Source organism: Chanodichthys erythropterus, chromosome 11 (assembly GCF_024489055.1).
Source record: "Chanodichthys erythropterus isolate Z2021 chromosome 11, ASM2448905v1, whole genome shotgun sequence".
NCBI lineage: Eukaryota > Metazoa > Chordata > Actinopteri > Cypriniformes > Xenocyprididae > Chanodichthys > Chanodichthys erythropterus.
The window spans coordinates 16,163,432-16,443,181 of record NC_090231.1 but is presented as its reverse complement, the minus strand read 5'-3'; the positions used below and the strand labels follow the sequence as shown (position 1 = coordinate 16,443,181).

The window sequence follows — 279,750 nt, the reverse complement described above, 5'->3', positions numbered from 1 at the left end:
AGGCTCGGGGTCTGATATGGTTTGCTCAGTTGTTTGGTTATGGAGCTTATTATCAAACCATTAAAATGACTATAGTGTGTAGAAATACAGTCACATAATATTTATTCTAAAAAGGGGGTTTCAATCTTTTAGGCCCCCAAATATGATCACCCTGGTGTGAGCCGAGGGCCCCCCATCCTAAAATTTATAAGGCATCTATATATTTTTATAAAGTCCAAATTTATAGGCAACATATGCGTAAATATTTTGAAAGTTTTTATTGTTTTCTACAGTGAGTCAATATTCTGATCACATTTTTTCCAAAGCACATTTTACCAATTCCAAACAACATCAGTCTTAAGAACTACTATTAATTTTGCATATAATCATTTATAAGTGATATATGAATGTTACAAGGGCTGGAGGTGAAAAACACCTTAGACTCTGACCGATTTTTTAAGGCTTTATAGATTTAAGGCTTTATAGAGTGACTCTTGAGGGACCAGCACCACTTCCACTACTGCTGTTTAAATAATTTATCTTCCAGAATCTGGCAGTAAGTTTTGGGAGTTCATTTTAAGTCCATCTCCTACCCTGAAAGGTCCATGTTGCTCATTGTAGCAGCTCACACTGGTGACTCCCTTGCCTCGCCGCTGTTGACTGATTTGAACTGGTGCTGCTGGTACCTCAAGAGTCTATCTCAACCTATCTGTCCATAAAACTTTTTAAAAAGTCAGCCTTCATCTATTTCATGACACTTCAGCTTGTAATTCTTATGGGATCATGTTTCAGGATTCCTTGCCTTAGCAAAGTCTCTGAGAACCTGACACCTTGTACTTCTGGAGACTCCAGGTGGTTTGCAGTTCTGGAAAATGGTGGCGATGGAGAAAAAGTATTAAGGTGAAGGATTAAGTCTGAAGCCACCAGAAACTTTTTTCAGGACTTTTGCAATTAACATGCATCTTTTCTTCTCAACCTGCTTTTTCCTGACCCTGCTGACCAAATGAGCATTTCGCTGTCCAATGGTCACGCCATAATTTTAAAATTTCTATAGCATTGCATTCTTCTCATGGGCATTTCATAAATTGACTTTTCAGTGTGAGTTAATTCTCTTTTCTAGCCAATTGTCTTTTACTTTAATCAACAATTACATATGGCTTATATACAATCTTAATAGTAATTATTAAGATTGTTGTGGTTTTAAATTGGTAAAATGTGTATGAAAATATATATATGATCAGAACAGGACATTCATTGATTAGCCTGAAAATCTGTCTGTTCCTCACACACACACACAAAAAAACAGACATCTAAATTTTAATGTAGCAACCAGAAACACTTTTCATTCAACAGGTGATGTTAATGCACGTCCTGATTTTGCAGTAAGATGCATTAATGGGTCAACATATTTTGTTGATCCAGGAAAATTTCTTGTCCGAACTTTTTGTCATAAACATGCCCCATACCCCTAAACCTTACTCTATACATACAGTGCACAGCATGAATGAGTACACCCCCTCTGAAACTTCTGAAAGTCAGCAATTACTCAGTTACTTAGAAGACATGTTAGGGTTATTTAGAGATATAATGTTCCAGCAAGTCTGCTTAATCAATTACCAAAGAAGCATGTCAAAATTATTCAGAAAAATAAGATTTTCTTATCAAGGTGATAAAATGTTGTGTAGAAAAAATGAGTACACAGCACACTCCTAAATGTTACTAAATAAAACGAAACAAAATTTTTCTGGTGTAAGTTTAAGGCAATGTTTGATCAACAGGTAAGTATGTTGAACCAAAACATTTAAAGAGAAGTAATTTCTTGACAATTAAAAGTGTTATATAGCCCACTGAATCATTCTCAGACTTAATGCTGACAATAATGGAAGCACTTGGGAGAGAACTGTCAGGAGACTTATTTCTTAGCACAAAAGAGGACAGAGGATTACCAAATCATTGTTTTAAGTGTGAAAATATAGCAAATGTAACAGAGAAATTCAAAAACAATAGACTTGTGACAAGGCCCCTGAAATAATCAGGCCTTCATTTTAAGCTTTCATTTAGTGGTGAGGGATTTTTTTTTGCTAGACAAAGAGCAGGAGAAATACCAATCGAGTGTCTCAGAGCCAGCAAAAGCTATGAATAAAGCACAATAAAGTCAGTTAGCCATTTCCAAAGCCCGTATTTACAAAATATAGATTCTGGGAATCCATACTCTGGTCTCATGAGACCAAATCAATAATTTCGGATCTAACAACATCCAAAATGTTATGGTATTGTTAGAGGAGGAGTACAGTGAGAAGTGCCTGGTTCCCACAGTAAAGTTCAGTGGTAATAAAGCTCTTATATAGGGATGTATGAGTGCTGAAGGTGTGAGGGAGTTGTGCTTTATCAATGCTGTCATGAATTCCCACACCCCTGTGTAATTTAATACACAAACTTGAAACAGAAGATGTTACCCTTTCCTCATTCCCTGCATTTTTTCAACATGACAATGAGGATATGCATTCTCCCAAGGTGAAAAACCTTCTGTGGACATGTATTGCACTCAATTTTAACACTCTTGAGCACCTGTGGGGGATTCTGTAGAGACGAGTTGAGCAACACTCCCCATTAAAGATCAGGGCATTTAAGGAGCTCATCATCCAGGAGTTAAACAGGACAGATGTGACAATTTGTCATGAACTTGTACACTCCGTGCCAAGAAGGGTCAGAGCAGTATATTCAAAATTATGGAGGGCATACTAAGTGCTAGAATATTATACATTTGTTGAATAAATCTAGGGTGTACTCATTTCTGCAAGCCTTAATTTAAACAAAATTGACTAATTTACTTATTTTATGGCTATTAATGACACATGTTTCTTAGTTTTTATTATGTATATGTTTAATACATTTTAGTTTTGCCATCTTTCCATGAATTGTATTAGTGATCATAAAGATCATAAAGTATTTGTTCAGAGGGGGTGTACTCATTTATGCTGTTTGGTATCCGATTGGTTGATTGGTATGTTGTTTCTGGTTCAACAAAGATGTTGATCCAGGAACATGTTGTACTTGGTGAAATCACGTTCTTCTATGTTAATACAGTGCCTGTGTGTACAAGAAGAATGTTTAAGATAAGCTTGCATTATTTAAATAGTGCGATTAAAAAAGGGGTTGTATTTTGATAAACATGACACAAAATAACATGAAGACTACATAAAATATGAGCTTTTACTGTCATAAAAACATGGATTTGTACGCATTAGTGGAACTGAAAGTGTCAGAATATCCTTTGTGTCATATGACAAGACTAGGAATATATATACAAGTCATATGGACCAACCCAATCTTATGATAAAACGTACAGTAACTAATTTACAAGGTGACGATTTCGTAAGAATTCGGATGTTTCGTACGGAAATGTTTGGGTTTTAGAAAACACTTAAGTATGAAGGTCAATCCCTTAACCTCACAGTCACTAGAGCGCAAGATTGCACGAAAATGTACAAATAAGATCACACGAATTCATGCAAATTAGTCACCAATTTGCCAAAATGTAAAATAAGATTTGTTGTATGGACCACTTTTCTGGTGCTTTTTTTGTGTTGTTTGGAGAGAGAGTTGCTCAGACATTCTGCTAAACATCTCTTTTTTGGGAAGATTCATGTTCTACAAGAACAACATGAGGGTGAATAATAACAGAAAGTTTATTCTTAGAAAATCTACAACTATTCCTGTTTTTCACCTTTCTTTATAATCCTGCTCTGAAGATCCTGAAATCCACTTTATCGCACGATTATTTCGTTATCTCGATTTCATAAGAATTCATAAAATTTGTATGGAAATATATGGGTTTTAGAAAACACATAAGCATGAAGGTCCAACCCCAAACCTAACCGTCACTGGAGCGCAAGATTGTATGCAAACGTATATACAAAAAATTACGAATTCATACAAATTAGTCACCAATTTGCCCAAACTATTCCTTTAAAATACTGTTTGTCAAACATCTCATCACCTTTCTCCATAATCCTGCTGAAGGAGCTAGATTCTGAATTCCACTTTATGACCCGATTATTTCATGATCTCAAAACACACTTGACAGTTCATCTGACGCCTTTTGTGCTGCTTGGCTGTGAGACGCGTGAACTGTTCAGGAATATTAAATAGCAGTCTGACTCAGATTCAGGAATCTCACACCTGACCTCAAAATGACTTTAACCCAGAGTTTTCCAATCTTTCAGATGTATTATTGATTTTTATTTGTCCTTCATAATCTGTCTGACAAGACAGCGAGCAAGAGTGGAGGAGGACTAAGAGGAAAATGAGCATAATAAAGAAAGAAAATGTGAGAAGCAAGATAGTGGAAAAGAGCAACACAAGTACTAGGATGGATAGGTCACAGCAGAGAAAAAGAGATTGGGGATTTAAAAAAAAACAAAAAAAGTTACACACAATCTGGCACTGAGCCTTCAGCCAAAGGATTCGAGGGAGGAAGCCTCGTGCACCAAAGCCATTTTTCCATTCCTTTCCCCGTCTTTTTTTACGATCTGAGAAAGTAACCTCCAGTTACTCTTAGAGTTTTATAAAAACTGTAAAGTTTCCGAAATCTTTTACAGATGAAACCAGTAAATGACTGCAGAAGTGCAAGTGTTTGAGGGCCTCACAACCATTGTAACAAAAGCCTCAAGATATGTGAAATTATGATAGGGAGTGAGTGTTTCCAAGTTTAACTATTGGTTTTAAACTTTGACTCTAAAGTGTTATAAAACTAATAACATGTTTTATGGATACACACAAATATGATTTAACGTTTCCTTTAGGAATCCCCATAACTCTTTCCTCTTCCTGTACACACCGTAGGCTGTCCAGCCTTGCCTGAGAGTTTGTTGGAAAAGTGTTTGAGACTTTTCCAAAGTTTGCCCTAAGTAACAACTATTATTTTTATTGCTATTAAAACATCATTCATTTTAATGTGTTTGCATAGCGCAGCAGTATCACCATCTCTTTTTATTCTTTCTCAATCCATATGGTGTTGATTCATAACTTCACTCCTTCTTATTTTTCTACCTTCTCTGCTTTTTCTTCCTCCCTCTCCAATATTGTTCTCTCATCTGTCTTGCAGGTCCCAAGTGATTATTTTCAATGAAAGAGACCCATCTCAGGAGCTCAATGAAGCAGACAGCATGTGCCGCCAATTCAAGCACTCACGACTAAACCACAAGTGTGCCGCCCGTAAATCCAGTGTTGATGACTGCCTGTGTATTTTGCCAAGAGAAAGACTGGTCTCCAAAGGCAAGTCCCATTCCAGCCCCCAACCAGATGATACCTATAACCACAGACCTGTATAGTGTGTGGATTAAGGCCTAGGCCTTACGGATTTTCAATATTCAATTAGTGCATATTCATCATAGTGGAAACAGCCCTCTGAACAGTCACTGAGGAAGGGGAAACTTGATAGGAGAGATAAATTCAGCTTTCTCAATGTGGTTAATGTGGAGAGTCACATTCTTAATGCAGAGAGGAATATCATTTGCACACCAAAGTTATATTTTGCTTTCTTTTTGGGGATTATTGGAATTGTGGTGGTATCTGATGGACCCACTTCTCCAAACACACACATGTTGAGTTTCCATGTTTTATGGGGACTTTCCATAGACATAATGATTTTTATTCTGTACAAACTGTATATTCTATCTCCTAACCCTACCCCTACCCTTAAACACAACCCTCACAGAAAACTTTCTGTTTTCAAAAAAACATCATTTAGTATGATTCATAAGCTGTTTTCCTCACAAAAACCATCCCACAAGCTCAAAAATTACTGGTATTACTATCCTTGTGGCACATTTGATCCCCATAACATAGGCTTTACCAGGATCACACACACCATGAAGAAATTCGGCAGCATTTCAAAAGTGAGGGTGCTTTGGGTAATCTGATAATATTTCTGTAGCTGATAATGAATGCCAACGGGCATCACAAGACACCACTGACATTTTGCTGGGTTGGACTGACCTGTAGTTCAAGCAGTCAGCTGTATGAATGTGTTCGCCTCAGGGGGCACAAACACACATGCATACACCACAAAACACTGGGGAAAAACCCACAAGAAATAGGCAGTTTGAATAATGGAGAGTCATCTTCAAAAGACCCAGGCGTCACTGGCTTCACAGACAACCATGGCCCAAATCAGTACTTCTCTCTCTAAAGTGAGAGCTGAATGGAAAATTCATTGTAGTAGGTCCGAGAACAGCTTAAAAACAGTTTAGTGAGTCTCAAGTGAAATTAAAAGATGAGTTTAAGGCTCTGGGCTTTGAATGTTGTCCCCAAATGCACATCCATGAAGGTAAATTTGGAATATTACCTCTTTTAGTGAGAGTACATAACCTAAGATGAGAATTTCACACACGCACAAATCATTATCCTATTTCATAGGTGCTTGACATCACAAATTATTAAGCCGACAGGTATTAATGCCTATAATTACATGTGTCTGGTTTTCTGCTTTTAGTTACAGAAGGTAAAAGGCAATGGATATATTTTACTGTGTGAGTACTGAAATACAGTTGATTAAAGTTAATGACTGAATGCGGTATCTCAGTGAGTTCAGCTTTAGCCTTGAGCTGTTATCAGTGATGAACAAACCTGAGAAATCCAGCATGAGATACTCCTCAAAATAATGTCCAAAAGAGCAGAGACACAAGGCCAGTGTGTAACTCCACAGGAACCTTAATTTTATCAAAAAGAAAAAAAGAAAAAAAAAGGAATCTGTAATCACACAAGATTACAATCAAGCAAACAAAATGTGAACACTTAGCTGGGCTTTTTATTAACACTGTCAAAAATATCCTGTTAAATTTATTGTAAATAACAAACAAACAGCAACTGTGGTTGCCAGACATTCACAATGAAAAAATACAGTGACAATGTTGCATGTATGACATATTAGTAACTGTATATTTTGCAAACTTGTTATAACCATATATTTCATTACGTTATTTAATGTGTGATAATCACCATAATAATGCAGGTAATAAAATAGAAAGCCACGTGATGAGTTCATTATAAGTGACCTGTCCATAAAACATGACCAATACTTGCATATAGTCGATGCACAGAGCATGCACACAGACAAAACACCATCATGTTATCATGGACATTAAAATAATGCAATTAACATTAAATAAAATGTTGGACACAAAACACCATAATGTGACTAATGACAAAAGGACAAAACTATTTAAATAGAATATAATCATATGCGGAGTTGGAGTTACCCGAGTTACGTAATCAGATTACTTTTCCCAAGTAACTATTAAAGTAACACATTACTTTTATATTTATAACAAAATATCTATTACTTTTTCAAATACGTAACATAAGTTTTCCAATTTATTAACTGACACCTCTCCTGTCCCCATGTTGAAAGAAATCAGGAGAAAGTGCAGAGGCGTTGTGTGCGCTATATAAAAATGATGGTTATTCTAGGCTAGTTCTAGACCAAATGTGAGCATACATTTACTTCTCCTGCGTCCCATTCTGCGATCCAGAATAGCAGCACTGCTGAAAGGCTTGTTTGTTTGAGCTGAGCCCTCTACTGTACAGGCGTGAATTTGCATTTCCTTCAGCCTGAGGCTTATTCATATAACTGTTGGTGTGAAAGGGCCTTAACATTTGCCAAAAATAGACCTTTGTTGTTATAAATACAAATGAGAAAGATGAGATGAGAAAAAGTAATGCAAAAATAATGTAACACATTACTTACTGTACCATAAAAAGTAACTAATTAGCTAATTAGTTACTTTTTGGGGGGAGTAACGCAATATTGTATTGCATTACCTTTAAAAGTAACTTTCCCCAACACTGATCATGTGATGTGTCATGCAGGGAATGTCCTTTTACAGTTTTTTTCTGTAAATTATTTAGATTTTACTTGTAAAAACCATACATTTGACAGTACTTTAGTAAAATTACATATAATGCCATGTTAAACCATTCACAATTTTTTTATTGTATATGGCAAGGTAACTTACAGTTAACCAATTCGGTTTTTATTGTAGCATTTATATAGTTTTTTCATTAAAAACAACAAACTGTTTTTACAGTGCTTGGACATGGTTAGCCAATGTTGAGTAAGGCAAGAACTGAAAACTGGCTACCTTAAAAATCTCATGGCATTTTAGTCATCATCTGTAATGTGCTTGGATTGGTTCTTCTTTCTATGGGGGATTAATCTGTTCTGGTCTTGTCCTTAACTTTAAATGATCTGTAACACTTTCCACGGTGGATGGGGAAGCCAGTAGCTTTTATAAAAGGACCTTGCTGTCGTGTTATTGCGGCCATGAAGATTTGATGATCTGAATAGAACTTCATTAACAACAAATTCTGACATTCAAGAATATTATCCAAATAGATGCATGTTCTTTAGGAAATCCCAGTTCTTCTCTGCCTTGCTGGAAATGGACCAATGCTGTTCAGATATCTATCATTGTGCAGTCTATGATTTTTCTTTAGAATTGTGACTAGCTGACATTGAGATTCATTATTTCAAAATCATGAAGGAACTAAATCCAAACATGTGGCGACTTGTACATTGATGTTCACTTTGGGTAACGTCATGCTCTAGAAAATACAAGCATGTGCAGGAATAATACTGTCTAACGTTTAGATGTTTTCAATCTCATTTATTTATTTCTGAAAACCACTGTGAATGGAATTGTGTTTGTCATCAGGATGCGGTTGGAACATCAGGGCTTAATATGCAGTATTGTGGTCAATGCAGCCCAAATCTGTGTATTTGCATGGTTACTGTGTCAGTTAGATGAAAAATGTAAGCCATAGAGTCAAACGATGTATCAGAACTGGCCTGTTTTTACATCATGAGATGCAGTGTCTCAGCATGTCTTGTTAAGGCCTGCACAGACATCTTGAATCTCTGTCTGCTTCGGTGCGAACATATAACTGTGCACTGCAAGCTGGATTCTGTCGTGTTCCAGTAATTAAAACAGGCTCACACAGGCCTCTTGTCATCTGTTTAACTGTGCAACAAGGCCAGTGTCATATCAAGCTGTGAAGCACACTAATGCCTTTAACAGCACACTGACAGCATAATCACATGGAGATGAAACCCTGCATTTATGATAGTTCATTAAAAATATGTACTCCATTATTATCACCCTCATAAAGGCCCATCTTCTTTCTTAAAATGGAAAACATATGTTCAAAGGCTGGTCTGTAATCCTAAAAACGGAGTAAATTTAAACAATGCAATCTACAAGCCTAACGTAATACACAACTGAAGTTTTGCTTTTTATTTAGCGAAGGTGCATTAAATAGATCAAATGTGACAATAAAGACCTTTACATTGTTACAAATGACTTCTATATTTCATATAAATGCTGTTTTTTTTTTAACCTTTCTATTCATCAAAGAATCCTGCATATATTTTAACATTTTTAATATTAATAATATTGTAATTTTTTTGCTGTATTTGTGATCAGATAGATTAGAAAAATCTTAGATGGCTTCAAAGCTAATGAACCACTATAATGAGCCATGAAACATCCATTTTTTAATGACCAGTGCACATAAAAATGTGTTGATCATTGTTACGCAACTGTTCAAAAATGAAAAAAAAGGATCCAAATGAAAAGAAAAAAAAAACCGAGCACACATTACATCCACAAAGGACAACACCAAACCAAGACCATCCACTAGGGACTAAATACACAAGGTAACAAGGCAAACAAGGGACAGGTGCAAGTGATTAGCTACTAAGGAAACTAATGAGGGTAACTACAGAAACTAACAATAGGCTTGTTTGAGATGCGCCTGGCCTCGCCTGAAGTTCAGCCGAGAGTAGGCGGCTGCAGTGAGGGGAGGAGTGAAAAAAGTGCAGGCAAGACGGACAATTCTCCTTTCTCGTAGTGCATCAGACACCTGCGAGATTAAGGCGGATATCGCGGGATTCACACTTGTGCGCTGTGTTGCTGATAAACTGGATGTAATTTACATTCTGTTGCTTTTATATGAAAATAAACATAATGAACAAGACACCCAAAGTACTTGATATTTATTTCCATTCGAAGGATGTGTGTATCAATCATTTTTATTTTAATTACAGACATGTTTTTATATATTTTTATAAATATGATAACAATCACATAACCCCCAGAGAGATTGCACTGTCAGAGGCTTTTGGAATATTCACACATAATGTATACGCATAAAATCATGGTATTAGTGTTTCAAAATCAAACATTTTAAAAGAGATCAATACATCACTGTTGTTTAAACCAATAAGCTTTAAGCTGTGTCGTCATCAAGTCGTTTCCCATCGTGCTTTTGGTCAGCGCAGTCGGTGGAGAGCAACTGCGCTCGACTGCAGAATCCGACACGTCCGTCTCGCCCTCGCGAGAGGTTTTTGACACACGTCAGCATGACATCAGAGCAAGGCGGACCACCCTCGGACACATTTCTAACCGGCATGCATCTCGCGGTGATCACCGGTGATCGGTTCTGCGCAGAATTTGCTCATCTCAAACAAGCCTAGTGTAGGCAATAAAGCAGGAACTAAACACAGGAAGACAGAATACAGGAACAAAGAGAAACAACAAAACCAGAACCACAAAACCAAGGCAACATGTAACAATCATAAAGAACCTATAATATTTTTGTTTGGCTACATTTTAAAATTTCTTGCAGTTTTCTGTCTTCATTGTTTTGGGGAAGTAGAGAGTTAGCATGAAATTGTTGACAGCAGCAGAATTTCCTCATGTATGAGGTGGGGAACGAGACAAGCCGAAGAAGACTTGTCAAAACCTTGACCCAGATCTCCCTCCTTGAAACGCATATTAAACCGACATCTCAGTTATAGCAAGACCTACATTCAATTTACCACATTCTGTTACAATTTGCTTGTCTTCCACACTTGACATGCCATGCATTTACATGTGCCACATATTGCTCTGTTTTTTCCCAGAAGTCCATACACACACACACGGCACATACTGTGAAGACCTTGACCCTGCTGTTGGACAGGAAGAGCTGTAGTGATTATGATCACTGCCCCTGTCTATGAGCTTTCTGGCTGAAGCTCTGCTGATCCTAAATTTCTATGGTGGGTACAACACATCCCCTTTTCACTGAGAGATGGAGAGGAAGAAGGGGAGAAAGAAAAGAAGAACAGTCAACAGAAATGAGAGGTGAAAGGAAAAGTATATTTTGTTTTTTTTGTTTTTTAAAGAAAGAAAAGAAATACAGTGGAAGTAGATAAAAAAAAGTTATCGTTTCAGAGAGCAGTAATCTCCAAACAAAACTATTAACTAACTTTAAGTAATTATTTTGTTTTGTTTGTTAATAATAAAAAAGCCCAACTGAGCTTTCCAAATTGAACTGAACTGAGTTGGCTGATGATATCACTGTTTTCTCCAGAGCTGCTTTATACTGTAGATCAGTTGAACTCATTCCATAAATTATGAGCTTTACACAGTTATTGAACTGAACTCGATCAACACTGAACTAATTTCAGTTGAATTAGAGCTGCAGTGCTTTACAACAAAATTGATGTCTTGTTTGCATTATCGAATAATTATTTTCCTGTTTATCACTGTAAAACTGCTTTGAAACAATCTGTACTGTATAAAGCGTTATATAAATAAAGGTTACTTGAATTAACCTTACTTTTTTACTCTTTTCAGAGAGAAATCTTCTCAAAACAAAATTATTAAGTAATCGTAACTACTTGTTTTTTTGTTTTGTTTGTTAATATGTCTATTCCACTATTGTTACTTTACTTATTTAGTTAAAAAATGTATAAAAATGTCACCAGAGATAAATAATTTCCAAATAAAATTAAATTGTATGTTCCATTATTGTTATTTTACTTTTTAAGTGAAAGAAACTCAAAAGAACAGAGAACAGAGAGATATCTTTATGCACATTTTTCATTAAATTTTTTTTATTTAATTTTATTATTTTAGTTTTTTATTTTATTTAGGTTTACTCTGTTTTTTATTTTTCATTTGTTTATGCTTTTTTTTTTTTTTTTTTTTAACCTATTTGACACTTGCATTTGCAATCCAAATGTGCAGGTTTGGTCTTGCCAATAAAGTAAATTGAAATTGAGAGAGTGAGAGAGAAAGAGAGAGAGGACATGAACAGAGGTGGGGCGAGAGGGGGAACGTTTTCTCAGACAATGTGACATGGCACACGTTATTAATTCTGGCTGAGTGGACAGCCTGCCCCGCCATCTGCTTAGGTCACCCCCACTCGCTAGGGTCGGCGTCTCAACCCTCGTCCCCACAACCCCCCCAACAGACAACGGACCATCTCTGCACACAATACTCCCAACCTGCTCGAAAGGAAGAAGGGATCGAGGGAGGGAGGAGGCTGCCGGGTCGTGAAGAACAATGGCCTGTCAGGTGAATGACCGTCACAAGTTAATATACATTACAAAAGGCCATCCAGCCGTCTTTGCGTTTGAGCTTGGCGTTGCTGGCCCTGCTGTTATATTCCGAGGCACCTCCTCCCTCTCTTTCAAGCTCGCGCACACACGCTTCTCTTCGCGTGGCAAGGCGAGTGTGTGGGCGGGGAGGGATGTCAAGGGGAAGGGTGTGTATATGTATGCGTGTGTGTGCAAATACAGCTCTCCACATTCATGACATCATCTGTTGTTCTCTCTCTTTATTAATCACAATGATTTATGATACTGTTTGGGTGTCTATCTCAACCACATTTGAGGTTAATTAGGACTCTACTCTAAATTTTCATGACCCACCCATGTAGGTCAGACTGTCCTTACTAGCTTTTGGCTTGTCACTTCGGGTTGAGAAATTTCAAGGACACACAGGATAAGCTTTATTTATTGAGAACCTGCATGACAACATATGCCTCACAGGACTGATCCGCATCTAAGCACACACATGCATCCGCATACAAATCAACAATGTTGATGCAGCATTCACCCCTGATGATTTAATGCTTCATTTACAAGACAAGTCACTATCCACTGTTGAGGTCTGGAAGGTTTTGGCAAAAACCTTAGTTGTGGACTTGTTTACAAAACACTTATTTGCTTATTTGATGGAGCGCGTTGATGGGACAGAGAATAATCTTGCTCTAAATCTCTTAATCTTCTCAGCGGCCACGTCTGGGAAGGCAAAACAAACAAAATGGCCAAATCATCCCGAGTCGGGTGTTTCTACCAAATTCGGTCTCCTCCATCCAGACACTGTTATTTTCTCCAGAAACATTTGCTTGTGAACCTTTTGTCTTGATTTGATGTCTTGATCCATTATTGAGACGAATTGTTCACTGATCAGTGCGATGATAATGAATTCTGGGATTTGTTTCAGATATAAAATATATGAGGACAATGACTCACTATGACATTAGTGAAAAAAATCATGTTTGGAATGATTAACATTATATTTATTTTCTTGGCAGATGTTCCTGCCTTAAAGGGACTTTTCAACTGAACTCTCCAAATGTGCTAGGCCAAGATATGGTTCTGAAATATTGAGCTTGTCATGTGCTCTTGTTTGTGTTAACATGCTTTAATTTGATGTGTGTTTCAACGTCTCTGTCCAGTTTTAAGGTATCAGAAGTGAGGGTACGCGTGTGTGTGTGTGTGTGTGTGTGTGTGTGTGTGTGTGTGTGTGTGTTGCAGCAACATGGGACTGTATAGCCTGTGTTTTTGAGAACAGATAGCAGGTTGAAAGGTCATAGAGCAAAAGGTCAAAGACAGCTGGTGGCACAAACAACAGCCGGTAAATCAGCTGAGCAACGAGGGGAAAAAAAGACAGAAAAAGAGATAATCTTCATAACCTTGAACATTTATTTGAACTTTACTGAATTATCAAAGAAATAAGGAGAAAGGTAAAAATAAGTAAAACATCACACAAAGCTTGGTTGTCTAATATACTGATTGCCAACAGAAAAATAAATACTAGATTAAAATAAATAATTATGAAACAGTAATAGTTAATATAAATTTTCCAGTTCCTTTTTAAGAAAAAATAAATAAATAATGTGTGTAATATGTGCAAGTAATATACACCCATTCAAAAGTTTGGTCTCTGTAAGAATTTTTGGTAACATTTTATGATACAGTAATACAGTATACAATAATAAAGTTCTTACAAATAATTTGTAAACTATTAGTTTATAGTTAATTCATAGTTAATATATTTGTCACGGGTAGGTGGCTGTAATAAGGTGCACGGCGAAGGAGACATGCTCAGATGGACTGTGCTCAGATGCTGGAGACGACACTGGAATGTGCTGAGGGGCTGGAGCCAACACTGGGCTAGGCTCAGTGACCAACACTGGACTGGGATCAGGGACTGGAGCTGACACTGGGCTAGGCTCAGTGACCAACACTGGACTGGGATCAGGGACTGGAGCCGACACTGGGCTAGGCTCAGTGACCAACACTGGACTGGGATCAGGGACTGGAGCCGACACTTGGCTAGGCTCAGTGACCAACACTGGACTGGGATCAGGTACTGGAGCCGACACTGGGCTAGGCTCAGTGGCCAACACTGGACTGGGCTCAGGGGCTGGAGCTGACACTGGGCTAGGCTCAGTGACTAACACTGGACTGGGATCAGGGACTGGAGCCGACACTGGGCTAGGCTCAGTGACCAACACTGGACTGGGATCAGGTACTGGAGCCGACACTGGGCTAGGCTCAGTGACTAACACTGGACTGGGATCAGGGACTGGAGCCGACACTGGGCTAGGCTCAGTGACTAACACTGGACTGGGATCAGGTACTGGAGCCGACACTGGGCTAGGCTCAGTGGCCAACACTGGACTGGGCTCAGGGGCTGGAGCCGACACTGGGCTAGGCTCAGTGGCCAACACTGGACTGGGCTCAGGGGCTGGAGCCGACACTGGGCTAGGCTCAGTGACCAACACTGGACTGGGATCAGGGACTGGAGCCGACACTGGGCTAAGCTCAGTTGCCAACACTGGACTGGGCTCAGGGGCTGGAGCTGACACTGGGCTAGGCTCAGTGGCCAACACTGGACTGGGCTCAGGGGCTGGAGCCGACACTGGGCTAGGCTCAGTGACCAACACTGGACTGGGATCAGGGACTGGAGCCGACACTGGGCTAAGCTCAGTTGCCAACACTGGACTGGAATCAGGGACTGGAGCCGACACTGGGCTAGGCTCAGTGGCCAACACTGGACTGGGCTCAGGGGCTGGAGCTGACACTGGACTGGGCTCAGGGGCTGGAGCCGACACTGGGCTAAGCTCAAGGGCTGGAGGCAACATTGGACTGGGCTCAGGGGCTGGAGCCGACACTGGACTGGGCTCAAGGGCTGGAGGCAACATTGGACTGGGATCAGGGGCTGGAGACAACACTGGGCTAGGCTCAGGGGCTGGAGACGACACTGGACTGGGCTCAAGGGCTGGAGGCAACATTGGACTGGGCTCAGTGGCTGGAGCTGACACTGGACTGGGCTCAAGGGCTGGAGACAACATTGGATTGGACAAAATTAGGAACCACAAACTGGGCACAGGGGTTGGAGCCAACACTGGGCTGGGCTCAGGGGCTGGAGACGACACTAGACTGGGCTCAGGGGCTGGAGACAACATTGAACTGGGCTCAAGGGCTGGAGACAACATTGAACTGGGCTCAGGGGCTGGAGCCGACACAGGACTGGGCTCAGGGGCTGGAGACAACATTGGACTGGGCTCAAGGGCTGGAGACAACATTGAACTGGGCTCAAGGGCTGGAGCCGACACTGGACTGGGCTCAAGGACTGGAGACAACATTGGATTGGACAAAATTAGGAACCACAAACTGGGCTCAGGGGCTGGAGCCAACACTGGGCTGGGCTCAGGGGCTGGAACCGACACAGGACTGGGCTCAGGGGCTGGAGCCGACACTGGACTGGGCTCAAGGGCTGGAGACAACACTGGACTGGGCTCAGGGGCTGGAGACGACACTGGACTGGGCTCAAGGCAACATTGGATTGGACAAAATTAGGAACCACTGGGTGCTTCTACATCAATGTTATTCACCTATCTTTCCCCTCTGATTTTAGGGATTAGTTATGGGTGGGATTAGGTTTAGGGGTAGGAATAGGGTTAAGACTACATTTTCAGACTGGAATGTTGTTCCAGGATCAACAAAATATGTTGATCCAGGAACATGTCTGTCTTGGCAAAATCACGGTGACCAAAGGTCCCCTGAGGATCACTGACGGGCAGGCATGCCCTCTTCTGCTCATTAAGGCTGGCGTAGTAAAATACTCTTAATAAGTGGTCGGGAAACAAAGTCTGGCACACTAATTATAAAAAAATCTCTTGTGTGGTCCTCGAGGGTTCTTCCTTGCTATTCCAAGCAGAGCATGTGTACCGCTGGTAAATCCATTTCCTTTCCTCTTTGTCTTTAAGGGTTCTGCATTCTGTCATGGTTAGGTGGTCGTAATGAAGTGCACAACGAAGGAGATACTCAAGCAGTATTTTAATTTAATACTCAACACACCAAACAGGAGAAAATCTAGGAGAAGGTATACACGGACAAACAATGCAGGACCAGGAACTACTGTAACTGGAACAGAGGGCTTAAATACACAGAGCAAACAAAGGGAGAAAGTATCTGAGAACCTAGGCTAGATTTTATAATATGTGACCCTGGACCACAAAACCCATCATAAGGGTAAATTGTTTGAAACTGAAAGCTGAATTAATAAGCTTTTCATTAATGGTTTCTTAGGAAGGACAATATTTGGCCAACATACAACTATTTGAAAATCTGTAATCCGAGGGTGCAAAAAAATAAATATTGAGAAAATCGCCTTTAAAGTTGTTCAAATGTCCTTAGCAATGTATATCCACTCACAAAAATAACTTTTTGATATATTTAGGGTAGGAAATTTAAAAAAAAAATCTTCATGGAACATGATCTTTACTTAATATCCTAAAGATTTTTGGCTTAAAAGAAAAAAATCATTTTGACCCATACAATGTATTGCTGGCTATTGCTACAAATATACCTGTGCTTTTGTGGTCCAGGATCACACATCATGTCTGTTGCATGCATGTTGTGTAGAGTTTCAAAAGCTTAATCCTTTTGTTCATTAACCCTGACAATACAGTGACTGTAAAGAGTAGAATATTCAATATGACCTTAGCCTGTGTGTGTTTTAAGCAACATAGCTTAAAAAGAATGTCAGACACAAAAAATGTACACTGCTCAATAAAAAGGGTACACTTAAATCACACATTGTATCTCAATGAATAAAATACTCAATTTAAAAATCGTTATTTATATACATTCTGTCATTTTTTAATAGCAAAATTGTGACAATAGTCAATTGAAACCAAAATCATCAACACACTGAGGGCTGGGTTAAAAAATCACACCAAAAATCGATGTAAAAAACTGAAGTTGCAGGCTGATGCAACTTGGATTAAGTTCATCACAGCAACTCATATTGTAAGTCAGTAGTGTGTAGTAGTGTGGCCGAGAGAGCTCAACGCGCTGCAAATGAAGAAAACACATGCAAATAGAGAAAACACCAGCAAATAAAGAAAACATCTTCATCAGTTTGACAACACATGCGCTGCAAACTCCACAACACTTACAAATAGTGAAACGCGCTGCATACTCCACAACACTTACAAATAGTGAAACGCGCTGCAAACTCCACAACACTTACAAATAGTGAAACGCGCTGCAAACTCCACAACACTTACAAATAGACAAAGATGTCTTTTTGTAAGTGTTGTGGAGTTTGCAGCATGTTTGTCTTTTTGTAAGTGTTGTGGAGTTTGCAGCGCGTTTGTCTTTTTGTAAGTGTTGTGGAATTTGTAGCGCATGTGATGTCAAACTGATGAAGATGTTTTCTTTATTTGCTGGTGTTTTTTCTATTTGCATGTGTTTTCTTCATTTGCAGAGCGTTGAGCTCTCTCGGCCACCGTAGTGTAGGGCTGCACGATGAATCAAATTTCTAAACGTGAATACAATTACAGATACCACAATTATGTAATCGTTCAAAAGTGCAATTACAAAAAACAAAACAACAACAACAAATGTCCACTTACAGAACATTATTTTGTGTGCTTAAGATGTGTGTATTTTCTTTCAACAGGTTATTGTTTAAATTTTAGTTTTGGTATAACATTATAATACCATATATTTTTACTTTTTTATTTAAAAAAGAAACCAAATCAATGACATAATTCAGTGTAAACTGTGATAATCGTTATTAATAATTACAATCAGGGCTTGACATTAACTTTTTTGCTCACCAGCCAATGTGGCTAGTGGTTTTCCAAAGTTACTAGCCACTCAGCATTTTCACTGGCCACAATTTTGCTGTTGGGAAATTACATTTTATATGATTAAAGTGGCATGCTTAAATTGATTTTGAGTCATTTTACTTGATTTACAAGATTTAAAACCCTTTCAAACTTACAAATGCAGATTGACCACCCAAATCAAGACTATACATTGTATATATCAGGTATGTATAGTTATTTTTGTTAGGCTATATAAAAAGAACAAAGAAGCAAATTACAAATAGTAATTTAAAACAAAATATTTTTTTTTCAGATAGGCCTACATATGTTTATTTAGCATACATGTATACATTTATTTAAAAAAAAAATTATTTGGGGGCTGCTGAATGCATGGACGTCATATACTGACACATATCCAGTTTTTACCCACTTAGCCGTAAGCCATAGCCGACTGTATTCACGCGAGATACTCCACACGATGCATTTTGACATCTGTGTGTGCGTGTATTCAGGCGCAAGGAGAACTGATCGTGCGCGACAGAGAGAGCGCGCACGCGAGCGCTTCTGTTCTGTTGTGTCATTCAGTGCGATTCCGCCTATCGCCTTCACAAGTTAATCGATAAAGAATTGTGACTGAATTGTAATTTTGTGATACGACGATCTTGGCTATTTTTCATTTGGCTGTAGGTTGAAAGTATATTCAACCCGCCAAAGTGGCTAGTGGGAGTGGCTGTCTTACCTGCCACAGCTGAAATCTACCCGCATTTGGCGGGTTGGCGGGTGTTAATGTCAAGCCCTGATTACAATTATGTTTTCAAGGGAATAATCAACAATTATTTTTGTCATAACCATAGAGCCCTAGTAGTGTGTATAAGACTGATAAAACATTAAACCAAATAAATACACGATTATAATCATATACGAGTTGTCTACTTTCCTCAAGCAGTTTCTGGTATTTTCCATAAACGTGTCTATTTATTATCGCAATTATTAGCATAAGTAGACTTTAGCATCAAATATAAGTATATAAGTACGCAAAATATAAGTTGTGGAAAAGTGATTGGCCCTGGCACGCACTAGCACACTAGCCTTTGGCCCGACAGTGGAAATGCAGCTAATGTCTCCATCAGAGTCTCCTCTATATTGACACAGAGCTGTGCACTTTAAGGAGGCTTTTTTGTATTACAGCCACAACGTAGGAGTGGACTAGCTTGCCTGTGGAAGTGTTGACCACAATTGCTTGGGTCCATCCAACCCCAGACTGAGATGGCATATTTGGTGCCATCTCAAGTGCTGGTCCCCTACAGTGTGCTCCTTGGTACACTGCTCTTTTGAGGTTCTTCACCAGTACATCCTTAAATGAGGGGATATGTTCCATTCCTCTTCCTTTCTTTGTGAACAATGAATGACGAGCTTGATCGATAGAGGAGAGGAGAATAGAGGAGAATTGTGAAGTTGTTCATGATGGAAATCACCTCCTCTGGAATGCTTTTTGGAGCCTTTGACAGGGCATTGAAGGCCTCTGTTGTCATGTCATCTGCAGTCCAGGTATCCCCTGCTGTCTTCAAATGTAGATGCTGTGTCACAGCCACTGAAGGCATGGAACACAGGAAGGACCTTGGATTATCGGTCTATGGGCAGGTATGTATCTAAAGTTCTTGCGAGGCCCAAATGCAACCCACATCTCCTCAATGTCTAGCTCTGACATGTGTAATGGCTAGGACCACAACATCTGTGTCCACAGTGCACAGGGTGATCTTTTTAAATCCTTTTCTTGCAGATTCTGCCAAAAAGTGTAGCATTCTTGTACCTGCCTCTTCATGTGTGCAAGAGGCAATCTGATTTGATTCTTGTGCAGGCCAGTCTGCCATAACAGAAACTGAGGACTTTCTTGGGTAACACTTTATTAGTAAGTACATGTAGTTACTCAATATTACTCAGTACTGAAATATAAATAAGCAGTGTAACAAAGACACCTTAAAATAAAGTCAAACCCTTTCTTGCTGTCTCATGGTACACCAGTTGTCAATGGTGGCAGGCAGATTAGCAGATAGTCTTGATTCAGTGTACTGGTTGTAGGCCCATGTCATCAGGATGTGGAGACTACTAGCAGTTACAAATCCAAGGCCCTTCCTGTGTTCTATGCCTTCACTGGCTATAACACAGTATGTGCAATTGCAACCAGGGGCAAGAAGATAGCATGGGATACCTGGAATACAGATGACATGACAACAGAGGCCAAATCCCCCCAACTACGGATGTACTGGTGGCAATAGACTGCGGTTGGTTGGACCCAAGCATTTGAAGACCATTGTGGTCAACTCTTCCACAGCCAAGCCAGACCATCCTTGAACAATTAAGCTGTGGCTGCAAGAAAGGTTTCTGGTCGGCACTGCAAATGTAAAAAGCTTCTTTAAAGTGAACAGCTCTGAGTCAATGTGGAGGAGACTGTGAAGAATACTGAAGAATAGGTTCAACAACAACAACAATCAAACAAACGGTTTCTGAAATAGAATTCTTGAAGTAAATCTTTGTGTCTGACATTCTTTTTAAGCTATGTTGCTTAAAACACACACAAGCTAAGGTCATATTGAATATTCTACTCTTTACAGTCACTGTATGTTTAGGGTTAATGAACAAAAGGATTAAGCTTTTGAAACTCTACACAACATGCATGCGACAGACATGATATGTGACCTTGGACCACAAAACCATACATCAATGGAAAGCTGATTTATTCAGAAAGTTGAGCCACATTGACCCTTATGACTGGTTTTGTGGTCCAGGGTCACATATTATAAAGTCTAGCCTAGGTTCTCAGATACTTTAATTTTCTCCTCACGTCACTGAATTCACCATTAACTATTCACCTGAACAGTTTATGATCTACTGTTTTTGATATGGTATCATTGTAATCCTTGACCATCAAAACATAGAGGAAGACATCACCTTTTCTGTGTTGTCATGTTTTATTCAGAAGATATGACACAAAATACATAATTTGGTTATGGCGGAAAGTAAAATGGTCACCACGGTGACCATGAGGCATTTTTGTAATGGCTCCATTTCTGAAAATGTTCAGGGCCCCAAACTGTGCAAGTGTACCAAATTTCATGCTTTTATGAAAAAGTGAACATTTCACCTCAAATTTTGCACATATCACCTGGACTATAAAATGTTCACAAATACACATGAGATCACTTTGTTCAAATACATTAGTTACACAGGGTCCTTATTATACGAAATGCGATAAGATTCTAGCAACAAGCAGGCTTGCTCTGTTGGTGCATTCAACCAGCCCTTAGATGCCTCTCTGAGCCAGTGTTCTGCTTCACCTGGGTGTGTCAGCATGTTGTGCAGAATGCATGTCAAAACAATCATGGTGAAGACAAAAATATAACTGCACACTCTCTTAAGCATATTTTATTATTACCAACGTTTCGGCAAAACAAGTTGCCTTTGTCAAGATACGCCTTTGTCAACAATCTTGGTGTCTGTCTGTTGTCTCATGCATCAAGTTAATGTCTCTGTGGAAAATTCGACAGCAGGAGTATGCCGAATGCTTTTTCCACTGTCATTCGGCAACATTGCTCAAAAAGTTGCCCCATGTATCATCACCTTAAGTGTCTTCTCCTTCATTCCCCTGCCTAGTGCAGAGTTGCTGTAGACTCCTCCATCACTGATTTTTCCAAAATCGCCAACCTGGATTGCAATAAATTTGTAGTTGTCATGCGTACTGGGCGTACGCATTCCTGTACTTAAGTATGTTTTTGGCTACTTTGTAGTTGTACTGAGTATCAAAGATATGGGCAACTTTTACTCTCTACTTGACTACATTTTTGAACAAGTAAATGTTCTTTTTACTCCACTACATTTGTGATGAGTAATGCAATTACACATTACATTTTTCATGGCACCTAACTTTTTCTGCAGCAGATTGTTTCTAATGTACTATCTTGTGCCTTTACTCACCCAAACTTGTCAACAAGGCTACTCTATGTGAATGCGAGTGCATTAGCAGGTAGTTGCTGATCGCAGGTGTTTGACTTTTGAGATGAGGAATTGACTGCAGCTGGTGATGAGGCTCAAACCTGTACATACAGAAGACTTTGACTATTTAATTTACTTAACATTGTTTTAATTATCCGCTATATTGACAAGACCTTTTTGAAGGATATTGTTTTACTTATGGCCTTTTTATTGACTTGAGCTTAACCGAGACTTGAGAGTTTGATTTAATTTACCTTGTCCTTGATTTATTGCAATATTGAGGTGTTCAGTTTTATTTTGATTTTAGAAAATAAACTTGATTTCTCATCTTACAAATCAATTGTTTCTTATTTTCACCGGCATGTCTCTCAGGTGTTGAGGACTAGTTCATCTCTGAGCCTACATTCAGTATAAGTAAAATACTTAAGTACTGTTAAAATCAGGTACTTTAAGAATTTTACTCAAGTCATATTGGAATTGGTTACTTGTAACCTGAGTCAATTTCGATGTAAGGTATCTATACTTTTACTCAAGTATGGTTTTCAGGTACTCTTTACACCTCTGGGAAGATATATTGGCAACATTTGCTCTTCAATGACCCTACATGTTTCATTGATACAGTTGGACACTGTCTGGACTCCGAGACAGACTGCCTCGAGTCTACTGTTGCCAAATACCTGTGAATAAAAAACACTTGTGAATAATGCATTTGTGCTTGTTTCACAGATTATGAAACACTAAAATCCAAGTGGAAAAATCCGTGAAATACATTTGTGACCACGTCTACTAAGTGGTTCAGGAGCAACTATACAAAAGGAATGGAAATACTATCAATATATATGACATTCCTTTTGCCATATATTCAGCCAAGAATGTAAGATTCTTTGTTCTCAAACTGCAACATTCTGTCATGTGTTGGTGCAAACACTGCATGTTTATAATTTAGAGTATTTTCTATTTGCTTTCTCAGGTCAAGGAGAAACTTGGATGACTACAGTCACACCAATCAATTTGCATGTGAATAACAACATGAAGATAATGGGGAAAATAAAGGCAGAAAACACCCGGCAGATGAGGGGGAAAGAGGAAGTGAGAGAGAGCACACCATGAGAAGAGACTTGCAAGAAAATGCAACATCAAGACCTAGAAAGAAGAGGTGCACAAATGGAAACCTCAGAGCTGTACAAGTACTCAGCAGACCATGCCTCATGAAGATCCTGATGAACTCATTTGATTGAGTTTGGTACCAAGCTAAGGAAAATAACATTAAATAAAGGACAATTAAAAATCAGATTAATGTCACTCATTGTCAACTGGAGGAGGAGCAGCATCAAATGCTCAGGCATATGTGTACTTCTCAATTTACACCTCAACACCTCCCTCATGTGGAACCTCACAACTAAATGCCTAACATATGACACACACATACACACACGCACATGCACAGACACACAGACAGAGATACACACATGCAGACAAACAGTTTGTTCCGAAGACTACATTTCTGCATGTTTGCGTGGTCATATTTATTTTAATATTTCATTGAGGGTTTACACCAAGTTTCTCCCATGTGCACTACCAAATATAGTTTACAGCATCATATTTGAACAAAACTAATTTTGCAGTATACTGGTCATTTATAATTTCCAAGTTTTGTCACAAACTATGTTTCTACTATGTTTTTTTTTTTCTTTTCTTTTTTTGTAAAGGCTATGTTGCAGCACACTTGTGTGGTCTTTTTTAAGGTTGATGTGCAAATGTTGTGTTGAGCAATTTTAAACCAGTTACTATGAAATAAACTACAGATTCCTTTTTTTTTTTCTTATGCAGTCTTGTATAATGTCATAATTATTTGCGCCCAAAATGGAATTACAAAATATTTACGTCAATAATATGAATTTCATATTTATATTATGTGTTTGAGCCATTAATCTAATAACATTAAAAACAATAAAAACTTTTTTATTATTTAACTGTGAATTAAAAAATGTGATTTTACACAGACTTTCTTGGCATATATGCCACTTAAAGCTGCAGTCCGTAACTTTTTTGGGTTAAAAAATGATCCAAAATCCATTTTTGAGCAAGTACATAACCAGCCAGTATTCAAAACTATCTCATTATCTTAGCTCGATTCACAACGGTAAGATTATAATAATGTTTTATAATAAGAGCGACCTGGTGGATTTCCGCGGGAAATTCGAGCATGTCAACAGAAAGGAAGGAGTCCAGGCCAGTCGGTTTTATCACGTGAGGATGTTGGTGGTAGTGGATCATTTATAGCCTGTTCTCACAGCAGCTGCAATAGTTAAACTTATCAATCTGATGGCGGATTGTAATCCAGAAAGGTCCAAATGACAATCATCAGTGACAACTGGAGACCCGTGGTCAAAAGCAAAAGACGTCAGACTGTGGAGTAGCTACAGAAATTGAAATCTACAGGTAACGCTATTACACACTAAATACACAGTCACGCAATGCTGATGTTGTTAACATGAACAATTTGAGAACAAAGTATAACAGTAATAATAATTTGCACGGTTTGGCATGATCCTAGCTAAGCGATCGTTAGATTTAATCATCATTAGCAGCGAGATTTATTGTAGGCCTAATGCTTTCTTCCTCAGTTGGTCAGAACAAAAGTGGTAGAAATGTTACTTGTTCAGATGATATTTTCCAGTGAAAATTCTTATATTGGTTATACTTTCAAGACGTAGAATCTGTGATTCTGAAGTAGCCTAGCTACAGCATCCACACCAGTGCGGTGACTGACAGCAAGCATTAAATTCATCCGCGCTGACGAGCTGTGTCGAGGCACAACGCACGTAACGATAACTATTCCGCATATGACTGCAATTTCAGGTTTCAAACAGAGATGGCGACAAAGAGGAAAAATGGTGGACTGCAGCTTTAAGACAGTTTTTTTGGGCAATTTGGTAAACTAAAACTATTTTACAGTGCATTACGTACCTTAGTGTTACAGCAAGATGTTGTTGGGGCTCAACTGGAACATGGTGACGTGGTCTGCTTCCTCAGGTCCTTGCTAATAGGACAGCACACTCTCCATACAGTGGAGCCTGTGGAGGTAAAGTTCCTGCAAGTTGTGTTAGGCCACTTGCACTGCTCTTTGATTCATTGGATGCCCAACTCCTTGTCTCTCTGTAGATCTGAATTTCCCTATGAATACGAAAGAATAAACTGATATTCATATGATAAAACTGACACTGATTATTTGTACAGATTATTTTAGTTATCATTGTGCGTTACCTTAATATCCACATAATGAGAGCTAGAATGGATAATTTACCTCGGGTTTTGAAAACAAATTACATGGAGTTCAAACTGTGAATTCTGTGCAAACAAACAACTGTATTTCATAATAAAGTTTGTGTATCGTCACTGTGTATGTATTTTTTTTAAATAATGTAATTTATTTGATGTACTTACCCATTTTCAATGCGAGTGCAGGACAGCAGTGTGCTTTCACAGAGAGCCCACCCACACGCTCTTCTGATTGGCTGAGATATTTGATTGATTTGAGTCTGGTGTGAACTGTCATGGACAGACAAACTGCTTGTCGCTAGAATCTATCGCATCGCGTTTATAGACTGAAAAAAGATCGCGTTTGGGTAGGACACGGTGTTATTTTATTTATTTATTTTAAATTGGCTGCATTTGATCAAAAATACAGTAGCCTAAAGCGCCATTTTGTGAAATATTATGACAAGTTTGGAAACACTTTACATAAGGTCTCATTAGTTAACAAATGCATTAACAAACATGAAGTAGCAATGAGCAATAGGTGTAGGCTGTTTAAAGTCACCATGAAATCAAAACTGTTAATTCTTATTTTTATGGAATATTGCGATGTTTATTATAAATTGCATGTCATTATTTTTTTATACATGTGCCTTTGTAATCTTTAATCAAAAGTATTAACTTCCCCTCCCTTCCAGCTACCTTTCACTCACATGAGAAAGAAAATCACAATTTCAGTTTCATGCTGACTTTAATATTTTTGTGGAAACTGTGACACATTTTTTTTGCAGGATTCTTTGATGAATAGAACAATTAAAAGAAATAGGTTTTTTTTTTTTTTTTTTTTTTTTTTTTTTTTTTAACAATATAAAACTCTTAATTACAATTTAATGCACCATTGCTGAATAAAATAAGTTGGGAAACACTGGTCTAATGCATACACCAGTTTTCATCTTAGATGATGGATTTCCGCCATTTAAAGCTTCTCTTCATTTCCCAATTTTGCTCTTACTTTTGTTTTGTGAGCTCAATTGTGAGGTACAGTAGATCTGTCACATGCTTCTTCAACTTCTTCCTCTCTGATACAGTGATCTCATGAACCAACAACATGTGGAGTCCAACTGTCCACAGAGCATTGAACTTTCCTGAGCGGTTGTATTCTTCCTAAAAGAAAAAAAAAAAAAAAAAAGATTTAAAGAGGAAAATGGAAGGAAAAAAGTATCTCTCAACATTTCAGTCTTTCCTCCAAAAGTTTGTAAGAGAGGGGGTCTTTGGGCGCATTAACCATAACATGGAAAGACTGAGGTTGACATGTTGGATGGATAGTGCCAAGTCCTGATACAGTCTGTTAGTTTTCCAGTGTTTTGATTCCTTTTTACATTTTCTCAGTCTCCCTGGATCTACTTAACGCAATTTAGCACTCAGTTCCTGTATTGGCTCCCATTGAGTCTAGCTGGAGAGTATCTAAAATAGAATCGTTTAGCCTAATCAAGTTGTGAAATTGAAAACATCCTAGGTTGCATCATTTGGTGGATGCAATGTTCCAGCCGAAAGCTTGTAACATTCAGTGGACCCACTAATCTACCTCACTCCTCATCTGTTGCTCATGTCTACATTGACACACTCTGGTGAATGAGTGTCAGTCTGGTACCAGTGTTGCAGGAAGCGGACAAGGAGACATCTGGAAATTGAGCCAGTACTCACCTCACACCTAATATACAGACAGACACTCATAAACCGCGTGTTTTGACAGTGTAGAAAAAGTAATTATGCTCAAACAGCAACATTACACACTAACTAAAGTTTTAAAAAAAGTGAAATCATAATCAATGACCCCTTTTTTCATAATCAAGGAATCTTTTTACAGTTCCTTGAGGAACAATCACACTATAGACTTTGAGGCATGCAAAATTTCTTTCAACGGACAAGATATGATGTCTTTTTAAAAAAAATAATAATAATAATAATAATAATAATAATGATTTCAAATGTAAAAACACACAATTTCTCCACTTTCCTTCAGCAATGTGAACCTGCAGCTTTAAAGTTTTTGTTCTTTTAATTAAACTAAGAGGTCACATGTATAGATCACACAGAAGATTCACAGGTCAGAGTTCACCTAACTTAAAATGGAAAGAAAACTAGTGTGACCATCTAAATGGGTAATTGTTATGATAATTAAAGGTGCCATCAACGTTTTTTTACAAGATGTAATATAAGTCTAAGGTGTCCCCTGAATGTGTCTGAAGTTTCAACTCAAAATACCCCATAGATTTTTTTAAATACATTTTTTTAACTGCCTATTTTGGGGCATAATTAAAAATGCACCGATTCAGGCTGCGGCCCCTTTAATTCCTCACGCTCCCCGCCCCCGGAGCTCGCCCTTGCCTTAAACAGCATAAACAAAGCTCACACAGCTAATATAACCCTCAAAATGGATCTTTACAAGATGTTCGTCATGCAGCATGTCTAATCACATAAGTATGGTATTTATTTGGATGTTTACATTTGATTTTGAATGAGTTTGATAGTGCTCTGTGGCTAAAGCTAACATTACACACTGTTGGAGAGATTTATAAAGAATGAAGTGTTTATGAATTATACAGGCTGCAAGTGTTTAAAAATGAAAATGCGACGGCTCTTGTCTCGTGAATACAGTAAGAAACGATGGTAACTTTAACCACATTTAACAGTACGTTACATAACAGCAACATGCTAACGAAACATTTAGGAAGACAATTTACAAATATCACAAAAAATATCATGTAATCATGGATCATGTCAGTTATTATTGCTCTATCTTCCATCTTTCACTATTGTTCTTGCTTGCTTACTTAGTCTGATGATTCAGCTGTGCACAGATCCAGATGTTAATACGAACTGCCCTTGTCTAATGCTTGAACATGAGCTGGCATATGCAAATATTGGGGGCATACATATTAATGATCCCGACTGTTACGTAACAGTCAGTGTTATGTTGAGATTCGCTTGTTCTTCAGAGGTCTTTTAAACAAATGAGATTTATATAAGATGGAGGTTTGAGGATGGTTATGGAGGTCCATATAACAAGGTCCATATAACAATGGAGTTTGAGACACACTGTATGTCATTTCTGTGTACTCTTGTAACTCTTGTTATCCAACTATGTCAAGATAATTCAATTTTCCATTCGATGGCACCTTTAAATTCAACTAAAATATTTACATTTTTAGGCTTTATCAACATCTCATTTTTAACACCTGCATCATTGTATTGTTTTGGCACATGTTGGTTCTTCCTCTTTTGTTTACCTCTTGGCTCATCTCTTCACCCAGCCAGACTCCATTGGTGAATCATGGCAGTGAATTACAGCAGATAAAGAGATTGGAAAAGCGGGCAGCGAACGCCCCCCGTGTTATTCCCCGACCACAGCTCACATTACAGTACCAGACTTCTCAGCCAACCGTCCTCCACAAGTTTACATGGGCAAAGCCCTCTCTCCCCTCAACAACCAAATAGATTACCCAAGTACACTTATTCTGTGTTATTTTAACTGCGCTCTCATTCAGGCCCGATTCATCCAAATATTGCTGAAAGAAAGGATAACAAATAAAGTGGTATTGCTGTGTAAATTCTCTGCGTGCCCACATTTTTTAACAATGTCTCATAAAACAGTGCCTGCGAGTGGTTGTAAAAAATGTTGTCTTCACTCAGTTCCACTAACTTCGGCTTGGCCTATTTGTAGTGAGCATGAAAATGTGCTGCGAACTGTGCGACTTTGTTTAACCAATTTGACATCTCTGTTTATTATCTTTGGGGGGAAAATTATACATAAAGACTAAACTAAACTGTTAAGTGTTATAAGCTTATGTTAGAGCTCAGTTGTATTATGGCAGCACATGTGATCGCTCACACACACATACACATGCACAAACACATAAACTACCCTGATAGTAAACCCCATCAATTCAACTTAGATCTATTTAAAGTGCACACACTCACGCTGTCCTTCTTTTCTCTTCGTCTCGTTCTCTCATCCTCCATGCAGCACAGTAAGCCAACACCAACGCTGTGATCCCAGGCTGTGCGGCTCTAAACCAGAGATGACATCACCCACCCCACCAACCTCCCTCCATTTTCTCAAACAAAGCCGAGTCCAAACCCAGATCTATAATTACAGTCTTAATCTGTATGCTGCCAGAGGCAGTATAGACCTCGGGTTTGGGGCTCGGCCAGCCTCGCAAACATGCGCTCCCAGTTTGGGCTGAAAAGGCCAAGGAGGATGGAGGTTGGTCAGTCTCTGAAACCCACACCGAGAGCCAAGAAGTTGGTTTCACCAGCCAGCATGCCGTGGTGACCTGTTCAGAAAAAAGTACAGATGCAATTTATTCATCTGCATTTGTTGAGCCAAGAATTTTGATAATCACACTGAATATCATGTCATGCAATCTATTTGCCATTCAGTGCCCATGTAATCACCCTGTATGGACTGACATTTATAGCTATATATGGGGGGAAGGCTGTCTCAAGACAGGAATTAAAGCCTCTACCAAACATGACTGTAATTATACCCTTTCACTTGTGAGCGGCATTTCAAATGAAAATTCCCTATAACGTGCTGAAGAATTTGCAGTGCTAGTAGTGTCAATCTAGTAAAATTCCAAGGAAAACAGCAATGTTGTCAGACAAATATATCACAAAGTTGGTGTATGGATCCTCCGTAGAATAAAACACCATTGCAGCAACTGATCGTAACTTCCATAGAGACTAAAACAACATTCCAGCTATTAATATGGAAACCAAATTTTTGGTCTCACTAGCTTTACATGGACAACCCCTATTCTAATAGATACTCATTTATGGTCCATCTGAGACAGTGTTTTATGATGTTCTCACCAATTAAAATTCACAAGTTCTCTGAAGGGATGGAAGTTCCTTATACATGAGGATGTGTCAGTATGAAAAATTTTGTCAGAATTAAGTTTTGTTCTGCTTAGTTTCATTGTGTTTTGGTTCTGTTTTACCTGTTCTGGTTAGCCTATGTTCCCTGTCATTGTAAGTTGACCTAGGCTGCATCCGAAATCGCATTCTTTCCTACTCTACAGTATGTCTGATTTCACAGTACTTATAAAAGATTAGGCAAAAATTACCCGGATGACCTGCTCCTTCTGGTGAGATGCTGGTAGGTCGCATGATAATGACAGCATGGCAAATGTAGTACATACAGATTACATTCAAACTATACACACTCATACTATATAGAACATTGTTTTTAGCGTTTGTGAAGTAATTTCTTATTCAAACTATTATCCTACTACCTAGAGAGTATGCGATTTCCTTGTTTCCTATGCTTCCTCCCAATTTGCCTACTTATACTACACCCTAAAAGTATGTACACTTATTGTGAAGAAAAGGTACATACTTTTGAGACTGTAGCAAAAAAGATATTCTCTAGGACATACTATCACGTCATTAAATTGCGTCTTGTAACTATGTTACTCACCTGTCAATGTAAACTGGCCTGTCAATCATCTTGTCAGTTTAAATCCTCCACATTTCATATCATGGTTAAATGATTATTTGTCACTTAAACCCCTTTATCTAAACCTCTTTACTTAACAGTCAGTTGAGTACATCTGCCATGTTTGTAGTTTTTTAAAACACTTTTTATTTGTGTTTGTAGTTCTGAACCGAATCCTCCTCCAAAGCACAATGGGTTGTGGGCAATAGTAGCCGTTATAGTGTGCAAAATCTACTGGAAATAGGAGACGATCTGGAGACTTTTCACATATTCTTTTCAACATACTATGCTTTGGGACACACTTCTAATCTCACATACTGTTTGGATGGATAGTATGCACATTGGGACGCAGGGCTAGAGTGTGCCGGTTTGTTCCCTTAAGCAGAGTTCAGACTGCATGATTTTCAAAGTAGTCGGGTCGCTGCTGTGTTCACACTGCACGATGGATCGGCGACAGAAGGTTTCACACTGCATGACTTTACAATAGGACGAATCGCCGACAACTCTGTCTGGCACGCAAACTACATTTCACAACCAAACACACGCGAGATGTGACAAGGAAACAACGCAATATCAAGCGTGCAAGACCAGAGTTCTCACGTGAGACTGGGTTTATTATTAAAAATGGTAGCCCGCAAGAAGCGTGCAGTACGAATTGCCTGTGCTCTGATTTGCAGCGAAAACAAGAAAAAGATAAGAAGAATATGGAGGAGGAAATGGCTGGGGAGATATTGTGATATTGATATTGCTGATATTGTGGTCTATAACTCCTCCCCATACTCCCGTCTGCTCTGTATTTTGCTCTCTTATTGGCTGTCAGTCATTGTCGATGTAGTTTTCAGTCAGAACACTTTTCACACAGCAGGATTTTGAATCGCTGACAGGTCCAGATATTTAGCATGCCAAATATCTCACGGGCGTCGGCGATTCTCTCAGATCACGTCTTTGCTCATTCACACTGCGTGATTGTCACTCTCATGAATGAGCACCGATTTGCCTGTGATTTGGGGAATTTGTCGGCGATTTCTCAAAACTTGTCGGCGAGCCAAAATCGGGGCTAAAATCGTGCAGTCTGAACTCGGCTTTAGTTACTGATTACATTTACCTGTTGTTCATTGAGTTACCACTTTACTCCCTGTGTAGTTAAGCCCTTAGTTTCCTCAGTTTATTGTTTTGTGTCATCTTGATTGTGTTCATGCTAATTTGTAGTCTTCTGTGATCTCCTGTATTTTGGCTTTCTTATTAAAGACTTTGAATCAGTACTCTTGAATCAAGAGCTGATATATTCAATATTGACTAATGCCAATTAAAAAAAAGAAAAAAAAAAAAAAAGGGGGGGTTGCGCCCTGGAGACCTCACGCAGGTGCAGGGAGAGGAGTGGACAGGAAAGGAGGTCTCCAGGGCGGGTCTAGGAGTTCAGGCAGCCATGGCAGGCAGGAGCCTTAGCAGGCCTTGGCAATGCCGAAACCCCACCCACGGGTACACGCCCTGCCCCAAAAAATGTTCTTGGGGAAATCCCTGTTGGTAGTAAGGGATTCGTGGCTGGAGAGGGCTTGAAGGCTGGAGAGGGCTCGTCGACGGCTGGAGTGGCGAGCTTGCAGGTTACTAGAGCGGGCTCGGTGGCGGCCGGAGCGGGCTCGTGGAAGGCCGGCTTCACTGGAGGCTCAGGTGAGGTAGCGACCACCCTCTTGGGCCACCTGGACCTCTTGGTGGACCTCTTCTTGGGCAGCTTGGGTTTTGGATCAGGCAGGACCACTGGAGAATGCCCACTGGAGAGGTAGGTGGAGGAAATCGGCTGCTGGTGAACTGGCCAGGCCGCCTGTATTTCTGAGAGGGCCGGATGAGAATACGATTTCGCATGAACCTCTTCAATTTCGAACTCGGAACCATTTAGGAAGAGAATCAGATTAATTGACTCAACTAGGGAAAAGAGGCATTCATGGTCAATGTAGCAAATCATATCCTCGTCCAGACCTCCCAGAAAACAGGAGTTTAAAATGGCATCTGGCCAGCTCACCTTGCAAGACAGCTCTGCAAATTCTTTCACATACTTCTCCAGCGGGCGGCCATCCTGCCTGAGAGCCTGGAGACGATCCTCTGCTGAGAGCTTTTGCTGGCGGCTTCTTGAGGGCACGTGCATGAGGAAAATACCCATATCAGCTTGTGAATGTCCAGCGGTTTGGTCAGTTCTTCTGTTACGTATTGGTTGCGGTAGAGATGAGGCATATACGGAGATCCACAATAAAGGGTTTTTATTCACCGAAGGCGCTGAGACACAACACATACACAGTAGACTAACAATAAGAACAGACAAGGAATGAAGGGAATGAGTCCATTATAAAGGGTGTGCAGGTGATGAGTGCTGATGGGGAGATGATGAGGAAGTGAGTGCAGTTGTGGAAACTGGAGGATCATGGGAAATGGAGTCTGGGAACAGAGGGAACTGTGACAGTAACAACATTGCACAATATTTTCACTGTATTTTGCAGCCTTGTAGAGCATAAATGTTTTCTTTCAAAAGCATGAAAAAATCTTACTGACCCCAAACTTTTGGACGGTATAGTGTATTCAATATTGACTAATACAAAAAAAAAAAAATCTTACATAATCAATATTATATGAGATATTTTGATTTGTTGTGGAATGATCCAAGAAATTGAGAAATCAAACATTTCTGAACAACCACTGATTCTCCAGTTACATGTGACCCCGAGGCAGGAAAGGCTTTGGGTCTAACTAATCACTGATTTTCATTTTTCATAATATCCTTATTATTCCAATGGCTATGATCCTAAAAATTAACCTCCATCATTAATAAAAGCTGAAAGGAAAAACCCACCATAGGCTATTCAGTTTTTCTGACCACTACATAGCTTTTTGCAGTGCTTGTAAAGGTTAATTTCTCCACAGCAAACCTCATGATTGAACACCATATGAAGGGTACTTCCAAGGTCTTGCAAGCCAGCAGTGGACAGTGTTGTGTTCCGTTGTTTCTTCCAAAGTTCCACGTCTTTTCCCAGAATCCTCAGTCCCTGCCAGGCCGTATATTGTGCTGTCATCTGTTGCACTCTAACGAAAAGTCATGGGAGACAGTGGTTGCATGTGTACTTTTAAATGCATAATTTATAAGCAGGGTTAGTGAATAATAACACACCATGAATAAAGTTGCTATATGCATTCTGCTAATGTGCCTGCATATATGTCTTACTCATATCTCCAGCATTATAATAAATACAGTGGGTCAGATTCCTCAGCTCTTAAACCACCAGGATTGTGTGGTTTGAATATTTACTTTCGACCGTGCATTGTGGGGGATCATATGTGCAGTAAAAACCAGTTTATCCATGTTCAGTAACTTAACAACCGACCAATGAAAACACACTGGTGTCCAAAGCAGAGATTTTTAAAATCAAAATCTTCTTCCTGTCCACTGATGTCGGGCATCAAATAGCGTCTCAAAATATTTATTTAAATGCGCAAAATTCATATTGAGGTTAATTCTTTTTCTTCCATGTCAAACATCTACTTTTTCACCTAGACATCTGATATATTGCCTGTTTATTGTTATTTAACACTTGAGGCCAGTTCTGAAAATCCATGCCAGGATTTTTGTATTAAAGTAATTGAAGCAACTTTAAGAACAAATGTATTGTGGAAAAACCCTTTGATATGGTTTTGAAGTGTTTTCAAGGCTGAAATGGTCAGCTATTAATGGAAGTTTGCTTACAAGGAGAACCTTGAGCCAGGCTGAAAAGAAATGTAGCCTGAGGCCTCTCACAGTTTATTACCCTACTGATACAAATCTGAAGGGCCATATTAAACTCATATTGTGCTATTTAACTGACGGCCAGGTTATAGGAGTGACAGTCAGGTCAAACTTTTTTTTTTTTTTAATAAGACTACAGTCTGAATGGTCATCTTTTTTAAGCAATTTGACACCAACAAAACTTCGGCATAGGCACAAAGCCTGCTGATATGTAGCCCAACAGAAAGACTGCATGTGTTAAAGGATTAGTTCACTTTAAAATGAAAATTACCCCAAGATTTACTCAACCTCAAGCCATCCTAAGTGTATATGACTTGACGAACACAATCAGAGTTATATTAATAAATATCCTGATGCGTCCAAGCTTTACAGTGAATGGGACCAACGAGTATGAAGCTCAAGAAAATACATCTATTCGTCATAAACGAAAGAAAATGTAAGAAAAATATCCATATTTAACAAGTTAAAGTAAAACATCTAGCTTCCATCAGACCGTTTTCTATAACTTACGTGACGTCAGTTACGCTTTTTTCATAAGTTGAATACGGAAGGCATAGGACGTAGTGTAAGTGTTTTGACCTGCGAGAGGTGTTACACTTTCTTCTTAAGTTGAATACAGCAGGCAGTCTGGCAGAAGCTAGATATTTTACTTTATAACTTGTTAAATATGGATATTTTTCTTACACAAATGTATCGTATCGCAGAAGGTCTTTATTAACCCCCCAGAGCCATGTGGAGTACGTTTATAATAGATGGATGCACTTTCTTGAGCTTCAAACTCGTTGGTTCTGCTCACTGCAATTATAAAGCTTGGATGCATCAGGATATTTATTAATATAACTCCGATAGTGTTCATCAGAAAGAAGAAAGTCGTATATACACCTAGGATGGCTTGAGGGTGAGTAAATCTTTTCATTTTAAAGTGAACTAATCCTTTAAAGTCGGCATAAAAAGGAAGTTGTGATAGTCTTTTATACCTATTGTGAAGTATATCAATGTAAAACGGCCTCTCAAACAAGAAAAAATGTAGGACGGGACTTGATTTTGTCCATCAGGAATTGATTGGATCGCTGGATCGTTGTCATTTGCTATCGTTTGCTTTCCAACATGTTTAGTGAATGAAAAATAAGTACACTACTAGAAAACACAGATGCCACTTTCTTCTCACTGCAGCTTTGCTCTGCTCAGGTAAGCAGCTCTAAACACACACATACACCCCATAAGCTTTTCATTAATGAGTTGCACTTGTGTTTCTCATACTGAAGATTCTCCTCCTGTTCCTAACAAGCCCCTCGACGGCTGGCCTGTGCCATCTGAGCTAGCAAGGTCCCACAAAGCTCATTTTCCAAGACATTACCAAATACTTATGCTGTCTGTTTCCACAAGGCTCCTTCAGCTTGGTAACCCGAGAGTGAAACAATCGGAGCAATTATGTTGTTTTGAGAGCAATATCACTGGGGATGAAGAATGTGAGCTATGCTTTGGTAAGTGTGTGTCTTTAACAGCTTGTGAATACATATGTTTACTCGAAGACAGAGAAGTACTGTGAGTTGAAAATGTGTGGAAAACAAAAAATCCCTAATGAATAAGTAATTAAACGTTTATAGGTTATAAATAGAGTAAGAACATCACTGAAACTGAATCAAAGAGTGGTAGTGATTCATTTTGATTCATCACAGCTGTTGACACTCCAACAGTAAAAGCATGACATGCAACTCCGTCTTCAATTGGAAAAATGTTGTTTTCAATTCCTCACACCATGTATTCAAGTGTGCTAACTTTTTATAAATAAAAAATATGAGAGTATACTTTCAGCCTACTTAGGTACTTTAAGATATGCTTAAACTTAATGGATTAGTTCACTTTCAAATTAAAATTTCCTGATAATTTACTCACCCCCATGTCATCCAAGATGTCCATGTCTTTCTTTCTTCAGTTGAAAAGAAATTAAGGTTTTTGATTAAAACATTCCAAGATTTTTCTCCATATACTGGACTTCAATGGCCTCCTAACGGTTGAAGGTCAAAATTACAGTTTCAGTGCAGCTTCAAAGCGTTTTACACGATCCCAGACAGGAAATAAGGGTCTTATCTAGAGAAACCATCACTCATTTTCTAAAATTTTTTTTAAATTGTATACATTTTAACCATAAATGCTCATCTTGAACTAGCTCTCTTCTTCTTCTCTATTAGAATTCCGGCAGTGTAGACGCTACGAAATATATTACTGCCCTCCACAGGTCAAAGTTTGAACTAAATTGTCATATATAAAATGCTAGTGCAAGTATATAACAATCAGTTCAAACTTTGACCTATGGAGGGCAGTAATACACTTATCACCATCTAGACTGCTGGAATTCTAAAAGAGAAGAAGAAGAGAGCTAGTTCAAGATGAGCATTTATGGTTAAAACATATATATATATATATATATATATATATATATATATATATATATATATATATATATATATATATATATATTTTTTTTAGAAAATGAGTGATGGTTTCTCTAGATAAGACCCTTATTCCTCGTCTGGGATCGTGTAAAACGCTTTGAAGCTGCACTGAAACTGTAATTTTGACTTTCAACCGTTTGGAGGCCATTGAAGTCCAGTATATGGAGAAAAATCCTGGAATGTTTTAATCAAAAACCTTAAGTTCTTTTCAACTGAAGAAAGAAGGACATGAACATCTTGGATGACATGGGGGTGAGTAAATTATCAGGAAATTTAAATTTGAAAGTGAAGTAATCATTTAAACTTGGATATTACTGACAAGTATACAAAAAAAAGTATATTTGGCCTCTACTTGTACTTAAACATTTGATCGAGATATACTTAAAAAAAGTATAATTTAATATTATAAGTACTGTACACTTGGCTTGTTTTTACTCTTATGATAAAGCAGCATAATAAATAATAATAATAAAAAAAAAAATCATACTTTTTTTTGTTGTTGCTTCTTTTAGGTAGTTCTCCAGCATGTTTTATATACTATCTGAAAAACATACATGTTTAAGGTTAGTCAAGAGTAACAATTTAACAATTTTGTACCAATAAGTATGGAAATTACACTTACAAATTGTTTCAAAGCAGCTTCTAAACAGAGAAATAATGATAAATGATGCAAAATTAATCAAATATTTAAAGGTGCCCTCTAATGAAAAATTGAATTTATCTTGGCATGGTTAAAAAACAAGAGTTCAGTACATGGAAATGACATACAGTGAGTTTCAAACTCCATTGTTTCCTCCTTCTTATGTAAATCTCATTTGTTTAAAAGACTTCCGGAAAACACTCGGATCTCAACATCACACCGACTGTTACGTAACAGTCGGGGGTCCCGCCCCCAATATTTGCATAATGCCAGCCCCTGTTGGACGCATTAGACAAGGAAAGGCAGTATTAACGTCTGGATCTGTGCACAGACGAGGTAAGCAAGCGAGAACAACAGCGAAAAATGGCAGATGGAGCAATAATAACTGACATGATCCATGATATCATGATATTTTTAGTGATATTTGTAAATTGTCTTTCTAAATGTTTCATTAGCATGTTGCTATCGTTTCTTACTGTATTCACGGAGACAAGAGCCGTTGATATTTTCATTTTTAGACATGTGCAGTCTGTATAATGCATAAACACAACTTTATTCTTTATAAATCTCTCCAACAGTGTGTAATGTTAACTTTAGCCACAGAGCACAGAGCCTCAAACTCACACAGAATCAAACGTAACCATCTAAATAAATACTTTACTCACATAATTCGAAGCTTGCATACAGCATGCATGACGAACATCTTGTAAAGATCCATTTGAGGGTTATATTAGCTGTGTGAACTTTGTTTATGCGATGAATATAGAGTCCAGAGCTCGTGTGGCAGAGGTAGCGCATCTCTTAAAGGGGCCACGCTGAAAAAATCCGTGCATAGTTAATGATGCCCCAAAATAGGCAGTTAAAAAAATTTATAAAAAAAACATCTATGGGGTATTTTGAGCTGAAACTTCACAGACACATTCAGGGGACACCTAGGACTTATATTACATCTTGTAAAAAAACAATCTAGGGCACCTTTAATGGTTAGTCAAATAGACAAATTTAAATTGTGTTGTACAACAGCTCTACAAAGACAACACCGTCATTATTCAGCACCAGTCATTTCAATGTTGATTCAGTTGAGTTCAATAACAGTGTGGCAAAATTCTTCAAATATGGAACAAAGTCAAATCAGCTATAAAGCAGCTCTACAGAAGACAATAGTGTCAGCATCCAGCTCAATTCAGTTCAAGTTTTGTACTTATCCATCAGTGTCGGTGCAGTCCAATCGATAATATTACTGAATATTAAGTGTACTTACAAGGATATTTAGAAAATATACTCAAGTTTACTTCATAAAATGAGCTTAAAGTGTAAGGAAATACTTTCAAATACAAACACTAACCACCCCAATGTCTACTATATCCATGTCTGATTTTGGTTTTGTCTGGAGTCTGAGCACTTATTTTTCCCAATGGAAATCATTTCTGCCATTTCCCAATAGCTTTGGCTGGAGTGTCAGTTCCCAACTCATTGCTGTTAAAAAACTCTGACAACTAGAAAAGTGCAAAAGAGGCTTCAAGTTTGTCTCTTGAGTTCATATCAGCAGTACAATCTGTGGACAGCTGTACAATAGAGCCTTAACAGAGACAGTGACTTATGAAACAGCCATCTGACTCCCTGCTGTGAGTGTTTAACTCTTTCACAACTAAACCAGATAAAAACCCAGACTCCTTAGGAGGATGAAATCCCACAAGCGTGCTCAAAACCGTTTTTTTCCACGCACAGTCTGGTGTGAGGGATTCCATCGATCTTGTTTAGAGGCCTGTCAGGTAAATTCAAAAATTGTTGCTCTGGTCACTCCAGCACAGTTTTTTTTTTTTTTTTTTTTTACATTTCCCCATTGTGGCGGCCTCCGCTCGCATCCAAGGCCTTGTCGTCGTTTCAGGAATCTGTGAGGAATGAGAGGAATTTTGCGCTTTTCTCAGTCTCCGTTTTCCTCTCTTCGCTTCGTGTTGTCCGAATGGCCGGGGCCGTTAAGTTTTTCTTTTGTTTTTTTGAATGGTGACCAACAATAACAACATCCCATAAACAATGGAGTTGGTTGAGTTAATGGGGAGTGTGGGGGGGTGAAGTGTTATTGCGTTTGGCAGCTGCTGCGCTGGCAGGCTCTCGAGTGAGGGTTAGCAATGTGCTCTTTGTGGTAGTGAGGAGATATTATGTCAGTTCTTGGATATGCGGCAGCTCTCGCGGGACAGAGGACTCTGCATCCTTTAGTAAACCCCCTCTGACTTTCTCACATGCATTCATTTTAACACAATGCGATTGACAAAGCACCTGAAGCAATTTTAGTTCACTCACACATGGTTAATAGCAAACTAACAAAGCAAATGTTAAACATTTTCCTGGTGTACTTAATATTTAATTTGCTTATATTGTATACTGTATATACAGTGTATATGTAAAGTGGCTGAGCATGATATTGTCATGTCGTACATAAAGGGACAGTTCACCCAAAAATCAAAATTCTGTCATCTATTACTCACCCTCAAGTTGTTCCAAACCTGTATGAGTTTCTTTCTTCTAGTAAACACAAAAGAAGATATTTTGTAAAATGTTGGTATGTTGACTTCCATAGTATGAAAAAAATACTAAGTCAATGGCTACCGTCCACTGTTTGATTATCAACATTTTTCAAAATATCTTCTTTTGTGTTCAACAGAAGAAAAACGAAGAAAAACAATTTGAGGGTGAGTAAATGATGACAGAATTTTTATTTTTGGGTGAACTATCTTTTTGACGTTAAGTCTGTGCAACATTGTTGAAGATCTATTCATTGGACCCTCACACACAATTCACTTTGATAAAAGGGGCAGGGCCTTGGGCCTCGTCGATGCACAGGTGCTGGCTCAGTCCCGTTGCCATGACAACCGGTCTTGGTTGGCACAGGGTCCTGGCCGAGGTGTGCTGCTCTCAGGTTACAGATTTTGCAACTTTTGAGGGCCAAAGGACTCTTCCAACTCTCAGTGCCAAAATAACACAAGAATTCTAATCAGGAACCAGAGCAACAAAAAATATTACAAAAGCAGTTAATTGGTGAAAATGTAGGAAAGTCTCCTGTGTGCAAATAACAACACTAACTGAAAATAAAGGTTTTGTTTGTCAGAGTTGAGGTTTTTAATAGAGGCTTCCCACTTGTGTCAGAAATTTGTATATAAAGCATAATGAACTAAGATCCTGCTGTAGTATTCATGGATGAATTAAGTAAAGGTCTGATGATATTCTTCCCACAAGATGACAAGTGACTGCCATCTAGTGGTTAAATTTTTGTTAAACAAACAGACAGGTTGAGAAACAGTTCAAGGTATTTTATTCAAAATAGAAAGAGAACAATAATATGTCACTCCATACATTCAACAGAATTAACACAACTAATTAAAGTGATTCATGAACATAATATTTTTAAATGTTGACTAAGGAAGCAACATATTTTTAGTTCACTCATTCAATCCTATTCCCACACAAAACAAACAACCACACAAACACGAGAAGATTCACACAGCCTTAAAGCCTCATTTGATGCATGGTAGCAAAGACTTATTGTAAGTGTGTCACAAATACTCAATCCTCACTGAGTGATACATCAGTCCTTATGTTTATTCATTCATTCATTGGGTTTTCATCCACACATGGATCACTGGAATCATGATTTTGGCTTGTAGGGATCAGACCAGATCTTCACACCTAATTCAAATAAGACACATAACATGGCTGTCATATAAAGTAACTAATGTGCATTAAATAGCATTCATATGGGCCTAATGCAAATAAACTGTAGTAGGATATTTACTAGAATCTATATTCCTGCCACTAAATGATCCTACTTAAAGCTTCAGACTACAAATCACATGTGTGGTGTCAGGTATTACATGTATTCTTATATGTTTATATCACATATAAACTCACAACACTTGACAGATGTCATAAAGAGTGAACATGATTTACCAACAGGCTGCACATCTGCTTGATTGACTCCAGCTCGATTCATCTTCTGGACCTGCTCTGTAAACACATGAACAAAAATTCAGACAGCAAAGACTGTAGGGAAATGCTGACGTTAAACTTTTTTATTGGGTGAATCTTAAAAAAAACCTTGTGTTTGGTTAAATCCCCTTTTTATTATTATTTTTAAATGTTTTAAACAATTTTTTTTTTATATTAATCTCAGTGGTGCTCAGTGTTATTATGATATACTATTTAAAGGATTAGTACACTTTCAAATTAAATTTTCCTGATAATTTACTCAGCCCAAATTAAGGTTTTTGATGAAAACATTCCAGGATTTTTCTCCTTATAGTGGACCTCAATGAACCCCAAACGGTTGAAGGTCAAAATTACAATTTCATTGCAGCTTCAAAGCGTTCTACGCGATCAAAAAAAAGAAAAAAGACCACTTCAAGTTCAGAAATCAATGTTAATTGGTCTCTTCATTTTTTACAGAGCTATATATATATATATATATATATATATATATATATATATATATATATATATATATATATATATATATATATATTTGTTTGAACTAATTGTTATTTACTTGCACTAACATTTTGTATATGACAATTTAGTTAAAACTTTGACCTGTGGAGGGCAGTAATACACTTAGCAGCGTCTACACTGCAGGAATTCTAATAGAGAAGAAGAAGCAAAAGAGAGCTAGATCAAGATGAGCATTTATGGTTAAAATGTATAAAACAGTTCTATTATTTTTTAGAAAATGAGTGATGGTTTCTCTAGATAAGACCCTTATTTCTCGTCTGGGATCGTGTAGAACGCTTTGAAGCTGCAATGAAACTGTAATTTTGACCTTCAACCGTTTGGAGGCCATTGAAGTCCACTATAAGGAGAACAATCCTGTAATGTTTTCATCAAAAACCTTAATTTCTTTTTGACTGAAGAAAAAAAGACATGAACATCTTGGATGACATGGGGGTGAGTAAATTATCAGGAATTTTAATTTGAAAGTGAACTAATACTTTAAACGTCATTATTTTAATTTGGATTATAGTTTTATTTTTTGCTTATATTTTAATTTTAGTCATAGTTTGTTATTGTTTTTTGTCATTTTTTATTCTTTTTTTGTTGTTTTTTTATGTATATATAGTTTTTATTAAGTTTTAATGTTAGTTTATTTAATTTGGTCTTTTTAGTACTTTAAACAAAAAATAAAACTAGGCAAAGAGCAGAAATAAGTTTATATATATACACGCATATATATTATTATTTCTGTACATGCTTATTTTATTTCAATTAATCAATTAAATTGTCTAAATACTTTTACTACAGCCCTTTAAAAAGTCATTTTTATTTAATTCAGTGTACATTAAAGACAGTAAAACATTCTACAGTTCTCAATAATACAATAATTTTATGTTTATCATTTACATTAATGTTTCCACTACCTAAACTGAAACTAATAAAATGCAATATAACAACAGAACGTGGTGTTATCTTATATTACGTAAGTTTACTAACAACACACGAGCAGTGTCGTAGTGACTAATGTCAGCGATAAAGGCTTACTGTAGTCTTCAGTGTGAGTGAGAGGATGGAAAAATATAGGATAAAAAGCCACAGCAACAGCAGCAATGAAGCCTCCAAATATGAGCGTTATCCTCTTATTAGTGGACATGATTTTGACAGATTCACTTCATCCGAGGACAGAAATCAACTCAATCAAGTTTTTCCGGGGTGAAGTTCACATATTAAAAACAAGTTAAAAGTCTACTATTACTCAACAGCTGCTCTATATAGGAAGTCTATATTCAAAATAATTATAATTTAAAATATAATTTATATAAATATCATATTACACTCGTAAAATGTTGATAGAGTGAGCTAAGGGTATGGAAGAATAATAATTGATAGTGGGACTTTTATGTTGTCGAGTGTTCTCCCGTCATGCTGTCTGTGTAGTGTTGCTGTGTCAGTGTGTGCAGTGATCGCTGTCTTTCATCAGTAATAATGTCCGGTAGTAACTCATACAGGCTGCGATGCTCTCTCCCCGCACACGAGATGGATGTCAGGGGTCTCGCCGCTGCCGCGTTTCCAGACGGAGCGTTTGTGTCCGTGTCCAGAGACCGAACCGCACGGGTCTGGGTACCAAACCCAAGGTACATCACCACTAGCTTCCTCCTGCTGTCTATACCGGGTTTTACTTGTTTGTTCGTTACTAAGCTGAATGTCTAATAGTTTTCAGAGTTAATGTATTGTTGCCATATCAAGTGAAAATTGCCAGCTCATGAGCATCATGAAACGAAACTGACCGGTTTTGGTTTCCTAACAGCGACCGATCTATAAAAATACTCCACTAATGTAACGTTAAAGGAATAGTTCACCCGAAATGAAAAGGAAATCATTTACTCACTATCTTATTGTTCTAAACCCGTATGACTTCCTTTCTTCCTGCATCTTTTTCCATACAATGGCCGTAAAGGGTGACACACGTTGGGAGAATTGAAATTTTTGGGTGAACTGTCCCTTTAAACTTCTCTAAGCGTTCTTTGAGATTCAATTCATATTCAATTAGACAAAAACAAAATATAAATAAAATCATATATACACTGCAACTCAAAAGTTTGGCTTCAGTAGTTGTTTTTTTTTTTTAAAAGAAAATAGATTTATTGAGCAAGGTGCATTAAATTGATCAACAGTGATGGTAAAAATGTTCACATTGTTCTAAAAAAAATCTACAAATAAAGGCTGTTTTTTATTTTTTATTCATCAAAAAAAAAAAATCCTTAAGATATCAGTTTACATATATATTAAGCAGCACAACTGTTTTCAACATTGATAATAATAATGAATGTTTCTTGTGCACCAAATCATCATATGTGACCCTGGACCACAAAATCAGTCATAAGGGTTAATTTTTTAAAATTGAGATTTATACATAATCTGAAAGCTGAATAAATAAGCTTTCCATTGATGCAGGGTTTGTTAGGATAGGACAGTAATTGGCCCGAGATGCAACTATTTGAAAATCTGCAATATGAGGGTGCAAAAAAATCAAAATATTGAGAAAATCGCCTTTAAAGTTGTCCAAATGAAATCTTTAGCAATGCATATGTACTCACAAAAATACATTTTTTATATATTTATGGTAGGAAATTTACAAAATATCTTCATGGAACATGATCTTTACTTAATATCCTAATGATTTTTGGCATTAAAGAAAAATTGATAATTTTGACCCATTTTGTTGGCTATTGCTACAAATACACCTGTGCGACTTATGACTGGTTTTGTGATCCAGGGTCACATATTAGATTGATTTCTGAAGGATCATGTGACAATGAACACTGGAGTAATGACTCCTAAAAATTCAGCTTTGCTATCACAGGAATAAATTCTATTTTAAATGATATTAAAAAAGAAATTATAATAATTTTAAATTGCAATAATATTTCACAATATTACAGTTTTACTGTATTTTTTTGATCAAATAAAAGACAGCCTCGGTGAATATCTTACCAACCTTAGACTTTTGAACGGTAGTGTATAAAGGCTATATTTTAAATCTATAATAAAAACACAATCTTATTAAAAATGACAAACACTGTTAACCTAGCTAACTCTTCTGTATTTTTTGCAGTGAAAACCAGGCCTTTACTGAGATGCTCTGTATGAACGGCCACTCAAACTTTGTGTCTTGTGTGTGTATCATCGCTCCTAATGAAACATATCCCCGAGGACTCATCGCAACTGGAGGTCATGACAACAACATCTGTGTGTTTTCACTAGACCGACCAGACCCTCTGTTCACCCTCAAGGGTCACAAAAACACAGGTACTATCCGCTGCTGCTAAGTATTTATTACAGTGGTTTAACTGCATGCAGATGTATTGAAATGCCACTGGAAGGATTTCTGTGGCCATTCCTGGTGTTTTTGTGTGTTTGTTTACAGTCTGCACACTCTCAGCTGGCAAGTTTGGCACAATACTGAGTGGCTCATGGGACACTACAGCCAAAGTCTGGCTCGGAGAGAAGTGCATGATGACTTTACAGGTAAAATGGCAGAGTTCTTGGTATCACCGCAGTAGGACTGCATTATTAATCAAAATAAAACCGTAATCGCAATTTGGCTTAGTGCGATTATCAAGTGTCAAAGTATTTTCAGTGTTTTGGAGCAGCTCGGTTCGCAGTAAATGCTGCTCCACATGAACTCATCTCTGCATATAAGTTTTGGTCACTCATAGTGTGCATTTGGGAGCACAACATGTGCCAACTATCTTCCTAAAATTTCACACTTGCATGTAATCGGATAGGGTAAATTATGCATACTCGGTGTGCTATCTGAGGGCTGGGCTCCGAGCTTGGAATTTGGCCCGAACCCAAAGTTTCCCCCATCATTTACTGGGTTAGGAACAACCTATAAGTGAGGCGTGCCCCTCTGCTGACAGTTACATAACTGGAACTTTGTCGCTTCAAAAAGTTCATAAAGAGATCGTAAAACTGATCCATATGAATTGAGCGGTTTAGTCCAAATTTCTGAAGAGATTTGATCGCTTTATATGATGAACAGACTGAATTTAGGCTTGATATAAACAACAGAGAATGAACCTCTTTGGTTCTAGCACATGTCAAGCAAACATGTTTGAGTTTCTGTTTACCACAACTGATGTGTGAGTTGATGAATGTTTATTTGTGAATAAAAGCCTAAATTCAGTCTGTTCATCATACAAAGCGATCGTGTCTCTTCAGAAAACTGCTCAATTCATATGGATTATTTTTACAATCTCTTTATGAAATTTCTGAAGCGTCAAAGTTTCAGTTGAAAAAAAGTTAGTGGTGGGACAGAAAGTTCTTAATTTCAACAAAAATATCTTAATTTGTGTTCCGAAGATGAAAGAAACTCATACAGGTTTGGAACGACATGAGGGGGTGTAATTAATGACAGAATTTTCATTTTTGGGTGAACTAACCCTTTAAATAAACTTCATTATGAGAAGTAACTGACAACCGTCAGTTGTCAACAATTTTATTTTTTTTATTTTTTGCCAAAATAAAAGCTATATGGTTTAATGTTTAAAAATAAAGAAAGTAAGACAGCGATAAATATTAGTATTGAAATTTAACTGTAAAATAAAAGTATTATTAATGTTAATATATTACACTATTTTTTACGGTAAAATAGTAAAGTACTACAATATTATTTTTATTGTTTAATAATAATAATTATTGTCATATTGACATACAGTACAGTCCAAAAGCAGCAGATCAGCATATTACAATGATTTCTGAAGGATCATGTGACACTGAAGACTGGAGTAACGATGCTGAAAATTCAGCTTTGCATCACAGGAATAAATTACTTTGTCAAATATATTTAAATAGAAAACAGTTATTTTAAATTGTAATAATATTTCACAATATCACTGTTTTTACTGTATTTTTAATTAAATAAATGTAGCCTTGGTGAGCAGACGAAAGGTCTTTTAAAAACAAATCTTAGTGGTTCCAAACTTTTGGACTGTACTGTATAATAAAAATGTTTGTCCAAATTGGATTTTTTTTTTATTTATTACATTTGCAATCACAATTTTTTATCAGTAAATCGCAATTTAATTTTTTAGTTTTTTCCACAAATCGTGCAGCTCTACACCACAGATTTTCTTAAATATGTTTTTTCCCCCGAAAAACATATTTTTTCTTTTTAAGAGCGAGATCAGAGACACTGCAGTCGATTTCAGTACAGTGCGATTATGTGCTGACTGGTTTCCTCTGTAATTGCTACTCCTCAGGGACACACCGCTGCTGTATGGGCTGTGCTTATTTTACCGGAGCAGGGCTTAATGCTGTCTGGATCAGCTGACAAGACCATCAAATTATGGAAGGCTGGTCGCTGTGAGAACACCTACACTGGTACATTGGTGCAACTGATACCTCTAATGCTTTTAACAAGACAACAATGTTTATTTGATGCTGAATATAGTAATATTGGAGCTTGTTTAATTGTAACAGCTCTCCAGAAGGGGTCACCGTTTGTAAAGATTGTGGCACGGGTGACTACAGGTGTGTGAGATATTTGAAATGTGTGTTTCCTGCAGGTCACGAGGACTGTGTGCGAGGGCTCGCGGTTATAAACGACGTGGAGTTTTTCTCCTGCAGTAATGACGCCAGTATTAGACGGTGGTTGGTGACGGGTGAATGCGTGCAGATTTACTACGGTCACACAAACTATATCTACAGCCTTGCTGTCTTCCCTAACGGACAAGGTGATTATCTTTAGTTTTGCTGTATGTTTGATCCATTTTAGTGTATAAAATCTCCCATATTGTCCTTTTTTTTTTTTTTTTTTTTTTCCCTGTCATAGACTTCATAAGCACAGGAGAGGACAGGACACTGAGAGTCTGGAGGAAGGGGGAATGTTCCCAGACAATCCGTCTTCCTGCCCAGTCAGTGTGGTGCTGCTGTATTCTGCCTAATGGAGACATTGCTGTGGGAGCCAGGTATACATACTATTTCTGTTTCATCTATCTAATCTAGTTGCAGTTTATTAGCCTGCATGAGGCTGAGCATTTCACATCTCTTTGAAGCGATGGCATTATCCGTGTGTTCACTGAGAGTGAAGACCGTGTAGCAAGTGCTCAGGACCTGCAGGCTTTTGAGGATGAGCTCTCCAAAGCCATCATCGATCCCAAGACTGGAGACTTGGGCGACATCAAAATAGAGGACTTGCCTGGGAGAGAACACCTCAGTGAGCCAGGTAAGCAGATTGAGGTGTGACTTGTACACATGCAGGGTTTTCTAGAACATTAAGCAGATGTCTTTGCTTTTAATGGATCTTTAGTTTGAAATATATAAAATATATAAAAATAAAATAGACTGCCATTCAAAAGTATGGAAGTTTGAAAGACATGAATACTTTTATTTAGCAAGGCTGCATTGATTAGAAGTGATAGTGAAGACATTTATATAGTTGCAAAAGATTAAAAAATATTTCTAAACAGAATACTGAAAAAGGCCTATTTCCAAAAAAAAAATAATAATAATAATATTAAGCAGCAGAACTGTTTTCAAAATTGATAATAATAATAAATGTTTCTTGAGTAGCAAATCAGAATGATTTCTGAAGGATCATGTGACACTGAAGACTGGAGTAATGATGCTGAAAATTCAGCTTTGCTGTCGCAAGAATAAAATTTAATTTATTACAAATAAGTTAAAATAGAAAAGTTATTTTAAAATATAATAATATTTCACAATATTACTGTATTCATTTTCAAATAAATGCAGCCTTGGTGAGCATAAGCATAACACTGAAAAAATCTTACCGATCAAAAACTTTTGAATGATATTGTATAAGTATCGTATCACGTTATATTATAAGCAAGAGTGTACACAAGTTTTTTCAGTCTGGTTCTCACGAGAACACCTGGAGATTCAGTTTGGTACTCATACTGCACATAGTGTGACCCATTAAATTTAATTCTAAAAAATAAAATTATTAATAATAGCCTTATTGTACTTTATTTGGTTCATTTTTTAAATAAAATAATAACACTAGTGTGACAATAATATTAAACTTTATAATAAAAAATGTTATTTGTTAAAATAATATTTATATTAAAATGTTAATATAAAATATTAAATAAAATAAAACATTTATTTCATAGTACACTTAAAAATACAATGCTAATATTTACATTTACATTTTTTTTTCTTTTTTTCCCCTGGATTTTTATATGAATTTTCAACATTTTCAAACCTAAAATCACCAAGCTTTTATTTTGGTGGGTTGCCAGGAAGTAAGCATATGCACTGCCAGTTTTAGCACTATCGAGTGAAGCATTTTTTGTGTTTTGCTCTGAAACCGGCAGATTTAGTATGCATTCAGTTAAAATGGAAATCTTATACAGTATTAAAGTTAGTCGATCTAAAACAGTGAATGTACTTTAACAGCTGACAACCATATCAGTGCACAAATGAGCGGTCTGAACTTATTTACCCAGCACATTTCTCACCTGTGCATCACTTATGTGACCCCCTGATAAGCTTATATAAAATCCGAATGTTTGCTCACTGTATTGTATATTTGTAGGGAATCGTGATGGACAGACACGGCTCATAAAGGAGGGCTCTAATGTTGAAGCCTATCAGTGGAGCATGAGTGATGGACGCTGGGTGAAGATTGGTGATGTAGTGGGCGGGTCTTCTCAGCAAAGTTCAAAGCGAGTGATGTATGAAGGCAAGGTGAGACGCTAGTACATTTTGTGCACGTTGTAGATTGTATGGTGTGTCAGTGGTTTGAAATGAATCTGTTTAATGTCCAACATTGATACTGACCAGAGGTTAAAGGGTTAGTTCACCCAAAAATGAAAATTCTGTCATTTATTACTCACCCTCATGTCGTTTCACACCTGTAAGACCTTCGTTAATCTTCGGAACACAAATTAAGATATTTTAGTTGAAATCCGATGGCTCCGTGAGACCTCCATAGGGAGCAATGACACTTCCTCTCTCAAGATCCATAAAGGTACTAAAAACATATTTAAATCGGTTCATGTGAGTACAGTGGCTCAATGTTAATATTATAAAGCGACAAGAATATTTTTGGTGCGGCAAAAAAAACAAAATAACGACTTATTTAGTGATGGCCGATTTCAAAACAATGCTTCAGGAAGCATCGGAGCATTGTGAATCTTTGTGTGGAATCTGCAGTTCGGAGCGCCAAAGTCACGTGATTTCAGCAGCTTGGCGGTTTGACCCGCGATCCGATTCATGATTCGACACACTGATTAATTTATGCTCCGATGCTTCATGAAGCAGTGTTTTGAAATCGGCCATCACTAAATAAGTCGTTATTTTGTTTTTTTGCCGCACCAAAAGTATTCTCATCGCTTTATAATATTAATATTGAACCACTGTACTCACATGAATGTTTTTAGTACCTTTATGGATCTTGACAGAGGAAGTGACATTACTCCCTATGGAGGCCTTTCAACTAAAATATCTTAAGTTGTGTTCCAAAGATTAAGGAAGGTCTTACGGGTGTGAAACGACATGAGGGTGAGTAATAAATGACAGAATTTTCATTTTTGGGTGAACTAACCCTTTAAACTATAGTTAATCAAGTTGCAATCATGTTGTAACCTCTGTGCTTTCTCTGCCTGAAGGAGTACGACTTTGTCTTCACCATCGATGTGAATGAGGGAGGTCCACCCATGAAGCTGCCTTACAATGTGACTGATGACCCCTGGCTAGTAGCTCACAACTTCCTGCAGAAGAATGACCTGAGCCCCATGTTCTTGGATCAGGTGGCCAATTTTATCATCGAAAACACTAAAGGTCACACTCTTGGGCCAGCCCCCGCCTCTGCCACAGACCCCTTCACAGGTAACCGGATCACTAATAAATATCTGGTTTGGTATATTCATGTACACACACTTTGTTCAGTTGAAGGTAAAAACTGAAATGTGTTGTATATTCCTCCTGTGTTCTCAGGTGCAGGGCGATACATCCCAGGTTCAGGAGGCGACAACCAAGGATTTGGTGCTGATCCTTTCACAGGTAAGCCTTTTTGAATAGCTCTTATTTTCAAATATGAAACCAAAGGTTGTTGTACATTTATGAGAGATTTTTGTTTTTGTTTGTGCAGGAGCTGGTCGGTATATACCCGGTTCAGAATCCACAGGCACAGTGCCTTCAGGCGGAGCTGATCCTTTTACTGGTAAAATACATAGAAATGCACAAATACATGGCGGCACACTCACACATGGATCATGTACACTAATGTACCTCTCAATCCTCTCCAGGTGGCAGTGCATATTCCTCTTCCTCTCAGAAAGCTACAACAAACATCTTTTTCCCCAATACCGATGGAGTTATGTTTGAACAGGCAAATACCACCCAGATTCTTGGTAAGTGACACATCAGAATTCGACTTACTCAAAGTCTCTGCTCCAGCTTTAAGATGTAAGGTGGGCCACAGGACTTTCAGGTTGGGCTGAAAAATGGCAAAAAAAGTGCCCTAAAGTTACATTTTTAGAAATAGTACCATGGTAATAACACTATTCTGTGAAGCAGTGTTATTTTAGTATTTTTGATGTACTATTAAAGTTTTTAATTTTTTGAATTAGATTTTTGTTTCTTTTTAATTTTAGTTAAACTTTTAGTAATTTGTTACTAAAATGTGTCTAAAAAAGTTTTACTTTTTAAGTTTAGTTATTTTAGCCCTTCAAACTGAAATGTTGCCTCCTTGGCAACTAATTGAAATAAAATAAGTTTTTTTTTTTTTCCAGTTAAATTTTTATTTTATTTCTAGAAATAATTTATGGATTTAATTTTCTTTAAAGTCAATGATAAAACCTTGACATTTCCCCAATATTATGTATAGGTAAGCTTCGGGAGCTGAACAACACTGCTCCTCCGGACCATAAGCTGAGTGACGCAGCATTGGACTCTCTGGAGAAGTTGTTAGTCCTTGTTACAGATCTGAAGAGTCAGGAACAGCCCACAGCAGAGCAGATCAGTATTCTCTGGAGGACTTGCCATTGGCCAGAAGGTAAGCCATTGAGATTACTTTATTAAAATTTCACTATACTACCAATGTTTAGCAAAGTATCACTGAGGGCAAGGGTGTCCAGTCCTCCTCCTGGAAGGCCAAGGTCCAGCAGAGTTTAGCTACCTACAACCCTATTTAAACCAATTATCAAGGTCTTAAGAATTACAAAAAAACTACTTATCAGGTAGTCTGATTACTCTGCAGGAAGATAGCCCACCAGAAGCACTCCTGACTAGTTTATTTGAATTATTTGATACGGAACCTGAGGCCAGTTGCATAAACGTCTTAAGAACTAGTCTGACCAACTAGCAGTTAGTCAAGGGGTAGTTCATTTTACTTTTCAGATTCAAATGAGACCAGTCCACTTTTTATGTAACTTTGTGACCAGTCATAAAGAAAAAAATTAGGTGACTAACTTGTAAGATTCCTAGCGCTTTTTCAATAATCCATTACATTCTGATTAGGGCTGCACGATTAATCGCATGAGATTGTCATGCGTGTCTCATCAGTAAAGCCGGTTCTGTGATTAGCGGTAAATGTCCATCACCTGCTTTCAAACGGAGCGGCACTTAATATACAGATCCTTAGTTCGCGGACAAGCTACACAATATCGTGTTCATAATCGAAGGCGATTCATCTGCGATTATGAACGCGATATTGCGTAGCTTGTCTGTGAACTACGGCTCTGTATATTAAGTGGCGCTCCATTTGAAAGCAGGTAATGGACATTTACCGCTAATCACAGAACCGGCTTTACTGATGAGACACGCATGACAATCGCATGCGATTAATCGTGCAGCCCTAATTCTGATGTTTTAATACAGAAGAAAAGATCTGTTGCTATTTCTGTTTCAGCATAACTTTCATCCAAGATTGTTTCTCTGTAAATCAAAATAGCCCGTCAAACAGTCTGTAGTAATTACTATAGTAAAGCTCAATTAAGTAATCAGTCATCATCTCCCTCCTCAGACATTGTTTTCCCTGTGTTGGACATCCTGCGCTTGGCTGTGCGCCATCCTGAAGTCAATGCCCAGCTTTGTGGCGGGACAGAGGGTGCCAGTCTTTGCAACCATCTCCTGGGTCTCATGTCCCCCGAAGGCAGGCCTGCAAACCAGATGCTGGCGCTCCGCACTCTCTGCAACTGTTTCTCTGGGTCCCACGGCCGCGCTCTACTCTTGGGACACCGTGACACAGTCCTCTCCCGGGCCGGAGACCTCCGTGCTGTCTGCAACAAGAACATCCACGTGGCGCTGGCTACACTGGTGCTCAACTACGCTGGAAGATTGTACGGTCAACCTGCTGAGATCGAGGCCAAGGCACAGTGCTTGTCAGTGGCTAGCACTGCCTTAGAGGTCGTACAGGACAAAGAGGCTGTCTTCAGGCTGCTGGTGGCCCTGGGGACCACAGTGGCCAGGGACAACACCGCAAAGGACCTTGCACGATCTTTGGGTGTCAACTCTCAGATTTCTAAATATGCCAGGGTCTCTGATCCGGCTAAAGTGGGGGAGTGCTGCCGACTAGTGCTTGATGAACTGCAGTGATGTCAGGAAGGTGTCGAAGGATGCAAACCATCTTCTTCTTCCATTACTACTCCTCCACGATAAAACCACCCTCTCAGATCTCTTAAACCTCATTCTCTATCATTAGTTTGTATTTAAATTTTCACATTTTGATGCTGAATGGATATGAATGAATGCATGATGTGAATAAACACTGGTGATTAATCTAAATCGTTCTTAAAGCAAGACTCATGTTATTGATGTAGATCAGTGGTTCTTAACCTTTTTGATATTTTTAATGTCTACATTACACGTGAGCGGCAAGACGTGACAAAATGAAGGAGAACCCATTATAATCAGTGATACGGTGCCATGTGACGACACCGACAGTAAAATGATGTCCCGTTCTATTTCTGATGAACTAGCGTTTGCACTACTTCCAACAACAAGACAAATGGATTTAAAATTTTCACTTTTGACTCGTACAGTATATACTGCACCAAGCTGTTGTGGCAAGATGCGACAACGGTCAAGCCGGTGTAGACATATTGCAAGATATTTCTGCCGTTTCTGCTTTAATTGACAAGCTGCTTGTTTTCGAATTTTTTTATTAACAGAAACTAGGAGTATTGATATATTAAATTAAACCATGATTCATTTTGTGATTCCAGAATCCTTTATTCAAGAACTGTTCTTGAGTAAAAGCAATAGCTATTGAAAGGGAAAAAAAAATCAGTTTACATATGTTTTGTTTTTTAACATTTAGATTTATTATTTTGAGTCATCGTGTTTTGAAGCCATGCCAGTTCAATTTTATTTTCGCACTCCGTTCTGACATATGCTTTTCTGATCGCGCACACTAAAAGCCTGTCAAGCAGCGTGTGAGTACTGAACTAAGTTCTCTTTTGCGCCTTATTGCGCTTGAACCGTCAAATACACACAAGCTTTAGATAAGCACAGTCATTTATATATTCGGATACAGTTCAGATGCGTGTCAGTATATTGAATCCGTGCATTCGGTCTTAAAGTGACAGCTATTGTCATCTGTCATTAATGTTAATTAAAGAACAAAAGACAACAAGAAAATCACTCACTGCTCTTGATTGAATAATTTCAGTAGCTTTAATAGGAATCAGTGTATTTTAATTCATACAGTGAAGTCAATGTAGTGTTTTATTTTTTTCATTTGTTTATTCAATTTCTTGAATGCTACTGTTAGATACACCTACAGTAGCTGAAAAATTAAAGTACTGTTTATTTCATTTTTATCTTATATTGTATTTGTCCTATTTGTCATTTGCATTTTTGTTCTTTTTAACAAAGATAAAATAATGAAATAAAATCAATTGAAATAAGATTTTGGTCGTATCACCCACCCCTACTTTGGCCTAAATGATCTGTGATTCTTTTTTCTTTTGTTACCTTGTAAGGCTAAATTTTTAAAATAGGAAAATTAGTTTGGCTGTACTGCTTAGTGACTTGCAAAATAGTCTTAAAAACCAACATGAAAAAGAATCGTGATCCTTCCAGAAATAAAAACTGTGATATGATTTTTTTTTTGCCATATCACCCACACCTACTGTAGCATTATCTGAAAGAACAAGCTTTTTAATTTTGATGAAAGATAGCAAAAACATTTTTTTTTCATGCACAATAAGACCAGAAAAGTATATTAATAAAGAAAATTGTGTCAATTTTGATTTCATGTTGACTTTTAAGGTAGAGAAAATCTATTAAGTTTAAATATAAGGCTACTACGAATTATTTTTCCACTTTTATCTCTAAAATATTAAGCATCTGTAGTTAAAACACAGATGAAATCCTACATGCCAACAATGGTTTAGTGATCAAGTCTAACGGTCATATTCGGGTAATAAAACTCATGTGCTATGGCATTACTATTAAAATACCTTAAATACACTGGATGGTCACATTGTAGCAAACCCCAAACATTCCATGCCTTCACTATACTATTAGTAAGACACAAATAAAATAAAAGCTAAATAAATAATGCTAAAACCAGAGCTCAAAAACATACATCTAGAGCTTGGACAGCTTATGCCGTTCCTCTTGCCTTTTACTCTATTATAGACTCCAAAAATCTTCATGTAAACAATTTTTGTAATGACACTATCAGCTTTGTGCAAGTTAGAGTACTGTGCGTTGTTAGTCTCTTTTGGACCATATAAAGTAGTAATCTGGCAGCTTTGTAACATGCTATACTTAAAGCATAAAGCATGCCACCACATAGCACATCATCTGGACAGTCAAACTTACATAATGTATTCACACAGTTTTCAAATACATTATGGAAAATGATTGATAGCATCAAGGTTTGGTACAGATGTAGTGATCATGATTGAACTTTAGGTCCCATAGCAGATGAAAGCTTGAATTCACTGACGATGGATCTCCACAGCTATTTTGTTTTAAAGTACTACGGAGTGCATTACCTACTCTCTAACCAAGCACAGATGCCAGAGTTAACGCCGCTAGCGAAGAGCAGGAAACCCTTGAAAAGGTGCTGCTAGTTTATCATATAAGTTGCTGTAAATTGCAATACTTCTGTCTAAAAGTTTAACCTTTAAACTCTATGATTCACATTTGCTTAGGCGGATCTGCATCCAAGTCACATTTGGAAAAATAAACCTTTAATCTATAGCATACTAATGAACAACCTTACGAGAACCTTTTAAGAACACTAATGTTTAACCAGGGTTTCTATGCTGCATTGGTCATCTCATCAGTGAATTCAGCCATAATGTCATGCAGCCAAATGTCCCGTTCCTCTTGTGAAGTGTCCACCAAATAGATCACCACCTTGCGGTCCCAGTGATGTGATGCCTCCTGCACTGATTCCAGCTGGGCTACCAGGGGCTTCTTCTCAACGTGGTTCCTGAACACAATGGAGGCCTCCTCAGACCACTGCCTGGGTTTCACACCTGGAAAAATCAGACACACTTTCAGATATTCTGCACTCTGGTTTGAAAACAGTCATACTTGAATTTCTCAAATTAGCTACAAGAAAACAAGGAACAGTTCTGAGATTCAGTTTTTGAGATTCATATCATGCCATATGAGTCAGGGACTTTGACAAGCCTCTGTGGAAACAGAAGTGTTAGTCCAAACAGCACACAGTCTGTAAAGTACTTTAGTAAGTGACCTGAATATTGAAAAGATAAATGATAAACTCAGTCAACTCTCTACAAAAGCAATTCCCTTTCTCCTTCTAGTGTTTTTCTCCTTTAGTTGTGTTTTACCCTGCCAGGTATCATTTATTTTACTCATTCAGTTCAAAAGAAACTAACTTGATTACACTTTTTTTATTTATATACTCTGCTGTTTAATCGTTTGGGGTCAGTAAAATCTTCTAATGTTTTAGAAAGATATATATATATATATATATATATATATATATATATATATATATATATATATATATATATATAAAAACACTTTACAATAAGGTTCATTAGTTAACATTAATGTATTAACTAACATGAACTAACCATTAGCAATACATTTGTTACTTTATTTGTTAGTCTTTATTAATGTAAGTTAATAAAAAATACAGCTGTTCATGTTTGTTCATGTTACTTCACAGTGCCTTAACTAATGTTAACAAATACAACTCTTGATTTTAATAATGTATTAGTAAATCTTGAAATTAACAAAGATTAATAAATGCTGTAGAAGTGCAGTTCATTATTAGATCATGTTAACTAATGTAGTTAACTACTGAACTTTATTGTAAAGTGTTACATATACATATATATATATATATATATATATATATATATATATATATATATATATATATATATATATATATATATATATATAAAATACACACACACACACACATTATTGGATATTGTTGAAGGAATATTCACAGGAACTGCATGGGATCATGGAAAAAAAAAACTCTCTTCTGAATGGATAGTGGAAGGATTTTGAGAAGTGATGAACTAGAAGTCTAAAACAGCCTTTTCAATAAATGAAAGAGCCTTTCTAACAGGAAATGAAGTATACCAGCCAGCTGAGCAGTGATGGCCTGGAAGGGGAGCTGGCAGAACTCCTGGGTGAGGGGCCGGAGCTGGGTGCTGCTCACCAGCTCATGTTTGCCATAGTCCAGCTGAAACACTGAGACCAGACCATTGGTCAGAACTCCTTTCACCAGTACACGGTACCAGCTGCAAAATGAAAGAGAGTGGTCACATGACCTCACAAAACACTTGAAATTCTCTCACAAACAAAACTGCACAGGGTTTACATCAGACTTTATGCTGGTAGTCTACCTAGACCAAGGGTTTCCACTGCCCAGTCCTACTCCTGGAGAGCCACCTTCCAGCATAGCCCTAATTAAAGTCATCATGAATCAAAATTGACAGTTCTTCCCAACCTTCTTATGTTTTTTTTTTTATGGAATCTGCAGCATTTATTATAAATGATTTATCTGTGCACATCATTTATTTTTAATGTTTTTTTTTTTTATATTTAAACAAAATAACTTCCCCTTCCTCTCGCAAAGACTTCTCTTCTCTGATGACGTGTTTACTAGCGTGAGGGCGGGACAAAATTGTCACTCATATGAGATCACAGCAATAACAAATCACAATGGTCCAACGATCTAATCAATTCTTGATGGAGGAAATAAACTAAGCCGTTTCACTCGATATACACCACAACAGAGAAGAAAAGACTATCGCAACTTCCGTTTCATGCCGACTTTAAATACACTTGAACCAGGATCACTACAAACTTTCAGGCAGATACGTAGGAACTCTGCAGGAAAGTGGTCCTTCAGGAGCAGGATCGGACACCCCTGACCTAGACATGCACACAAATGCAGACACTTACTTGTTTTCCACCTTGGCAGCGCAAACCTGGTTCTTCTCTACTTTAAGCGCTTTCTCCTCCATCTTATTATAATGCAGAATCATCTCCCCCATCAAAACCACCAGTTTGTACATATCCTGCCATGGCTGTAGCACAAAGTGGCCAGGATGGCACGCCACTGAAATAAACACGTCCATATTCTGCCCAATCTCAGGCAACTCCAGCAATGGCGGAAGAGCCAGCTGTTCAGGCGGAGAGCCTGGAGGTGTGCCCTGGCTCCCCAGCGGAGATAACTTTTTGGGTGTGTGTGGTGCTTTATCCCCTCTATCAGTGCTGAGGTTGGAGGTCTGGATGGTGGCATGAATTGTCGGGGCATTCAGGGCTTTTAAAGGCCCTCTGCTGCTTAAGAAAACATCCTTCTGGTGGTTCCACAGATCAGAGTCAGCCAGCTGTTGGTTTAAACTGCAGCTTGTGTCATGGAAGTTCTTGCTGGTGAAAAGATAAACATGAGCAAGGCGTTTGTTCTCATCCACTTTAGCGATCTAGAAAAAAAAGCATTAAAAGTTTTTAGTGCTTCTTTTCTCCTGTTCTTTTAGGTGTCATTGCAATGCACATCAAATTACTTTGAGCGGTCGGATATATTATACCAAACACAGCAAAGTTGTTCATCTTCTTGAAACTGCTTATCCTTAATTTAGCTACTTGCACTTTAACAAGTCATTATGGAAACTTTTTTCCACCACTGGAAAAAAAAAAAGGTAATTGTGACATTTTATCTCACAATTTCTGATATTTTTTCTCAGAATTGCATGATATAAACAATTGCAAGTTATAAAGTAACAATTGTGAGATATAAACTCGCAATTCTTTTTTCCCTAATAATTGGACTTTATAACTTGCAATTGCGAGTTTACATCTTGCAATTCAGGCATTACAACTAGAAATTGCGAGTTTGTAAATTTGTAAATAACTTTCTCCGAATTGCAAGATGTAAATTCGCAACTGTGAGGAAAAAAGTCAGAATTGTGAGATAAAAAGTCTTCATTCTTCATTTTTGTTTTATTCCGTGGCGGAAACAAGCTTCCATACGTCATGAATGCAGTAACCCACTTAAATATGTTTGATCTTGTTAGTTTTGTTATTGTTAAATAAAACAATTAAAAATTATTTTTGGTAGTCAAAATAAAGCTGAAATAGAAATAAAATAGAAATATAAGATACTTAAACTTAAAAAAATAAATAAAAAATTAGAAATGTTGCCTTGGGAAATAACCAAAATTAATATGTTTAAGTTCAAATTTTAACTAAAATTAAATAAAACTGAAATAAAATGTAATTAAAGCTATAAATATATATATAAAAAAAAAAATCAAATGCTAATAAAACTGACATGTACATAATTGATATTATTGCTATAAATCTGGTTTGCCAATTTTAAAGCTTAATGTATTTTTTTGGGGGGGGGAAAGTACTTTGTAAAAGCAACTTTGATGCCTTTTCCACTTTTTAAACACATTTTTTCTATACTGGAATTTGCCTCAGGTTTATGTTTGTATCTAAGATGAAATGCAAATGTGAGAACAGAGCAGCATTAGTATTTAACTGGCCTTCAAGCTGCAGTCACTGCAGTGGAGAACCGTGTCTCTCAGCCACTGCACAGCATCAGGAGTCCATGCGCCTCCGCTCACAGGCAGATCTGCCAAACAACACTTCAGTGCCTGCAGAGCAAATATAAGAAAAGACGCAGACAAACAAGCTCACATATTAATGACCTAACAATTAAAGTATAAGTTCACACAAAAATCACTCTGCCTGAACAGTTGTCACCCTCTTTCCTTTTAAACCAGTTTGACTCTCATATTTATAGACAAATGTCTAAGCTGCTATTTTTTCATACAATGTAAGTGAATAGGTTCCATGGACAGCCGTGGATAATATGGGACAAAAGCAGCCTGGACATTCTGCCCAACATAGTCATATTTTGGAATGACACAAGTAAATGAGTGTGTAAATGATGACAGAATTTTCATTTGAGGTAAAATATCCCTTTAAAATACAAAATTACTGTTTACAAAAACACTACCTTCCTTCAGGCACTTCATTCAAATGTAACTAAAAATAAACAAAAACTGCTGTTACAAACCGCTACTCTAACTTCTTTTTATCGTCATTAGCTGTTGTCTGACCTGGGTCGGGGTGGATATGAGGTCACGCAGCAAAGGAGGTGGGATCTCTCTCAACTCAATGACCTCGACCGATGCTTGGACGCCTATATCCACAAACAAGATGTCCAGCACCCGACTGCCATGCAGGTTTGTTATCTATGAAAAAAATGCGGAGTACACAGTTATAGTTCTGACACATCAGGAATGATATATGTGAAATGTTTAACGAGATCAGATAACTCAGATTTCAACAATAATATCATTTTCAATAAAGGAACCAGACAATGATTTAGTGAATTTGAATTTAAGCTGCGCTCACATTCACAATATGTTGGAATTACTATAATCAGGAGATCCCTGACTTTGTCTTTGTCAAACTCATAATTACAGGTAGGAAACCCATCATTTTTTGAACTTCTACCCATTGCAGCATCATGCAAAAACGAACAAAATGATAGTGGCTTCGATTATTAAAAGATTAGTAGTTTGGTAGCAACCTCTATATTCATGTTTGACGTCATTTTGTCACAGTATATTTAATAAGTTTAAGGTCAGTAAGATCCTGATGTTTATAAATGTTTCTAAAATCTCATCAAAGCTGCATTTATTTGATAAAAACTACAGTAAAACAGTAATATTTTGAAATACTATTATTTAAAATAACTGTTTTCTATTTTAATTTATTTTTAAATGTAATCTATTCCTGTGATGGCAAAGCTGAATTTTCAGCATCATTACTCTAGTCTTCAGGGTCACATGATCCTTCAGAAATCATTCTAATATGCTGATTTGATGCTCAAGAAACATTTCTTATTACAGTAATATCAATGTTGAGAACAGTTGTGCTGCTTAATATTTTTTTGATAACCATGATACTTTTTTTTTTTCAGGATCACAGTTCCAAAGTCTATTTTTGTTGAATAAAAGTGTTAATTTATTTTTTAAAAAATCTGACTGACCGCAAACATTTGAAAGGTACAGTAGCATAATAGGTGAATTTAGTCAGTAATGCAACATTTGATGCCATTACCAACAAAGCCACATGTAGAACCATTTTGGCATTATGAGTGGTACCATAAAAATGTCTGAATCAGCTAAATCTCCGAATTGTCATCTCATGATGTCAGTAATTCCGACACAATGAAAATGCAGCGTTCCTGATGCATGAGGGGACTAATCTATTTACGGTCGAATTACAAATTTGCAGTAGCCGTTAACTAGTTAAAGTAAATGTTTTAATCTCTGGTCCTGTTCAAAAAACTCTTTTCTTTACTCTGGTATTGATAGCATACTCACCTCAACTCGGGACCATTTTCCTTTATATCGAGCCAAACAGATTTTGCCACAGAAAGGCCGTGAAACCAGTGACTCTGATGTGACCTTTCATAGGGAAAGAAATATGTGAGCATATCCTGTCTGCCATACAACAGGAGGGAACATATAAAAATGGGCATGACACTGCTCTACAGTGTGCTGATATGTAACATACTGCAGTAAACAATGAACAATTACTATTTAAAACAATTTGATATACACATTGTTAGGCACTCACAATCTGTGCCAGCAGGTAACTATTGACTAGGGATTATGTACTTGACGCCTACTAATCTGATTAAACCCATAATCCCAATCTGTCCATTCTGGCCTCCTCATCTCCTCTAAAGAAGTCCCTAGCAACATATTTGAAGCAACACATACAGAGATTATGCTTGTTGCAATTGCAGTACCTGGGAATGGAAGTAGTTTTCAGTCTTCTCCAGAATTTCGTTGAGTTTAGTCAGGCCTCTGGAGGGCACCTGACAGTAGATCGTCCCATCTGAACAAACGCTGGTAACACTCACATTCATATAGGCACTGTTCACCTACGACAGAATACGAATATATGTTTTGTTATGTATATGTTAAAAGCCCAAAATGTAACTAAGTTTGGCGTTAGTCAGATTATGAAAGAAATGAATACTTGATGCATTAAATTGATCAAAAGTGACAGTAAAGACATTTATAATGTTTCTATGTTTATATTGCATAGACTTCCACTGATTGTATATCAGTTGAATGATATTTTCTATGGCCTAATCCAACCACTACCCCTACCCATCACAGAAATTGTGTAAAACACTAGATTTAAAAATAATAATAATAATTTTTTGGGTGATTTATAAGCCCTTTAACTAGTGAGGACCAGTAAAATGTAGTCATTATATTTAACTATATAAGTGAGGACATTTGGCCCTCACAAGTATAGTCACAAGTTTATATGTTGTCACAAGTTTAGTATGTTTTTTAAACCTTTTGGTTTACCATGTTTATGTTGTAATACCCATGTCATTATACACATTTGTGTCCTCATAAACCATGTATACTCTGTTAAAGTCTTTGTTAAATGCATAAATGTATCAGGTTAATACATTTCTTTTTAAAATATAATAAAATAGATTTTTTTTAATTGTAATAATATTTCACAATATTAATGTTTTTACTGTATTGATCAAATAAATGCAGCCTCAGTGAGCGAGAAAGAGGCTTCTTTTAAAAACATTATCAACATAATCCAGTCCTAAAATGTGGCTTTCCAAAAGAGCTGATATAATTGGTATAAGTACTATAGTAGTATAAGAACTGATATTTTAATGCTTTTTGTATATGCTACCTTTGCACTAACATGTTACTCTTGAGATATCTTGGCATCTGTCCCATGGTACCAAAACAGTATTTAAATTTTTTTTTTTTTTTTTTTGGATATGAGGGTTTCATTGTAATATCAAACACTTTGGTTACCAAAAGTTACTTTTGGTTACCTTTAAGGGACTCTCTAAGGATCTGTCTTGCAGAGCTTTCATACAGGCAGCATTGATGTTGATATCATCATCTTGTGATGTGTCATACAGCACCACCAGAGGCACTTCCTCACGCTCTAAGATCTCAGCCAACAGAATCTTGCCAGTGGCCATGGAGTCAAACCTCTTCAGTACAGCCTGCTCATGACTGAATGACTCCAGGCCTGAAACAAATGAATATAACGACAACATCAAATGCGAAACTATTTTGTCACAGGGAATTCTGAATGCAAATCTTACCTGCCAATCTACATTTGGTGGCTTGAAAAGGCAATCTATAAAACTTTTCATGTAACTCAAGTACTTTGCTCTTGCTGATGACTTCGGAAAAGCCATGATCCACGTAGTACACCTGTTTAAACATCAACGTACAAGTGCAGTAATAATTATTAACAGAGCATTATCTTATTTATGACAAAGATATTCCACAAATTTCTCACAGATCAAAATAGCCTCAGTTCTACACCAGAAAACCATAACAATACACTGTGAACTGCACTAGACCGGTGGTTCTCAACTGGGAAACCGGTCCGGGACCCACTCAGGGGCCTCAGCAGGGGCCCACAAGATAGCTTAAACATGATTTAAAATTAGACAAAAACAAGATTTTAAATAAACTAAAAAAAAAAACAAAAAAAACAAGATGAAAACTGTCTCACAGATTTTAAAAAGTTTGATTTCTAGACCTGGATGTCCAGTTATTTGAAAACAAGCAGCTTTGTCATCACAGCAGAAACACCAAAATTATCTTAGCCTACATGGGGGCCTTTGAATATTGTCTTGGACAATCAATGGGGAGCAGTGGAGTCAAAAAGGTTGAGAACCTCTACACTATACTACAATCTTCAATTGTGATCTTCAATAACCCCATAACGCACCTTGACCTTGTCGGCCATAACCTCACACACTTGTGCCCGGAGGATCTCCTCCTCTTCCTCAGCACGTACAGCAGTCAGCTGACCTGGTGATGGTGAGGTCAGAGCCATCTTGGTGTTGTCCTGCCCATAGAACTCTCTCATTTCATCTTCTAACTTCTCCTGCTCCTTGGAGTAACCTTCACCTATGTACCTACATATAAACACACCCACACTTTACAACAGTAAGTACAACAGTGGCTGCCAACTTTTACAGTGCCTCCTCCGCAGGCATTTCGAAAACAATTCTAAGCCCTGATTCAACCTGCTCTGAGATTAATCGAAACATTATTACCAATTTGATTTGAAGCAGAAAAGGAATTTTTTTTTTTCGAGGAGCAAAACTGTGGCTCTCTGTTTACTGCCAAAATGCAAAATTTGTCTGGTTTTCTGGTTCTGTATCAGGTTTTATTAAGGCATGACAAGGGTCACACCTCTCATGAACTGCTGGGTAGTGATCTTAAAACGCACCTCAGAATGACGTTGTTTGTGTCACTTGCTTCAACCACCAGGACAGAAGGGTACTCCTCTTTAGGGATGACAAGAGGAGGAACAGTCTGGCTCAAACGAAGCTCTGCTGTCTCTTTTGTCTTTGAGCCAGCCAATCCCGACTGGTTACGGTTCTCATCCTCCACTACTTTTGCATATAGAATTGCTCTTTTGGGGTTGTCTGGCATGGGGTAGTCTATTGTGCATATATCTGAAAGCAGGTTGAGCTGGTCCAGCACAAACTCTGGTAGCTTACATTTATATGTGTCCTGATAGAGTTTAGGTAGAGCATGGGCCCACAGACCGCTGCTGTATTTCAAGAGCAGCTCTCCAAGCTTCTGCTTGAGCTCCGGGGATAGAGCCTTGGGGGACGCTGGAGAGCTTAATTTGGAGGTGGAAGATGATCTTTGAATCTGAGGTTTTTTGTGATGAGATGGGGATTTGTCATGTGTGGTGGGTGTAGGAGCACTAATCTGGCTAGATTCTTTAGCAGGGTACAGAAGCAACTCTTGAGGTTTGCTGCTGCATGGTTTCTCAACCTGTAAACCGAATAACAAGACAGCATTCTTATACAAGTACAGAGAGCTAATATTTTATAATTAGTGATCTAATGATCTTTTTATTATTTTTTTTTTTTACAGTGGTTCCCTTATAATGTTAGTTGAGCTTTTTGAGCCAAAATAGTCCATTTATTTTTCCTGGCCATTTTCAACTCTCTCCAACCTTTAAAATTAAATATGCAGAGTTGTACGTATTACACACAGTTTGAGTCTCAGGACATTTTCAGACCTGTAGATAGTTTGCTGTACACTGTCACCTTGATTCGGTTCACTGTCACATGTAAGTAAAACTGTCCTCTCATTGGCTTATCAAGATTAACAAAAAAACTCTGACTAGCTGTCATTACATATGCACATAAATGAATCTAAATAAGCTTTGATTCCCACTTTAAAATTTATATCATACATAATTTATCAGTTAGAGTGGAAATTAAAGGGATAATTCACCCAAAAATGAAAATTACCACATAATTTACTCACCCTCAAGCCATCCTAGGTGTATATGACTTTCTTATTTTTTAATATATCTATTAATATATCTTTATAATGGGAGTGACTGGAGGATGAGATTTTGAAGTCCAAAAAAGTGCATCCATCGATCATAAAATGTACTCCATGTGGCTCTGGGGGGTTAATAAAGGCCTTCTGAAGTAAAATAACGAGCTTCCGGCAAGACAGCCATACACATTCGACTTGCGTCTAAAAAGGATTAACTTTCACTGCGTAGTACACAATGCCATGACGATCTACGCTACGCTGTGACATACTACGCTATGTCCTACATTATAACGCACAGTACGTCATGTCATCGATAGATGCACTTTTTTGTACTTCGAAATCTCATCCTCCAATCACTCCCATTATAAAGCTTGGATGAGCCAGGATATTTGTAATATAACTCTGATTGTGTTTGGCTGAAAGAAGAAAGTCATATACACCTAGGATGGCTTGAGGGTGAGTAAATTATGCGGTAATTTTTGGGAGAACTATCACTTTAAGGCTTTGTCGAGAAAGCATTCTTGCATTCTCCACCTGTATTGGAAACGAGTAATGACATTTTAAGATGAAGCAGTAATGTTTTGGGTAATGTGCTCCCACAGAATTAGACACTGCTGTATTTTTTTTTTTTACGTAATGCATTTCCCATTATGAATTATGATATAGCTTGTTTGGTTAGTCTGTATCTATAAACTTACAGTACAAATGTGAGTCCAGTGTTCCAGATCTTTAAGGGCTTCACTGGGTAGCTCTTGTTTATAATGCTCTCGGTACAGCTGAGGCAGCTTGGATACCCAGAGGCCATTGCTGTGCTTGTTAAGAACCTCTTGAAGACGGGACTGCACCAGCTTGGGACTGTAAGGCGCAGAATGAGGCAGTCTGGGTTTCGCTGGAGTTGTGTTTTCATTCAGGTTATAGGGGGCTAGAAATATAAACAACATAAATTCTGCATTGACAAACCATAAACTAAAACTATAAACAGTTTGATATTTTGATTGCTGAATGAATTTGCAGTAAATCCCACCTAATAAAGACTATTTTAGCATCAAATCTTATTCCTGCACATAAAAGGAGCAATTCACCCAAAAATGACTGGTCTTATTTTATTTAATCTCAGGTCAAGACAAATATGACATTCTATTCTATTCTGTTATATTCTATCTTACAATTTTCTGGGTGAACTATCGCTTTAAGACATAACTAACAGCAACATCAGAATGCAGAACTGAAGGTATGTAGACCTCAGAGATCCCTCTGTGTAACAGCAGGAGCTTTTTTCTGCTTGAGACAGAAGATCACTGTTTTCTTTTCATCCTTAATGAACATCCCATGCCTGGAATGTTTTCTGGGACAGGAAGTAAGGTTGCTATGGACTCCAGTATAATTGTAACCTTTAAAGGAGCTTCTTGTGGATAAGAATGTCTGCACATTTAACACATTTGCACCCAAAGTGTGCTTACTATTTCGGGAGAGATGGGTATGGACTTCTTTCTGGAATCTGGAGGGAAGGGTCATCCTTTTCTCTGATCTAGAAAAAAAACAAAACAACAAGATTATAGTAAGAAGAACTGGTAATATCTGTAAAATATAAATCTGTTGATAAAAGATGCCATTTTTTTAGATTATATACTGCAAGACTTTAACTATAATGATATTTGAGTCCACAACACAAGTATAATGATACTGGTAGAGAGGAACAATATCATTGGCATTATTTTTTCCAGATGATGAACAATAAAAACACCGACAGCCAATAAGAGTCCATCCTGCTTTAAAGAGTTTGAGCAGTTAAAGAGACAGAAGACATAAACTGCAGCATGCTTAGAATAAATAGAACAATATCGTCCACTGGTGTGGACACTAATATAGCTATCGTTATAGTTCTCTTTATAGTTATATGGTGTGAATGGGCCTGTAGTATTTTTCCTCTAAGTGTCCAATATTATAAAACAGCCAAGAACCAGACTCAGACAAAAAGCAACCAGTTGTTACAAAAGAAAGAACCTCAGTCCAATATTTTTTACTCAGGCCAATAAAAATTAATTAATTATAATTAAATTCTTAATTCTAATAATATATCATTCTTAGTGACTTCAGAAAACTTATATTGTGCGAGTCCTATGATATATTTATGGTGCTGTTTTGGTGTCATTTGATACTCAGTCCCTTTCATTATAGTGACAAGAATATTTAGGATTCTTCAAAAATTCATCTTTCGCATTCCAATGAATTAAAGTCAGCATGGAATGAGAAATGAACATTCATCCTATCTATTTTTAGATGCATGTATATAATTTTGAATGACTTCCTATGTTTAATTTTTAACATTTCTTTGACCTCTTTATGTTCAGTCTTCCTTCTGGGGATGTATGCAAGACTTCTCCAATCTTAAACCCCACCCCTTACAATCTTGCACTCATTTTTGAGTGCAAGACCCACATCTCAAAATCCAATCATTAGCCAATGAATAGAAACAAGTTTGCACCATACATTTTTTTCTTATCTGATAATCCATTTCAATCAGATGTCACAATAGAGAAGAAAAAATCTGTTGCTACCTTTGTTTCATCGCGACTTTAAGTCACTCAGGTTGTTGTTTTTTGTAAACTATCCCTTTAAAATCTATGAGAGGAAAATAATGATGCAAAATAGAATTATGTTGCAGAAATAATACTATTACAGCAAATACTACTTAGTGAATACAAATTTGCTTCTTAATACTTCAATATTGCTTGGTTTTCCTCCTAATCGCTGATTAATCAGCCTAATACAGCCTAGTACAGTTTTTATAAACTCAATGGACAGCAGCAATATACAACGAATAGTACAATGGTGATAGTAAGGACAAAGGCAGACATTTTGGCAAAGTGCTGCAGCGTGATAAAGCAGGGGTGTGGAGGTCTTATTGCATATGATTCTAGGTGTCAGATGACCCAAACACCCCCTCACCTTGTACCAAAGGGAAAGTGCTGATTCATTGTGGACTGGTTTAGAATGGCTAATCTGTGAGAGAATGGAGGGAGGATTAACAAAACCCAGTACACCCGCTTAACTCTGCCACCCTCTGTACCCTCACAGCCATTGTGTGTGTGCCACAGTAAGCGATACAGAGCACAATTCTAAAGAGTGAGGTCAGTTGTTTGCTCTCAATGATTTTTGGCTGAAGTGATCTCGCATACACACAGACAACAACCTCCATTCGACTGCTGAATAAGCACTGGGTTTAGCCAACACTGAAATGCTGAAATGCTCTGTTATTGCCAATAAAGTCAGACAGTATCAACAGCCAGAGACATCCAGTTGCTAAACTGGAAAATTAAGAGACTGTGAAAAAAATAAAGAGCATGGCATTTCTGTTCACTCATTAGGACTTGATTTGTATTCTCAGCTACTTGCTTGGCAAAATGCTGCTCACACAATGAGTGCACCTACTTAAGAAAGTATCAGCTGTACATGAATTCTGCGTATACGTCTTTTTATCTCTTTTAATAGATGATTTTCCACTGTCTTTCAAAGTACTTATTTTATTTATCTCTTAATCTGGCTATAATGCAAAGTTTTACCTATTAACTCCAACTGACAGGCTTTTTCTTTTGAGTCACCTTTCTGAAGGAAGGGAGGGTTTTCTTGTGGGTGTATTTGGGGGTGTGTTGTGGGGTCTGCCGCCTTTCCCATCAGGCTGGGAGTCCCTCATGCTTCCTGGGCGAGAGTCTCCATGACCCCCTCCACGACCTCCACCTCGTCCCAGGCGTCCACGGTGATCGGGCTGTCTCAGAGATGTCCTTGGCTTTGCTTCAAAGGAGATAAGACAACATCTAAATCAAAAAAGTATTATACAAAATATAACCATAGCTAAAAATAACACACATCGTTTTGGGCCTATTTGGCCCCATCCACAGAGAATTTGAGTGTCCTGTGACCAATTTACAGACAGTGTATGACAGGATTTGTCTCCTTTGTGTCTTTTCTTGGTTGTAACAACAATTTCTGACAACATACTGCCATTAAAGCACACTTCCTCACATGGACAGTATTATTGCAGGATTACACTGTTTACACTGGCACAAAATCCTTCCCCTCCAATGGGTTGTTAACTGCTGTGACTAGATCACTGAGACAGTGAGTGGAACCTTAGACCAGATCAGTCCGATTCATGCTGGTTTAATGCACAAAAATACAGATATCAAAACAGATATCACTGCTTCTCTCATGAATGCATCGAAGAGAGCCATGTCAAGATTTTCAGTGAATTATGGCTTAGATATGTGTCTATGTGTCTGTTCATTACAAAAACTGTAATACAGCTTCAAAAGACTTGGAATATTGTGCATGAATCATATGGACTATTTTTATGGTGCTTTTGCTCCTTTTGTGCTCCGTTTCTAATCTGTGTTTCGTGGAAGAAAAAAAAACATTTGCGAACAACATGAGGGAGATTAAACTATAACAGAATTTAAAATTTTGGTGTGAACTATCCCTTTAAAGAATTCATTACAGCAACTATAAAACATCAGGTGTAACACTTTGTTGAGCTTAAATCTAGCTGATGCGTTTAAGTATTGTAAGCAAGAGCAAACATATGTCAGTGTGCTTCACAAACAATCAGAGCACTTTATCAGATAATCTGTAAGGAATTACTCTGCACATTCTCCAACAAAAGAATTATGAAGTTAATGGAAACCCACAGCATTATCACTAGAAATCAGGAAATGAAACAAAAATATGACTCTCCCTTATATACAATCTTGAAAAGAAAGCATATGAAATGCAACAACCATATCAATCAACCAAAGACTATGAATTAAAACCCATATTGTCTCGTACACATTCAGCATGACATCATACCACTTATCTGTAAGAGAATGACATCATACCTTCCAACCCGAAAGTAAACCCAGCTGACTGCTTCCTAAAAGTGCGAGCCGTCCAACTGGCCTAGCATGGAGAAGTGGCAGCAATTTAACACCTTTATCACTGTCTACAGCACTCCTGAGATAAGCGTTCCACAGGCTGATAGTTTCTACAAGACAGCGGATGGTGAGCTAAGAAGAGAGAGACAGGCAGAGCATCACCACAGCAGCTGCAGTTGAGTCATTAAATAACAAATAAGGGATAAAGAAACGGTTTCAAACAATCCTCCCCTGAACAGCCACGCCAGCTCTGCTATACCTCTTCACAACACTGCAGTCTCCAGACCTCCCTCTCTCCCTCTTTCTCTCTCTCTCTCTAGGTCAATACAGATGCCTGTTTTCTGCTGTATCACGGCAAGCCAAGTCAGTACTGAGTCACTGATCAAGGGACAGCGTGAGCATGAAAATGCCGGAGCAGACAGTGACTTCACAGTTCCCAGAACAGCCGCAACCTGTAATCTCAATGATCTAATGCAGAGTTTTATTCTTAGTACACCCAGAATCATGCTCACATCCTCAGAGGAGTTTAAATAGGCCATATGCACAACCAATAAAGACACGAGATGCACAGGACATTAGATACTGTCCTTTATATAATAAAGTCTTCGGGATAACACGTTACAAGAAGTGATGCGTCCACATTGGCAATTCTGCAACAAAAATGTAAACTAAAATATAAACTGAAAAAAAAAAAAAAAGTTATAAAATGTACTTGGTCTACTTGGTATGTCATGTATTTAATATATCCATTTGTAATTACAAATATATAAGTTGTAAGTTGCAGTTTAGTACATTTAACAACAAACTATCAAGTACTTTTTATATGATAGTCAATACATCAAAATAAATGTACTTTAAGGCACGACAAAAGATTATCCAAACTCAATCATTTATAATGTACTTTAAAGTAAAACCTTTAGCATACATCCTCTATATAATGTCTTCTGGATAACACAATAAAAGAAGTATTGCGTCCGTCCACCATTGAAATAAACAAAACTGATGAAAGTCTCACCGTTCAGCAAAAGAGGAGCTGCAGGTTTGACTCTCATTTGACAGTTCACCATCTGAGGACGGCCGGTCTTCTTTGCCGTGCGCTGACGGGCCGCAAGCTTAGCAATGTGGGCCATCTCGTTCCCTGTGGTAGCATGGCACACCACCTGTGGGGTTTTAACCATTTAAGATTTTAGTATTCACATATACCTGCTGAATTAGTCAATTTCAAAAGATAAGTGAGAGTCTTACCTCCCCAGACTGCCCTTTATCCAGTTTCACAACCGAAGGCATGCTGTGCAGGAGGGCATCCAGTGTGGCATAGCCCATCTGTTTATGTGGTATGAGCTCACCCGTCAGGTCTTTATATTCTACCTGCAGGTCGGACAGTGACACACCACTCTTACTGGACTGGAGCACCGCCCGTATCATCTTCTTCACCAGTTCCTCATCCGCCATCTTAAAAACAACAAAAAAGTCACAGTGTTGGATGTGGATCTTGATTCAAACCATTCAAAAGTTTCGGGTTGGTAAGATTTTTTAATATTTTTTTGAAAGAAGTCTGCATTTATTTGATCAAAAATATAGTAAAAACAGTAATATTTTGAAATAGTTAGGGTTTTGTTCTGTTCTGTTCACTGTTTATTTGCTGTTCTCCTTCCGTTTAGTTCCTGAAATTCTTTCCTGTTTCCTAAGTTACTTATTATGCCCTAGTTTGTTTCCATAGTTGCTTATTAGTTTCACCTGTGTCTCATTCAGCTCATTGTCTGTTTCAGTTTCCCCATGTTTTTCCTGTGATTATTCCAGTGTTTTCCTAAGTTTTGTATAGTTTAATAAATACTGTTTTTTATATCCTCTTCGTCTTCTTCGTGCGCTGCTACCATTTAAAATGACTGTTTTCTATTTTAATATATTTTAAACTACATTTGAAGACTTCAGATGCAAAAGCCTCTAAGTGCCATCTGAAATTTTCTTCTAAAATGAGCATTTTTATCAAGCTCGTATGTTTAGGTTCAGTAATTTTACTTTAATGGCAATTAATAGGTCCTTTTCATTGCCATTAAAGTGAAATAACTGAACATAAACATACAAGCTTGATAAAAATGCTCATTTTAGAAGAAAATTTCAGATGGCACTGTTAGAGGCTTTTGCATCTGAAGTCTTCATTTTTTCCCTGTGATTGGCAAAGCTGAATTTTCAGCATCATTACTCCAGTCTTCAATGCAACATGATCCTTCAGAAATCTTTCTAATATGCTGATTTGCTGCTCAAGTAACATTTCTTATTATTGTCAATCTTGCAAACAGTTGTACTGCTTATTTTCGTGAAAACCGTAATATGTTTTTTTTCAAGATTCTTTGATGAGAATTTATTCACAATAGAAATAGTTTGCACCAATAGGAAAGTCGTTACAGTCACTTTTGATCAATTTAATGCATTTTTTCTTAATAAAAGAATTAATTTCTTTAAAAAAAATACATTGTACTGAAACTTTTGAATGGTAGTGTACTCTACATTTACACTTGATATCAACAAAACAATTTCGCACCGATAGATAATTTTAAAGCCACTTTAGTCGGTTAGAGGTCACACTTGACTGTTAATCGATTTATGAGTTAAAGCTTTGGTCCTCCACTGATCTCATCTATGTTGAAGAGTGTTATTGATTACAACACATAGAAAGCTACTGGACAACAATGACCTTCCCTAATAGCTGATAGCGTTTAGAGTAGATCACATCAAGTCTTGTTAATCCAAACCAACCAATGGCTAGTAAGATCATGCAATTGCAGTACTTGTCATTTCATGTCATTTTATTCTTTCTTGGATATGGTGGTATTGCTGATGTGACTAATGAATTCAGCAATGCACACTGCCTTCTGGACTAGCCGGTCACAACCAGACAGTTACTCAGCACAAATGATAATCACATTCACACTGCTTATTCTTTTTTATCATCTTTCACGAAAGCAAGAGTCAGAGCCAACCCCAGCAGTTTAAATCAGCAAGTATACATAAAGATCACATTAAAAACCAAAAGAACAATTTAGCATACTTTTAAAAATAGTACTTATTACATAAATAATAAACTTTAAAAGAATATACTTGAGTGTGATCTGAATGTAATGTTTTTCGCACACTTAATTGCATATTGCAATTAAATTAAAATTTATTATATTTTAAAAATTTATGAAATGCAACTAGTTAAACTTTTTTGAACCACTTAAGTGGGACATGTGTAATTTCATAATTACATATATTGTCTTTGAAACAGGGTTAAAGTGTACTGTTGAATATACTGACAAGCATTTATTTAAAATAAAGTATACTTTAATGTCATTTCTATGGAGACTTCTATATCATGCATTTAAATATTTTTATAATTACACATGCAATGATTAAGTTGCAGTTTAGTACATTTATATATGTTATATTTATACTTCAACACACAAAAATTGTACTTCTTTAAAGCACATCAAAAGTTTACAGTTAAGTAAAACTTTATTTTAGGCGTTACATGGAGTTACTATAATAATTATTATGCATAATTACATGAAACTAACCCTAAACCTCACCCTATAATAAGAACATGTAGTTAATTAATATTACTCTGTACTTAAATGTACAATTACACTGTAACACAAACACTAAAATAAAGGGTAACACTTTATTTTACAATGCCGTAGTTACATGTTACTCCATGTACTTACTATAGTAATAACAGTAAAGTATGTATAATTACAAGTAACTAACCCTAAACCAAACCCTAACCCTAACTGTAACTCTATAGTAAGTACATGTAGTACTCAGTACTTATTTGAGTAATTACAATGTAACTACGGCACTGTAAAATAAAGTGTAACCAAATAAAGTGTAACCAGTAAACTTTTAATTTGACATCATTACAAAGTGCACTTTTTAGTGTGCTTAAGTGTGTTCATGAAAGTGTATTTTCTTGAAGAGTTAAGAGGCCTTTTATTTCATAAACATTATTAACCACACTTTTTGCCACAGGGGTAAGACTGTTGTTATGCACAGAAGCAAAAATACAAGTGTTTAGGTAAGTGCTGGAGTGTTTTTGTTGTCAAATTTAGGAGACCAAGGTATTTGTAGTGAATTATTTACCAAAAAAAAAAAAAAAAGAATACAGAACATTTTAATATAGATGCCTGCAACAAATGCCATACTTAACTATGATGCTCCAGGTAGTTGACATGACATGTCGAGTAGTATATCCGTGTTAAAATGTCCGTGTTATTTGCCAACACACCTGTAGCACGACGAGAGCATCTATCGCGTAAAATGAAAGAGAAAGTAATGAGAATCGCCAGGGCAGTGCTCGTGTTCACTATACACGTTTGATACGTTGACGTGCGGCAGTGTTGAGGACAGATAGAGACACACCCTTTATCGTGGACAGCGGTCGCCATCAAAACACTTTTATTATATTAGGCCTGCTATTTCACAAAGATATTTTATAGTTAGATGACTTGATTTACTTAAAGTTATATGTAAGATAGTGTATTTACAGCAGGACAGCTGGCATAAAATGAATGCATCATCTTCAGTAAACATCTTAAAGAATTTGGACCGGCCAGCTACTGTCGCGAACGTTGTCCGCTACCTTCGGCAACGAAATCCCAAATATCTCACTATAAACTTGTTTTACATGTGGTTCACCTTTATTTTACTGTTTTGAACCGGGTGATTATTCGCAGAGTTTAGCTCACTGTCGATCAAAGTTACAATAGTAGCAAAAAACTGACACTCGGACGCGCTTATCTCTTCCACCAAAGCTGCTTAAATATAAAGCGGCGAGTCCATACATTTCCACAATGTCTTAAGTCTTACCGCTCTATATGGATGTGGGTCGGTCAGGCCGGTTTAGATGACAGCGACTGGCTCTTTGACACTAGCCGGTGTCCTCCTCGCGGTCTGTCCCGCAGGCAGTGTGTGGCAGTCCCGCTGAAAGCTCCTCGCACCATCCCATCTGTAATTACACACAACCCGCATGCGCACTACACACAGCATAAGCAGGTACAAGAACTGACAGCTTTACTGTACTACATAATGCAAACAATACTTTCGCACTGATCTTTTTTTCTGCCGTGCCCTTCATTGTACTGTGTTCGGTTGTATTGTAGCTATGTAGCCTACAGTTCATTTACTGTGATAATAGCATTCAAATGTTTGGGATTTCTTTGTTATCGTTTTATACTCAAACAGTGGCGCTTGAATTCAATTCCTTCAGTTGGTCGAAAAACGATTTCGTTGTTCAGGAAAATAACGTTTGCTTGCAATTTGCTGTGATTAACGTAGAAAAATAGCGAATCCATGTGCCGTTGTTAGTATCAATTATTTGAAGTTTTTTTTAAAAGCATATTCTAATTCTGACTGAACGTAAAATTGTTGACAGCAGTTTTGCAGGCTATTTTATCAAAACAGCAAGCAGTTGGTGGATGTCAATGTTGCGAACTAATAACCAATGAGAAGTCTTCCACCAGAGGGCGCTTGGGGGTTCAGAAACCCGAATGCCCCATTCAAACCTCAGGAGGTCGTTTAATGCAAAGAAAGGCTTCTGAAGCAAATAGTAATACAGTTCTATATCTTTATGAGCTAATTTTAATCTCTTAAACGATTATGAATGGGTCCATTACCACCAGGGCTGAGAAAATTAACAAGTAGCCTATTTCGAGACAATCTAAAGCTTTAATAAATGTTTGAATAATCACTTATATCTGAATAATGACACTACTGTAGGTCTACTGAATTTAAAATATATAGTGATTAGTTAAAATAAAATATAAAATCAGACATTACCCAGAACTCTAAACTGCCCGATTAATTTCCATAATACATCTGACTTGGGTTTTTTTTTGTTTTTGTTTTTTGTTTTATCTAGGCCTACCCTCCTCATTTAAAGGCAACTGTACAGACCAGAAATCAATAAAAAAAAAAATAATAATAATAATTTAAAAAAAAATATGGCAGTTTCTCAGCTATACAATTGGAGGATATTTACACTTTTATCTGAAGAAACTGACAATGCATTGAAGCCGATGTACATTTTATCAGTTCATGCATGTTCAGTTCTGGGTATCAAACCCATGATTTTGGAGTTGTTAGTGCCATCCTCTACTGTTTGAGCTTGAGGAAAACACAAGTGCTTATCCACACTTCTGTTTAAAATGTTACATTTTTCTTTTCTTTTTTTTAATGATTAAACAAATTACAACACCCTATTTTTTAATAATATTTGCAGTTAAAGTCTGCATGAAACAGAAGTTGTGATAGTCTTTTCTTCTGTATTTTGACATGCACTGATCGGCCACTTACCGGTAACACAAATTTCTAATCAGCCAATCACATAGCAACTAAATGCATTTAGGCACATGGGGTGTGTCTCAATCAGCTCCCTAGTTCAGCAGTGAGGACAAGGCACTGTCTCAGTGCGTGCACTAAATCGCTCTGTCTTGCGGCGAATCTTTGTTAGCACTTAGCTTAGCCCAGTTCATTCAATAGGGGCCAAGCAGAGAAGCTACCAAACACCTCCATGTTTTCCCTATTTAAATACAGTTACTCGAGTAGTGTAACTCGACCTAGGACGGTGACACAAAACAAAACGTTGCGCTTTTCTAAGCGTGTAAAATGGATAACTATATTGTATGGCGGAATACCATAGCAAGTGCTCGGGAGAACTTTGACTTGGCGCAGTAATATCTTCACTCGTGAAAAGTCCTCTCATCGGCCCCCGCTCCCTCTCCTCCTCCCTCTCATTTCCGTCAATAGAACCAACATGACTTTTACAGGAGAGGGAGCGGGGGACTTTTCACGAGTATAAACTGTATTTAAATAGGGAAAACATGGAGGTGTTTGGTAGCTTCTCTGCTTGGCCCCTATTGAATGAACTGGGCTAAGCTAAGTGCTAACAAAGTTTCGCCGCAAGACAAAGCGATTTAGTGCACGCACTGAGACGAGAGAGGTATGTATCAACTCGTCTTAGTTAAGGGAATAACAGTTTAATATGAAAAAACGGTGGAGTATCCCTTTAAAGGTGCCATCGAATTGAAAATTGAATTTACCTCGGCATAGTTGAATAACAAGAGTTCAGTACATGGAAATGACATACAGTGAGTCTCAAACTCCATTGTTTCCTCCTTCTTATATAAATCTCATTTGTTTAAAAGACCTCCGAAGAACAGGCGAATCTCAACATAACATCGACTATTACGTAACAGTTGGGATCATTAATATGTACGCCCCCAATATTTGCATATGCCTGCCCATGTTCAAGGCATTAGACAAGGGCAGCCAGTACTAACGTCTGGATCTGTGCACAGCTGAATCATCAGACTAGGTAAGCAAGCAAGGACAACAGCGAAAAATGGCAGATGGAGCAATAATAACTGACATGATCCATGATTACATGATATTTTTAGTGATATTTGTAAATTGTCTTTCTAAATGTTTCATTAGCATGTTGCTAATGTACTGTTAAATGTGGTTAAAGTTACTGTATTCAAGGAGACAAGAGCCGTCGCTATTTTCATTATTAAACACTTGCAGTCTGTATAATGCATAAACACAGCTTCATTCTTTATAAATCGGGAGGGGGCGGAGAGCGCGAGATTTAAAGGGGCCGCAGCCTGAATCGGCGCAGTTCTAATTATGCCTCAAAATTAATAAAAAAAAAAAAAAACTTTGGGGTATTTTGAGCTGCAACTTCACAGACACATTCAGGAGACACCTTAGACTTATATTACATCTTGTAAAAAAACGTTCGATGACACCTTTAACGGGTAATATTATGTCAAAGTCATTTCCTCTGCACCGTGGTACCCGTCAGGGCTGTCCGCTTTCTCCCCTACTTTTTGTGCTAATAGAGCCATTATCGCAGTCCATTAGATTAGATTCTCTTATATCATCCATAGTCATAAAAGGAATACAGCATAAAAAATGTCTCTTTATGCAGATGATATACTACTATATTTTAACAATGTACGTCTCCTTACAGCAAATAATACAAGTTTTCACCCTGTTCAGTCAATTCTCCAGCTATAAAATAAACTGGGATAAATCCCTTCTCGTTCCTTTAAATCCTATGCAAAATGACTTACATTACCACCCATTCCTCATATTCAATGGCATGACACAGCATTTACATATTTAGGATTAAAAATTACTATTTTTTCTAATACATCACATATGAATTATGACAAACTTAAACTTTAAATCTTGGCTGATATGCAAAGATGGTCTAATCTCAAAATGTCTTTGCAAGGTAGAATTTCAATAATAAAAATGAATGTTCTTGGTAGGTTGAATTTTCTTTTTTCTTCTATGATTCCTTTACCTCCACCTGTAAACTATTTTAAGGAGAACTCTAATCTCAGATCTCTAATTTTATTTGGAATGGTAAAAAACCCCGTATCCACCTCATACTCTTCAGTGGATGAAATCATCTGGTGGTTTGACACTACCCGACTTCGAACTGTATTATTGGTCCTTTCAGGTGAAATCGCTTAAAATCTGGTGTGATAAAGACTCTGTACTTCCCTGGCGCCAGATGGAACAAGAACTTGAAAAACCTCATAGAATTGAAGATCTGTTATTTGCTGGACTTAAACCTAAATCAGCACATGAATTATTTGAGCCAATTATAGGCCACTCCCTGCAAGTTTGGTCAGCTGTTCACTAAACTCTTTGATCGCTCCCCCATCTGGTATAACTATAATCTACTGCAGAACTCTGGCCCATACTTCAATGCAAGCTGGGCTTCCAGGGGAGCTTACATTTTGCAAGATTTGTATGGAGAAAACGGCTTAAAATGATTTCAGGACCTTAAGGTAAGATACTCTCGTCCTGGTTTTTCCTGGTTTTTGTACCTACAATTGAGATCAGCAATTAAAGCCCATGGAGTCCCTTGGGATTCTCCCCTGCCTGTGCACCCGCTGAGTCTGTGGATTAATCCAGGAACATTGTACACTGGACTGGATCTAGAATATATGCACAATTAATCTCAAAACGTGATTAAGCTCTGGGAGTGATTGAATCATGGAATCATGACCTTAAAGAGAGAGGCATGGAAATGGACTGGGGGAATATATGGAACAATGTGTTTCTTTTTTCAAGAAATCCTGCGCATCAGTTGATTCATTTCAAGTTTGTTCAGAAATTTTATCTTTCCCCATACATACGTTTTAAAATGAGGCTTACAGATATCCCAGTTTGCACAAAATGTAATTTGAATACGGTTGGCGCTTACCTACACATATTCTGGGATTGCCCAGATGTCTCTAATCTTTGGTCCCAAATGGCAGTATTTCTTTTAGATATTCTGCTTACCCTATTTTTATTTAATGATGATTCTTCATTTAGAATTACTACTAATTTGTCTTATAAGAACATTATATTTGCAGGTTTAACTGCCAATAAAAAAACTATAATGCATTCTAGGTTTGCTCCTGGACCAATAAAAGAAAGGTTTAACTATTTCAGAGTTATTGTTCTTATAGAAAGATCACTGGCTGTCATTCATAAAGCACGTAGCTCCACTTTAGATGTTTGGGATAAAGTTGTTGTTGCACTCTTGAAACCACCTGTTTTTTCTCAGGTTTAGCACATAATCTAAATGGGTCTTAACAACATTATGTAATTATCTTCTCTCTCTCTCTCTCTCTCTCTCTCTCTCTCTCTCTCTCTCTCTCTCTCTCTCTCTCTCTCTCTCTCTCTCTCTCTCTCTCTCTCTCTCTTCTATTTATGTAATGTATTTTTTTCCCCAAGGCTTTGGCAATTGTATATAGTTTTAATAAATTTTACATTTTATGTTAAATCCAAATAAAAAGTTGCAAATGGAAATGGAAATTGCAAAACCCTACCAGTGCACTGAAACCTTTGCTCCCTAAAAAGTCCCAGAATGCACTGTGAAAACCAGGGAGCATCGATTCTCACTATGTTCTCTACACATAATGACAGGAGATTCTGTCAACTAAGATCAGGAAACTGCGGCAATTTGCACAGGCTCACCAAAATTGGACAAAGAAGATTGGAAAAACATTCTGATTGTAGGGTCAGAATTGGTGTAAACAACACAAAAGCATGGATCCATCCTGCCTTGAATCAACAGTTCAGGTTGATGGTGGTGGTGTAATGGTGTGGGGGATATTTTCTTGCCACATTTTTGGCCCCTTAGTACCAGTTGAGTATCGTTTATACACCACAGCCTGCCTAAGTATTGTTGCTGACCATGTCCACAGTGGACCCATCTTCTTCACCAAATCTCAATCCAATGAGTATCTCTGGGATCTGGTGGAATGGGAAATTTGCATCATGGATGTGCAGCCGACAAATCTGCAGCAACTGTGTGATGTTCTCATGTCAATATGGACCAAAATCTCTGAGGAATGTTTCCAGCACATTGTTGAATATATGCCACGAAGAATTAAAGCTGTTCTGAAGGTATAAGTAAAATGTATAATAAAGTGGCCGGTTAGTGTAGAGTGGGACTTGACTTCATCTTCTTGGAACTGATTGGATCCTTGGACGTTGGGTGTTGCTAACTAAATGGAGGCAGATCTGAATGACTGTTTGCAGTCAGATGTGTCGGATATATAAAAACTTGAAACATTTATTTCTGTTACGTTCACGCCATGTCAGAATCACTATAATTACGAGATTTCAACTTGTAAAAAGCATTTAAGTCCTCGTAATTACAAGTTGTAAGCTGGGAATTTACTGAGAGCTCCGACATGTAGCAAATGACCATTGCATATTCATCTGGGCATTCATAGTGTTGCCATAAAAACAGAAAATTCCCAGTCCAAGGACATGAACAACATCACATGTTGTCATCTCAGAATTACGGTAAATATGGCATGGCATGAATATATCCCACCCTCCACCGAGACATACGTCATGAAGAGAGCAGAAGTGGTTTGGAGGGGGAGGAGAGGTTAACGTTTTGATTGAAGATTACAAGTGCACATGAATTTTAAGAAAACAATTGTGTGCACGGATAAATCATTTATAATAAACACTGTAAAAAAAAAAAAAAAGAATTGTCAATTTTGATTTGATGCATGGTGACATGAGCGTGAAACAGAAGCTGCTATAGTCTTTACTTCCATATTAAGACCGAGTGAAAGGGCTTCTTGAACAAGAAAAAATGTAGGACAGGACTTAATTTTGTCCATCGGTAATTGATTGGATCATTGTGTTTTGCTACTGTGATCTCATATGAGTGACAGTTTGATAAAGATAAAGCATTTATAATAAACACTGTAATATTATATTATTGCTCTTTTTTTCATAGCAAGATTTTTGGTGAATTGTATTGAATCCAGTTGGGGTCAGTTTGACCCCCCACCATAAAAAAGGTACAATACAAGGGTTTAAAAACTACCCTTTCCTTAAGTCTAGGCAAAAAGAGAGGAAAGGGAAATGCTGACACTCTTCCTCTTAAGTCTTTTGAGTTCATCCAAATTCACAGACACACCTACTAAGTTTACACTCATAATACGGACCCCCAGCGATTCTTTGCTTCTTTAAACTTCTTGTTTACGCAGTATGTGATTATTAACTTTTGCTGAAACGTGTGCGTGTCAAGGTCACATTTATTTTTAAAACAAAAATGCTTACTGATGGCAAAATCACATCACACACCTCCGAGATGCGTGAGAGAGACCTGTTACCTGTTTTCAAAACGTTATTCGTGACGTTCAGTCTTTACACCTTCACCGTTAAGGACAGCAGGAGTGACAGCAGTCTTGTAATGATGTAACACGCTTTTAAAATCAGTTCCGCCACCTGCGCGTTTTTATTTGGTGTCAGTGCGGTGATGAGCGCGTGACCGAGAGCGCGCAGTCATTCGCTTCACTGCGCGGAACTCTGACAGGATGACAACCGCTACTCGTAGAAACTCGTCCAAAACCGGGAACGACTTGGAGTCCGATCCGGACAGAATTCGGACGATACGCAGAGAGCTGTCGATTGAGTACACACACAATGAACGGGATAATATCATGGAGTCTTCATTTAAAGGTAGGGACTTGAGTGAGCAGCACAACCACCATAGAGAATTACAAGAAGAAATGCATTTCTTCTAATACATTCCTATTAGTTTCAATATTTTATTGCATTTTCATTCTTATTTTCAACGTATGGACTGATAATGAATAAAATATTCTCTATCAACACCATTTATAAATATTTAAATCATAGTAGGCCTATTTAATTTTCTTTTATCACAATTTCTCAATTAATTGAACATAAGGGGATTTTTTAAAACTTACTAGATAAGTTTTAAAAAATTTGTAAAATCCCTGTAACCAACAATGGCATCATCCTTGTGACATTTTTTGGTGGGAAAGCGACAGCATAAACATAAATTACCAGTTGACTTTATAGATTCTGTGATGTTTTGTGGTATTAACTGGTTAAAACATCATATATCATAATTAACTTCAATTTGACAAGCTCATGTATGTTACCTCAATAAGCAATGGCTAACATTAGGTCTTTATTTCCATCCTGTTAGTTTTCTGTATAAACAATTAGGTTATAATTAATAAAGTTTAAATGTCTAGACTTGACCACAGTATTTCCGAAAATCTGATGTAGTAGGCCTATTAAAAGATTCCTAAAACAGCACACTTATATTCATCTTGTAAAGAATTAATAAGGTACAGAATAATAGAAATCAGCCACATCATTGTAAGGGCCAAGATTAAGGGAGTGTGCAAATATCTTTTCAGATTTTAAGGCCTCAAGAGGAAGTGTCAAAGGTACTTCAGGAGCTTCTGATGATATACCAACAGGTAAATCCAGCTCTCCGTATACAACACAAGGTTCTTTTTTAAAACTCCTTTCATACACCGTGGCTGATGTTAACACATCCTGTTGATTGTGTAAATGACCTCCATTTACTTATAATAATAACATCATAATATCAGATACTGCATGGATAAACTATGCAGTTGGCAGTAATCTGTCAGTGTACTCTGACTGACAAGAAGTTAAATTTACTCACCCTCATGTCGTCACAAACCTATATGACTTACTTGAACACAAAAGAAGATATTATTTTGGAGAATATTGGTAACAAAACTGTTTTGCTGACCTTTGACCTCCATTGTACAGACATTGAGGCTGTGTCCGAAATCACATATATTCTCAGAATAGGTACTTCTTATGAATAAGTAATTACTTTGTGACCACTAAAAAGTATGTTTCAGTATGAATGTGTGTTGTGTGAATGAAATCCAGATGTACTACATTCACCATGTTGTCATTGTCATGTGACCAGACTCTCACCATGGCCTCATGGTATTCAGAATCTCACTAGAAATAGGAAATCAACCGGGATCTTTTTGCCTACTGTTTTGGGAATACTATTAATTCGGATATACTTCTCTATTTTTTGTCTGCTAGTAGGGAGATATGCGATTTCACACGCAGCCTGAGACTTTCCTCAAAATATGTTTGTTTTTTTATGTTTCACAAAAGAAAGGGAGGGTAAATGATGACAGTTTTAATTGTTTGGTGAGCTATCCCTTTAATTGAACTCTGACCTGCTCTGGTGACACTTCAAAAAAAAAAAAGTAACTTTTAGAGATCATACCTTGGACTTTACAAAGCCCATTGACTGTCACTTATTAACCCTCTCTGTTAAACACAGCAGTGAAACATCACATGACTATGGTAAAATTCCAAATCTAAATTGTGGATTCAACCATAATAATTGCTCTTCACATGAATGTTTTAGATTATATCAGACTATAGTAGAACTAGACCTGGAATTTACAGCAGTGTAAAGGCTAGATTGGTTTATGTCAGCTTACATTAACTGACCATGCCAAATCATTTTCCTTACACATTTACTAGAGCTGACTGAAATATTTTCCATGTGGAGGCTGATCTGTTAGTGTTGGATGCAGTGGTAGATATAATGCATATACACTGTTTCCTGTTGCAGTGTTGGCTATGCAGCTGGCTTTGGTGGAGGGGCCAGATCGACTTCCTGCCGATGAGGGCACACAGGAAGTGCTCTGCAGGAAACTTTGTGTGCTGGAAGCTGACCTCTCAGGGGTCATGACCTTAATCTCTGTATGTGCACCCCTATTTAAAATTCATAAAATATTCAAAACCTTAAATACACATATTTAACATACTGGTTTCCCTGTCTTGCAGGAGCTGTCTGCTCATTTTGTATCCATCAACAGTGGGGAAAGGACTATATTTATCACTTTTAAAACCCTTGAAGAAATATGGAAGTTCAGCACATATCACAGAATGGGTCTGTTCTTATTTCAATACTGTTGTATCACACTGTGTTTATTAATAATGTCAGGTATTGTTTTTTTTTTTAAATACTGTAGAGTCTGGTACTATACTAGTCCGAAGTTTGGAATAATTTAGTTTGTTTTTTTATGTTTTTGAAAAAAAAAGGTAATAGCTCACCAAGGCTGCATTTATTTGATCAAAAATACATTAAAAACAGTAATATTGTGAAATATATTTACCGAATCTATTTCAATATACAGTATTTGAAGATGTAATTTATTCCTTTGATACCCCATTACTCCAGAAATCATTCTGAAACATTAAAAAATCTCAATGATTCCAAACTTTTGACCGGTAGTGTATATTAAAGCTAAATATCTTATCAAATTTGTAATTTCTAACAGGCTTCTTGGGTCAGTGTATGGAAAATCTTCTCATGGACCAGGAGTTCTGGTTAAACTCCCTTGATCAGCAATCAGGAATTGAGATATCAATTAAAGAGGAGACACTAAATCTGATGTATAAAGGCTTTCTTATGCAAGAAGGTAATACTTAATATGAATGAGAATAAAGCTATATTTTGCTTGGTGTATGAGTATGAGTGAATATCGTTACTATTTGTAAAAAAACAAAAAACTTTTGTTTACTTTTGAGGTTCCTTCTTTGGATGCTGCACAGCAAATCAGATGTTTGATAGCTCTACGTCAGGTAGCGACCTTTATTTGGAGAAGGGGGATATCGCCCTGTTCGAGCCTCCATTCCTAGGGTCAGGGTGGACAGTGCTGTCACTAGCAGATGGGTCTAGAGGAACAAAGCAAAAACCAGCTCTGGAGCCACTCATACCCTTTCATGAGTATGTGTCACCTTCTGCATTTCATTTGAACGTATTGTCATAAATTAAACAGATCACCCAGAACTAAGAACAATGAATTTTCTTTACTTTCCAAGGTGGTTTCTAAAGTCCTGCCCAGAGACTGTATTAGTGGGTGGTGGAAAGGACACTAGTGACCTTCCATTTCCGATTGGTGAGAAAATGTTTAAATTGTACTTTATTTTGTATATACTGTATATACATTACCATTTTAAAAGATTGAAGTCGCTATGCTTTTGAAAGAAGTCTCTTAGGCGCACCATAAATACAGTAAAAACACTAATATTGTGAAATAATGCAATGCGGACTGTTATTTATTACAGTGTAAGCAAAGCTTTATTTTCAGCATCATTACTCCAGTCTTCAGTGTCACATGATCCTTCAGTAATCATTCTAAATATGCTGATTTGTTGCTTACGAAACATTTCTTATTATTATCAATGTTGAAATCAGTTGCACTGCTTAATATTTTTGAGGAAACCGTGATACTTTTTTCAAGATTCTTTGATGAAGATAAAGTCCAAAAGAACAGCGTTCATGAGACATTTTTTTTAAACAATCTAGAAGTCTTTACTGTCACTTCTGATCAATTTAATGCATCTTTTCAGAATATTAAATTTCAACAATTACTACAGAATAATAAAGATAACTGAAAACTTCTGATGAAGTGTATTGCACATTATGTACAAGATTGACAACTACAAGTATAGAAGATGGAAACAAAATTGCATGGAACATGTGTCATCTTCACACTTATTTAATTCTACCACAATTGTAACAATGTCTCTCACAGCATTAGGGGTCTGTGAGACCATAGAGGAGCATGATGCTGATGGCCCAGATGAACTGAGTTTCCATGCTGGTGAGCGTATCATCATCCTGGGCCTGCTGGTGGCCTGTTTTGAATGGTTTATGGGAAAGTCTGAGAAAACTGGGGATATTGGACTTGTCAAAACCAACCTGGTCAAAGCAACCAGTTCATTTTGTGAGTAAGTGCTTGTGTGATTTTATGAATATTTTAAGAAGTTTTTTTTCTGTCTGTCTTCACATTTTGGTAATACTTTATTTTGATAGTCCACCTTAGATATTCTACTAGAAGTAACTTTGCAACTAATGAGAGTTAGTTGACATGTAGAGTATTAGCAGAGACTGTCTGCTTAATATCTGCCGACACTTTATTTTGATTGTCCCCCAATAGACATTCTACTGACTATAAGTAACTTTGCAAATACATGTAAACTTATTCTACTAACCCAAACCCTAACACTTAACCCTAACTTAACAGCATACCAACGGTCTACTGAGACTCTAATGAGAGTAAGTTGACATGTAGTTACTTATAGTCAACAGAATGTCTAAAGTGTAACCCAGTTTCACTTATGATAACTTCATCTTGTGCTTGCATCACAGGTCATCGGACATATTCTTGAAAGACGAGGACAGACAAATTATTACCTTGGATCAGGACAAAATTAAAGAGGAGACTATTTCTTTATTGAAGAAAATATGCCAGTGTGATGTTGGCACAAACTACAAACTTGGTAAGGCTCACAGGTTTTTGAATCCTAACATTTTAGAATTTATAAATTGAGTTTTATTTGCTTTTACAACTGTTCTATGAAAAGCATTTGTCAAGCAAAAAAAAAAAAAAAAAAAACCAGGATGGCGTTCCTAAGAGACCACAGAGGTAGAATTACAGGCACAGAGCAACTATGACAACACAAAACATGTCAACCAAAGTCCTGTAAATATCCTGGTCGTAAGCTTTTCTTTTATGTGGTGTAAACACAAAACCTAAACCACCTCTATTGTTCCACCTTTGGGAAACTGAACTGAAGATTAGGGAACTAATTTATCACTGCAAGAACTAGTGAACTATACAATAAAATGGCAAAGGCAGGCAACCAACACTTTCAGTATTCATTGTAAATGAAAAAGTTTTGACATATTAAAATGCTCCAAAATCAGTACAGCTGCTCGTCCAGGGAAGAACTCGTGGTGCCCTGAGACCAGCAATTGCATTGCTGGAAATGCTGTTGTTCTCCCTAATATAAAGAGAGATGTGTGGTTTATGATTTTGTTGTTTTGCTGTAACATTTAACCAATCTGATAAAAAAAAAAAAAATGATGGTCTATTACCAACTACATTAAAAGGTAAGGTAGGCAATTTGTTTTATAAACACTTTTTGTTATACTGGTTGAAGCTCTCTTCACATCCTGATAGAAATCAATAATAGAAGTTAAATTTTGGTAAATAAAACTTAATTAAGTTTAAGCTTCAAATAATTATTAATCGGATTCTGTAAGCACAAACTATGCAAAAGCGGCAGCTTTTCCGGCACACTTTTTTTGCTCACTCGTTTTTTTATTCACTCCCTCATTAGTGGACTACTGTAAGGAATTGTGAATGAGGGTATAGGGGGCGATTTTGAGCACAGTCTTCAGGATTACTAGAAATAGGCATATTAACATAAAAAAGTTAACATTAACAGTTATAGGCAGGTGACTTTGATCAAGGTTGGAACTACAGTAAATTCTGCAGGAAGAAGGATCTCGATGGCTAGAATTGAGAACCCCAGCACTACACTTGATATTTGATATTCAACAGTGCTTTGATCTGCCTGCATGATATTCTTTAAGAGCTGCTGTGCAGCCAAAATTATGTACCAATTATCAATGTAAAGCTGCTTTGACACAATCTACATTGTAAAAAGAAGCGCTATATAAATAAAGATGACTTGACTTGACTACACTGACCTGTCCTGAGGAAGCGATTTGGACACATCTCTGACAAAAGATGGCGCTGTGGTTACATGCTTGTCCACTTCTGTAAGACGCAGACATAATCAGATGTTAAAGCTTGTAATTACATCATAGCACAAACATTTTGTACCATCAAAGAGCTTTGCAAGTTTGATTTAAATGCAAAGTTTGGTACAGGAACTGTAAGTGAAACTGCAATGCTGAGAAACATTTACTATTAGTTTCTATTTAGCATTTACTTTTAGAGTAATTATTGGCACAAAAATTACAGACTTCAGATGACATGAGACAGAAGCTGCAATAGTCATATATCAAAGTGAAACAGCTTCTTGAACAAAACAAATAAAAAAATAAAAAACAACATATTCCCCCTGAGGAATTGATTGGATTTGCTATTGCTGTGATCTCATGTAAGTGACAGGTTGTCCTGCTAAACAAGTCAACAGAGATTTTGTTGCAAGAGGTAGGGGAAGTTATTTTGATTTAAAATTATGAGGGCATGTGGATTAAAAAAAAAAAAAAAAGAAGAAGATGCTGTGCACGGATAAATCAATTATATTAAATAATTTTGATATCATAGTGACTTTTAACTCAGGATATAGGTCAGAGTCTTACCTTCATCCCAGTCTTCATCACACACAGGTGCAGTCCAGGTGCCCACTGGGATTTGAAATTTGCTATCAGTCTTGTCTCTGGTCACTTTTAACATTGCAGAGAAGACTGAGATCAGTTCAGTGTACAACTGAATGTCGAGTTTATTATGCATGGGGTGTGTCTGCAGTCGTCCAATATTATGAAGGTGAAATGGTAAAACAGATCTTACCGTAGGTCTCATTGACAGAGCATCGGTCCACACAGGTTGAGATGTGATGGGACAGCTCATGTTTTCTCATCAAGTGGCGTGCATTGAATGGACATGTCCATAATTCACCGACCAATTCAGGGTGATTCTACAAATAATATAAAAAAATCAGACATCTATCAGTGCTTAATACTTTCAGTTTTAATATAATGATGAAACAGAAGTAGCCACAGATCTTTTCTTCCATATTGTGATGTGAATTTGACTAAAACAGATTATCTAAAAAAAAAATTAAAATAAAAAATTCAAGACAGAAACTTGGTTCTATTCATCACTTATTAATTAGAAGGGAGGCAGATTTGAATGGAAGCTTGCAGTCGATTGTGAAAAAAGGGGTGGGTTTTAAAGGGATAGTTCACCCAAAAATGAAAATTTGATGTTAATCTGCTTACCCCCAGTGCATCCAAGATGTAGGTGACCTTTTTTCTTCAGTCGAACGCAAATTATGATTTTTAACTGCAACCGCTGTCGTCTGTCAGTCAAATAATAGCAGTAGATGGGAACTTCAACTATAACAGTAAATAAAACTTGCTTAGACAAATCCAAATTAAACCCTGCGGCTCGTGACGACACATTGATGTCTTAAGACACGAAACGATCGGTTTGTGCGAGAAACCGAACATTATTTATATAATTTTTACCTCTAATACACCACTATGTCCAACTTCGTTCAGCTTCCTGTTAGTGAGGTCAAAAAACGCGTTCTGGTGACGGAAGTGATGTCTCGCCCATATACTTCAATGAGCGCGAGACATCACTTCCGTTGTCAGAGCGCGATCCGACCTCACTAGCCGGAAGCTGAACGAAGTTGGACATAGTGGTGTTTTAGAGGTAAAAAATTATATAAATAATGTTCATTTTCTCGCACAAACCGATCGTTTCGTGTCTTAGGACATCAATGTGTCGTCACGAGCCGCAGGTTTTAATTTGGATTTGTCTATGGAAGTTTTTTCGACTCTTATTGTTCAAGTTCCCAATCACTGCTATTATTTGACTGACAGACGGCAGCGGTTGCAGTTAAAAATCATAATTTGCATTCAACTGAAGAAAAAAAGTCATCTACATCTTGGATGCCCTGGGGGTAAGCAGATTAACATCAAATTTTCATTTTTGGGTGAACTATCCCTTTAAGCAGAATAAATGATTGGAGAAGTCTGCGTTCACTGGAAGCTTGAGTTTTGACATTTTGATAAAATATTTTTTAAAAAATGAAACATTGCCTACTAAGTGATTTGTTCACAAGATCAATAATTGCATTTATAAAATAGATAGGGGGAATTTTAATTTCATGTCAAATTTAAAAGATATTTGATTTAACATCAGCAACTAAATTTGCATTGTCAGTGCGTGCATTGCATCACATGAATACTGTTAAATATATAGAAAATATTTAAGCTCAGAGCTTTTTGGTTCTAGTAATCCATATCTAATGTATCACTGAGTGCTACAGATTCCCTCATTTATTTTCATACAAGTACGCCATTTACATTTTGTGGGCCTACACACTAGCACTTTAATTACATTAAACAAAAAAACTTTAAATTTAACGTCATCTTGTGACCTTTTAATTTATTAAATTAACTTAATTTAACAAATTTTATACACTGTAAAAGTATAAAGTATACAGATTACAAAAATACACAGCAAAAAATGGTCTAATGATAGCTTATTGCTGAACATGGCTAGGTAGGCTAATAGGAATTTATCTGTACAGTGTTTGTTGTGGATGCTTCTGCACACACACCTTCCTGCATTTGATGAGATGGTAGGGGAACCGGCAGGCCCGGATCAGATGATGTGGGTCATAGGGGCACAACAGCAGTTTGTCAGGGTTACAGAAGTCTATGAAACCCGTAAAAATTAAGGCAACTGTAAACTAATGCAAACCGATGCGTCATTGTATTCGTGCGCATGTTATTGGCGCCTCATTTGCAGTGTGTTTCTGCGGGTTTACCTTGAGGTTCTTCCCATCGTGGAGCTGAAACTATCAACCCAGATTCCCTGCCTGCCTTGCCTGCCTTCGCCATCTCTGCAACACTGTCCAGCAGTTTTAAATGCTAAAAAACAACGTCATTATCACTAAAAGCTGACACATACATGTCGCGACCCAAGGGGCTAATCAAAACTTTTGTGCTGGTAGCGAGAAAATAATACTTTAGATTTCACTGGGTTTTTAACCGTTTTGGTGGATATTCACTAACAAATTCACCAACAAATTATACACAGACAGCATACAGGGCCACAGCAGAACTAAACTTACAAAGATGTGTCGTTTTGTTCAGCCGTGTAATCTAGAAGCACCTGGACTGGAGTGATTAACATTATTCAACCACTTGAGGCGCTTATGAGCTGCGTCTCATTTCGGAGGCTGCTTCCTGTGAAGGTCGCATAAGGCTGCATGCATCATCATTACGTCTTATTTAAGACAAGTAACCGTAATAAAATTGGCTGTTATTCTTCGTGAGGTGTAAAGTAATGTAATTTATTTATTACTTTTCCATCTAATGGTTACTTTTCTTAAATGAGACCTCCTCGATGACATATGCAGCCTTCATGCGACCTCCGGAGGACGCAGGAAATGTGTGACCCTGGACCACAAAACATAAGGGTCATAAGGGTCAATATTTTGAAATTGACATTTATACATCATCCGAAATCTGAATAAATAAGTTTTCCATTGATGTATGATTTGTTATGATATGACAATATTTGGCCGAGTTATAGGCCAAAATCTGGAATCTGAGGGTAAAAAAAAAAAAATCTAAATATTGAGAAAATCGACTATAAAGTTGTCAAAGGTCTTAGCATAGCAACACTTATTACTTACAAAATAAATTTTCGATAGCCTATATTTACGGCTGGAAATTTACAAAATATCATGGAACATGATTACTTAATATCCTAATGATCTTTGGCATAAAGGAAAAAATTAATAATTTTGACCCATACAATGTATTGTTGACTATTGCTACAAATATACCTGTGCTACTTATGACTTGGCTTTGTGGCTTTAAATTCACTTCAAATTTCAATTTCTCTCTTAATCTGTCTTCTTTAACAATTTTTTGTTTTATATACCACAGATCTGGCAAAAGAAATTCCAGGATCAGTTCATAGTAAGATCTATCTATCTATCTATCTATCTATCTATCTATCTATCTATCTATCTATCTATCTATCTATCTATCTATCTATCTATCTATCTATCTATCTATCTATCTATCTATCTATCTATCTATCTGTCCGTCCGTCCGTCTGTTCGTCTGATTGTTTGTCTGTCTGTCCGTCCGTCCAACCGTTCGTCTGTCTGTCTGTCCCTCTGTCCGTCCGTTCGTTTGTCTGTCTGTCTGTCTGTCTGTCTATCTATCTATCTATCTATCTATCTATCCGTCCGTCTGTCCGTTTGTTCGTCCGTTCGTCTATCTGTCTGTCTGTCCTTCCGTCTATCTATCTATCTATCTATCTATCTATCTATCTGTCCGTCCGTCCGTCCGTCCGTTTGTTCGTCCGTTCGTCTATCTGTCCGTCCGTCCGTCCATCTATCTATCTATCTATCTATCTATCTATCTATCTATCTATCTATCTATCTATCTATCTATCTATCCGTCCGTCCGTCCGTCCGTTTGTTCGTCCGTTCGTCTATCTGTCTGTCTGTCCATCCGTCCGTCTGTCTATCTGTCTGTCCGTCCGTTCGTCTGTCTGTCTATCTATCTATCTGTCTGTCTGTCTGTCTGTCCGTCCGTCTATCTATCTATCTATCTATCTATCTATCTATCTATCTATCTATCTATCTATCTATCTATCTATCTATCTATCTATCTATCTATCTATCCGTCCGTTCGTCTGTCCGTCTGTCCATAAATCTATATATCTGTCCGTCCGTCTGTCCGTCTATCTGTCCGTCTATCTGTTCGTCTGTCTGTCTGTCCGTCCGTCCATCTGTTCGTCTGTCTGTCTGTCCGTCCATCCGTTCGTCTATCTATCTATCTGTCCGTTCGTCTGTCTGTCTGTCTGTCCGTCCGTCCGTCCGTTCATCTGTCTATCTATCTATCTGTCTGTCTGTCTGTCCGTCCGTCCGTCTGTCTGTCTGTCTGTCTGTCCGTCCGTCTATCTATCTATCCGTCTGTCCATAAATCTATCTATCTGTCCGTCCGTCCGTCTGTCCATCTGTCCATCCGTCTATCTATCTATCTATCTATCTATCTATCTATCTATCTATCTATCTATCTATCTGTCCGTCCGTCCGTCCGTCCGTCCGTCTGTCTGTCCGTCCGTCTATCTATCTATCCGTCTGTCCATAAATCTATCTATCTATCTGTCCGTCCGTCCGTCTATCTGTCCGTCCATCTGTTCGTCTGTCTGTCTGTCCGTCCGTCCATTCGTTCGTCTATCTATCTATCTGTCCGCCCATCTGTCCATTTGTTCGTCTGTCTGTCTGTCCGTCCGTCCATCCGTTCGTCTATCTATCTATCTGTCCGCCCATCTGTCCGTTCGTTCGTCTGTCTGTCTGTCTATCTATCTATCTATTTATCTGTCCGTCCGTCCATCTGTCCGTCTATCTATCTATCTATCTATCTATCTATCTATCTATCTATCCGTCCGTCTGTCCGTTTGTTCGTCCGTTCGTCTATCTGTCTGTCTGTCCTTCCGTCTATCTATCTATCTATCTATCTATCTATCTATCTATCTATCTATCTATCTATCTATCTATCTATCTATCTATCTATCTATCTATCTATCTGTCCGTCCGTCCGTCCGTCCGTCCATTCGTTCATCTATCTATCTATCTATCTATCTATCTATCTATCTATCTATCTATCTATCTATCTATCTATCTATCTATCTATCTATCTATCTATCTATCTATCCATCCATCCATCCGTCTGTTCGTTCGTTCATCTATCTATCTATCTATCTATCTATCTATCTATCTATCTATCTATCTATCTATCTATCTATCTATCTATCTATCTATTTATCTATCTATCTATCTATCTATCTATCTATCTATCTATCTATCTATCTATCTATCTATCTATCTATCTATCTATCTATCTATCTATCTGTCTGTCTGTCTGTCTGTCTGTCTGTCTGTCTGTCTGTCTGTCTGTCTGTCCTTCCGTCCGTCCGTTCGTCTATCTGTCTATCTATCTATCTGTCCGTCCGTCCGTCCGTGTCTGAATTTTTTGAATATTTAAATTTTAAATTACTATTTAATGTCTAGATTAACACTTAATATTGGCTAATTAAAATAATGATCTGTTTGTTTAATTTTATTTAAACAGATTTATTTATTATTTTATTCTCTGTCTTCAGACAAGACTCAAGAAGTGAACAATCTAAAACAGAAAGTCAACCACATTTTGAGTAAGGTAGACAAGAATCAAAGAAATGAGGATTCATCAGTCAGCATCAAGCATCAGATGGAGAAAGAAGCTAATGGTACAGAGGAATCCCGGGAACCTCCCCGTTTTTCTGTCTGCTCCGAGCAGGACAGCACCAGTCCAGATGGACATCATGCTCTCCTCTTATTCTTGAGCAGCCGTGACCACCAGCCAGAGTTCATGCTCTTGTACAGCGCTTACCCAGAATTCCTCATCTCACATTTTGAGGGTCACTCTGATGAGGAGGATATAGTGGTGTATTTAGGCATAGCCAGAGAATTGGCACGAAAAAAGCGCGTCTCATGGGCGCAGAGCCGAATCTGTTTTCTTCTTGGACAGCTTTGTGCAGGGAGGTCAAAGTTCTCTCAAGCTCGGGTTTATTATGAGGAAGCCTTGAATGTACCCAGGGATTGTTTCACAGACATGTTTCTGCTGTCTGCCATTTACTCCAACCTGGCACTCATCTACCTAACACAGAAGAACCATGAAAAATTTTTCACTTTGTCAGAGCGCTTGTCTGCTTTGTTGATGGCTGTCCCTGATTGTTTGTTTGGCTGCGAGGACCCAGAGGTATTAAAGTATGTACTAAAAAAGGCCATCCTTGCCAAGAATCAGCGTGCAGAGGCCCGAGCCTGCTTCATCCTGGCTAAGCTCCACCTGAAGCTCAAAGAAGGCATGAGTGCAATCCCGTTCATCGAAAGGCTTTTAACCCTTGCTGACGAGGTTCCTGAAACATGTGATGAGACACTGAGCCATGCTTTTCTGGTCTTAGCAAGACTCTACAGCGACCAGAGTTTGCCACGTTTGGCTGAAAGCTGCGCACGGCGAGCATCACTTCAGGTCAGTGCTACATGAAAGTGATTTCAGAGAGCATTTATATTAGATAAATTAAATTAAAAAGAAATAATTTATTAAAATATTTAGATTTTATTGAATATATATATATTATATATCAAATATATCAAATTTAATTAATTGATTTGTGCATTTATCCATTCACTTTCACTTGTAAGCCAAAAAAATTTAATAAAAAAAATTCATTTCAATTAAAAAAATAACATAAAATGATTACATTTTATTTAATTACATTAAATAGAATTAAACAAATGCAGATTGATACAATTATTAAAGTGTATTTATTTAATAAATTAAGATTTAATTTGAAATTAATTAAAACAAACATAAATAAATACATTTAAATTGATTTGTGCATTTATCCATCTCTTTAACAGCTTTTTTTGATTAAAAATATTTTAATTTAACTAAAAAAAATGTAATACAATTATTACATTTTATGTAATAAAATGTAATCAAATTAAATAGTTAATTAAATAATACAATTATAACATTTTTGGCCCAGTTTCACAGACAGGGCTTAGCCTAGTTCAATTAGGATATTTAAGTAGCTTTTACTTGATTAATTGATTAAAAATGAATGATTTAAAAAAATTAAATCAATAAATCAAATTAATAAACTGATTTGTGCATTTATCCGTTCTTTCACAGGTAGGAGCCACCGCTTCACACTGTCTTTGTGGTGTCTTGCTGTTGATGGAAAATGCATCAGAGCTGTATGGAGTGGCCGTCCCAACACAAGTGGCTCCATACCTGACCCGTGCCATAGCTTTAGTGTCCCCCGGCGAAGATCCTGCGCTGGGTCACGTCCACGCTCTGTGTTTATCCTGGCTCTTCCATAGACACAGCATGCCCGACAGAGCTGTTCGCTACATGCTCACTGTCCTCGACCACAGAAACATGTCCAGCGTTGGCCAGTCAGACACTACTGCTGCTCTTATATGGATGGCGTGGCTGTACATCTGCAACCAGCAACCCGGCACTGCTCTGGAAGTGCTGGATGCTGTGCTGTCATCACTCCCCGAACACTGTACCACACAGCTGGAAGGTGTGGTTTACAACATGCGGGCCATTTCATACAGACATTCAGCTGACATCCGACAGGCCGCTGAGAGTTACCGGGCAGCAATCGAGATATGCGAGGAGTTTGAGGACAGACATAACTGGGCCATAGCGTTGGCCAACTGTGGATTCATGTGTTTGCAAATCAAGGCAAAAAGATTAGCAGAAGAATACCTCACTCAGTCAGTGGAGCTGTTCTCTGAGCTTGAGGATGAAGGGCATGAACTCAGTTTTATTTCAGTGCTTCTTGAGTTAGGGCGACACTTTATTTCCCAAGGAAAACATGAGAATGGGAAGATCTACTATGAATGGGCCCTGCTGACTGCCATGTACATCGATCACATGGATAGTAAGTGTTTATCATAGTTGTATTAGTGAAAGTGTCAGTAAGGATGGCCACTACCAGTATCTAGAACATCTTGACATTAGAATATCTATAGTGAGACATTAGAGTTGAATTTTTTGTTTCTGATTGTATTTAAAGTCAACATGAAATTACAACTAATTCTATTAAAGCAATAGTTCTTAAAGCAATAGTTAAAGCAATAGTGAAAAAAGGACAATTCTGCCATTATCTGCACACCCTCATTTCGTTCCAAACCAAGAAGACTTTCATTCATCTGTAATGCACAAATGAAGATATTTTTAATGAAACCTAAAAGATTCAAGAGATAAATTTCTCTCCATTGATGCTTTAAAAAGTTCATAAAGACTATGTAAATGATTCAAGTGTATTAATCCATGTCTTCTGAAAAGGCACAATCACTTTATGCTGAACAGATTTAAACTATAAAATGAATTCTTTAAAATTAAATTAAAAGTCTTTTTATAAATAAAAACTTTTATGCATTTTGGCCATTAATTTTCACGTCAACAGCATTTTGGGGGCTTGAAATTGCAAACTTTTGGTATTCCAAGTGGACGTTTTTTTTTTTTAAAAGATACTGTTATTGTCTCCTTTTAAACCACAAAAACGTGATTTTGTGAAAACTGTGACGTCATGCGCATGCGTATTAGGTGTTCAGTAGTCGTGTAGTGTTTCTTTACAAAGTAACATCGCCAACTACTGGCCCTGGCATGTATAATACAGCATTTTTTGTTGTTTTTGCGGATCCGTGTGAACGGGGATCATTTCAACAATGTTGTCGTTTGGATGCGAAAAATGCAAAGGAAAGGAAAAAAGGAAAATTGTTACCATGTAAACATAGTATTAGTTCTTAGTATTGTATATACTATAATTTTGGGATGGTCTATTATCAGGTTTGCTGGTCACCAGACTTATACCTTTTCTTATTTGTTGGACAACAGGCCAGCTGCAAGCCACACGTCACCTATGTCAGCTATACGAAGAGGCGTGTCCGGATGAAGCCCAGTGTATCATCTACAATGAGCACCAGCTGAACCTTCTCCAGCGGATAGGAGACAAGAGCTTAGAGGGAGAGATACTGGAGAAGATCAGCCAGCTGTACCTGAACCTGGCCACCGAGAAGTGAGACCTGCCCCTGATAACAAAAAGACTGATGATAAAGACTGACAGTAATTGCAAAAATGAAAATTCTGTCATAATTTACTCAACTTCATGTCAGTCTGTTGGCCTTCTTTCTTCTGTGGAACATAAATGTGAAAGAAAGAATACAAGTTTAGAATGCCATGAGGGTGTGTAAACGATGAAAAAAAAATCACTTTAATTTAATAACTATCCCTTTAATTTTTTAAGTTTTCAAATATAATAAATTCATGCCATTTGTTTATCCAGTAAGCACAAAGAACAAGTCAAATAAGCTATCCAATTATCACATAATCTCAACCAGCTGTCAACAATCAACATATCTACCCAATCAGAATGAGTACAGGCATATATATATATATATATATATATATATATATATATATATATATATATATATATATATATATAACCACAGTCAACTCACCCATGAATCCTCGACAGTTTTCAGCATCCCTCCACCACCCTGTCTCCTCACACTCACTTGGTTACTTCCTAACCTAAATAGGGGGGTGAGGGTACTCTGTGTTCGGGCCAAATACCGAGCTCGGAGACCTCTCCCCGGACACCATGCCAAATACGTATACCATTTATTTTATCTGACTTATTTGTAAGTGTGAACTCGTGAAACAGTGGTTTATCCCCAAAGTTCTTTCAGTAATAATGAGTTGCCGCACATTATTAAAAGGACTTCAGACAGCCTTGCTAAAATTCTTGGTCATGTCATCTCACAGAGCCAACAGAGCTGCTTTAGATTACACCAAACGGAGCCTGGGCATCTTCATTGACTTGGGCAGAAAACGTAAGCAGGCTCATGCCTGGCTACAGGCAGGGAAGATTTACCACATCCTCCAACAGACAGAGCTAGTGGATCTCTATGTGCAGGTGAGAACTGCCTTCATTCAGCTCTCCTCATCTTCCCTGCATTCTTTGGAGTTACTGTGATTGGAACTATATGTGGGAGGATCACGTATTGAGAATAAACTCAAATCTCAGCATCTAAATCAAATTTAAATATGATTAAGTATCATATTTAAAGTACTTTGTATACGTCTTATTTGTCTGTATTGACTGGCAGTCTTACAAGATTATGAATCTGAGTTGAGATATAATGGTGACAACACACACTAATACCAACATCCAGGATATACCTCAGATTATTTATATACTATTCTAGTATTTATTAATATTTTGATTTAACTTTTTCATTTTTATATTTTCATTTTAGTTTCTTTTAATAATTTTATTATGTGCTTTTGTCATTCTGTCATATTAGTTTTTGTTGAAAATTTCTATTTAGCTTTAATTGATTTTATTTCAGTTTTAGATTTAGTACTTAAACTGATTATTTTATAAGGAATCATTTTCTTTAAGTTTATTTTAACAACATTTATATTTTTATTTTGTTTTATTTTAAAATGCCTCTATTATGCTGTTCCTACAATAGGTTTACATGCATCAAATATCAAAAAACACTGTCATTTTCTCAAAATATACATTGCACATAACCTCATTTCTCAAAGAGTCTGAAAATGGTTCGTTCAAAGATTCGATCTCTCTAAACTCCTCCTTTCTGAGAGCCTGCTCTGCTCTGATTGGTCAGACGACTCAGTCTGGTGTGATTGGTCAACTGCTTACAGCGCTTGTCCGAAACGACATGGCCATTACTATATCTGAATTTAAGCTCCAGGGCTTCCTCAGCGCTTGATGCACGTATCAATTTCAGTGAATGCAAAGTGGATTTGCATTGCTAAAAACAGTGTCTTCTCGACATGTAAACAAGAACGAATCTCTTCAGTCTTGTAGGGACACAAACAGTTTGACTGCATGCCTACGCAAAGTTCCATTTCCTATGATTGTACTGAAAAATTGCTTGACCTTCCTTTAGAGGTGAATTGTAGCCTTTTTATCTACTGGATGTATCTAGGTAGCCCAGGACATGGCCTTGAGCACAGGAGACACACTCTTCACCCTGGAGATGTTGGAGACAGCTGGGGATGTTTTCTTCAACAGTTCACAGGACAGGGAGAAAGCCATCTGTTTTTACAGGGTAGGTTAAGCGCACATTGTTGAGAAAGAGGGAGGTCTTTCGCACTGTGTTGTTATTGCACTCTGTGAATGTCAGGTCCCTGTTATTTCCTTTTTCTTTAGTACAGTATTTCATTTAAAAACATTCATCATAATCCTAATCAATCACTGAGCTTGTCTATGTCTTAAGAATGCGTTTATCTGTGTGTTTTTAAGGACCGAGCTCTTCCCATCGCAGTGAAGACGAGCAGTGTGCGCTCTCAGCTTCGGCTGTGTAATAAGCTTTCAGAGCTTCTGCTGCAGCTGGGCCAGTGTTCAGAGGCCATTGAGTACACTCAAACTGCATTAGACATTAGCGTGTCTCTGGGTAGGTTAACACATGTGCACAAACCCTTTTTTTTTTAATTATCAATACTTTTATTCAGATTGTGGCTTCCTGTTAAATATTTAGTCTGTTTATAAAGCACGCATGGTAAACAGTAAACAGCCAAAAACATTTAGGAGAGACAAATGACAGTCTTTTCGTTCATCTGTGTATTTCTTAAAGCTGACCATTTAAACGAACGGGTGGCATTCCATCGCCTCGCCACATTGTACCATTGTCTGGGTCAGTTTGAAATGGCAGAGCACCACTTTCTGAAAGCCCTGTCCCTGTGTCCCTCACCCCTGCAGTATGATGAGGAAGCCCTGTACTATGTCAGGGTTTACCAAACGCTTGGAGACATCATTTTCTATGATGTCAAGGTAAGCCAATGGACATCTGTTAGTCTCGCTCCAAAACTCATGCCATTGTTTGAGCCAATGTCAGGCTGGGGTGCATTTCCTGAAGGATGATGTAATTCGCTACTTAAAGGGTTAGTTCACCCAAAAATGAAAATTCTGTCATTAATGACTCAACCTCATGTCATTCCAAACCTGTAAGACTTTCGTTCATCTTGAGAACACAAACAAAGATCTTTAAAAGTTCATAAACACATTGTAAAACTAATCCATATGAACTGAGCAGTTTAGTCCAAATTTTCTGAAGAGACACAATCAGTGAACATACACAGAATCTCAACCGAACCTGAATGGCGCGCAAGAACAAACATCTTCTGGAAGCTCAAACGTGCTGCGTAACACACGAGAATAAACCTCATTTGATACACAGCGTGTGCGTCATTCAGGTTCGGTTGATCTTCTGTGTATGTTCTGATCAATGTTTTTATGTGAGTAAAAGCCTAAATTAAAGCTGTTCACCATATAAAGCGATCGTGTCTCTTCAGAAAATTTGGACTAAATTGCTCAATTCATATGGATTACTTTTACAATTTCTTTATGAACTTTCATCAAAAAGATATTCATTTGTGTTCCGAAGATGAACAGAAGTCTTGCGGTAATACATGAGGGTGAGCAATTAATGACATAATTTAAATTTTTGGATGAACCAACCCTTTAACTACAATAGTATGATGGCGATGCATCGCCGAAGAAGCTAACTAACTAGTCACGACTGTTTCTTGAAAGCGTAGGAAATTTGGCACACAGCTGCCGTTCAAACCACGTTGGTTAAAACTGTTGTTAGTGAATGCTGACTTCTGCTGATTCATCACTTCATCAGTTAATTTCATTGCTGTAAATGATGAACAAAGTATATGAGGAATACTTTGCTATTTTCTTTTCTGTCACATTTCCTCTTATGACATACAATGACATACTATGACGTCCCCAGCATACTAAAGCATGTGCGCATGTGCACACTCTTCAAAAATGGAGTTTTCTCTTCACAAATTAAAAGTAGAATGAAATATGTATATGTGTGTGTATATAATATATATATAGAACAGAACCATGATCTCTCTTTAAGTCTACTTATCATAGTAAAAAGAAAGCATGCAAGTGGAGAAATATTTTGAAACCACAAGAGAGCTTCAGTATTTACACTTTTCTGGCAAATCAGTGTACTTAGTTACTTAGTAGCTTACTTAGTTGTTTCTACATATTAAGTTGTTACGGGAGAAAGTATTTCAAAATAAAAAAAAAATACACAGGATTTTTAACTCCAGATTTGCTGTTCTAAATGAACCAGAAGTTGGCAGTCTAAGTACATACTGAATAAATGATTATTTATTCACCTCATTTACGTTCACTCACAATAGAAAATATAGCTTGCTCATATTCGGAATGTTAATATATTTGTATATAAGTATATAAAGCACATCGTATATCCATGCATTTCATCAGCCGAGAAATATTTTATTATTATTTAAATTATTAATATTTTATTATTATTTTAAATATTTATGGATATTTTTTTTTTTTTAAATATAAAACTATAGAGCTTTTATTTTGGTGGAAAATTGTAAAGCCTTTAGACGTTTAGCTTTTATTGAAGAGAAATGATTCTCGTTACAAATGTAGGGAGATGGTTGTCGTAAGTTGTGTTTTTAAATGCACATTATAAGCACCCCAAACTCACAGGACATATGGAGTTCGTGTGGAGCAGCATTTACTGCTCATGTGTACATGAACACTGTGCCACGTTTCAGTCTGAACCGTTTTATATATACTCACATTTGGCACTTTGCAAGTTTTATTTTTGACACAGCCGCTATATGCGGTGCTGTCGGAAGCTATGGTAACCATGCATGAAATTTTCATGTTTTTGAAAACACAGCTTTAATTTCGCGGATCTACACAATTCACGTGGGTCATATTTCAGTACTTCACATGATTCAGAAAATATGGAAATCTGTATAAATACACAAAATCAAATCTCTGTATATCAAATGTAAACCTTCTCTCTCTGTGTATTCCAGGACCCATTTGATGCTGCTGGCTATTATCACTTGGCCTTGGCTGCTGCGATGGATCTGGGCAACAAGAGATCTCAGCTAGAGCTGTGTACTCGATTGGCCACCATCTACCACAACTTTCTCATGGACCGTGAACTCTCGCTGTTCTTCTACCAGCGAGCGCGAGCTTTTGCTAATGACCTCCACATTCGTCGTATCAACTTGGCTCCAGACTACAGTTTCAGGACCACAAACAAGTACAAAAACACAATAACTGGGGCAACAAGATAGAACTGGACTCTAATGGGAAATGACACTTCCACTGCATGTTTTGATTTGACTTGTGTGAAAATGTTCTGTGTTTACTTTTATTTGCCGGATGTTATGTGTATTAGTTGATTTATTTACGGAATGTCTGACTCATATAACATGTTGATTGGTTCAGAAAGTGTTTACTGGACTGTAATCAATACAACTTTCAGGCACTGTTTGCTTCACATTAATTTTTTAAATGTTGGCTCGAAATCACGATGGATAACCTTTCTTTTTTTTTTTTTTTTCTTCTTTTTTTTTTTTTTTATCTTGTTCTCTAAAATTGTTAGTGAAGATAATCTGAAGATTTTATTGTGTCTGATGTTCCATTCTGTAAAAAATGGTATTACCTTTGGTTGACACATGCAAGTGATGTCAAGTGAACACATTTTTACCTCAACAAGGGCTGTTCTGTTTGTACTAAGTGCAGAAAAGAAGTGCTGTAGTGTTAAATAAACATGTTCATGCCTGGTGAAAAACATGACTTGACAACAAACCCACTGGCACTGTAGGGTCTAGTGCCTTGGCGGCATTTAAATGTATGTGCCAAAAAGAGACCATTTTGGCATTGATCGTCATTAAAAGTGGAGTTAATACTGAATTTGATTGCTTAACTATATGAAGTTGCAAGCTTTCTTTGAATTGCCAAAATAAACCTTGAGTACAAGTGAGCCCTTGTCAAGAGTAGGTTTGCTCTTTTGTTTTTATCCTAAAAATAAATCTGTTGGTATCCAAGCAGTTTATAATAACTCATTCTGGATCGATTAAGCATGAGAAACAGGGAACTAAGTACACTGGATTTTAAACTGAGATGTTTTTCATGAATTTATCGTTATTTTGTCTCAGATCTTTACAGTCCCTTGTGAAAAAGACATATACTTTTAAGGGGAAATATGCTTTGAAGGAATTTACTAACTGAATATAATGTTCCCAGACACCTAAGTGAGTGAAATAAAGCTGCATTATAATTATATATTAGAAAAAAAAAAAAAAAAAAAAACATAAGTGGGACTTTGTGTATTTTCATAATTACCTACAATATTATGTTTAAAGTGTACTGCCAAGCATTTATGGTAAAATAAAATATTTCTATTGAAACTATTTAAATATATTTGTAAATGTACATTTGTAATGATGGCATTGCAATTTATTACATTAATAATAATAATAATAGACATATTATATATATATATATATATATATATATATATATATATATATATATATATATATATATATTAAATGTACTTTTAAGTTTGGAAGTAGGCTACACTTCACGGGGGGGGGAAGAAAGGTCGGTTCTCTGAAACTAAATGTTCGAAAGAACCGATTCGGGGAAAAGAATCGGACATCCCATCACTTGTGAACACTTAGACATTTGGGGTAAACGAAATTATCCCCGCCTCCTCTAGAGAGAAGAGAAAAGCAGACTTCAGTTCAGTCGAGGATGTTGAGATGGTCGGCAGATGTAGAAGCACATACATCGAGAGACTTCACACACACGGCTTTAATCAGTTGCACGTGAAATCAGCGGCATTTGCGCGCACCAAGAGATCAGATTGGATAAGAAAAATTCCTCTTTCTAGGACAACCACACTGGTATTTTAACTGAGCCTACAGGAACGCACACATCTCATCTGAAACTCGCTTTTGCAGTGGAAATCTGATGCGTAATGGTGATCTCCAGAGGGCTGTCTGAGAATTAATTCGGCTTCATTTAAACCCCCCAAAATGCAGGTCATTCTGTTTGTTACGGTAGTTTTTCTTTACATCAAAAATACTGTCGCAGATACTTCTAAACTCAAGTGTCCGGAGCGCTGTGATGTGAGCAAGTGTCCGAGCCCGAGCTGTCCGAGCGGGTATGTGCCGGACCGCTGTAACTGCTGTCTGGTGTGCGCGCAGGGAGAGGGCGAGCCGTGCGGCCGCAAGGACGATCTGCCCTGCGGGGACGGTCTGGAGTGCAAGCACCCGTCTGGAAAGAGACTATCCAAAGGGGTGTGTCAGTGTAGGTACAGTAGTAAAGTGTGTGGCAGTGACGGGAACACGTACGGTAACATCTGCCAGCTGAAGGCCGTGAGCAGGAAAGCACTGCAGCAGGGTCTGCCCGCGGTCACCAACGCGCACAAAGGACCCTGTGAAAGCAATCAAGGTAAGTCATTTGTGTATTGCAAGAGGAAGGCATTATATTTAACATATATCAAAATATGTATTTATGCCTATTTAAAAATATTTTTATATATTTAATGTATATCAAAATTTGCCTTTATTTATGCTGAAAATGTAATGATTAAAAGGGATTTAACTACAGTCTCCACATTCTCCATTAATAATAAATTAATACAGGTATCACATTTTTACACTCTAAAAAATCCTGGGGTTTTTAAACCCAAATATGGACCATTTTTTAATTGAATTTTTAACCCAACGTCATATATGACCCGAATTTGGGTTCAAACAACCCAGCATTTTTTTGCATTTACTTATTTAATTGTTTATTTAATGATTGTGGTAGTGGTACAGTACTTGTAATAATGGTATTGTGGTAAAAAAATATGAGATGTAGGCCTAACACACACACACACACACACACACACACACACACACACACACACACACACACACACACACACACACACACACACACACACACACACACACACACACACACACACACACACACACACTCCATAGATGTAATGTTCTTTTTTACTGTACAAACTGTATATCACCTTACACTAACTCTACCCCTAAATCATGCCATCACAGAATTCTTTTTGGCATTTTTTGAGTTTCAAAAAAACTTAGTTAATAATTTTTTTATGGTATTTGATTTACAAGGATACAGGAAGTGTCCTCGTAAACCATGTTTACGTTGTAATACATATCATTATACTTTTTTTTATATAAAAATGAAAAAGCCACTAATAGAAATAAACAAGAAAATAACAGAGTTTATACAACAGTTGGTTCTGGTTCCCTAATCTGATTGGTTGAGAGTATTTACCAGCCATGCAATATTCTACTATTAATGTTGCAAGATTCATTAATTATAAAGTTATTCATAAATTTTAGCTGCAAGCAGCTCTACAGAAGACAACAGTGTCATTATTCAGCTCACTTTAGTTCAATGTTGATACAGTTCAGTTCAAAAACTGTGTCACTGTTGCAAAGTTAGCAGATTTACAGAAGACAATAGTTTCATTATTCCGATCAATTCGTTTCAGTTTTTATTCTCATCCGATACTGTCAGTGCATTTTCCCTTAAAGGGTTAGTTCACCCGAAAATGAAAATTCTGTCATTTATTACTCACCCTCATGTCGTTTCACACCCATAAGACCTTCATTAATCTTCGGAACACAAATTAAGATATTTCTGATGAAATCCGATGGCTCCGTGAGGCCTCCATAGGGAGCAATGACACTTCCTCTCTCAAGATCCATAAAGGTACTAAAAACATATTTAAATCGGTTCATGTGAGTACAGTGGTTCAATATTAATATTATAAAGCGACGAGAATACTTTTGGTGCGGCAAAAAAAACAAAATAACGACTTATTTAGTGATGACCGATTTCAAAACAATGCTTCAGGAAGCATCGGAGCACAGTGAATCTGTGTATCGAATCTGCAGTTCGGAGCACCGAAATCATGTGATTTCAGCAGTTTGGCGGTTTGACCCGCGATCCGATTCATGATTCGACACACTGATTCATTTATGCTCCGATGCTTTCTGAAGTAGTGTTTTGAAATCGGTCATCACTAAATAAGTCGTTATTTTGTTTTTTTGCCGCACCAAAAGTATTCTCGTCGCTTTATAATATTAACATTGAGCCACTGTACTCACATGAACCGATTTAAATATGTTTTTAGTACCTTTATGAATCTTGACAGAGGAAGTGACATTGCTCCCTATGGAGGCCTCACGGAGCTATCGGATTTCAACTAAAATATCTTAAGTTGTGTTCCAAAGATTAACAAAGGTCTTACAGGTGTGAAACGACATGATGGTGAGTAATAAATGAGAATTTTCATTTTTGGGTGAACTAACCCTTTAATTCTGGGGGGAAATTTGGTAAACACTTTAAGGATTTCACAGATGTGCAGCCAGTATCTCCTGTAGCAACAACATGATTGAGTGCACTGTGTTTTACGAGTCTCATAATTCCTGCATTCAGAAGATACTCCACTGAGCTCCACTAGCGACAATCACATATCAAAAATTCACTGATAATCAGATGATCCATCATGTATTTGGAACAATGGGACTGTGACCTCCAACTTGACGTGCAAAATGCAGCTGCAAAATCAGAAATAGAGCTGTTTTGTGCTCTGTAGACTAGGCATGGTTTCCTCTGCGCTTCTCAGAGGAGGTTGCCCTTTTTCTCTGATTTTGGACCTCAATACCAACACCCTTTCCTTTATCACTAAAAGGAAATATCAAACTGCTTTCAGATCAGCAGTAAAACATTATCTCTATTGTGACAGGAAGAGGGAGGAGTCACCTATTGGAAATGGTACCACATCTCTGGAGACACATTATCAGTCTAGAACTGAATTAAAGGTCTACTTATGGGGTGAGATTATGTGTATCAGATGACCTGGTCAGCTTTTTAGGTCTGTTAACTCCATAAACACTACAATAATTCAGCAAAACCAGATTTAAAGGAGTCAAGCTGGTAGCAATCATACACCCATTAGTTACTGTAATGCCACTGGCCACTATAGTGTATATATTTGGTGAATTACTCAGTAGTGAGGCAAGCAGCAAAACTTTAAGCAAAAGAATCCGCAGAAATGCCTATTTGGAGAGCAGCAAATCATTACAGCAGTAAAAGTCACATAAATTATAGTCTATCATTCTATACAATTTAGGCTAATAAGTCTAAAACCTCAAAATAAAACACTAACCCTTGCAATCATTGTATTAAGTAACCCAGTGCCTTAGAAACAGATGCTGCCCAGCAGCTTTCCACCACATTGTGTGATCAGCTGCTCTTCTGATGTCTCGTCTCTTCACCATTTCAGACTGGAAAAAATGAATGAGGAAACTATTGAGACATTCATCTTTGGTTTATGCCTGGCTCGCTTTGGGTTGAGTGGCGTTTTTTAATATTATATGTAATTGTCTAAATGTATCTGCACACGTTGCCAGTGGAAGCTGACTTACTTGGCAGTCCTCCTGAAATCTTAGAGGTCACAGCTCCGTGATGCAGCCATACTGGAATGTGCTTTTATATGGGGTGTTGCATTTGATTAATGATTAGCAGTTGAGTGTTATTTTATTGCATGCTTCTTTTAGTTTCTCACAGCTCATAAAATTATAAATCTTAAATACTTTCATCCGGAAAGCCAGGAATAAAGCTTTAAAACATACTGTATATTGCAGTTATTTGGACAAAATAGCTTTAGACATTTATACACTTCCATTCAAAAGTTTGGGGGCCAGTAAGATGTATTAAATTGATCAAACAAGTGATTTACAATTTTACAAAAGAATTAAATATTAAGTAGCACAACCGTTTACTATGGAAGCTTGTTTCCACCGCTGAATAAAAAAGATAATTATGACTTTTCTTTAGAATTGGACTTTATAAATCACAATTGCGAGTTTATATCTCACAATTCGTACTTTATTTATCGAATTGCGACTTTATCATGCAATTCTTATTTTATAACTCACAATTGTGAGTTTATATCTCACAATTCTGACTTTTTCTTGCAATTGCAAGTTTATATCTCGCAATTCTGAGATATAAACATGCAATTGCGAGTTATAAAGTCCAGTTCTGAGGAAAAAAGACTGACTTTGCGAGTTACAGTCAGAACTGTGAGATATAAAGTCAAAATTCTGAGAAATAAAGTCAGAATTGCAATATAACTTCGCAATTCTGACATTTTTCTCGCAGTTCAGACTTTTTCTCTCAGAACTGTGAGATGTAAACTCACAATTGTGAAAAAAAAAAGGTCAAACTTATGAGATAAAAAGCTGCAATTACCTTTTTTATTCAGTGGTGGAAAAAAGCTTCCATAGGTTTCAACATTGATAATATTAAGAAATGTTTCTTGAGCACCAAATCAGCATATTAAAATGATTTCTGAGGGATCATGTGACACTAGACTGGAGTAATGGCTGATGAAAATACAGCTTTGCTATCACAGGAATAAATTACATTTTAAAATAATAAAACAGTAAAAATATTAAAGTAAAAAAGATGTTATTACTGTTTTCATTGTATTTTTGATCAAATAAATGCAGCCTTCGTACATTTTGAGTAATTTTCCATTATTATTAACAGTGCACAGCATAAATGAGTACACCCCCTCTAAACAAATACAAAAGATGTATTTTCTCTATGATCACTAATACAATTCATGGAAAGATGGCAAAACTAAAATGTAATAATCATATACAGAATAAAAACTAAGAAACATGTGTCATTAATAGCCATAGAATAAGTAAATTAGCCAATTTTGTTAAAATTAAGGCTTGCAGAAATGAGTACACCCTAGATTTATTCAACAAATGTATAATATTCTAGCACTTAGTATGTCCTCCATCATATGTCCTCCAGTATGTCAATATACTGCTCTGACCCTTCTTGGCACGGAGTGTACAAGTTCATGACAAATTGTCACATCTGCCCTGTTTAACTCCTGGATGATGAGCTCCTTAAATGCCCTGATCTTTAATGGGGATTGTTGCTCAACTCGTCTCTACAGAATCCCCCACAGGTGCTCAAGAGTGTTAAGATTGAGTGCAATACATGTCCACAGAAGGTTTTTCACCTTGGGAGAATGCATATCCTCATTGTCATGTTGAAAAAATGCCCAGCAATGCAGGGAATGAGGAAAGGGTAACATTTTCTGTTTCAAGTTTGTGTATTAAATTACACAGTGGTGTGAGAATTCATGACAGCATTGATAAAGCATAACTCCTTCACACCTTCAGCACTCATACAGTACATCTCTATTTAAGAGCTTTACTACCACTGAACTTTACTGTGGGAACCAGGCACTTCTCACTGTACTCCTCCTCTAACAACACCATAACATTTTGGATGCTGTTAGATCCAAAATGATTGATTTGGTCTCATGAGACCAGAGTATTGATTCCCAGAATCTATATTTTGTAAATATGGGCTTTGGAAATGGCTAACTGACTTTACTGTGCTTTGGCTACAGTACACTCTAAAAACTCCTGGGTTATTTCTTTAACCCATTTTCTGGGTTATTTGTGTTGGGTTAAAATTATGGGTTATTTTTTCAGAGAGTAACCATTTTCTGGGTTATAGGGCTAATATTTTGACCCAATTCCTGGGTTGTTTAGGTTTCTGGGTTATTTTTCAAAGAGTAACCCATGTTCTGGGTTAACGCCCCTTCCCCCCGCCCTCGCTGTTGTTCTGGAATTTTCTCACAACAGTCGTTTGAAACAACCGTCACTTGAACTTGAACGCACTCGATCCGTTTTGGCCTGGGCTTCTTCGGTGCAACTTCATCGCGTGTTCAAGGTAAGCAAGTATTTTCAGTGTCAATGTAACGTAAACTTTTCTGTGTCCATGTCCCCGTTGCTAGTTTAGCACCATCTGTTGAAAAAATGACCATGGCTTACCGTGGTAATTCTGTGGTTAGCACGTAGCCGCCCACGGATATCGCGACAACATCTAACTAGTTTAAAGTCCGTGTAAAGTCAAAATAAATATGTGTTTTGAGTTTGTCAGACTAAATAAGAAAGTGTTATTAACCACCCAGCCAAATTTGAATGATTAAAAATAACGATAAGTTCATGAAATTAGGTGTCAAAATGGTTGTGCTTTTTACACATCGAGAAACGTATGATCTATTTAATGTGTTTAGAAGAAAATGACTGAATTCTCTTTACACGGTCTTTAAATTCTATTTTTCATAAACTGTGCTGTACTTATCTCATTGTTATAATACTGGTAATAATACGATAAGCACAGTGCAGCTAGTGGCGACTTCATGCCGCGTTAAGGGGGTCGAACACCGGACGAGAAGCGCCGCGCTGCGCCGCGTCTAGGACAACTCAAGGTATCGCGTACTTTCTCAGTTTATGGCCAGCAATATTGTTATGTTTTAGGACATTATGAAATTAAGATAATGTCAGTAGTATGTTATGATTGTACTGTATAATTAAATACAACCGTTGCTGAGTCTGCAGTCTGAACACTTTACCTCAGAGCGTCCGTTAACTGAATGAATTGAGAATATCACCTGAAAATCCAATAACATCAGCAATTTTCATTCAAGCAGCTGATTTCTGTAAATTAATGTAAAACTAAATTTATATTGCAGCACATGGTGAAGTCAGTATATACATTAACGACGATTTGAGACAAATAAGTGTAAATTTAATATAAATCGATGTACATGGCGCTCTGTGGCGCTGCAGGATTTTGAACAAGGTCCCGAACCGTTGCTGGGCGCCGCGGACAGACGCCGAATGGCGCCGCCGGTGTGTGTACACTCATAGAGAATAATGTGTTTGAATTTTAAATACGCTTCTCTTCCGGTGTGCGACCCCCTTTAGCCGCGGCTAGAGCGACGAGGCTACACAATAGTTATGTTAACCAGCTGCGCTGTGCTTATCATATTATACAGTGCCCTACTGTCTTAAGTAGTGAGAGTTAAAGAAGCGTTTCAAGTCTTCAAATTGTTGCTAACCTCTATTGCTATGTTTTCTTCAGGTCATTATAAATGGACAGCTTTGTCGCTGATAAGCTAACTGAGTGGCGGATGTCTGGGCTGATAGAGAATTTTAGAGGTGAGCGTTTTACTCTTTTAAGGGATAATTCACCCAAAAATGAAAATATGATGTTTATCTGCTTACCCCCAGGGCATCCAAGATGTAGGTGACTTTGTTTCTTCAGTCGAACACAAATGATGATTTTCAACTCCAACCGTTGCAGTCTGTCAGTCTTATAATGCGAGTGAATGGTAACACAATTTATAAGAGTCAAAAAATATGCTTAGACAAATTCAAACTGAACCCTGCGGCGCGTGACGACACATTGATGTCCTAAGACAAGAAACGATCGGTTTGTGTGAGAAACCTAAGCGATTGCTGAACGCAGTTGGACATAGTGGTGTTTTAGAGGTAAAAAATTATATAAATACTGTTCGGTTTCTCGCACAAACCGATCGTTTCGTGTCATAGGACATCAATGTGTCGTCACAAGCCGCAGGGTTTAATTTGGATTTGTCTAAGCATATTTTTTGACTCTTATAAATTGTGTTACCATTCATTCGCATTATAAGACTGACAGACTGCAACGGTTGGAGTTAAAAATCATCATTTGTGTTCTACTGAAGAAACAAAGTCACCTACATCTTGGATGCCCTGGGGGTAAGCAGATAAACATCAAATTTTCATTTTTGGGTGAACTATCCCTTTAACTGCCCTCATATCATCTCTCTATACCTAAATATTTTTCTTGAATATGGCTTAAATGTGTCAGTGTAAGATTTTGTGACAGTCACAACTTCTTTGACAGTGGGGAATGCATCTCTATAATAACCCTTATAGTTAAAAGATACTTGTGCCTTGTCTTTAAGCTGTTATGCATAATAATGGGCCAGATATTCACCTTTGCATTAATGTCATTATTACACTTGTTAATGAAAGAAAAGATGGACAGTATAGACTGTCATTCACACAAAATGGGTAATGCTGCAAAAGAACCACATTAGTTAACTAGCAAATTGGGCCACGTTTTTTTTTTTTTTTTTTTAAACAAAACAAAAAAAAAAAACCAACAGCATTCCTTAAGAGTGATTATTTATTAGCTTGATAATCAAAGAGTGTCTGGTGAGTGGTTCACAATTGTCTCGACTTATTAACAATACTCATGTTGTCTTGTTTTCTGTCTTTCAGGTGAAGACATAGATGAGGAGGCATTTCTTCTCTTAGATGAGGACACTATCAAAAATCTTGTCCCTCAAGTTCAATCCAGTTATTGAATGTTGTCAAATGTTTGAGAGAAAATGAGTTGTTTATTTTTCTATTTTTTCTAATGTCTAATGTTATTACAGTGTGACCTAAGATAAATAGGTCCAAGTGTGTAGAGTTTAATTTAATTTAATGCAATAAAAATGTAAAAGTGCTTGAAGTGTGTAAGTTTCTGAAGTTTTATTTTCTGAAATAAGGCATACTGGCATAGTAACCCAAGTTAGGTTATTTTTGACCTTTGACCTTTGGTTAAAAAGGGACCTACTAATTTCTGGGATATTTCAACCCAGATATTGGGGTTGTTCTTTTGACCCAAAAGTTGGGTTATATTAACTACAATTTTGGGTTATTTTAACCCAAAATTTGGGTCAGGTATTTAACCCAGAAGTTGGGTCAAAAAGAATAACCCATTTTTCTGGGTTGAAATAACCCAGAAATTAGTTGGTCCCTTTTTAACCCAGGATTTGGGTCAAAAATAACCCATTATGGGTTATTTTTGACCCAGGAGTTTTTAGTGTGTAGTTCCAGTGAGAACAACAACCACGCATGTCATTTCTGCAAGCTGCATCTTACTTTGTGAGATAAACAGTCACTCTTTTCATAGCTTTTGCTGGCTCTGAGACACTCGCTTGGTATTTCTCCTATTCTTTGTCTAGCAAAAAAATCCCTCATCACTAAATGAAAGCTTAAAATGAAGGCCTGATTATTTCAGGGGCCTTGTCACAAGTCCATTGTTTTTGAATTTCTGTGTTACATTTGCTATATTTTCACACTTAAAACAATGATTTGGTAATCCTCTGTCCTCTTTTGTGCTAAGAAATAAGTCTCCTGACAGTTCTCTCCCAAGTGCTTCCATTATTGTCAGCATTAAGTCTGAGAATGATTCAGTGGGCTATATAACACTTTTAATTGTCAAGAAATTACTTCTCTTTAAATGTTTTGGTTCAACATACTTACCTGTTGATCAAACATTGCCTTAAACTTACACCAGAAAAATTTTGTTTCGTTTTATTTAGTAACATTTAGGAGTGTGCTGTGTACTCATTTTTTCTACACAACATTTTATCACCTTGATAAGAAAATCTTATTTTCCTGAATAAATTTGACATGCTTCTTTGGTAATTGATTAAGCAGACTTGCTGGAACATTATGGCCTTGTTTCACAGACAGGGCTTAGCATAAGCCAGGATTAGGCCTTATTTCAATTAGGGCATTTAAGTAGCTTTTATAAACTTTCAATAGAAATAAAACATTACTGGTGTGCATCTTGAGACAAAACAACCGGGGGTATATCTCTAAAGAACCCTAACATGTCTTCTAAATAATTGAGTAATTGTTGACTTTCAGAAGTTCCAGAGGGGGTGTACTCATTTATGCTGTTCACTGTATGTATTTAACACATTTCTGGGGCTTGCAACAACTCTTAATTACAGCCTAGACAAAACTTTAATTAACAAAACAATTATTAATTAACAGAGGCAGTGATCAAAGCTAAGTACAATGTAAGTGTATTTAAAGTCCTGCAGTACTAAACAAGGTTTTAAAGAGTCTTAATTCATTAATGACTAATGTTAGGTTAGTAGGACAATAAGGGTGTGCACACAAAGGAATGATGGCTGTGCCAACAAGGCCAAGAGGAAACAGCAGTCAAGGGAAAAACCACCCTGATGTTTGCAGAAAATAACATGCCCTAATTACTATAACTTTGAACACACTTTCTTCTTTCTCTCTCCAAACTCTTTCATACGCATACTGCACACCCAACACAACTCAAGCATGCATAAGGATAAAAACCACCTAGTGATTATAGACCCAGTTATAGAGGAACATTTCCTGTGTTTGAAAAGACTTTCTCCAGCTATCATCACTGTATGCCATCTGAATCTGCAGGAAAGAATTTAAACACTGCATGCCTGCTATGCCCTCTTTAGCCAGAAAGGCTATTTGAGACTAAAAAAAGACAGTAGCTGTCTTTTAGGGCTGGTTTCGCTCAAATCATAGTGGGATTATTAACACGAGCAATTCTTTCTGCTAGTATAGGTCCCACACACCCCAACAGCCCGAGGTACAAATTCAACTTCATTGCTGACGTGGTGGAGAAGATCGCCCCTGCTGTGGTGCACATTGAGCTGTTCCTAAAGTAAGCCCAAACACTTGCAAACACTTTCATGGTGTGGTAGCTGTCTGTACAGTGCTTTAAAACTGTGGGGAAGTGAGGAAGGTGTTTGGCAAACACAGCTGTGTGAGGGTCACTGCTGTCTGTAGTTAAGCTCAACATATGCTCTACTGCTTGCCAAGGCTATTCATTTGTGAATGATGTCAGAAAGTGTGGCGTGGAGAAATTGGGTAAACAAATGTTTTATATAGGCCCATATTTTTTTTATTATCTTACCTAGTAATTTATTGAAAGATACATTTTGTGGTGATTAATGTTTTGAAATACATTAAACCCTTGTGAAAAAGAAGTGTGTTTTATTGCATTGTATGAACACTTGAAGTGTACTTCAAATATTAAATGCATATTTTTCAAAAACTGTACTTGTAGATAATATAATATTAACTCTTTCCCTGCCATTGACAGAATTTTATGTCATTTATGACAACGCTTCCCGCCATTGACTGAATTTTCGGGCAATCCATATTTTCGCTGTTATACTGTAGGGGGCGCTGTTACGCATCTTCTGAAAGAGTACAGAATATCTGCCTGGATCAAAACACAGGCAAAAAAGAAGCAGAAACATGTGATAAAAGCATTGCTTATGCACATGTAAAATAACGCAGTCACCAAACATTAAACAAATTAATATTACAAAATTATATTATATTATATTAATATAAACAAATTATATTATTATTATTAATATTAATATTATTCATATTTAAGCAGATTAAGCAGAGACTCTGGTCTTTCTTTTGATATAGCTTATTCCGTGTTCAGCTATTCATACAATAAAATATTCTGAGGTTCATGAAAGTTTTGTGAAAATTACCAAAAAAAAAAAAAAAAAATGCTGGCAGTGGCTGGCAACTTAAAAAAAAAATTGTATGGTGGGGAAAGAGTTAATGAAATAAAAGGCCACTTAAAGGATTAGTCCACCTTTAAATAAACTTTTCCTGATAATTTACTCAGCCCCATGTCATCCAAGATGTCCATGTCTTTCTTTCTTCAGTCGAAAAGAAATTTAAGTTTTTAATGAAAACATTCCAGGATGTTTTTCCATATAGTGGACTTCAATGGGCACCAGTTGAAGGTCAAAATTAGTTTCACTGCAGCTTCAAATTGTTCAACATGATCCCAGACGAGAAAAAATTGTCTTATCTAGAGAAACCATTGCACATTTTCTAAAAAATAAATACAATTTTTTACATTTTAACCAGAAATGCTCATCTTGAACTATAGCTCTCTTCTTCTTCTCTATTAGAATTCCAGCAGTGTAGACGCTGCTAAGTGTATTACTGCCCTCCTCAGGTCAAAGTTTGAACTAATTTTTATATGCAATATGCTAGTTCAATAGTATATAACAATTAGTTCAAACTTTGACCTGTGGAGGGCAGTAATACACTCAGCAGTGTCTACACTGCTGGAATTCTAATAGAGAAGAAGAGGGCTAGTTCAAGATAAGCATTTCTGGTTAAAATGTATAAAACTGTATTTATTTTTTTAGAAAATGAGTGATTGTTTCTCTAGATAAGACCATTATTTGTCGTCTGGGATTGTGTAGAACAATTTGAAGCTGCAGTGAAACTAATTTTGACCTTCAACTGTTTGGTGCCCATTGAAGTCCACTATATGGAAAAACATCCTGGAATGTTTTCATCAAAAACTTTAATTTATTTTTGATTGAAGAAAGAAAGACATGGACATCTTGGATAACATGGGGGTGAGTAAATTATCAGGGAAAGTTTATTTAAAAGTTGACCAATACTTTAAGTATACTTCACCTCCATGCATATGTTTCTTAACATAGTTACCATTTTAAAAAGTGCACTTTATAACAATTTTAAAATAAATATTTTACTTTAAAGTGCATTTTAAACAATTATGTTTTAATCTTTTGTCATGTTTTAAAGAATTACTTATTTCAACATATTAAAGCACATGTAAAGTAAAATATGTTATAAAGATTACACATATACATGATGTAGTGTGTGTTTCAATATTACATTTAAAGTGTTACAAACTTTTTTTTTACAGTCTATGGTTACAAATTACAAATGTGTACTTATTACAAATATATTTAAATACATATACACAAGCTACAATCAGACACAAGCTACAATAATGACATTATATGTCATTAAATTATAGTTTAGTTCAGTGTTCTTGTCAGTACAGTACATTTGGCAGTACACTTTAATCATATTTCAAACTAATTATGAAATTAAATATAAAGATGTTCTTAAGTCCTACTCTGTTGGGTAAAAATGCATTATATAGTTCAGCTAACTGTATTTCATATAAATTTAATGTATATTTAATTGCTATTAACATCATAAGTGTCTGAAAAAATTGTATTCAGTTTGCACTTTAGTCCACTTTCAAATAAAAATGTCCTGATAATTTACTCACTTCCACGTCATCCAAGATGTCCATGTCCTTCTTTCTTCAGTTGAAAAGAAATTAAGGTTTCTGATGAAAACATTCCAGGATTTTCTCCTTATAGTGGACTTCAATTGGCCCCAAATGGTCAAAATTACAGTTTCAGTGCAGCTTCAAAAGGACTTTAAACGATACCAGACGAGGAATAAGGGTCTTATCTAGCAAAACGATCAGTCATTTTCTAAAAAAAAAAATTAAAAAATTATATATATTATTATAAAAATTAAAAGTTTTTAACCATAGACCCTCATCTTGCACTAGCATATAGCATATGACAATTGAGTTGAACTTTGACCTGTGAAGGGCAGTAATACACTTAGCAGTGTCTACACTGCCAGAATTCAAATAGAGAAGAAGAAGAAGAGAGCTAGATCAAGACAAGTATCTGTGGTTAAAACGTAAATAATTTATTTTTATTTTTTTTAGAAAATGACTGATCATTTTCCTAGATAAGACCTTTATTCCTCGTCTGGTGATGAATGTAAAAAAAAAAAAAATTTTTTTTTGAATTACTCTGAAGCAAGTGAATGAAACTAAATAGTGTGAATTTTGTCAGATGCCTTATACTGTATGTTCACTTTTTCCCCCATAGCCACCCTCTCTTTGGTCGGACAGTTCCGCTATCCAGTGGTTCTGGTTTTGTAATGTCAGAGACTGGACTGATCGTGACTAATGCCCATGTGGTGTCCAGCACCACTCCTGTTTCGGGTCATCAGCGACTCAAAGTACAGATGCGTGACGGGGATGTGCATGAGGCCACTATCAAAGACATTGACAAGAAGTCTGACATTGCCACTATCAAAATCAACCCACAGGTAAGATAAAACTGCAAAATGTTTTTTTTTATAGCACTCAAAGATCAATCTTTATAATACACAAGACAAAGTGTGTTTAATCAATTACTTCCTACAACCCCTTTGGCAGAAAAAGTTGCCTGTTTTATTGCTGGGTCACTCTGCGGACCTGCGTCCGGGTGAGTTTGTGGTTGCTATCGGCAGCCCGTTTGCCCTGCAGAACACAGTGACGACAGGAATTGTCAGCACCGCACAGAGAGATGGAAAAGAACTGGGTCTCCGTGACTCAGACATGGACTACATCCAGACTGACGCCATCATCAACGTAAGACACAGAATAACCAGAATAATGCATGTTAAGAGTCTTAATGGGTTTTGTGTAAGAAGTCTAGACAACTTCTGAAATTCATTTCTGAAATCACGTTGCATGCAAGTAATGCTTATTAGTCATTTGTACATATTATGGAAATTATGATCAGAGCTGTGTTAAATATATTGAACATAACGTAAGTATTGAACAAAAATAGAAATTGTGAGAAAAAAACCTTTGAAACAGAAAAAATATTAAAGTCAAAGTCTTTAAAGGCAGTTATCTTCTGTTAACGTTGCTTCCTTTTTGATTATCAAGATTTATGATTGCATTACTAGAGGTTTCGTAATTATAACCAATTTTATTCTTCTTTAGTTTTTACTTGCAGTCCTGACGGTTTGTTCTCGTTGAGTTTTGGAGTGGAAACTATTTATCTGAAGTCTCAGATTTTTACTTCTTAAAGGAACACTCCACTTCATTCACAACACAACACTTCGCTCATTTTCCAACTCCCCTAGAGTTAAACAGTTGAGTTTTACCGTTTACGAATCCATTCAGCCGATCTCCGGTTCTGGCGGTACCACTTTTAGCATAGCTTAGCATAGTTCATTGAATCTGATTAGACCGTTAGCATCGCGCTTAAAAATGACCAAAGAGTTTTGATATTTTTCCTATTTAAAACTTGACTCTTCTGTAGTTAAATCGTGTACTAAGACCGACGGAAAATAAAAAGTTGTGATTTTCTAGGCTGATATGGCTAGGAACTATACTCTTATTCAGGCGTAATAATCAAGGAACTTTGCTGCCGTATCATGGCTGCAGCAGTGCAATGATATTACGCAGCGTCTCTCACAAACGTCTCCATGGTTGCAAGGCATGTTCCCTGTGCAAGCAGGGGCTCACGGGCGCTGCGTAATATCATTGCGCTGCTGCAGCCATGGAACGGCAGCAAAGTTCCTTGATTATTACGCCTGAATGAGAGTATAGTTCCTAGCCATATCAGCCTAGAAAATCACAACTTTTTATTTTCCGTCGGTCTTAGTACACGATTTAACTACAGAAGAGTTAAGTTTTAAATAGGAAAAATATCAAAACTCTTTGGTCATTTTTAAGCGCGATGCTAACGGTCTAATCAGATTCAATGAACTATGCTAAGATATGCTAAAAGTGGTACCGCCAGAACCGGAGATCGGCTGAATGGATTCGAAAACGGTAAAACTCAACTGTTTAGCTCTAGGGGAGTTGGAAGATGAGCCTATTTTCAAAAAAAGTGTAGTGTTCCTTTAAATTTTTGTCCAATGCTTGAATATTTATGTTCAGTACTTTTGGCACATATCTAACCCCACAGATAAGGTATGCATTTTATTTGAACTGTCAGTAGATTCTTACTGAGTTTTAGAGTGTTTTTGGAGATTTTAACGTTATTTTATGTTTTTATTTATATTTATGTTACTTATATTTAAGTAAATTTGGCACAGATCTTATCCCATATAGATCAGGTATGTGTAAAATTGTTTGAACACCAATAATTAACATAATTTCTTTTTTTGTTCTTAGTATGGGAACTCAGGTGGACCACTCGTTAATTTGGTAATTATTTCCTACCGTTTCCTCTGACAGTAGACTTATAGGAATAGCTCACCCAAAAATAAAAAATCTGTCAATATTTACTCTCCCTCATGTTTTTCTCTTATCGTATGGTGCACAAAAGATGAATTGTTTGAAGAGTATCCACTCTTTTCAATATAATTTAAATATTTTAATATTTATTTGTGTTCCACAGAAGCAAAGATATACTGTATTGGTTTGGTACATCATGAGTTTGAGGAAATTGTGACAGCATTTTCATTTTTAGGTCTCCCTTTAACAAACATACTGATATTGTATTTGATTTTTCTTCTTAATTTGTCTTCTATAAGGATGGAGAGGTGATAGGAATCAACACACTGAAGGTAGCTGCAGGAATCTCATTTGCCATTCCTTCAGATAGGATCACTCGATTCTTAAATGATTCATTGGGAAAGCAAAACAAAGGTACATGGAGCAGCTTTTGTTCAAGGGAATGCAGTTGTATCCATTATTGCTGAATTAAACATGTTAAAACTTACATATTGTTTCAGAGACAAGATCAGTGAAGAAGCGTTTCATTGGAATCCGAATGCTCACCATCACAGAAGCGTGAGTGTCCTTCACTACGCATGTAAATGAACACCGCTTTGCTTTTTAGTCATTGTGCATGTGTGTATGTGATACATTCTGTCTGTCCTCTCCAGTCTCGTGGAAGAGCTGAGGCAGCAGAATCCAGATTTCCCTGATGTCAGCAGTGGGATCTACGTCCATGAAGTGGTTCCTCACTCTCCTGCTCAGAAGTAAGCATTAGCCAAACCAGATGATCTGTGGTCTGTCAGTTGTGGTTGTGCTTCAGAACTCCCAGCCAAGAAGTTTGATCTATGTCTGTGCTCTGTGGATGACAGCATTTTGAATACTACAATCAAAAAGAAATGTCAGAATACAGTATAATACAGTTTTATGTAATAAATCAATAAGAAGTGATTATCATTAGCATTTCTTATACATATTCTGAAATTAGGATGAGCTTGAACAAAGACATAAGAATGCTGAATTAATTCCTGCAAATATCTGGCGTCATCCATTTCAGACCCCTCCTCATCTGGTGCTACTTTAATGTTTTTCATATCACACTGCTAGGGCTGTCAAATGTCAAATCGATTAATCGCATCTAACATGAAAGTTTGTGTTTACATATATATGTGTGTGTGTATATATATATATATATATATACACACACACACACACACACACACACACATATTATGTAAACAATCTTTTATGTTAGATGCGATTAATTGCATTAATCGATTAATCGCATCTTTGAACACAAGAAGGTTTTTTTTTTTTTTACGTAAATGCATAGTAGTTAAAGGTGCTAAAGAGGATGTTTTGTTTTATAATTATTCCAATATTGTAACCGTCTTTACTAACTGATAAAACACTATTTATTAGGTGCACTGAAAGGAATAATATTAATATACATCCTCTGTGTACGAGGTAGGGCCTTAAAAACATCAGCCAATCGTTTACGCAATCATCGGCCCTCTGGCTTGTCAATAACTGCCGTGACATTCCTTGTGAGAGACGTGCACGGGTTGGCCCTCTGGCTTGTCAATCACTGCCATGACGTTCCTTGTGAGAGACGAGCGATCCAGTAACTTTCCAGACTCTACAGGCACCGCATACGATGTTTTTGTCCGGAGACAGGAGTAACAACTGCAGATTATGAGTTACCTGCGGTGAGTCCGACATAATGAATCCACTAACATGACACAGCGAATGCCAGTGGTAAACACTCGTGTTCCAATACTCGTGGCACGAGTTTTGGGAGGCGCTCCCTCGAAAGGAGGGGGGTTGTTCTTACGCATGCACTCATTTAAAAAACTCAGTAACAGTCTTTGGTTTCTCAGTCGACGAAAAGATCCTCTTTATCACCTTTAAAGATACCTTATATAAAATTTTAACCCTGTTTTTTTATAATAAAGTGAAAAAAAGTGTCACTGAAAGTGTCTCAATCTCCGATTACATTTCAATCATGAAAAATTGTCTGCCATTTTTAATTTTGTCCAAAACCTACTTTTGAAAACTAGTCCTATGTTTTCCCCCGATCGGAACCAAACCAGTGAAGAAATGTTCTCTAGACTCTGAATATCAGTAGTTATCAAAAAAAAGTTGAAATTTTGATTCTCGTCGTTAAAGGGATAGTTCGTGTAATGAAAATTTGATGTTTATCTGCTTACCCCCAGGGCATCCAAGATGTAGGTGACTTTTTTTCTTCAGTCGAACGCAAATTATGATTTTTAACTGCAACCGCTGCCGTCTGTCAGTCAAATAATAGCAGTAGATGGGAACTTCAACTATAACAGTAAATAAAACTTGCTTAGACAAATCCAAATTAAACCCTGCGGCTCGTGACGACACATTAATGTCTTAAGACACGAAACGATCGGTTTGTGCAAGAAACCGAACATTATTTATATCATTTTTACCTCTAATACACCACTATGTCCAACTTCGTTCAGCTTCCTGTTAGTGAGGTCAAAAAACGCGTTCTGAAGACGGAAGTGATGTCTCGCCCATATACTTCAATGAGCGCGAGACATCACTTCCGTTGTCAGAGCGCGATCAGACCTTACTAGCCGGAAGCTGAACAAAGTTGGACATAGTGGTGTATTAGAGGTAAAAAATGATATAAATACTGTTCGGTTTCTCGCACAAACCGATTGTTTCGTGTCTTAGGTCATCAATGTGCCGTCACGAGCCGCAGGGTTTAATTTGGATTTGTCTATGGAAGTTTTTTCGACTCTTATTGTTCAAGTTCCCAATCACTGCTATTATTTGACTGACAGACGGCAGCGGTTGCAGTTAAAAATCATAATTTGCGTTCAACTGAAGAAAAAAAGTCCTCTACATCTTGGATGTCCTGGGGGTAAGCAGATAAACATCAAATTTTCATTTTTGGGTGAACTATCCCTTTAAGGGGTGCCAAAACGTTTGAAATAGGCAGGGTCACTTTTACTAAAATGGCTATAACTCTTGAACGGAATGAGTTATTTTCACCAAACTTGGTATACATGTGTATGGGCTCATTCTGTGGTCACAGTAAAATTGAGGCGATTGGACACAAGGTGGCGCTATAACCTGAAAAAAAATGTGAAAACAGCTATAGCTAAGAAACTGTTAGTCCGATTGACTTGAAAATTGGCATGCAGTGTCTTGGTCCAAGGAGCCATGATTGTATATAAGGACATTGGCGTATCTCGAAAAATATGGCTGTCATCGGCCAATACATTTTGAGCACCGATTAGACAAGGTTAACGAAGGCCAATTGGAACAAAACTTGGTGGGCATGTTCAACACACCGCTTGATAGAGGAATCTTTGGCCATGTGTTTTGTATATTGTAATGGACTTTTTAAAACTGCAGTAAAAATACAGGTCAAAATATTAAATTATTTCATATTTATGTATTTTTTCATATTGTCCTGATCATATCTACTGGCATTTTGCGATAATGACAGACAGACTGTACGATATCATTTTACAAATGAAAATTTAAGGATACAATGGACAATTGTATAATTTCTTCAAATGTGTTTCAGAGGAGGCATCAGGGACGGTGACATCATCGTTAAGTTAAATGGAGAGCCACTGATGAGCACCAGCGACCTGAAGGAAGCGCTCAACCAAGACACGACTCTACTGCTGGAGGTGCGCAGAGGCAACGATGACCTGCTCTTCAACATTGAGCCTGACGTCATCATGCAGTGATGTCATCATTTACTCAGAATGTGAGCCATCAAACTTTCATCATGTCAGTCATGCGCCATCATGGCCAGAGGAATGTCTAACCATCCTTCTACGAAAAACACCAAGGACCTCTATTACAAGCTGAAAAGAATCTAACCTTGAGCTTTCGCAATCTCAGTCATTTCAAGGCTGTCAAGAGATTTTATATGAAAAGCATTTCATAACAACACACTCTCTTTGAAGCAGGATTGAAGTGGAGAATGATTTAGTTCATGGCAAATATGAAAACTTGCAGTACTGTATTTTGTAGAAGACGACAAAGCTGGTGATATTTTTGAAGTTTTGTACCAGAAATAGCCAAAAGCCAAAAATTGAAATATAAGAATATTTAATAAACAATATAAATTTACATAAATAACCACATCATACATAATAATAAATAAATAATAATAATGAATATATATATATATATATATATATATATATATATATATATATATATATATATATATATATATATATATATATATATATATATATATATATATATTTAATAGATTAGTTTGTGGATTATTTTATTGATACTTAAAATGTCATTCCTTGCTGAAACTTCATTGGAGCACCAGTCGCATAAATCAATTGCTGTGCAAGGGTTTTTAAAAAATAAATTTTATATAATTTCTGTAGAATGACTGTCATGAAGAATGACATTTTTATATGGTCATCTTTTCCAATGAAATGTTGTGTGCTTTTTATATGCAGAGATCAGTGAGACATCTTCTGTTCATGTAATATGTTTATCAGTTTGTATATGCTCTATTCATGTTCCTGTTTTTCTACAGCATGTCATATGACTTGATTAATATGCTTTCAAATATGCTCTTATTTTTGGTTCTCTTCAGCTGGATCTATGAACATTGAACCTATGAAATAAAACTTTCTCAGAAAATAATCACTTGGTGGAAGATATAGTAGGCTATGTGCTGAAATTTGAAAGAGCAGTCAGTTGAAACGAATGTACAGAAGAGCTAAATCATGTTATTTGAGATACATAATATAAAAGAGGCGAAGTCCATCGGGTCTACTGATTCATGATGTTTCGGTTGGAAATTCATGGATCCAGAATACCCTTCAGAACTTTCCAGTACACAAAGCTTTTTCCGCCAGTTCTCACAGTCAGGACAGGACCTGTGGATCACAAAATCCAGACATGACACACGGCTGTATATTTTAAGCTGCGTATGATGATTTTACAGCTTTACCATTCATTAAAGTAAGCCTGTCTCTTTGAAGAACACCATTAAGACATGTGCATTTAACCATTAAGATATAAGGTGCATCCCAATTTATGTACTTATGCATTATTCTATGCCATTTTGTAGTAGTGTGTTCACAACAAGAAAAAGTGCACATCAAATACCCGGACGATGCACTTATTTAACAGAAAAAACTAAGTGTTGAATGTTGGACACTTCATGCAATCAACAGTCGCAGCTTTCCTTAGGTAACAGTGGGCTATCGGGCTATAATGTTGGATAGCAAAATAACCTTCTAAAATTCATACACTAGTCATTAGAGTGCATACATACATAGTGCATAGTGAATGTCATTTGGAACACAACTAAAGACTTGTGAGCTGAATATGATTGTTGACTCTTTACCAAAACTGAGATTTTGAAAACACAGTAAACTGTACAGTAATTCACCATCAGTGGTTGTATAGAAAACCCAAAAGCACATTTGCATTAAACATGTATTTTGGGAAAAAAATGCAAAATGACTGCCACCACTGTCTGCTGTAATTTTTCAAGAATAACCTACAATTTTGTGTTTTCTGAGATGAGGGGCTTTAGAAAATGTCTCTCTAAATGGAAAGCTTGTCATGTGTGCAGTTTGTATAAAAAAAATCCTTTTTTTTTTTCCGGAAGGTCACATACAACTTAAAGGAAACGTAAGTGTGGCGACCAGGGCGGGCGAGAGCCGTGAGGTAACGGCGTGAGGCTGGTGACGCGAGTGTTAATGAGCTTCACCTGGGAGGCGCACCGGCCTTGAGTCCCTCACGGAGGAGCTCCGGGAGCATAAAAGGAGGAGCTACTACCGTGAAGGATGAGAGAGGACCAGGCCTGGACTTTATTTTATGCTCCCGGAGCTCCTCCGTGAGGGACTCAAGGCCGGTGCGCCTCCCAGGTGAAACTCATTAACACTCGCGTCACCGGCCTCGCGCCGTTCCCTCACGGCTCTCGAACAAGACATCAATGAATCATTGTATAACATCATTTGGCCACACCCACTGACTGACAACTGTCTACACCAGAAGCGAGCGTCACAGCATACAGATATTTCTGATGTACTCCACGTTCTTGAGCTACTCCCGACAACAGGACAAATGGAGTTTGCACCTCTGTACAGCCTTTAGAAGGACCCCAGTGTCAGGGACAAGTGGTTGGTTTATTTTAATGGTGTTTCGGGATGGATAAGAGGATTATATGTTTGTTCAGAGCATTTGACTGCAGATTGTTTTGTAAAAGAGGCAGTGTAATGGAGAGTTTGCAAAGAAACTTTTGTTGAAAGATGAAGCAGTCAACTGTATTGGATCTGACATTAGCTTCATTGCAAAGCACAACAATTTCATAATGCTTTGTAAGTGAGGATTTTATATGGATAATAATTTCAAAACACTTACATGCAATAGTGTATACTTCATATGCAGTGACATTAGCCAATCATAACAGTGATAGTTTACTGACAAGCCACCCCTTAAAACTGATCATTTCAGATAGAGGGCCAGAATGAATGTTGAAAATAATTTTAGCAAATAAAATGACAGAAAAAAAAAAAAAAAAAATATATATATATATATATATATATATATATATATATATATATATATATATATATAAGTTTATCTCAAAGAACATTTTAAAATAATTTTAAAAAATACGTCATGACCCCTTTAACATTCTTTTCTTAATAAATGTGATATCTTTTCACATTTCTCTTCATGCAGTTGTCAAACATGCTGATTTAATTTGCCCTTAAAAAAAACACAAAGAAACGCACAACTATACAGTATATAACATATTAAATAATATATGTCATATGTCATTTGTGCTGAAGTCATACTTGCTAAAGAACAGCCTTTAGGCCAAACCACATGTACTGTAATCATGTAGGAAATCAGAATTGAGTCTTTCAAGAGTTAGGATAAATAGACTCCTGACATTGGGTCGACAGATGACTAGTTCTGTTTGGATTTAGCATATTAGCATGCTGTTGTGGCTGAAGTGCTATGCCAACACACCCAAGTGGTTCAACTCAGAACGGATCTGGCTGTCTACAAGCTGGGTAAATAAAGACATGGCACAAAAAAATAAATTAAACAAAGATGTGTTAAACAGGGCGTGTGTCCTGTAATAATAATAAGCTATGCAGCTAATTGCTAATTATAGTTCCTAAAGTGTATGCCAGCCAGTGGTTTCCGCACAAAAATCACTTCTAAACGCTGGTCTGAGACCAAAACTAGTTACATTTTTCAGTATTTCTATTTATAAGGGAGACTGCCTTTCAGCCATTAGGACTACTAAAAGTGCTGTGGTGCCATGGTACAGTAATGGTATATGTATAAGACTATATACCATAGTACTGAATTATCATATCTATAGCTTCAAAGAACAGCATGGTATTACCATAGTATACATGGAAAAAACCATAATACTTTTTAGTAAGTGAAACAGCTGATTATAGAATACGAAACAAACTCATCGATGTTTCACAGTGATACATATTTCATATTGTTTCATTTAAGTTCACTCTTTGGTCTCTAAACTCGACCACATCAATAAAAACAAACTAGTGGAGGGTTGAGTACTAGATTTGTGTGTGTGTGGGAATGTTAATTCAATGAGACATGCTCAGGTCCATCGCCAGAGACCTCATGTTAATGTGTGGAATGCAGACACATTCTCTCAGTCACACATATAGTGCAGATAGGGACATAAAGAGTGCACAAAGGAAGATAGCAACAAGTTCTGAGAATAAGGTGAAAAATAGGACAAATCCATGAAAACCCTCAAATCAAAGCACCATTATTTATATAGCACTTTATACAATACAAATTCTTACAAAGCAACTTCACAGTAAAAAAAAATAGGAAAATAACAGAACCAGTGATGAAAACTCTACAGAATCTCTACAGAAGATAATAGTGTCATTGTTCAGCTCATGTCAGTTCATTGTTGGCTCAGTTCAGTTCAATAAATGTGTAATTTTCATTAATTATATGAAACTAGTTCAAATCAGCTAAGCAGCAAAAGGCATAAATTTAATTATTTGGCTCAAGTCAATGCTGATTCAATCCAGTTCAGTGTCGATGCTGCAAAAATTGTGAATTATTAAAGTTTTGATTTAGCTATAAAGCAGCAAAAACATTCTTCAGATGAATAGTTATTTTTACACTAAGAATAAAAAGGTTCTTTTTAGATCTGTTCACTGCAAGGGTATTAGGGGAAAACAAAATGGTTCTTCTGTCATTGCTGTGAAAACCAGCGTCACTCATTTGTAAAGTAGACCACTTCATTATAATGAGCTCTCTCTAGTTCCTGCACTTGCACACAACAATGGCCCATTTTTACCCAAAACCATGAGATGACAATAACACCTGTGTTAAGTGTGCTAATGCACTGCACACTAATCTTTAAATAGGAAAAACTTTGAATCAGGCATTCAAGATGTCTAATTACAGTGTTATTTGTCTGTCCTATGCTTCAACATAATATATGATATTATAAAACGGTTAGTTCCTGTCCTTGATTCTGATTGGTCAGTAGCTGTTTTATTCCTGATAAAACGGCTATGACCGCTTCACCCAATGGTTCTGTTTCACTACAGCAACCACTCGTAGCAACGTAAACTGTATGTTCTCTATTGATATTGTTCATTGAAGCTTACTGTATTATGTAGAAGAGTATTGTGAGAAAAAGATCAAGTGAGCGAGTTTATTTCCTGTATTTAGATGTAGCTTTTTCCTTCAGGTCAGTCCTATGTTCATAATAGAAAATCTGTTCAAATGTCCGATGTATTATCTTGTCCTTTTAACAATTAAGGGGTTTTCCCGTGACTGACAGCATTAGTCAAAGCATTTTTTTATATTTTTTTATAATAAAGTATTTATTGGGTTGGCAATGGATTTGCTCCTCTCTGTAGTCAAAGCATTTGTCAGTACCATCTTGTTCCATGTTCACAACAATTCAGTCTTTTCAATATAAAAGTCTTCGCTACTGACTGACACACTCATAAAGACAGTCTTTGCCGCCATCTAATGGCGTAATAATGTAACTTTTGTTGCTGTTCACTGTCAGGGACTAATTTTTTCCGGCGGAGGAAATGCTTTTAGTTATAGTTTACTTCATGAGATTTGAATTGATACATATTTTTAGCTTTAATATTTGTATTGTGTGGTAACCGTTTTTGCCTAACAACGCCCTTCAGCAGTGACTTATTCATGATACAGCACAGCCTCTCATACCTTAATGCTTATCTCTATATATATATATCATACAGCTGCACTGCATTCATGTCTAAATAAAAAGACTCCAGTTCAAAGTATTTCTTTTGATAAAAAGTCAAGATTTATTATAATTACATTCTTACATATTATGAAATATAATGTATTAAACATACATAAAAGGATTTGTGCTCAAAATCATCCATCATCCATAATAATGTTATGTAAAATAATCAATCATACATATTCACTCCTAAGTAGATCTACTGTATATGAATGCAGTTATCAACATGACAAAATTTTTTGAAATTAGATTAGGTTTTGTTATGGCTTAGTTGTTTGTGCATTCAAACAATATATCTGACCCTCAATATTTATAGAGTCAAACCAAACAAATGATTTACACTTGCGTTTCTTTCTTGTACTTTTTTTAACCTCCTTATCATATTCCATAATCTCATACGACCTTTCAAGAAACTCAATCAAGGCTGAATTTATCAGTGACAACTGTATGACAGTATTATAATATCATAAAACTATTTGGCTTTAATGACAAACACACAAATGTCTGAAATGATCCTGTTTCCCCTTAGTAGACCAGTGTGAGGAGTTACAGTTTGGCTTGGAGAGATCCAACTGCAGGTTTGTCTGAACAAAACTCAGCCCACCAAGATGGCCGTTCCAGGACATTCTTACCCTGCATGACTGTAGACCACAGGTTTTTGTAGAGCTGAAACACATGAAAAACAGACAAATACTGAATAGCCATTGATTACAAAAAAAACACTTGCATAACTGCTGGACCAAAATAAGGTCAAGCCATGATACTTACTATCAGTAACAAGGCAATAACTGTCAGAAAACACACATGTGGAGAGATTTCATGAATAAAGACTTCCCTTTTATCAGAACCTCAGATGAGTCATAAAATGAACTCCATGCCATAGTGAAGAGTTCATTTCCAGTAAGCATCTCCCCAACTGTAAACATGAAGTGTCTCACTGAGCAGGGACTCGGTATAAAGGTCTGTGTGTCAGTGGGGAGTGTATTGACTGCTCTGTCTAGTGTTTAGTAAGGCACTGTTTTTTCTTAAACTTAGAAATGAATGGCCTGCCAAACAAGTGCTGAGAGAATATGACTGGAGGAATGAGTCAGCCATAACCATCATGTCTAGTCAGAAACATGTTTCAGAGGATTAGTGAATTAAACCCCCTTAAGGGCAGTGTTTTGTACAATGGAAAAACCCTCTAGCTTTTCCAAATGCTTGGAATCGAGTCCGTTTTAATTAACTGGACTACTTATTATTATTTTTTTGTTTTGTGACAAGAAATGCACCACCCAAAGTTCTAATAATTGTTGATTTTATTAGGTGGTGCTGACTTTACCGCCCTTATGTGACACATTAAGTTCTAATATTTTCCAGTAAATATTGCATCATCACTAGCTGTCTGTCTCACAGGCCAACTTATTTAATAGACTAGCAGGGAAAATTATTGTTTAAAGAAACACCAAATCTGTAAACAACATGTATAATTAGAAAAAACTGCTGGGTTAAAAACAACCCAAGTTGGGTTGAAAATGGACAAACCCATCAACTGGGTTGTTTTAACCCAGCGGTTGGGTTAAATGTTTGCCCAACCAGCTGGGTAGATTTATTTAACTCAACTATTGTTTAAAAATGACTGTATTGCTTGCTTAAAATGAATTCAAAGTATGTTGGAAATTAACATTTATTAAAATGTTTAATAAATGAGCATTTATTAATTAGCCAATTAGATTGCTTGCTAAACATTCAAATAGTCTGGTTCAGTGTTTTTTGTAAGCTGGTCCTGCAGTTTACTATCAGAGTTCCTCTGAAACCCTCCACCTCCCCCAGCTCCACCTGCCTAGATCTGATACAGAATTTATGTATGTCTATTTATTCATCAGCAGCTTACCTTACATGCCCACAGTAGCATGTTTGTGTATCTACTAGCAGTTGCAAGTCCATGACAGTTACTGTTTTACAGCTAATTCTGGTATAAAGTGGCACCAACAACAATAGAAAATTAATGTGACTGCTTTAGATTCAACATATCAAGTGCCATTTATTCAACAAAACACTTTTCGTGTACAATATTACAGAAAATACATTTAAACAATAAACATGTGGTTACTTAGCTAGGGCGGCATGTGTGAAATGAAAGGAAGTGACTTCATTCAGTACATCCACTAAAAATCACCTTGTGACCAGTTAATTAAAGTCATTGCAAAAGTGGATTTACTTTTTGGGGTCTCTGTAAATTAGATGATCGCTTCTGCAGCTCTTGGAGACATTTGTCTTTATAAGTGATTCCACATTCACAGTGGAGGACCGGTAAGTAGCGTTCTTCATGAGTACACGTGTGCCTGTGTATGTTCTCTTACCTCACCATCTGCTTTGCCAATGGGCGAGTTCAGGATGAAGTCAGGAGGAGCAATCACATCAACCAACGCCACAGCATCATCCTTCAGCTACACAGAGAGAATGAAAGAGCACCAGCAATTTAAACGCCTTCCTTATGTTTGCATAATCATGCACTTATTAGTGAGGGTGTCTGTATCTGAACTACAGCTAACACAACACTAACCTGCCCACACAGAGCGAGAATAGCTGTCTGGATGAAGTCAACCGGCTGCCGACCAGAAAAATAACCTCCTACAAACAAAAACAGACCACAATCAAACTCAAACAACCTTCACAAGAGCTAAACTACGATCCAAAATGTTGGGGTCGCTATATTTTTTATGTTTTTGAAAGAAGTCTCTTATGCTCATCAAGGCCGCATTTATTTGATCAAAAATCATTGTGAAATATTATTACAATTATTACAATTTAATTCCTGTGATGACAAAGCTGAATTTTTGCAGCCATCACTTCAGTCTTTAGTGTGTTAAGATCTTTCAGAAATCATTTTAATATGCTGTTTACCTTGATACAGGATGGCCATGTGGTTGGTGAGAGTCCACAAGCCATAGAGAGCACAGAGATGCCCCAGCACTGATCTGAGAGCAGCTGGAGTCTGTTCATCCTTAATCAGATCATGGAATCGCTGCAGCACTGTGTGCTCAATATAGGCAATAGCCAAAGAGCGACAGTAATACACCTACAGAGAGAGAGAGAGCGAGAGGAAACAAAGAGAGAGTTGAGTTTCAGAAAGAGAGAATCCAAGGACACAAACTAAAACATATATATATATCTAGTAAGAGTGTTTATGGAGTCAAGGGGTAAATGAAGACAGTTCGACCCACATAATCACGAGCCAGGTCATGACACACAGACGAGACACTAATTGGGATGTTTATAGAGGGAAAAAATTCAAACGAAAAACGATTCATGACCTAAGCAATGTGTTTGTGTCTGGTTGCTAGAGAGTGATTCTCAGTGTTTGGTGGTTGCTGGGTCAGTATTGTGTGTGAGGGACGTCTGTTTTATTAATTTTTCTCATGCTCTCACTGCAGGTTTTAAAGGTGCCATCGAATGTTTTTTTACAAGATGTAATATAAGTCTAAGATGTCCCCTGAATGTGTCTGAAGTTTCAGCTCAAAATACCCCATTGATTTTTGTTTTATTAATTTTGAGGCATAATTAGAAATGCGTCGATTCATGCTGCGGCCCCTTTAAATTCTCTTACTCTCTGCCCACGGAGCTCGCGCTTGCCTTAAACAGCATAAACAAAGTTCACACAGCTAATATAACCCTCAAAATGGATCTTTACAAAGTGTTCGTCATGCATGCTGCATAAATACATTGGATTATGTGAGTATTGTATTTATTTGGAGGTTTACATTTGATTCTGAATGAGTTTGAGGCTGTGATCCGTGGCTAACGGCTAATGCTACACTGTTGGAGAGATTTATAAAGAATGAAGTTGTGTTTATGAATTATACAGACTGCAAGTGTTTAAAAAATGAAAATAATGACGGCTCTTGTCTCCATGAATACAGTAAGAAACGATGGTAACTTTAACCACATTCAACAGTACATTAGCAACATGCTAACGAAACATTTAGAAAGACAGTTTACAAATATCACTAAAAATATCATGATATCATGGATCATGTCAGTTATTATTGCTTCATCTGCCATTTTTCGCTGTTGTTCCTGCTTGCTTACCTAGTCTCATGATTCAGCTGTGCACAGATCCAGATGTTAATACTGGCTGCCCTTGTCTAATGCTTGAACATGAGCTGGCATATGCAAATATTGGGGGCGTACATATTAATGCGCCCGACTGTTATGTAACAGTCGGTGTTATGTTGAGATTCACCTGTTCTTTGGAGGTCTTTTAAACAAATGAGATTTATACAAGAAGGAGGAAACAATGGAGTTTGAGACTCACTGTATGCCATTTCCATGTACTGAAATCTTGTTATTCAGCTATGAATTCAATTTTTAATTCTAGGGCACCTTTAAGACAATTTAATCATTGGCCACATACTGTAACCTGCCCAATCACATTCTGTCTTTTTCCCTTCCATTCTTGTTCATCCCTCCAAAATGCTCAAATTAAACTTGCTCTCTTATGTGTCAGAAAACTCAAGGTGGAGTCAAGGTGGACAGTGTCCAAACTCAACTCATTGTATCATATGACCTTTAAATGACTGTGTGTTTTTAGCTAGACTAGACCCTCATAATATGCACATACAGAAAGTCATATTTTGATTTGAAACCCCATAATATTTTCCTGAGATGTTGATTTATAATAAACAATTTGAAAATTAATCAGATTTTAATAAATTTTAAATTTAATCACAAAATATTATCATATTTCCATTAGCACTCTTATTTTCATTTTCAGTCATAATTAAAGACCAAGAAGTTGTTGTTGTAATGGCGAAACCTCTAAAAATCTGGTATCTCTGCAAAGCCCTGAATGTGCTCTTTACAGGACATCCAGACTTAAAACTGTGACATGTATGATGTCACTCAAATATAATGTCCACTACAGAGGACAGAAGTCTATTCCTGGGTCCCAGGAGGATATATATCCCCAGTTTTATTTTTATATTATATATATATAGTTATATATATATATATATATATTTTTTTTTTTTTTTTTTTTTTTGAAAGAAGTCTCTTAAATTGCATTTATTTGATAAAAACAACAACAGTAAATGGCAATATTGTGAAATATTATTACAACTTTAAATAACTCTAAAATGTAATTTATTATTGTGATGGCAAAGCTGAAAAAGATAAGAAATTAATACTTTTAGCAAGGATGCATTAAATTGATTAAAGTGACCGTAAAGACATTTATAATGTTTCAAAAGATTTATATTTCAAATAAATGCTGTTCTTTTAATTCAAAGAATCCTGAATAAAATGTATCATTTTGTACTGGGAAGGGATCTCAATTTAAACCAGAACTGGCTAAAATACATCTTTGTCTGGGTCTATGAATAAATCTATGACTGGGTTTGGAGAGTACTTGCTTTTACAGCCTTGGTGAGCATAAGAGATTTTCAAAATAAATAAATAAATACATAAATAAAATATTCCAAACTTTTGACCGGTAGTGTGTACACACCCATAGTGACCCAAAAAGTATTTGAACATTAAAGCCATGTATGTCATAGCATTAGACAAAACAAAATACCAAACCAAAATGGCATTCATTTTTACAGGAATAAACAATTCAAAAGATATACTATTTTTTAAATGGTAAAGGTCCAAATACTTACAGTATCAGGGCCACTAGATGTGTATGTGGTGCAACGCCTGCGTTTCATTATTGTGTTGATGCTTGATTCGGTTCTACCATGATACTTTAACATTTTCAGAAACGTGATGCGGGTAGCTTTCACACATCCTGCATGTGACTCTGACCCCATGTAGCAAATATATGGGTCTAAATGAATCTAATATGACAAAAAGTCTTTAAATCCTTCAAGATGTGGAGGTCAGACAGCGGCTCTTTGAAATGCCCAGTGTGAAGTAGATTTGTAGCTCAGTGGAATAGATATTTAGTAAGGGATATGTCTGAGCCAAGTGTCTGTTCAGTATTTAAGACATGCCTGAAGAACCAGAGGTCTGTTTTATATTAGATATAAGTCATAAACGGGAAAGTACAGAAAGTATTAATGGCAAACGAAGGGTGCTCTATCCCCGTGATTCATCCTGATGCTAAAATGTATTAACAGTCCATTCACCCATGAATAACAACATTAAATCTGCATGGTGAAACATGATTCTTGAATGGATATCTATATATCATAACTATGACTTTCAATTAAAAGTCTTCTTTTATATAAGCTTAAAGACTTAAGGACTTGAAGACAACAGTAAAACATTGAGCATTTACAGCACATGTGTCTATGGTTGTTTATGTCTATGGTTCAGGTAAGTTTCCATGATGTTATTAACCATAATTGGTATAAGATGTAAGATTATGAATGAGGTAAGAGTATGCATTCAGAGTGAGGTATAAGGCAGCTGGGTAATTGTAAATTTTACAAACCTATAGCATACTTCACCTCCCTCTGAGCTGCCAGTAAACAGATACATGTCATTGTAAAGTCTCATACTATTAAAGTCAGGATTAAAACATACTTGGCTGTTGTTTCGTGCCTCAAAGTCTCCCAGTCCAGAGGATTTCTCATGAAACAGCTTCCTTTGGCTCTCACCCAGTAAGAAACACACCAGCCACTTATACGCTGCCAGAGGCACTGAGGACATAATACCAAATAATATTATTTAATTAATATATAAAAAGATGGACAGATGATGCAAAACAATGAAGAAGAGATAAAAATTGAATTATATGACAGAATCATAACTGTAACTGTATCCATAAGTGGATATATTGTTTAATCATGACAGTTATAACAAATATAATTATGTGGAAAGGGCCCTAAAAGTGTCTAAAAACCAAGATAACTGAACAAATATTAAACTGATATTGGAGCTATTGTTGGAAGGGGTCTGTTTTGCAACGGTTTGGGCCCCACACAGATGTAATCATGGATTAGGTATCTGGGTGGGGACTGTGACTAAAGAACAAGGAGTCTCGTGTTTTGGATGGTTGAAGCTTGGATGTAATTCTCAAAAACATGAAGCAGAAGTAACCCGATCTCTAGGTCCATAGAAAGATGAACTTAAGTGCATTCATGCTATATTAACAACATGAACTGATGAACTAAGCAAAATCCAGATACTGACCAAGACTGCATTAACCTCATCAGTACAAACTGAGACATCCATAACATCCTTTAAGATTTATAAACAACAAAACAAGTCCAGAAAACGGCTTTCCAATCTTATAAAGGAACTAATAAATCAGAAAACAACCCACAAACCTCTCTAAATATGAGAATAAGTTTATGAAAAGAAGGTTGTGAAACAAGACCACACAGAGAGTGAAACTCAATTCAAATATCTTCAACACTCAATCCAGCAAATAAGCTCTGAAGAAATGAGTATGATAAATATTTGAAGGCAATTATTTATGTTGGTATTGATGCATATGGTGACACTAATTTTTTAGATAGATAGATTTAAATGTCATCTACTAGAGTGTCACTGAGACTTTATTTTGAAGGAGTGTAGTTTTTCATTTTTTAAAACAACCATGTAGGAAGACGTATAATGGTCACATTCCAGGGCGACAAAGCCAAGATTCATCAGGCTCAAATAGTGAAAGAATGGTTGGGAGGTAGAGTGCTAGACTCTTACATTTACAATACAAGAACTTGACCAAAAATTGATGCACCTCTTGATGGAAATAAATGTTGTGATGTTATTTCCATCAAGAGGCCTTGCCATAACAATTTGGTCCTTGTCAAAGTTGCTCAGATCTTTATTCCTGCCCATTTCTCCTGCATCCAAAATGTTGATTATGAGAACTGATTGTTTGCTTACTTACCATCTAATCTACCCAGACTTTAATATGTGGCCTTGTTAGGAGATGATCAATGATTTTAACTTCAACTGTGACTGCTCATAATGTTTAGGCTTTTCAGTGTGTTATATAAGTATAATAAAGTATTATAACTGTGGTAATAATTATTTATGAGACCTTACAATGCATTGTAAGGTGCATTATCACATCATTACACACACACACACACACACACACACACAAAAAACAGTTTGCATCAATTTGTTTTAGTTATGACAACTTTGAGTGAATTTAGGTTCAACCAACAAGCTACACTGAGTTAGAGGAACTTAATTATTTGTAGCATAAACACACTACTACTCTTCAACACAGTGGTAACCACAAAGACAGTCCTATGCAAAGCATGCTGGGAACTAGAAATCCACGGCCTAATTTCCAAAGTTATCAAGACAATTTCATTAAGTTACTACAACCTAATTTTTAAAAAAAAAGAAAAAAGAAAAAAAAAAGCCAATTCTCAGAAATTTTAGTTTAAATTACAGACAATATTAAGTTGATGTAATGATCAACATTATTATGTCAACAGAACTCTAAAAATAATGTTTGCAACTTAAAGGTGTAATTAAATTATTATTTCAAATACACTGTTTGGAAGTTAGTTGGGCCGATACCAACAACAAACGTGTAACCAAATCAGCATTAGAGAGAGAACGAGCAAGAGGGAGATTTGAAAATAACAAAAAAAAAAAACTGCAGAATGAGAAATGGTACACAATACAAAAGAGCTCAAAAGAATATCACTACAATGAAGGTTTATGACTGGGCAAGCACTTTAGGACCCGCGTTTATATAAAAAAAGCTTTCCAGCGCTGGAGAGAGCTAAGTGGGAAGGCCTGAAAACAGATGCAGAGGCTGCTTTGATTCCTTATCATGTAAGTAACACTGGGTTTTGATTGTCTGGAGCTGCTGTTCTGTTGGCGATTAAAGTCCCTGTAAAGTCATTTTAAAGTATGTGTTCTGAGTTTGTCACACCACAGAAAAATATGTTATTAACCACCCTGCCAAATTTGAATGATTAAAAAAAACTGCAAATAAATGAAATAAGTTATCAAAATCTTTAAAAAATAGGCAGCGCTTTCTGCTCTCAAACGCTGGGGGCGTGTCCGCTGTCGGCACTGAAACCACACCCACTCACGAGAGCTGCCATCTCAACTGGTCTCAACTGACTTGAGTCTATGAGTCAAACATACTGATGAATATAAAAAGAATCATTTAGAGGGTTGCAAATTTTAGTAGAGTTACTGTGGACTATCTACTAATTATAACATAAGCAAACTCAGCAACTTATACTCATTGGTGGGCACGTACTGCCGACTGTTGTCGAGTCGACAAATGACGGTGCCGCGAGACGGGAGGATGAAGGCCGGGACGGGAGAGACTCTGTCCGTCCCCATATCATCGGTTATCGGTGGGACGGTAGGAAGGACGACGTGGGAGGGGGCCGAGATCTGTTCAGTCACATTTACTAAAAACAGCGAATTATCTGTGAATCCCAGCTGTCTGATGAAAGTTTGTAAAATTATCAGGTGTAGAACGATCACTTTAGAATCCTTCATATCATCGTTTAGGAATTTAAATAAGGAGACCGAGCATATTGTATATTATAACAACCATGTAATATGCATTTGTGTGACGAAGGCATTAGTAGCTAAATGTGCAAAGGGCTGTATAACTAATGACACTCGAGATTGAGCGGGTGAGCCGCTGTAGCGTTAGGGGCGGCGCCACGCTCGGTGCGTCATCGACAGTTATATAGTGTTAGGGCGGGGACATGCTCGGGGGTCCAAGTGCATCATCAGACCCCCGTTTTAGCTCTGCCCAAAAAATCCTGAGCAGAGACTTGGTGAAAAACTGTTTAAAGGTGCCCTAGAACTTTTTTTTAAAAGATGTAATATAAGTCTAAGGTGTCCCCTGAATGTGTCTGTGAAGTTTCAGCTCAAAATACCCCATAGATTTTTTTAAATTCATTTTTTTAACTGCCTATTTTGGGGCATCATTATAAATGAGCCAATTCAGGGTGTGTGGCCCTTTAAATGCTGACGCTCCCCGCCCATGGAGCTCGCGCTTGCCTTAAACAACATAAAAAAAGTTCAAACAGCTAATATAACCCTCAAAATGGATCTTTACAAAGTGTTCGTCATGCAGCATGTCTAATCGCGTAAGTACAGTATTTATTTGGATGTTTACATTTGGTTATGAATGAGTTTGATAGTGCTCCGTGGCTAACGGCTAATGCTACACTGTTGGAGAGATTTATAAAGAAGGAAGTTGTGTTTATGAATTATACAAACTGCACATGTTTAAAAATGAAAATGCGACGGCTCGTCTCTGTGAATACAGTAAGAAACTATGGTAACTTTAACCACATTTAACAGTACATTAGCAAGATGCTAACAAAACATTTAGAAAGACAATTTACAAATATCACTAAAAATATCATGTTATCATGAATCATATCAATTATTATTGCTCCATCTGCCATTTTTCGCTGTTGTCCTTGCTTGCTTACCTAGTCTGATGATTCGGCTGTGCAGAGATCCAGACGTGTAATCCCTTTCAGAATGTTGGGAACATGGGCTGGCATATGCAAATATTGGGGGCGTACACCCCGACTGTTACATAACGGTCGGTGTTATGTTGAGATTCGCCTGTTCTTCAGAGGTCTTTTAAACAAATGAGATTTATACAAGAAGGAGGAAACAATGGAGTTTGAGAGAGGGGTGGGTTTGTTTGGATTGATTTCAAATATCAACAATTTCCAACAGCGAATTTGAGAAATCGCATACAGCACCTTTAAAACAATAAATTAAAATTTTTAACTTGCAACCATGCATTTATTTAAGTTGTGGTAACTTTTATAATGCATTATATATAAAGGCTTCACAGAGTCATACAGGTTTGGAATGACATGAAAGTAAGTAAATTATGACAGGATGTTTAGTTTTAGAACTATTTCTTGAGTTTGCATATTTACTTGGACTGATTCAAGTCATGGATTGTTATAGGTACAGAATGAGGGTATTCAAAGTTTTGATGTAAAACAGCTGGGATGAGTAACAATATTAAAACTGGTTTAGGATTTAAAAACTCCCTGGGCACTCATCACATGATGCGATAGGTGACAAAATTCAGTTAAAAACCAAGCAGTCCACTCCCTGTCCTCATCTAATTAAAACGACGATCCTCTGACCCCTTAAAGCAGGCAACAATGAGTTGAGTCACCAGATGAGGAATGATGTCAATAAAAAGAGCAGATGTTTAGCAGATGTGCAGCTCGGTTCAGGGTAAACTCAGTAAAACTCTCCCACTGGAGCCGTCTGCAGCATCAAGAAGCACTTTTAACAGTAAACCACACAAAAACACAGCGTGACGCAGATTCTCACATTTTCTCTGTGTGCGGTGGAGGTGTGACGGTTTATGTATTAGATAATGTGCTCTCCCAAAAAAAAAAAAAAAGCATTGTACACAAACATCTTGTATTACACAAAACCAGCACCATGCAAGTGGGATATGAAAATGACACATGAGGCTCAGTTTATTTATTTGGCTTCCTCTGAGAGTGAATGAATGACTCTATTAAACTAAACTTAAAGGAATAGTTCACCCAAAAATGAAAATTCATTTTCTCACCCTCAATTTGTTTCAAACACAAAAGAAGATATTTTGAAGAATATGGGTAACCAAACAGTTGATGGTTGACATTTTCATTTTTGGGTGAACTATACCCATTTAGGATTCACTAGCTGAATAACAGAACTGAACTAGATTTGCAGTTCCTGAAGACAATACAAGTGCTTCAAAGGAAAAGTATTACAATTTTGGGTTCTTGGTACTATCACATTTTATGAACTAGAGCTACAGTATAAAATGTGATAGAATCAACACAAAAAACTTTCGGATATAGTGCTTTTAGTCTGTTTGTTTGCATGAGAAAAAAATATGTTTTCAAACGCAAGTTATTAAATATTTAACTTTTAAAAAGCGTTTAATTTTATAAGCTGTATAATTGAGTTGACATTCTTTTCTTTTCACTCACATACACATGTACATGTTGTTTTAAAGGTGATAAAGAGGATTTTTTCGTCGACTGAGAATCCAAAGACTGTTACTGAGTTTTTGAAATGAGCGCATGCGTAAGAACACCCCCCCCCCCTCCTTTCAAAGGAACGCCTCCCAAAACTCGTGCACAAGTATTGGAACACAAGTGTTTACCACCGGCATTCGCTGTCGTGTTTTTTGGATTCATTATGTCGGACTCACCGCAGGTAACTCATAATCTGCAGTTGTTATTCCTGTCTCCTGACAAAAACATTGTATGCGGCGCTCGTCTCTCACAGGGAACGTCACGGCAGTGATTGACAAGCCAGAGAGCCAATCTTTTACGCGATGATCGCGTAAAGGATTGGCTGATGTTTTTAAGGCCCTACCTCATGCACAGATGATGTATATTAATATTATTACTTTCCGTGCACCTAATAAATAGTCTTTTATCAGTTAGTAAAGACAGTTTCAAGTAATATTGCAAAAATGTATAAAACAAAACATCCTCTTTAGCACCTTTAACTCTTGCCTATATTTTTGTGCATTCCTGAGTGTTCTTGCTTATTAATAAATGTTCACCTTTTAATTAATACTAAATTAATCATTTAAAGCCAGCAATATAGTCATTTTTAATCAATGGTCGAGTTTAATAAAAACAACCCAGCATGTTGGGTCAAACATTTAACTCAAGCTGGGTAAAAACAACCCAATGCTGGGTTTGTCCAATTTTGACCCATAGCTGGGTTGTGAAATAACCCAAACTCTATTGTTTTTAACCCAGCTTAGAGAGTCTTTAAATTTTAATCTTAAATTTCCTTAAAATAGGTCTGGGGAAAATAATGCATTAATTTCTGTGATTAATATTACCTGTAAAAAATAATTAATAAAAATTAACGCAGCATCCACTTTTTAAAATCCTCAAGTAGCTATGCTAAAGGCTTTCCCCACATCTTTAGGCTAGCATTAAATTTTCATAAAAGTTTAATTACCTCAAATGTTGTTATAATATTTTCAGTACTCATTTAATCCCCAAAAATTAAAAACAAAAACAAAGCAGTAGTAGCCAGTAGTCCCAGAGATATGGCCTTTAAAAATGCATTAAACAAATATTTAAAATATTAATAATTTAAATGGACTGTCTTTGTTGTATTTACATTCATTTGGAGATTCAATGTGAAAATATATTCATGATTGCAATTCTTTTTTTTTTTACTGACCAACAGTCCTACTTAAAAAAATTATATAAGATTTCATACAAAAGCTGAAATAATCCACAAAATGAAGTTTCAATGGAGTTTGCAGTTTAAGTTGAAAAAAAGAAGAAGAGCACAAGGGAAACCAAGGTAACTGAGGTGAAGCGAATGCTAGATGAGTAATGTGGTTGGTGCGTGTGGTTGTGCATATACATGTCCCTGTTATGGAGAATGTAGCGTTAATGTTGCATACCGGCTGAGTTCATGCACTCTTCCACTGAGCCAACTGTGAACTTGCTCTGCAGAATGCTGCTCATGTCCTCTAAAAAGTTCACAGTCTCAAGAGGGGATTCAATCCTTCCTTTACCTTGATCAAGAAAGAGAACCAGAAAAAGCAAGACATTTCAAATCTATATCAGACACAAAAAGCAGTCTTCATATTCTGTAAAACAATTATACAACTATTAACAAACACTATACAACTGTCATTACTTCTTCCTATTGAGAAAAACCATGATGGACTACACATGTTAGTGAAAAAACTCTAATGTTTAGAGACCTTCCTGTTTGTGCTGGAGCCAGCCGAGCAGGTAGTTGCTGGTCTGCTGCAGGAGGACGTTGTTGTCTCCTTCATAAGTGCAGTTTGGGTCATTGTCATCGCGCATGTCTCCCAGCCGGTTCACTTCACATGAAAAGACAAACAGAAGATGAACTAGAAGTTCTTATGATATTTGACATGGTTTTTATTATGGTGGTCCAGTAGAGCACAACACAACAAAATTTAAACAGCTACACACAAATGGGGCATTTATATTATTTATATTATTATATATATATATATATATATATATATATATATATATTCTATATTATATATGCTATATATATATATATATATATATATATATATACACACACACACACACACACACACACTTTTACTGTACCAGGCTTTTTAAATGACACTTTAAATTCGCATAGCTATATAAATGACTAAGATAATTTCAAAAGCAATAGGTGCAGCTGAAGGACTTATAAAAAAAAAATGGGTATACAGTAAAGAAATATACATTTTGTTAGAGCTTTACCTTTAATGTAATATCCTTAGCATTAACACACCCTCTGTGCACCCTGAGAAAGGAGCAGAAGCACTTCCATTACGTTTGTCTCAATTCCGTTGCGTTGTGATTTGTTTGCATTGTGTTTCCGTTGTGTTGTGGCTTGATTCTACTGTGTTGTTAAAATTTGTTTTTTTCATTGTGTTGTGCACTACTGGGCCACTGTAGTTTATGCTTCTATTAAACATCAAGTTTATGAATATTCCAAAGATTCCTTACTGGCAAGGTAGCCGTGTCCTCCACAAGCCTCTCGACATTCCTGAATGCCTCGCTGGGCTGTCCACGATCCCAGAGGTTTACTAGCGCACGACATGGCATGGATCTCTCTGCCCAGTTCAGCCTGAGGAGTGACACACACAATATATATATGTGATCAAACACTAGAAGATTCTGACTTTCTGAATTTAGTGATCAAGATGCTTTCATGAAAAAAGGAGCTTAAGAATGTTTTATTTCAGATTTCTTGGATGCTCGTATTTTCAGCACATTTAAAAGCATATGATCTATACCTGTCTGTCACTTTTGTCCTTCATTATGAGTCCAATTTGAAATTCGACAAAGTTCATGGAGAAGGATCTAGTGAAGTGCTCCAGTGCGTACACAGCAGCCAGAAATGGAATAAGACGCCATTGCTGCAACAGAGGATGGATCACATGAACAGGATGGGTCAAAAACAAATAGCTCAAAAGCAGCGACTTTGATCTATGAACTAAGAATGAGTAAATGTAACCTTCAGTGATACCGGCCGAGAAAAACAACACTGAGAAGTGTAAGAAAACACTCTCCAAAAAGATCACTGCTGGTCATAGCTTTACAAAGAACTATTAAATGTTTAGTGCATTTTTAAATGTTGCCAATATGCCAGTTACACTTTTGGCCATTTAGTGCATTAAAGTATGAAGTATGAATTTTGATAATATATTTAAATATTGGATATTTGATAAAGAGATACAAATATTATGGTAATACTTTACAATAAGGTCTCATTTGTTAACATTAGTTGATGTATTAACTAACATGAACAAACAATGAGCAATACATTTGTTACAGTGTTTATTAATGTTGGTTCTTTTTATATTTAAAATTTTTAACTTTTTTAAATTATTTTTTACAAATGGTAACACTTTACAATAAGGAGTGTATAATATTTATATATATATTATATATATATATATATATATATATATATATATATATATATATATATATATATATAATATATTATATATTATATATATATATATATATATATATATATATATATATTCTTTTTATATTTTAAAGTTATTTTTATTTACAGCCACTTTATTTACAGTACATGCACTAACAGTGAAACAAGAAAGCATTGAGTTCAAGTAACTATTTAATATGCATTAATGTTAGGTTTATTATGGTTAGATTCAACAAAAAAACTGAAAAATAATACTGTAAAACAGTGCTACCATTATTTTTGCTCACATTTGATTTTTAATTATTCTATAAAATGACATTACTTTTATATTACATTTTCAATTATTTTTTAATTAAAACAGTTTTATTTTTAAAGCATTTATTTAATTTAATATTATTATTATTATTATTATTATTATTATTTAATGGTAGATTAAAGGAAGACCAAGCAGATCATGACTCATAAAAGAAAATAATTATCACTTATCTAGAGTCTCTAACTCTTTTCTTCTGTCTTGAAATGTTTCCACTGGACTGTCAGTATTCTGTACCTGTAGCTGATATTCCAGCACTGGAATCTCCTCGTCCTCTTTGGGCCCAAACTGTCTGCGTGTGGCGGAGAATCGCACAGCCACAGTCATTGCTAGCTTCAGATTGACCAGTGCCATCCTCGTAATGCTCACCCTGCCTCCTGACAGAGCCCCTAAAGACGCCCCAAACCGCTTATTGGGGTCCTGTGAAGGTGTGTGTTTAGGAAAAAGACAGGATGGAAACACACATGATGAAGTAATGGAAAACACATAGCAGAGATGACAAGACCAAACCAAAGAAAAAAAAAAATAGACAAAGAATGTGAGGAAAAAGAAGGGCAAAAGATATCTTATTCATTCATCCTCAACCTCTCACCTCTGTTTATTTTCAGAAAAACCCCTTTATGTCTTTCTGTCAGTAATATTGGCGGACAGCCTGGCTTTTCCTGTGATTAAAAACTCCCTGTTTGTTTGAAATGAAAGCACAGGGATTCCTTCTCGTACATCTTGCATAGCATAGCACAGCACAGCAGCTGGAATAACAGCCACTGCACCACTGCGTTACTGCAGAGCGACCAAAAAGTTTATATGACCCGTAAGATGTCTACACGGATACACAATAAAATGGCTCTATTATTTCCTATGTACATTAATAAAATCAATAAAATACTGTTGCATTGCACATAACCTATATTTAAAAAAAAAAAAAAAAAAAAAGGTATGTTAAAGATTATTTGGTAACACTTTACAATAGGTTCCATATATTAACATTAGCTAATGCATTAGATATCATGAAGTAAAAATAAACAATTTTTGGTTAACACTTCACAATAAGGTCTCATTTGTTAAAGGTAGGGTAGGCAATTTCGGAGCAGCTAGCAATAGCAAGCTAGCTTTAAAAGCGTTAGATCCCAACCTCCCTTCAGAACGCTCTACAAAGCCACACCTCCTTCAAAACACATGCGCAGGTGGCGCACAGCCAGGGGTGCATTTCCCAAAAGCATCACTATCCAACTATCGCCGCAAGTTCAGTTGAATTGTGTTGGTAACAAGGGAACTTGCAACCATTTGAAGTGTGTTTCAGGAAACACACCCCAAAGCAGATTCAGCAAAGCGCCATAAGACACGCCATTAAATTACCTCAAGTCTCAAAGCACATAACAACGGTAATGAACAGAAACAACACAGAGAGCTCTTATTTGTACCAACTGAATGCTGCAGATTAATTTCGGTATTGATAGTGCTGACATAGAAACACATAAATCCGAGTGTACAGCTTCTGAGCATCACAGGTTGCCATTTCTAAATTATGGTTACGACAAACATTCTTTGGTCCTGAGACTTCCATAGATGTTATATGTACATTTTTTAATATTTAGATCACTTCTATCATTGATTGCTATCAGGAAGTGAAGAGAGTTTCAACCAAAATAAAAAAGATTGTTTATGAAAAAAATTGCCTACCCTAAAACAATAACAAGGAGCAATATATTTTTACAGCATTTATTAACTTTTGTTAATGTTAACGTTCATTTTAGTTCACAGTGCATGAATTAAAGTTAGCAGATACAACGTTTGATTCTAAAAATGTATTAGTAAATGTTGAGATAAAGATTAATAAAGATGAATAAATATTGTAGGAATATTGTTAATTATTGGTTCATGTTAACTAATGTAGTTAAATATTGTTATATAAAGCGTTACAGCATTACTGATCTTGGCTAATGTGAAATTAAAATATACTATTGTTCATGATTAGTTTAATGTGGAAAATGTATTAATAAATGTAGAAACTTAACACAAGCAATTAATAAATGTTGTTCTATTGCTATTACTAATGTTCATGTATATAGTCTTATTTGTAAAGAGATAATACAGATAGTTTTTACAGTATAACTGCAATAAAACCAGGAAGTATATGTAACTATTATTAGGCAATCATTTAATACTGCTTACTTTAAAAGGTGAAACGTAGCGCCCATCAGGTGTAACATCTCCTGTTTTGTTTAGCAAGTTTTCCCGAGGTATCCTCACATTGTGAAACACCGCAAAACTGACAAAAACAAAACCTCTGATTTATTATACACATCAAAATAAATGTTTTTGTTAAATGATTACACTGACAACTATAATAAAGAATAAGTTTTCCATTTATATGGGCAGAAGGATATATTACAGAGAAGTGAGACATGGAAATATCCATTTAGGGTTTTCTTTTACTGCCATCTAATGACCAAATACTGCAATCACAACATCTTACCAGTCCACAGTCCAGCATTAAACTCACCCATTATCCAGACCGTTCTGACCCAGTTTCTTCCCCATATCCCCAACCATCACTCCTGGCATTGCCAGCAAGGTCTTTGGGTCCCTGACCTATAAATTAAATTACATTAAAACCGCTTTAGTCACAGCTGATCTAAAAAGACAAGAAAATGAACTGTAAATGTATTTTCACACATACTTGGACTACAAAAGAGTGAAGGCCGTGACATTGCCCATCAGGGGTGTAGAGCTGTGCAAATACGACTGAATGAGTGGCCGTCTTTCCCAAGTTCCCCACCCAGAACTTTGCTGCTTCAAAGTCTGGAGAGTTTATCACAAACTCCTGCGGATTTAAAAACAACATAAATTAGCTACTGTAGGAACATCAGGCATAATAAACTGAAGAAAAAAAAAATTAAAAACCAGGTAAAAGAATAATGAAAGAAAGCTGGTTTGAGTATGACATTTTTAGTATGGTCACTAATACTTCTTCAGCTATCACGAATCAACAATAAACAATAGCATTTATTATTCATAAATGCTATTTAAGAATAGCATTCATTATTTTGCCAATGTTAACTTAATTTGTTTTTATTATAATATTTATTACATATTATTATCAAATTAACATTTACCAAGATTAATAAATTAACAGTCAATGTCCCGTTGTGACTTGTAAGGCCACATTCGTATAATCTAATTCAAAAAAAGTTATAAGTAATGTGATTTTCAGTGATATGCTAAATTAATGCAATGTGTTCAGACTTCTGTTATATCTACAGTGGCATGAAAAAGTATGTGAACCCCTTGCAGAATCTGTGAAAATGAGAATTATTTTAATAAAAAATGCATGTTATTTTTTGTTTAGTACTGTCCTGAGCAAGATATTTTACATAAAAGATGTTTGCATTTAGTTCACAAGACAAAACAATAGTTGAATTTATTAAAATAACCCCATTCATAAGTATGTGAACCATTGATTCTCAATACTGTGTGTGGTTACCTGGATGATCTATGACTGTTTTAATGTTTTGTGATGGTTGTTCATGAGTCTCTTGTTTGTCCTGAGCAGTTAAACTGAGCTCTGTTCTTCAGAAAATTCCTCAAGCTCCTGCAGATTCATCAGTTTTCAAGCATTTTTGCATATTTTAACCCTTTCCAGCAGTAACTGAATGATTTTGTGATCCATCTTTTTACATTGAGGACAATTGAGGGACTCAAACACAACTATTAAAAAAGGTTCAAACATTCACTGATGCTCCAGAAGGAAACATGATGCACTGAGTCGGGGTGCGAAAAATTTGAACAGGATGAAGATGTCATTGTCTTCATCCTGTTTTCTTCAAGATGTTTTCTTATTTTGTTTAAATATCATTGTTTTTCATTTAGTACTGCCCTTCAGAACCAACAGAAGATACTTGCATGTTTCTCGGAAGAAACATTAAGTACAATTTACCATGATATTTGAATTCAAAAGTAGATCACCAGGTAACCACACACAGTATTGACAATCAATGGTTCACATACTTATGAATGGGGTTATTTTAATAAATTCTGCTATTGTTTTGTTGTGAACTAAATGCAAACATCTTTTATGTAAAATATCTTACTCAGGACAGTACTAAACAAAACAAAAAAACATGCATTTTTTATTATCCCTCTTATTTTATTAAAATAATTCTCATTTTCACAGATTCTGCAAGGAGTTCACATACTTTTTCATGCCACTGTATATGGTTACAGGTAAAGGACTGTTCATCATCACATCTGGTACTAGAGTACCTGAGTGCTGGGGTCATATCTGGCTGTTGTCCTCAGGGCTCTTGTGTTGCTGCCATGGCTCAGCTCTGTCAATGAAAAGCATCCAAATGTCTAAACAGACAGAGAAATTTGCTGTCAGTGGCTCATGTGGTTTTCCATTACTAATGTCAAAGGCAACTCACTGGTTTGTATACACACGCGCAAGCATACATGTGCAAACACAAACACACACACTCTCACTCACACACACACTCTCACTCACACACACACACACACACTCTCACTCACACACACACTCTCACACACACACTCTCACTCACACACACACTCTCACTCACTCACACTCTCACACACACACACACACACACACACACACACACACACACACACACACACACACACACACACACACACACACACACACACACACACACACACACACACACACCACCTCTGAACTTCCTGTTTATGGCCTACTGAGCTTGTGTTTCAAAACGTTCTAGTTGTATGGAAGGTGAATAATGACATGCGAGGCCCTTAAAGCCATCATAAAATTATACTATAATACTTTGAACACCAAAATATGATTATATATAAAAGCAAATAATAATCTTATGATAATCTTTAAAAGCAAATATTAAAACTACCTTTTCCCTTGAGTTTTGTAAAGTAGTGGCCATCTTAAAAAAATGCTAAGCCAAACATATTTGCTATGTATGCAATCTACATTTACTCAGTACACTGAAATTGAGAAGCTTTCAGTCAAGTTTTCCAATAAATATTTTATGGCTGATATGTTTTTTTATTTTTTGCATTTCATAAAAACTTTTACCATCATTTGCTCAATGTCCTCCACAAACTTCAGGTGCCTCTGAGATCCTGTGTTTGCCACTGTGGCTCCAAACATCTAATAAGGTTGAAAGCAAATACGTTTACAAATACGTTTTTTTTAAAGAAATTATCTTCACAAATATTAATAAACAATAATGATAATGCATGTAATAATAATGTATTTATTAATGCATGTAATAATGCATTAATAAATAATAATACATGGCAAAGCAAAGAGAAAGCAATTAACCAAAAATGCAAAATATGAGTATCAAGTAATCACTTCTGTGTGATCTTTACAAACTCTTCTGGGGAGGTGAGTGTGTTAAAGTCACCATGAAATCAATTGTTTTTTAATGGAATATTGCAGTATTTATTATATACAAATGATTTATCTGTGCACTCCTATATTTTGGGGTCTCTGGATGGCATTTAGTAAAATGGGCTCACCCCTTTGCTAAGGAAGTACTTGGCTCCCAAAGACCAGTCATACATTCCCAGGCAGTCATTGAGGATTGACATCTTCCAGGGGTTCTGCATGATATCATCACGTGTTACAAAGTCATACTTAAATAACTGTTTACAGCGGCGGAAGGTGAGCTCTCTCTTCCGCTCCACTGGGATGTCCTCACCAGGCTGCCGGGCAAAGAGCGGGTCACTCTCCAGTGTTCTGAACACGTGCTGCTGCTCGGAGAGAAAGAGAAAGACAGCTGAGAAGAAATCTATATCAATGACTGGACTAGTGATGGGAGAAATGAAGCTTTTCGAAACACTCAATCAGCTCAGCTGAACCACATGCTTCATAAAATGAAGCACTCAAAACGCCACAGGTTGGCAGCACCTGCTGGTCAAAACAATATGATAACCATAAGAAAATGCGAAGAAAACTCAGTCCAAACATGAATTATTACACCTTTTACAAATGTTTTCATTAAAGTGTAATCAATTGAATGTAACATACAAATAATTAAATACCATTCAATTTGCATTCTATTCTGTAAAATTCTTTTTATTAATGTGTAGTCCTTGTTTTGTGTGTTAATAGGCAGGCCTTTGAAGCAATTAAATATTCTCACTTCATTTTTATTGTGCATGCATAAGTATTAAAAAATTAATTAAATGAATTATAAATGAACTCACATTATAAAACTGACCCAATTTTAGTTAAAAACCTTTAGACATTTGTTCATGGCTTCACTAGATCAACAGCATAGTGGAGAACTACACTTAATCAACAAAAGTATTGAGACACTTCTCTTCATTCTTGAATTCAGATTTTTCAGTCAGACCTATTGCCACAGGTGTATAAAATCAAGCACCATGCAGACTACATTCACAAACATTTGTGAAAAAAAAAAATTCATTCTGAAGAGCTCAGTGAATTTAGTCAGTTTGTGAAATTTCACCCCTGCTAGATGGGAAAGGTGAAGCATTTAGAAACAGCAGCAACTCAGTCATGTAGCAGAAAACCACGTAAAGTCACAGAGTGGGTTCACCGAGTGCTGAGGCGCATGGTGCGTAAAAGTCGCTAATTCTCAGCTGATTCCATAGCTGAAGAGTTCCAAACTTCCACTGGCATTAATATCAGCACAAAAACTGTGCGGTGGGAGCTTCATGGAATGGGTTTCCATGGTCCAACAGCTGCATGCATGCCTCACATCACCAAATACAATGCCACGTGTCAGACGGATTGGTGTAAAGCACGCCAGCAGTGGAATTGTGTTTTGTGGAGTGTTGAATCATGCTTCTCTGGCCGTCTGATGGGGTAGCCTAGGTTTGGCGGACGCCAGGAGAACATTACCATCGAAATAATGTGTATTCAAGCATGACTGTGCCATAAAGCAAGGTCCATATAGACATGGCTGGATGAAACGGGTGTGGAAGAACTTGACTGGCCTGCACAGAGCCCTGACCTCAACCCCATCAAACACTTTTGGGATGAACTGGAACGGAGACTATGAGTCAGGCCCTCTCATCCAACATCAGTGCCTGACAACACAAATGCTCTACTGGATGAATGAGCAAAAATTCCCACAGAAACACTGCAAAATCTAGTGGAAAGCCTTCCTAGAAGAGTAGATGCTGTTAATAGCTGCAAGGGGGGCAGCAACTCCGTATTAATGTCAATGTATTTTGAATGCGTTGTCATGCATACACATATATAAATACACACTGTTGTCCATACAGTGTATCAAATTTTGAAACTTTGAAACCAAGTTTCGGAACAGTATGACCTAACAAAGCCTCGTTTCTGAAATCACGCATGTGACTTGGTTTTTAAAACAAACTCCGAATCGCTGATTCAAGACAGAATATTTGTAAATGTTTCAATGTTTCATGAAGCATTGTTTCGAAAGCGGCCATCACTACTGTGGACTCGTAAAAACAAGGAATCATTCATTTGAAATTCAGCTCAATCCGAAGATTTTTTCTGATTTGGACTAAGCGCACTAAATCCATGGGGTTGTTAAGGACAGACATATGTGATGAACTTTTACTTTTCATTTATAAACGTGACAGCTCCCCACTTGATATTGTGTATAATTGCTTTTTAAAAGAGGGAAAATATATAAAATCTTTGGAACATTATGAAAATCAGGACTTTAATAATTATATGGTAATAATGTTAGGCACAACAGCACTCTTAAATCACTAAACGCATACTCTTCTTAGACAAAAAAATAAAATAAACGGATGAGCAAACCATAACTATCTTACCTTGAATGCAATGATTTCATCACCCTCCAGAAACCGGATCATATCCTTCCAGCTGAAGGATGCTTTCTTCCTGTAGATGTCGAGAGGACCATTGGGAAAATCTGGGATGCCCTCACCCATTTTCTCTTCCAAAACGTATTTAGCTTCTGTGATGGCTGGCACACTCATGTCCTGAAACTAAGGCACTTGAAAATCTTCAGGATCAAAAAGAAAAACATGATCAAATTCAACCACGTCCACAACATTTTGCTAAGATGAGGATTTTCTTAAGGAAAGAAAACATTTGCCTTTGCTACAGCAGTATGTTTAATAATTGTCTGAATCAGCTATTCCCTCATGTACATTAATGACATCCAGAGTTTTTCAGCATATTTTCTTCTTATAATACACTTTCTAGATACTTGGAACTGTAAATTATTTCATTGCACATTATTTGCCATAGACTTTAGCTGAGACTTTATAATACTTTATTTTAAAAACTCTATTTATTATCAAGTGCAGCATTAAATCTGTGCAGTTAATACCTGATCCTAGTTACCAACTCAGATCAAAGTTCAATGTCAGTTACAACACTTAAAAAACACAAAACAGATCAAACACAACAACAAGTTTCTGGGGAGATTTATATAAAAGAGTAGCGTGAAAAACATAAGTAAAGAGAGTTTTTTTTCTTCCTTGTTAATTATACAGTATAGAAAGTTTCACAAACATATAGATATAGATATCTATGGGCTCAATATCAAAACAAACATAAGCACCACTGACTATTTATTACTGTTCTAGCACGCTAGCTAACGTCATTGAACCTCTCATAAACAGTAAACAAAATGTTTTAAAAGTGTGTCACGATTTACCTTCATATAATCAGTTTGAACAGTGCTGAAATAACATTTATGCCTTACCTTGTGCCGTAACCTCAAGAGCTGCAGCACTGCCCCAGTCTATGCACTGCCCCTTTGGAGGAGGAAGTGATCATGTGACCGAATCCAACCAATCAGAGAAGCGCTGCTGCTTAAAGGCGCACAACAAGAAAGTAACCTTTTCTCACCTGTGCTCAGTGAATGTGAAAGCCAAGGAAAAAGGTTTCTTACAGGTGTACCTGGAGGGGTGTGTGATACTTTTGGGATTTTCAGTGGTAAACAACAAGATATGTTGCCACTAGCCAAACACTGTGTATAAGACAAGACAAAACAGTTTATATTTATTTATATTAGCACAAATAACACACAATGGTAATTCAAAATGCTTTACATCACAACAATTAAAAAAAAAAAAACTTAAACAAATCAAAAACAGTTAAAAGAAATGATTGATTAAAAATGTATTCTGCACATTAGAAAATAGAAGAATATATAATAAGAGGAAACAGGCTTATTATTCAGTAAATGCACAGTTTGTTTCGATCTGGTAATAATAACAATAATAATAAATACATACATATCAAAATTGTATTAAATATTCTGAAATAATGGATTTTTTCCCGAGTCATTCCGGCAGACACAAAAGTCGTGTTTTGAGTTGTTAACATGATTTTGTACGGCAGGGGACGCTGTTATGCAGCTCTTAAGAAAGACTCAAGAGGTAGGCCTAATATTTATTCGTACACTGCATTTACTTAAAGGGTTAGTTCACCCAAAAATGACATTTCTGTCATTAATTACTCACCATCATGTCGTCCCAAACCTGTAAGACCTTCATTCATCTTCAGAACACAAATTTAAATATTTTGTATGAAATCCGAGGGTTTCTGAACCACACATGAGCAGCACTTTTTTTTGCACCTTTTGAGGCCCAGAAAGGTAGTAAAGACATTGTTAAAATAGTCCAGGTGACTACAGTGGTTCTTCTTTTGGTACTTTTTCTGCACAAAAACAAAACAAAAATAACGATTTTATTTAACAATTTTGAACTATTGTCATACGCATTGTATAGTGAACGCAGTGCAGGCTTCCGTGTTTACGTCAGAACGCCGGCTCAGTATAACTGAGTACTGTATACACTAGAGAGGGAACTCTGGAAAACAACATGGCAAACAATAATTTCAAAGAATCTCTTTAATCTGAATTGTTTACTGTTATAAGTACAGCATAATGGAGGGTATCAAATTATATTATATTATATTATATTATATTATATTATATTATATTATATTATATTATATTATATTATATTATATTATATTATATTATATTATATTATATTATATTATATGGCCAAATGGAAAAAAAAAAGATTGTTTCTTGCTTGTTTCATACTTATATCTGTCTGGTTTGTGGTTATTGAGTTGCTGGCCAGAGCTGCAGTGGTGCATGAGACTAATAATCACTTTACTACGTGTGTGTGTGTATGTAGAGAGAGAGAGAGATAGAGAGAGAGATGAGATACACATATAGTGATATACATTGTAGTTCTGGCCAGGATATAGATAGATAGATAGATAGATAGATAGATAGATAGATAGATAGATAGATAGATAGATAGATAGATAGATAGATAGATAGATAGATAGATAGATAGATAGATAGATAGATAGATAGATAGATAGATAGATAGATAGATAGATAGATAGATAGATAGATAGATAGTTTGTAGTTTTCAAGTGTCAACAATAAAACAATTCAATTATTCCACAATTACATAATTAAATTCTTAATTAATAAACTATTAATTCTGTTATATATTCCTAAGTCATGTTTCACCACAGATCCTGGTAGGGACTTCACACAAATTATGACCTCACACTTTCTCACGACCTCTCATCCTTTCTCTTCCTCTGGGCTCACCCAATCCCTCTCTTCCTCTCTGTTTTGTTCCATGGAGAGTAACGACACAGTGGATAATTTTGTGACCCACTTAGTGCTCCTAGCAGACCAAAAACACTGAACTCACAAACACTAAACAAAAAAGAGACAGACATTAAGCATGCATGGGTAAGCAACAACTTGGTGAAAGCTTTGTGCATATTGTATGCGCAAATGTGACCCTATACGACAGAATACAACACAGCTAAAACAAATGTTGGCCTATATTTGTACATGTATCTATACAATATGTCAAAAAGATGAAAAAAATAAAATAAAAAATCCCTGCCAATTACAGTTCATAAGTATACCTTCAGTAACTTTTATGTCTCGGTGATTTTTAGATTTTGTTATGTAAATATTGCCATTGTTTTGTCTCAGGATGCACACCTGTAATGTTTTTTTTTCTACTGTATGTTTATAAAAGTTTATGAAATTAAAAGATACTTAAATATCCTAATTGAACTAAGACCTAATCCTGGCTTAGGCTAAGCCCTGTCTGTGAAACCAGGCCTTAGAGTTTAAAAAGTGGATTTGAAAATATTTCAGTTAAAAAAATGCACACACAGAAATGTTCAATGATACTTTCATCTCAGTGTTTTTAAAATATTTTTTATAATACGTTTTAATAATTATATTTCCCTAATTTTGGAAGTAGTTTATGAGCCCAGACAGTCCAATTTTTATGGTTAGCTTTGACCAGACAACGTAGGGTTTGATGTCACACCCATAAAACCAAGTAAAGGTGAACTAATGGTATAACGTTAATGCAATATTTATGTCTTTTTTATTTCCTCTCTAAGTGCACGTCATTTTAATGGATCAGGAAACAGGGAAATGCTTTGTAATAGGCTATCCATTAGAAGCTATTATAAATCTTCTTAATCTATCTGTATGCAAACAATGCAAACATTTCTTCAGGTTTAGCAGCTGAAGCTTTTACAATTTGCATTACAAAATCTCAGAGTGAAAAAAAAAAAAAAAAACTTTATCATTTCCCCCTTCCGATGAGAGCAGCGCTTTTGTGTTCATTTCCCGAGCCCCTACGTACTGGGTGTGTCCGCTCTGTCAATCAAGACTTGCTCAATCCGTAAGCTCCGCCCCTTATGTTCTCAGCTCCCTCCAGCAAACGGACTGTCAACTCACCGCGCAACTTTACTCAATCACTGGATTTAACATCACTTTTGGAGTACAAAAACTTACTTTTACGGCGTGAAACGTTATCGAACCCGCTTTGGAGGAGATGGAGATTTAGTAGGGGTGATTGTCGTTGTAACGAGTAAGATTTGGGTCATATTTAGTGTTTGATGGCTGCTGGGGATGGAGCCCAGCTGCCGGCGACCGTAGCGGCCAGCAGGAGCGTGGAGAAGGCGCTGGAAGAGGCTGCGTCCAGCGGAGCGCTCATCCTGTCCAACCGTAAACTAAAAGAGTTCCCCCGCACCGCCAAGAACTATGACCTGTCCGACATTACACACGCAGGTAAGACTTTAATAAAGCGGTCAGGGGGATCAGTGAAGGGGGTTGGGAATGTATCAGTACATTTAATGTCCTTTGTTCGAGTGTCTTCTTCACCTGCGCCCCTTCTGTAGGGGTGCACGAGCACCACCATCATCACGCCCGACCCAGAAAAAGCGGATCTTTCACTTTAATGATCTTAGTAGGAAGCCGATCATCTGATAAGTTCATTTCAGTTCTCGCTTTCGTTTCTAAATAACTACATCACTGACCATACAACAGCTTATTGTGTTTTCAAAGTCAGGTTGTTGAGTTTGAGACTGATGCGTTTGCTTTAGAAATTGAAGACATCTGCGCTGTGCTTCTCTTCCTGTTGTTGAGGTGGAAGCTACACTCAGGCTGAGCCATCTTACCACAGACCCACTGTAAAACTTTACATTTGATCGCAGTGCAGTGTAAACCCAGCAGTATAGTGATACAAAATGTTATTGTTGTAGTCAGCTCTTTTGAGTGCACTCTCATTGCTATGGAGCTCGTTGAGATTCATCTTGCCAACAGCACTAATATGACCATCTGCTCCTCTTTCACACAAAGTGGGTATAAAGCAGTTTGTATTTGAGCCATACAAACCCCCACACGCACATGCTCTCAAGTCTTACAGAGTTGATGCAGAGCATTTATTATTTAGCACGGATAATATCTGCTGCATGTGTGCATTTCAGTTCTTGAAACTCTTTTTTGTAACTTTGTGACCCACAGCTGGATTCTGCTGTAAAATGCATTTACAGCTTCTAAGGTTTGAAAAATTGTGCTAAAACCACATGAATATTTTGTTATTTACATACTGATTATGTAATGATCATTTAAACACGTTAATTAAGATTGCCATAAGCCAGTTAAGACAATATTGCAGTTTATTGTATAATCAGATTTTTGTGTGATTCACTTTAACTAAACGTTGCTTTTTTATGTGACCAAACCATGGTCATTCAGTGGGTCGAAACATTTGTGCTGGTTTAGTAATTCATTGTGCTGTGGTATGCCATTGTTAAGGACTTGAATGAGAATTGTTTAGAGTTCATTAAATTTAAATGCAGCATAATAAACCACAAAAACAAGCCTCTCCAATAGCTAATGAATGCACATGTTTTAGTTCATTTTAAATATGCGGATGACATGTATGCAGGAATAATCAAATACTTTTCCAGAATAAAGGCTTAAAGGGTTAGTTCACCCAAAAATGAAAATGATTTCATTTATTACTCACCCTCATACCGTTCCTCACCCGTAAGACCTTCGTTAATCTTCTGAACACAAATTAAGATATTTTAGTTGAAATCCGATGGTTCAGTGAGGCCTGCATAGGGAGCAATGACATTTCCACTCTCAAGATCCAGTAATGTACTAAAAACATATTTAAATCAGTTCATGTGAGTACAGTGTTTCAATATTAATATTATAAAACCATGAGAATATTTTTGGTGCACCAAAAAAAAACAAAATAATGACTTATTTAGTGATGGCTGATTTCAAAACACTGCTTCAGGAAGCTTCGGAGCACAATGAATCAGCATATCAAATCATGATTCAGATCACGTGGCAAACCGCCAAATATATTGACTTATATTGAAACCACTGGTGTAATCCTTTAGGCACTGACTATAGTTCAGTATGACAAAATCCAGTTTTAGTTTAGATGGTCTAATTTCATCTTTCTGTGGATGGTTTTCACATCAATTTTCTGCATGGATAAGTACGTTGCCTTGGAAACCGTACTGTACGTCTGACTCTCAGAAATCCAAGCCACAGTTTGGGATCAGTCCAAGGATGTGGAACAGTTTTAGACGGGTCTCCAAACTCGGTCCTGGAGGGCCACTGTCCAACTTGTCTCAACACACCTGCCTGGAAGTTTCTAGTATGCCTAGTAAGACCTTGATTAGCTGGTTCTGGTGTGTTTAATTGGGGTTGAAGCTAAACTTAGCAGGACAGCGGCCCTCCAGGAGCAAGAATGGACACCCTGATTTAAGAGAACTAGGCCCAAAATTGCCATAATGTAAATGCCAGAAATCTAAGCATAGTCCCGGTGTTAAAATAAAAAAAATCATGCCATAATAATCATGTTCCCTAGACACACCTACTGTCAAGGTGGAGAATGATTACTAGGTGTTGCTCACATATTACAGGTTGCATTTGCATTGTGTATTTTAAGTGCGCTTGAAGGTAGGAGGAAGATGATAGTGTCTCTTTTGGTAAGAGACCTATTGAATCAAGGATTGATAGGCCTTGGTTTATTCTTATACTCGCCTCAGTCTACACACACTTTCTCTCCTGAATATTGCTCTCCAAAGACTAACTTCCTCTCAGGAAGGTCAGGGGTTCAGTCTTGCTGGAGGTCCAGTTCGGTGATGGAAAACAAATCCCAGTCTCATCAATCCACCAAAAGCCCTTAAAAACAGACGCACTCATTCTACACAATTTTAAGTTTATTTGTATAGTGAATATTGATTATATGATAAGGATAAAATTACAATATTAGGATAATATTTGTGTCAGTCCAAAGTTGCATCATCTGAGATCTTCACAGTAGTCAGCGTCACATGAAACTTTGGGGCAGTTATGGCTTAATGGTTAGAGTCTGACTTGTAATCCGAGGTCACTGGTTTGAGTCTCGATACTGGCAGGACATTTAAGTAGAGTGAGTGAATGAACAGAGCTTTCTTCCACTCTCATTACCCACAACTGAGGTGCCCTTGAGCAAGGCACCTAACCCCCAATCACTTCCCGGGTGCCGCAGCAATAATGGCTGCCCACTGCTCTGGGTGTGTGTTCACGGTGTTGTGTGTGATTTCAATACTCACTGAGTGAGTATTCGAGTTTGGGTTACCATTATTTGGCCACATCACATCACTTAAAAAAAAACGTTGCAAAGGATGGATGCAAACTGAAGCTGGCATTATCTGAAATTACTCCAGGACTCATAACCTGAGTAATAATACAGCCACTGTTGACTTCACAACACAACAATAACACAATCTAGACTGTGCCTCAGCACTTTAAGGTGAGATGACGTCCCAGACTGTGTTTCTTTTCACCGTCCCAGAGAAATGAAATAAATTCAGTTATTTAAAAGAGGTGCTGAAAGATGGATGTAGAGAACGCTTAAGATAAGATTTTATGAAACCAAAAAAGGACCACCATAGAAGCAGCACTGGGAGGAGAACGCTCTCTGAACATGGGCACCAAGACGATCCTCCAAATGAAATCACAGTGAAAGTTTTTTGGTGGGTGCGTTGTAGATGAAAATATTTGTTTCCATCCAGCTCCCACACACTTGTGAGCATGCCTGGGGCATGAACGTTGTGTAGCCCGTAACACAGTGTCTCATTCAAGGCACACACTCTCCATACCACAACTAAGCCTCACAGCAGCTGAGAGAAAGAGGGGAGGGAGAGATGCCCTTTTTTTTTTTTTTTTGGACAAAATGGGCTCGTGGGCTGCTCCCATTGTCATGATATTCCCGAAATAGGGACCCTCCTCTTTCCCCCCAACTGGAGACCCATTCGGCAAAACCCCTCCTCCATTGTCTGAGGCAGGCTTCTCTCTCTCCCACGTGCTCTCCCCATTTCTGTTAGATCTCTTGTTTGTTTTGTATTTTATCTTTCTTTTCTTGGTCGGGTGAAGATTCCCTTTTATCCAGGTCATCGTAGAAGGTCTTCAATTTGGGGTCGTTTGGATGATTTTCAGAAGAGATGACCCAGATTACATTCTACAAGATTCTCTCCTCATGGCTTATTTCCATTGATCTGTTATCCCCCATCAGTAATGTTTCCTGTCCGCTATTAGCCTGCAGGCATGGCTGTGTCTGTGGTAGTGAAAGTCTGGAGTGTCTGGATATTGGCCTAATAATGGTCTAGTTTTTTGGCATACATTCAGAGTTGCATTCAATTCTATGTGTTGTAGTTTCGCCTTTTGATTCATTTGCCTGTTTGTTCAGTACATGCTGTAGCCAGCATTCATTAGAAACTTCTAGACATTCTTTTGTAAAAATAATATTGTTTTTGAGTTTTATAGATAAATACTTACTGTAAAAATGATTCATGATGTTCATAGGCCTCATGGCTCACTACACAAGATAAGACATGACCAAATAAGTGAACACTCTTTGAAGTTGCGAAGAACTATATTGATAACTATAAAGTTTTAATAATCATTGTAATTTGAGAGTAGCGAAGTCCACACCACAGCTAGGAACGATATCGTTGGAATTGCTTTTTATAATGATTTTTTTTTCCCAGCTGAAGAATGTTAAAAACATTGACAGCCTGTCAGAATCTGTCCAAATTTAAAGAGATAGATCACCCCAAGATAAAAGAAAATTCTGCCATCATTCACTCACCTTTATATAGAGATGCACCGGTTAACTGGTTTGTTTTTATTTTGACTGATCTCTGTTCTGGACTTGCACACAAACTGCCTTGCAATAACTTCCCAAAATGTTGTTTGTGTGGAAATAGTCTGTAAACAGGACATTAAAGGGTTAGTTCACCCAAAAATGAAAATGATGTAATTAATGACTCACCCTCATGTCGTTCCAAACCCGTAAGACCTCAGTTCATCTTCTGAACACAGTTTAAGATATTTTAGATTGAGTCAGAGAGCTTCCTGTCCCTCCATTGAAAGTGTAGGTACGGTGCACTGTCCATGTCCAGAAAGGTAATAAAAACATCATCAAAGTAGTCCATGTGACATCAGTGGGTTAGTTAGAAGTTTTTGAAGCATCTAAAATACATTTTGGTCCAAAAATAACAAAAACTACGACTTTATTCAGCATTGTCTTCTCTTCCGGGTCTGTGTATATCCACAGTGATGCTGCTTCTTCTTCTTCTACGGCAGTTGGCATCCAGCTTATTGGTGCATTACCGCCCCCTTCTGCTCTGGACAGTGACGCTGATGACGTGTTGTGTAGTGCACCCGAGCTTCGTTTACAGTCTGAAGGAGACGCACGCTGTATTCAAGCTATTCTACATTGTTTGTATTTTGGTATTGCTATATTTTTTAAAATGGTGCGTAGGCGTGCATGTCGCGGATGTCCTAATCACAGTCACAGTCCGGAGCAGAAGGGGGCGGTAATGCACCAATAAGCTGGATGCCAACCGCCATAGAAGAAGAAGAAGCAGCGTCACTGTGGATATACACAGACCCGGAAGAGAAGACAATGCTGAATAAAGTCGTATTTTTTGTTATTTTTGGACCACAATGTATTTTAGATGCTTCAAAATCTTCTAACTAACCCACTGATGTCACATGGACTACTTTGATGAGGTTTTTATTACCTTTCTGGACATGGACAGTGCACCTATACTTTCAATGGAGGGACAGAAAGCTGTCGGACTAAATCTAAAATATCTTAAACTGTGTGTTCCGAAGATGAACGGAGGTCTTACGGGTTTGGAACGACATGAGGGTGAGTCATTAATGACATCATTTTCATTTTTGGGTGAACTAACCCTTTAACACAGGCCAGAGACGGGGCGCGCTGAATACAGATGCAAAGATGAGAGGAGACGTGCCAGCAGAGCAAATACTGTACCAGGTACAGCAAGCTCACTGTTTGCGATGCTCAAAATATTGGAAGAAAGAAAAAATAAAAATATTGAATTGAGGGTGGAGGATTATATGAATGTATCTCTGAAGGGAACTGACTGTCTTCATAAAAGTTTCCATGGCATTTTCTTTTCCTCTACCTTCATATAATGCCTATTAAAGTTGTGTTTATAAACACAGTTGCTTTGTGTACAGTGGAAAGAAAGCAAACGCTATATTACTACTGTTCCATAAGTGCCACCTCCTGTCAGACAGTGAATTTGCAATTTCATTCAGCCGGTATGTTCTGCAGGTGTGTTTTAATGCGTAATTTCACAAAGCTAAAGTCAGACCATTCTGTTTTTGCTTTAAATCTTGAAATTACACAATCTAAGCCTAATTTAAATCAAAAACTGCTCATGTTACGTGTATTTAGCATATTTGTTTGCTGTGAAAATGTTGTTTTTTTTTAAAAATGTGAATATATTTTTTCATGAAACCTGATAGATTTCTGTCCCTCGATTGAACATCCATTCCACCAAAACTTTTATGCTTTGAAAATTTCATTAAGGTGTAAAAGTAATCCATATGAATCAAGCGGTTTTAGACCATTTATAGGGTTACTTCACCCAAAAATGAAAATTCTGTCATTATTTACTCACCCTCATATCCTTCCAAACCCATAATACCTTTGTTCATCTTCAGAACACAAATTAAGATATTTTTATTGAAATCTGAGAGCTTTCTGGCCTCTGATAGACTGCATCATTATTACCACTTTCCATGTGACTACAGTGGCTACAGTACAACGGATGTCTTAAAGGTGCTAAAGAGGATGTTTTGTTTTATACATTTTTGCAATATTATTTGAAACCGTCTTTACTAACTGATAAAAGACTATTTATTAGGTGCACTGAAAGTAATAATATTGATATACATCATCTGTGCACGAGGTAGGGCCTTAAAAACATCAGCCAATCGTTTACGCGATCATCACGTAAACGATTGGCCCTCTGGCTTGTCAATCACTGCCATGACGTTCCTTGTGCGAGACGAGCGCGGCTGCACACTCCAGTAACTTTCCACACGCTACAGGCGCAGCATGCAATGTTTTTGTGAGGAGACAGGAGTAACAACTGCAGATTATGAGTTACCTGGAGTGAGTCCGACATAATGAATCCACTAACACGACACAGCGAATGCCGGTGGTAAACACTCGTGTTCCAATACTTGTGCATGAGTTTTGGGAGGCATTCCCTCGAAATGAGCTGTGAAGGAGGGGGGTTGTTCTTACGCATGCGCTCATTTAAAAAACTCACTAACAGTCTTTGGTTTCTCAGTCGACGAAAAGATCCTCTTTAAGGCAGGGGTAGGCAAGTTTGGTCCTAGAGAGCCGCTGTCTTGCAGAGTTTAGCTCCAACCCTGAAAAAAAACCTTCAGCTGCCTATAGCCTTAGTAATCCTGAAGAGCTTGATTAGCTTGTTCAGGTGTGTTTGATTAAGGTTGGAGCTAAACTCAGCAGGACAACGGCTCTCTAGGACTGAATTTCCTACCCCTGTCTTAAGGGTTTGGAACGACATGAGGGAGAGTAATTAATGACAGAACTTTCATTTTTGGGTGCACTATAGTGATGGGAAGTTCGGATCATTTTACCGACTCAGACTTTTGAGTCTCGTTCAGGGCAGCGTTTCCCAAAAGCATCGTAAGCCTAAGTTGATCGTAGCTCCATTGGTTTCAATGGAGCTACGATCAACTTAAGCTTACGATGCTTTTGGGAAACACTGCCCAGCAAAATGAACAAATCTTTTTTCGAGTCATTTCGTTAATTTTAGCAAAATGTAATTAAAATGTTTAATTAAAATTAAGGAACGACTCATGAAATTAACTAATCAATTCTCTTTCCGGCTCAGACTGCATTGACTGAAACAGGTGAACTACTACTAGCAGTACAGAACCTATAGAATATTGCGCATGCGCGACTGAACAAATCACCCACCGAGACGACTCGTTCTTCCCGAGTCACATTAAATTTTCGTTAAAATGAATGAACGCATCGTTCAAGAATGACACATCACTAGTGCACTACCCCTCATTAGACTCATTAGTTCAAATTACCACCTTTGTTTAGCCCTGGGTTCAGTGAACAGTGACTGACCTATTTATTTCATTTTATTTGGTTTCATTCAACTTTTATTTGAAAACAACTCCTCTTGTGCTCTGTGGGTCATATGAGTTTAGGGAAATAAGAGGGTGGGTAGATGATGACAGAATGGGAGCAAAAGATCTGCGGAAGACTTGATTTGACTGAATAAATTTAGAAAGAAATTCATGATTTCTCCTAGAGTATTTTAGACAAACACCTTTTCTACCCATACCAGCTGTGCAGCTTGATTATCAAAGATAAAAATACATTTTTGAAAATCCATTTTACTTAGAAATATGAAGGGGCACTTTCCCGGCTGGTTTGCATGTGCGGTTTGATTGCATCATTTTTCCAGATAAAATGTTTGGTGGCGGTGTATCTTCCTTTTTTTTCTTGTGGCCATGTACTTTTTAATGCTATCATGCATTAGATTGCAGTGTACCTGGGCATCTTAAATGAGTTTCTTTTTAGTACTGAAACCGTCTGAAAGGTCCAGTCCACACCCTCACATTCATGTCATAAACTGAAACCAGGAAGTAAAAATGACACTGACTGCCTTTATACACACAGTGACACAATGACCATTCAATAGGAAAGTTGACGTGTGCGACTTATTCATTCAGGTTATGCAACAAATCAGCACATCTATACAACAAAACCTTTTCACATTTGTTGTTAGCAAAAAATCTCAAACTAATGAGCTCACTCAGTTTTGAGACGATCCCTTATGTTTTGTAGGTCATTCAGATAGACCCTGGTACTTGAAAGCATTTCCTGCCATGTTAGGATGTGGTCAACCTGGCAGATAACTGATGAATATTAAACAGGAGGTCATATTTTGCCTATGCAAATGAGCCTCTCAGATTCAGTGTTGGAGAGGATTTATGAATTCAGCTCTACTAGGCACAATTTCAAGTTTGTGTATATGTTGGTTGTCTGTTTTGTCATTCTTTTGAGTGTTTGCCAGCTGTGTTTTGAAATTATGTGCCAGCTGCTGGAGACTCTGTTTGCATGAATGTGCATGGTCATTTAACACATTTAAGTCTGCAGTGCACATATGTGAAAAACGCACATAATTCTCTGTAAGTAAGAACTGGAGTGTGTCTACACCACCAGCTGTGTCAGATTCACTGTTGCACAGTGTTGCTCTGTTTCCCCTTGCAGTTGCATTTCCACTACACACCGGATGTGGGCTCCTCAACTTCAACTTCTGCTTCTCCTCAGCGACAAACTCTCGGCTCTACTCCCTCCCTCTTTTTCACTCTCTTCCTCTTCCTCTCTTTTCACTCACGCTTTTAAAGCACAACAGATGGTCAGAAGGTCTCAAATCTCAAGAGAGGAGCACAGCTAGAAACCCTTGGCGTATAATTGCTATCGCTTTTTTTTTTACGGATATCAGTTATAATGTAAAATGAGAAGGAAGGAGGTTTTGCTGTCACTCATTGAAACTGAAATCACACAGATGCTGTATTATCATGCTCACACTTTCTGCAGCAGAAACAGTTACAGACTCACAGGAGGTCTTAGATTTGTTCCTATTGCAGATTTATTCCTTGTAGAGCTATTTTTGCTGTAGCATTATTTTTTTTTTAACTTGTGTTAAGATGGCTGGAACTTTCTGCTATTATTGTATGTCTGTTATTCTATGAACCTGTTATGCCATGTTTACGCAGTTGCAATGAGGTTTGAGTATGATTGAAATTAATGCATTCACAATATTGAAGTTTTGTATGTCTCGAATGGTCTTTATCCCATTTTTTGAAGGATTGTAAAAAAATTTTTTAATTGTAGAGAATAGAGATATTTTATATTGAGCCGTGCACATGACTTGTGGGTGGGGGGGATATAAGATATAATTAAGGTAGCTATAAATAATAATTCGGTCCCACAAGTTAAATCATGGCCACGTTGTAATGTTTTAGTTAAATTGTGGCCCAGATTTAATTAAATTAAAATGAGAGGACAAATTAGTACAACGTGACTAAAATGAGGGAACACATTCATAAAATGTAGCCATGCAGTCATGGTAACACATAATTCATGGCTATAATATCTTTTTTTTTGTTTCTGCATGTTGTGCGGGGCGTTGTAATTTGCTCCAATTTATCTGTTTTTCTGGAAATTAGTAAAAACTTTAAAGACAGAAATTTGTATATATACTATATTCTAGTTATGCTGTGCTCAAATATGTAATTTTCTAGATATTGTTTATGTGTAGAGTGAAACTTGTGATGTCTGTTTTGTGAATAGATTTTTTGTTTTGTTTTTTTTCTCTTTTTTTGCTAAATTAAATTGCATCAGTTGCAAAGATGAATTTGACGATGGTGACACAGTAGTGGATGTGCCTTTAGAGAGATACATAATCAGAGTATTTGTTTTCGATTTGTTTGAAGTAGACATTTTAGACTTTCTTTAGATATATTTCTCATGTCTGTGAGGCAAGTAGCCTATATATAATACACTGAGTTTCGGTTCATTTTTGTGACGTGCTCTAGTTCACGAAGGCTGAGATGGTGGAAATTGCATCCTGTTTTTTTTTATTTTATTTTACAAAAGCACAGCGTTTTGTTTGTTGCTATTGTGAGTTTAAACAAATACAAGTAGACTTTTACCGTTTTGAATGATGTATTACTTTATCTGTATGACCAAAAATGGTCTCCAACTCGTATCTCCAATATTTATCCGGTTTTGATTACATTTCTGGTAATTTTAGATGATACCTAGACTTTTTCAGATAGGTAGAATCTGTCAGTTTATACCGCCGACTGGCAACCCGGGGTGTTGAAATATTATTGCATAAACCGGCAGTGGGCGGGATCACACAGACCAAAACAAAAACTGACATTTTGACATGGAACACACATTTCAAAGTAAAATAACTTGCTGTATCATTGTTTTTCAGAGAAACAAGTATGTGACCTTAGTATGTTTTCTAAATATCTGTCAACATATTATGGTATTTTTATGCTTTAGTACAGAAATGACATACAGCAAAATGCAAGTGATTGTATATCTATGTATGTGTGTGTATATATATATATATTATATATATATATATATATATATATATATATGTATATATATATATATATATATATATATAATTAGAGAGAGAGAGAGAATATTTTGTTCTTAAAGTAGCAGAAATTAGATGAATCAGTGCGTTTTTTGCGTGTTGCTGAATGCACAACTGTTGGGAAAAATGAGAATACATGTCCAGGTGTAAATATTTGTTGAATGTTCTCCAACCATGCCATGCTCCATTGAAACGCACACATTCTGAGCTAACATCTGATATCTCACTCCACACATGATCCTATTAAATAAACACAACACTCATAAAGTGTCTCAATATCTGATCTGAAATCCACTCCTCTCCTTTCCACATAATCATACTCGAAAGGATATGGAAGTTCAAATCTGATTGAGATTCAACTGTTTGAGGAACACCAGCTCCTGATAAGTTATGTAATGTAAAGCGTGTCCAGATGGCAGAATCACCATCTCCCACTAGGCTTTAGAGAAGCTCTGGGGGTGATTAGAGTGTGTGTTTGTGTGTGTGTGTGTGTGTGTGTACTTGAGAGCACGGTGAGTGTTTGGTTGAGCGCAAGCGAGACCACACCAGATCTCTGGAGTAGATTAGAGAACATTGAGGATTATCACACTGACGGTTAGTGTTGGTTGATTGTTTTTAGTGAGTTTGGCTGAAGTTGCTCTGCAGTAGAGTGTGAGTTGTTGTACTTGTCCGTGCAAAACTCCAAAATGCGAAGGTGTTTGTTTGCCATGGAGTTGCCTTGTGGTTGCTGAGGTGTTTGGAGTGGATTGTAGTATCCTGTTGTGTGATTGCTACAATGTTTTGGGTGGTTGCTAGGAGAAATGTTCATGATTCATTGATTTAATCAATTTCAGCACAAATACATGTTTTTTGCAGTTTACAAATGAATGGTAAACGAATTAATAGTAAACATGGCCTACATTATAAAATACAGTTAACTGAAAAGGTAACACTTTAGTATGGGGAACACATTCACTATTAATTATGACTTTTGCCTCAATAAACTCCTAATTTACTGCTTATTAATAGTAGTTAGTAAGGTAGATGTTGTCGCATTTAAGTTTAGGTATTGTGTTGGATTAAGGGATGCAGAATAAGGCATTAATATGTGCTTTATAAGTACTAATAAACAGCTAATATTCTAGTAAAATGCAAGCTAATGAACATCTAGTTAAAAAAGTGAGAATTGTTCCCCATACTAAAGTGTTACCACTGAAAAGTATCAGTACACGCATTTAGGTATATTTATTTAAATGAAAATTAAAAAGTAGCCTACATGCACATGGTTTGTGAGTACTTAACATGCATGTTGTGGTATAAACACTAAGGACTAATCAATTGTTTTAGTGTTAATTTTAATGGCAGGTGATTATGAAAAGTTCATTTTGAAATCTGTATACAGTAGATTCTCTGAACTAGTGTTTTGCTTTTAATGTGTATGGAATTGTTTTTTTGTTTTTATTTTTTTACCCATTTGATAGTCCACCATGATGGTTGACGATTTGAGATAATACTTTAACTCTTAATGTGCGTCACATTTACCATTGTTTTGTGAATTTATGCCAGCAAAATCCAGTCATTTCAGTAGAATTTCACATGATCATAAATTTCACATGGGGATACATACATTTCAGATAAAAACTGTGCAAGTTCTCAAAACAACAGCACATATATGCGTTCTGAACATGCATGCTACTACTAATTTGAGCATTCACTTTTCAGCATTATGCGTCATTTTTTTTATGTCAATCTGATTTGACTGCATTATGTTTGTTTTGACACATGATGATTCGGTTGTTATAGTAACGAAACACATCCGCTAACCTTGTCTTGGTTGTGTGAGGTGGATTTCACCGCACTGTCGCTTCTTCAGTCTTGTGTAACAGATACAAGCTCCTGGTGTTGTATAGAGCTGAGACTTCAAGCGTCTTGAGTCACCGCTGAACCACCTCCACAGAAATGAGATCAAGGGCTCAGAACAACACAACATAATCTGATTACACCATGAGACATGCTTCTACCTTCACAAACCTGCCCATTAAACCTCTGTGTTGTATGTTAGTTGTGCTTATAGTGTATAGCAACAGATCCTTGAGTTTGCTGTTGATACAAAGTTTTTTTCCCACCACAACTTTCCCTGCCAGCTTGGAAAGTTTGCATAGATGCTGGTATGCACACGCACACACAGAGGTTTGTTTTGCTATCTTAGTGAGGACATTCCATAGGCGTAATGGTTTTTATACTGCACAAACTGTACATTCTGTCACCCTACACTACCCCTAAACCTACCCATCACAGAAAACATTCTGCAATTTTGTTTTTTTTAAAAAAAAAAAAGTTTTTAAAGCTATTTTAAATATGAGGACTCATGAAATGTCCTCATATTTCATGTTTATGTTGTAATAACAGTGTAATACCCATGTCATTATACAAATGTGTCCTCATAAATCATAAAAACGAGCATGCACACACACACACACACACACACACACACACACACACACACACACACACACACACACACACACACACACACACACACACACACACACACACACACACACACACACTAACTTCATTAGCCTAGCATATGCTAAGAGTAAATACTCAAGTTTACTTCATGAAATGTTGCTTAAATAAAGTCATCTTTATAGGATCAGAGTAGGTCTATAACTGTAAGTACTGCCAAAAATAAAGAAGCACAACAAAAATAGCACCTAATAGATAATTATTTTACCAATAAAGTAATGAAAGTTCTGACTACAACCAACTACTTTTTCTTGCTAAGGCTAATTTCACAACATTTTCACAACATCCCAAAACACACAATAACAAAATATTTTCAGACTTTTTGCATAATTTGACAAAATTACATCTTGACCAGAAATTATACACAAACATTAGTGATAAGTGATATTTACCTGTTTTTTTTTTCCACACATCACATCTCATATTCATAATCTCAAGCTCTAGCAGTGTTGTTTTAGTATTATTTATACTGTTATATTTATATATTCATATTTTAAATTATTTTTTATTTTATTTATATTTTATTTATTTTATGTTTATTTAACAGAGACAATGCAGTATAACATTGCTACAATTTCAAGCAGTCGATGCTCCTCATACAGGCTTCTAGCCAATGGCTAATTTGCAGCCCCAGTCCCTGGTTAGGCTTTTTTTTTTAAACAGCAGTTAAACAATAATCACACAAAAAAACAAAAAAAAAAATCTAAAATAAATAAATAAATAAATAACAATAATAAAAAGACACACAATTAACTTATATTTTTTCAGTTTTCATTTTAATTCTAAATTTTGATATTTTATGGCAGTATTTTTTAATATTTTGCATTAATTTATTTTTTACTGGTCTTAGTTTTGTACTTTTTAAATTATTTTATTTCACTTAGTTACCAAGGCAACATTTTTAATTATGTAAGTATTTCTAAGTATTAATGTTTTTAATATTTTTATATTTTATATAAAAAAATTATATTTTATATTTTATTTTAGTTAATTATTTTTAATAGTTTTAGTTAACAATATCAAGTACACTAATTTTAGAACAAAATCTTTTTTTATGGTCTGAATTGCTCTGTGCGCTGAAAATTGACACCACAAGAGTGGGCCAGCCATACTTTTTGAAAAATCATAATCATAATCATAAAAATGTAAATGGTTTGTTCTTAATTTTAGGTTAAAGTGCATTCAAAGGATGATCAGTGCTGCTGCTTCCTTCATGTCCTCTGTGTTGTTGTGTGAAGTACATGCGTCACTTGACATACGTCACTTGACACATCATATAAATTTAAATGGGATCTTCCAGGCTGGTAACTCGAGCGTTGGTTGTTTCTGTTGCAGAGAACCTGCTCACCACTGATGTACTCACTGAGCTCTAAAGTAAGACACTTAACCCTGTGTGGCTACAGATGAACTGTCTTGTGGCCATTTTACTGCTTGTCAGTTTAGAAGGTGTCTGTTAAACGGCAATTAAACATGTGGATGTTTAATTAGGATTTTCATAAAACTGTTTTGTGAGAGAGGAGACAAAATCATTAGGTTTGAAGGAGATGGAGGTGTATTTGTATTTGAACACAAAAGGCTCTCACCACACGAGTTCGTGGTATTGTGTGGGATAACTTGGAGGGGCCCCTAAATGTTTGGATGGTTAAATCCATAGGCTTGACCTTTTGTGGCCTCCATCAATGTTTAAGGACAAAGATAACACTGTAGTCAAAGTGCTGGGCCGTTGACCGTCGATTTAACAGGATGCACACAGAACTCTCTGTTCATTCAGAGCGTTTGAAGACAATGTCCCATAGACTCCACAAGTGAAGTGATTATGTTATTAGGGTTTTTTACTGTTTTAATTGGCAACGCTTCACACAGAAGAGATTGGACACTCCCTAACCATGAGTTTTCTAAAACATCACTTATTCTGTAGCTCATATTCAGGTTTGAGTAAATCCATAACATGTATTAAACTTTTACAATTGACTCATAATAACAAATAACTAATTCCTCTTGTTTTGTGACATGAATGACACCTGAAATCCAGTGGCTTATTGAGCAGAAGTATGCTGATGGATTGGATTTATCAGCTGATAGACAATTACATGGAATAAAATCCTATAGACTTGCATTACCATATCTAGTGACCAGAATATTAAAAAGGCTTAAAGGAATAGTTCACCTACAAATTAAAATTCTGTCATCATTTACTGACCCTTGTGTCATTCCAAACCTGTGATTTTTTTTCTTTTGCAGAGCACACACACAAAAAAACATTTTGAATAATATTGGTAATTGAAGAAACTGCCCATTGACTTGCAGAGAAAACATAAATCAAAATATCATCTTTTATTTTCCACAGAAGACAGTACAGATTCAGAGCAACACTAGAATTGGGAATCAACCTGTTTCTTAAAACCAGTTCAAAACTTAAAAAACAAAACAAAAAAACATTCTCATTGAATTTAATGTGATAAAACAGACTGACTGATTACCCCAAATAATATAAATCAAAAAATAAAATGGGTCTTGGTTTCATTTATGTTTGCATACATATAATTTAAACAAAACATGGTAGGCTATGATTTCATATAATTAGGATTCTTTATTTGCCGTTTCCTCAAAAGTGACTCATTAATTGGACCATTAAAATGGAAGTGGAATCAAACGCACACCACTTACATTTTCCTTAGAAAACTACAAATCTTTTAAAATGAGTCTCTTAGAGAAAAACAGAAACCTGCTAATGTTCTAAATAGGCTTTCTTAAGCCTATTTTTTTCTGTTGTTTTGAAATTAAGACTGTTAGATCTTGACATTTGCTAAAAGCTTGTATACTGTAAATCAGGCCATTATGGTGTTTGAACTGTATATGATTCCATCACTGATTTGTTAGAGTCTTTGGAGATTGAGGTCTGAAAATAAACCTCAGTTTTATAGTGTAGCAGATATATAGTGTTTTGATCGATTCGGTCAGTGCACTTAGCTCTCTAAAGTGCTTGAGGTCAAATAATCAGCTTTTTTCTGACGGTAAATTTACTGTGCTTGAGTAGCACTTGTATTCTGGACACACACACACACACACTCTCTTGCTCTGTTGAATGTGTTGAGTCATTCTGGCCCGTGTGTTTTTGTTCCGTCACCCCCTCGGCTCAGGCCAGTATTCATGATTTCACTGCTATTGTCATGCTGCTGTTACTCATTCACTCGCCCCCTTTCAAGCTTTACCCTTCTCTCCCCACTTAACCACCCCCCCCCCCCCCCCCTTTCCCTTTCATTCTCTCTTTTTTCCTCTGCCCCCATCTCAAGTCAAGTCATGGCATGGTTTATTGTTGTTCCTGCTTCAGAGGAAGAGAAGGAATGAAATGTTTCAGTATGTTATCCTCCATAATTCACTCAAAAAAGTGTGATTATTTACTCACCTTCTTGTTGTTTCAAACTGGAAAGTAAAATTTCCAGGCTATTTTAGTCCATACAAAAGGAAATTAAAGGGACTTAACATACTCCAAAAAGCCCAAAAAAAGTCAGACAAAAGTAGTTAATCCATTCAGAGCCGATAGCCTTCGACATATAGAGCAGTTGTGTTTCGGGGGAACTGAGTTTGAGTCCTTGTCCTTTCTAATACCGTTACCCTTCTCTTTCTCACTTCACTTCCTGTCTGCTGTCTGTGTTGTTCTATAAATAAGAGCAAAAATGCCAAAAATAAATCTTAAAAAGTAGTTCATCCAACTTTGGCTCTATTACCCATGTCTTCTGAATCTTTTCAATTAGTTTTGGTGAGGAAAAGTCCTAAATTTATGTCTAAATTTATTAAAAGAATACCCCATCTCTGTATCTCTCAAATGTAATTGGTCCTTGTGGTCAGTTCAAAACATTGTTGCAGACATAAGGTAACTGAAAACTGTTTTTTTTTTTTTTATTGTCATCTGTCTGTCATGATGTGTGAAATTTAAGTTATCACTACAGTGGAGGGGAAGATTTTCAGTGAATAGTAACTTAAATTTCAGTCTTTGGCTCACATGAAGCCTTGGAATACAGATATATATTTCACAGACATATGATATTTTTATAGTGTAGCAAACAAGTAGCAGCCCACAGGACATCTTCCTCTTCAACAGTTAAATGCCTCCAAAAGCCTTTCTTAGTACAATACTTCCACTGTTTAGTGCAATATCTTTATATTCACTTTTATTTATTCATATTATCCATAATACTGTAAATGTGTTCAGAATCTGTAAATATTCAACCTATATCACAAAAGTGTGGACACTGAGGGACTCTTGTCAGAAGTCACTTTCAAACCAAGCAGCTTTCTGTTTGCTCAACACAGCAAATCCATGTGACCATCTTGAACCAGTTTTTGAGGAAATCTTATCGCCTTTATGCACAATTGCATACATTCCTATTGAAATTTTTGGTTTCGCCTAAAAATTTGCCTAACAATGGTAAATGTGAATGCAACTTAAGAGTAGGTTGGCGATTTTTAGCATGCTAGCACATTGATACTATTTATTTTTGTGAATTTGGACCAGTTGTTTGTCCGACCAGTTTAAGAGAGTGGGAGTGTTCTGGAAACCTGGTGCAGAAATGACACGCTTCTTCTTTAAGAAAGAACAGAAACTGATAATCAACATAAATGAAGCATAAATACATGTTTTATTCAGATAAAAGTGAGTCAGTGCCTGACACATTGGGTCTAGTCAGCGTATTGAAACAAACACAGCGTCATGTTTCAGTTAATCTCAGGGATGACTAGAGCTCCTGGCAGCAGGTATGAAGAGAAAAATCTTAGCTTGGCACTCTCACAGAGACCTTCAAACAACACACCTCAACTGTTGTAGAAGTAGTCATGTGGTTCTCAAATGTTACATAGAGCTTATATGGAGCTTATAGTATAATTAGGCCTTGTTTGTGTTGTTGTTGTGTAAATGTGTGTCTAAAATGAACTGCAAGGGAGTCTGTTGTTATCCTGCAGGCTAATCAGTGTAATCTCCTTCTAGGGCTAAAGGAGGAGGGTGTGGAGAGGTGTGTGTGTGTGTGTGTGTGTGTGTGTGTGTGTGTGTGTGTGTGTGTGTGTGTGTGTGTGTGTGTGTGTGTGTGTGTGTGTGTGTGTGTGTGTGTGTGTGTGTGTGTGTGTGTGTGTGTGTGTGTGTGTGTGTGTGTGTGTGTGTGTGTGTGTGTGTGTGTGTGTGCTTTTGTTTATATTACATTGTGGGGACCAAATGTCCCCATGATGTAATATAAACCTGAGTTCACCTACATCGTGGGGACCAGCCAGCGGTCCCCACAATGTAAATGGGTTTATAAATCATATAGAATGAGTTTTTGTGAAAAAGTAAAAGTTTGCACAGTTTCCTGTGAGGGTTAGGTTTAGGGGTAGGGGCAGGGTAGGGGGATAGAATGTACAGTTTGTTCAGTGTAAAATGCATTGAAGTCTATGGAAAGTCCCCACAATTCACAAAAACAAACATGTGTGTGTGTGTGTGTGTGTGTGTGTGTGTGTGTGTGTGTGTGTGTGTGTGTGTGTGTGTGTGTGTGTGTGTGTGTGTGTGTGTGTGTGTGTGTGTGTGTGTGTGTGTGTGTGTGTGTGTGTGTGTGTGTGTGTGTGTGTGTGTGTGTGTGCACGCGCTGATTAACACTCTCTTACACACAGCAGATGCAAAACCAGCTTCAGTTACACCAAAGAGACGCTAACAGGCAGAAGATCGCTCAGATTCCTCAGAGAGCAAGAGAGAGGAGGGGGTCAGTAGACCAACTGCCACTCTTAAGAAGTCTCTTCATCACACATACACTCACAGAAGATATTTAGAGTGAGACCTTCAGGACATAATTGAAATACAGTCCTGCTTATTAGCTGGGAACTTTTGTCATGCCATAATGATTTGAACATGTTATTGAGGCTGGGCACAGCTGGAGACCTCACGCAGGAGGTGTTTGTGAGCCTCTGTGGAGAATGTGATACGCCTAGGCCACTATTTCCAGGAACACAAAGTAAACAGGGCTAGAACAGAAATAAAAGCATTGCTGCTCATATGGAGATTCTCTTTAAAGGGGTCCTTGATTATGATTTCACTTTTTTGTTGCTGTTTGAGCATAAACAACATCTGCAAAGTTACAACGCTCAAAGTTCAATGCAAAGGGAGATATTTTCTTTTACAGAAATCGCTTTTTAAGGACTACAACAAATGGCTGGTAGGGACTACAACAAGCTTCTTCCCTGGTTGGTGACATCACAAACCAGAAAAATTAACATAAACCCTAACCCAAGGAACATAAACCAAAGGGGGTGTGGCCATGTTGGGCTGCTTTAGAGAAGAGGAAGAGTTGTTGTAGTAGAGTGTTGTTGCCATGCTGTCATTTTACAAAAGACTGCTTTACATACAAGGGTTGATTCAACACTGGATTTGTACAAAAGATTAACATGACGGCACATGCTAGTCGATGAGTTGAATCAACTCCACAGCAAGTACATAAATTTATCCACTAACCATTCAGAAATGTCCAGTTGCATTCTAAAAGTTGTAACTTTTCCTGAATCTCTCCATCAGTTTGAACAATGTAAGGCTGAACACCCTTACTGACAATCGTCATTTTGGCTGCATGAGATTCTCCAGCTTTGTTGTTGTTGTTGAGCAACCAAAGCGTGAGCTGTTAAAGCTCTGCCTTCTTTTGGAAAGCAGGCCGGGAGCAGCAGCTCTTTTGTATGTAAAGGGACATAAAAACGGCATGTTTTTGCTCACATCCTTATAGGAGCAAATTTGACAAGCTATAATAAATCTGTGGGGTATTTTGAACTGAAACTTCAGACACATTCTGGTGACACCAGAGACTTACATTACATCTTGTGAAAAGGGACATGCATAATATGTCTCCTTTAAAGATAAAGTGTGTGGTTTCTGTGCCACTAGATGAAATTGCCATTGGTGGAGCCTAGTTGTCAAACCACTCAAGCAAACAAACTGACGTTTGCAATTTTTGAGGAATTGGCTTCTGAACAGCATTTTTTTTCATTATTATTATTATTACAATTACATATTTCATATATAATCTAATGTTTTTTTTTTTTATTAAAATGGTGCACATTAAGTATAAATAAACCTGAAAAGCTTTATGAACTTTTATATAAGATCATGTGCAGTCAAGTTATGTTAAATGCCTTATTATTATTATTATTATTATTATTATTATTATTATTATTATTATTATTATTATTATTATTATTATTATTAAAGGGATAGTTCACCCAAAAATAAAAATTTGATGTTTATCTGCTTACCCCCAGGGCATCCAAGATGTAGGTGACTTTTTTTCTTCAGTCGAACGCAAATTATGATTTTTAACTGCAACCGCTGCCGTCTGTCAGTCAAATAATAGCAGTGATTGGGAACTTGAACAATAAGAGTCGAAAAACTTCCATAGACAAATCCAAATTAAACCCTGCGGTTCGTGACGGCACATTGATGTCCTAAGACACGAAACGATCGGTTTGTGCGAGAAACCGAACAGTATTTATATAATTTTTTACCTCTAATACACCACTATGTCCAACTTCGTTCAGCTTCCGGCTAGTATAAACATCAAATTTTCATTTTTGGATGAACTATCCCTTTAAGTGATGTCATATATTACACTATACACTATTAAAAAGTTTTATTAAATGCTTAATTATTATTGTTGAGAGAAGTTATAGAGTGATTGTGGAAGTGTTATTGATACAAGTTTCATAAGTGTTTCAGCAGTATTTAGACTCATACATATTATCTTTCTCCATGATGTGGGCACACTGGTATTTCTCTTATTCTCTACCATGTTAGGCTGGTGTGAGTGCAAAGCACTTCAGGGGATTGTGGGAAATGTGGGCTGCCCCTGGGAATCTTTAGTTCCCACTGGGAACGGAGAGGCGGGAAATGCTTCCTTGCCAAATAAAACAGCTGAACAAAAGATCTGGAGAAGGAGAGCAGATTGGACAATTGGACGGTGCAGGGAAGAAGAGAAAAAAAATGCACTCTCACACACACTTCCACATGCTATTGTTCTCATAGTGTGAAAGTAAATTTAATTTTGTTTAAGATCATCAGGAGGGTTATGGAGAATTGAATCTGAAAGGCCTGAAATTACATTTTACCTGCGCATGTATGGTGAAACATTGCATCCTAACATTCATTTAGCCTTAAAGAGGTCATGAACTGCGTTGTTTTATTGTTTTATAATGTTTCCTGGGGCACACTTATAATGTTAGGATGCTTTTTACATCCAAAATTGTCATAATTTAGAAATAGAAGGCATTTTTCCTACCCTGATTTTAGCCCTCTTATTTGAACACTGTTTTAAGGGGCGTGTCTGCTGTGAGACTTCAGTGTAAACGCCCACTGCTGTCATTGGCTAACATCTTTCTATTTGAAATTGCCAAGTATTACTCTCTCTTTTAGCGCATTTTTTTACTATTACAGTTTAACTAATCATGAAAAGTGCTGCATTACATTTAGATCTATGGCATTATATTAAGATTGTGGCATGCAAGTTTACAGTGATGAAGATTGTAGCCGATCACAAATATGTTGTTAAGCTCAGCGATTTCATCATTGCAGCTCAATTTCTGTACACTAACAAATGCTTACATCTTCACTAATAGTGCAAATGCTAAATAAGAGATTAGTTGAATAAAACGGGAGTTTTGGTGCATGTCCGGAACTCAGTCTCTCATAAACTCACACTGTTTGATTGACAGCTCCAACGATTGCAAAGGGAGCTTTCTTTGATTGCTTTTTTTATATAATTTAATCACCGTTTAAATAACAGATTTTCATCCTACTAAGAGAAAGAATGTGAAGTTGACCGTTAGTCACTGGTTTGATTTACTCCAACAGACACATAAACAAAGAACATCTGACTGTACATGAATCATCAGATCAGGCATTAGAATTAATGCAGCTACTTATGTTGTCGCATTACTGTCCAGTCCATATCGTATAAGTCTGTTTGCAAAGACTGCGCTGAAATGTGATTGATTTTCCAAAGAATCCACAGTGAAATATAGAATCTAAATAAATAAAGCTCAACTAAGACATTCACACTGTTGGAAATAAATGACCATATTCCTAGCATAAGGATCCTTTGAAAGGTAATGTTATTTTTGTCCTGTTGTAACGCATTGATTTCTTTTGTGGAGGCGGGGTTTCATTCATTACATTCCAGTATCAATTCGTTCAATGGGCCTTGTGTCAATAAAAGCTTTTCTTTGACTTACTTGGAAGTTTTCATTTCTGAAGCATATATTGGATATTCTTATAGTACGATGACCTCTCATATATCAAAAGCTCAAGGAAAAGTTGATTTCTCAATTCATGACCTCTTTAATCTCTATGTTTTGGTTGTTTCTACTGTCTGGTTTGTCTCTCTAGTGACATGGACTTACGCTCACATTCACACACCCTGTTCTAAGCTTCCTCGGCCCTGTAATTAAAATCCTCCCCTCTCCAGAAATACATCCTGACCCCACGACCTGCGCCACTGAGGGAGTGTGTGTTTCGCATTTATCTGGAGAGAGCAACTTCTGTCTGGAATGAAAATATGGAAGGGAATTGGAATAGTCTGTGCTATATTGAGAGACAAAATGCTCACATCCTCAATTGCTGTCAAAAATGGACTTGGACAAAATTTGAATTCCTATAAAAAGTCTTTGTTCGCTTTGGGAAACATCGCGATTGTTTACGCGTTTCCTGTCCCTGGCTCACAAAAAACCGTGGACGACATAAACAAAGTGTTTGAATGCATATGCTATCTAGACAATAGATGCGTGCCTGTTGCTTATGATGCATCTATAGTCTGACCATTACCATTGCCAAACAGAATGTAAACACAAAGGAAGTTCCATAATCAGCAACATCTTCTCTACTGTAGTTTTTCTTTATTGGTTTTGGCCTCACAAAAACTGTCAAGTACTTGTCTGGGTTATATTTCACAACAAGATTGAAATAAATACCAAACAAATGAAATGTATATATTTGCTGTATTTTTAGGACCATTGTTTTTCATGACAAACCTCATTACCATAATGCAAATTACTGTAACATGGAAAAAGTAATATAGTATTTTGTTAACTTTTTTTGTTGTTGCTGATGTAAATTTGCATTTACACTTAATTCAAATCATATTATTACTGTTATAAGGTCATTAGAATCATCAATATTTAGAATGATTTAAAAAAATAACTTGTGAGATGTCCACAGATTTTGGTAAATAAGAATTTAGGGGGAAAATGTGCTAAATTATCATGAAAATAACGAAGAGGTCAACCTCAGAGTATATTATGTAATATACTGTAGAAATATATATATATATATTATATTATGTTACAAGCTGTATTCTGTGATTGTACCTTGAAGCTGTCATAGGTGTAAAGGTGTCTGTGATTGGTCATTAATTTATTCTGTGCTAACTGTGATTGGTGGTTCTCTATTTCAGACCTGTCAAAGAACCGGCTCTGTGAGGTGCCAGAGGAGGTGTGTCAGTTTGTTTCTCTGGAGACGCTCAGCCTGTACCACAACTGTGTGCGATCGCTCACGCCCAGCCTGTGCCAGCTACAAGCCCTCACCTACCTCAACCTCAGGTACACACACACACCCCACCCCACCTCAGATAGAGGTTCAGTCTCAGGTACACCTACACCATCTCCAATGTGGAGCTTACCTGAACCAGAGCAAAACACTTCAAACATTCATCTCAGTATAAGACATATATATATTTTTTTTTTCAATTCAGCGTTGCCATCAAAATAGAAAGCAGTTTTTTTTTAAATTGCAATAATGTTTCACAATATTACTTTTTTTTTTTTTTTTACTGTATTTTTGATTAATAAAAAATGCAGCCTTGGTGAGCATAAGAGACTTACAAAAACATCAGGTCTCCCTGAGTGAAATTTTAAGCCTCTTTGTGGCTAAAGATATTGGAAGGATTGTATTCTGTCATTCAGTATTTTGTACTGGTGTTAGATTGCATTCATTTAATTCTCTCTCTCTCTCTCTCTCTCTCTCTCTCTGTCTGTGTGGTGTAGTCGTAACCAGCTGTCAAGTCTACCGCCGTCAGTATGTCAGCTCCCTCTCCTGCGGGTGCTCATCGTCAGCAACAACAAGTTATCGGTCCTACCGGCCTCTATACACACACTCACACACCTGCGACAACTGGTAAGTAGAACACACACACACAGGCTGATGTTTGTCTTAATTATATAAGTAAAGGCATCTCATAGACTGGTTGATATCAGTTGATTTGAAACAAAACATGATTTATGAACCTTTCAGGAACATGTCAGATGTTCTCACCAGTGGGTTTTCAACATGTTACACTATATTTGTAAGGATATTTTCCAAAATGTGTCATTTACTAGTATAGTTAAAGCTTGACAAAAGCAATTACACAAGTCTTGTTGTTAAAGGGTTAGTTCACCCAAAAATGAAAATTCTGTCATTAATTACTCACCCTCATGTCCATCCAAACCCGTAAGACTTTGGTTCATCTTCAGAACACAAGTAAAGATCTTTTTGATGAAATCTGAGAGCTTTCTGTCCCTTCAAAGACTGCTCGATTGCTTTATATGATGAACAGATTTAATTTAGGCTTTTATTTACATATAAACATTGATCAGTGAACATAAACCTGATTGACCCATCATGAGAACTAGCCTCTCACATGCTCAAACATGCTGCACAACACAGGAGATTGAACCTCATTGGTTTTCACACATGTAAACATACTTGAGCCTCTGTTTTTACAGCAACTGATGTGTGAGTGGATGAATGTTTATATGTGAATAAAAGTCTAAATTCAATCTGTTCATCACATAAATCGATCGTGTCTCTTCAGAAAATTTGGACTAAACCGCTCTATTCATATTAGGGTTGGGCGATGTCCCCTAAATTGGCAGTTGACGATGTTTACAGTAAAACATTGTGATGGACGAAGAGATCGTCGGGGGTGGGGGGTGTATTTTAATTTTTCGTTATTATATAATTATTATTCATTATTTTACTTTATTACTTTATTTATCCCTTTGACACGTACGATCACACCGGTGTGATTAGAACGTTCAGTGCAGTGCATCACGTGATCAATTGCCAAATTCAAATGTGCGCGTCCATCTTTAAACCAGAGATGGACGCGCGCAGCACTTTTCATATATCACAAATATGCAGTGTTTTCAACCACAATGTTTATTTTAGGTTTCGGATGTTTAAATACATATAAGATGTTGTGAATCCAACAGAACCTGCGGCACAAACTAACATGGCGACGCCCATAACGTGTATAGCTCAACTAACGCAATCATTATAAAGTTGTTTAAACAGCAAAACACATCCACTTTCACATATTTGACAATCGGAATATCAGATATTTCATGTTTTAGTTAACAAATTAGTGAATATTTTGAATAAAAAAGGAAAACAGAATCATCAGTCATACAGCGCTGCGGTGTGACATGACAAGCAATGACGCGTCACCATGGAAACAATAAAGTGATACGTTCTAAATAACCGTCGCCTTGAAAAACTCACGCTGGGTGGTCAGCCAGAATATTTTAAACTTACGTGCGAAAGGGTTATTTTATCTCATCTGGGCTTTCCAATATGTTGCACGTGAGGGGAAAAAAGGGGCGGAGCGGGGCGGGGGTGTGGCATCACGATGGTGTCTCTCCATCGTGATGTCGGTCAGCCATCACGGCACAACCCTCATTCATATGGATTCGTTTTACGATCTCTTTATGAAGTTTTTGAAGTTCCAGTTGTGTAGCTGTCAGTGGAGAGACAGAAAACTCCCAGATTTCATCAAAAAGATCTTCATTTGCGTTATTAAAATGAATGAAAGTATTTTCGTTTTCATTCAAGAATTTTCATTTTTGAGGGAACTAACCCTTTAATTGCAGTCTCTACATATGCGGCAGCTGTCTGTGGTGTGAAGGTTCTTAGTGCTGGGGCACTAGCAGTGTTTCCTATATATTAATTTGTTTGATCATAAATGTTTTTTTTTTGTTAAATTGAGATCTTCTGGTCAGTAAGATATTTTATTGTTTTTTAAATTGTCTCTTATGCTTATCAAAGCTGCATTTATTTGATCAAAAATGCAGTAAAAACAGTAATATTGTGAAATATTATCATTGTTTATCATATCAATATCATAATTTTTAAAATAACTGTTTTCTATTTTAATATATTTTAAAATGTAATTTATTCCTCTGATGGCAACGCTGAATTTTCAGCATCATTACTCCAGTCTTCAGTGTCACATGATCCTTTAGATATCATTCTAATGATGGCTGATTTACTGCTCAAGAACCTTTATTATAATTAGTGTTAAAAACAATTCTTTGAATTCTCTGAATATTAATTTTAAATAATAATTAAAAAATGAATAATAATTAAAAGTTTTAACTAGAAAACTTTTTTAACATTTTAATTGCCTTTAATCTCACTTTTATCAATTTGTGCACCTTTGCTAAAGTATTATTTAATCTTATTGCCCCACCAAGTATTAAACTGCAATGTACACACAATACTCTTTCTCTTTTTATAATTTCTTCCATTTCTTCATGTCTTTCTCTCTCTGTTTCTTCCTCTCACTGTGTTTCTTCATCAGGATGTGAGCTGTAATGAGCTACAGTCACTTCCTGTTGAGCTTGGCCAGTTAGAATGTTTAAGAGATTTAAATCTGAGAAGAAACCATCTTACAACTTTACCAGAAGGTCAGTATCCCAAACTTATAAACTCATGTTCTATAACTTCAGTTTACATTAGGAAATATTGCATAAAGCAATAGTGTATTACCTTGCAAGATTACAGAAATCAAGAATTGTTTGGAATTTCAAAACACAAAGAACAAGTGTGTTATGTGGATGTCAGGGGTAAAAGCTTTTATAACAAGCTTTCATCTCTGTTTCAGATTAATACAATGTACACAAAAATATTTGGACATTTTAAACTCTTAAAAGTATGGAATGTCATTTGAATGAGATAAATTTTCAACCAAGTGGCATTTGTTTTAAAGAAAGATCACAATTTCAAGCTAATTATTTTAAATGATAAAAACAACTGATTAATTTTAGAGTATTGTGACAGTTTCTGGTTATCAAACAAGTGAAGCATTTTCATAGTAAATGTGATGAACTCCACCTGTGATTACTCTAATAGGACACCTGTCTAAACTTAAGGATTAAGGAGACCTGACTTCATACAACCACTAAACATTGTTTTACTCCAAAAACTCCTCAAGCTTCGTTTACACTGCACCCGTGTGCGGTGCGTTATGGCAGCGACGTGGCTACCGGAGCTGATACACTTTTGATGGACGCCGCGTCCAAGACGCGCAGCTCAAATACAAAATAAAGTCAAAATAATCACCCTGTGTTAACTCCTGCTCATATTTCACATCACTATTCCAGGAACTGATGACAAGAGATTCGAAGTTGAAAAACTTGAAATTTCTTTGTTTTTCTTGTCCATAACAACAAATTTTAAATGGAATTTTAAGTGTATTAACTTCGTCTGTAGGCTACAGCAAAATAAAGTATGGCATAGCAATAAACACAATAAAACTGGACAAAATATAACAATTTAGCCATTAAAAACATGAAAAAAATCAACAAAAACAATGTTGGACAGGCAAATCTAGTGGTCTCGCAAATCCAGCCACTTCGCTTCTGAAATGCTTCTGGTGTGAGTTGACACCGCTCAGAAGACGGAACAAAACCTTGCCGGAGCCATAAAGCAACGCAGACGCGTGCAGTGTAAACAAGGCTTCAGAAGTGTGATGTTAGTTTTGAGTCGTGATGGATGTTTGTTCGCAGATGCCCTTTGACTTGTGTCCAAATATGTTTTGGAACCACTGTATTTATTAAATTGACTCTTCTCTCATCTCAGAGTTGTCAGAATTGCCCCTCGTCCGTTTGGATGTGTCGTGCAACCGCATATCCCACGTGCCTGTGTGCTACCGACATCTGCGGCACCTCCAAAGCATCATCCTTGACAACAACCCCCTCCAGATGCCCCCTGCCCAAATATGTTCCAAAGGAAAGTTTCACATCTTTAAATATCTGAACATGGAGGCCTGCAAAAGGACCCAGGACCAGTTTGAAAAAGCTCTGCGGCCCACCGCCTTCAACAGCTGGTGAGAGATCATCAAGGATGAAAGGTCTTAGGGTGTTGAAAAGCTTTAATCGCCTGTTTTAGTGAAAACTCTATTCATGCAACTGATAACGTGTGTGGTCTCTGCAGTCTGGATCAGGACCTGTTCCCGGGTCAGTATGGTGGCCTGGATTCTGGCTTTAACAGCGTGGACAGCGGCAGCAAAAGATGGTCAGGAAATGAGGTATAGAGGGAGCTGCGAATTTAAGCACTAATGCACCATTTGGACTGTGCTTGCTAAAGGCTTATCGAGAGTAATTTTATTGGATGATGCAAGCGGCTGTGTATGTGTGTGTGTTGTTTCACTCTAGTCTGCTGATGATTTCTCGGAACGGTCATTGCGATTGGCTGACATTTCCCGCGAACACACAAATTTTCAAGAGGAAGAGGAGAGAGATATGTTACTAGATACACCCAAAGGTAAGGTTAATGGAATCTTTAGATCAGTAGTTCTTAACCAAAGGGGCTGGGGTCCACTAGGGGCCTAAAGCATCCTTCCAAAGGGGGCCTCAAGATAACTTAAAGGGTTAGTTCACCCAAAAATGAAAATTCTGTCATTAATTACTCACCCTCATGTCGTTCCAAACCCGTAAGACCTTAGCTCATCTTCGGAACGCAAATTAAGATATTTTGATGAAATCCGAGAGCTTTCTGACCCCCTCCATAGACAGCGATTTAATTACCACTTTCAAGGTCCAGAACGGTAGTAAAGACATTGTTAAAATAGTCCATGTGACTACAGTGGTTCAACCTTAATTTTATGAAGAGACAAGAATACTTTTTGTGCGCAGAAACAAAACAAAAATAATGATTTTATTCTACAATTTCTTCTCTTCCCTGCCAGTCTTCTACACTGTTTATGTTGTAGATACAGTGCAGCGCTTCCGGGTTCTACATCAGAATGCCGGCTCAGTATTGGCCGACGCTGTACACGTGAGCAGCACGACGCATGTGTGTAATGCTGACGCAGGAGCTGGCCAATAATGACTCGGCGTTCTGACGTAGAACCCAGAAGCGCTGCACTGTCTATACAACGTAAACAACATGGGAGAATGACAGGGAAGGGATTAAATTATTGAATAAAGTTGTTATTTTTGCGTTTTACGTTGAAAAGTATTTTCATCACTTCATAGAGTTAAGGTTGAACCACTGTAGTCACATGGACTATTTTTCTGGGCCTTGAAAGTGAAGGTTAAATTGTTGTCTATGGAGGAATCGGATACCTCTCGGATTTCATCAAAAATATCTTAATTTGTGTTCCGAAGATGAACCAAGGTCTTACGGGTTTGGAACGACATGAGGGTGAGTCATTAATGAAAGAATTCATTTTTGGTTGAACTAACCCTATAAAGGATTTAAAATAAGATGACAAAAGCTTTAAAATAAAAGCTACTAAAAATATAAATATTTCTGATTTGAATGCACCCCCTCATACTGTTTTGTATTTAAAGAACCAGGATTCCTACAGTCTTTGAATACCTGGATGTATGTGGTGGTCTAATCTTAAAAGTGGGATTTCTAGACCTGTAAAAGTAATTTGAATTTAAAAACATTATAACCTCATGGGCATTTTTATACATTATCTGAATAAACATTTTTGTAGTTGTCAAGCTATAAAATATTTTGTCTAGCAGACATTTTAAAATATATGTATATTTAAATCCTTATTATTAATCCAGTAAATCACAAACAACTGGAAAAGTAATGGGCTTTCAAATATTGTTGTGGATAATGAGGGGCCTTGCAGTCAAAAAAAGCTGAGAATCGCTGCATTAGATCTTGGTTGTCTGTGGTTAAATGCTGCTATTACTCTTGGTCATCTTTGTAGTGAATGGAGAGCTGGAGCAAGTGGATTTCATAGACAACAGCGTAATGGAGGAAGAGGACAGGTGTCACCCTCCACTTACAGAGCCCCCTCAGGTCAGGAGGACTTACTTGCACTCTGTTCTTTTTTTCTTTTCTTTTTTTGCCCCAATTGGTGTGCTGATCCTATGATGTGCTGGCTGAAATTCCAATGGTGTTGGACGTTTAAGATCTGTACTGACAACTATTGGCAGCAAACAATATTTTGTTAGTAGTCTATTACTGATGTCAGACAGTAGCTACGTTTGCATGCAGCACTTAGCTCAATCAGAACAAAAACCACATCAGTCACAGCAATAAAGATTGTGTTGGTGTGAAAAACAAGGGTTATCTTCTTATCATTTTAAAGGATAAAAAGATTGTTGAGAGACTGGATGGAATGAAAAGTAAGAAGCAATGACTTATTCAAATCATTTTTTGAGGAAATGAAAGTTGCAGGAGTCTTTCAGTCTGACAGCAGCACTAATAGGTTCTTGTTGCTGTGGTTATGTTGAGACTCGTATACTCTTTTACATAAGTAGAACTACAGAGACATTTTAGATAACTTTTTTTTATTACTTTTTATTTATTTTAGGGCACATATTAACATTAAAGTGGGGTTGTATTTGAATAGATGATGATCTGTAAACATACAGTAGCTCTTGTAGAGATATGCAAGCATATTTAAAAGTAACTCTGATGAAGTGAGAAATATTCAGCTAGTCATGTGATCTCAACATGGCAGCCACTGTGCTGTCATTTCTTAAGGGTTAAAACTGTTTTACATGGGGAAAAATAACTTGGTGCACCTTTTAAGTTAACTAATCCTTCCTTTTGTAATCTTGACTACTAAGTTTGGGATCCGCAAGATTTTTAAAATGTTTTTGAAAGAAGTCTCTTATGCTCACTGAGGCTGCATTTATTTGATCAAAAATATAATAAAAACAGTAATATTTAAAATGACTGTTCTAATATGCTGATTTGGTTGTCAAGAAACATTTATTATTATCAATGTTGAAAACAATACTTTTTTCAGATTCCTTGATGAATAGAAAGTTCTATAGAACAGCATTTATTTGAAATAGAAATAAGATTATAAATGTCTTTACTGTCACTTCTGATCGGTGGAATGCATCCTTGCTGAATAAAAGTATTACTTAAAAATCTTTCTGAGGTCTTTCATAAGGTAAAATGATTAATGTTAATAAAATGTCAAATTTAAATGCTATCCCCTCTCTCCATGACAGGAAAAGAGTGATAGTACCAGCAGCACACCCTCCCATAGCCCTGAATCTACAGGCAGCAGGTACATGTGCAGATCTCCTCTACTGTTTGCAAATACAAAACACATACATTGCTCACAAAACCTGTTATTATTATTATTAAAATGGAAGGGTCTTCACATACAGAAGAGCCCTCAGAACTTTAAGAAATAGCTATTTGTTTGTGTTTGAGCCATGTAAAAATAATCCAGTTTGTGTAATTTGATGTAAACGCTTTCCGGCTTATCTGAGCAGCCTATTAGGTGACTGATATTGGAACTTTTAGACCTACAGACACAAGATACTGATCTGCACTCAAGTGTGGTATCGGGTTAGCTTACACGGTTTCTTGTTAGACACGTTTATTTTTCAGACATTTCAAATAGTTTTGGCTTGATCTGTATCAGATATTTTAACCATCTGTCAGGCAGATGGTATATTTTCATTCCAAGGAACAGAGTGAAATTTTTGTCTTGAATATTTTTTCGTCATAGATCTGCTCTCAGTGTTGGTTATGGAGAAACATCAGCCATGTAGACATACTGGATTCAAACTAGACAATGCAAAATAAACTGAGAGTGCGAGGAAGTCACAAAGAGTGCACAAATTTGAATGCATTTGAATACAGCTGGTAAGGATCAGTTCTCGTGCTGTGTAACGTGTGGATGGGCATGATAAATGAAGGAAAGGGAGACATTGTACTGTCTCATGGCGGCAGGCCGGAAAATTTCCAGTAGCTCTTCTTAGACTGTGGAATAAGTCCGCAACCAAAGGTGCTCCAAAACAGAGAAGATACAAAGGTGGAATAAAGAAGCTGATAAACAACCTGTTTCAGTGTGATTTGAAGGCCACAGTGACGTCCTTCAGTTGATTATAATACATGCTCAAATAGTTACTGTGAAACACAGAGTCTCTTAATTAAAGTGTGCTGGATCCCTCCTCTGCTTTGATTACGCAAGGTCAATCCGTGAGGGAGTGCTGGGAAAAGTCAACAGTGAACTTCCTCCCACAGTTTCAGTGTAACTGAGTATCTTACTGTCATAGTTGCTCCGTAAACTCGTCTGCTTTATTCAACATTATAACAGTAGCCATATTAAAGATAGTACAAATAGTACAAAGTAATAATAAAATATATAAAATAAAAAAAACATAGTTTTCCTGTGCGATATATTCGGTGTATGATCCGGTATTTCAGTGTCTTGGAACGGCTTGATTCACAGTAAATGCTACTCCACACAAACTCCAACTGTGCTGTGAGTTTGAGTCACTTGTAACATGCATTTGGGAATGTTATGTGTGCCAGCAGAGCCACTCATTTCACTACATTTCTAATGAGAAGTGTTTGTAAACCAGCAAAGGAGAAACTTTAAAGTCCCCCTGCTGTTTTTCGCCAAAATAAAACCTTGAAGTTTTAACATTTGAAAATGACAAAATTACAACATAGATATCAGTATTGTAAATTTACAATAAGTACTATAAAACTATTAGTGCTGCCAAATTGATTAATATAAATATATATATATGAGCAATCGGTCTTTGTCAGACACGTGATTTTGTTGTGTGTGACGTCACCGCGGCGCCATATTTGTGGTATCCCTGCTGACTGTGAGAATGAAAGAGATTACACGAGTTGAGATAACAAGCATATAACTCGCAAATATGAAAAAGCACAAGAACAAAGTTAAAATTTCATATCGCGATAAACTCACCAAAGATGCCAGGGACCGTTATTTGGAGAAATTTCCATCCATTCATAACATAGATCTGTACGAACTGACTGCAGTAAGTTGGAGTGCTACTGACCCCGCATTGCTACCTAAATCATCATACTTAAATATTGTTAACTGTCTTGTTTATGGCATAAACGCATAGTGAACAATTTAAAAACTATAAATCCCTCGAAGCTCACAGATATTTCACTAATGGGTGCAGGATTTATTTATGTTCTGAAGGAAGGACTGCGATAACAGTATAGTAACGATAATGATGATGATGTGTTAACTACCGTATATAACAAATACATGATTAAGGATGGTTTAGTGTTATCAGGAAGAATTTTGAACTAATACTACCCTTTTTTTTCATGCATTTTTTTTCTTTATTGCATTAAGTACATAAACCAATGTATAACACTATAAACATTGTTCCAATAAACAAGGCATCATCAGAGATGTATGTAGAATTTAATAGTGTATTTTATTATAGTACATTCTGATATAGTATACCTTTTAGAGCCAAAATAATTTGTAAATTATTGTCCTCCATCTACCTGTGTTGTCTGGGTCAATGACATTATGAGTCTTTTTTTTTGTCCAAAAGCCTTAATAATAATAAAAACAAAGATATGTCATGCAAGTTAAATATCTGATTTATAGATTGTGTATATTATTAATTATCCTATTAATACTATAAGTGCATATAACATAAATCTACAAATCACCCTGAAAAATTTTATTATACATGCTTTATTGTTCATGCAAGACTGGATAAAGCATCAGCACATTTTTACACTACAATTCTACAAAAGATTCAAACATGCGCAGAGGCACAAAAAAAAAAAAAAAAATTGTAATAACGCCATAAAGGTTCCCAGGTTTGGCAGACCCGTATAGTACATTAACATCATCTCCAAAACAAACATCAGACATCCTGTACATATCAAGTCGGTTTACTTCTGCACATGCAGATCACCATCTCCTCCAGCCTCCTGCATCTTCTCAGTGTGAAGATGATCACTCTCTCCAGCCTGATGGACCATAGTGTTAGCTGACTGACTTGGGTAAAGTTGGTTTTATATTCGCACATCCGTATTCAATAGCCTTGTTAATCACACTACACTGGACATTCAGTGGACATTCACAAGTAAATATGTCATTAAACAATACTTGCCTATTTTGATCGACTGTGAAAAATGTTATAAGTTGACAATCGTTGGTTGTCAATATCATGTCGCTGCTTAAAATTCGCAAACATTAATTTATTGCATATTTATTGGAAAGTCTCAATTTATCAGAAGTCTGAATGTGCAAATATAAAACCAACTTTACCCAAGTAGCTGACTGGATTGTTTTTCCTTACGTCTGTGTGTGCATCTCAATCAGCTCTGAGCTCTTGAATCAGTATATTGTGTATACAAATTTTGTGACTGAGACCGTCCTGATCAGTGCCCTAACTAATGAACTAGGGAGCTGATTGAGACACAGCCTGTGTTTAATGCTGATGTGGCCTTAATGTAGGGAGGGATGGTGTCCAGTTGGGGTCAGTCTCCATAATCTTTAAGCAGGCTGATCTGCAATGAAATGAAAAGGTCCACAGACCACAGCTGTAAAAAGTAGTCAGAAAATAAGAATCAGTATATGGATACAGAGCAAAAATGTCGTACCATAAATATAAAAATTCTTTATCAAAATTAAGAAAAATGTAGACATATTCAAGTAAAGGGATTCAGTTTAAATTGACTTGTTTCATAGCACATACAATCCAAAACAATGCGTTGCTATAACGTTTTCTACTTTAGAAAACAGAAACCTCTAACTTACCTTTGTGAAATGTAGAAAGCAAACATACATGAATGGAGATATCTTGACGAAAGTGATGTCTCACCGCGGCAACCCATGCGATCCAGCGCCTGTTATTGCCTCTACATACTCTCCGTACAGCCTTTTTTCAAGTAGGAAACCGACTAAATCTAATCTCGTAGTAAAGTTTTTGACATTTTCTATCGTGGGACATATTATTGCAGCTTTTCACACAACAAAAGTGTGCCATTTTTACAATGAAAAGTAGCCAAAGAAGAAACAACTCTGCACTGATACAGAGATTGTTTGGATACCTCAGAAATGGCGGCGACACCCATAATGCACTTCGGTTTTCACGAGTGTGACGTCACCTGACAAAGACCGATATCACACGAGTAGCACGCTGTGATTCGTCCGTAGGCACGAGGCCGCAAGCAAACACAGCGTGCTGATATACAGCCATATCGCACGGCTACGAGTGTGATATTGCGTTTAAGAGTTCGACGGCACGAGTGTGTAAATAAATAAGAACAACAACATTTATTTATTTATTTATGTCCCGTCTAGTTGTAGCCAATATGCTATATAAGGATGTAACGTTTATTATTATAAAATTTAATATAGCACAATTCGACTTGCTCTGGAACAAATAATAGATCAATAAGACCAAAGACTGCCCGTTCTATGTACTCAAATTGAATTATGTCTCGTGTTTAACCACTATAAGAGCCAGCGGCAAATCCCCGAGGCACTGGCCGAGATGAAGCTGTTTTCGGCGGTTACAGAAGCACTGAACGGCCGCTGACGCACTCGAGATCGCATCTCCGAAAACGTCAAAACAAATTGTAAAATAGGCGCTGTTATTAAATATGAGTCACATATTTCAGGTCTAAACAACTACATTCTCACCTAAAAAACTATTAAAACTACAGTTCGTGGTACAAGAAGTAGTATTTGTAAAAATTACGGTTGATTTGATCGGCCGCCATGACGGTCACTTCAAGCGGAGTGATACAAACGGTGAAAAGGCAGTAGGAGTGCTGTTATCACTGAAATATTGCATGGCTATCAGCCAATCAGATTCGAGAACCAGACAGAACTGTTGTGTATATATATATATATATATATATAACTTTTGTTAGATGCGATTAATCGCAATTAATCAATTTGACAGCACTAATAATTATTATTTTTTAGTTTTAGTTTTAATTCTTTTATCAAATAATAATCATAATAATAATCATCAAAATCATAATTATTTTATAATTTTGAAATGTGGCCTATGAACTCAAGTGAAGAGGTTTTTTTTATTCTTATCACTTCTTGGTTACTGAAAGAGGTTAAAGTTCTTGTAATGTTTGTACCCAAGTGTATCTCCCCCCAAATTTTTCCTCAAATTGTTCAGCCTTAAAAAGATAACCATCTCTAAAAAAGTCTTCAGAGAAAAAAAGTAATTTGAGTTTTTTTTTTTATTTCTGTGCAAATGCACTCCCCTACGAAATCACCCAAAAATCTTTACAAATAGAGCTATTCAAGTATTCTATTATTAAAAAAAAAAAAGTCAGGCAATATATGTTGCAGAAAAACAAAATATCACAATGTCAGTTTTTTTTCCCCCAATATCTATGTTCTTCCCACTGTTCTTTGAGATTAGAGACCTAATTAGTGCTGTGTGCTAAAGGCTGGAATACATTACATGACTTTTGCGCAGATTTGCCATCTGGAGATATCAACACTAGTTGCTGAAAATCAGAGCCAGTCTAAAGATTTTGGGCAGTCTGAGTTGACTGATTTCACAGAAAAAATGGCAATAATGGCAGTGTGCAAATTTTTTTTATTTTTTGTTTATTAGCTTCAGACTATGATTCCAGAGGATATCAAACATCTAATATTTTGAGTCGATTTTAGAACACACATTGTTTTCATCTGTTTTCATATTGTTTCTGCATGAGTTTGTTGTGTTTGGAACTAAATAAAAGTCTGATAGTGTGAGATTCTCTTTCGTTTAATGTTTGATGCCCAGTTTTTCTCTTTAACAAAGTCAGCAAGTTTATGATGTGTTTTTAAATCTGCTCCGTAGTTGTGTTAAGTATTGCAGCCTTATGGCAAACATCACTCTTACTATTGCTCATATTTTGGATTAGGGATTTGAGCAAACTCCTGACCATAAGTGATACCTCATATCATGCGGTTTGTTGTGGAAAGGTGTGTTATTAAGTTTCTAAGCAGACGTATGATTTTCACCTGGTGGGTGATTATATTGGCCAAAAAAATCCCTTAGACTTAATTGCCATATTTAGGGACCAGAAGATGATAGACTCTTTTGACTTGAGCCAGCAAATAATCACACAGAACACCCTAAAAACTGCATAGCAATGACGAAAAACCACACAAAAAACTTTAGCAACCATCCACAACACCCTTGCATAGTGGTGGTGACTTAGATAAGCACCACAATTTCTTCAGAAAAAGTTATATTATGCTGAACATTCTTGGGAAAATATTCAAAACTTAAATCTCTCTTTTACTTCCTTTCAGGATATTTGTGATTGGAGATGGTTCAGACTCCGGCTCACCATCCAGTCCCACTCTAGAGGAGAGAAGGAGACCTGGAAACCTGCTCATCTGGCAGGAAAGAGAAAGAGCCCAGCAGCAGAGAGCCAAGGCCAGCACGTGAGTGGCTGATGGGATTGAATGAATCAAAGAAATGTGGAAGTGAAACGAGTGAATAGGTGATATGGCGTCAAAAAGACTTTTAGGCCATAGAAGCGATAGAACAAACAAGCCAGTTTGCTAATGCACAGCAAGCAACTCTTCAAAACCACTGCTTTAAAGTGCATAAAATGGCCTCTATTATTTCTTTGCTGATGCTTCGTCATGAAAGCCATTGTGGTTGTAAAGGAAACCGCTGTTACTTGCTGTCGTGTGCCTTAACTTCATTGGTGTCTTAAAGCACATTTAGTAAAACACAGCCAGAAGAATCTCCCAGAATGCCTCTATTTGTATGAACAAAGTCCTGTGTGCTTTTGTATTAGGAAGCTATTGACTAATAAGCATTTGATGTCTTACAGTTTGCAGAAGATAACTGTAAAAACAGGAAGTAACTTGTCGACGACGACGACGACAAAGCACGGAGGAACAGGAAGCATTTCAAGGTAAGAGTGGAGCGAATGGTCTGCATATGCGTTTGTGTTTGCATGTGGCTGGGGATAACATTTTGTTGTGGCAATCTGTGTCGCTTTAAACAAAGAGAAGGCAAAAATCTGAATTTGAGACCAGCTGTGGCGACATAATGAACAGTCAAATCAAATAGACATACCTTATTTAAGAGTAACTTACCTTCATAAAACATGCATGGAGTTGCTAATTCACTCAAAAATTGTCTAGTTAGTGAAGTTCACAAAGCAGTCAACATGTTTTTGTAGTTTTGATTAGTTCATTTTTGATTTCTGTGTCCCTCTAGTGGTGATTCAGATAGCAGCTCTCCACCCAATGGCCCGAAACAGAGATGTGCAGTGAGTCCCTCACATTTACACTCATTCTGTCATAAATGCATAATGTTATACTTCATGAGTGTTTAAGACTTCTTCCTTTGAACTATTTCTCTCTCTTTCTCTCAGAGTGTAGATCAGGTTTCTCCATCCACTCAAACAGTGTCTTTACAGCGCTCCATCAGTCGCACAGGTACCTTTCATGCAAGATATTTCAGCTGCTTTTAATGGAAAATGGCATATTTTGATGACCCCATTTTTTTAAAAGTGCCCCTATTATGCTTTTTTGGGTATTACAGGTCATGTAGTGTGTAATATGGCAGTTTGTGAATGTAAAAAGTGAAGAAAGTTTCAATTGTTTTGTCTCAAGATGCACACCAGTAATTTTATTTATTTTTTTCTGGGGTAGGTTTTTAAAAGCTACTTAAATGTCCTAATTGAACTAAGGCCTAATCCTGGTCTTGTCTGAGAAACCAGGCTTGTAACTTGTGAAGAGAACACGATAAACTTGAGCATTTTCTTTATCTAACTGTATAAGTACCACTCACTTTATAACAGATTTATCACATGGATATCACAAAAACTTTTAAAAATGTAGATATATAAGGGGCAGTCACAATAGTGTAGTGATGTACAAAGCATTGCTCAAACAGAAGTCACTTTCAAACTAAGCAGTTTTCTGTTGCTCAATGCTGCCAATCCGCATGACCAACTTTAACCCGTTGCAGAATCTGCATGGCGAAATCTTTCATCCTCACATGAAATTCCCAATCACGTGGATTGCTATTGAAATTACTGGATTTTGCCCACAAACAATTTGCTAAACAACAGTGAATCTGCAATCGACATGCAGATTCCTTTCAATTACCTATAGAAATTCTTTTGAAATGATCCCCAAGAAAGCAGCGTGACCTCCAGAGGGCAGTGCAGTGCTTCAACACTTTTTGACAGGGTTTTTATCATTGTTGCTGTTGAATGTTTGCTTTGATTTTCTTGAGGGCAATGTAATATAATTTGTATATAGAAACAATGTATTGATTAGAGTTTTGTTTAATTAATATTAGCTCGTTCTGCTGAAACTGTATTGGTGGGAACCCAGTCTTAATTAACGTACTTGAAGTGTTTGATGAAACTTTTTTGTTACATATTAAAGATGCATCATGCGTGAAGCCTGGTTCTCCTACAAGTTCTGCTCCCAAACCAAACAGCTTCTTGTTCCGCACGTCCTCACGCTGCAACGTCAAAACTGGTATATATCTACACACACACACACAGTTAATATAGGATTGATTTGGTTAGTAGTATATGTTGTAAATCTCCATATTGTTCTCTTTTTCTCAGGATCAGGAAACAGTTTGGCAGAGTCTGGACGCAGTGAATCACGCGCCACACTCAGATCCCCACGAGAGGAGAGAACAGACGTCTTGCAACTGCGTAAAGTAAAGAGGCATCCTGTATTATTATTCTTTCCATCTCTAGCTATTCTGACACAGCTTACCTCATTTTTGTTACAATTATCTTAGTTTTCCCTTGTTTACCTTAGTCTTAGTCTTATTTTTTTTTAATAAAGCAAACCAAATTAAAACATCACAAAATGTACACTACTGCTCAAAAGTTTGAGGTCTGTAAGATTTTAAGAAATTCATACTTTTATTCAACAAGGTGCATTAAATTGATCTTTTATGTTGTTACAAAAGATTGCTATTATTATAAATGTTCTTTTCTTTCTGTTCATCAAATAATCCTGAAAAATGTATATTTTCCAAAAAAATATAGTAACATGGTAACTATAATATATGTAACTTTATAAAAACATAAGTAACATGGATTATAATAATAAGAAATGTTTCTTAAGCACCAAATCAGCATATTTGAATGATTTCTGAAGGATCATGTGACCCTGAAGACTGGAATAATGATGCTGAAAATTCAGCTTTGAATTAGGAATACATTACATTATAAAAATATTAAAATAGAAAACACTTATTTTAAATTATATATTTATTACTGCATTTTGATCAATTAAATGCAGCCTTGGTAAGCAAAGAGACTTCTTTCAAAAAGATTAAAGGTGCCCTAGAATCAAAAATTGAATTTATCTTGGCATAGCTAAATAACAAGAGTTCAGTACATGGAAATGGCATACAGTGAGTCTCAAACTCCATTGTTTCCTCCTTCTTATATAAATCTAATTTGTTTAAAAGACCTCCGAAGAACAGGCGAATCTCAACATAACACCGACTGTTACGTAACAGTCGGGATCATTAATATGTATGACCCCAATATTTGCATATACCAGCTCATGTTCAAGGCATTACACAAGGGCAGCCAGTATTAACATCTGGATCTGTGCACAGCTGAATCATCAGACTAGGTAAGCAAGCAAGGACAATAGCGAAAAATGGCAAATGGAGCAATAATAATTGACATGATCCATGATATGATTTTTAGTGATATTTGTAAATTGTCTTTCTAAATGTTTTGTTAGCATGTTGCTAATGTACTGTTAAATGTGGTTAAAGTTACCATCGTTTCTTACTGTATTCACGGAGACAAGAGAGCCGTCGCTATTTTAATTATTAAACACTTGCAGTCTGTATAATTCATAAACACAACTTCATTCTTTATAAATCTCTCCAAGTGTGTAATGTTAGCTTTAGCTACAGAGCACCATCAAACTCATTCAGAATCAAATGTAAACATCCAAATAAATACTATACTCACATGATCCGACGCATACATGCAGTATGCATGATGAACATCTTGTAAAGATCCATTTGAGGGTTATATTAGCTGTGTGAACTTTGTAAATGCACTGTTTTATAATCGAGAACTTGGGGGGCGGGGAGCGTGCAATTTAAAGGGGCCACAGCCTGAATCGGTGCATAGTTAATAATGCCCCAAAACAGGCAGTTAAAACAATGAATTAAAAAAATCTATGGGGTATTTTGAGCTGAAACTTCGCAGACACATTCAAGGTACACCTTAGTCTTATATTACATCTTGTAAAAACTGGTTCTAAGGCACCTTTAAAAAATATTCGACCTCAAACTTTTGAATAGTAGTGTAATATGTTAAAAAGTAATAAATAAATACATATGCATTTTACTCAAAGCTACATTTTCATGTCACGAGTGTCCTATAAGACTTTCTTTCGTGTTTGGGACACAGTTATGTTTATTTTAGTTCAGTATTGTTTAAGGGTTTGGCAGGAGTTTAGTATGTAGGATTTCTCCAGTTACACCAACATTCAGCTGTTCTAATAGTGCTTTGTTTTGATTTTATGTCTGCTGTTTTGAAAAAGTGATAAGTATCTTCTGAGAAAATTCCCACCAGAGTTCTGATTGAGTAGTTTCAGAAGTATTTTTTGATATATCTCCCCAGTAGTGTAACTCTTTCCATGTCTCTCTTCCAGACTCTGGAGACGCGTCTGAAGATCTCTCTCCCTGAGGATCTGGGAGAGGCGTTGTCCAATGGCACCATTCTCTGCCAATTGGCCAATCACGTGCGACCACGTTCTGTGTCAATCATCCACATCCCCTCACCGGCAGTGGTGAGCTAATACTTGGATCTTATTCTCATTATGGCCAAAACATAATTTCATATCTCAAAAATAAGCACTTTATCTAGATCTTTATTTGTGATCCAGATTTGGAGGATGCTGATCCCAGATCAGCTAGATTACTAAGCAGGCTGTTCTTAATTTGCTTTTCTAATGAATGTATGTGCAATCTTTCTGTCTGTTCAGCCAAAGCTGAGTGCTGCCAAGTGCCGCCTCAATGTTGAAAACTTCATTGCTGCATGTCGTAGACTTGGAGTCCCTGAGGTAAACATAAATTTCATCTTTTATTGTTTGCTTCTTTTATTACCCTCCATATTATTTGTCTTCCTGAGCTGTTTGCAAACAAGAAAAATCTACTTTGCCCACTGACACGTGACTGTAAATGCTCTTTTATTTTGTTTTTCAATTGCTTCAAGCTCGATTTGCTCCTTTTTGTGCTCTTTATGCCTTTTTTATGTTAAAGGGGTAGTCACCTCAGGTAGTTCATTACGTTGCAAACCCATATGACTTTCTCCCATGGAACCCCAAAGGAAACGTTTAGCAGAATGTCTGAGTTGCTGTCTTGTAAGTGAACAGGGACTGGGATGTCAAACTACAAAAAGGACCATAAAAGCACCATAAACCCAAAAACAAATATCATCATATAAGTGTGTGTGGGGCTAAGTTTTTTTTTTTTTTTTTTTTTTTTTGGGTAATTATTATTAAGGAATTAAATAATTAAAGAATTAAAAGGGATTTACCAGAATAATGAATAAGAGAAAAGAATGGTAAAAGAAGTTCTAGGTCCAGTTGTAGTTATGAAGTAAATTAAAACTATTTGCGTATATTTTATTTTAAGATATACAGACATTCACTCTTATTTGCATATCTAATGTGTTGAAAACGAAAAACTTTATCTTGTCTCTTCATATTCAGTTATGAATTACATGAATCATGTAAATGATAGCATATTTTCAAATCAAAACGCCAAAATTTCATTAAAATGTCAAGTAGTTTGCATCGCTGGATATTACTGTGAACATTTTTATTGTAAACACGTCAAACATTAAATGTTTAGCTACTTACTGTACATCTCACCACGCTCTCTTCCACTGTTAAAGGTGCAGTGTGTAAATTTTAGCGGCATCTAGTGGTGAGGTTGTGAATTGCAATATAGAGAAACTACAAAGATAGGACAAAAAAAAAGGACAAAGATGTCGTCTAAGACAGCAGAGAGCCAGGCAAACAAATGCACTCTGTAGAGAAACATGCCGACTTAAAATGTGAGGGGACCCATGGTGTATGTAGATAAAAATGGCTCATTCTAAGGTAATAAAAACATAACGGTTCACTATGTAAGGTCTTTATACACCACTGAAAAAATTATGTATATTATATTGCATTTCTGTCAATAGATCCTCCTAAAATGTAAACATTGCACCTTTTAAAACTGAAGCGTTGCGTTCGATTCGGAATTTGCACTCATCTTCTGTGAACGGTAAGCCCCGCCTTCTTTGATTTGATTGACATTGACGAGGGCAGGGCAGCCTAAAAATGTCACTTTTAAAACTTTTTGTCATCCAGTACCAAACAAACCAAGCGGTGAGTAATGAAGCGCAGCAGAGCAGCATCAAGAATATCAAATATATCGCCATTTACTTTCATTGTATGGAAAAGAGCAGCTTGGACAGTGTTAGGACTGCACAATATATTGAAATAAAATTGATATTGCTAAACGGCTGTGATTATAATTAAATGAATAGATGCACTGTGGGTTTCAGAGTGAAGCACACACAGCTCACACACACACTTTTAAATAAAATTGTCCTGATAATTTACTCACCCCCATGTCATCCAAGATGTTCATGTCTTTCATTGTTCAGTCGAAAAGAAATTAAGGTTTTTGATGAAAACATTCCAGGATTATTCTCCTTATAATGGACTTCAGTGGCCTCCAAACGGTTGAAGGTCAAAATGACAGTTTCAGTGCAGCTTCAAAGAGCTTTAAACAATACCAGACGAGGAATAAGGGTCTTATCTAGCGAAACGATCGGTCATTTTCGAAAAAAATACAACTGTTTATGCTTTATAAACACAAAATATCGCCTTGCACGTACTTCCGCTTTCGGCATTCTTCAAAAAGCTTACGCTGTATGCCCTACGCCTTTCCTATTCTACTTACGGAAAAAAACGGAACTGGTGAAATGCGGAAAGCGGAAGTACGTGCAAGGCGATATTTTATAATCCTAATTTTATATAGGCGATATGAAACCGTAATTTTGACCTTCAACCATCTGGAGGCCATTGAATTCCATTATAAGGAGAATAATCCTGGAATGTTTTCATCAAAAACCTTAATTTATTTTCGACTGAAGAAAGAAAGACATGAACATCTTGGATGACATGGGGGTGAGTAAATTATCAGGAAAATTTTATTTAAAAGTGGACTTATCCTTTAAGTCAATCTAGTTAAAATTCCTGTATTTTTCATAAGATTTATCACAAAATATCACAATGTCACTTTTTTCCATAATCGTTCAGCCCTAGACATTGTATATAGTTCTATAAACATCTCATTTTGTGTTTCACGGAAGAAAGAAAGTCATATAGGTTTCTGTAAAACATAAGGTGAATAAACAGTTTTCAGTGAGCTATCCCTTTAAATGATCCTGCTTTCATGTGTTTGTCTTTGTTCAACACTGTGTCCAATCATCTTTGTTTGTCCTCTCTGCATTGTTCTTCCTTTTCCTTTGTCTGTCTCTCTCTTTCTCAGATGGAGTTGTGTTTAGCGTCTGATATCCTGTGCAGTAAGCTACCTGCAGTGCACCGCTGTGCGACGGCGCTCCTGGCAATAGCAGGCGGAGAGGAGGAGGAGGTGAACGAGGACAAGAACGGCACCTCTGTCTCTCCTTCCTCCCCTTTTTCCACCGGCTTCCTGCTCTTCTACTCTCTCCTCATGGCTTTGCTCTATATGTTATACTGCCAGCTTATAGCATAGTGCGAGCGAGCATCAATGTGTAAATGTAATGGATACATCACCTCTGTACTGTGTACACACATTGTTGACAAAACCTGTATATATATATATATATATATAATTCCCTACCCATAATGCCTTTGAGCTTACACATTAAAGCTCCCCACAGATATTTTAAAAGGATTGGAAACATATATGAGAACCAATGCTGACATACATTACAAATTATCAAAGGTCTTGATCGAATATATACACATTTTTCCACATCAAAAACTTCTAAACAGCTCATCAATGGTCACACACTCCTCCTTTTTTTTTGTTGTTGAGGATGTAGACGTGGTTTCCACTCATGAAGGGCTTTTCCACCTGATTGCCTTAGCATTGCTGTTGATCCCAGGATAGATTATATACACCTTCTTTAGGGAAAGACTGTCTTTGTAAGGGATCTTGTTTAAAGCACTGGCACAAACTCCCCCATCCCCTTTTTTCCCTCTTTAAAATGGCTTGTATTTGCTTTGCATGCTCATCATCAAAGTGCCTCAGAAGCTTGTAGGTTCCTTCTGCTCACACAGCAGTGCAAATGAGTTTGTAGCATTTGGTAAATGTGTTAACAGTGTGGTGATGGTACTTCTCAGCTGATTTTGGTTTAATTCACACGTTGTAGATATCTGTTAAGGTCGGGACTTGCGTGGACTATTTCGCTTTCCTTCTCTTTCGCTCTTGCCTTGTTGACTGTGACCACCAGAGAGCAGTGCTGTTACTAAACGGTTCCTTCAACATTTTTTTGACGGTACTAATATGATTCAAAGCTGTGTTTTGTTTTTTGAATATTTGTTTTGGTTTTCTTGAGAGCATCTTAATATAATTATTGTATGCAAACTGTTCACAATTAAGTTATTGTTTCAGTTTATTTATGTTTTTCTGTATGTTCTGCTGAAGCCGCATTTGGTGGAAACCCAGTCTCACTGAGCACATTACTTAAATTTGACTGATTAAATTGAACCGATTAATTGAGTAATATGCTTATGATAGCTCCCACGATCATATTGAGCTGGAAAAAAACAGTAGACTTTGGGTATATTAATATCTTTTAAACATTATGTATGTTTGTTGCTGCTCACGGATAAGCAGACATTACCAAATTACAAATTACACTATTTTTTTTATTTTTAATTGAAGATGAAATGGTTGTGAGCCTCTTCAGCTGTCATTTCCTGATTCTAAATGTGGCCGTAGTGGTTTTGTAGTCCTGTAATGTGCCATGAGCACCCATCTTCCGCGGTGCTGTATGCTGATGTTGCTTTTGTATTCCGTGCCTACTTAATGTGATTTAGGAGCTTTGCCGACAGTTTACTAACGAGCAGCCTCTCATCTGCAGAGAACGATAAGAGGAGAGAATGAGTGAGTGTGTGTGTGAGAGCGAGAGATTGGGAAACAAGGGTAGGTGAAGGGATGTGCTGTGGAACTAGTTACCAACATACAATCTCTCACCCTACAATGTCTTAAACATATTTTAAGGGAGGTTGTTGAAACATATGGGTTTTTTTTGTTGTCAATGCTAAAGCTAATCATAATAGACATTTAATTTAAAATGAATCCACTTTGATAATGAACACATTTAGCTTAGATGGACTTCCTCACAGTTGCTCTAGAGGCTTCAGCCATATAAAATAAGGATTGTTATATGCTACATGTTGAAGGCTTTTACAGAAGATGACTGATAACTCTACCGTCCTTCTTATACATAGTTTAGAGGACACTAGATCTAAACGAATGTTTCCGTCCAAATGTTTCCTAGTTACAACTGTTGCAACACATGAAATGTATTTTGTTATATTTATAAAATACTGTGTATTTAAGAAGTTAAGTTTATATTGATATAAAGGGTTTTTTTTTTTTTGTCTGTAAAGAAATTATTAAAAAAGGAAACACTGATTTTTACGTGTGGTCGGCTGCTTTACATGTGCTTTTGTCAATTGTTCATGACTGACTGTTGCTGTTGCTCATGATTTAATTGTGCTTTAGTTTGTCTCTCTGCTGGGGATGAAATCCTCACGTCAGCTCGTATTATGTGCCCTTTACCAAAAGGTAAGTGTTAATCCATTGTGTGGCTAGTAGAACATAGAGAAAAAGTAAGTATAGCTGCACAAAGTAAAAGTGTATATATACTGTTCTACACAGTGGGGTCAAACCTGAAAAAATCTGAACTTTTAGACTGCAGAATGCTGCTGTTATTAAAGTTTTTTTTTTACTCGTTGCTGAAAATAATATTTGTTGATATCATAATTTATAATTAAATGAATAAATGTAAATGAGAAAAACTGCTTTTTCAGACTTTTGGACCCCACTGTGTGTCTGTTTACTATAAATATATATTGTATACTACCATTCAAAAGTTTGGGACAGTAAGATAAGATATATATATATATATATATATATAAAATGTATTTTTTTTTTTTTTTTTTTTTATCTTTTTGAAAGTCTATTATGCTCACCAAGGCTGCATTTATTTAATCAAAAAATACAGTAAAAACTGTAATATTGTGAAATATTACAATAAACTTTTTTTATTTTTTTTTACTAATGCTTTAAACAGAGTGCTTGCATCAAGTTTAAATAGCCCGCCTTGTTGACAGAAGCTATTTACACTAACTGCCCACCATTGTCTGATTGAGGCAGACAAAATTACAAAAAAAAAAAAAATCCAACTGATAACAGGATCAGGTGGGTGGCTCTAACTTTTAACATGACCGACCCAAATTCGAATCCACCTTTTCTTGAACTCTTTCTTCTCACTTTCCCCATTGCATATCAGCTCAGAGAGGAGGTCATTTTAAATCAAAATTAAGAAAATATTTAAAATTTGGAAATAAGGTCCCTAAGGCAGGGGTCTCAAACTCAAATTGGCAGGGGGCCGTTTGTGATTGACACCTCATAGGAGGGCCATATTAACATTCAAGTGCAAGAAAGCGCAACATTTCAGAAAATTTACTTTGCATTATTTCTCATTTACATCAAATTTGCCTACTAAAATATCTTTATACCTATACTATAAATATTCAGCAGAGACAGCAGTGTCTCTCTCATTGTTACAGAGTGTAATATAATTATATAATACTATTACTAATATAATACTAATATACTATTAATTGCAATAGTCTAGTGCAACTTCTCACATCCAACAAGGTGCATGGAATTAAAAAAAAAAAAATTGTAATTTAGGAACAAAACCATCAACACTTGTGGTGTGGAGGGGTCAGAAATAAACAAAAAACTGGAGCTATATATATATATCAACTTTTATTTTGCCAAAAAATAAAAATCTCTCATTGTTACATACATTAGGCCTATTAGTTTTTAATATTTAGTGGAAGTATTTTCACTTACTTTATGTTAGCTTAAATAACATTAAAATTTTGCACTGACCAACACTGTACTGAACAAATACAATCCCTGAATACATTTGTACACTCTTCTGTTTCTTGACAGACACCTGACAGCGCATTTGTCCAAGATGCCGTTTGAACATCGGTAATGTTTAATGCCTGCATCGGACGCGTTTCGATGGATTAAATCGACGCTCGTGAGTCGTGACATAATAGAAGCGACGCGGTTGAGAGCGTGGCTCATGGTTGCATAGCAACGACAGACGCCACTGGAGCGAAAGCGCATTGGAAAGAACGAGAATGCGGGTCGGCCGCTTATGTGACGCGATATGTGAATGCCCCCATAGAACGGCGACTTTTTCTTTGCATATCAGACAGGTAGCAACTGGAGAGAAAAATAATAATAATAATAATTTAGTGGGCCGGATTATGTTTTATTTTGAGATCAGTTGCGGGCGGGTAGAGGGGGAGGGCGGGCCGTAAATGGCCCGCGGGCCGGCAGTTTGAGACCACTGCCCTAAGGGGTATTTAATAGTGGAAATAAAGTGTTAAATGGGTAGGGTTTGGGTAAGTGTAAGCTTCAGCGACAAGTAATGTCCCAATAAAGTAGCATCCATTTAATAAATATATACACTTAATATGTTGTTATTATTACATACTTTTTAATAATATACTATCTATAATACATTTAAGGTGTAAATAGTGTCTGCCACTATTTGCACTAAGCATGAATGGCATCTAAAACTATTACACAGTGCAAAGAAAATACTTTTTGTTGCTATTTACACTTAGTGTAAATTGTAAATAGCATCAGTGTCACATGATCCTTCAGAAGTCATTCTTATATGCTGATTTGGTGCACAAAAAAACATTTCTTATCAATGTGAAAAATTCTGCTGTTTAATGTGTGGGAACCATAATGTATGTTTTTCATTATTTGATAAATTGATAAACTTATTTGAAATAAAATCTTTTGTGACATTATAAATGTCTTTAGTGTCACTTTTAATCAGTTTAATGCATCCTTGCTGAATAATTAATAATAATAATAATAATACAAATGTACTGACCCCAAACTTTTCAGTGGTAGTGTACAGAATGTTTACAATACGTGTTCATATAAAATGTACTGTAAGAGTTTTTGATGTAATTCAGCATGATGGAACTATTTAGATGAAAATACTGCCACCCATCAGCACAAACAATTTCACAACCCCCAATACAAACCAAGAAAATAAGTGAGCGCATAGTTATTCAAGTCATAAGCATTATAGTTCATAAGTTCTTTTTTTTTTTTTTTCACATTTTTGCTCATTCTTCTTTTCAAGCACAGTGCCCAACAGTTCAGCTTCGGTCTCATTGAGCTGTAGATGCTTCTTTTTGCAGGAAGTGTGAAGAAGAACAAGTCTTAATGTCTTCTTTAGGGTCTCTCACATACAGCTGCTTCAAAGCATTTGGTCTATTAATCAACTCTTCTAATGGACGAATGTCATTGCCCTGAGCAAACATTATAAGAGACTTTCTTCCTACCACACTCACCAGTGTTAGTGTAAACACTTAGGCTTTTACATGCAGGTGCAGTTACACTGAAATCGCATGAAGCACCTCATCTGTGTACAGGTGTACTTTAATCAAGCAATTATTTTGCTTACCTCTGAACTCATTAAAGTGTTAAAGCAGGAGGGTGAATACTTATGCGCTCATTTGTTTTCTGTTTATTATTTTTAATCATTCATTAATTAACTTGCCAGCTCATTTTTCACTTTGACATTGTGAAGTATGGTGTGTTCATGGGTGAGAACAATTCAGTTAACCCTCTAAGGTGTTGTATTGTCTTTTAATGATCAAATTCTTCCCACATAAAAGTGCTCCAATAGCCAAACTGTAAAGAGATTCTTCAAAATAATAGATTTCTTTTATATCTTACTCCTTTGTTCATGGCATTTCTGTAGAATATTACTTTTTTTCTGAACACCTGAAACTTAAGTCATAATTGAGATCTGCATAATTATAATTACAATAAACACTTCCAAATAAATAATTAATTGCAGTAATTGATGCCCCTAACAATCGGGAAATACATCACTGTCATTTGCCATATGGATGCATTCATGTTTTCTCACTTCACTGTGAACTATATTAGAATAACGTGAGTATCTGTGAGCAAAAACATCTAACTTAGGGAGAGAGGCAGCAAAAATCCAGATGTTGAAGAAATGTACAGAAAAGTTTTTAATAGTGCAATATAAGGAGCATGTGTTGACCCCCAGGAAAAACAACTTTGGAGAGAAAAATCTAATAAAAGTGTCATAAAAACAACATTATTGGATTCTTTAAAGTAAGTGATTTCAATTCAACAATGCCATATGTCAACATTTTCTTCTGAAAACAAAGAAAGTGAATTATCCCAAACGGCACAATAGAGGGTTAAAAACATCATGTGTTCACACTGTAATACCGCTACGCTTTTATTGTGATAAAGCTTACTGCAAAATCTTATACCGTATATGCTGCATGTGTGATATACAGCCTAAATATGGCAATAAGTAACTCATTCGTAATCTATATTTAATGTATACCGTTAGGGTTGACTGAATTTAATCATTGGAATGCATGATGGATATTCAAGATGTTGAAGTGCTGGCTTGTTATGCTCGACTCGGTGTACTTCAGCCTGGGATGAAATAGCATCCTCTCGATGAAGTGCCATACCTGCATGGCTGCGTCTCTGAAAGTCGGGGATTCACTGCTGTGCGATATAGTGGGCAGTACAAAGAAAGTGTTCTGCTGTATGCATTGTCCATGTGTCACAAGTGCCTCTCGTGCATGCGTTCCTGTCTGCATCTGAGGACTACCTTGCACGTTGTGGGTCATTGAGATAACAGATGGGAGCTGCATTTCTCAGCCATCCTTATAGGTGCATGGAAAGCTTTTCATAATGAGCAGAGGATCTTGCTTGTTTAACGAGAGTGCACTTCACCCTTTAGCATCCCCTCTTAGAAGCCTATATTTGATTTTTAGGGCCTGCAATACAAGAACCAATTTTCCCTGAACCATCTGTTTATGCCAAGATGTTTTATTGCTTATATTGTTAACCTTTTTTGTAAACAAACTTACATTAGTATTTTTTTTCCCCCCTCCCTCGATCAAATCCCACCAGGACACACTGTGTCCACCGCAGTTGATTCTGGAGGAAGAGGGGCTCACGCGCGTCGCTCAGACTGTTCAGGCTCTGCTGGAGGTACCTACATCAGGTGCCCGTCGCTCATCCCGTCAGGACCCCTCGGGACTTCCCCTCCAATCCACAACTCCAAATCAAGACAGCATCTCCTAGAGCCATTGAGTAATGATTTCCAGTACATGTCAAGTGCACAATATTTTTCAAAAAATTTTTTTTTTTAAATCCATTGTGTAATAGTATCTATAGCTTGTCTTAAATGATAAGCATTTTGCCTGTTACAATGCATGTACAGAGGGTTTTTGTGTAAATTACAAGGAAAATTCATTGTGGCAATTGAAACAGACAAAATCATGCACAATAAAGCAAATTTAACTTAAAACTGATTGTCTGATGCATATTTATCCAGAATATATGAAAATTGATGCAAGACGTTGCCTAAATGAGTCTCGTTACTGAGGTAGTTGGCCGTTCTTGTGTAATCATTTTGTTGGGGCTTCCTCATAATTGAAAATTAATTACGTTCGTAATCTCGACTTTATTACAATGCAAATTTAATTGGTTTTTCACAGGTAATTACTCTTGCGAAACGGTGAAGGTGGCAGTAATCCTGTGATAAGCTAACAACAGCTCTCGGGCTCCGATTGTGACATTTTGTGCACATTTGGAGTGTTGCACAAACAATGTGGCTCACTATAGTCAACCTTATTTAGCAATAGCTGTATGTGAAATGATCGGTTTAATTTGCTGAATTAAAAAGTACTTTGTTGGGAGTGTATAGCTAAAAAGCAGAAACAACGTTTAAACCTCTTTGTTTTATTTTAAAGCAGTGACTGGAACTGAAACTTGAGAAAAAGTGAATCATTTTCCATCAGTTGGGAATAAAGTGAGTTGATTAGATGGCATATTATATTAAACAAAGAGTAAAAAGGTAATTTGCTTAAATAGAGTGATTCAGCAGCTCAATCCACAGGACTTCAGTGGGATGCGGTCAGGACTATGAGGCGACTCATTGAATTTCTTGTGTTTTGTATAATTACCATGTTTCATGAGTCTCTCTTATGGTGCCAGATCACAGTTAGATGATCTGACACACTGATGTTGAATTTCTTGGTATACTGTAGTTTGTAATTGATTGGTTTCTCAGTTACTGCACACCATTCAGGCCCTGAAACAGCAAAACAACCTGCAGCATTATACTTCTCCTTTTGCATTGCATCACAGCTGGGATGAGGTTTAGGCTTTAGTACACAGCGTTCTGTTTTCCACAAAGATACTGTTTACATCAACCAAAAATGCTAGTATCTGACTAATTTTGCTGCTTATACCAAGTAACAGAGAATTTTCTCCAAAATACTGTAGGGTTGTATAGATGTCAAGCTTTGTAACCAATAACAAACATATCCCTTTTAAAAGTTGATCTTGTTGGCATTGTTTCTCCTGCTATTCTCAACCCAATCAGACCTGCAACCTACTTGAGAAGCATTAACAGAAGTTGAATAAGAGCATTAACACAAACCCTTTATTTCCTTTTCTGTTTTTATAGCCATACTCAAACTATGAAAGGCTGCTGATAAACCAGGAGAATTTTGGTTTCACTGAACCAGCAGTATGGGGGATACCAGGGCTAGTTGTCATTTTGTTTATTATTATTATTATTATTATAGTGAATTTTTTTTTTAGAAAAAAAAAATATATAGAAAAATCTCATGGTAAATTTTTTTTTGTGTGTCAGTTTCTTTATAGACACATACCTGAAAGTCTAGGAAAAGCTATTGAACATTTCTACCTATTATTATTATTATTATTATTATTATTATTATTATTTTAAAGTGGTTCAATGAAAACATAAACCTGCAGTTTATTGATATTCTTATTGATTGGATTAAGTAGAATAGCTTTTTTCTGAAAAATGAAATGCTATGTAGTACTGTAACTTACATCCTTCAATGGCTTTCAGCAAAATTTAAATGGCAGACAAGGTAACAAAAATATCAAGCCCTTGTTTAGGCCAACGGGAAATTTTATTAAATAACATACAAAACAACATATTTAACAAACACAGAGATTTGTCAGTTGATGTCTGCAGTAACATACAAGAGTATTTTTCTTCTCTCTGCATGGGTGTCTGAGACATTAACATTTCTACAAACAAGCTCTTGACAAAAAAAATATAAGCACCTCTTGATGAAAATAACATCACAACATTTATTTCCATTAGGAGGTGCATCAATTTTTGGTCAAGATCTTGTATTGACAATGCAAGAGTCTAGCATTCTGTAAAAGCTACTTAAGCACATCTCAAAGGCTTTCAATGAATTTAAGGTCTGGATTCAGTCAGAGGTGCAAATTCATGTATCCCAACCATTATTTCTTAATTTGAGTGTGATGAATGTTGGCTTTGTCATCCTGGAATATAGCCATGATACATCTTAATACATGGTTGTTTAAGAAATGAAAAGCTACACACTCCATCAATTAGGTTTAGAAGAATTGTTCCCAAACATATAACATGCTAGAAACATAATAATCACTCTTAAGTATTTCCCTATTTAAATCCAAACAGCGTGTTTTTTGACTGGGCAGTGTACAATGCCTGAAACAAAATTAAGTGTTTATCATGCCAAATGGACTTAAAGGAAATTCCAATGGTATTATTTGGTATTTTAATACATATATGCCCAGTTTCACAGACAAGGCTTAAAGGAATAGTTCACTTTTAAATACACTTTTCCTGATAATTTACTCACCCCCATGTCATCCAAGATGTCCATGTCTTTCTTTCTTCAGTCGAAAAGAAATGAAAGTTTTTGATGAAAACATTCCAGGATTTTTCTCCTTATAGTGGACTTCAATGGGCACCAAACGATTGAAGGTCAAAATTAGTTTCACTGCAGCTTCAAATTGTTCTACATGATCCCAGATGAGAAATAAGGGTCTTATCTAGTGAAACTATCGCTCATTTTCTAAAAAAAATTGAAAATTATATAAGTTTTAACCTTAAATGCTCATTTTGAACTAGCTCTCTTCTTCTTCTCTATTAGAATTCCAGCAGTGTAGACGCTGCTAAGCGTATTACTGCCCTCCTCAGGTCAAAGTTTGAACTAATTTTTATATGCAATATGCTAGTTCAATAGTTAATAATTTTCTCCCAAAACCTTAAATAACAACTAAAACTCCAGAGCACTTTACTAAGCACATGTTCTCTATGCACTTCAATGTTTTCTTGAGAGCTCAGATGGGGTCCATCAACCGTTCTATTACCGACATTCTTCAAAATATCTTCTTTTGTGTTCAGCAGAAGAAAGAAATTCATAGAGGTTTGGAACAACATGAGGTTGAGTAGCCTAAATGATGACAGAATTACTCTTTTACCTTACTTTTTTCGCATTTACATATTTCCACTTGGATTGCTTTTAAGATCGCTCAGGCTTAATTATCATTTTTATGCTGACGATACTCAGATTTACATTCACTCTAAGCCTATAGTCAAAACCTTACTTTTTTAAAACATTGTATTTCTGAGATAAAAACATGGATGTCCCAAAACTTTTTGTGTCTCAATAGTGATAAGCCAGAGGTCTTGCTTATTGGCACCTCACATCAGCTTCATAAAGCTGGCTTTGTTTTGAAATCACAAACCAAATTAAAAAATGTAGGAGTAATATTTGAATTTGAAGTAATATTTGTTTGTCTTTTGACGCTCATGTTCAGTACACTGTAAAGAACTCCTTTTTTCATCTCAGAAATATTGCTAGGCTCCGCTCTATGTTATCGCTCTCGGTGACTGAAAGGCTTATTAATACTTTTGTGTTTTCCCGCATTGACTATTGCAACGCACTGCTGGCTTGGGTTCCTAAATGCACACTTAAACTACAATGTGTGCAAAATTCAGTCAGGAGAAATGAGCATATTACACCAATTCTCAAGTCCTTGCACTGGCTTCCAGTCAGGTTATCCTCATGCTTACATATAAGGCACTGCATGGTATGGCCCCCCCAGTATCTGTCTGCACTTTTAACCTTATACACACCCAAGCATCACTTATGCTCCTCACAAGCTGGTCTTTTGGCAGTCCCACAGACACGGTTGCGTTGTGTAGGGGATAGGGCCTTCTCATCCTACGCTCCTAGGCTTTGGAATGCACTCCCTCCCCTTTTTTTTAGGGTAGCTTTTTCTTGATAGTCTTGTTTTTATCTTTCATATGTATATGCATAACTTGTTTTACTTTGTGTGTGTTGTATTCTCATTTGCTTGTTTTATGTAAAGCGCCTTGAGAAGCTACTTTAAAGGCGCTATATAAAAATAAAGTTATTATTAATAATTTTCTTTTTCTTTCTTTCTTTCTTTCTTTCTTTCTTTCTTTCTTTCTTTCTTTCTTTCTTTCTTTCTTTCTTTCTTTCTTTCTTTCTTTCTTTCTTTCTTTCTTTCTTTCGTGGGTGAACTATCCCTTTAATTATAATAGTTTAAATCATGAGCAATATGGATAAACATTATTTATGTCACACATATTGTGATTCAAAATACTTTCAGATTTTCAGTTTTGTTGAATGTGATTCATATGTGAATATGCCTGTATTAACATTATAGCTTCCAGTTATCCATTTACTAAAAGCAGAATAAAAAGTCCTTAAAAAACACTTAGTTGAGAGGTTCTGAAATGCCAGAGATGATTATATAAACAGACAACTGATACACCATTTGCTGAAGTGGCTATTTTGAACAAGTAGGTACATAAATGTACTCAAAAAATGTGTTAAATATCAAAAATGTTTGCATATGAATATACAGCAAAATAGCAAACTCCACACTATATTCCTATAGTGCACCGAATATAAGGTTAAAGACTCATCTTGTTAGGGCCTGAGCACCGAGGATGTGAGGACCTTATTGTAACTGCTCGGCCAATTCTTCTTCTTCTTCTCCGAAATGTCAGAAGTGGTGAAAATTTAAATCTGATATGGGTTTCTGAATTAAGTGTGGCAAAACGGCTCGATAGCGCCACCTACAAAATTTCAATTAAGCGCCCTTTGCGCTACGTTTCATGTACAGGTATGAAATTCGGTAGACACATAACAGGCCAATACCTACAAAAAAGTCCCTGGGTGCATAATCTGTAAATCCAGCAGGAAATTAGATATTTTTAATTTTCTCTGCAAAATTTGGGCAGTTTTTGGCATTTCCAGATGTTCTACTTTAATGAACTCCTCCTAGAGCTTTAATCAGATCAACATCATATTTGGTCAGTCTAATCTATAGGCCTTTGAGACGTTAAATTGCAAAGGTCTAGAGTTTTCGCTGAAGGGCGTGTCCGTGTCCTGTTTTCACCATGAAACAGGAAGTTGTTGTAACTCTGGCATACAATGCCCGATCTGCCCCAAAACTTCACATGTATGATAAGAGTCCTGGCCTGAAGACATCTTCATGGCAATATTCAGTTAGTCATAGCACCACCTGTGGGTAACAGGAAATGGCATACTTTACACTGTAATTCACTCCCAGAAACACTTTTCAATATGCCACGAAGTGCCAAACATACTAGAAACACGTTAAATCATGCAACACTTGGCTAAGTGCTAATGTATGTGATTAACGCCATGAAGCAGGAAGGTGTTTTAACTCAGACATACAATGTCTGATGTGCTCCAAACTTCACATGTATGATAATAGTCCTGGCTTGAAGACATCTACATGGCAATATTCAGTTACAGTCAAAGCACCACCTGTTGGCAGCAGGAAGCGTGGCACTTTGAAATGACTGTGCCATATTTCCCATAGACAGTAAAAGAATGCGCAGACTCAAACTAAGCTTGATGACGTCAGCAACCTGTCTGACAGATGTAAATCTTCTAGTAGCTGTGCGTGCAAACTGCCATCGTTAATCTTGCAGAGACGGCGAGCTTGAGCGGGGAGTTCTTTGGCGTGAGTGAGCAGGAGTAAGTATTCTGATTAATTATTTTGTATAGTATTTTAAAATGTAACGCCAGTACGCCATATTAAGTTAATGCATACTATTGCCTGCGAGCTTCTCCTCCTGACTGTACGGTGATTTCTTTACTGTGCAACAGAGAGTCGAGTGGTTATGACGCAATCGTTAGCCTATTTTTACAAAAACTGTTTCTACGGGGCCATAATGTAACATAGAAGGTAATGGAGCTCTTTATACATTGTCGTGTATCTTTAGAAATAAATAATGGACAAATGGAGTCTTTAAACGCCTCAGATGTAAAATTATTCGCTGTCAAAGTGACGCCAAAATGAATGGGAGTCAATGGGATGCTAACGCAAGTGAAGTTCTGCTACAAGATGGCGGCACGCGGCCGACTTCAACTTCCGGTCGACTTCCTTGGGCACTGATATTTCCCTTGTATTTACTCACTTACATGCATGTAGCCCACTGTTCACTGTTTTCCTAAGGCCAATGGGTGGCGGAGAGCCCAGGTGTGAGGGCCCTTTCAATCGTCTTGATTGATCCCAAACCCCGCCTTCTCCACAAATGAAACAGTCACATTAAACAAAGTATTTTTTCCAAAAGAGGGTTTCTTTCATTTTAGGCTTTTTTTTTTTTTTTTTAATCACCCTGATGTTAGTTAAAGTGTTCGTTCTTTAAATAAGTTTGTTTTAGTTAGTTATTTGATGCGGGTTTTGTCATGATTGACAACTGTGATTGACAGCTTCTCTGATTGAAGTAGTCACTGAAGCACCAACAGACTTTTTTCCTGGATTTTCGGGAGGAGATTGGAGCTTTAACTTTACAGTTTTTTCCAATTGCTAACACACTAAAATGACATGCACAGCACAATTATTTAAACTGACACACAGAGAGCAAAACTTCTTCTCAAGTCTCCAAAAGTCTAAACACCTTTTCTGTTTTACACACATTTTGCATTTCAAAATAGCACTTTTTAAATTCACTAAATACAGTTCTCTGCATAAGACACAACAATCTGACATAAAGTCACATGTTTGCCATTTCAAAACACTGCCATTCAAAATGACACTACATGAGCTAATTGTCCAATTACATGTGCCACCTGGCCAAACACCTCAGTGGTTAATTGTTAACACTTCAATCAGGATGTAAGCACTATGAAAAGACCACAGGTGAGAACCTTTTTTTTTACAACAACAATGGAAGACATTGCAGAGAGAGAGGAAGAGGAAGAGGGAGGTTGAGAATAAGAGGGGGAGGAAGAGTGAGAGGTAGGGGTAGAGCAGGTAGAGGAGTTCATGGCCAAAGAAGACAAACACTTTCAAATGAAATCAGAGCAACCTTAGTAGATCATGTCATCAACCATGGGTTGACAATGCGTGAGGCTGGACAGAGAGTGCAGCCAAACTTGAGCCGTTTTACTGTCACCTCTGTCATCCGGACCTTTAGACTGGAGAACAGGTATGTAACCAAAATTTCATGTAGTACACATGTAGTATACCCCATGTCATAGTGTATCAGTTGGGTGACACCTGTTTACTTAGTGTATGACATCAGCCATTCATGAACTGTACAAGTTTCCTGTACAATGTACTCTACTGTGGGGGAAAATATTTAGGCTGCATTGTCCAAGCCCTATATATATTTTTATTTTATTTTTTCTAAAGGACTGAGAGACGACACCATGGTGGAGGAAGGGGCCAAATGTTCACCGGGGTACAGGAAGCTGCCATTGTAAACTTGGTTTTGGAAAATAATGAAATCAGATTACGAGAAATTCAAAGCCACATCATCCAAGACAACACCTTATTCAACAACATTCAACGAGTTAGTCTGTCCACATTGGCTCGCATTCTCGAGCGAAACCAAATCAGAATGAAACAACTTTATAAGGTGCTGTTTGAGAGAAACTCTCAAAGAAACAAAGAGTTCAGACGAGCATATGTGGATGTAAGTACTATATTGACTGCAGTACACTACACACAACATTGTTTCCCAGTGTACTGGATAACACCATATTGAGTGATTTTTGTTCTTTGTTTTCAGGGAGTACTGGAAATGGATGCTCATGCAATCCCACATGAGTTCATCTTTATAGATGAGGCTGGGTTCAACCTAGCAAAGACCAAAAGAAGAGGGAGAAACCTCATTGGCCACAGAGCCATTATAGATGTTCCTGGCCAACGTGGTGGGAACATCACAATGTGCGCTGCCATCTCCAATATGCATGGTGTCCTCCACCGTCATGCCAAACTTGGACCATACAACACAGCCCATATTCTCACATTTCTGGACAGACTTCACAACATTCTCATACCACCAGAGCGTATGAATGATGCAGACCATCAAAGAAACCGGTACGTTGTAGTATGGGACAACGTGAGCTTTCATCGTGCAGCCCCAGTCCAAAACTGGTGTGCTGACCACCCAACATTTCTCGTGCAATACCTCCCACCATACTCACCATTTCTGAACCCCATAGAAGAATTCTTTTCGGCATGGCGGTGGAAGGTATACGACCGGCAGCCCTTTGTGCGCATGCCTCTTGTGCAGGCCATGGAAGAGGCATGTGATGAGATTGATGTGGGTGCAATTCAGGGATGGATAAGGCACTCAAGGCGCTTCTTCCCTCGATGTCTGGCAAGGGAAGATATTGCCTGTGATGTTGACGAGGCGTTGTGGCCAGACCCAGCTGTGCGGCAAGATGCTGCCTAATTATTTTTCTTGCCTTTTTTTTTTGTTTTTTTTTTTTTACTGTAATATATTTTTTTTTCAGAAATTTTCTTTTTCAGTTTACTTTTTTTGTAAGAATATTTTTGTTCAGTCCCATGTAAATATATCTGCTGTGCTTATGTTGTACTGACTTGTTTACTGTAGTGAAGGAAAAAAAATAAAAATGTTGCAACAGCATGTGTGTGTATCTGCAAATATTTCTGTGCATGTGAACAATCTGATACATATTTTAGTATTATGGCAAAGCATACTAAAGATGGGGATGCTTTTCATTATGCCCAACAGTGTGTAGGTGGTTAGGCAAAAATCTGGTAATATGAATGAAGTGTGTGCCATTTCATGCAAAAGTTTGATTTTGATAATGCTCTGTGTAGTTTCGGTTGCAGTGCTTCATTTTGCAGGATATATGAGGTATTTTGCAGTTTGGGTGTGTGGTTTTGTGAATTGTGTTTAGTGTTTTGATAAAACCAGACTAGTTTGAAAAATTGTGTGTTAGCAATTGGAAAAAACTGTAATTTCTACATTTTCAGAACTGTTTATTTCACACTGACATAATGAGATTCTCCGGGAGTGTGGGACCTTGATATCGCGACTCCATTTCGTGCACACTGAGCAGACTCGTATGGAGTCCCGGGACGTAGTGGTGGAAAAAATTTGGGATGGGAGAAAGAAAAAAAAATTTCAAATCAATTGCGTTCCCCGAGAAACTTAGCGTTCCCTCACAAAGATATTTGCATTCCCTCGCAGAACTTTTGCGTTCCCTCGCAAAGATATTATCGTTCCCTTGCTGTGAGCTCGGACAAACACTTCCTCTTTAATGTCCCGCTGGCTGGCAGTAGTGTTTTAGTTAGTAACATACATTAATAATGCACACAAATAATCCGCGCTCATAGAGTTTGAACTTGTTGGACTCAAATACAAAGAAATGCAGTCAGTGCTTAGAGTCGGAGTTCAATAAAGTTGGCAATATATTCACAGTTTCGAGCTTCCCGGATCACCTCGTGAGGTAGACATTGGCTGCGTCCGAAACCGCCTACTTCTCTACTATTTAGTAGGGGAAAAGCAGTAGGCGAGCGATTAAGTATGTCAGAAGCAAAAAGAGTAGGCGAAAATTATACCTAGGTGACGTAATAATTCTCGCGAGATTCGGCCGTGCGCCTACTTAAAGTGCGTCCGAAACCGCCTAATTACCTACTATATAAAAGGGGAAAAGCAGTAGGCGAGCAAATAAGTATGTCAGAAACCTCAGTAATCATAAATGAGTAGTCGAGGAGTTCCCGGATGGCCTACTACTTCCGCCCAGATTCTGAAGTATTCCTCGATAGATACTTTTCTATCCCAGGAGGCCACGGGAGAGGATACGTCATAATCAAACACTTGAGAAAAATGACGCGGATGCTGTTAAAAGTGAGTATTGAAAACCAAAAACACATTTGTTGAACTACTGTAGAGTAAACTGCTGAATGTGTGAAGATGCTAGACACTATAGTTGTGGCTTTACTGTAAAACACGATTTATTATGTATTATGTAGATAACGGGATCTCTAGTAAACACACATAACTTAATTCTCCGAAGTGGAATTACATATTCTAAACCATACATCTTAAAGATGCTTATTAAATGTTTATTTAACCTCTGACAGGAACATATTTAAGTATTATGACTTATGAGTGCTGGATTATGTATTATGAGTGATGTGTTTGTGCTGTTATTCACTGTTGTCAACACTGCTTACATTACATTAATGAAAATAATGTAAATAAATAAATCTACAGTAACTACACATAAGTTTAAATTATTTTATTTGTCCATTAGTACTGTTCATACATTAAGGAACATTTGTGTTGGATAAGAAGTGAGTTAACACATCAACATGTAAATGTAGATTTGAGCACATAAATCTCAGGAAACTTGTCTGATGTTACAAGGACAGATGATCACGTGTGTTTATCAGGTAGAGGAATGATGCCGTCAAAAGCTTTCGGTGAGGATACTACAGAAATTAATACAAAGTCTATTTAAATCTAAAGTCTATTTTATTTTAATTATTGGAATTTAAACTGACTTATTACAGCACTTTTCTGGTTCTTGATGTCTGTATGTTTGCTGCAGAGCTTTTGTGGAGCAGGACCTGCAAGGAAAGCTGACGACGGCATTTGTTAGAAATAAAGAGGAAAGTATAAAGTAAGATCATTTCGTTATTTCTAAAACAGAAATCAAATAACACTGTGCTGTTAAAATGGCTGCTTTTGTATTATATTTGTGCATTATTGTAGGATGTGAATGTCCTCAGACTGGTGTGAGCACTGAGGATGGAGAGCCACAGCAGATCCTGGGAATGGTTCAGTGTCATGGACGAGATCCTCCATCACTCCTCCTTTCAAGTGACTCAATCAAGGGCACACTGGAGGAGATGCTGCAGAGATCAAACCAGCAAACCTTCTGCTGACCAGCTCAGTGGTTTAGCCCACCACACCACAAATGTAATGAAGCTACAACAAAAATTAGCAAGTAATTGTAAATGAAATATGTCAAGAAACAGAATGCTGACATGAATTAATTGTAAAATGTTTTAATCTGCTGATGGAGAACACATGAATGTTTGCAGCAGCAGATTGTCCCGCACATCTTCTCCCACTCCTGCTTCAAGGTTGAGGGTTTAGGGGTCCATCATCATCATCATCATCATTTTCCTCATCCTCTGGATCAACACTGTCCCCATTGAGAAGAGCAGCAGTGAGGGACATGATGATGGTGTTCATCAGCTGCTTCATCAGAATAAAGCTGCAGAATTGGCACAGCTGTGTTGAGATGACAACAGGACTGTAAATACCTGATTGTTAGATCAATACATTTGAATAAAGCTTTGTTTTGGTGTGTTGTTGTCTTGTATATGTATTTATTTATTGTCATTATTACTTGTATTTCTCTTTTTTTTTTATTAATTATGCTATTATTATCATTTAGATGTGTATATGTTTTATTAAGCAATGAATTAATGCATGAATTGACTGTAAATTGAGATATATTCACATCAGCTGTATTTGTCTAGTGTGTGTTCATGCACAGCTGTCACTCATATCTTTATTTTTATTGCAGGATCTACAATTACAAGATCAGGGAAAATACCATGGTTGTATCTTAAACAATGAACAATAATAATGACAAAAAACAAAAAAGTATGGGTTTGTATCATAGACTGTAAAAAATGGTTTGTATACATGATAGTTTGAGATTATGTACACAGACATAAAACATGACAAGATTAAATATTATGAATACATCATAATGCATAAAAGTTATTTATTTGTTTATAATTGAAACTAAAACTAATTCAACTAGAAAAAGAGGAAAACAAATGAGATTTAGGCCACTTTTGCTTGTGGATTGACATTTTTGCATATAAAATAAAGAAATTAACAATATTATATTCACGCGAATTTGGGTTTTTGTAACAAAAAATAAACTCACATCAGTAGTTAAAAATATAAGAACTTTAAATTAACCCAAATATATATTAATTGTACTACAATTACAAAATTACTGGCAGCTGTGTCTTCAACAAGACCACAAAATAAGCAATTTGATCAATATCAAGATATTTACAGATAGATGAATTAAACCTGTCACTCATATCTTTTAAATTGTTGCGCTTGCGATAACGTCGTAGGTCACATTATAACGTCAACATGGCGGATTATTCTCGGATCTCATTAATACTCAACGAGATTTGGCTGTTAAGTACCTACTCTTTTAGCGCTCGTTAAGTAAGTACTTATTGAAATTAAGTACCTACTCATTGAGTAGGCGGTTTCGGACGCAGCCACCGTTAAAACACAAATGCAGCTATTTCCAATCATAGTAACCTAGACAACAAGCTACAACAACACAATTTTTATCAAATGTTCTTCATAATAAATTGGTCTCTATGAGCAGGCGGTGGAGAGACAAGTCAAGGAACCGTCTGAAAAGTGCAAAACCCTTTTGCTCATTTTCTATTATGAAAAAAACTCAATAACTTCACTGTAACACACTGTACTCAGGGATGGGAAGTAATTATGTTACATGTATTTCAAATACAAAATAGTATTTTGTAATTTGTATTTGATAGGGTTGACGAAAATGGCTTTGTATTTTGTATCAAAAAAGTGTTTTGTATTTTTAAAATACTATAAAATACTTTATAAGAAGTCTACATGATGACATGATAAAAATGCAACCTCTGATTGGTGCTTACTCAGTAGTTTGCCCAGACTTGTTCAGAACAGATGTTAAGTTTTGGTATTCGTTTTAGTAGCCTAGTCTAAATATTTTACCAATTTACATAATGTTCTTGAAAACAATTATACTGAGCAGCAGCCCCCTATATTTATGATTAACAATCAATTGATTAATTAGTTAACTAGTTGCTATGAATACAGGAGCTATCATTTGTCTTCTTATGAATGACTTGTTTGTCACTGAGTCAGTGTTGCTGATGCAAAGTAGGCCCTTCGTTACCAAACACCAAGTAACTAAATTAGGATACAATTATGAGTCATTCACAAACTGTTAAACATTAAACTGTGGGTTACTTTAAAACTAACCTTCATCTGGACGATCACAGGGATATGTGAATATTTGATCTGGTAAAGCCACAATATGTACATTTTTGACGCTAGAGGTCGCTTATTCAGTCGCTTATCCTTGATTTTGTGGAATCATGGCATGTGTTGTTTTCATGTCTGGAAAAGAATCGGGCGGGACTCGGGCAGAAATCATGTTCATGGATGAGAATATTAATGTTACTGTAGTATGAAGCAGAGCAGGGTGAGTGATGTTGGAGCTGAACGAGACAACTGGAGAGATTGCTAATGTGAGACATACACGACACATGTCTCGAGAGCAGGAAATTTTATCAGCTGCAGTCACTTTTTTTGGTCTTTTTTATGTTGGGTAATGTGGCACCGTTTATAATATTAGATACATTTGTGTTTTGAAAGTTGTTATAATGCTACTCTGTGTTCGCCTGGCGGCTGCTATGAGACACTTGTTGCACACTGCAGTAAGCTAGATCAATGTTAGTCATGGTAAAACATGGTACTTGCGGTAAATCTAGAAAATGTGATTTAAACAAGAAGCTATATAACATGATTAGTTTTTAGTCAATTAATGAATCCAAACAGTTCCTCATCTGTCTAACAAAACATATAATAGGTTTTATTAGACAGATGAGGAATAAAATGTGTCTTTGGTGTTTCCATGGTTTCTACAAAATAAAACCGGACATCGAGGGTAACGTGGGTATGATGTCATTGATAGACAATGCAGGGACACGGCCCGTGTCCTGGCTAAAATTGCATATTTCTCTGGATTTAAACATTCTTGGAAACATTTGGATAATGTAAGTACACAAGTCAACAAAATATATAACATTGTTCTAGTGGTTTTTGGATACTTTAATTAAAAAATCCTACTGTACATATTGTGCCTTTAATTGGCTGAATATATTAGATTTATTGAATGACTCGGGCAGAGAAAAGCTGGTGCTATCAAACATTGTTTACTTAATCAACTGAGTCAGTGTAATGGTGAAGGGATCGATCAAATAGGCCAATTGATGGAAGGTTTGCGAAGAAATTTCATGCTCCCTTGTAATAGTATTTTTTTTGTATTTTTCAAATACAAAAATACAGTAGTTTATTTTGATGCATAGTGTAGCTGCTGTATTTTGTAGTTTATTTTGATACATTTTGATGTATTTTTGCCCAACCCTGACTGTACTGTCACCAAATTCAGTTCATACATCACTGCTCTCCTGCTGGTTGTACTGGAACACTTAGTTTGATGATTTTTTTTTTTTAAAAAGCTTCTTTTATTATTATTTATTATGACACAAAATCAATAACTTCATTGTTATTAGTAAAAATATGAAATAAATTGTAATGCCATCAAATTCAGTAAGCAATTATCATGCAAAAGCTGTTGTAAGTAATAGTATGTAAGCTAGCTATGTAAAAATTTGTGTAAAGAAGGCCTTTATGTGCTACTTGCCAAACTAAGTGTTGTAGTACCTATAACCAGCAGGAGAGCAGTGATGTATGAACTGAATTTGGTGACAGTACAGTGTGTTACAGTGAAGTTATTAAAGGTGCTACAGAGGATCTTTTCGTCGACTGAGAAAACAAAGACTGTTAGTGAGTTTTTTAAATGAGTGTATACGTAAGAACAACCCCCCTCCTTCACAGCTCATTTCGAGGGAACGCCTCCCAAAACTCGTGCACGAGTATTAGAACACGAGTGTTTACCACCGGCATTCGCTGTGTCGTGTTAGTGGATTCATTATGTCGGACTCACTCCAGGTAACTCATAATCTGCAGTTGTTACTCCTGTCTCCTCACAAAAATATTGCATGCGGCGCCTGTGGAGTGTGGAAAGTTACTGGAGCGCGCAGCCATGCTCGTCTCTCACAAGGAACGTCATGGCAGTGATTGACAAGCCAGAGGGCCAATCGTTTTTGCGATGATCGCGTAAATGATTGCCAGATGTTTTTAAGGCCCTACCTCGTGCACAGATGTATATTAAAGGTGCCATAGATTCAAAAATTGAATTTACCTCGGCATAGTTAAATAACAAGAGTTCAGTACATGGAAATGACATACAGTGAGTCTCAAACTCCATTGTTTCCTCCTTCTTATATAAATCTCATTTGTTTAAAAGACCTCCGAAGAACAGGCGAATCTCAACATAACACCGACTGTTACGTAACAGTCAGGATCATTAATATGTACGCCCCCATTATTTGCATATGCCAGATGATTGAGGCATTACACAAGGGCACCTAGTATTAAAGTCTGGATGAAAGGCATTACACAAGGGCAGAACATCTGGATCTGTGCAGAGCTGAATCATGAGACTAGGTAAGCAAGCAAGGACAATAACGAAAAATGGCAGATGGAGCAATAATAACTGACATGATTCATGATAACATGATATTTTTAGAGATATTTGTCAATTGTCTTTCTAAATGTTTCGTTAGCATGTTGCTAATGTACTGTTAAATGTGGTTAAAGTTACCATTGTTTCTTACTGTATTCACGGAGACAAGAGCCGTCACTATTTTCATTTTTAAACACTTGCAGTCTGTATAATTCATAAACACAACTTCATTCTTTGTAAATCTCTTCAACATTGTAGCATTAGCCGTTAGCCACGGAGCACAGCCTTAAATTCATTCAGAATCAATGTAAAAATCAAAATAAACACTGTACTTACGTGATTAGACATGCTGCATGACGAACACTTTGTAAAGATCCATTTTGAGGGTTATATTAGCAGTGTGAACTTTGTTTATGCTGTTTAAGGCAGTCGCAAGCTCGGGGGCAGGGAGAACGAGAATTTAAAGGTGCTGCAGCCTGAATTGGCGCATATTTAATGATGCCCCAAAATAGGCAGTTAAAAAAATGAATTCAGTTTCAAGTAATATTGCAAAAATGTATAAAAAAACAAAACATCCTCTGTAGCACCTTTAAGTATTTATTTATTTTTTTTCATAATATAAAATGAGCAAAAGGGTTTTGGGTTTTGCACTTTTCAGACGGTCCCTTCAGACTCGCCTGCTCATAAAGACCAATTTATATATTATAAATCACATTTGAGGAAAATTGTGTTGTTGTAGCTTGTTGCCTAGGTTACTATGACTGGAAATAGCTGCATTTGTGTTTTAACAATGTCTAGCTCACGAGGTGATCCGGGAAGCTCGAATCTGTGAATATATTGCCAACTTTATTGAACTCCTTGACTCTAAGCACTGACTGCATTTCTGTATATTTGAGTCCAAAAAGTTCAAACTCTATGAGCCGCGCATTATTTGTGTGCATTATTAACGTATGGAACTAACTGAAACACTACTGCCAGCCAGCGGGACATTAAAGAGGAAGTGTTTCAGTTGGAAGTTGTTCCAAACCTGTATGAATTTCTTTGTTCTGTTGAAAACAAAGGAAGATATTTTGAATAAAGTTTGTAACCAGGCCACTTTGGAGCACCATTGACTTCAATAGTAGGAAAAAAAAAATACTATGGAAGTCAATGGTGCACCAGAACTGTTCAGTTCCCCACATTCGTCAAAATACTTTCCTTTGTGTTCAACAGAACAGGTTTGGATCAACATGAGGGTGAGTAAATGATGACAGAATTTTCATTTTTGGGTGAAGTATCCCTTTAAGGATGGCTTTTAAGCCCCATTGTACCCTATCTGAATCTATACTTTCAGCACACCAGTTGAAGCCACAGAAGATGCTATACACTCATCTTGAAAACAGCTGTAGAAAACAGTCCCCTGGCAGACTGGAAGAAGAATCTTAGAAGTACCTTTTCCGTGACACTCAGGGGGGAAGATGAATCTGAGAAGTGACATTTCTGAGCTGCTATCCAAAGGATTAAAGGTCTGATTCAGAGGTTGGGTGAGAGAACAGCAGCAATTGAGATCAATTCAGTTCTGCCACTCTTGAGCTTTTGAGCAAGAGATTTTACGTTTCTAAAATAGAAAACTGTCACTTATGTTCCGCTTTGGCTTTCAAAACCACATGCTTTGGCACCAAAGCAATGGCAGTAACAACAATGAAAAACTGTTGGAAATTCCACAATCTATGCCATTTGATAAAATGCAGTGAGTAAAAGGCTGACAGGCTCTATACTCATCGTATAGCCTACTATTTTACATTCAGTCTCAAATGGAGCTCTGCTAAGTCCAAAAGCTGTGCTGTACTGTGGTAGACATACCAAATTGATTACAGGCGGCCTGCGTCAATTATTAATGTCTTCTCTCTTTCTTCAAAGTGCATCTTTAATATCGAGCGCACTACTCCCAGACTCACCTGACCAACATCTGCTCAGACCAGACCAAGATCAGCTCACTTTCACAGGCATGTTGCCAGACGTAACCTTGATGATGTTGTAATGGGAGGTTTTGTTCTTCCATGCGGTCCGCAGAATTAGAGATCACCAGTCAGGCGAGATCAATATTTAAACATAAATTGTAGCACAGCATTGATGCCTCAATACTGTTGATGGTTTTCCCCCAACAAATGTAATTAAAATCAGACTTAAGTGCCCTGTTTGCGGGCCGCTGAGGAATTACTGCTGTAAAATCTCAGTGCGACTGGCTTGTGCGAAGATCACTTTGCTTCAATTTATAAGCCGAGACGCACTCTAATCTCATGTGTGACCCAGTGCAGTGACATTTCTACTTGTTCTAGGTTATAATTATTTGTTCTTATAACATGTTCTGTTGAATTGAATGCTACTGCATTACATTATGTTTCAATTACACTTTGTCCCATTGTTCTCTGCTTAACTCAATTGGATTACGCTCTATTGAATTACCTCTTACTCAGTTGTTTCATTCTGCACTTGTCTTGAAGCTAAAGAACATACCGTGGCCTCCAGCGCTATAGACTCACCAATGATCTATTCACATTAACATTGATGTCTCAGAGCATATGGCTCTATGTAAGATGCTGTATCCCCTCCAAATAGCTAATACGAACATGGTCTTTCTCTTCTTGTTAATCCTTTTGTGGGATATGCTATAAAATGGAGAAGAATCAAGTTTAGTGCTAGTTCATTTCTCTGGGCAATTGCTTGTCTGTGCTGTATAGCTGCATCTGTTCGGTCATCAAAGTTTTGCGGGATTCTAACAATAATAGTCAGTAAAAACAGTGCTCTATATGTGAATGCAGTACCAATTAGTATCCTAAGCAACACAGGCAAGAACTTGCAAGAACTACAAATAACTACAAGTAACGCGATTTATGTAATCAGATTACTTTTTTAAAGTAACTAGTAAAGTAACACATTACTTTTGTATTTACAACAAAATAGCGGAGTTACTTTTTCAAATAGGTAATGCAAGTTACTTTGTTTTCCCATTTATCGACTGACACCTCTCCTGTCCCCATGTTGAGAGAAATCGGGAGTGAGGTTCAGAGGCGTTGTGTGCGCTGTGTGAACATAATGGTTATTGTAGTTCTAGACTAAATGTGAGAATGCGTTTACTTATCTCACTTGGACAAAAACAGATTCAGTATTCCTCAAAATAAATGCAAACAGTAAAATGCAAACTCAGAATATTAAACCTGCAATAATTAAATATGTTAAAGAACACAGATGTAAAAGGGCCTTTATATTTGCAAAAAATATATTTTTTTGTTAAAAAAAAAACAATTAAGCTAAGCCCATGAGAAAAAGTAACGCAAACGTAATATAGCACGTTACTTTCCATAAAAGTAATTTAGGAAGTAACACAATATTGTAATGCATTACTTTTAAAAAAAACTTTCCCCAACACTGACTCTTAGATATGTCCAATAAACTATTACCTAACATAACATTAAGCTACAATGAAAAGTAGCTAGTTTTAAACATCAAGTTTCTGTTTCTCCCCAATTAAAAAGGGTAAAAATGGCCTGTCCCACCTCAGAGGTCTTGACCTTCTTGACTACATATAACAATTAAAATCACACACTATTAATTGTAACACTTTATAAGGTTCATGAAATAACAATGAAAATATTTCTAAAGCATTCATTAATCTTACACTCTAAAACAACCCAACCTGGGTTGAAAATGTACAAACACAGCATGTTTTAGAGTGTAAAACAATGGATGGTATGGAATGGACCAGAGGTAACACAAACTAACAACAAACAGTTATTTATTTTTTTAACTAACATTAACAAGGATTAATAAATACTGTAACAAATGTATTGCTCATTAGTTAACTAATGTAAACTAAAGAAACCTTATTGTAAAGTATTACTCAAACAATCATTAAGGACCTTTTTAAAATTTAGAATGTTTTAATATTATTTGTAATTTAAATTTAAGCTCTGTTCAGACTATTAAGTCTACTTTATTATGATGATGTTTATCTAATATTTTTTTGGTTACAATTTATTTTTATGGTCCACTTTACACATTCTACGCTCTAAAAAATGCTGGGTTAAAAACAACCCAAGTTGGGTTGAAAATGGACAAACCCAGCAATTGGGTTGTTTTAACCCAGCGGTAGGGTTAAATGTTTGCCCAACCTGCTGGGTAGTTTTATTTAACTCAACTATTGTTTAAAAATTACTGTATTGCTTAATTAAAATAACCCAAAGTATGTTAGAAATGAACATTTATTAATGTTCAATGAATAATTATTAAACAATAAACATTTATTAAATTGCTTATTAATAAATTTATATTAATAAACTATTAAACTATTATTAATAAAATATTAAAGCTTATTAATAAACATTCACCTTTTGTCTATTATTATTGTCTCTAATTGCATCTGGTTTTTAATTTCCCAACTATTTTGGGTTCATTTTAAGCTAGCCATATAGAAATTTTTAAATAATAGTTGGTTTAAATAAAACTACCCAGCAGGTTGGGCAAACATTTAACCCAACTGCTGGGTTAAAACAACCCAATCGCTGGGTTTGTCCATTTTCAACCCAACTTGGGTTGTTTTTAACCCAGCATTTTTTAAAGTGTATATATCATAATAAACAAAACTGAATTTAAACATGCCATTTTTTTATTTTCAGGCCTCGGGAATGTAAATTTCTATATCCCCCTCCTTTTTCTATATTTGTAACATTGTTTAAATCACACTGACTGCAGAAGCATTTTAGTGTCCTCTTTTATTAAAGAGAGCATAGCCGCTGATATTGAGAGTGGGTGATTCAGTCCTATTTTCTACTACACTGCTCAATTTCCTCCCCTGACTTAACAGCTCCTTTACCTTTTCCTACATAATTAATCACACACCATCTCCCAAAGACATGAGAAGGATGGACTCAGGGCATGTAGGAGAGTGAGAAACTAAATTTAATTAAAACCAATACAATGCAATGTAAAAGCACAGTGTGAGAAGTGTCTGCTCAGCAGACTGAATATGGCCACGACACTGTGCAGGATTCATTTCAAGTAAAAACAAAAATTGAGGCGGAAAGGCTGCTCGTCAATTTAGAGCGATGAGGGTTTCTGCTGACAGCATAGATTCAGCTCCTCCCTGCCCTAAAATGCACCAGCCACAGCTGTCAGTGGAGCTTTATCGGTCCATATGAGGGGGTGAGGCAGGTCTGACTGTGTGTAATGAGCTGCAAATCAAACAGAAACCTCTCTAGGGTTTGCAATTCAGTTGCAGTGAGCCACCATTTCATGCAGGTGGGCAGAGCTTTTCTTGTACATCTTAATAGCGGAGCTCAAGGCTGACCACAAAGGGTGTTGAAGCCCACCTTTTATGAACGTCATGCATATGATTTCAAGGCTAAACTTTCTGCTAAAGGTCCGAACAACATGTTTTAGCCATTATAAATGGTATCTCATATCATTGAAATCATACATTATACATCATTTTTTTCTATTATAAATAAGGGAAATATGCATTCACATTACGCTAATCAATAATCACATTACGATGTCTGCAAAATAGATTTACTGCACTTCAGCAATGATTCACTAAAAATATTTCTGTCCGCACTGACAATGATTCAGTAAAAGTTATGCTGAGTTTAGGAGAATGCATTGATTGGTAAGATCCGCCAGCAGTTCATTTGTCAGATACATTATCAGTCCATTCACAGGAACAGCACACAAGTCTTTTTTTTATAAAGCCCGTTTAGAGCTCCTGAGGCCATGCAGAAGCACGTTTATGGACTAATGTCAGTGCTGTAACAGTGTTCTCACAAATTAGTGTTCAGCGACGGGTCTCCATTTTCATAGCTGTCTAATCCAAGTTTTATCTTATAGTCTTTGTTCAGGAAACCAGTTTTAATTTATTACTCCTCATTTATACACAAAAATACCACTACCATTTAGAGTTACACTTTTTTTGATGGTCCCATTTACAATATTCTACTAATTATAAGTAACTTTGGAACTACATGTCAACTAACTCTCATTAGCGTATGTAGTAGACTGTTAGCTTAGGGTTCGGTTAGTAGAACAAGTTGACGTACTCGCATTTAGTTAAACTTACTGTAAGAATGTTTGGAAAACCTGTTTGTCATTATTTTTGCATTATCAATTTTGCACAGAAATTACACACTTAGCCTTAACTTTGTTTTTTTTTGTTTTTTTTATTATTTAAACATTTCCATTATTCAAGAACTTATTTTTTCCACTGCAAATCTTTTTTTTTTTTTTGACCTGATAATATAAAGAATGAGACCTGATGTAAAGTCTGCAATAAAGTGAGGACAAACACAACAACATGGCGCCTTTACTAAAAATGTATAACATATTTTATGTACCAAACACAAAATCTCGTACAGCACGGTACAACAAATTAAACAATCAAAGCATTAAACAAAACAACATCTTTGGCACTTGACAAATAGATGATAGTCAAACAAGAAATGTAAACAAGACAAAGGCATAACATTAAAACGCAACAACAAATAAGTAAAAAAATTTTGCAAGGTGATAAAAAGTCGGTTTTGGCAATGTAATGGTTTAATCCAAAACTTTCTCAGTTTGCATGTTTTCATGCAAAACCGCGTCATCTCTGCTGTGCCCGACTGTGTTTGAACGCCGGTTTGCGAGGCCTCGTCCATGGCCCTAGCACCATGCTCTTCCATCCCCTGCGAGACAGCTCCATATAGTAACAGTCACCAAGGGTCCTTATTTAGTGCAAATAGGCTGGCTGCAGTCTTTCAAAATGAATCCTGCAAGCGTCATTTTCGGAAAGTGGACGGAACTATGAGTGGTTTGGGTCCTGAAACAGGTCTGAAAGAGAAAAAAAACACTAGTTAAAACTAGATTTCTGAGTTACAAAAAGTGAAAACAAGTAATGATACATTGATACATTAATTTCTAAGGCATTTAATCAAAATGTTGTACACAACATGCACACCCTCTGATTAATAGTTCATACCTTTTTAGAAAGTAAAGGCCTTTTATTATAATTCTATAAACATACACCTTCTAGCCATGGCATACTTTTTTTTTTTTGCTCAGTTCCTTTGAATAAAATGTTTATTTTTCCTTCTCGAGTAAGTGCTCCATATTTACCCATTTCATACTATATGGGCCATAAAAGCTTAATGAAAGTATCAAGTATACAAAGCAACAATCTAAATATTCTGTCAGGGTTTAGAATTTCTGTAAAAGCAGGAATGATAGTAAGTGCTTATCTTACTTTATCTCGTATTTCTCACAAGATCTGTTAACTGAAGGCCTTTCCAAAGTTGACCATCATTTCAAACTAACCACCTATGCCTGTCAAAATGAAATGCAGTTTGCAGTATATACATTAGATTCCTCAGAGTCTCACAGTTATGTGTTGAAAATGAATGTGTCCTTTTATCACAACATAGTACTAAGCTTCTGCCGCCACTGGGAAGCTGCGAACAGCTCTATCTTCACAAGCTGAAACTCTGTGAGATCCGGTTGTTCTTAGATTGTAGGAGCATGTAGTGCAGGAGACAAACAGAAATGAGGCCTGGCTGCATGTAGGAGCAGTTATTTCTGAAAATAAGTGCAAGACGGCTGCTTTTAAGAACTAATAGTGGACTAACATTGATATGGAGACTCCAGGAGAGAAAAGGAGAGACAATGTCGCTGCTTAGGAGATTCCAATTGGGCATGTGTAATTCCCCATAAAACCTACTGCTGTATATCAATGAGTAAAAACCCATCCAAACGTTTGATGTGCAGTAAAAAAATTCAGTTCTATATTTACTGTGCTCAAGAGTAGGTAGGGAGGTGAAAAGAATCCCATAAAATATCCAAACTGCACAACTCACCACCCATTGTTCAGAATGGTTATTGTATTTAACAATGTCTCTGATCCGTCTGGTTTGGCAAAGAAAAACAAAGCATCAAATAATTAGGACAGACAGACTTTCACTAATTAGGACTGCCTTTCTTACTGGAGAGTAACTGTTCAATCAACTGCTAACTGCTAATGGCGTCACAATTTACATAATTTGCTGCGAAAATGAGTCACAAATTGGAAGTAGAAAAGATATGATGCAGGCAGCGAAGCCTGCAGCGCTTCATTTATGTAGTATATAAACTTGGCTCATGTACCGTACATACATGTATATACATCTACGAAACTCAATACACATATTATTCTCATTCTCACCTGAACAACTTCTGCACTTCCATGTATTAGCTCTGCCCAACAGGAAAGTGGTTGTTTTGGAATTTTGTTAAAAGGAAATGCAGTGAACTTTTAACTACTATTCCTAGGGCAGGGATGGGCAAACTCTGTCCTAGAGTTTAGTTCCAAACCTGGTAAAACTCACCTGCCTGTAGCTTTCTAGGAATCCTGAAGACATCGATTAGCTGGTTCAGGTGTGTTTGATTAGGGTTGGAGAAAACTCTGCAGGCCCTCCAGGACCGAGTTTGCCCATCCCAGTCCTAGCAGAGGACTTCAACCCTGCTCCTGGGGACCCACGGTCCTGCAGAGACCCTAATCAAGCACACCTGAACCAGCTAATCAAGAGATGTTCACAAGTCTTTCATCTGGAGTCAGAGGCTGCATTTACACTGCAAGTCTGAATGCACAGATCCGATGTTTTGACCATATCCGATTTTTTGGCCAGTGTGTTTACATTTACTGGTATCTGATATCTGTGTTTACATTACTTCCTGTCCCAAAATGACTGTCATTGATAGTTTTACATGCACATAGTAGATCCTCGGCTTTTGAATGGCTGTGCAATTAAGATTATTTATATATTTCATCAAGTGGCCATGATTAGCCTATCTGTCAGAATGGATAAGTTAACTGTCAGTGTCATGGATGTATTACAGTACGAATTCTGACTGAACGGATATAGACCGGAAAATAAAGGTAATTTACGTTTGATATTTTATCTACAGTTATCGGTTTTAGAATCACATTCTTTTTAATGAATTCGAGCGAGCTAGGGAGAGAGACAGAGAGAGAGAGAGAGTAGCTACAGTGAATCTTTTGGCTTATAAGAAAATCAACAACACGGCGCTCTCTTTTAAATTAACCGGGCGGTTGACATTCAGCTGCTGAATGTATGTGTGCACAATTTCTTTCTAGAAAAATAGATAATGCTAGACATATAAAGTTCCCACCTAAGCTGTGAATTTTTAGTGCGAGTGCATACAGGCACGTCTGCTTTATAATACAACATTAAAGCTACCTTTTTGGGAGCAAACATGTCGCCCTTGCGTTGTGATGGCTTGGAATTCCAATGGGAATCGGATATGCGCGTTTCGACGCAGGTCGCATGTCCAGAGATGGGATATGTATCAGATTTAAAACCACATTTGGAAGTGGCTTAGATTGGATGCGAAAAAATCAGATCTCATGTGGATTTTGTGTTTACACGTGTACACCTAATTCCGATCTGTGTCAGATGTGAGCAAAAGATCGGATTTTTTTGTGCCAGTGTAAACGCAGCCAGAGTCAAGTCTGGAGTCTTTTGTCATGAGACGAGTCGAGTCTCAGGGCATTTAAAATAAATTAATTAAAAATAAAATTCTCATACTCAAATCCTATTTTTTATCGTAATTGTGTTATATAAACAAAATAACATGATCTATCATCTGTTTTGTTTGTGATAAAGGTCTTAAGATGTAAGGGATAATGTACATCCAGCTTGTTACTTTATAATCAATTACAATGTACAAAACAATAGTACTGGCAACATGAGTAGTCCTTTTCAATACAGTCGCTAAGTGGACACAAGATGGCGCCGGTCACGGTTTGTTATACAGCAGTTTCTTATACCGCGGCATTGTTATTTATGTCAGTCATTATCAGAAAATATCAAACCTCGGAATGTTTAAGTCAATAGAAAACTGTACGCATGCAAATTGTGATATGTTAAAATATGTTCTTTAAGTAATAAATGGATTAACATCTCTTTCTATCTCTCGCTCATGGACACACATTATAGTTAGTAAAGCTACATATATACAAAAAGACTGATAAAATGTAGTGCTACGTTTAAAGGTTAGATTTTTTTGTTCATAATTTAACAGGCTTGCAATCCAAATAAGCCTTGCAGCTACACTGCAGTATAATAGCTAATGTTAGCTGTGTGAATTAATGTGATGATGTCTCATAAAATGTTATGTTTTTGTTCCAGTGTCTAGTTTTTCCACATTCTTTGCATCTAGCCGATCTGACATGTTAATAAACCCAAATGTGAGAACATATGGCATGGTGGCTCACATCATGTTTCATAGGATTCTTATGACATTTCGGAGTTTATGCGCAATACACGGACAAACGTAATCAAATTTTATGACAAAGGTCCGATTTACAATGACATGTAGGGAAATATATGTGATGCATAAAACCATTCAAATAAAACACAAATTCTTTATTTATGATATTAGTAGTTAAGGATAAAAGACTCGTTTTATTTTTGTTATATTCACGAGTCCTTTGTATCGAGTTGAGTCAAGTCTGAAGTTATTTCAGGTCGAGTCTGAGTCAAGTCTGAAGTCTATTAAAATGCGACTCGAGTCGGAGTCACTAACTTAAGTGGCCATCTCTGGCTTCAGGACTGCTTGAAAACACACAGGACCGCTGTCCAAGTGATCGTCACCAAACTTGGTCATCACAATGCCAAGACAATTAGGTATGTTTACATAGGGCAGTTGTGGCCTAATGGTAAGAGAGTCGGACTTTCAACCCGAAGGTTTGCCAGTCTGGATGAATACCATCTGATTTCAGATTCTGAAAGCCCTAAACTTTTCAATGCAATTCACATTTTCATTTATTGTCACAAGATGACATACCTTGATGGCATATCTAAATAGAAAGTTGACAAATTCAAGCATCTACATGCTTAGCTTTTTTTCCCCTATTGATCAGTTTATTTCAGGTACAATCCAATCCGATCCAAATTTCATTCAGGTCCAGCATTGCACATTTTGTATGTCTAACTCATCTAACACACCTGATTCAAGACCTGAAGTGGGAGTGTCAAATAAGGGAGACATACAAAATGTGCAGGGCTGGGGGTCCTCCAGGACAGGTTTGAAAACCCCTGGACAAAGGCAGGGGTGCCCAATCCTGTTCCTGGAGATCTACATTCCTGCAAAGTTCAGCACTAATCCTGATCAAACATAGCTGAACCAGCTTATTATGAGCACTTTAGGAGCACTTGATAATTACAAGACAGATGTGTTGGCAGAATTGTGCATCCCTGGACTGAGGTGTTTACATGAATGCTTTTCAAACAAATTGAGCCATCAGTACTATTACTAATGGATTATTTGGGTGCTTGTAAACATAGCTATTGAGGATGGTAAATTGCAAACAGATTTCGGATATCTTGAATGACATTGCCATGGCAATGTCATTCAAAAGGAAAAAAGGAAAACAGAAAGAGTCTGATATCTTCTAAGTTCATTGCCTGATTTGGATCAAATTGGTGTTGTTTGTTTGGTAATGGAGGCTGATCACATGGATGTGCATATTGTGGTGCAAGGTCGCAGCACCACCAGCTGTCAGCATGAAGAGTGACATGCAACAGACTTTGAAATAGTCCTCTTATATTTACCTGCTTAAATGTATGTGGCCACCGTGAATTGTTTTCCTAAAGCCACTGGTAGGAGTGGCCTGCCATCTCTGCAGCTATATTTTAATGATAAAGTCACCATAAAATCAAAATTGACAGTTCTTATTTTTTTATGGAATATTGCAGTATTTAGTATAAATGCTGTGCCCTCATAATTGTTAATCAAAACAGATTCTCAACACAACGCATTTCTTCTCTTTTCTGATGACACTTTTACTGACGTGAGGATGGGACAATCTGTCACTCACAAGAGATTGCAGCAACAGCGAAAGACAATGATCCAATCATCCGAACAATTTCTGATGGACAAAATCAAGTCCCTCCCTGCATTTTTTTCTTGTTCAAGAAGCCATTTCATATACATCGCAATAGGGAAGAAAAGACTATCGCAACTTTCGTTTCATATCAGTTTAAGCCCTTCAAATGTACTTGTCCTCTTTTCCAGAACTTTTGATGTGTTTACTTACTGGAATGCCTTCAAAGGGGGAACGGCGGTCACCTTTCCCACAGGCTTGGGGCCAACTGCAGGGGGCATCACCACCATGAGGCCCCCACCCGAGGGTTTGGGCTGTGCTCCACGAGCTGGGCTGAGAGGAAGAGGCCTCTTTGGGGGTGTAGATGGGGGTCTAGGCTGTTGTTCTGATACCATCTGTATGAGAGAGTAAACAAGTGAATAAGAATTTGAGTTGTCCTTTGTTTAGTATTTCAGACAGCATGTTCTCAGATTGTTTCAATACAGATTAAAGCAGGTGTTTTAAGCAGAATTTGTTTGAGATCGTGACCTGCTTTGGCTCCTACAGTGATTTTGATTAAACCAAAGAATTTGAGGAAACTGAACTCTCACCAGTGGTGTGCGAGAAGGGTTGAGGGGCAGAGGCTTCTTGGGAGGACTAAGTTTCTGAGGTGATGCTACAGATTTGGGTTTGCTGGGTGAGTTGGGTGCCTTGCCGATAGGTGGAGGAGGTCGAGGTCCTTTGATGTTGCTCAGGGATGGTGACGGAGCCGGCCGGAGGGGACGGACAATATTGACTGGCTGAGTACCGTTGGAGGCTGGATTTGGCCTCAGAGGAAGCACCTCCTTACTGGTGTGAGGTAGCTTGGGAGGAAAAAAAAAAGTGACATGATATTGGTGATGCTATGATTTGAAAATTGTAATTAAATCAACATTGTTAAAACAAAACAAATCCATCACAAAATTTAAAACTGATAAAACTGCACAAATTCAATGGGCCAATGTCTTGACAGAGGACATTGGTAAAGGCATATGATAAATCCTTTTTGCTTTATCATACCATAGTAAACATTTTTAGAAATGAAAAAGTGACTGTAAAGATATTTATAATGTTACTAATATATATGTATATATATATTATATATATATATATTCAAACTAAAAATGTGATATTTTTACTAAATTTATATATTTTTACTAGTGGGTGCAGGACACTTCAGTTCATTTATGTAAGTGAGGATAGCAAAATAAAGTAAACTGTGACATATTATACCCAAAAATTCTTCATAGAGTGGACTATCAATAAAATTGATAATTTGGAACCAAAAATTATTGAACATGAATGGTGTCTGAATAAAGGTGTCTTAATAAAGTTTGGTTTGTCTGTGTATATATATATATATATGCAAATAAATGCTATTCTTTTGAACTTTCTATTCAAAGAATCCTGAAAAAATGTATTTTGTTTTCAACATTGATAGTAATAAATGTTACTTGAACATCAAATCAGCATATCAGAAAGGATCATGTAACACTGAAGACTGGAAGGATTCTGAAAATTCTTTGATTTGCCATCAACTGAACTGAATAAATAACATTTTTAAAATATACTGAAATAGAAATCAGTTATTTTTAAATTTATATTAAAGTAATATTTATATATTTCACAATATTACTATTTTTTTACTGTATTTTTTATTAAATAAATGCAGCCTCAGTGAGCATAAGATACTTTTAAAAACATTAAAAAAAATCTAACTGACCTCAGACTTTTGAATGGTAGTATACAGAACATATTAATGTAATAATTCTCATTAAATTATAAATGAAAGTGACCTTATCTATGACATGAAATTAAAGTGTCCATACCTTAAGGTTAGCATTTCCGTTGGATGGTCCCACCACCTTCAAATGGAATGCAGGGTTTAAGTGTCCATTCTTCCCCTTTTCGATGGTGCCCTCATTTCTGAGAACACATTTAAAAAACAAAACATACAAATTGAAGAATTTAAGGAAATAGAAGAGGAAGATTGATTTCAAAATTTCTGTCAGAATTTAAGAAAACAAAATAATACCATACCAAACTGCCATAATAACAATTTTCTATGCATGTTATATAAAAATAGACTGATCATTTTGGTAGCAAGTGTATGTTTATACAGTGACATCAGAAAGCACTTGGAGAGTATTCATAGTTCAGGATGGACAAAGTGAACATGTGAATTATTATGCATGTATGAAAAAACTGAAATCTATTGTTGGCATCAGTATTCAAACCATGTATAGCTGTGCATGCCATGTGGCAGTGATGACAGCAGGTGTTCTTGGGTGTGATTCTCTTAGCTTTGCACACCTGGATGCTTTCTCCCAATTGTCCTTGCAGATCCCCACAAACTTGTCAGCATGGTTATGAAAGGTCTGTCCACAGTATTTCTAAGGCATCTTTTTAACTGGGATACTCAAGGACATTATTTGTCCCAAAGCCATTCCAGTATCATCTTGACTATGTGCTCCAGGTCATTCTGACACTGAATAAAGAATCTTTTTTCTTGACAGAGGTTGTGTGTGGGTTTTCTTCAAGGATCACTCTGTATTTGGCTCTATTCAACCTCTGCCGTGTTGCCTGCCAACCCTAAAGATTATTGCTGAGAATAACCCCCCAGTATTATGCTTCATTGCAGCTGCGCACAGAAAATATGAGTATATGAGTATGAGTAAACATGAGTATGAGTCAAATATGCTTATGGTGCTTTGTGCTGTTTCTCATTATTTAATTCTTACAAGCAGTTCTTTATCAGGTGCAAATATCAGTTCTTGAAGTAAGAATGCTTGAAAATTAGACATTTTTTGTCCAACATTAAGTGTGCACAAAGATTATTCTTTCTGAATTTAGATTATTTCCCAAAATACATTTCGAATTGCAACCGTGCCCGTTCCATCCTCAGCTAACATTCAATATGCAATCTTCTGTACATTAGAAGCTTAGTAAAAATTCTGAAGTGCTAGATCTCTGTTTTTTTGGCTTTTTATACCTCATGGATTTTTCTTAACTGACACAGATGTGAAACATATTTTACCATGCCCATTTAGAGCAGCAGGACAGAGCTGGAATTTCAAGTCTTACATCAATTGCCTTAAAGGGATAGTTCACCCAAAAAACTAAAAATTCTGTCATCATTTTTTAATACCCATATCTTTCAAATCTGTATGGCTTTCTTTGTTCTGTGGAACATAAAAGAAGATATTTGGAAGAATATTGGTAACTAAACAGTTTTGGTAACCACTGACTTCCATTGTAAAAAAAAAAGAAAGAGTCTTTTTATGTTCTATAAAAGAAAAAAAGAAAGTCATGCAGGGTTGGAACAACATGAGGGTGAGTGCATGATGACAGAATTTTCTGAACTAACCCTTTATGCGCAAAACTTTAATGTTTTTAACGACTGTTAAGGGGAAAATTCAGAGTGAAGTAACCTCAGTTATCTCACTGCAGCTGTTTTCAGCAAATGTGAAGAGATATCACATAATTAGATTTCAAAGGATGCTGACAGCTGAACTAATCACAGATTTTTAGGGGAGCTGAGATGAAAGACAGGGGGCTGTATCACTGCCTCTGAAGAACAGCTACTATTATTTCTTATAAAAGTCCTTATAAGCAGGTCATAAAACAATAGTTTGAAAGCAATTTGGCAAAGAAAATGTGTTCTTGAAATAGATTTGAAACATAGCCAGTCTATGGCTATGTCTATGGCTAGTGTTTGAAAGGAAGGGGCCAGATATTCTTAATTGTGTGAATGAATAGAAGGGGTTCTTGTCTTTAATAGTGCAGAAACATCGGAGCACCATATTAAAAAACAAACAAACAAACAAACAAAAAAACATAAGGAAAGAAATTCTCTTCAAAGTGGATTTGACATCTTGGCTTGAGAGAAGAAAAGTGTTACGGATCAAAGGAAGATTGACCAATTCACTTTTTTCCAAATGTATAATCTAGCAAGTCAGTGGTATGAGCAGCTCCTTGAGCAGAGGAATTCAGATATTGGATATAGGAATGAAGACATTCTTGAAAAACCAATATCTCCTGAAGAAATTTGGCTTCTATTATAATGGCATTAATCAGCTGAAAAGCAGCAAAGCCTTGGGAATGGATGGTTTTCCAACTGATTTTTGTACCGCAGTTCAACAAAAGTACTCCACTCACAAAAGCCATGGCATCTATACTGCTTAAAAAGAAGATTCCCAAAAGTATCATTTTTATCAGCCATTTTTATCAACTATTCCATAGTTTTTTTCTACTATGTTCTAATTTTGTAGTTAAAATCAATGTGTTCATTCGAATATGAAGACTTCAGATGCAAAAACCTCTAAGTTTATCTGACATTTTTCTTTTAAATTAGCATTTTTTAACAGGTTATGCTCAGTAATTTCACTTTTATGGCAATGTAAAGGTTATTAGTCAGTTATTGAAATGCCTTATTTTCTGACATGTCACTTAAGTTAATTTATTAGTATGTAACAAATTTGATTTGCTCAAAAAAAAATCTCTTTAAGCAGGATAAAAATTTGCAGCTTGACAATTGAAAGCCAGCTCATATGCACACTGACATTCATCTTGAAATCATATGATTCGATTTGCATCTTCTGTTTAGTTCTGTGAACTTAGAGGTTTTTGTTGGCAAAGGGAAGTGGTGTTTAGAGGTTTCTGCCAATGAGCCGGTATTTCTGAATGGGCTGAGGCTGGGATTAAACAGGTTTAAAGCAAAAGTATTTGATGAACATATACTGTAGGGGTGTCCTGGAGGGACTGTCCTGCAGAGTTTAGCTCCAACTTGCCTCTACACACCTTCCCGGAAGTTTCTAGTATGCCTAGTAAGACCTTGATTAGCTGGTTCAGGTGTGTTTAATTGCAGAACAGTGGTCCTCCAGGACCAGGATTGGACACCACCATAATGTGTGCGTAGAACATTCGCTCAATATCATTCTCATTTTTGATGGAGGTGGCGTTTAGCGGCTTTTGCATCTGAAGTCTTCAAATATTCTTTTAAATGTCTATTTTTGTCAAAAAAAAGAAAGAAAAAAAAGAATGTTAGGTAGACGTCCCTGTATCCACGTAGAGTAGCGTATTATTTTTTCACTTTTTTGGGCATGACATCAATAGCCGATCTACAAAAAGCAATTCAAGTCCTGCTTCAAACAAAGCAAAACATGATTTAAATGTGTCCCGAGGTGTGTGCCTACTCACCTGAAGTGAGTTATTCATCTGGAAAAAAGACATTTTGATATTAGATATTGCAACATCCACACAATCACAGGGCTCTACAAGCGTTTTTTTTTTTTATTCAAAGAGAAATATCCTTGAATAAGATGAATGAGCTTGACAAAAGAATATACGAATATGCTGTTGTCGCTTGTATTTCAAAGAATCGAATAAATAAAAACTCTAGAAATCAGTCATACCACGAATCTGCATTAAGAAGATAGTACTGTGCTGAATGACTCAGCATGCCACAGGTGGTACTAGACAATTGAAACTGCTCACTTCAGTTCAGTTATTCTCTCATCCACAGCGTGAATTCAATGGGCCCTTCCTTGAACCAAATACCCAATTTATCTAAACAGCCAGTTTCAGAATGAATGGTTCAAAACTTCTTCCATCTGATGACACCGAAGGCCACTGCACCTCTAACAACCTTGAATGCCCAGTCATGTTTTTGATGAATGTAATCGCAAAGAACTAAGTTCTTTTATAACCTTGCTCTGCTGTGCAGTTTGTACAAATACAAACAGGTTTACCTCTCTAAAGTCATGTCCAAACAAATGAATTTGCATAATTGGACTAAATATAAATTCTAGAGATGATCAAAAGAAATAGTACAGATTTTAGCTTGATACAGTGTACTTAATAAAAAGGAAACCACTGACTACTTTTTATACTACTATATGAAGATGAAAAATTTCAGCTTTTTTGCTTTTTAATCCATTTGAACTTCTACGAACCTGGTTTCACATTGTAATTGTGGTTTTTGATATGTAAATGGATATGCAGTTTTTAACAAAACAGTGATAGGGTCTGAAAACGTTGTAAAGGCACTTCATAAATGTTTGCGTATGTTGCTACAGTAATACCTGCTGGCTTTGCTCTTCTCTCTCTGTGTTCTCCACTTGTGGTAGTAGGAGCTTTTTATCTTGATGCAGTAGAAGGCAATAAGTACAGCAGGGAGAAGCACTAGAAAAGCAAAGAGCAGCCCAACAACCAATCCCACCTGACCTGAGGACAGATATAGAACATGCAACGACTGTTAGACAAGGGTCAACAGAAAACACAAAGAGAAGTGCTTGCCAAATATCTGCCACTCTGAATAATAGATCTTGTGTGCACGGAATTCACTCTGTACTATAATGTCTATAGCTATGTTCAGAATAGCAAACTACCATACTACTCTCTTTAGTATACTAATTTAAAGCAGCATTTAGCATATGAATAGAATAACTGAATGGCTTACTGCATTTCTGCAAATGTACGGCACACAACCGGTAAATACTCTCTCCCGCGATGCAATGCAATTTGATGTTCCATTTTTAGTGTGAGTCATGAACAAGAAGGATTATTAGCTTAAGTCTTACTGACCCCAAACGGTAGTGGGGTCATGTGACTGCATTACTACTGAATGAAATATTTAGCATATTACATACTGTTTCAAAACATACATATACAGTTTTAAAAAAGAACAGGAAGTGTGGCAGATACAATCATACATTAAATGAAATGAGTGAGTAATACATTCAGAAATTCTTATATTAGCTCTTGAAATGTTTCAACACAGCAAAGATATCACTGGCCTGAGTTCTGGGAAGAAAATCTGGATGGTAGAGATTAATGGTCATGGTGACATCTGATAAGAGGTGTGAGGAAGAAAGGGAAAGTGAGAAAGAAGGATAAAGCACTCGACTGATAAAATCTCAGATAAATCTATCTATGAAATGGATTAAAGAATAGAAGAGAAATAAGCAAGAGCAGAGGCACATGTTCACTGAAAGCTGAAGGTGAACTCACTGTCATACTGCACAGGTCCACTGTCCACACTTCCCCCAAGTCCTTGTTTCTCACAGAAGGGGGGAGCCCATCCACGGTTACAGTGGCAGTTTCCATTACTGTTACACACCTGCATGCATAACAAATTGACACATAGGAATTAGGGCAAATAGGAATTTCTATCTGGAAGGTTGGGATGTAACTTTGCCATGCATTTTTGGTCCTTAAAGTATGTTGTTTCTGTGACACTAGTGGCACCTAGCGGAATTACAAAAATAATAAAGGATTCGACATATTAGGAATACTTTTAGCTGTCATGAGTAAGCAGCTGAGTAGACTGTCTCACTCATAACAAACCCATACAAGATACTGTACCAGCACAAGAAGCCTGTTGCATGAAGCTAGTTGAACAAACTCTGAGTTTCAGAATAGGTTTAGAGATTCATACAAATCCATCCTTGTTTAGATCAGGTTCAATGCTCGGTATAAATGTTCTCTGTCAACTCAGGTTTGATACAGAGTTTGCGATCAACTCTAAAGCGTGTGCACCTGAAAGTGTGACAAAAAAAAAAAAAAGTATTTAGTTACCACTTGTGGTACACTTGAACTCATGTTTCATACAAAGATGGGTTCAAGTCTACTACAAGTGATAAATAAATACATTTTTGTTTAAGAACGATAGTATATTAAAAGCACATTTTAGTTCTTATTCATGGTGTCTCAAAATAGCACAGTTGAGTACACTTAGATGTTCTTAAGATTATCTTAAGAAGTACTAAAGAAGAATTTTTAGTATATTAAGTACAAATTTAGTGCACAAAAACAGAACACTTTAAGTACATTATGGAAGTGTACTTTTTTCACCTGGGGTATCAATCTTCTACTAGTCACATGTCTTCATGTTATGCGAATTCGCAGGTCAGTTCACCAAAATTGAACTTTGGAGGGGCTTAATGTTTACACTTTTGGGGGAGATAAACACATGAAATTGCATACTAACAGTAGTCACTGAAAAATAAACTGGGTTAAGAGCATGTATTTTAACATAAAAACATCTTAAATCTCCTTTAAAGGGATAGTTCATCCTACATAAATGGAAATAATTTACTTGACTTAAAGTCTAAAACTTATAACTTTACACAAGGATGAACATAAGGTTACTGTTTTATAAGTTCCTGCCATTTACAATCCACCCATTTTTTGGTGAGCTACACCACTAACAACTGTTCACAATAATTTGGTCTAAATACATTTGCTTTATTAAGTTTCAGGTTTTTTAAATCATATGCTGCCATTTACCTATCCTTACTTTCATTGCTGCAGTTGCAGGGATCATTTTTTGTCATGTCTTTGAGTATAGGGCAAATAGAGAATATACCGCCTTTCATCTTAATGGAATTTCTTTTAACATGGAATATTTTACACGCTTCAATCTAACCCAGAGGCAAGACAGGAACAGTGGAAAGGAAAGAAAATGTGCTGTGTGCAAATACCACGATCACTCACTTTATTCTCCATCCACACTTCCCTAAACCATACAATCAATATGAATCAAACGATAATGCAAATGAATAATAAAAAAGCACTTTCTGAATCTCTAATCTCCCCTCAAAGACCTGTCGTATTTGGCTGCCCTTTTGAAAAGCGACTGGGTAAATAAGCAAGAAATAAAGAAATAAAAGAAAAGCTGACAAAGAGAGAGACAGAGGGAGGGCAAAGGGATTAAGAAAGACAGAATTTGAGTTTATACGGCTTGAAGGCTGTTTAAGACTATTTGACCAGAAAATACACAAATCAAATGCTATAGCTCAGCTAATATAAGAAAAGCGTTGTTTTTTTTTTAAGAGGCAGTATGTGTCAGGATGTGAGCAACCCAAAGGGCAGGATTTAGATGTGTGAAATCCACAATGAGTCAGTCTAGGTTAAAGAGGAACTCAAAGTGAGAAGGAATACTAAGGCAGCTTTTATTTAGCCATAATTTAGGAGAAACATTTGTATGATTCATAAAAAAGGTTTTGCATTACTAGTGTCAAATGTTAAATAAAACATTTTATTACACTGCAAAAAAAAGGTCTTTTAGTTCAAACTTTCTAGTACAAATATCAAAACAAGATAAGCAAATTAAGACTTTTTTATATACTTTTTTATAACTATACAGTATCTTTAAGTTTAATTTTCTTCCAGCTGCACGATTTTGTCTTATTTTAAACATAAATGTAATATTTACTACACACACACACACAAGTGTTGAACGAAATTGGACATGGTGTATTAGAGGTAAAAAATGATATAAATACTGTTCGGTTTCTCGCACAAACCGATCGTTTCGTGTCTTAGGACATCAATGTGCCGTCGAGAGCCGCAGGGTTTAATTTGGATTTGTCTATGGAAGTTTTTTTGACTCTTATTGTTCAAGTTCCCAATCACTGCTATTATTTGACTGACAAACGGCAGCGGTTGCAGTTAAAAATCATAATTTGCATTCGACTGAAGAAAAAAAGTCATCTACATCTTGGATGCACTGGGGGTAAGCAGATAAACATCAAATTTTCATTTTGGGTGAACTATCCCTTTAAAAGTCCATGCTGATTAGGCTACATCAGAGATGGCAGAGAGAATAGAGACTTATTCATTCCAGTGTCTGTTTTGCTTTAAAACACGAACTCTCTGTCAATATTCTGTCATTATATCTGAAGAGTGTGAGCCTTCCTGCATCGTGCTGTTCCTGTCTGTACAGAACGTCGAAACATCCCTCTGCTGTATAGCCAGAAGAAATGCAAACTATGTTTCTCGGCTGGATTAAGCAAACCAGCCTCTCGCTAGTAAAGTCTTGATGGATGAGGATTGCAATCAAAGTAAAGACGATTGCAGTGACGTACAGGAGTCACGTGCATTAAGTACATTAAGCACGCGTGAGTCCGTTGATGCACAAACAAATCATGTATGAGCACTCTTGATGCACTGAGTGATCGCACATTGTATTTATGTAGAGACACATTTCAGTACATTCATGTTGTTTTCACACACATTCAGGATAATGTTTTGATATGTCCTGTGTATGTTGCTGTGTACTTTTGTTTAAATGCAGGTCAAGGCGGTTGGTTTAGGTTTTTTTGGCATCTCCATGTGGTCGTGTTCAGTTTTGCAACTTGACTTTTCTAAAATGTAAACAAGCTCTTTGCTGTTGCACATACTATACACTGTGAATTCTGAAATGTTTTTTGGCTGTGATTTTTATTTTTATTTTTATGATGTACATGCTTTGGAGTACATAAATGTATGAATTATATGGACTCATATAATTTGGTTATTTGGTGTCCTTTTGGAGTCTGCAAGTGTCCTTTTTTGGAAAGACACCTAAATTTACCTTGAAAAAAGCTGAAAAATACAGTTTTGTGAGAATAACACTTCAATCTGATGGTTTACTTTGCTGGATATAGGCAATGATAGCAAAATGGTGTTAAACCAGATAAATTGTGTATGCTTAATTTCACAATAAGTGTGTGATTAATCGCAATTAAAAATATTAATCTATTGACAGCCCTAATATATATATATATATATATATATATATATATATATATATATATATATATATATATATATATATATATATATATACACACACACACAATTATATATATATATATATGATCACTTACCCCATGCCCATGGCAACGGGCGATGCAGGTTTCTAACTCAGTGAAAGAGGCATTTTGACATCGGCGATCTTTGCACACCTGAAGGTAAGTAAAAACAGAATACATTGACCCTTCAATGCAAAACATAAAATACATGCTTTTATTAACACATTAAGTGGAGACACATGCCCACTTAATATAGATATATAGATTTTGTAATATAGATATATAGATTTTGTTTAATAAATTGCTTTAAAAAAAAAAAAAAGCTTGCCTTCCCCTCTCCACACTTGGTGCCTGTCATGACCAGTCCAGGGTCTGGAAGATCGCCCTGACCATCCTGGGTGCTGTAAACAAAGGTGCCTCTGCACTTTACCTCAATGCCGTCTGTACGGATGGTGGTGTCTATGGATACAGCATTGGTGCCCTTTGGTTTCTTGGCAGCACTGTGGCACTGTATCTTACCGCATTTGGCATCTCTGTTGGGAGATGTGATTTGAGAGACTAGGTATCTTTGCTCACAGCCATTTCAGCATAAATTCAGCCATGGGAAATTAGATAATAGTACGATAAAAAAAAAAAAAATCTGATCTTAAAATCACATTTGTTATGTTATGAGAATGATGAATAATAAAAAAAAAAGTGTAACTTTGGACAAGTTGTAACAGTTCATAACTGCTGAGTCTGCAATGCTGTAAACAACAGTATATAAATTAGTTATTTTTCTTTTAAATAGATTAGTTTGTTCTTTTTAATGTATAGGTGGAGTCACAAGAGAAATAAGTGTGCTATAACAATTTAAAGAAGTCCAAGCCCAAATTACTATTTGCAGAAATTGCATATTTTGCTTCACATCAGGTCAGCAAGTTCTTTGACAGAAACATATTGCTTACATGGCTGGTCGAAATACTGAAATAGCACTTTACCTTTTCTCACACTTCATGTAGTTGCCATGACTGTCCTTGCCGCAGTTTCCAAAGGCGTTCCCCGCAGCGTTCACATCCTGAAAACAGGCGTCATGTGCCGGCTGCGCACCTGGACAAATTTACTTATTCAGTTAAACCAACGTTAACTCAGAGAAATGTCAATTACAGTCAGGGACTGAAACAGACCCATAGTGTGAACAGGGGTTTGTTGGCTTCATGCCTCTTGCTAATATTTGATTTGTGATAATATTATTAAATTGAAGATGAAGTATTAGGTTTCAAGTGACCAAAAGCTTTTATGATACATTCCACCATGTACCATGTACACATAATCCAATAATTAAAAAAAAAAAAAAATCAAATCCAATAAAACAGTAACTGCTCAATTAAAATTTGTTAATATGATAATATATAACACGCAGTGAACATCAAACATGTCAACACCCCCTCGTCCAACAAATGACAAACTACGTCTGCTGTGATGTGTGTCTGTTTGACAGCCAAAGAGCCTGACTGGACATGAGCCCAGAACACACTGGAGGTGCACAGCCAAATGCCATGAGCTCTCATTAATCAACATCAAGCAGTATTTGATCACTGGTGCTGACTAAACACTGAAAGGGTCAATTGGACATCAAAAACTTTGTTGTTAGAAGTTGTTTTAGGTAATTAAAAGCACCATAATATATATATATATTTTTATTAGATTCTGTGCTAATTAGAAAGATAAAAACAACATTTATTTGAAACAGAAATCTTTTGTAACATTACAGATGTTTTTACTGTCACTTTTGATCAAATTAGTGCATCCTTGATGCATAAAAGAAAAAAGATGATCACTGACCCCAAACATTTAAACAATAGTGTATGGACAATATTTCCAGGTCTTCATGCCCAAATCTAAAAACTCTTAAACTAGATGCTGCAAATTTCCTTGCAAACTAAAGGCACAAACAGACAGCATCTTACCATAACCCCACAGCTGCAGGCATTGCTGTTCGTGGGTCAGACACATGCCATTATAGCAGTAGGCATGACCATGCTGACATGATGACCCGTCTAGGAGGTAAACGTTAGAGGGGCAGTAGGGCGAACCTCCCGTACAGTATTCCGGCAGATCACAGGCACCTGCTGGTCCACGGCACATGGTGCCGGCCTGCTTCAGCTGTGGGCAGAGGGCATGATAAAAAGACTGGAGGACTTTGATGAAAGAAAATAAGAGCAGTTGGTGGGCAAACTACAGAGAAAAAGTGGATATGAAACTGTCAGCTGGTTCTTCTCAAGAATGAGGAAACAGTCAAGGCCTACATCCTTCACTAGAAACTAGGGTGTAAGGATTCACTCGTTTTCTCAAAGCATCGATTACAAATCCTGACGATGCAGATATGCATCGATCTTGAAACATGTTTTTTGAATCATGAATAGTTTATTTTGGTTGATAATCGATGTAAAATGCAAAGATTACTTCGCGATTCTATAGCGATTCGGTGCTTCAAAATATATAAACATTAAATTACTAAATGCGCAAATTGATGGAGACGTTGTGCGCCGTTATTTTGCGCCTTCCCTCACAGCTCTCATTCACAGATACGCGCGGCTGCACTTTACCGACTTTCACTGGATTGCGCTCGTGCTCAGTCTGTAGCCCACGTTTGAGCTCTCCTCAGGACGACCACTGCTGTTCACATGAGCATATGACAGCTCTCTATTAAGACAACAATAGTCCTGACTGAGTCAAACTGCTCAAGCCATTGATAAAGCTGCCAAGTCATTGCCCGGTCACTACTGTTGAAATAAAACGCTTTTATTGCGTGGAAAAGTCGGAAATTGTTCATTGACATTACTTCAAGGCGCGCATTTATTGCATGGACGGAGCAAACATATGATGTAAGTGTCACAGTTCAGTGAATGAGAAATGCAATTATGAACGTAATGTCATTAAACTGAATGTGCAAGGAAACTGCTGAAATAACTACACCATTAACAACACTGAAATAAGAGCGCGCGGTTTATCAATCAGATGCACATTCAAGTTGTGTTCGTTACTATAGCAACAGTAGAAACCAAGTGCGTTTTCTTTCAGATTCACCTTAAGGAAAATGTTCCATAAAGAGAACAAAGATGGCTTTTATTCCGTGAAGAAAAGTTAGTTTAGGATTAGTTGGGAAAGTGCATGATAGTCTCTCCATGTAAGCATTAGTATTTTTAATGTACCTGGAACAGTTTAATAAGGTTGTGTAGCCTTTAACAATATCCTCCACTCTAGTTAACTAGGCCTAACAATACTTTTAAAGCCCTTTTAAAGTTTTGGCTTATGTAAATTTCCACAACTGCCAATTTTTATAGGCTGTTCAAATAAAGTTATGTAGCATCATTGAGAACTAACATGAACTAACATTAACAATGGACAAAAGGGTTTTTTTGTTTGTTTGTTTGTTTTTGCCCTTACTCTCTGACCTCCTGAAGGCTGCTGTGTAATTCACACCCTGATTAAGACACGTTGAAGGAAGCATTTCAATATCCCTATAAATGCATATTAAAACGCAGAATCGAATCGAATTAATTGAATCACATCGAATTTTAATGTGAATCATCTTGAATCGAATCATTCTGAATTTGCAAAAAGCGTTCTTGAATCAAATTGAACACCAATGAATCGTGAATCGAATTGAATCGCTGTCTACCCAAAGATTCACAGCCCTACTAAAAACTATTCTGAGTAACAGATAAAATAAATAAATAAATAAATATGTTTCTGACCCTGGTTACCTAGAACAATTGCCATTTTCTCTAAGTTTTCAGTTTATAGGGTGAATTGGTCTAAATCAGAAGCTCTTGCACTGACTGCATTTTTCCCTGTTGCAGCTTTTCATCCTGGCACATTTCAATGGCCTAAATCAGGCATTAGATATTTAGGTATTTTATTTACCCCAAATCTAAATGATTTAGTGAAAGCTAATTTTGACCCCTTAATGGAAAAAGATTTCCTGCAATATGGATAGATGGGTTCCACTTCATATGTCAATGGCTGGAAAAGTCAATGTAATTAAAATGAGGATGCATTCAAATAAGTTAGAGACCTGTTGAGAAAGGTGGACTAGGCCTGCCTAATGTTTTGTTTTATTATTATGCTTTCAATCTTAGGCCCTGTTTACACCTGGTATTAAGATGTGTTTTAGTCAATTGGATCACAAGTAGACAATGTTTTAATCCAACTCTTTTGTCCACTTTTGATAACTTCTGTGCTGATTGCTTTGAGAGGAGGGTCTATGGGTGGGTAAATGTATAGGCTTTTTCATATCTTTTGATCTAATGAACATGAATGGAAATGACGGAAAAATACAAATAGAGCAGCAGCTTTAATTTCTGCTCTGATAGCCCCAAGACCATGCCGAACATGGTGAGTGTGTGTTAGAAATCAGGAATGGTGAGAGAACATTGTTCTTGGTGCGTTTTTCGTCTTCAAACCAAACTTGGATCTTCAGCTGACAAAGCATAATTCCCATCTGGCTAGCATGCTTCCCATAATGTTTATGCATTAAGTCCATAGGTAGAGAGTAGGCGGCCTTTTGTGGTTGGTTGAACACATTCGACCAGATGAATGCATTTTCAACTTTAGACACCTGGCTCATTGGTCACTTCCTCCTGAGCAGGCTCCATTAAACTGGTTGGCTAGATAAAAAACATCCTATTATTTCTCACTTGCGTGATGTATGGTTAAAGATTTCCCATCTGCGTAGCTTTGACCCTTACTTACATGCTTGTTCAAATATATGGTTGAATGCTAAATTGTGTATTAATAAAACCCCCTTTTTATGGAAAGAATATATGAAGAAGCATGTTGTTACATTAAGCGGCCTTTAAAAAAAATTGTAGGTTCTAGTATACAGCTTCCTGAGTAAGCATACACTCATTGTGTGGTAATTTCGGTGTACATGGGTTTCATGTGACGTCACTGTATTCTATCGCCGCCATATGTGTGAGCGGTCACAGCTGCACGCCCTGTTAAAGTCTATGGTGACAGCAGCTACACCTACCAGAGGAAGGCCAACAAAACGCTCTCAGAAGGTTCACAACAAGTTTATAATATATCTTGGATATGTGGTGCTGTTAGCCGTTTCAACAGTCGTCAGAACTACAAATTTATTTGATCCCAAAGTAGTTAGATCGGCAGAATTATTGGCTTTATTCAGAAAGGACCACACCACTGGCAGCCAAACAGCAACGCACAACATTAATAACTGCTGAGACTGTCATTTACATAACATTATAACGAGAAAACTATTGTAATAAAATGTTGTGAATTCTCTGTGTTGTTGTTTCAGCGTGTTGTTGTGGGAAGAGCGCGTCGACTGACATACATAACTTGTTCAAACTTTACTTGTGCATTTGCGTCATTTTGTACAGATAAAACGTATTCATTTTATTAAGTATAAATATCTGATTATTCTCATAAAGGATGTGTTTCGTTGAGGTAAATAACCCACAGAGCTGATGATCATCTATAGCTTCAGCGCGAGCGCTCAAAAAGTAAGACAAAACATTAATATGATTGGGACTGTCTTCTTCTTATACATGATATTATAATCGTATACACTTGTAAAATAACGTTGTGAATTATTTGGGCTTATTTGCTGTGTTTCGGAGTTTCAATGACGTTACTTCAAGTTCATCTGTGCGTGATTTTGTGCAAATACAGGTTGTAATATTATTTTTATTTTGTATTAATATCTGGATTATTTTATATAGGATGTGTTCCGTTGAGTTAATTAACTTTCAGTTTATGGGTTTTTTATTCTCTTCAGCTTCAGCGTGCCCAGCTCAAACAGCAATGATTAAGTCATTAAAATGTTTAACGTTACTACACAGTAATATTAAAACTTTAATATTTATTTTAGAAAATGAATGCATTATTTCTAATAACTAGCTCTTATATTGTTCTAGTATTATTTTCATCAACACATAGTTTGATTAATAATAACGATCATAAACAATAACAGATTTGTTTTTCTCAAATCATCTCATTTTGATAACAGTATTATTTGACCTGCGCGCACTGAATGAACACCCGTAAACTAAAGCGCTTTGAAAGAAGGTTAATTAACTCAACGGGACACATCCTATATAGGGTAATTCATATATATTTATACAAGATATACATAAAATTACAACTTATATTTGCACAAAATCATGTACGCATGAACTTGAACTAAGTAATGTAGTCAGCTGGTGTCGTGAATTTGTTCATCCTGTAACAACACGCCGAAACACAGCAACTAGAATTCACAATATTTTCAAATAAGTCAAATAAATTTGTAGTTCTGACGACTGTTGAAACGGCTAACTGTCACGGTTGAAGATCCACGGTCTTATTCTGTTGTCTGTGTTTATGTTGTGCTGTCACGTTAATTGTTTCATGTGGGCGTCACCGCTGATCAGACAATCTGATCAGACAGCTGTTTTCAATCATGCCAGCCTATATAACACCTTGTCTTTCGTTTCGTGTTTGTCAGATCGTTGTTTGGAGTCCCATGTTTGTTCCCTCTGTTCCTCGTGTGTTCATCCATCTGGAGTTGGAGTCTTCGAGTCGTTGTTCCTGTCTGTTGTTCTTCGTTGGATTCTTCACGACATCACTCACCTCCACGGACCCTGGCACGATCCTCACGCACTTGGACTTCCAGCACTACCTTCACCATCGCTCCCACGGCCCGTCGAAGTCCCTGTGTCACCGCTCTCCTGCTGTCTGCCTGATTACTTCCCTGTTGTGTGTGAAGCACAATAAATGATATTTTCTGACTTGCGCTTGCATCTACCTTTATTTCCCGTGACACTAACAGCACCACATATCCCAGATATATTGTAAACTTGTTGTGAACCTTCTGAGAGCATTTTGTTGGCCTTCCTCTGGTAGTTGTAGCTGCTGTCACCATATACTTAAACAGGGCGCGCAGCTGTGCCCGGTCACAAATATGGAGGTGGGCATAGCGGAAATGACGTCTTTGAAACCCATGTATATGGTAAGAGGCGTTAAGCATCAGTGTACTACTCCTGATTGATTCAATATCTTACAGATGGAGCTTTATTAGCTTTCAAGAAAATATGGGAAAGAGATCTGAACCTAACATTTGACAACAAGGCATGGCATAGAGTTTTAAATAATGTCAAAATGACATCTAGCCATGCAAGAGTACGCATTATATGGTTTAAGATGCCCCTTTTTTACTGGACTCCTTCCTGACTGTTAACTTGGGTTAACCCTCTGGAGTCTGAGGCTGATTTGGATTAGATTACTGCATTTACTATGCAGCATTGTTAGGCCCCCCCTCCCTATAGAGAGTTGCTTTATAGAGGCCCCTGCTCCTCTGAGCTCTGCGTGGATAGCAATCTTCAAGTTGTTAGGCACTCTGTGAGCCTCCTTAGTAAGCTGTCCTGGGTGTCAGACATAGTTAGGCCTCCTCTCACTTTAGAGAGTCGTCATGCTGAAGCCTCCATCCTCAGTGTTCGATCAGGCTTTAGTGTGAGTCATTAGGCTCTCTGCAAGCCTCCTTAGCCACTGTCTGTGTTTGGAAGCATCGTTAAGCTGAGGCCTCTGCCTTCTATGAACTTTGTTGGGATAGCATTCCGAGCGTAGGCTCTCTGTGAGCCTCCTTGGAAGCTGTCCTGAGTGTTGAACGTTGTTAGGCCTCCTCTCTTTTAAAAGTCATTATATTTAGGCCTCCACCTCTGGAGCTCAACCAGGTAGTACTGCCAAGTTGTTAGGCTTTCTTGAGCCTCCTTGCCTATTGCATCTACAGAGGAGTGTTGTTAGGCTTCCTCTTTCTGGAGAATTTTGGCTGAGGCCTCCACTCCTCAGAGCTCCACTTGAGGTAGCAGTATCAAGTTCTTAGGCATTCTGTGCGCCTCCTTGGTAGCTATTCTTTGTGTGGGACATGGCAGGCCTCCTCTGGTTTGAGATCTTCAGTTGTAGCCTCCGTTGTCAGAGCTGACTGGGTAGTAGTGGGTTGTTAGGCTCCCTTGAGCCTCCTTAGCTACTGCTGTATTTTGAGCACTGCTAGGCCCTCTCTAACTAAGAACTGAAGTCCTCCGTTCATCCAGAGCTCTGCTTGAATGGTAATTCCAAATTGTTAGGCTCTTTTCAGCCTCCTTGGAAGCTGCCCTGAGCCATAGAATTTAGTTTGGTCCCCTCTTTTTTCAGATTCATCTTGCTGAGGCCTCCATCCTTAGAGCTAAGTTAGGCGGTAGCATTGAATTGCAAGCTCTCTCTATGAGCCCCCTTGGTGCCCCTAGGTGGTCTGGGATGTAGTGCTGAGGCCTCTGTCCTCTAGTCAGCTAGGGTCCAAGTTGTTATATTATCTTGAGCCTTCTTGGTTACTTCTTGTAAATGGAGTATCATTAGACTCCCCTGAGCTCTGCATGCTATTAGTACAGGCATAGGACGCAGTGGCGAGACCTTCATCCCTAGAGCTCAGGCAGGTAGTACGCCAGGTTGTCAGGCTCTCTGTGAGCCTCCTTGGCTACTAGGGTTGGACCGATAGACTGACAGACATCACAAAGTCGAGCCAATGTCAAGTACATTGTCGTGTTATTAATATTTGGAAACTGTTCAATGTTAATTCATGTTAGCTCAGGCCCATTAAATCAAAACATATACAACTTTCAATTTCTAATGTTTCACATTATAACATTATATTTATTAAAAGTTTTAAAAGTATTTTTCATTGTTAGTTCATGTCACTTACTGTAGTTAACTAATATTAAGTGATAGAACCGTATTGCTTAGTGTTACTAAATGAATAAATAATACATTTTTATTAATATAAATATAAATGTATTGATATAAAATTGAATAGGACATTAGTAAAATATCTATTATAATATAATAAAAATATATTGCTTGCCAAAATGTAATTTTTCAGAATATACAGCTAATTTGCTACGGTGTCAATTGAGAAAGATGCTTTTTGCGGCAAGGTGGTGATTACGACATCCACCAGCAGATGTTAACAGGGCCAGGCTAACCCGCTAAGCCTTAACCACTTGTATAAAACATAGTAAGTGAAAGTCAGACCAGAGATGGAGTGAAAGGGGAAAGCAGTGGGAGAGAAATAAATAAATAAATAAATAAATAAAAATAAAAAGATAAATAAACATAGTTTATAGTTAGGCAAATAGTTAGGCACCTTGCAGTCCTCACAGCAGACCCCGTGGGCACACTGTGCATCCACCTTCAAAGTGCAATTGCTGGGGTGGCAGCAATCATTGGTGCACTCCTGTGGGAGAAAACACACACAAACACACACACACACACAGAGCGCACTTGATAAAGGCTACTTAAGCAAATCAACATATGGCTTTTAACTTACATGGTCAGCCACTTAGAGCAAGTTGTGAAAGCACACACACACACACACACACACACACACACACACACACATATATATATAGAATGTATAACATAATAATAATAATAATTTTATATATATATATATATATATATATATATATATATATATATATATACACACACACACACATATATACACACCGCCTGCTTGCATGCTATGATTAAAGTATGGAAAAGAATAAATCGAGAAGAGAAACTGCACAGGATGTCAGCTGCATATAAAAATGTTTGACGTGTATGACACTGATATATACAGCGTGGAGGCATTTGACGGCCAATAATTATACTGTACAGCTGAAAATGAATAGAGGACGGGGAGGAAGTGTGTGTGTGGTGTTTTTAGGGTGTTCAATGAGGAGGAAACGGTTTCAACACACATATACGCTCTGTCACACAGACAGTCTCTTTCGGTCTCATATAAGCACACACATCAACCTCTATTCTGCTTGATACAGTTTCAGAGCATCAAGTGCGACTGACAGCTATGATTATAACACTAGAAATAAACAAATGGTGTAATTCAGTGACTATAATGAAAAAGGACATGCATACATGACAGAACTGCAGTGTCAAATCTATTTTAGCGTATTCATGGAAGTAGAGAGGGCCGGAAGATTATGGTTTGGATTAAAAGGTTAGAACAAAGGTGTATGATAACACCCCAAAACTATCTTTTCTGAGGGGTGATCTCTGAGGTATTTTTACAATGAATGTGGCATTGGCAGCAGGTAAAATCCAGAACAGTAGTCCAGGTGTTTATGTATTGACTAAGAGTTACAGACGCTCCCTCAATCTACCTACACCAGATGGCAAATCATCCAGCCATTATATGTGCACTGACAGCTTGTCAAACACGGTGGGATTCTCCTCTTTCTCTCTACATGATGAACGCAATTTCACCAAGTACAACATGTTCCTGGATCAATATCTTTGTTGTTTCTGGGAAAAACATTCCAATCAACCAATCAGATTTGAGAGCTAAGTTTACAGATTATGTCAAAATCACAGTCACCCTCTCTACATGTCAATCCTGGTTTTGTGTTGTTTTGTTATGACTCTTGTGTTGAAATGTGCTCTGTTACCATTGCTTCTAGGCTTACTTCCTGTGTTTAGTCTCCTTTTTTCTGTGTTGTTTTTAGTTCCCATAGTTACTGTCATTGAACACACCTGCAGTTAATTATCCCTTATTTCTCTATGCATTTAAGCCAGTGTTTTTTTTAGTTGTGTTTTGCTAGTTATTGAATGGATTCTTGTGTCATGTTTGTTTCCTGGATGTTCTAGTTTTTCCTGTGTGGACTCTCCATGGTGTTCTAGTTTGGATTATCAGTGTCTGGTTTGGATTATCAGTGTTGTCTTTTCTCTGTTAAAGTTGTGCGTGCATTTGGATTCTCTGTCTACCTTGTCTATCCGTTACACTACACATGACATGCGATCAAACATAAATACTTAAACGCTTTCATCGGTCACACTTTGCTACGGAACAATTTTTCCACTGTAGTTTTGATAACATTTACAGTATCTCACAGAAGTGTGTACACCCCTCACATTTTTGTAAATATTTTATTATATCTTTTCATGTGACAACACTGAAGAAATAACACTTTGCTACAATGTAAAGTAGTGAGTGTACAGCTTGTATAACAGTGTAAATTTGCTGTCCCCTCGAAATAACTCAACACACAGCCATTAATGTCTAAACTGCTGACCACAAAAGTGAGTACACCCCTAAGTGAAAATGTCTAAATTGGGCCCAAAGTGTCAATATTTTTGTGTAGCCTCTATTATTTTTCAGCACTGCATTAACCCTCTTGGGCATGGAGTTCACCAGAGCTTCACAGGTTGCCAATGGAGTCCTCTTCCTCTCCTCCATGACGACATCACGGAGCTGGTGGATGTTAGAGACCTTGTCCTCCTCCACCTTCCATTTGAGGATGCCCCACAGATGCTCAATAGGGTTTAGGTACCCTCAGCTTCTTTAGCAAGGCAGTGGTGAACTTGGAGGTGTGTTTGGGGTCGTTATCATGTTGGAAGAAGATCCCCCCCTCGATCATGCTCTGCTCATTCATGGTTCCCTCAATGAACTGTAGCTCCCCAGTGCCGGCAGCACTCATGCAGCCCTAGACCATGACACTCCCACCACCATGCTTGACAAATATGTTTATCTAGGTCTTATCAGACCACAGGACATGGTTCCAGTAATCCATGTTCTTAATCTACTTGTCTTCAGCAAACTGTTTGTGGGCTTTCTTTTGCATGACCTTTAGAAGAGGCTTCCTTCTGGGGCGTAGAGCAACAATTCTTTTTTTCAGATCCTTTTTGCCATGAGGTGCCATGTTGAACTTCCAGTGACCAGTATGAGAGAGTGAGAGCGATAACACCCAATTTAACACACCTGCTCCCCATTCACACCTGAGACCTTGTAACACTAATAAGTCACATGACACCGGAGAGAAAATGGCTAATTGGGCCCAATTTGGACATTTTCAATTAGGGGTGTACTCACTTTTGTGGCCAGTGGTTTAGACATTAATGGCTGTGTGTGTGAGTTATTTTGAGGGGACAGCAAATTGACACTGTTATACAAGCTGTACACACTACTTTACATTGTAGCAAAGTGTAATTTCTTCAGTGTTGTCACATGAAAAGATATAATAAAATATTTACAAAAATTGTGAGGGGTGTACTCACTTCTGTGAGATACTGTAAGTGTCTACCTTCCATTTGGTAAAATAAACTTTTTGCTGGTTAGGCAAAGCTTGTCAATATATCATGCATTCCATGAATAAATAATACATGCATAAAAATGAGACATAATCAATGGTAACCCATATTAACTATCAAATTTTGATTTATTACATGTATTTCATACCCTATAATGTTCTCTGAAAAATGACTAATTCATGATTGGTCTGATTCAATATTCTCTAAATCAATAAGTAATTCCATTCAATAATTCATTTAGGCACAAATCACCTCTGGTTCTCCACAGTCACACTCCTCCCCTTCCTCTACAAAGCCGTTTCCACACCTCTTGCCCCCAACCAGATCCTTCATGTTGGGCATGTTGAACAGGCACATTCCTCCACCCTTCTGGAAGTAGTTGTCCAAGTCTTTTTTGCTACAGCGACTGAAAACCTTTGGAAATGGGTGCCTGCAGACCATTTTAGAAAAGGATATGTATCATTTTTCTGCATTCAAATGGTTGAAAACAAAAGTTGCACTAACGAAAATAAGCAGGAAAAAATCGAAAGTATTAGTTAAACAACAGTCAGCCATAGACACTGAGGTGGACTTAGTTCACCAGTATGGGTTTATAATGAATCAAGTAACAGGATCATAATGAAAAAAATTGATTTAAAGTGGAGAAATAAGTACTTTTTCAATTTTTTATGCCTTGGACAAGTAAAACACTTTCATCCTCTCTCCTCCGAACTTTTGTCTTACCTTTCCTCTACTGCAGGGTCAAAAGAACCAGGGGGCCCTGCACTTAACTCTCTTCAGCCCAATCAAGCTTCAAACCAATTCACTCTACTGAAACTACTATCCTTGCCATAAGTGATGTGCTTATGTCAGCAACTTTTGATCTCATGCTAGCAGCTGTTTTTTTTTTTTTATCCAGGAAAAAGTTCTTTCAGGCTCTTCTCTGGTTTATGTCTTACTTAGCTCTTACACAGTAAGCTGGAAACTGCTGCACCCTCAATACTGGAGTTCCACAAGGCTCAGTGCGTGGGCCCCCTGCTGTTCTCCATTTATACTAGATCTCTCAGAACATTTCTCCAATTGCATGGCACCACCGGTGTGCTGACAACATCTTGCTCCCCCCTTCTGTCTCTAAATCAGTGTTCTCAAAATGATTCTCAGCATGCCTCTTTGATATGCATCTATCTTCTAGAGAATTTTGATATAGTCTTTATCACAAATTTGCTCCTAAGACTATCATGCAATGCCATTATAGATGGCACCAAATCAAACTTGATGTACGTGGTATCTTGTTTACTTTCTAAGGTATCACACACAAAAAGGGTTTCCTAGCAGATTTTCTAGAAACCTGTGTCACAGTTTTATGTGCAATATACTGTACACTACTGTGCATTTATTTGATAAAATACAGTAAATATATTTTTAATTAGCAACTAAGAATGTACTTGTACAGTAGCATCTTGTCTATGTATTAGTTCAATAGTGACATGATTAGAAGTTAAAATTATTTGTAAGTGCTCCAGAGTTCTTTGTGTAATTAGCATGTTTTCTGTAATTACAGTACAGTGATTTGTGCTCTGCATTGTAGGTCATTTATAAAAGAAAGCATCTGCTAAAGGCATCAATGTAATGCAAATGTAGAAGAGTATCAGTCTTTACCCTGTAGCTGCCGCCATTACACATCCACCCTGCTCAGCAGTAGCTTCCACACAACAGCCCTCATGGTCATGGCTCATGCCAAAGTTATGGCCGATCTCATGTGCCATGGTGGCAGCTGCCCCAATGGGCAATTCAGAATGGTCCTGGAAGAAAAGATCATTTCATCTACTAGCCATAACAAACATCACAATAAATTAAATAGCAGTTCGAGCACTGCTTTAAGAGTCTATCTAAAATGATGAATTCAATATACAGGATTAGAGTATTTGCCATTCTCACTGCCTAGCGATAGATTAATTGTATTTTATGCTTTAAATTGGACATAAAGGCTATTTGTAGCCCACAGGCTTTTATCATTGCTGTGCAAAAGTAGGTAAATGGCAGTTGAAGCCCAGAGGACATCTCTGATCTCCAAAGGCATCTTTGTTATGTTACAATGATGCCATAAATTGTAAAGAATGTTTTTTTTTTTTTTTTTTTTTTTTTTACCTGCAGGTGGTAATTTAAGTACCTTGGCTGTGGCAAACAGAATGGCCTTTCTCTTATCTTCATACAGTGACACAAAAATAAACGCACACACACTTATACATATTTCTAGAAAAAGTAGGCACAAACAGATGTCTCTGCAAAGGGTATTCAGTGTTGATTTTTACAGACGGCACTGATAATATCTCCACCATAACAAAAATAGTGAAATTTGACATGGAGTTGTATTACAAATTATTTTTCTTTATTGATTTTCTAAATCCTAAATTTCATGAGCCCGTTTAAAATAATGGATGCTTTTTCAAATCCTAGTCATGGACAAGACCACACATGAATTTCAACAGTGAGTCTATATTCACACACTGTAAACAAAATTTTTCCCTTCTTTTTTCCCCTACATTTAAAAAAATGTTACAGAAAAAAACTGTTAATTGTTTTAAAACATCTTGACTACTATTGCAACCTCTGTTCCCTGATGGTTGTTTCCTGATGTGTTGAGTACTGACACCAGGGGTTGCATTTGGGAGCCCTAAACACCTCTGAGAATTGCGGAGCGGAATTTACATGCCACTCCCCCAGACATACGGGTATAAAAGGAGGTGGCTTGCATCCGCTCATTCAGGTTTGTGCTGAGGAGCCGAAACTTTCCCGGCCATTTCAGCAAGTAGTTTGGCTTTGTGGCAGGAGGGACACAATATCTCATTCTCTCCATCAGGGAATGGAGGGAACAATAGTAACCAAGACATTCAGTCAGTCAGTCACTTCGACATTGTGTCGATGTACTGACACTAGAGGTCTCTATGGAAAATGGCACAACAATCTGAACCAAGGTTACAAGGTTTTGGGGGTGCAAATATCAGCAAGCTACTGCGTGCCAGGTAACAAGTGTACTTGCAACGTTGTAACCTTCCCAACACGCCAAGCAAACAACGTTGTCCCCCACAAGGGGATGGTAAGGACTGTACTTAACCCTCTAGGGTCTGAGGATTTTTGGGGCCCTGGAGAAGTTTTGACATGCCCTGACATTTGTGCTTTTTTCGGTTGTTCATAAACATATTAATGACAAAAGTGTCATTACACTGTATTCAGCACAAACTAGGCTACAATAATATGTGAGGAACATGTATGTACATGTTTGTGTTTTTGAAGGAATAACGTTTATGTGTGGTTATTAAAAAAACAAAAAAACTTAAGTCACTGAAATAAGGCAAAAAACAATATATTAAATCGTGTTCACACGACTTCAAGGTATTGCAGGTTGTAGACTAGAGTTTTTGCTTCAAAATAATGTAAAATGATCCTGCCTACTCGTTCATGTAAAACAATAGAGAGATTAAAATTTTATAAGACATTTTTTGTCAAGAAACACAGTATGCGTGAAGGCATGAATCATCATGAATAATTCTGTGATTCACACCTGAGAAGACAAAAGATTCGCATAACGACCTCTAATGAGCTGCATATTAATGAGCTCTTTCAGTCAGGTAGGCTGTGAAAAAACCCTCTGTGATCATGCTGATAACAGGATTAATGTCCACTCTTGACAAAAAAAAAACATGATTTTTGTGATCTCATGCATGCACGTATTAATGCACATCATGTGAAGAAAATTTTGTATAGGCCTATGTTAAATTACAGTACCAGTCAAAAGATTGGACGCATTTTTTAAAAGAAGTCTTAAGTCTCTAACCAAATAATGGTTTTCTATTTTAATATACTTTAAAATATAATGTATTTCTGTGATGCAAAGCATCTGAACATTCCTACCTCTATGGCATTTCATATAGGCTAATATATTTGTTATATTATATAGCCTAAATGTTAATGTGCAGTTGACAAACCTTTACATCATTAAAAAGATCTAAGACTCAAGCTTCACATTTTGACTCTTAAAATCTTATATTGACCATCATTTCTTAATATGCTTAAAAGCATGCACATTTGGAGAAATATTGATGGATTCTCATATGTTTATGTCAATTTTCTATACAGAGGAGTAATATTTATTCAATATTTATTGTCATCACTATGAGTGCTGGATACTGTGTTTTCAATTCACACTTGCAGCCGGAGGGTGCTCTGTACACCTTTAGTCCACAAATATCTCAGTAAAAGAAGAGGCATATCATGTGACATTCCAGGAACTAACAGAGGCTTCCAGAGATCGCTATAACATACAGATAAACACTTTTCAAGACAATAAATACATGATTGTGACGATGTATACATGTATTGCCTCAGAATTTGCGTCTGAATAGCGCTCGCTCCACGGGCATGGCCGCATTAGCGGATAATGAGCTGAATCATTAAGGGGCGTCTGACATGTGTCTCTTTTCATATAGATTACATAAACAGAGATTTTTTTGTTTTCTATTTGACTAACAGGATTTAAAACCTGACATTTCAACGTTTCTTTAGACATAAGTCTAATTTTTTTGTGATTAGGATTCACTAAGTTACAGTTCATTTTCTGAGAACTATCAGATTGGATTTCGTTCAGACGAGAGATCATGCATCATGTTAGTTTTCTTTATTTTACAAAAAGCACAACATTTAGTTTTTACTCTAGTGTACACAAATAAAAGAAGATATTCAACAGATTCAAATGGTGTATAACTCTTAATTGTATGTGCAACATTGACAGTATTTTGAGTCTCTTTCACACTGGCATTTCATCAGTAAAGCCGGTTCCCTGATTACCGCTAAATTGCCATCACCTGCTTTCAAATGGAGCGGCATTTAATAGACAGAGCCTAGTTCACTGACAAGCCACGCAATATCACATTCAATATTGATATGAATCGCTGTCGATATTGAACGCGATATTGTGTGGCTTGTATCTGAAGTATCTGAGGTAAGTCCTCCCTGAAAAGGGAGGAGCTGTACAAACACAGGGGTTGGCGGCAGAGCAGGAAGACACAGGTTTACCATCAGGGAAACCATACTGTGGAAAATTACATAGGATTGCCAAACGGGAAACACTACATTTGGAGCACCTAGCCCTACACTGGCTGACCTGAAAGGGCATACTTCACAAGTACTGGGCCTGACATCAAATTCTTCAGCTGAATTTGACAGTCCAGGGAACTCATGTGAACAAAAAAGCACACGTTACAACCTTAGAGAGGGGAAAGGTGCTGTGCAAGCAGAATACCTGTTCATACCTAATAACCCACAGGATGAAACTGGCTCAACCCAGAGATAAAATCTCATTAAGGTACTGGATGTAGCCCAGCCTGGTGCTCTAAAGATGTCTGTTAGCAAGGCACCGATCACTAGAGCTCAGAAGGATGCAACACTTCTTGTGGAGTGTGCTCACATTGCTAAGGACCCTGGCAAGCCTTGGTTCTGGTATGGAAAGGCAATGGCATCCACAGTCCAGTGGGTCATCCTCTGTTTAGAGGCAGCCTTCCCCTTCTGCTTTTCCCCAAAATAAACAAAGAACTGCTTGAGCACCTAAAGCTCTCTATGCAGTCCAAGTAAACACACAGGGTATGTACTGGACACAGCAACAACAAGGCTGGGTCTGCCTCAACCTGAGACAGTGCTTGCAAGTTCATCGCTTGGTCCCAAAAAAGAGGTAGTGGGGACTTTGGGCAAGTAGCCCAAAGTTTTCAAGACTGGCACATTTCGCTGACGGAGAATGCCTGCAGGTTAACAAACCTGAATGAGTAGCGACAGATCAGTGCGACAGACGTGTGATTTGTGCTGCTGCATCAAGCCCATCTAAGGACTCAAGATTAAAGCCAGTGCTTACGAGGTTTCCTATGCATCGACCTGAATAGAGTGACCATCAACAGGGGTGCCATATGAAATTGTCTGGAGCCTTTGAAATTGTTTTAAGTGGGACTTCATTTTTCTGTCTGAATAGGTCCTGGCAGTTCAGCACAGACTGGGGGCATTCTGCCATGAGACGTCCCTGTCATAGTGACTGAGTCGAACTCCAACTCTAATTCTCTGCACTGGGGAGAGCTTGCTCTTTTCCCAGTTGACCTGAAGCCCCAGTCGGCTGAGGTGTCTGAGCACCAGGTCCCTGTGCACACACAATGAATCTCAAGAGTGAGCTAGAATTAGCCAGTGGTTGAGATAGTTGTTGTCCAAACTATGCCTGAGAGACACCAAGGAAGAACAGTTTTTCCACATACTTAAGGTGGGTGCTTTGTGGTCAGATGTTGCCACATAGGAAGCATTGCATCCTGATCCGGTGGCCATAATGCATTGAGACACCTATCTTGCTCCAAAGGTCTGCAATAGTATGGTCTGTGACGGTTGAGGACGGCTCTTTTTTTGTGTCCTCGTAACCACTGCACTTCCCCAACTGCGGGTGCAAGTTTGATTTCAAACTTATGCTGCCAGAGGTGGATGTACGGCCTTCGTAAGAGCTAGATGCATTAACTTTGTCGCCTGTCAGGAACACTTTGAAGTCTGTTTTGATTTCTTAGTTATGTTTGGAGAACAGGTCATTTCCACTGGGAAAGATCCTTAGCAGTGGGCAAACAAGGTGTTGAGGCGGCATAAAAAAAAAGCCTTCCTTGACTTTGTGATCTCCTAGAGCACCTCCGGGAAGAAAGGAACCAGGGTGTATCGTGGCTGTGTGCGGCGCTCCGAGCCCAGAAAATCATCTAACCATGAACACTTGGGTCAGGAGGAATCCACTCAAGCCCAATGTTTGTGGTAGCCCAGGCAAGCACAGCTGCATAACTCATAATACTCCATGAATTCGACCAGGAGAGACGTGCGTACTGAGGAATGGAAAGTCTGGGCTCACCCGCTGGAAATGCTTCCACTGGTACCCTCAGATCACCCTCAGTGCTTGCCGCCAAGGCCTTGAGCATAGTAGCTGAAATTAGGGGAGCAACCAAGATGACTTTCTGCTTAGAAAAGTTCCCATGGCCACGTTCTTGCAATGAGTGCATGTACCATCCACAAAACCTGCTTAGCATGGACATGGCCTAAACTGCAGCAGTGACTGTGGACGTCTGATGAAGCCATCTGGTGTCGACCACATCCAGAGGCAATTACCAGGCAGTTCAAGTTATAAGTATGTGTATGAACTTGTCATTTGTAAACTGAATGTGTCATCCACTTCCACTTATTTTCAGCGGTACAAAACAGCTTGTTATGCTGCTTGAATTATACAACACATCAAAATAATAGTCAACGATACAATGTTAATAATGAGCACAAAAGTTTCCCCTTTTTTAAAGAACAATAGTACATCACAGTTACATCAACAATGCAGACACATCCATACATCAGATTTAAGGAACGTAGTCCATTAACCAACTAGGCTTCCAAACATCATGTTTAGGTCTAGTGTTATGAGTGTGTGTGTGTGTAGTGAGCAGTGTTCTCTGCCAGAGTTGTACCCACCCCAAATCTTTTGGTAACCGTGAGGGGATCAGTAAATTTTATGTGTCCCTTATGAACATACAAGTGATTCCGTACCCTCACTTTATCCCCCTCCTGGAAACATGGAGTGTACTTTTTATTTTGTGTTGCAGTCGTGTAACCCTTTACCGAACAGTTGTGGGTCACTTGGCAGTTGCTGGATGCACAGGAGCAGATGGCAAAATAGACAGCCTTGTGTGTATTTGCCAGCCATAGAGGAGCTGAAAGGGTGAAGTACCAGTTGTAGCATGTGGTGTGTCACGGTACACCTGCAAGAAGTTACCACAGGTTTCCGAGGCTTAAGATGCTGGATGGCCATTTGGACAGTGTGTTTGAGTACACGGTTGAACCTCTCTACAGCACCATTAGCTGCCGGGTAGTAGAGAGAAGAACAATGGTGATGAATATTCCTTACTTTCAGAAAAGCAGCGAAAGCAGCAGAGGTAAACTAAACACGATTATCTGTAACTATACTCAATGTATTTCCATGGCGGCTGAAGACTGATGACAGAAACTAAACCACAGAATCCATAACAGTGTGAGTAAAGGAGACCTTAGGCCATCTGCTGTAAAAATCAGTTAATGTTCTAGCAAACCTGCAGTCAGACGCAGCAGTGTCAAATGGCCCGACTAAATCCATAGCCACTTTCTGCCATGGTCCATCTGACAGCAGCACCAACTAGAGAGGAGCAGGATGTGACAGTTTTGTCACTGAGCTGACACACATGGCAGGAACGTACAGCATCATGAACCTGAGCATCCATCCCTGGCCACCAAAAGAGATCATGAAGGTGTTGTTTGGTTCTCACCTCTCCCTGATGTTCTTCGTGTACTATGGAGACCAGCACAGATCGAAGAAAAGTAGGAGCAATCAGCCGTGAGCCTCTGAAGACAAAGTTGTCTTTAACAGACAGCTCCAGTCACAGTTTATAGTACGGCAACAACTTTACATCCAGGCCTTTGGGTGAAGCAGGCCAACCATTAGAAATCTTTGTATGAAGTTTGGTTAGAGCAGGACAAGAAGCACATGCAGCATCAACATCAGCTGCAGACAGAGAATTACAGGCAGCAGATAGAAAAGCAACAAACTCCTCATCAACAGAAGCTGGAGCAACAGCATTATCTGCAGGAGAAGCAGGTAAGGGCAAACGTGACTGATAATCAGCAGGAGCATTTTGAATTGCCTATGCATGTGATTCATCAGGAAGAAGACCCTCCACTGAAACAGTTCGACCAAAGAACAACAGGCTAGTTTGCCAGAAGTGACACTTGTATTTACTGAGCTACAAGCCAGCAGCTTCTAGTTGTTGTAAGACCGCTTGAAGGTGTGGTGTGCCTTTCAGCCACTATGTTAGCTTTTGGCTAACATAGTCAGCTTTCAATGCATCCTTTGCATCATTATACGTCGCAATGAGTAGGAAATCTGTTGTCCCTCTGTACCGAGACAGTGAAGCAGTACAGCTCTCCGTCTTTTGTCTGGCTAAGCATCCCACTGCTTCAATTACTAGTAGGTCATTTTCAAAAATCTGCAGCCATGTGCTGCAAGGCATAGCAGGCTCACCGGTGGATAAGTTGTAAATAAAATATTTAGGCACCAACATGTCGTCCCATAATACCTAAATCATAGTGACCGTATTTTTACAGTGAATGTCTGGCATCCACAGCTGCCATTTTTATCCTAATTTATAATTGGATATTTTATTTTACCAAAAATAAATTAAAAATACCAGACAGAAGTGGGAAGAGTACTTAATGAGCAGGTAAACAAAGCCATTTCATTTCTCTAACACTAATAAAGCCTGTAACCACAGAGACAGTTAAAGACATCAAATTACAATATTTGTAATGTGCCTTTTTGACAATGTGACATTTCATTTTTACTGTTTGGCATTTTCACTGCTTTCATCCTCTCAGATACCACATGTGGTCAAAAATCATCACATAGTTACTTATAGAAACTATATCATAGAATATCATTATAGAAAGAAACTATGCTGTTGTGTGAACATAGTAGGTCAACCCTTAATGCTCCAGATTCTTACAATGTAATTGTCACAGATCCCTTGTCTTCCTGGACTCCATATCCCATGATCCTCCTGTTTCATCACCTGCACTCACTTCCCTCGTCAGCTCCTCATCATCACAGATCACCTGCACCTGGACTCTATCATCTGCACTCCCTTTATAATGCACTCACTCCCTGCACTCCTTGTCCGTTCTCTGTTGTGTTACCGTGTATGTTTGGTGTTCCTGCCCAGTTTCTATTAAAGAAGTATCTATATTGTGGAAATCCGTATCTGCCTCATCTCTCTACACCAGCAACCGTAACAGAAGAACGGACCTAAAACTTTGGATTTCCACAGAATGGAGACTTTCACCAGCTCCCTGGCTCCTGCTCCTCCAAGGCCTCTCTCCCATCTGGCAACTGGCGATCGGCTCATCGGGCTTCTTCAGGTGGGTCGTTCGCTGGAAAGGTATGTGGAGGAGTTTGTTGAGCTTGCTTTCTTGTCTGACTGGCCTGAAGCATGTTTAATCTCCCTGTTTCTGGATGGACTGGACGACAACACTATCCGTTTTGATGAACCTGTTTTTCGTTTCTCCTTAAGCGAAACAATCAATTTTATTTTGTGGTTAAATGGCTCCAAATTCTTCGTGGATGAGGTTCAGGATAAGTGTATGTCTCCAGTCCATCCAGAAACACGGCTGGCCGGGCCAGTCAGTCAACCTCCGTCTTCCTCCGCATCCCCCTCCAGCGAACTCCCTACCTGCCCCACACGGAACCCACACTCCTCCACTGGGCCCAGTAAGCGGAGGAGGAGGAAGAAAGCGGCCCCAAGGTCTCCAGAGCCCGCTCCAGTATCTCCAGAGCCCGCTCCAGTATCTCCAGAGCCCGCTCCAGTGTCTCCAGAGCCCGCTCCAGTGTCTCCAGAGCCCGCTCCAGTGTCTCCAGAGCCCGCTCCAGTATCTCCAGAGCCCGCTCCAGTATCTCCAGAGCCAGCTCCAGTATCTCCAGAGCCAGCTCCAGTATCTCCAGAGCCCGCTCCAGTATCTCCAGAGCCCGCTCCAGTATCTCCAGAGCCCGCTCCAGTATCTCCAGAGCCCGCTCCAGTATCTCCAGAGCCAGCTCCAGTATCTCCAGAGCCAGCTCCAGTATCTCCAGAGCCAGCTCCAGTCCCCACAGAGCCAGCTCCAGTGCCTGTGGGGATTTTAATTGTATTTGAGGGGATGAAATGGCCCTCAACCCCAGTCTCCGCCGAGCCAAGTTCTCCAGCCTCCGCCGCCGAGCCAAGTTCTCCAGCCTCCGCCGCCGAGCCAAGTTCTCCAGCCTCCGCCGCCGAGCCAAGTTCTCCAGCCTCCGCCGCCGAGCCAAGTTCTCCAGCCTCCGCCGCCGAGCCAAGTTCTCCAGCCTCCGCCGCCGAGCCAAGTTCTCCAGCCTCCGCCGCCGAGCCAAGTTCTCCAGCCTCCGCCGCCGAGCCAAGTTCTCCAGCCTCCGCCGCCGAGCCAAGTTCTCCAGCCTCCGCCGCCGAGCCAAGTTCTCCAGCCTCCGCCGCCGAGCCAAGTTCTCCAGCCTCCGCCGCCGAGCCAAGTTCTCCAGCCTCCGCCGCCGAGCCAAGTTCTCCAGCCTCCGCCGCCGAGCCAAGTTCTCCAGCCTCCGCCGCCGAGCCAAGTTCTCCAGCCTCCGCCGCCGAGCCAAGTTCTCCAGTCTCCGCCGCCGAGCAAAGGTCTCCAGTCTCCGCCGCCGAGCAAAGTTCTCCAGTCTCCGCCGCCGAGCAAAGTTCTCCAGTCTCCGCCGCCGAGCAAAGTTCTCCAGTCTCCGCCGCCTACGAGCCCTCAGCTCCAGCCGCCGCCGCCGAGCCAGCCGCTCCAGCCGCCGCCGCCGAGCCAGCCGCTCCAGCCGCCGCCGCCGAGCCAGCCGCTCCAGCCGCCGCCGCCGAACCAACTGCTCCTATGAACTGTGTTTTTGAACTCTCCAGCCCAAAGACTGTTTCCCCTCCCTGCCTCCCACTCCCCCCACCCCCCAAAAGTCTCAGCACAGTTCCCCCACCACAAGCCCCTTCGCCCAGATATCCACCCTCGGACCTCTGGGCGATTACCTCACACCCTGGCTCCAACCTCCCTCGTCTCCACCATGGCCCATCAGTCCACTAGTCTCACCAGTCTCCATCCTGCCCCCGTTCACACCTTGTTCCTTCGTCAGCCTGCCCTCACTTCTGGACTGCACTCCTCCGTCTCTGCTCCGTCCCTCCGTCCCTCAGTTCCAGTTGGCCTCCTCACTCTCCCCGGTGTTCACTTTGTTGTATGTCGTCTGCCTTCTACTGCGGCTTTCTGGAGCCCCGGCTGCGCTTCGGTCGGCGGAGCCGTGATTCCGCCATCTCCCGCCGGTCCTTCAGCGCCGCCTGGGCTCGACGGCTTCAAGGCTTCGGCTCCTGACCCTCCATGGCCGCCTTCGGCTCCTGACCCTCCATGGCCGCCTTCGGCCCCTGACCCTCCATGGCTGCCCACGGCTCCTGACCCGCCATGGCTGCCCACGGCTCCTGACCCGCCATGGCTGCCCACGGCTCCTGACCCGCCATGGCTGCCCACGGCTCCTGACCCGCCATGGCTGCCCACGGCTCCTGACCCGCCATGGTTTTTGAGCCTGCCCTGGAGACCTCCACTCCAGTCTACTCCTCCCCCTGCTCCGGTTTGAGGTCTCCAGGGCGCCCACCCCCCTCCCGGTTGTTACATCTACGGCGCGAGGACGCGCCTACCGGGAGGGGGAGGTACTGTCACAGATCCCTTGTCTTCCTGGACTCCATATCCCATGATCCTCCTGTTTCATCACCTGCACTCACTTCCCTCGTCAGCTCCTCATCATCACAGATCACCTGCACCTGGACTCTATCATCTGCACTCCCTTTATAATGCACTCACTCCCTGCACTCCTTGTCCGTTCTCTGTTGTGTTACCGTGTATGTTTGGTGTTCCTGCCCAGTTTCTATTAAAGAAGTATCTATATTGTGGAAATCCGTATCTGCCTCATCTCTCTACACCAGCAACCGTAACAGAAATATGCAACCAAAAAAAAGAAAAAAAAAAGAAAAGGTTTTTGTGTACCTCATTGATCTCAGTAGGACTTAGCAGGCTATATTGATGTAATATAGAATGACGTGTGTAATATCCAGAAGAAACGCTTTACCCCACATTAGTATTCTGTAAAGTGCTTCTCTCCCACCACACAAAGTAATAGAGCCAATAAGAGGCTAATCAGGTGTATGGGAGCTATTGATTATTTTATCAGATCCCCACATGAACCATACACAAAAACACAATCTATACACACACTGTTTACAGCCTGTTCCAGATGAAAGCATGCACGCTTTCTTACCACGTTGATGCCGCCTGAGTTCTCGTGACTGCACATGCCCTCCAGTGGAGCCATGCCAATGGTGGTGCCCTTGAAAACCACACCACTGCAGGGAAAACAATACATAATTTCAGCTATGATATCAATAAAAATGTATGAGCCATTCTTTGAACATTAGCCAAACACACACACACACACACACACACACACACACACACACACACACACACACACACACACACACACACACACACACACACACACACACACACACACACACACACACACACACACACACACACACACACACACACACACAAAACCTTAAAGGAAAAAAAAAATGATTTACTTTCTTTCTTTAGCGGAACACAAAGGTAGATATTTTGAAGAATGTTGGAAACCAAACACTTGTTGACCATTGACTTCCATTGTAAAATAATAATAGTAATAATACATAGACATATCTTTTTTGTTCCACAGAAGAAAAAATGTCATACAGGTTTGGAACGATTACAGGGTGAGTTAATTATAACAGAATTTATATATTTGGGTGAACTATCCCTTTACTAATGTATAATGTGCAATAATATCAAGCAAACTTATAACTAAATATAGTTTTAAAAACTTCATTAAGAATAAGTTACAGGACAGTCTTGTTTTAAATGTGTGCATAGGGTTGGTGTGTATTGTGACTAACGTGAGTAGTTGGGCATTGTCATGTTTCTTGCGGGATTTGAGTTTCTGTCTCCACTGAAGGAAGGACCAAAGAGTTGAATTTGGTTCCTCATTGATGATGCACTGGTCATGTTCTGTCCAAACCTCTAGACCAATCAAAGGTACACGAATGTTCAAGTCTCTGTAGAACTGATCAGACCAAAACAAACAATTAGGGACACGGTAAAGGGATTTATCCAGTTAGATATAATTATAATACAGACATCTATGAATTTTTGCATTCAGAAAACAAATATGCAGTCTAAACAGTCAACAGAACCGTTGAACCAAAGAAATGCACCAGGCTTGACATACCTTATCTACATAATTAGCAATTTCCATTATCCTCAGTTTAGTTTTGTCAAGGTCCTTGTTTTGCTTTCTGTACTGTAGAGACAAGAAGAAACGGCAGGAGGAAAATTGATCGAGACGAACATACAAATGCATGAGAAAATGCAAAAACCTGTTACAGAGAAATTTGATTAACCAAATCTAGCTGTAATGAAATCTTACATAACCTCCTGCCTCTTTTGACTTTTGGTGAATATTATACAGATTCAATGTAAATGTATGAAAAAATTCAATCAGAAAATTCAACAGAATGTAACATTGAAAGATTGTCCGCATGCCCCTCACAAAAATAAGAACTAAAAATTAAACTATTAAATTCACTGATAACTTCTTGATAACTTCTAATACACGTAAGATATCAGCAAAGGGAATGAAAGAAAAGAGAGTGAGTGCGAGAGAGTGAAAAGGCACTTCCGAAACTCTATATTTAAGCAACAATTGCTCAGTGACCACATTTGAATGAGAAAATAACACTAGGCTTAAAGCACCGGTTCTAAAGCAGAGTTTATATAACTCGGCCTATTTGAAGCTCTGAAGCCTTAATTCCTGTGGTGAACTTTGCTATGTGGAAGTGTCTAATTAGCAGTACTGAGCGTGACACAGGCATCATCAGCTTACCAGTGTGTTGTCAGCTACTATATACAGTTCCATGTACTTTGTAGTACCCCAGGCATTTCGTCTAACCTAGGGATGGGGATAAAACAGAAACAAACAAACGACAAGCAGAAAGAAATGTTAATTGCTGGAGGTTGGGATTTATGGATTTGTTATTTGTTTTTTAATGCATACAATAAATGTATGAAAAAATTTGACAAGTGAAGAAGTGACAATTGAATTGAATCACATATATTCAGTTTATTATAAAATAAGTATTAATTTAAAGGGTTAGTTCACCCAAAAATGAAAATTCTGTCATTAATTATTCACCCTCATGTCGTTCCACACCCGTAAGACCTTCGTTCATCCTTGGAACACAAATTAAGATATTTTTGAAAAAAGCTGATGGCTCAGTGAGGCTTCCATTGCCAGCAAGATAATTAAAACATTTTTAGATGCCTAGGAAGCTACTAAAGACATATTTAAAACAGTTCATGTGACGAGGGTGGTTCCATCAGATTTTATCAAAAATATCAGTTCTGAAGATGAACAAAGGTCTTACGGGTTTGGAACGACATGATTGTGAGTAATTCATGACAGAATTTTCATTTTTGGGTGAACTAACCCTTTAAATGCTAGTTGCCATGTGTGCCCACAAAGGACTGTATGCAACAATATTGTAGCAATGTGCTTATTTTTTTACTGTTTGCTGTCACTGCTGTTCTTCATGTTCATTTTTATTTGCATTTTAATTGATGGGTCTAATTCACTCAAAAGACTGCTTTGGCATAGTAAACACAAAAGTGACAGCTACTGTAGCACTACAGTAACCAAGGAGTAAATAAAATGTGAGTGAAACAGTAAAATAAGGGAAGAACAGAATGTACATATAGGTCATCTTCCTTGGCAACCGAAAGAAAATAAAAGCATTAAGTTAATAAATGTTCACAAGCAATAAAAATCAAAGCACTAAATGCCAAAATGAGTCGTCAGGAACTTGTTTGTATGCCTATTAATGGGAATCGTAAGGAATTTAATTCAATTTCGAGGAAACATTGCAAACTACAAAGAGCCAAGGAGAAACCAAGTGGTCCACTGTCATTTTTTCAAGAAGTCAGATTCCAAGGCAAAATAGTGTCAATATTAGACTGTACACATGGGATCTGTGACATTTAAAGCCTAAAAGCCAAACAGGGACATACTGTACTACAGTATACATGAACCTCAAAGTTCAGGAACTTTGTAATACAATAGTACCAGGGATACCTCATCATTGAGGAGCGAGCACATTAGTCCACACTGTTTATTAATTTATGGATCCTCTAATTCTCATTTGTAAACAGCAGGCCAGTTAGAAGTCTTCACTGCTCAGCTTTAATGAGAAAGCAATTGCAAGCAGAACAATAGCAGTAGGAGGGCTCCCAACTCCTGCTAATGAACCTCAAGAGTTTTATAATAAGCCCACATTATGCACTTCATCAGTCTTAACACTTAACCTGGGCTTAAGATGGCTTTATTTCTGTACTGTAATGAGCCAAAACACTTTTTTTTTCCACAGCGCATTTTGGGAACAAATGCATGACCTGAAAATGGGTGGAATTGCAGACCCACAATGCATCACAACAGCTTTGTGTCAGGCCGCAATGTTCTCTCCCGTGAGTGGCCTTCATTTAATAGTTATCCGGTCATTATAGAATGGAGGGAATAGAAAAGCTTTGCTTTTGTGAAAGAGAAATTGTCTCTGACATCAGTCACAATCCACCCACTGAGATCATAAATAGAAACTTTATATTCTGAATAATGACGGTAATAACTTTGTTATTATTTCCCTAATGACCATAATACAAAATGCAAATACAAGCTAGTGAGAGCTGCTTTACAAAATGAGACTTTTGTCACCTGGGGAAAGGATTGATTAAATAGACTTTTTTGCATGACATCTGTTTTAATGAAATGTACTCTGTAAATATCAACATTTACATATACAGGTGCTGGTCATATAATTAGAATATCATCAAAAAGTTGATTTATTTCACTAATTCCATTCAAAAAGTGAAACTTGTATATTAAATTCATTCATTACACATAGACTGATATATTTCAAATGTTTATTTCTTTTAATTTTGATGATTATAACTGACAACTAAGGAACATCAAGAATTCAGTATCTCAGAAAATTAGAATACTGTGAAAAGGTTCAATATTGAAGACACCTGGTGCCACACTCTAATCAGCTAATTAACTCAAAACACCTGCAAAGGCCTTTAAATGGTCTCTCAGTCTGGTTCTGTAGGCTACACAATTATGGGGAAGACTGCTGACTTGACAGTTGTCCAAAAGACGACCATTGACACCTTGCACAAGGAGGGCAAGACACAAAAGGTCATTGCAAAAGAGGCTGGCTGTTCACAGATCTCTGTGTCCAAGCACATTAATAGAGAGGCGAAGGGAAGGAAAAGATGTGGTAGAAAAAAAGTGTACAAGCAATAGGTATAACCGCACCCTGGAGAGGATTGTGAAACAAAATACATTCAAAAAATGTGGAGGAGATTCACAAAGAGTGGACTGCAGCTGGAGTCAGTGCTTCAAGAACCACTACGCACAGACGTATGCAAGACATGGGTTTCAGCTGTCGCATTCCTTGTTTCAAGCCACTCTTGAACAACAGACAGAAGCGTCTAAAGACAAAAAGGACTAGACTGCTGCTGAGTGGTGCAAAGTTATGTTCTCTGATGAAAGTAAATTTTGTATTTTCTTTGGAAATCAGGGTCCCAGAGTCTGGAGGAAGAGAGGAGAGGCACACAATCCACATTGCTTGAGGTCCAGTGTAAATTTTCCACAGTCAGTGATGGTTTGGGGTGCCATGTCATCTGCTGGTGTTGGTCCACTGTGTTTTCTGAGGTGCAAGGTCAACGCAGCCGTATACCAGGAAGTTTTAGAGCACTTCATGCTTCCTGCTGCTGACCAACTTTATGGAGATGCAGATTTCATTTTCTAACAGGACTTGGCACCTGCACACAGTGCCAAAGCTACCAGTACCTGGTTTAAGGACCATGGTATCCCTGTTCTTAATTGGCCAGCAAACTCGCCTAACCTTAACCCCATAGAAAATCTATGGGGTATTGTGAAGAGGAAGATGCGATATGACCCAACAGTGCAGAAGAGCTGATGGCCACTATCAGAGCAACCTGGGCTCTCATAACACCTGAGCAGTGCCACAGACTGATCGACTCCATGCCACGCTGCATTGCTGCAGTAATTCAGGCAAAAGGAGCCCCAACTAAGTATTGAGTGCTGTACATGCTCATACTTTTCATGTTCATACTTTTCAGTTGGCCAAGATTTCTAAAAATCCTTTCTTTGTATTGGTCTTAAGTAATATTCTAATTTTCTGAGATACTGAATTTGGGATTTTCCTTAGTTGTCAGTTATAATTATCAAAATTAAAAGAAATAAACATTTGAAATATATCAGTATGTCTGTAATGAATGAATATAATATACAAGTTTCACTTTTTGAATGGAATTAGTGAAATAAATCAACTTTTTGATGATATTCTAATTATATGACCAATATAATATATGAATATGATGACAAGGAAGACATACTCATAGATCAAAATGATTTCATTTCTGACTGACCCTTTGATGCAAAGGTTTAAGATGACCACTGAACAAGCTCAGGTGTCCAGTTTGATGGCTGTGTCCACATGTGCCGGTTTTGATTGACAGGTCTTCAGTGCGATAGAAGGTGTGGTGGAGAATCTCCTGGCCTCTGATTGGCTCCAGGTAGTATGTATCATCTGAGTTCAAGACAATCAGACCTCTGCAGAAGGAAATTGGAGCAATTTCAGTTCAAATGTTCTCTTGTTGAAAACAATGAGAGATGGAGGGAAGAGAACTCTGTATTACAAAAGCTTTAAAATGTAAATTTCACACCAAAAGTCCTGCCATCATTTACCCACCCTCATGTGGTTCCAAACCTGTATGACATTATTTCTTTTGTGGAATATAAAAGATATTTTGAACACCAAACAACACTGGAACCCAATGACTTTCATTATATGAACCAAAAAATGCTGAGACATATTTTTTTTTTTAATATCTTCTTTTAAATTCCATAGAATACAGAATTTTCATTTTTGGGTGAACTAACCCTGTAACCCTGTAAGGTTTTGCCTTTATCAATACCATTTAAAAATGCCAGTAACAATGAATACCTATGAGTTAATTACCATTTGATCTCTCTCTTTTTCTCACAAACACATATAGACAAAAAGAGTGGAATTTTAATTTCTCTTGATCCTCCTGGCCTCAGTATAGTTAACGGCAGTAACTAACTAATCAGAGGGGCCGCTAAAATGTTGCTGGATTTGGTCTCCCAGAGCAACTTTACAGCACCACTATAAATCTGATTTCTGTAAAAAGTTTTACCTCTAAAGAAATGATTGGTACGTTTGAAAAATATGTTAAAAATAAAACTTGCAGGGTGTCATTTTAAGTTTCAGTGTTCTTGAGAGCCTACTATGTGTCCTCAATATGCATTTTTGTCAAGTCTGTACTGATGTGAGCTCCACAGTGGACTGCTATTCAGCAGTGTCTGCAAGACTCTGGGCTGAATTTGGGACAGGTTTGGGATCAGTACAATTTTTTTAAACACTGTATCTCAGGTCTTTATCGATCAGAGACATCATTCACTACCCTGCTTCTCATACATTTTTTAAAGTGATATATCAGCCTTTTTAGTATTTGTCTCAGTTACGTTCAATTTGTTTTAATTTTCATGGACATTCAGTTTGTTTTCAATAGTCAAATGTCTTCCTTTTTTTCAGTTTTCCTGCCTCTTTTTAGTTGTCATGGTAATTCATTTGATCATCACAGGTGTTCATTATTAGTTCCTTCATTTACTTCATTTAGTTAGGCCTTTGGATCATCTTTGAGTCTTTTAAATAAACCTTGTTTGGTTTTTGTACTCGTCTTCATCTTCTTTGTAGCAATCCGTGACAGTATTCCTCAATCTATTAATTATAAACAATATTATAAGAAATAAATATATATAAAAGAATGGCTGCTTTCTAATTTATTTTTTGTAAAAAAAAAATGTATCGGGTCGCTGAATCTCTGATGACTCAATAAGTGTAAATACCTATGAGATTTGGCTGCACACTGCCGAACATTTGGTTAATAAAAACACACTTACTGCAAGTAAGTGTGCAGTCAAATCTCATGTATATTTAGATTCATCTCTCTTGACCTGCACCTTGGAAAGAATGCGTTTGTTTATGTCTTTTTTTCAATAAGTGTAAATCACCTTTATTCTTCAAGGAGGCAATGTCTGATACAAATGA

At 37.3% G+C, this 279,750-nt stretch overlaps 11 protein-coding genes and 1 long non-coding RNA gene across 21 annotated transcripts in view; 7 read left to right on the top strand and 5 right to left on the bottom strand.

The window, feature by feature from the left end:
* Positions 1–584: 584 nt before the first annotated feature.
* LOC137030709 (putative per-hexamer repeat protein 5) lies at positions 585–15,964 on the top strand. Its single transcript, XM_067401148.1, has 4 exons — positions 585–661; positions 772–879; positions 5,087–5,256; positions 14,253–15,964. The coding sequence occupies exons 1-4, from the start codon at positions 585–587 to the stop codon at positions 15,962–15,964; spliced, it is 2,067 nt and encodes a 688-aa protein (XP_067257249.1).
* Positions 15,965–41,128: 25,164 nt separating this feature from the next.
* Positions 41,129–43,542, bottom strand: smim20 (small integral membrane protein 20). Its single transcript, XM_067401877.1, has 3 exons — positions 43,362–43,542; positions 41,781–41,837; positions 41,129–41,519 (listed from the first exon to the last, which is right to left on the bottom strand). Exons 1-3 carry the CDS (start codon positions 43,468–43,470, stop codon positions 41,479–41,481), a joined length of 207 nt encoding a protein of 68 aa, XP_067257978.1. The 5' UTR covers positions 43,471–43,542; the 3' UTR covers positions 41,129–41,478.
* Positions 43,543–43,737: 195 nt separating this feature from the next.
* On the top strand, positions 43,738–54,251 carry plaa (phospholipase A2-activating protein). Its single transcript, XM_067401876.1, has 14 exons — positions 43,738–43,951; positions 45,433–45,626; positions 45,745–45,845; positions 47,582–47,702; positions 47,888–48,055; positions 48,154–48,289; positions 48,377–48,546; positions 49,882–50,033; positions 50,957–51,176; positions 51,285–51,350; positions 51,439–51,510; positions 51,596–51,700; positions 52,177–52,344; positions 53,314–54,251. The coding sequence occupies exons 1-14, from the start codon at positions 43,803–43,805 to the stop codon at positions 53,883–53,885; spliced, it is 2,394 nt and encodes a 797-aa protein (XP_067257977.1). The 5' UTR covers positions 43,738–43,802; the 3' UTR covers positions 53,886–54,251.
* Positions 54,252–54,431: 180 nt separating this feature from the next.
* On the bottom strand, positions 54,432–76,028 carry tdrd7b (tudor domain containing 7 b). 4 transcript variants are annotated; one of them, XM_067401873.1, is made up of 18 exons: positions 75,901–76,027; positions 75,237–75,339; positions 72,301–72,507; positions 72,071–72,215; positions 69,748–69,937; positions 67,606–67,673; positions 66,844–67,067; positions 65,070–65,626; positions 64,563–64,752; positions 63,925–64,036; positions 63,646–63,848; positions 62,575–62,709; positions 62,144–62,227; positions 60,869–61,003; positions 60,290–60,400; positions 58,704–59,224; positions 57,876–58,036; positions 54,432–56,785 (listed from the first exon to the last, which is right to left on the bottom strand). In XM_067401873.1, exons 3-18 carry the CDS (start codon positions 72,505–72,507, stop codon positions 56,565–56,567), a joined length of 3,264 nt encoding a protein of 1,087 aa, XP_067257974.1. In that variant the 5' UTR covers positions 75,237–75,339; positions 75,901–76,027; the 3' UTR covers positions 54,432–56,564. The 4 variants fall into 4 exon arrangements, with proteins under 4 accessions (XP_067257974.1, XP_067257972.1, XP_067257975.1 ...); XM_067401871.1 differs by lacking the exon at positions 75,237–75,339 and having other exon boundaries at positions 75,901–76,028; XM_067401874.1 differs by lacking the exons at positions 64,563–64,752; positions 75,237–75,339 and having other exon boundaries at positions 63,646–64,036; positions 75,901–76,028.
* A 6,630-nt stretch (positions 76,029–82,658) lies between these two features.
* Positions 82,659–104,698, top strand: LOC137030287 (SH3 domain and tetratricopeptide repeat-containing protein 1). Of its 2 annotated transcripts, XM_067400503.1 has the most exons (18): positions 82,659–83,088; positions 83,802–83,864; positions 85,022–85,152; positions 85,237–85,342; positions 85,734–85,874; positions 85,984–86,182; positions 86,278–86,354; positions 86,994–87,189; positions 87,611–87,741; positions 92,909–92,941; positions 95,142–96,049; positions 96,716–97,475; positions 98,435–98,615; positions 99,368–99,518; positions 100,561–100,683; positions 100,878–101,028; positions 101,209–101,405; positions 103,460–104,698. In XM_067400503.1, exons 1-18 carry the CDS (start codon positions 82,944–82,946, stop codon positions 103,724–103,726), a joined length of 3,960 nt encoding a protein of 1,319 aa, XP_067256604.1. In that variant the 5' UTR covers positions 82,659–82,943; the 3' UTR covers positions 103,727–104,698. The 2 variants fall into 2 exon arrangements, with proteins under 2 accessions (XP_067256604.1, XP_067256605.1); XM_067400504.1 differs by lacking the exon at positions 83,802–83,864.
* LOC137030162 (gametocyte-specific factor 1) lies at positions 87,960–91,852 on the bottom strand. Its single transcript, XM_067400322.1, has 6 exons — positions 91,780–91,852; positions 91,570–91,667; positions 89,787–89,913; positions 89,579–89,662; positions 88,958–89,027; positions 87,960–88,245 (listed from the first exon to the last, which is right to left on the bottom strand). The coding sequence occupies exons 1-6, from the start codon at positions 91,850–91,852 to the stop codon at positions 88,149–88,151; spliced, it is 549 nt and encodes a 182-aa protein (XP_067256423.1). The 3' UTR covers positions 87,960–88,148.
* Positions 104,699–105,188: 490 nt separating the features above from the next.
* Positions 105,189–125,154, top strand: htra3b (HtrA serine peptidase 3b). The gene is made up of 9 exons (XM_067400502.1): positions 105,189–105,896; positions 115,754–115,853; positions 118,906–119,128; positions 119,238–119,432; positions 120,975–121,007; positions 121,337–121,451; positions 121,538–121,595; positions 121,691–121,786; positions 124,591–125,154. The coding sequence occupies exons 1-9, from the start codon at positions 105,479–105,481 to the stop codon at positions 124,757–124,759; spliced, it is 1,407 nt and encodes a 468-aa protein (XP_067256603.1). The 5' UTR covers positions 105,189–105,478; the 3' UTR covers positions 124,760–125,154.
* LOC137030286 (uncharacterized) lies at positions 110,975–113,972 on the top strand. The gene is made up of 3 exons (XR_010896398.1): positions 110,975–111,254; positions 112,452–112,528; positions 113,639–113,972. It is a non-coding gene; the product is annotated as an uncharacterized lncRNA (long non-coding RNA).
* Positions 125,155–130,342: 5,188 nt separating the features above from the next.
* acox3 (acyl-CoA oxidase 3, pristanoyl) lies at positions 130,343–155,673 on the bottom strand. Of its 2 annotated transcripts, XM_067401869.1 has the most exons (19): positions 155,456–155,673; positions 154,693–154,959; positions 153,791–153,984; positions 151,523–151,756; positions 151,074–151,148; positions 150,263–150,352; positions 148,680–148,823; positions 148,503–148,591; positions 148,172–148,268; positions 146,237–146,419; positions 145,025–145,147; positions 144,735–144,855; positions 143,957–144,079; positions 143,651–143,764; positions 136,816–136,931; positions 133,192–133,366; positions 132,851–132,918; positions 132,648–132,734; positions 130,343–130,971 (listed from the first exon to the last, which is right to left on the bottom strand). In XM_067401869.1, exons 3-19 carry the CDS (start codon positions 153,956–153,958, stop codon positions 130,852–130,854), a joined length of 2,127 nt encoding a protein of 708 aa, XP_067257970.1. In that variant the 5' UTR covers positions 153,959–153,984; positions 154,693–154,959; positions 155,456–155,673; the 3' UTR covers positions 130,343–130,851. The 2 variants fall into 2 exon arrangements, with proteins under 2 accessions (XP_067257970.1, XP_067257971.1); XM_067401870.1 differs by lacking the exons at positions 154,693–154,959; positions 155,456–155,673 and adding an exon at positions 154,645–154,686.
* Positions 155,674–157,680: 2,007 nt separating this feature from the next.
* lrch4 (leucine-rich repeats and calponin homology (CH) domain containing 4) lies at positions 157,681–210,096 on the top strand. Of its 2 annotated transcripts, none has more exons than XM_067401867.1 (18): positions 157,681–158,070; positions 181,805–181,949; positions 182,394–182,523; positions 184,970–185,075; positions 186,250–186,496; positions 186,604–186,697; positions 186,825–186,933; positions 188,342–188,433; positions 189,603–189,661; positions 195,674–195,808; positions 196,207–196,290; positions 196,599–196,650; positions 196,756–196,819; positions 197,780–197,875; positions 197,968–198,065; positions 200,042–200,179; positions 200,375–200,452; positions 202,941–209,832. In XM_067401867.1, the coding sequence occupies exons 1-18, from the start codon at positions 157,899–157,901 to the stop codon at positions 203,163–203,165; spliced, it is 2,124 nt and encodes a 707-aa protein (XP_067257968.1). In that variant the 5' UTR covers positions 157,681–157,898; the 3' UTR covers positions 203,166–209,832. The 2 variants fall into 2 exon arrangements, with proteins under 2 accessions (XP_067257968.1, XP_067257969.1); XM_067401868.1 differs by having other exon boundaries at positions 157,682–158,070; positions 209,691–210,096.
* A 6,942-nt stretch (positions 210,097–217,038) lies between these two features.
* LOC137031145 (uncharacterized) lies at positions 217,039–218,476 on the top strand. 2 transcript variants are annotated; one of them, XM_067401834.1, is made up of 3 exons: positions 217,039–217,590; positions 217,687–217,997; positions 218,123–218,476. In XM_067401834.1, exons 1-3 carry the CDS (start codon positions 217,345–217,347, stop codon positions 218,211–218,213), a joined length of 648 nt encoding a protein of 215 aa, XP_067257935.1. In that variant the 5' UTR covers positions 217,039–217,344; the 3' UTR covers positions 218,214–218,476. The 2 variants fall into 2 exon arrangements, with proteins under 2 accessions (XP_067257935.1, XP_067257934.1); XM_067401833.1 differs by having other exon boundaries at positions 217,687–218,476.
* Positions 218,477–231,511: 13,035 nt separating this feature from the next.
* adam19a (ADAM metallopeptidase domain 19a) overlaps positions 231,512–279,750 on the bottom strand; it is a 120,524-nt gene continuing 72,285 nt past the window's right edge. Inside the window, exons 6-25 of one of the 3 annotated variants that reach the window (XR_010896499.1) lie at positions 278,045–278,228; positions 274,425–274,490; positions 273,771–273,842; positions 273,439–273,605; positions 272,763–272,847; positions 261,518–261,660; positions 260,132–260,309; positions 256,935–257,024; positions 249,724–249,919; positions 248,755–248,863; positions 248,103–248,307; positions 247,850–247,927; positions 244,209–244,317; positions 243,281–243,422; positions 239,027–239,123; positions 237,770–238,021; positions 237,393–237,574; positions 236,908–236,981; positions 233,152–233,200; positions 231,512–232,132 (exon numbers count right to left, since the gene is read on the bottom strand). Coding sequence is in view for 2 of the 3 variants with exons in the window: in XM_067401865.1 (XP_067257966.1) it covers positions 236,912–236,981; positions 237,393–237,574; positions 237,770–238,021; positions 239,027–239,123; positions 243,281–243,422; positions 244,209–244,317; positions 247,850–247,927; positions 248,103–248,307; positions 248,755–248,863; positions 249,724–249,919; positions 256,935–257,024; positions 260,132–260,309; positions 261,518–261,660; positions 272,763–272,847; positions 273,439–273,605; positions 273,771–273,842; positions 274,425–274,490; positions 278,045–278,228 (2,425 nt within the window). In the remaining variant the exon portion in view is untranslated. The remainder of the gene's footprint in view (positions 232,133–233,151; positions 233,201–236,907; positions 236,982–237,392; positions 237,575–237,769; positions 238,022–239,026; positions 239,124–243,280; positions 243,423–244,208; positions 244,318–247,849; positions 247,928–248,102; positions 248,308–248,754; positions 248,864–249,723; positions 249,920–256,934; positions 257,025–260,131; positions 260,310–261,517; positions 261,661–272,762; positions 272,848–273,438; positions 273,606–273,770; positions 273,843–274,424; positions 274,491–278,044; positions 278,229–279,750) is intronic. The other 2 variants (XM_067401865.1, XM_067401866.1) reach the window with 2 other exon arrangements.

What these genes read in the sequence shown, in the direction of transcription:
- tdrd7b (XM_067401871.1), bottom strand. Translation starts at nt 72,507, where the DNA reads ATGGCGGATGAGGAACTGGTGAAGAAGATGATACGGGCGGTGCTCCAG. An exon ending in CCCTCCCTTCCTTCAGAAAG is followed by an intron (nt 67,674 to 69,747) that starts GTGACTCAAAAG and finishes TTTTTTTTCTAG; the next exon opens with ATCAGAGAAAAGGATGACCC. An exon ending in TTATGGCCGACAAGGTCAAG is followed by an intron (nt 64,037 to 64,562) that starts GTGCGTTATGGG and finishes ATGTTTAAACAG; the next exon opens with GTGTACTACGTGGATCATGG.
- smim20 (XM_067401877.1), bottom strand. Translation starts at nt 43,470, where the DNA reads ATGTCCACTAATAAGAGGATAACGCTCATATTTGGAGGCTTCATTGCT. An exon ending in CACTCACACTGAAGACTACA is followed by an intron (nt 41,838 to 43,361) that starts GTAAGCCTTTAT and finishes ATGTGTTTACAG; the next exon opens with AGCAGGTCCAGAAGATGAAT. An exon ending in AGCAGATGTGCAGCCTGTTG is followed by an intron (nt 41,520 to 41,780) that starts GTAAATCATGTT and finishes TATTTGAATTAG; the next exon opens with GTGTGAAGATCTGGTCTGAT.
- LOC137030709 (XM_067401148.1), top strand. Translation starts at nt 585, where the DNA reads ATGTTGCTCATTGTAGCAGCTCACACTGGTGACTCCCTTGCCTCGCCG. An exon ending in GATTTGAACTGGTGCTGCTG is followed by an intron (nt 662 to 771) that starts GTACCTCAAGAG and finishes ATCATGTTTCAG; the next exon opens with GATTCCTTGCCTTAGCAAAG. An exon ending in AGAAAGACTGGTCTCCAAAG is followed by an intron (nt 5,257 to 14,252) that starts GCAAGTCCCATT and finishes GAATGTGCTGAG; the next exon opens with GGGCTGGAGCCAACACTGGG.
- lrch4 (XM_067401867.1), top strand. Translation starts at nt 157,899, where the DNA reads ATGGCTGCTGGGGATGGAGCCCAGCTGCCGGCGACCGTAGCGGCCAGC. An exon ending in TCTTACAACTTTACCAGAAG is followed by an intron (nt 185,076 to 186,249) that starts GTCAGTATCCCA and finishes CTCTCATCTCAG; the next exon opens with AGTTGTCAGAATTGCCCCTC. An exon ending in GGAACAGGAAGCATTTCAAG is followed by an intron (nt 196,291 to 196,598) that starts GTAAGAGTGGAG and finishes GTGTCCCTCTAG; the next exon opens with TGGTGATTCAGATAGCAGCT.
- LOC137030162 (XM_067400322.1), bottom strand. Translation starts at nt 91,852, where the DNA reads ATGGCGAAGGCAGGCAAGGCAGGCAGGGAATCTGGGTTGATAGTTTCA. An exon ending in ATCTCATCAAATGCAGGAAG is followed by an intron (nt 89,914 to 91,569) that starts GTGTGTGTGCAG and finishes TATTATTTGTAG; the next exon opens with AATCACCCTGAATTGGTCGG. An exon ending in AAATCGCTTCCTCAGGACAG is followed by an intron (nt 88,246 to 88,957) that starts GTCAGTGTAGTC and finishes TCTTTATATTAG; the next exon opens with GGAGAACAACAGCATTTCCA.
- acox3 (XM_067401869.1), bottom strand. Translation starts at nt 153,958, where the DNA reads ATGAGTGTGCCAGCCATCACAGAAGCTAAATACGTTTTGGAAGAGAAA. An exon ending in AGGCACGAAACAACAGCCAA is followed by an intron (nt 133,367 to 136,815) that starts GTATGTTTTAAT and finishes CTCTCTCTGTAG; the next exon opens with GTGTATTACTGTCGCTCTTT. An exon ending in TTGGCAAAGCAGATGGTGAG is followed by an intron (nt 130,972 to 132,647) that starts GTAAGAGAACAT and finishes CATGTGTTTCAG; the next exon opens with CTCTACAAAAACCTGTGGTC.
- LOC137031145 (XM_067401833.1), top strand. Translation starts at nt 217,345, where the DNA reads ATGTTCACCGGGGTACAGGAAGCTGCCATTGTAAACTTGGTTTTGGAA. An exon ending in TCAGACGAGCATATGTGGAT is followed by an intron (nt 217,591 to 217,686) that starts GTAAGTACTATA and finishes CTTTGTTTTCAG; the next exon opens with GGAGTACTGGAAATGGATGC.
- htra3b (XM_067400502.1), top strand. Translation starts at nt 105,479, where the DNA reads ATGCAGGTCATTCTGTTTGTTACGGTAGTTTTTCTTTACATCAAAAAT. An exon ending in GTGGACCACTCGTTAATTTG is followed by an intron (nt 121,008 to 121,336) that starts GTAATTATTTCC and finishes GTCTTCTATAAG; the next exon opens with GATGGAGAGGTGATAGGAAT. An exon ending in ATTGGGAAAGCAAAACAAAG is followed by an intron (nt 121,452 to 121,537) that starts GTACATGGAGCA and finishes ATATTGTTTCAG; the next exon opens with AGACAAGATCAGTGAAGAAG.
- LOC137030287 (XM_067400503.1), top strand. Translation starts at nt 82,944, where the DNA reads ATGACAACCGCTACTCGTAGAAACTCGTCCAAAACCGGGAACGACTTG. An exon ending in TTCTGATGATATACCAACAG is followed by an intron (nt 83,865 to 85,021) that starts GTAAATCCAGCT and finishes TTCCTGTTGCAG; the next exon opens with TGTTGGCTATGCAGCTGGCT. An exon ending in TGGCACAAACTACAAACTTG is followed by an intron (nt 87,742 to 92,908) that starts GTAAGGCTCACA and finishes TATATACCACAG; the next exon opens with ATCTGGCAAAAGAAATTCCA.
- plaa (XM_067401876.1), top strand. Translation starts at nt 43,803, where the DNA reads ATGTCCGGTAGTAACTCATACAGGCTGCGATGCTCTCTCCCCGCACAC. An exon ending in GAGTGATGTATGAAGGCAAG is followed by an intron (nt 50,034 to 50,956) that starts GTGAGACGCTAG and finishes CTCTGCCTGAAG; the next exon opens with GAGTACGACTTTGTCTTCAC. An exon ending in TGGTGCTGATCCTTTCACAG is followed by an intron (nt 51,351 to 51,438) that starts GTAAGCCTTTTT and finishes TTGTTTGTGCAG; the next exon opens with GAGCTGGTCGGTATATACCC.